A 287,500-nucleotide genomic window follows, 5' to 3' on the forward strand; every position below is an offset into this window, starting at 1 on the left:
TTTTTTTATTGTTGTTCAATGAACACTGAAACCAAGCTGAGGACAGGGAAGCATGAGCTGAAGATAGTGCTTTATCTTCATGGGGAGACTTTAAATCAATACTTTCTATGCACTTACTTAAATAGTGAACTGCTTTCTGTAAATAAACCAAAACAGAACATGATACAACACCCCCCTCTTATTCTTTTGAAAGACATTTTTAATTTGGATATTTGGCACATCAGTGAACGTACTTAAAGTGAAAAATAATGCAAAATATTTCAGGGAATATTAAGAGACACAGTACATATACATACTACACACATTGTCCACCAGGTTGTGGCATAGACTCTGAACTCCAAAAGTGCCTAAGTGCTTCCTGCATGGTACATTGTTAATTTTCATTGCTCCGGTGGTTGCGAACAATTTATTCGAGTAACTCAGCCACCATTTAGCATTAACCCAGCTGGGGCAACAAAACGGAGCACAATCGATGTCGGATCAATGCAAAAGACGAATCAATCACAAGGTTTTCTTCTACAAATATTTAATTAAACATGGTGGCAAATAACTTCAGGATTTATTGTTTGATGCTAAGAGCATTAGTGATTTTCCTCCTCCACCTTCCCACACAGGACCTGAATGCTTTGCTGGTCAGGAGGATTAAAGGGACCTGGGGAATAGCATGCAGACACTTTTCCAATATATAATCATGTGTATATATGTGTATATATATTCATTATATTAGTTTAGTATATATAAATATATATATATAGATGTATGTATGGTATGGGAAGGTCTAGAAAAGCCTGGAAACAAAGCAATGGAGACATTGGACATACTTCAATGATTTATGATTTATGTCTGCTTAACTAAGAACATCTTTTGGAGAACACTATGCTCTATTTTTTTTTTCCCCCCTTTATAAAATCTGTGGTCCATATGTATTGATTGGTATACAATCTTCCAGTGCCAGAAGGGCTGGACTCATTGTGGGTCTGGGGAGAGAGTGTCTGGCCAGTGGTTCTCACAGGAAAAAAATCGGACAGAAACACAAAGATGAGCAGATATCCACACATACAAACACAGACAGATAAGGTCTGCCAGTTCCTCAGAGGGCTGATAAGAGTGGGCGTGGGCAATGATGAGGCCCACTCATGGATGCATTGTTCTCCTAAAAGGGGCGGATCTCCCCTGCATTGGTGGTTATGAAGCAGAAATCGGGGGAGCGGGGAGAGGGTAATCATTATTGGTTGTGACAGTGGTGACCTGACAGCTGGGTCCAGTCGTGCTCCAGTGCTTGTTCTACAACACACTGATTCAGACATGCAAACATCCATACACGTCCGGTGAGTGCATGTGTAGAGCTGAGCATATGCTTACAAACAGCTGAAGCCTAAAAACACGGAATACACTGGAATATAACATGTTCAAGTGTATAACTTGTGAAAAAAAAAGAAGTGACAGTTCACTGCTTTTTACTGATTTCAAGCCAGTGATGAAACAAAAACAAATTCCTAGACTGTACTGAGGCAGGGTTAAGAGGAGAGGTTTATTCTGCTGCAAATTGTATGAAAGTAAATCTTATAATTTATGGATGAATTGTCCGGGGACTGTGAATATCAACACCAAGGTTTATGGAAATCCAGCCGTACTGCTTAACCAGTTGCTGGATTATAAACATCTCATCATGTCTCCTTTGGGAAAGCATGAATAGCCATTTTAATGTTGGATGGATGTTATCTTTCTCGAGCCCAGCTGTTGGAAGGACCGGCAGATTAAGGGGCAAAAAGTGCAACAATTCATTCACAATGACACTCACACAAAAGAGGAAGAAGGAGAAACTGAAATATGAAAAAAAAAATAGTGAAGGTTGGCTCTGTCAACAGAGCTTCCTAGAATCTACAGACAGTCACCACTGAATATGAAAAGGAAGTCGTGCAACTCAAACTGTCATTTAAAAAAAAAAATAAAAAAAAAATGCTGAGATGTCCAATCTGCTGGAGGTGTTTCAGCAGCTTTGTTTCCGTGTTTTTGATTAAACAGGTAGAGCTTCGCCAACTTTCTATTGTTTACAGTGGTAACACGTACGCATTGTGCACAGTCAGCATGACACTTTATCAGTCTCAGTCATTAGGGCCTGTTTTTCGGCCAGGCCTATAAGCTGGTATTTTAAGCATAATGGGCTAATACTAACATGTGTCTCAAGTGCCAAGATAACACCTGTATGTGGGTTTACACACACACACACACACACACGCGCGCACACACATGGGTGGGTAAATCGTCATCAAAGCTGTCCTGCTGAGGTTTAACTCTTTTGCTTGCACTCTCCTCTGACCTCAGTTCACTGGCATGCTGAGCCACTCATTGGAGCTGATTATAAGAACAAGGATCTGCTCTCATAGCTGCTGACGCTGCTCGTGAAAATCGAGTGTTAGATAATGAAATGCAATGTGACAGAGATGCCAGTGAGAAAGTATTTTCTCATGATCCTGTTATCACCGCTGCTCCTTCATCAGAATTTTTTTTTGTTGTTGTCTTTTTTTCTTTTCTTTTTCCAGTTTCCAACTCTACCCCAACGACTCAATATTTGCAATAATTGCTTAACTTTTGCACAGAGACTTTTTCTTTTACCGGATGGGAAGCAAGATTTGTCAAATAGAATTCAGTCATCCATGGTGACTGAATTCTATTTGAATCCCAAAAAAAGACCAAATTCTTCTACACTTGGTGAATCATTAATAAGGGAATGCTACTTTTAACAAACAAAGCAGATGATGGTTTTCACTGGCCTGGGTAAAATCACCATAGAGATGGATTTATAGGCAGATAACTCAAATGTGACCATTTGTTTCTGCATGAACCAAAATGGCGGCTTTGATTCTTCTCGTGTTGTGACTCCATTGACGACACTCTCTGACCAATCGATGGCCGGCAGTCTGTTGACGTCAGAGCAGGTTACAAACAAAGCACCATTAGAAGCAAGGACCACATAATATGCAGTAAAAATCATGGTCATGGTCAAAACACTTCTGAACACAGAGGACTTTCCTGTTGTATAGAACCTTAGTGCTGGCACCAGTTCAATGTCAGCAAGGCTGATACTGCTTACAGTCAATGTTTCCAACCAAACAGTTACTTCAGTGTCTTCCTCAACTTTACATCTCCAGCTATGCACTGGCATTGCACCATCGCTGCGGGCGACGTCCAGTTGTATATCCCCACTTGGATGACACACTGTGCCACCATGACTGACCCTGCACTCTCTGTAAAACCCAGGCTGTTGCACAGATGAGGAGGTTTCGCTCACCCATGTTGGTGCAGCTGCTTCTTCTTCAGCTTCAAACCAGGAGCAGCAACAGCTGGAAAGACTGAGGTTCTGTCTGGCTCAGTAGGCCAAATGTGCTGGGAAACTGATATTTGTCTGTGTGCAGTGTCGAGCCAAGGGGCTATTAAAGGGCATCTTTGGCTACTGCTGGACCAGCACACACAGTAAATTGTGTCTTCTGCATTGTACACAAGGACCATGTCACTGCATGCTTTTAAAAGAGTAACAGATGATGGGTTATGGTGGAGTGTTTTACTGCAGTAAAACTGGGGTTTCTTTGATAATGTACCACTTTGTGAATGGGTGGATGATTTGGCTCAATGGATCTGGGAACATAGCAGTAAAGGAGTGAGGACGCTCAGGAAAACTGGACATCCCAGTGAGAAGGCATGTTCTGGATAACCCAGACTACACATATAAACAGTAAACAAATCTGAACTGATGTGATAAAAGGGCTTTTAAGACAAATGTACAAATACTCTACTTCAAAATAAATCTCATAGATTTAATACACAGCAGATCATGCATCTATGTCAGACATTAGCCATGGCTTACTCTGATGCATGGGGAACATCCAAGTGGAAACCAGTTGATGCCACCAAAGAGTCTGAACTCCCTTATAAAGAATCCAGAATCGCGATTTCAGAGGTGTCGTCAACAACGAGGCTATGTGATATACTTTATTGTCTATTTTCCTCTAAAGGTGAAAATATTTTACAAAATTGACATCATGTTCTATTGAAGAAGACTTGAGCCTGGCAATCGGGACCATGAACTCTTCAAGTGACTATAGGCTCATTTTCCCATCGACTTCCATTCAAACTGAATTCTTTTTGCAAGACTATCCTCCGACGAATCTTAACTTTGGGTTGTATGCAGGAATTATGACCATATCATGTATGTTTTTTAAAATAGGAGCCCTTACTGGCAGTATAAATAACAGAAATCTGTTACCTTGGGTGTATCGTTATCAAGTAGGTTCGAAGAGGTTTCCACCAGCAGTGGTTAGAGTTAGTGGTTAAAGCATTGTGATGTCATTGTCTGTAATGCATTGCTTAGCCTTGTCTTTTTCTTTTTGCCTTAACCCTAACCTCACTTACATTTGTGTGTATAGTTGAGTTGAAAAATACCGGTGCGCTAAAAACTTACCTATGAGTCATATTCGGTGGTTTGCCAAAACAACCCATAGTTTGTATTTTTTTGTATTTTTTTATTGCTTTATCGAAAACACAGTGTAAACATTCAAAAAAAGGTTAATTTAGAAGAACTGATGGTCTTCGTGTGACTTGTGTGTATCAGTGAGGTTGGGCTCAGACAAAAAAATACGGGACGCCTGAGAGATTTGGGTCACATTGGTACTACTGGTTAAAAAAATTGCTTTGAATGACTTTACATTTCATGGCATTTGTATTCAACTGTTTAGATCAAGATACATTTAAAAAAGTGTCAGTATTTAGTATTTCATCAAACCTGATCACATGATTGTAAATCCATACGGGTATGAGTGTGCAGGAACATCATAAACAACAGTATGTGCAACAGTAATGCAGGCTTTTATAAATAGTAATAGTGACACCATGGCTACCATGCTGTCATTATAGTCATTAAAATCATTTCTTAAAATAATCATCATATCGCAGTATACAGGGAACTGTCTGCTTGCATTCCTCTCCACCTCTCCTTCTCTCCCCTCCCTCCCTCCCTCCCTCTCTCCTCTCTCTCACCTCTCACAGAACCTGGCAACATCAAGCCAGCTTGCATTTTAATTTGGCTCTGAAGTTACTTATTTCATTATCGATCATCCGTAATGCTGAATCAATGTTCATCTTGTTACGTGGGCCATAGCCGTGTAATACAGTGATAGTGGGGCCCAGAGTTACTCATTCCCTTTACAAAGTGACTTTACCGTAAAATCAATGCCTTGTGTTACTGATACAGGACTAAGTGCAGCACATGGAGCGATGGTTGAGTGGGCAGAGAGGAAACAAACAAACAAACAAACAAATACAAAAAAAAAATTCACATTTGATGCAGAATTGTCCAACACACTAACAAATCATAGGAAATATCCAGAGTATGTGCACAGGGTTATAATACAGTTGTTTCATTCATGATTCTTCTTCATGGTGGAATCTGATAACAATAATATGAACGAGGTCACTGGCCATAACTGTTATATCCTTGTATATACTTATTATTATTATATTATGGTATTATTATAGTATACATGTTTTGGACAGGCCTGTATTTTCTTTTTATAAGTGTGTGTGCTTACTTGATCTGACACAGCAACATATTTTATGTGTGTTCCATGTGTGTTACAACCTTATAAAGGCAAAATTGGCAAAGAATGTCTATTTAATTACATTTTAATTGGGGCGATGGGGCAGATATTCATTTGAATATTATATAGACACATTATTAAGGGTCAGTAAGCACCTACTGTGCTCCTGGAGCATAGGAACATAATAAACTGCAGATTTTAGTTTACATGTCAGCATCCCATATAAATGGGCCGATAAATGCATTGTTTAAGTTAATAATATCTACGCCAAAAAGAGCACATTTTATAAAATGTGTAAGTTTGGTCAAATCTCTGCTCAACGCCTGCATCTAAAATAGATCTCCCATTCAATCCACAGGCTTATCCCAACTAGGACAGATGGTTAAAATTCAGTAGTAGGCAACACCCCGAAGTTAACAAGTCAGTGTAAAACATTTGCAAAGTAATGCAATAATTCACACTTTGATCCACTGTCATAACCAAGTTTAATAAGTTGCAGTCCATTGACTATTAATTTGTTTCCAAATGGTGTGAGCAGGAGGAACAGTTCCAAAATGCTTTGCTTTGCCACTAATGCAAATCATAGTTGGGCTATCTGTTTAATATGCATGATTGGTTGGTATAATGTAATTAAAGTCCTACTGTTTAAATTACTCTAACAGTAAAAAAAAAAACAAAAAAAAACTTTAAATGTATTTTCAAAGAACGCTTGCTTCTGCTACTAAGAACAATTAATTTCAGAAACTAATTCATTTATTGGATTAAGCTTCAGTGTTCTTTAAACACCATAAGATTTATTGGCCCTTTATTTCACCCTAATGGGACATGAGTTTGAAGGAGCGTATTTGGTGATCGAATGTGTTGCAAAGTTAGTCATTTTAGCTGAACCCACAGATTTCAGTGACATGTCTGACAGCTACAGACATTCCCAACAGCACAGACTAGTTGCTCTTGCCTATATGATAATAGGATAAAAAAATTCAAAAAACATTAGTCACTTTAATGAATTGCAGAGATGTATTTCCTGTGTTTTGTCATTTCATTATTTTTTGACAGAAATCAACAGATATATTGTGAATCAGAGCTGGCGCCAGCTGATCAAGTAGCTTTTCTTGATTACGTTGAAAAAGCTGTAAGTCAGTCAGTCCACTGCACTGTAACATACTGTATATCATATTTACAGCAGCAATTTCTGCTCATGAAAACCGACGTCTAAACAAAGAGCAAGCTTTAAAAAACCTCTCAGGAAATACTTAAGACTTCCAAAATGAGAGTTAGACACACGCACTTTACTTGCTTTTCCTATTCAGTCGTCACCTACAATAACTGTTGATCAGCAAAGGCTGCCCCTCCAAATCGATGTAATGCGTTGATAACAGATGTAATGGGTGATTTATTTTTCAAACTATAGGCGTTGTGGAAGAGATCCACATTTTGAAATAAAAAAAATCCCTATGTTGAAGCCTTTGATCTGTTGCCTGTTCTGCAGATCCTCGTTCCAGCGCTGTAAGAAGGAACTGTAGTGTTACTGAGCTCATGTATGAGGCTGTATATGTGTTTGCTTAAGAGAATGAGGAAATTGTGTCATGTGCATAATTAGCGTCAAAACAGCCCTCAAGTCACTCGTGCATGATTGCCCTCTTTTAAATTTAAAAAAAATATTTTTTTTGTTTAAAAAGCAAATTCAACTACCAAAATAAAAATAATAATAGTAATTTTGTTACAACAATTTTTTTTTTTTTTTCTGTGTGTGCGGAAGTCAGTCAGTTAGTTTACTGTTTACTTGAGGACGCTCCATTTAGGAAGGGGGGGGGGGTGTCCTAATGCTTTTATGGCCACGCCACTTTCCCAGGTCCGTGTGAAAATGTGAAGTTGGTGTGGCGTTTGGGTTTCTTTTGGGGGGGAGGCAGTCAATTTTAGACACGCGGGTCCTCGTCGGCGCTGGTGTGGTGTGGTGTGGCGTGGAGTGGGTGGCGCGCGGGTGGACGTCGTCCGAGCGACGTGGTCCCGGCGAGGAGACACGTGTCTATCAGGACTCTGCAGCAGGAGCAGCAGCAGCAGCAGCAGACACTTCACTGTACACTCTCAGATCTGAACACACACACACACACACACACACACACACACACACACACACACACACACACACACACACACACACACTCTCTCTCTCTCTCTCTCTCCTTTGCATCCATTGTGCTGCTGTGCATTTAAATGCCAAATACCATCCACTTATCTTTAACCACCCTTCACTACACTTTGTGGGTCGATGTTATGAGTATGTGTTTGTGTGTGTGTGACTTAAGTGTGAGCGGACTATTGACTGCTATGTAGTGATTACCATTCCGGTCGGATGGCACCAGCAAGCCGCTGTAATTAATAACCCCATAATCCGGGTTGGGGAGGATGTCGACACACACACACACACACACACACAGAGAGAGAGAGAGAGAGAGAGAGAGAGAGAGAGAGAGAGAGAGAGAGAGAGAGAGAGAGAGAGAGAGAGCACAAAGTTGCACAGAAACAAGGCGTATCCTGACGCGTATGTCGCACCACATAAGAAATTACAGCTGCCATTATCCCTCCCAGACAATGATAACTATCTGCCTCAAAAAGCAGATTAAAGGTTAATACAAGTTGAGAAATTCCTGGAAACCGTGATCGCCTTATCAAAACTAAAGACCGAGATTGACGAGATTAACAGCTCGCGTGTTATTAATACAGTGAGATTTGTGGGCGCGTTGGAATAAAGTGCGTGGAATAATAGTAATAACAAGAATCGTAATAATAACTCAGGCCATGTGTTTTTTTTTTTTTTTTTGCAAACGATTAACAAAACAGATGCTGCTCCAAAAGTCGCGTTGAAATGCGATTAAGGTTGTCCCCCTTACACACTTTCGTATATTGATTCGTAGAATTTCAATTCTGACTCCCTTGTTTTTTGTCTTAAGCCGCATTATTTACATGACAGATCAGGTTGCATGGACATTATCAAACGGATTTCTTGAGGTGTGTGTAGTCTGCCCCAGATGATCCTTTTGTTTTCAGTGTGTTAAGAGCCTTTATTTAAAATCCATAAATGATTATTATTATTTTAAAACGTAAGTGTTTGTGTTTATATTATTTTTATTATTCTTATTGATAATAATAACAATGTTTAATTTATTTACTTATATTGCCTTTTTTTTGGTAACTTGCCTCATGCTGTTCCCAGAATAAACATCCTCTCAGCTCAATCCACTAAAAATGTTTATTTCTTATCATCATCGCCACTTCACACTTAGTCTTCATTAGCAGCGTAATGCGCGCGATCATCAGCTCAGTCTTTGATGGTAAGTGGCTACATGCGACCCCCCCCCCCCCCCTCCCTCTTTGATGTCTCAAATTAAAGAATGAAGTGACTCCGATTCGCCGACCCAGGATCAGGAGTCCACAACACTTCACAGCCGCTGGAAGAAAGCTCAGCTCACACCAAGTGACGTGAGGAGAGATCCCCTCACACACACACACACACACAAAAAAAAAGAGTTTATAACCTGCGATTACAAAGTAGAACCAACCTATTTTTGCTGCTCATATTCACTGTTTTATAATTATGTGTTTGTTTTATTTAATGTTATTGATTCTTGCTGTTAAGGTAAAAAAAGTAAAAAATAAACTGTTAACTCAAGGACATTAAATGTCCCAATTTTGCCCCAAATGGCCTGCTTTAATGCGTCTTTAAACAAATAATCTCACACTGGATTTAATCAAAGACATCTCTGTGAATTAAAAAGGAATCTGCAGATTTAAAAAAAAAAAAAAAAAAAAAAAAAAGTTAGTCACTGGATCCATAATGCGTGCTGTTGTATAGCCGGACAAAAATTTAATTAAAACAATTAACACGAAAAATATGTAGTTGCAGGACAAACGCAAACACGTAAATGAAATAGATTATCGAGCCATAAAACGAGACTTGAAACTCCATTCAAATGAGAGCTCGAGACGCACTTATCCGAGAGAGAGAGAGCGAGAGAGAGAGAGAGAGAGAGAGAGAGGGAGAGAGAGAGAGAGGGAGGTGTGTGTAAAAGGGGTGAGATTTGAGAAATAGGAGGGGCTTCTAAACGACTAGAAATGTCAATCTGAGCAAGGGAGTCCCAATAATCTAAAGCAATCTGTAAGGACCTGACCTTAGTCCATCCAGATCAATAGGGAAGTGAGGGTGGAAAGAAGAAGAAGAGGAAGAAATAAGGGGCGCAACCGGATCGTTTACACTGGCTGTTCCCGAGGAAATATAGACTTCCCTTGCTCGCACCTTTTGTTGCTCACATGCTCACACTGTAAAAGTGGATATCGAGGCAATTCCCCTTGCTTTGTGAGATTGCAGCAGAGCTTTCCCCCCCTTTTCCTGCCACCATGTCTTTCCCTCAGCTGGGATATCAGTACATCCGACCGATATACCCGCCGGAGCGCCAGGGGATCGCCAACAATGCCCGGGCCGGGACAGAGCTCAGTCCGTCCGGCGCGCTCTCCAACGTCCTCTCCACTATGTATGGATCTCCTTTCGCCGCGGCAGCGCAGGGCTATGGAGCGTTTCTGCCCTACTCCAACGACATATCCATTTTCAATCAGCTGGTGAGTCCACTCTCTCTCTCTTTCTTTCTTTCGTTCTTTCTCTTAAAACAGCAATAACTCTTAATATTCCATTGGAGATTTTTTTTTTTTAAATAAAAGTAAAGTGCACCGGCCTCTCGGGGAGAATTCATTGTCGCTTTTTGGAAGTGTGAACTTTTGGTGCGCACGCAGTGGTGAACTTTGTCGTAGTATCTTTTGTTGTGTTTTTTCTAATTTAGTCAAAAGTGGTTAAAAAAGTAACACATTAACACCGTAGTTCACAGTGACCGCGTAATTTCCTGAAACTGAGAAAAACGACAAAGAAAAGAGTGAATTAAACACATGCACTGTGTTGTTTACAGCAAACCATTCATGTATAAAGTTTTCATTTTACTTCCATTTAACGATGGTTTATTTGTTTTTCCTAAGTTGTGAATTTGCTGGGATGCAAATGAGAATTTAAGTGTTGTTTGTTTGCACATTAATCCTGTAATAATCTGTTTTTTGTATGTTATATTAAATCCACGTCCACATTATTGTTCCATACAGACACAATCTGAGTTGTTTACACTGTGAGTCTAATGAATCCTCTGCTCTTTGGTGCTTTGTGTTTTTGTAGGGAGCTCAGTATGAACTGAAAGACAGTCCCGGTGTCCAGCACCCAGGCTTCTCCCACCATCACCCTGCTTTCTACCCATACGGCCAGTATCATTTCGGTGACCCATCCAGACCCAAAAACGCCACCAGGGAGAGCACCAGCACCCTGAAGGCCTGGCTCAGCGAGCACCGCAAGAACCCCTACCCAACCAAGGGCGAGAAGATCATGCTGGCCATCATCACCAAAATGACCCTCACGCAGGTGTCCACCTGGTTCGCCAACGCCAGGAGGAGACTAAAGAAGGAGAACAAGATGACCTGGGCCCCCCGGAACCGCACCGACGAAGAGGGGAATGTTTACAGCAGCGATCACGAGGGGGAGGAGGGGGACAAGAGGGAGGACGAGGAGGAGATCGACTTGGAGAACATCGACACGGAGAATATCGAGAACAAGGACGACTTGGACGACCAGGACGACCTGCATTCAGACATTAAACTCGACGGAAGGAGTGACTCTGAGATTTCTGACAGCTATGAGGATTTACAAGGGCCCGACCAGAGGTTTCTTAAGGCCGTGCAGGGCAAAGATGGCAAAGACGTGGAGAGAGGAGGAGAGCACTTCCACCACGGCCACCACCACCACCACCACCACCTCCATCAGCATCACTCTCCTTTGACCATCAAAGCGGCGCAGCCAAACGAAGAGCAGCTCAAACTGAACCAGGTGTCCGGTGTGAGCTCGCCGCCCTCAGAAAACAACCCTGCCCCGGTCCAGAAGCCAAAGATCTGGTCTTTGGCAGAGACAGCTACGGCTCCTGACAATCCGCGCAAATCGCCACAAATGAACGGCAGCAACTCGGCAGGGCCGGCTGCGCAGACCATTATCACCCCGCACAGACTCATCTCTTCTTGTCCCGTTGGGAAAATCCAGAACTGGACGAACCGGGCCTTCTCGGCGCATCAGCTGGCTTTACTGAACTCGAACCATTATCTGGGACTGGCAAACCAGGCCACAGCCACCGGCCTGGCCCTGTACAGCAGTAGCAGGCAAACGGAGGACAAGAGTCATAGTTCAGAGACTCCACTCACAGGTACATGTTCCCGACACTGAGACGCGCATGTATAAATAGGCCTCACTTCAAAAACAAAGACACTAGTCCTCCTTTTTTTTCCCCCTTCGTCATTAATTATTTTAGACCCTTCTTATGCCTTCTTCATCTTCTCCTTCTTCATCTTCTTCATTTGCCTCTTTGTGGATTTAGTTTCTTTCTGTATAGGCCACATGGATGAACAGTGTTACAGTGTGTGTGTGAGAGAGAGAGTGTGTGTGTGTGGCTGCTTAAAAACACAGAGAGCATTTAAGAAAACGTGGATTTGTGTGAAAGCTGTTCATTTTTATTTTATTTAGTATTGTCACATCCATGTGTGCTTGTGTATTTTTACGGTGCACACACACACACACACGCGAGCGCGCGCACACACACACACAAAACCCCTCCATCAGTCCATTAAACCAAAATGGTTTTCAACAGTAAATTTCACTGAGCTCCGAGATTGGCTCTGATATAGTTTCACTCAGTTTTAATTTTTAATTTCCATTGCCTCGTTTTCAGAGAATAGTGCCTTGGCTGCAGAAGAGAAGTTTAAAACAGCTTTCCATCCACTTCAAAACAAACAAACAAACAAACTGTGAGGCTATAAATTAATAACTTTGAGGATTTTTTTAAATGTCGGTGCCATATCACGTGTTTCAATACAAAAAAACAGCCATTATTTTAGCTTTTATTCTGTTTCTTTTATCCCTCTGTGTGCGCTTGTGTTATTTCGTCAAGGCCTATGTTACACTTGTTTGGTCATGCAAATGAGCTCAATGCGAATCAACTACAGGCAATTGTCACTTTTATATCATACGTTGTGTTGTTTTTGTTTTTTTTTAGCTCCACACGAGGCAATTATTTGTGTTATTTCTTTACATCACTCATTTTTTTTTTTTACTTTTTGAAATTTCGTTTCACCCCGTATATCCCAGGCCTCAGAACCAACCAGAACAACTTTCGCCTCTCTCTCTCTCTCTTTCTCGGTCTCTCTCCTTCCCACAAACCCTCACCTATCACCTCTTTTTTTAAAAAAACATATTTTTATTTGAATATGGAATGTAAAATAAGAATAATGCATCTCTGTATACTTACATTGTAAGCATGTCCTGTGTAAAACTGCTAATGTAATAATGTATGAACCTGTAGTCTGTGAGTTCTCTCTCTTTTTTTTTTTTTTTTTTTTTTTTTTTTTGTAAGTTCTGTGAGGATTTGATGTTCAAATGTTTTTTTTGTATATAAAGTTAAGAATGTGTACATAATTGTGAACTAAATTGTACAAGAAAGACTATATTTTTGGCTAATAAATGAACTGCTGCAACTTTAAGGAAAATTGTTTGTTTTTGAGCGGGGGCTTGTATTTTGACAGCTGCTTTTGATGGTGGCTGTTATTGTGGAGTGCAGCTTGGATTGCATTGCCTTGGTTTGGGAGTGTGTGTGTGCGCGCGTGTGTGTGTGTGTGTCTGTGCATGGACAGCCTGAGGCACAGACTTCATCCTCCGTGGCAGATAAGTAAATATTCGAGAGGGATTCATCACACTTTTATGGTGGATGGGACTTAAGGCTAATTAGCCAGTACTGGGGCATACATTTGGATATTCATGTTGTGGGATTATCCCTATAGAGGTGCAGCGGGCGCATTAAAATGAATAATTCTTTCATTAATTCTCGTCTTAAATTGTATGCTCTATGATGATAGTTTAGGTAATGAATTACTGTTACGCCATCGCTTTGGTTCGGACTCGTTCAGCTGATCCTAAAGATGGATTTTTGCCTCGACACAATGCAAATGCCCAGATCCCATCATGATCAATTTGTACTGCAATTTGTAATAGCTCCTCACGTGTATCATACATTTTACTCAGATACCGTTGCTCTTTCGGTATAAGTATAATATATCGCCCGCTGCATAACTAATAATAACATCATTTATTTTGTTTCCCCCCCTTGTGATGTGATCATTTGCATGTGTGTGCGTGCGTCTGTGTGTGTGTGTGTGTGTGTGAAGCCTTTGCATATAGGAAGTTTATGTAAACTTAGTGTTGGAGCTCCCTCTACAGTCACTTGCAGTCGGCCATGTTCTGATGCACACACACACACACACACACACACATACACACACACACACACACTTTGTTCTCATGTGGTTTTTTTTCTCTCTCCATTTTTCGTCCCACTATTATTTATTCCTCACTTTTGATGTTGAATTCGATAGTAGCATTTATTCTTATCAGTTTGTCACTATATCACACGTTTTAACGCGTGTGTTGTGATTTTATGAAGTACAAAGTGCAATGCATCTGCCATTAAAAAACAAAAACCTTATTAAATGCTAAATACAAGAGGTTACTTTATTTTTATTTAATTCACCCTTCTATTTCTTTAATCCAATTTTCTAAAAATACTTGTTTTTTTTAAATTTCACTCGTTATCTTAATGTGCAAAAACATAAAATTCAGGTTTAAAAAAAATAAATAAAAAAAAACTCGCCAGTGAAGAATTTCTTCTGAACTTTCCCTAAAGAGCTTCTTCACACGTCTCACCATCTTTCTTGTTTTTTTGTTTTTTTCTAAATTCAGGTCCGATTAAATAAAAGATAAAAGAACGAAAATGGGAGAAAAAAAACAGAGGAAAAATATATGGGGGAAACAACGCTGTCAATAACATTATTTAAATTTCACCAAGATTTCAAAAATATCTCCAGCCTTTAAAGAAACCCTCGCATGAGACATGAAAGTCTTATTCATGCAAATCCTTGTTTTCCAACCATCTTAGTAAAAATCTGTCAAACTGTATTTTACTTTTTAAAACATTCTAACAAAATATAATTTTTTAGTAAGGGACTGACGCGGATTTCTTAACTCACCGCATATTTTCAACGAAAATGCTTTATTATTGTGTTGATATTTGTATTATTATTCATTAAAATCGTATTCTATTTCTTTTTTATATATAGTTTAAATATTTTTTTGAATTATGGTTGCGCTTTGTATTTAAAACAACAATATTAAAACACAAACCACAATCCTCGATTGAGATGGCCAGCGAGGACAATGGCTTTTAATGTCTGCGATTCGAGACAGCAAAGGCAGATGAAAAGCGTTGATTCGATGGAGCCGTATCCTCTCCAGGTTTAGGATGCTTTTAAACAAACCCCCAAATCAGCCGAGGCAAAGACTGCGGAGCCTTCAGGAGCTGCTCTCACCATGTTGCTTTGCTGTCTAATCAATTATCTGCCTTGAAAGCCCCATAACCAGCGAGATGCATATTCATAAGTGGCAGCAGCTCGCTGATTGATGGAACAGCTTTTTATTTTTTTTATTTATTTCTTCATTCTTGTATATTGATGTCTACTTTCTTGAAAGAAGTGGCTTCAAATGACTGGCACTGATCATTTGAAATGAAAAAAAAAAATAGGTGCTAAGAAAAAACCTTTAAGATTTACATGAATTAAATCCCCTATAAATATTAGTAAAACAAAATACCATGAAATTAACGTTCTAAAGTTGAAACTACAGATTAAAATGTGGCACTTGAGAGCAGCATGTGAAACTCTAAGGATGCTCATTGGTTTACTGTTCACAGGATGTCCTCAGGGGGCCCAGAACAAGCCCCCTCTTGATCAGCCAGATTCGATTGAAATGCTACTGAAGGGCCAGTGATCATGTCTGGAGCTCAGGGCCTCTCATCTGATCACTCCATGAAATTAGGGATTAAAATACCTCTGCAGAAACAAAGTAATCACGCCCGCTTATGTTGGCATACGTGTCTAACCTTCTCCACCGTTACAAATGGAATGCATTAGCTAACATTTAGCACCGAGCTACGCAGGGACCATTTCCAGTGGGGCATGGCGTGTCACTCCTTTCCCTCGCACGTTAAGTGGATGTTCTCCTGGCTAATGAGCAATAATCAACATTGACTCCTCGCATTATTCCTCAGGTCCATGCTGTGTTAAATGCTCGGTATCTGCAGGGCACACTGTAGCACTGCAGTGCTCGACATGCCTAAAGAAGCACGGAGGCACTCAACACAAGGCTGTGAGCAAAGTAAAACAAACAGAATAGGTTGAAAAATAATAGGAGCGTGTTTTCTACAGGGTTTAAAACAGCTACAAAACACTTGAAATGTGACAAGGTAAATATTCTCACAACTGGACAATAATTTACTCATTGAAGGAAAGTTCTGTGGTGTTTTGAATCCAGGAAACACACACACGTGATGCAATGCAACATGTCCTACATTTCCCATGTAATAACAATGCTTTTCTTGCCCTAAGCAATGTTGACTTCTGCTCCTTTTTCGCCCTCAAACTCTGAGGCCATGTGTAGAAAAAGTAATGCACTGTCAGAGAGCGCCATTTAGAGAGGAGGGGGGGGGGGGGGGTGAATCCGAGAAAGATGGAATCATTAAAAGGAAATTTAATCTGTCTCCCGAAGTGTTCATTGATCCCGGAGAAGGTGGACAGCAGTGCCGGGCGGCTGAAAGGGTCTGGCCACTGGAGCCATCAGAGAAGCATGTGTGAATGGGAAGAAGCTGTGGAGTAAATAAACACTAGAGCGGCCCAATGGAGGGGGCCAGAGGTGCCGAGTGAAAGAGGAGGCTGTTGCAAATAAAGAGGGTCAGTCTTGTTTTTTCACCTCTTGCACCCCTTCTGTCATTGTAACCCCAAAACCGGTGCCACCTCCTCCTCCTCCTCCTCCTCCTCCTCCTCCTCCTCCTCCTATCCCAAAGCAGGGACCCTTCTGCCACACCCCCTCCTGCCACTGAGACAGACGAATGTCATCCCTTTTGTGGACTAGTTGATCTCAGAAGCGGCCCACTGTCTTTGTGTGGTGGAGTAATCCTTTTATGAGCCACTGTCAACCGTGCCCCCCCCTCTCTCCCCGTGCTTGCCCAGGCCAAGAGAGGGGTTGCCCTTTTCCAAAGCGCAGGGCCTGTGTGTTGGCTGACCACAGGAGGAGCGGAGATTCACTCTCAGTAACACATGTCCCACACACACCACATACCTTCATACACGGGCTTACACTCCGCGGCAGTTCGCTACAGCGGTCGCACTCCGAGCCGAGAAAAGAGAAGGAGAGGTGGCAAATTCAATTACACCAGTGCCACATATATGCAACTTCGGTGTCTCCTACATGTTTTATGGCACATTCATTATTAAGAATGTGAGTGAAAGTGCAAGCAGCAGTATGTTAAACAATAGCCAGGGAGAAGGGAGAGAAGGGGTTGTTGTGTTTCCCTGGGCTGAGCAAAGGACAAAAGGCCCTGAAGGAGTGACATTCTCTGGGGCCGAAGTGGGAGAGAGGGAGGGCACTGATTTCATGCCTTTTGTTGATGGAGGTTAGAGAGGGGAATTCTGTCACCGAATCCAAAAGGCAACAAGTGGGGAAGGGGGCGACAGGCCGACAGGCCAGAGGGAGAGGCGTTGGGGCTTTGCCGTTCACTCAGCTGAAAGATTGTGCTTTTCTTAGCCCCCTTCAGGTCCTGCAGACAGGCCCAAGTTACAGGGCAATTATGGAAATGCAGCTTTGAAGCCAAGCATAGCCTCCTTTCAGCTCTTCCCCAGGACAAAGCAAAGGCAATAATGGCTTTTTATGCATACTCCCTATAAAAACATGTTTTAGCCCTAATACGTGCGTGTTTCTAACTTTTCTTAAGTCGTACAATATTGTCGTGAGTGTGTACGCTTGTGAATATTATTTTTTTAAAGAGAAAAATGATAGGGACCAGAATACACTGTTGGATGTTTGTTGGAGAAGCTGAATTACCTCATATCTTCACCGTGTCAATGTGCTCCTAAAACATTTAATGAGAAGATGAACAGAGAGGCAGGTTCATGGAGAAAAGCCCGGCCTGCCCTCATCGCTGCTTCCAACAGCTGCATGATTTTACCAGCCTGATGTCCCCTCTCCACACCCTCTCCACTCACACGTCGCTAACAGAGGCCCCAGTAAACCATCAGCCCTGCACTTTCTCAGCTTTGTACATTAGTCAGCGCTGTAGCACAGAATTTTGCCACCTCGTGTGAACTAATAAGACACATTTTCTCTGGCTTTTGAGAGGATTGCGAGAGAGTGATGTCTCGACATCATCCGACACAGCAGAGGCCTTGTACAACAGTGCCTTTACACTCAGAGCGTATCTGACAAATGCCAATACTCTGGCTTTCACTCATCACTGTTAATGAGAGGACATATTTTGGAGGGTTCCAATATTTGTACGGACTTCATACATTATGAAGGCCTTTTTATTCATAGCGCAAGGCAGCGAGGACAAGGGAGGGGGGAAAGGATGGTGGGGGTGTATTCATGACTCCTCAGTACTAGCTGACTGGTGAAGGGAACTTAATAAATTCTTCCTCCTTGGAACACTGTCAAACAAGTCCTTTCTTACATCTCCCATGAATACATTACCCGCAAACTTGATTGATTAGAGACCCTCACGAGAGGCCGAACAGATGAACAGACTCCCCCGGTGTGATTAATAGACTTTATTAAGAGAGTCCTCTCTTTTTTTTAATAATGGTAATGCAAAGGAAGGCGTTGATGGGGTGGGGGGGGGGGGTGCACAGGAAGTCTAACGATGATCACTGCTGCTGTCCATCTCTCTGATCCACATCCTTTTTTTTATTCCTCTGAGTTCATTTTCACAGGCTCCAACTCCATCACCTCCCTATCAGTGCCACCACACCGCAGATATGAGGTTCCTTTTTATATACTGTTTTCACTTTTGCGTCTGCATATACAGCCAATGTGAAACTCTGTAAAAAAAACTCTCCTGGGTAATATGAGAAGTGGGATTGATCTGGATTCCTATTCACAGTTTACAGCTAAATGAAATTGATTCAGTATCCGTGAAACATCTTTAATAGGGCTTATATCAAGAACTAATGAGCGCACAGCTCTGCACTTATTTTAAGACAGAGCATGTGGATGTAAGAATGTGCTTTCTGTTCTTCTCCAGACCTGCCTTTCTAGAATATATCATATTCCTAACATTTTACTACTTATTACCATTCTAAAGTCGATAGATACTATGATGTTTCACACTGTTGCTTTGGAATTTAGGCATATAATAATAATTTTTATTTTATCTTCAAGATAAAACCATTGCTGTATGTTAGAATGTTTTTAAATATATCAAACACATATTTCAGTGTTCCATGTGGTAGGTATGTGTCTCCAAACGGCCCCCTTGGTAATCATTGTTCTTTAGAAGTGATGTGGTCTTAGTTAAGGGGTAAACCATGTACAGGAAATTGTTTAGCCAGCCAGAGCTGAGACCGCTTATCAGCACAACACAGAAACAACAGAGACTCGACCAGCGCTGGACACGGCAGCTCCAACTTATCATCATGCACTATTTTGCAACACACCACCACAAACTGATTATTGAAACATGGATACCGCAGATAAGGATGTTCATGTCCCAGCACATTACTGCATGACCCAGACAGTTGCCTTGCTGCCACAAACCCAGACACACACACAACCACACACACATACACAAGCATGTATGACATCACCAGACAAGCCAAGTGTTGCTCGCTGCTGCTGTAAACCTGAGAGAGGGGGGGGGGGGGGTCGATAACAGCAGGTGAGAGGGCTTCACTGTGTAATGATGATGCCTACCAGTGTCTAAGTTGTAACCCCTGTTATTGATTCCCCTCAGTTCAGCCAATAGTCTCCATGTCCTCCATGCTTAAAAGTCTGCACAAATGTGTCTGCATAGAATCCAATATCCGCCACTAATAATGAATACTGACAAGCAGCTCAACCTTGGTATTTTATATTTTTTGGTTTAACTGAGGTAAGCCCGCTGTGAACATAGATCCTCTTTCCAAAGAAGACCTGGCCAACATCTCATCGCAGTAGCACATTTGGTTGTAGTAATTTACAGTAAATTATACTTTTTTTTAAGTAAAAATAAAACATTATGAAGAAATGGAACACGGACCAAGGAGGGCACAGAGCTAAAAGACGTTTTTTTACAAAGTATTTACCATGGGTTTATGGATTTGCTGCTCTGTCATGCAGGATGAGACTGTGTGAGGAAGAAAAAGCAGAGGAAGAGAGGAGTGAGAGAAAGTACTCCATTCTTCTTAACTTTTCTTTGTGCTTAGATAAACTTGTTGTCAGGCACATTGTCAGCATGACACCACACAGCCAGATAATGGCTTTGCCATGCAAATGAGAAATGGTGAGAGCCATTCCACAAATTGTGTGTGTGTGTGTGTGTCTGCGTGTGTGCGTGCGTGCATTCATGCATGCGTTTGTTTTGTTAGTGTTTATTCGAGAATTAAATGGCGAGCGACAGAGTGATCGTACAGTGGCAGGAAAGTAGACTTCTGCCTCGTAATAAGGAAACCGAATGCAGGCACAAAAGAGCATTGCTGAGCCAAATTCTGTTCTCCCACACAAGTCTGTCTCTCACTCATCTGTTCCTGGGAAATTGCACTCATCTAGTCAAGACAAGTTGCCTGAAGACTTCTTAGAGAAAACATAAGGACGGCAGTTTATCACAACCACAGTTGCACAAGTTGCCAAGTAGAATATACAGTATGTGCAAGAGTATGCCCTGATGTGACTCAGACAAGACAGCTCGCACCTTTTTACGACACAACTGGTCTTCACAGAACATAACACTGTGTTATGCCCTGTAATGGGACACATGCAATAGTGGTAATTTAAACAACCACTAATTACAGAAAGTCTTTGCGCGATGGAACGAGAAAGTCACTGGCATGTGTTCAGGGAGCATTGGGGAGTTAATAATTACCAATTACAAGAGCTCCATTAGCAATCATTCTGCCATCTGGAAGGCTTGATATTTTAATCTGATGTAAAAACTGTCAACCTGTCTCGGGCTGTCAAAGTCAGGATGTCGAAGAAGGAAGTGGATTCCTGTGAAACACAGGAAAGAACAGTGACAGAGCAAGTCAAGCATTCAGTATGAATCCTTCCTGCCACCTCCAGCTGAGCAGGCTCTCGAGGTTTGATCCCTTAGACGGGCGGTGAAAACACAAATGGGTGGGCACTGTGTGTCTCCACTCACAGAAGGACTAGCGCAACCCACTGCTTTCTGTTATCATGCAAAGACTGCAGCGCTCACTGGACCTCTACCCATATTCACATTTCTACCTCAAACCCACACACACCAATGGACAAACATGGCAGTTTCCTCCCACTTACGACTACGCTTCCTCTCAGAGACAAAAGGTCGGGGCCATCCTTTAAGAAATTAACTTTGCATCTTCAGAGCTGTGAATACGCTCAGTTGGCTGATGACTAAGGGGTAAGGAGGGCGGACTTTAAGCTCCTGTGGGCCTAATCACCAAGAAGCACAGCCTTCATCTGCGAGAGACCATGAGAACAGGCATATCTAATGTCATTTTACAGGTAGATAGAGCGGGAGATTGGGGAGTAATTGGAAGTAATAACAGATAGCTCTCTTTCAATCCCACAGGACTTCTCTCCTCCTACTCCCTTCAAATTCCCAGAAGACTCCTCAGCATATTTGCTGTCATGCAAAAGAAATATACGGCGCATGAACTGTGACCTTTGTTCCCCGTTCCTGAAGGTCACCAGTCCATTTTACATATACAGATGAGGTCTCCTATTCCGGAAATGATAAGCCAAACAGCAAAGAAGAGGTAAGGTCAGCAAGTTAAACCAACAGCTAGAATGACAGTTAATTGGCCGGAGGGTAGTGTAACTGTCATCCATTTCCCCTGGGCTGACTTGGGAAGACTCCCCCCGGCTGCCTCTGCTCACTCTCCAGGGACCTCCACTCCACACAAGAAAGCCCACTTATCAGCTGTCTCCCACAGGTTCAACCAGTGGACATTGGAGCAGTGGGAAAACAAAATGATTATATTGCCTCCGATTTCATTATTACTTCATCATTATTGTTTATATTGTGGCAATGCACAATAAAGACTGTGACAAGTGAGGATATGAAATGTCAGAGTGAATTACAGACATATGCAGGAGCTGGCCACCAATCAGCTGGCAGAGCTAAAAGGTCTTTTTTTTTTTTTTTTGATAATTGCTCATATCCTACCAGAAGTGAGAGGTGTCCACTAGCTGTGCAATGGGGTTGGCTGACTGAGAGCACAGGCAGATCACACATTGCGTATGGATGATTCGAGCCATGCTCTCATGACTTGTTTAGTCCTGTGTGTCAGACGCGGTGACGCACGGAGGATGGCACGGAAGCTCACGGGCCTTCTGTGTATCTGCGCGTGTGTGGCTGCATTGGAGCGGGGGGGGAAATAAACCCTCTCACCACCCTCTGAATAAGTGTGTGCGGATATCGCTGGGTATGTGCATGAGGAGACCACATGCATGTATAAGGAGGAGTGATGGGTTTAGCAGAATCTGTCTGCCTGATTTCATAGGGCCAGGGTTTGGGGTGTCAAAGATGAGGGAGAGTGTGTGCGTGTGGGAGATAATAGGCCTTTCTCCACGCCACTCAGCGCTCCACTGGCACACAGCTGGCACACAGCTGGTCATCCAACAAAACTGTCCCAGCCCTTTCCCCCACCCCCCCCCCCCTTCTGCACCCTCCTTCTAGCACCACACAACCCCCCTCACAGAATGTTAGATATGCAGGCTAAGGAATACCACAGAAGAGGGTTAAGACAGGGGAAAAAACATTAGTGTTATTGGGGAGGAGGAAAGAGGAAGTTATGTAGGGGCCCACTGCTCCCATGATCCTTCTGTGGGTTGGCAGGGGGGGATCCGTCAGTGACAGACAGGTGTTCCTCAGCAGCCAAACTAATCCCCATCAGCCCCCTCAGTTCAATGGCCCACAGGGACCATCTCCATGTGTCCTCTAATAGAAACTTCTCTCTTTCACTTTAACCATCAGGTACACTGTATCATCAAAAACAACTGTACATTAAAAAACAATTAACACATCTTCACAACTTACATTGAAGGCATTCTCCCCGTTACTGAACACAATTCACTCTAAAGCACTAACAGTGGACATTTGGGATTTCGGGGGTGTCGCAAGTTCAATGTAATATTTACATTGAAAATGAAACATTGGACAACTATATGTTTTAAGACAAACTAAACATGAAACACACACTAATCCACTCACGAGGATCAAAGCAGGTGATTACAACTTGATATGTGGCAGCTACCTTGTACTTACCACTGACAAAGGAGTGATTCATGAAACGACATCCGAAACAATAACACATTCATCGATGCCTGTTTTTCAACTCCCTCATGCCAAGTGATGCGCCGTGTGCGTCACGCTGGCTTTGTGATTGACTTTTGTCAACACCTGCTAATGGGTGGAGATCTTCTGGTAAACATCATGTGTTTTTTTTTATTATTAGTTTTATTATTATTTTATTGTACTTATTATTTTACTTAGCTTTGAAAGGTTGCCACAGTCCTCCATGGCCACACAAACAAAACCAAGAGAAATGCATGTACTGAAACAGGGTAACACATTGTTTGATTGTACAATGAGAAAAGAAGAAATCAAGTATAAAAAATTCTGAATAAACAGAAAAATGCTATTCATTGTATGACACAGAGACTAGCATAGTGTACACACACGTTGCGGGAGTGAGTGTTTCCATTCTGCAAATACAATGTAAACATTGTGCATTCTGCGGCAGGTTTGGAAATTACCATCAGAGCCAAATGCCACAAATATTGGTTCATGTTGGCAACTGTAAATGCGTAGGCAAGTCACCAACAATTACATGGAGGTGCTGTTTAGTATTAGCAATATTGTTGGCTGACAAAATGGCAAAAAAGCGGTTGCTGAGGTTTATATGACAGCAGCATTTAATACAGCAGCTTGTTCATTCAGGGTTTTAATCAGAGTTTAGTAAAATCAGGTCAGTCTCTTTAAACAACTAAAACTTTGTATCAGATAGACCTAGACACAAACTCAAATATATTTGCAAAGAAAGCAAAAAAGCCATGATTTTAAAGGTGCATTATGTAATAAAACAACAAAATATTTGCATTAAAAACAATATTTTGCAGACTGCAAATCACGTTATGTTTTGTAATCATGTTTTGTCATGTGGCGCCACCTACCGCCGTCTACCAATCATTGCAGTCAGTAGAGTCTCAGCTGCCGCGCAACCACGGGTTGCCAGTTAGAAAACGAAACCGAAAAGACTTCGGTATTTTGAATTTGAATGTAGTAACCGTTTTTGGCCACATTCTTATATATGGCACTTTTAAGCTGTGTGCGTGCTGTTTCAGGCCACATACACACTAATACATCCCAGTTTTTGGAAATGCTGTTGTCCTATGTTGTAGTTTGAAAACTTCCTAGTTGTGTCTGCATGAAAAGTTCCATATAAATACAATCTGATTAATTGAATGGTTGATGTGTTTCCAGGTGTCTAAGAAAGGCCTGAAAAGATCATCTCCGATATTTCTGAGTGGCACCAGTATTGATTCATAACATATATATACTACAGAGTGTGAGATATCCAACACGTTTGCATGGACACACACACACTTCCACCTGTGCTATTGATTTGATTGTATGCAAAAGAACGGGAACTTTTAAATGTCATTCCCCTGCATTTGCATACAAATGGCCCACTTTGCTGTTTTTGTTACTGGGCGAAATAGATGAACCGCATGATCATTGTGGGTTGGGAGTGAAGCAGACCAGGAGTGTGCTGTGTTGAGGACAGCAAAGCATATCCAGATGACTGGGACACAACACTGTTACACAATACAACCCTAAGAGGCACAAACAGCACAGTTTACACAGGGCTATAATCTAAAATGAGATGACTCCATGCAGAGCTAAAAATTAAATAAAGCCAAAATCTGGATTCCATTATCATGTCTCCCACTGCCTACATTTTTGTAACATTTAAATGGTAAAATAAATATGAACGTTGCTATATCAAACAGGGCTCTAACCAGTATTTGTTTTGTGGGAACACTTTGAGAAATGAAAAGCTAGTACGGTAAACACAGCCTTTTCTGCCTAAATTTTCTGAGTGGCACCAAATGTTTCTGGGTGTAGTAATTGCTGGCAGATTTGTAGATGTGTGTTTTAATTAGCCTCGACAGGCTGTTGATGGCATTACACAAGTTGTTCCTGTCAACCAGGCCCTGGAGATGAAAAAACAACAGAGATCACCGCTGTGGACACACTGCAGTGACTCCAAATAAGCCCCGAGTTAATGCTAACATCCAGCAACGAGAGCTGAATGACCGCACATCTAAACAATCGTCCCATAAATTTGTTAATGGGTCGTGCTGGAACCGACTTGCAGATCCTAAGAATTTAAAAGACTTTTATCTACAAGCGTGCGTTCTTTAGTTGCAAGATCAAATGCTTAACAGATTTTACGTCACTTCATTAGACTTGGGACTCACCATCTTCGTAGGCGATGAAAGTGTAGATCAGGGCTACTCAACTAAAATTTCCGGAGGGCCAGCTTTTAGGAAGGCTGTCCAGCCAGTGGGCCGGTCAACCCCAGTACTACTATTTTGTGTTGCATGTACAGTAAACGGATAGAAATAGATATAAAATGTTATAAATTACTTAGCACTTATTTATTGAAATGGCTGCTAGTATTGTGCAAAAAGGTAAGTAACAAAACCACCAACATTCAAGTACAATACAATTTGTGTACAGTGCAAAAAGTTTACAGTTACAGTACCACAAACATTTGGGTATAACAGTCACAATTGGCTCTTACAAAATTAGAGGTAACAATATAAACAACATTAAGGTGCGATGGCCACAAAAGGCTATTTTTGCAAAAAATAAAAGTTACAGTACCAACAAGACACAGGTATCGCTACAGTTGGCTCATAGTGCAAAATATTCAGGTACATACATAGGTTTGCCTACAATTACAGCTGTACTAGTATTTGCCAAAAAGGGACGCAAAGTGTCAAGTGCCAGAAATAGGCGAAGCAACGGTTTTATTGGCTTTTTTAATAATATATTCATTATTTATGGGTTAATGGGCCGCGGGCCAGTCCAAATTGCTTGAAGGGCCGGTTCTGGCCTTGAATAGCCTTGGTGTAGATCATAATACACATTGTTATCTGCATACAAATGTAAAGAGCTGCTTCAATATTAGAGTTAGCACCCCTTGTATCCTCCCACAGACTCCCCCGTGCACCTCATCTACCTTGTGCTAACACAAACCTCCTCTTATGTGGCTTCCCCTTTCCCCCCCAGTGAAGGATCCACATCACTAAGATGGCAGCTGTCATGGAGAGCTTTTTTTTCTTTTTCTCCACTTCTACGGCCACACTCGGCCAAGATTTATTAGTCTCTTCAACCAAAATGTAATCTTCACCATGTTGGTTTTTAAGAGTCAGGGGTGCTTTGATAGTCATGTCTACTCAGCTGGCATGGTGGGACAACATGCTCCAACACCAATACCCCAAAACCCACAGAGACAGCTAAGTGATTTATTGGCCTCTTTTTTATTGGGAGGACAAGCGAGAGAGAGAGAATGAGAAAGAAACATAATTAAGAATAACAGTGTAATTGAGCCCGTCTGCAATGTTGCATGGCACAAAGGTAACACAGGTGGAGACATTTAAATGGGCTTAGGTTTTATGATGATTTAAGGAATGAAGTTTTGTTTTTCGAACATTTCCTGCAGCTTATCATAACATGCCCTTTAATTTATGTCATAGAGTTATTTGCTTAGTTTTTATGCCTTCATTAAAAGGCACCTTTAAACAGTTTATTATACATTATAAAGAATGTCAGCTCATGATGAAGCCCTCTGTTATTATGTGTCACTGCTGCACCGGCCAAACTATGTCTTCTACAAAAAGAAGGATTGATGTTATTGTCTTATCATGGTATTATAATTCAAACAATCTTCCTTCTACTTGAATCCAAGTTGCAAAATGTTACCCAGAGACACACTAGCCCATTCCTGGCACAATCCCACCCCGAGATAATAGTTTCCATGTACACGACCATGGTATAAGAGACAGATATTTTTGAACTCAGCTGGAGAAAAGAACAGTCTTCATCATTGTAGAGTGAGTAAATGTACCTTATAAAACGCAGGAAATTACATGTAATAGAAATGATGTACCATTCTGTGGTTGCAATTGGGAGACAAGCAGACTTCAAGGAGACAGTTTACAGAGATCACAGCCAGTGAATCATAACATTTCAAAGAAAGGCAGGAGAGACAGATGCAGAAAGAAAGGAATGGAAAGAGACAGTCAGGCAGACATCTCTGTGAATGTCACAGAGATAAAGGGAAATTAGATAGAGAAACAAGAAAAAGGGCGAAGACAGAAGTTAAAGGAAAGTGAGAGGCCCGTGATAAAAATCACAGACCAATACACTTTGCCAAGACAGATGTCTATGGTGAATAAATAATGAAGGGTAACGGTTTCACAACATAATTTTAGATTGCCAGTTCTAAACCAGGACTCTGACTACTGCTGCTTGTTCTCTGGCCATGACTCAGGCTTGCCCTCTGCCCCAGGGGAACCTTCCAGACCCGTCACTTCACGTCTGCTTGAAAATCAAACCCAAAGCCTGGCAAACACATGGGGATGTGTGACTCTTGGTGGCTGAGTTACGTGTGTCACACAACTCTGAGAAGTTTGTTGTGTCCCTCCCCTCGTGACTGACCAGGCTAAATACGTACACTTAAGTAAGCTCTTACACACTGTTTCCTTTCTTGGTGACCATTAAACTAATGTGGCTGGAGTTGTGCTCTATAGCTTAGCATAGTGTCACTTAGCTTGGCTTAATACACTTTTGTTATCTGCACACAAATGTAAGGAGCTGGTTCGATATTGGAATGATCACTCCTTATAATCCATATGTCACTTTTGACCTTGTACTTCACAAAGTCATCACAGACCAGAGAGTGTCTCTTAAAATAGTTTAAAAACCTGTGAGAAAGTGTTTTATTGCCACTATTTTTGCAGCAATCCATACTTTTTAAAACTACAACCATCTAATATAACTTACTTTATCAACAGGATCAACTAAACAAGTGGTTTAAAGTAAGTCCAAAGTAAAACAACCATAATATTATCAATATAAGTCGTGTTGTTTTTTTTTCTTCCCCATGTGTTTCCGGCACATCCGTGTCACAATTCATGAATGACAAGGATAATGGTGTTATTTGACATTTATTTTTTAAACCCTATCTGCTCATTTGTGATTGAAAGAAACTTCACATTATATATCTGTCAAAATGTGGTCTTGTGAAAGATGTTTGTTCAGCATGCAAACGTGGCCAGAGTGCATTGTAGCTTGGGATTGTAATTTGTTCCTGAAACACTTTTTAAAGTTATTTCTTGAACTCTTCTTCACATCTGGAAAGCCACCAATAAGTGAAAAATGTCTGAAGGGGGAAACAAGTCTGGCATGTAGGCAGGCCAGATATTGACAGGTTTGCCAGCAAATCAGTGTGTTTGGTCGTGACAATCAGTGTGTTTGCTATTGTTTTATTGCATGGGTTTAAATATTGTAAAAACTTGTTTCAAAATTCAAGGACTATAGCTTTCATTTTATTCAAGATCCAGCTGCGTGTTTCCAGCTGTAATGATGCTTCAGACTGGTCTTTTTCATTTCTGCATGTGGCTTCTCACAAAGCAAAAACAAATAACAGTGCAACATTCTGAATGTAACTTTCTTTTCTTGACAGCTGCCATGACATCAGAGTTGTCAGCAATGACAAATAACTGTTGCATGTGTGTTTTTCTTTACCCTGACTGTGACCTGCAGACTGTCACTATATGACTAGTCTACTGTTTTGCACACACTTTTTTTATTATTATTATTATTATTATTATTATTATTATTATTAATAATAATATTAATAGTAATAATAATAATAAGAAGAAGAATAAATGCTGATATTTTTTTAACGAGTGGCTATTTTATGAATTGTCATGGAATACAGCCTGAAGCCGAGCGTTTCCTCACTCACGGTTTACACAATATGCCAGCGTGTCCGCGTATTTTGCCATTAGCCATATAGTATATTTATTGAACATGTTGGAAATAAATGTAGGGGCAATGAAATGAATGAGGTAGATATAAATATTTTGTCATATTTTACCATTCGTGAAAGAACATCAAATGCCTAATCCAGGGAGGAATTGAGTAGAAAAGCCATGGCCTTGTACCGCAGTTCAGCTGTCAACACCACTTCACCAGAATTCAGTAGTGTTATTGTAAAAGGGAGTATCTATAAGTGTTAATGCACTGTGCATCCCGTTAGAGTTATTGGAATGATTTAGAAACATGCTCCTGTTTAGTATATAGCGGAGGCAGAACAAAGGGCCTCAAGCTTCTACATATACATCCTCAAACACATGCAAACACAATTACATCCAAACGCACACCCACATAAACATGAACATATACACTACAGACTGCTCTCTGTCTTCTTATTTGCACAAACTCAATCAAATGATTTTCTGACTAGCAATAAAGCAGTCTTTATTTTGCTTGGCTGGGCATACGTCCCGAACCCCCACCTACACCCCCCTAAAAAAAAAAAAAAATACTCCCAGCCCTCCAACCGCACAACAGCCGGATCCGTTTTCCCCTAAAATCCCACTGAAGCGCTGCCATGTCGGCTGGAGACAATCAGCTGAAATGCTCCTTAGATATTCCTGCTCCTTTTCAAAAGCCCCAAATTCAATTTATGGACACATTTATTACCATGTCTGTCAGTGACTAAAAGGGAATTTCATAATCAGGAGCACACATCTGATCTGGTCACAGCAGGCTGCCTCACTTGGCCAGTATGTGCTCTATTACACGGTCAGAGCCAGCCAATCCACAGAGGAAAGGGAAAACATGGGCAAACAAAAGACTAGGTAGTTAGACATGGGATGGGGGCCCTTAGATGTAGCATTTGAAATAAAGCTGATCTGATTTAAGAGCGGGGGCCGCAAGGGAGAGAATCTGTTAACTCAGCACCAGAGCAAAGGCCTTGACCATGTGATGAGGGATCACAAAGCACCTTCCCACAACTAAACAATATTCCCAAAGCATACTCCTTTTTTCTGGTGTGATTGAAAACATAAATGGGATGTTTTTGTTTTCTAATGATGTTTTTGTCAGTCTCCAAGTAGCAGAGGGCTTGAGAAACCGAAAGGGCTTCTTTGAAAGACTGAACAAGTTTTCCTCATGTTGCGGTCTTGTCACTTACACCAATAGATTCCATTGTTTGTACATGTTTTTCAAAGTTGCCAAAAACTACACGAAATCCACTTTTTAAACTCTAATAAAGTAGACAGAGAGTGGCTTGTTTGGGGGCCAGCTACAACAACACTGAGGGTTGAACGATTTACTATCCCTTCTCTGCTTGTGAAACATAGATTCTAATGAGTGCACTGCAGGCAGCGTGTCACTCAACTCTGAAACACGGGGGCACAGACTGGACCAAGACCCAGTGATTGAGGGTTTTGGTCTGCTGTGGTGTGTGAGTGTGTGTGTGTGTGTGTGTGTGTGTGTGTGTGTGTGTGTGTGTGTGTGTGTGTGTGTGTGTGTGTGTGTGTGTGTGTGTGTGTGTGTGTGTGTGTGTGTGTGTGAGACACACACACCACAGACCACAGAGTCCAATCAGTGGTTCTTGGTCCTGTGGCTCGACAGAGTGTCAGTGATGTCTGAGAGCCACTGTTCACACACACTTGTGTCCAGGCAGGCTGCATGCCCCTGGAGAGATGTACACCTCAAGCCCAGGCCATAAATCAATACCTACTCACAAAGGTTTCACCTAAACTCTTGCCAGTGTCCACTGTAGGAGAAAACAAGAAAAAGTGGATTAAGCTCCCCCTAGAGGCAGAAACTAGCGGGTGATTCAGTTAAGGAAATGTCCTTCATTAGCCAAGAGAACACATTTATACCGCAGGAGCAACACGTTTGCTGGAGCAGGAGGCTCTGTGAAATCTTTACGGAAAAGATTCTCTGTTTGCCTTCCAAGGTAATTAGTTAGGCTATCACCTGACACTCACACAGGTAATGTCCTGGACTGGAGCCAAAACCAAATTTCATCATGGTCAGCATGACTACTGCACACCAGGAAAATATGCGGAGAAACTGGAAACTACGTTTTCCAAAATTGCCTGCTTGTCCCTTATGTTGATTTTGGATGAGGTCTCTGGGCCGGAGCTTAGGGGTTCCCGGAGCCTGTGCCAGGATCCTTAAAAACTAGTAACTGATACACCCACCCCCGTCCCCTCAACCCCCCCCAGGGCCTGAAATGCGCTGTTATTAAAATTGGAGCAAATCCCACTGGAATGCTTTACACATTTACTAGGTGTACGTCAAGGTGAGAGACAACACTAGTGAATTATGGGTTAGATTTGGACTTTAGGAATTGGGGCTAGGGGAAGACTTAAAAAAGAAAGAGACTGGAGAGGTATTAGTGCAGGTGACAGTTTTGACTGCCACTACATAAATCTAACCCCCTTCAGCCCCAGCATGTTGCACAGAAACCACAGTGCCCTCTACAGTTAAAACCCACACATATCAAACTTTATTGGCCTTAATCGTAAATGCCAGAATGATAAATAAAACAGTATTGAGAGTCCTGCTGTGGGGAGTTTAGTATGAAAAATCAATGAGTGGCTGTCTACAGGGAGTAGGCTAAAAGCATCCGTGCCATCTGCGGAAGCAGTGGGTTGACATGGCACACTAATCTCTTCTGGTTTGTGTGTTTGAGGTCCAGGACGTCCAGCAGGCTCAGTGACAGCTGCACGTAGAAGCAAATCTGAACCATGCTTGCAAACAGAGCAACTGCAAACTGATGACATACGCTTTGTTTGGGGAAAATATTTTTCTTCTCTTGCCTGTTTTAGTGGGATCACAAGTCTGGATGTACTAATGGGAGAAAAAGAGCACCAATTAGAGCTGCAGACCACGCTGGCCTCAGTTATTTCCAAACCACTTAAATGTGTAATAAATGATCAAATGAGACAACGTCTTTTAAAGCTCACAGTCAGATTTAGTTTTCCTCAAGAGCACATCGACTCTAATAACAGAGCGGCCCTTTGATTAAACTAACAATAACAGCCAAGTGGGCTAAAGACACAGAACGTTCTGCTGGTTGTGGTGGATAATCAAAGAGTTGGAGGTATGTTGCTGGATGCCCCGTATGAAGCTTGAAGTTGAGAGAATCAGAGACGGATCACCTTAATCCTTAAAACCGCTCAGTTTTATGGTTTTTATGATTTAGCTCAGCTTGAGACTGAAGTCATGATATCGAAAAGTAATCACTGCAGCGGGGTTTAATGCATATGGTTTCAAGAATCCCGTGCAGCCACCAAGGGAACCCAAATGCAAAGAGGGGAAGGGAAAGTCAAATGATTATCCAATGTCAGCGTTTGATACAAATTCACATATAAAAGTGGACCACTTTGATTACCTACTGGCATTATGTCTGATAAAAAAAATGTCAATGCAATATTGGTAACAGCTCATCCAGCATGACCACTCCCACTCCCTCAAGAAATCACCATCAGTTCCACTTTTGACTTTCCATGGCTCCTACAAGCGCTGCGGCAAGAGGGACATACTATGCTACAGGGGTTCAGATAGCAGAAAGGATGGAAGGTAAAGGGGGATCTTTTTTTTTTTTATGTATTATTTTCCTCGAATGTTGGATTGTATTCTATGGTTAAGACTAACAAGGACCTCGCATGGTTCTCGCATGCGCGCCCACAAGCCTCAGCATTTATGTAATTGCGGCTGGCATGCAGACTCGGCGCGTGCCTCTTGAAATCTGAAACACTGGGGTCCCTCGCTGCGCCAATACCATGCAGCTTCTTTTTGATGATTGGCCTCTGCTTTGTGTGGCAAACAGCTGGTGGCCACATAAAACAGCATTCTTTTGTTTTTGGGGAGAAAAAAAAAAATCTTGATTTCATTTCTTTATTTATTTTTTTTAGCGTTCCACCAATGAGCAATTTCTAAAGGAATTTATCGTTATATCCGGTTTGATGTGGACTTTGACTTTCATTGCACTTTGAGTTCCAAAGTGCAATGCCAAATCCTGCATGTGCATGTGTATGTGCACTTTAATGGGTACAAACAGTGTGCAGATGGATAGCGAGCAGTGTGCGTGTGGTGTGCAGATTGACTTCAAGTCCATGCTGATCCCATCCCCTCGCTTTTGCAGTTAAGGCTGGAACTAATATTTAAGGGTTAGGACCTCTGTTCCAACCAGAGGGAAAAAAACAAACATGTGCTTATGACACTTTGAGGGTGTTTGGAATTATATATTTAACTATCTTTACAGGGCCCAGTAGAGATTCCTTATATCCTTAAGGAACAACCCGCAAGTCCTCCCAGCAACCCCCACATTGTCCTTATGGCATCCATCCTGAGGACAAGCACATGGTTCTACTTTCTCCCATCTAGATCTGCCAGTTCATGTATGTGTTTCCAAACAGAAGACGTCACCACTGCGGATCATTTTACAGGGATCACAGGGACATCTGTTAGGAAAATGCAATAACAAAACCAAACCGGGTTTTTACATGTTCACTGAAATTCAATTAAAATGTGATTAGTGGGAGTATTAGGGGGACAGTTTGGTCTACCATTGCACATTTGGTTGCCACTATCCCTCGGCCTGGTCAGGTTACCATCGGGATTATCTCTGACAGGATGACCTCTGACCTTTAGACAGGTGTCTGTGGGAAGGATGGAAGAGCATGCATGACACCATACCAAGTAGGATTCACAGACCCTGTAGCTGACAGGGGGGTTCCACCATTCCATTCCATGGGACATTCCCACTTTGTAATCACACATGCAAGCATGGACATATTCCAGATACTCAAGAACACAATGGATCACAATAGCTTGATAAGACATCGATCTATAAATTCCAGAAACGTCCGTCTGTGGGTGCGTGTGTGCGTTATTTGCATATCTCTCAAACTGATGGTCCAATTGGTTTCAAACGTGACAGGTGTCTTGCCACGGGTACGAGTAAGTGCAGTGCCAAGTTTGACATTGTTTGGATAAGTAATGCAAAATATATCGTTAAATATATCGCAAAAGAAGGACACGTCGGCTTCCATAGGCCGTTGGCTACCGTAGCCACTTCCTCTCTCACTCACACAGCTCTGTGGGCTACCTGAGAGGATAAGCGGGCTGCACGGCAGAACTTTTACTGTGCAACAGTAACAATGTGCACTCAAACACATCAAACCAGCAATTACTAAAGACACACACAAAAACAGATTTTGCACTGCACCAGTATAGTATAACTTTTATAGTACCAATAAAAATTATGTTTGAAAACCAGTCAAATGTGTGATTTGGAGAGAAAACATAAATTTAATTTAAGATTATCAACACCACTAATTTTAAGGAAATCTTTGCTTTATACATTATGAAAATAGAACATAATGAATAGGGACTTGATTACAAAATAATAATAACAAGATCCTTACCATTGTGATATAGAAATAACAGAAGGTGCAAACAACACGTACCTTAATCCAGTGCAAAAAGATGTTGGAAGTATCACACTCACGGCGGGACATTCGGAAACTCTTCTATGGGTGGTATTGCTGACATTGCATCATTGCAACTGTCAAGAAAAGAAAGAAAGGTAAGATGTGGAATGTTACATTTACTATATAAGATATAACTGAACACCAAAAACAACCTTATTTTTAAATGTAAAAGAAAGAGAAATATATATGTATATATAAAGTATATATATCATCTGATCTGTACTTAAATGTCCTTAGGTCATGCCCCACCCCTCCACAGAATTTCATGGAAATCGGCTCTGAGTTATGAGATTAATCCTACAGACAGACACATACCAATAACACAAAGGCAGATGTTACAAAAGACAAGCCAGCATTAGCTGACTTTGTGTGCCCGTCAAGCCCATCAATCTGTTTAACAGACAGAGGCAATGTTATACAGGCAAGTTTTGTGGCGAGTGAGCCAATAGTTACGAAACTGAACCCTCGTTCGAGAGGAACATTTGTGAAGAAGTGTTGCTGCTGCTGATGAGCTAATAAAAGCGAACACAAATGTCAAGTCTGTAAAGTACATCGCTGTTATGGCAGTTTTTCTCTGTGGCTTACAGTGAAACAACAGATAACGATCACTTAAGTACTCGTTTTTTTTGCGTACGGGTCACTGTGGAGTTTGATATGTGGGAAGAACTGTTGTCTCTGAAAGCTATATGAGCTGTGGCAACTACAAGTGGAAAAGGATAAAGCTTTTTCTCTCTTTTTTTCCCCTTTGCAAAAGCCTTAAATGACACCTGAATATGATTTTGGGTTTGTAGAAACTCCTTTGGGCACTACAAGAGGTTTCAGGATATGAAAAGTAAACTACAGGAAATTAATATATTTCTTATTCCACTCAATGTGAAACCTGCAGATGTACATGATGACAACCAATGACAATGACAAAGCAACGACAAGCGCAAACATGGTACAACATCTAATAATTGTCCTGGGGATTTTCCAATTCTGAGGAGACGTGCAGTGAAATTTGCATTTCTGTTTGGGACATTCTACTGCTGTGAGCAGATTGTGTTTTGTCCGATCAGAACTGATTAGCTTCATCCTGGAAAACCGTTTTAGTATCATGTTAAAGATCTTACTGTGATATACTGTATGACAGTGTGAAACTAAAAGGATGCTAATACAATCAAATAGCCACTGATGGGAGAAAACGTTCCATGCAAATATAGATCAACAGCAGTTCTGTCAGGGTTGGGGGGATGCTTTGCTTGTAATATTCTCATATTCCTCTTTTGTTCCCACATCTTTATTACAAAAATGCATAATATTTATCCTGTCTCTAGTGTTTGTGTGCAGAAACAGGAGCATTTAAAGAAAAAAAACATGAAAACAAACATCCCCAGCTGGTTCCATTCTATGCTGTTTACCACGATTTTCCCCACCAGACTAAATAGGTCTGTGTTTGTCCTCACCGTGAGCTACACAGCCACCCCAACCCCAAGACCGCTACTTAGGCAGCATGTGGAATAAACAGCTTTCCTCGGAGGACCTGAGAGGAGAAGCAGTGGTGGATTCACGAGACGGTGGCAGAGGTGAGTGGAGGTCTTACCGGATGAGCCGTTATCACAGTCCGGCACAGCACAGATGCTGAAACACTTGGTATGTTTTTATGTTTTCTGTTGCAACATTATTGGATAAGAAGACTGGTCTACTTTCCATGCCTGGTTGAGCTCACATTGCAAAATTATGTAAAGACATAGGGGAAAAAGTAGAAACTGTTTTTTGATCCTAATACATGGAGATTTGGAGCAAGTCATGAGGAAGGACATGCGAGGTAGCATTTCCAAAAAGCTCCAGCACCACCGGTTCTTAGCTGAGGCCATTTGCTGCAGAACATTGCATCTCTGGAAAAAAAAAAAAAAAAGTAGTGAGCACAAGATCTGCAAAAATGTGGAAAAACCAAAGTCAATCTGTACTTTGCAGCAGTTTGGAAATGCTTCTGAAGGACGGTGAATACACTGTGACAAATACACTGGAGTGAAATTACCTCATTTAGGGATCATGACCTGCTCTCACTCCGGTATTATCTCTCGAAGAAAGCCTCCGTGCAGCAGAATCAATTAAAAACAACAAGACAGAATGGAAGGATTAAAAAAAAAAAAAAACACAACTGCAACAGAACAGCTGATAAGACTGTTTGAAATCCTCATTTATCAGATAAAATGATAATCCCTGAAAGTGAATGATGTGGCCACGAAAAACAATGAAGCATAGATTACGAGTGCATTTTCAACTTTACAGTTAAATAGCACATCTCATCGATTGCCACAGCCGAGGCATGGCATGCACTGTATACTGAATAAAAACTGAGAAGAAAATGTATTCATGGAGTTTATTTTTTCTTGTCCAACAAACTTGACACGTGTATGTTTCTTTCTGCTGTTGCCTGTATTGGTTGCTCAGCGCTGCATCAAGGACAATTGTTGACCAGATTACTTGAATGAGTGCAAAAAAAAAAAAAAGAGAAAAAGTAATCCACGGCCATTATTTGAGGCCGTCAAATATCCATATAATGAGCGGCAGATTATGTTTCAGTCTTTATCAACATAAACAGAGGCACAGAGGCTCAGCAGCAAATCTATATTCTTTGTACAGTGCTCAGTTTGATATCCGAGTCATCCTGTCCATTTAAATTCATAATCCCTCACTGACAAGGCGGTAAAAGCAACTCTACCCAGAGAGGAGCATCACAGATAAAGTCTCAGCAATCAGATGCAGTTGAAAAGCATCGCATCTTACAGTGTCAACACAGGAGCTGCTTCCGCTCACGCATTGTGGAGATCAGTGCTCAGTGCTAGGTTTCCATATTGGCAAAGAATGGCGTCATCATTTTTCAGTAAAGTAAAGTCAAATTAAGTCAGATCGGATCGCTCTACTCAGTCATGCAGCTCGAGATAGAAGTAAACAGGTGAGAAGTAAACTGAAAACACAAAGAAGAGCCCGTGGAAAGTTTCATAAGTGAATTCTACTGCCAACAAAAAGCCTTCTAGCTGAACAGTTTGACACTTCTCGTCACTACTGCCACTTCATACACACAACCGCTCCCTCAATCAGGTCTGATAGTATTTCTTGACAAAACCCGTTTTTTGGATGGTAATGTCATACTGTTTCCATTTACAAAGACAACAAAATCACCAAAAGCTACACAGGGCAGTTTTAGAATGCGGTTGAACATATTGTTTACACACAATATTTGCACTACTGCCTTGAAAAAACTAGCTATCTATCTCGGAAATGGGATCTCTTTGTCAGCACTGGGTTACAACAATTTTCCAAAATGGATTCACAGTAGTTTGGAAGAAGACCCTTCATATAAGTATACATATTTTATAACAGTGGATGCTGGAATTGTGATCATCTTTTGACGTTGATCTTAGTTTTACCCACCTTTTTTGATTCACCACTGCATCAGTGGCCGTCGGGGAGCTGCTGTGGGCCAGTGAGGTGAGGGGCTGCTTTGTTCTGAGGCAAGGCTGACAGTCTCTTTATCTCCTCCTGTCAGACAGAATAGTGTTTGATCTGCAGCTTCTCCATGTCTTCCATCTCTGGTCCAATGACCTTAGCACAGTAGCAGAAGCTGCTTTAACAGCCCCAGCACTCCCAGGCCTCTGGCTCAAAGTGTGAGGGAAGTGTGGTGGTGTTCAGTTGTTGCTGGATGTTTTTTTTTTTTTTGGTTACACTGTGTGTCTATTGCATTGGCCCGTACACATAGTTTATTTTTTTGTTCCTCCTTTACTATATGTCTGTCTGCACATATACACATACAGTGCACAGTGTGTGCTATGACAACATTGTATACTGTATGAAGTTTGGCCTTGGCCCTTTGCTACCGGCAGCTAGTGCTGGAGTGAATATATTTCGTTGCCACTATCTGTCTCGATCTGCTCGTCTTACAAAACGGGTGTCTTTTACCAGCTCACATCACAGAGGCCTAACAAACAGCAATTAAAACGGATGTGCTACACTGGCTCTGTATAGGGAGAGAGAGATTGGAGAGAGAAAAAGAAAAGAGAAATGATCGGGGGACATGAGCGAGGGAGAGAGAAAGAAAAGAAAGAGAGAGGAAATATGCGAGGGGAAAATGTACAGCACCACCTCTCCTTCAAAACCGCGACTGATACCGTGTCTATTGATCTTTATTACAATAGCAGCAAGCTGTAAAATGTTTGATGGTTTTGTACAGATCTTAGTCCCCCTCATTCATAATTACTGCTACACATGTAGAACCAAGGGCAACTTCAGAAGGGGCGCTGTTTGAAAAGCTGCTGCCAGACTGTGGGGATGATGGGAAATCTCGATGGGGCCTCATGGTAGCTAAAAGCCCTAAGGCTATCACTCCTCCTACTGAACACCTGCAGCAACTTAAGTTTTACAAAGATCAAATTATGGTGCTGATTTTAAATAAGAAATGGGATCAACCTTGTCCCTCGACCCACAGTGAACCTGGTTTGTTTTGATTTAGGTGTTGTGAGTTTTTCGTAAAAAGGTCGGCGGTGCAGATTTTGCAAAAATACCACACCATAGGCATATTACATGTCCTCAAATCTACCTCACATCATTCAAGTTTGCATGCATGTTATGTAAGTTGACATAGACTTTGTCAGTTTTTTGCCCTGCACTCAAAACTGCACTGAGAAGAAGTTTGAGTAGAAAGCTACAGCAATAACTACTGTAACTCATAATGTTCTACACCCGCAGAAACAGTCTCAGTCAAGCCTAAACAAGTATCCTAGAGTCTTCACAACTTATCAACCCATGCTCTGTTTTCTGGGACAAAAGTGTGCAGCAGTACACCAGGACCCCCAGGCTGGCCCGGGCTCTCCATTTCCCCTCTCTGCTCAAATTTTAATGTCTTCTCTGAGTAGAAGCCAGGGAGGATACAGAACACAGAGTGAGGAGACAACAAACCCAGGATACGGAAAAATATATATATATTTGGGTTTGTTCCTACATTTCTGTGACAAGTTCACATCAACACAAAACAGAGGCAAAGAGGCCAAATTATAGGACAGCGGCTTGAGATCAAGGGACAAAAAAAATGTATCCAGAAAGACAACAATGAGCAGTGGGAAATGAGCATGTACTGCATGGATCAGATTGATGAAGAATGCAATGTTACGCGTTACGTTTAGATTTGTGATGCAAACTTAGCACAGTGGCATATAGGTTATGTGAAAATGAAGCGGAGACAGAAAGTGAATGCAGCCTATAAAAGGAGAGGACGACGAGTTTAGAGACACAGAACACTGTCCTAGTGAGATGATTGTTGCTTCCAGCACTCAAGAAGAGTGGAACAATCTTTAGCTTGGCACGCCCTGAATAATGCATCACCCTGTAGCTGTAGCTGGGCAGATATATGGGCAATGGGAGCACTGATTTTTTGCCCCCTGGCATAGTGGGAGATATGAATAATGGATAGGTTAAATGCTTGCGTTAAGAATGAATTAGTATTGAGTCTGTTCAGCTGTTGCCATGTTTATGTAATCATTTGGTTTGGACTCTGGACAGTGCTGTGCCATGATGTAGTGTATACTGTAGTTATCACTGATCTCCCTGTGGTTACGTGTACATCTGCTGCAACTCAGTATCATCCAAGATGAGATCCGGCTGAGCTCCACCAGAAGCTGGAGCCTCTCGTGTCACCCTGCTGCCTGCCATTGATTAACATTTAACAACCAGGGAATACTTTGTCACAGAAAAGAAAAGCAAACTTTGAGCTCATGAAAGCAACAGTGGAGGGAAAGAGAGTGTGGAAGGAGGGAGGGAAGAAGAGGGTTAAAGAAAAGAAAGGGAGAGATAGAAAAGAGCAGGATACATAGAGTACACAGGAAGCATTTTCACATAGCACATCATGTATAACTCATGAAGTCCTGACAGAGGAGCGCACACATTCCCCATTCCCTTTGGCTGTCTCTGGCTGACAGTCTGCACAAGCCAGGATGAACAAGTTGTTCAGGTCTTTTTCTGTGTCCTTCTCTCTCTCGCTCTCTCTCTCTCTCTCTCTTTCTCTGCAGACTCTGGCACCACTCCCCCAGGCCAGAGGTTACGATGGTAGACCTGGAGGAGCTGGAGAGAAGGCAGTGCAGCCTGCAGTGCAGCCACGGCCAGTGCCGTAGCCGGGCAAGGCCGCTCTGCTGGTTGTGCTGGGGAAGCTGGCTGTCTGCTCATTGCCCACCGCTCCAGAGAGGCTTCTGTGTTTAGACAGTCTGACAGATCTCAACCTGAACACCTTGAGGACCCTGGGAATCAGCACATCGTGCATACATCACCCCCGGTCAACTTCTACATCCTCTCTCTCGCTCTGCTTGTCTGTTTTGGGCGAAGCTATCTTGGTTTGTGCGTCTTCATCCTTCCCCTCTTGGAATCTCTTTCCTGACTTTTCCCTCTGTTTCACTCTATCTCTCTCGCCCTCCCCTCTTTCTCCCTCGTTCCCCCTTCAACTCTGCTCTCTCTTATTCTCTCATGTTTCTCCCTCCGTCTCTCTCTCCCTCTCCTTTTGAGATTCAATAAGAGCCCTGGAGGCAGGAGAGCGAAAACGAGGGGGGGTGTAAAAACATCTATGGCTTTATTTACAAAGGGCCCAGGTATTGCCCGGCCTTAAATCCGGGGGAAATGATTTATTTTCCACCCGTGTGTGGCAGTGATCCCCGAGGCGTAACTCAACAGTGGACTGGCTTCGTGCTTGCAATTTACGGTAGCTGCAGAGGCTCATAAAGGAAGAATGGATTAATCTGGAACATGACATAAACAATATGACTCTGACAGCCCTATTAAAACCTGTGCTACTCAGCATCAATTCTCTTTCGTGCTCTCTCGCTCTAGCTCTCCATAGCCAGTGCCTGTTGGTGGGAGGCCAATTGGTAGCTCAGGAAAACTGACCAGACCTCGCAGCCTTACTATTGTGATTCCCAGAGTATCCGATTCAGAAACGGGGGGATGTTGTACATCTACATATAGCAACTAGACCTTTTAACCGTTCAGCCGATGGACATAACTTGGGGTATCAGATGTACTGAGACAAGAGTGGAGCCCCCAACAGTGCTCACGAGGAGCAGACCAAAAAGGCTTCCTGTCCTATTGCCAGTGGCCGCTGTTTTCCGCGAGCAAGACGTCTTTGAGAAATGTGCTGCGCTCACGTCTGTTGGCGCGCGCCTCCGTATTTGGCTGGGTGCGCAAATTTGTCAGGAAAACATGTCGTGCATGTGACAGATGATATGGATTAGTAGTGGATGCTCACTTACTCATGGACCCGCACACATTCATGTGCAAAGACATGCACAAAACAGTCGTCAGCTGCTCCCTGACCCCATGGAAGGAGGTCAGTCAGCGTCTTTAATGGCCCCTATAACCTATGGCACGCACGCACGCACACTGAGCACAGGGACAGGTGTATGTTACGCCACACAGAAAACCCTCCCTCACCGAGAGCGCATGTATCCATCTAACCACTGAAGCTTTTAACACATTTAAAAACAGCATTTCCAAGATAGCAACCTGTCAGACCCATCCTGAGAGAGATGAGCGGAAAAAAAAAAAAAGAGAAAAAGGTGCCTCAACAAGAAACAAAGTTAGTAATTTATGTCCAGCGGTGGTTGAAAGCTTCAGCAGGTGGGGGTGGGATGGGGCGTTTGAACAGCCCTGAAATTGAAATCAATAAGTTCATTAGACTGCAGAGCCTGTTAGTGCTGCACCCTCCACTTCCCCTGCAGACAAACACAACAACACATGAAAAAAACAGGGGCGAAACAAGGCTTGACCTATGTCCACTCGCCAAGCAGTCCATTTATTTAGCCCTTATCACAGTCCTGATCTGAAGAGGCAGCTACACACTGATAACGCCCCAGGATAATAGCAAGACTAGACAGGGTCTGACCAAAGAAAGACAGCCAAGAGAAAAGAGAAAGTGCAATAAAAAAAAATGCATTTGGGATCTTCTTGAGAGTCATTCTCTTTTTTCTTCTTGTATACGCACGCACGCACGCACACACGCCACGCACACAGACACACAGACACAATGCTGAAATATAGGAGGCTCTTAGGAAACTTTTATAAGGATTGTTTTTTGTTTTGTTTTTTGCTGGCGTCTTTCTTGTTGGAGCCTGTAATTTAGTGGATCCCCATCAATAAGTGAGAGAATAGCTTTGTGGATGCTTGGCCTGACAGCTAACAAGACCCAGGCCCTATCTGCACCAAACAGACAGAATAATAAACGTTGTTTTCTGCGTGTGCACTTTGAACAAACAGTGAATACAGCTAATCATTCATGCAGTGCTACTGTACTGTCATGGCTTTTGACAAAGCACACTTTGCAGAGTGTGTGTGGTACAGAAATGCTGAAGGAAAAGTTTTTTTTGTTTTTTTTTTTACCAGCCGAGTGACCTGAATAGTGTTTCCTCTGGTACGGTGGTAATCTCCTGAGTCCTGCAGGGTAGTAAAGATCAGTGCAGCTGATGTCTTGTTTTCATCTGAAACAGGGCCCATTATAGCTCCAGTCCATATCAGCAGGGCCTGCAGCCTGTGTCACACCACTTCCTTTTGCTGATTTATGGCCACAAGGCTCCTGGGTGTTAGAATACTGCATTTGACACATGCACGCACATGCACGCAAAAAAAAAAATCAACGCGGCACAAATTGTTCATGACCCCCAGCTCAACAGCGCTGCGAAGAGGTAGCCAAACCTGTCTTCAAGGGCGCCTTTATCACACTCACAGTCCCCTTTTCACCTGCAGATTAGCACTCAAGGCTAAATGGTCTGGCCGGACCCTGATGATATCTCCACACACACAAATGAAATACTAAAGGACTTAGTATTTATCTACAAAAGAAAATCTTTATTTCAATCCCTCTTATCCTAATAACTATTCAACTCTGTCAGACATTTCTTTTTTTTTTTTTGTCTGTCCTTTTTTCTATTTTCAGTCAAAGAGAAAAACTGTTCGCCCTCCACCCGGAAGCTCAGGGAGTCGCCATCCCTGGAGGTTTCTGGGAACGCAAACATACTGCTGCAGTTGGCAAGCTTCTGTTCACTTAAGAGTTCAACAGAAGCCAAAACATTTGTTACAGACTCATTTCATTTCCTGGTAGAAATGTCCAACACTGCAAGGCAAATGTGAGAACACACGTTTACATAGGAAAGCTCAAAGGAAACCAAGCATCGAGCTTTCCCCCCCGAACAGAAACAAGAGCAGGTTTGGAGGTTTGAGGGCAAATGGGTGTTGAAAAGATGTGAGTAGGGGATAATGGTCAGCTAATATTGTTGGAATGCAAAAAGAAAACCTCAGTGTATAGTAACATGATCAAATAGCGGTTAAGCTGAATGATTAATGAGCAAAATAATGTTCACAGGTTAATTTCACGCGATCTCTTTGGCCCCATTCAGACATTGTGTCCTCAGTGATCTGATCGGCTGTGGATAACGCTAAAAACAAAAGTTTGCATCTAGCATTAAAATGTGTCCTGGATGCATTTCCTGTGATCACATACATAGGATCATATAGATGACATCATGTCAGTTAGTGGGAACAAGTCTGACTGGTGTCAGTGTATTTGTGTGTGTGGGGAAATCACATCTCACGCTGCTGTAACATGAAATACAATTTTGATCATTAGAGAAATAAATACAACGATGATCATTGTTATTACTGTGTCAGTGGCTCAAATAAATGAATGTATGACAGTTGAACTACTGCTGGTCGGAGACGGTGTCTCATCTCCCCTGAGAAAAGACTGCACACTTTTCTGAATGAGGACACGTGCGTACTCGAAACACCTCAGACACATCGGATCTGCATTTAAGACTGGTGTTGTTGTCTTGGTGTTTAGACGTGAACTTAAAGGTACAATGTGTAGTATTTATGGGTTTATATAACCCAAAATCCACTTTTTTTATACATATTATGTGCTCCTGCATTGTCTAGTCGCTGTATAATAGTTTTTGTTTCATTTTCGTAGTGTTTCAAAAAGTCATGTAAAATAACATGGTCGCGGGCCGTGTTTGCATTGCCACTGTTAGCAGCAGGCGCCATGTTTCTACCGGAGCCTGTAAGGACAAACGCGAGAGAACAAAACAAGCGTCTCTTTACTTGTAGCGGAAGTCCCGCCTCCTCTCTCTCCGCTTCGTCTGCTACGGCCGCGGTAGCTCGCCCTCTCCCTTACCTCACGAACCTCATCTGCTGACACGGCGAAAGACGACGAGGTCGACATTTGACCGGCTGCGGATACCGTAGCGCTCAGGGAAGGGAGGGGGTGAGCAGAGGAGCAGTTATTTGTTGTAAATGTCAGCCTCTCCTCTAGATGGCACTATAAACGACTTACTTCACCTTTAATGTAATCTGGACATGATCAGATCACTCGGGACAAATATCACACAGGAATACTGCAGTGGAAATGACAGAAGCTGTGAATGTAGCACACATCTAAACTAATAGCCCTTGTTCTATACCCAACCCTCGCATTTCCCAAGATGGTACAAAGAATTCACATTTTCTTTTTGATGTGTGTTGCCACACGCACAGCCCGAGTTTTATTCTACATTATACGGACTACATAGGACTGTGTCCAGAGGAGTTTCGCAGCTTATCCATATTTAAGGCCTGAAACCAGCTGGCAGGGCTTAGCCCCAGGCACACGAACAACTCAGCCATATATATACAGGAGGCAGCAGTTGAAGAGGCCAGTGTTGACCATTTATTTATGAAGTCAAAGCTCTGTGGCAACAAGCTATCCACTCTGAAACAACTTAAAGCGCTTACATCCAAGCTGAATATTTCATCTCCGGAGCGTTACTTCTTTTGAGTCTTTTTCAAGGTAAGAAGTGAGGAGAACGACACAGGGCAAGCGAGAGAGGAGACAGAAAAGAGAGGACACCGCAGGTGATGCAAGATCCCTGTCTAACCCAGTAAACAGGTGGGACTGGGAAAGCAAGAGGAGGAATTGAAGAGGGGGAGTGCATGCTGCTCACAGGCCTCTTCAAGGTCAGAAGAAGGAGAATCTTAGTATTCGCTCGCTCTCTTATCTCGAGCTTGCGCCCACTCGGTCTTTCGTTTGTACCGCTTTCTATATCGCCCTCCTTTGCCAGCACAACCGTCTCAGAAATTAAACTAGCACCTTTTAAGTGCCGGCAGGGGAAACAAAAAAAAATCCTTATGGTGGGACAATAAAAGAGCCTCGGAAAACAAATTGTTGTCGTGCACAGATTTGACATCATCCGGGGAATCTTTCTATCTTTGAAAGGACTCTGGCTGTTCTGAAGCCAGGATACAGACCAGAGAGTTCCCGCTCACTGAAAATGTAAATGCACAATAGGCAAGCAGAGAAAGCAGACTCCTTCTCCCGTCCTCTTATTCCACCTCCTCCTCCTCCGACTTCACTTTGCTCTCTTTCATTTTGATCTGTCTATCCATGGTCTGTGAGTGAGAGGAGAGGCGGCTGGCAGGTGGCTGTGTGCAAAGGTATTGAGGCCTATGAAATATTTACCAAAGCAATAATGACTCCCTGGACAGAGTGAGTGGAGGAAGAAGGCAAGGAGACAAGAGGGGGAAAAGAGCAAGAAGAGAGGAATAGGAGAGTGAGGAGTGCCTGTCTTCTTTTTTTTGTCAGAACTGAGGTAGAACAAAGATGAAGGAAGCATACCTACAACTTTAAAACTTCAGATGCTCTCTGAATAAAGACTAAAGATTAGTGTCACACTATAATGCTTAAAATATCAAAGTGCAGACAGCAGTGGTATATTTCGAAAATAAACTGCAGTGACACTGTTTTAAAAATGATTTCTGACAAACAAACAAAAAAATAAATAAAATACAATTCCCTCTAGCAAAATGTTCTCGGTTGTTGCTTAAGATACAGTAATGTGTTTGGATCCTTTTGAGGGATCTAAATCTGTTTTATTTATATTATGTTGCTTTATCCACGTTCACCTGTAAATTCATCCGTTTCAAGTCCTGTGACATCTTTTTTCAGCCCGTTTCCCGCTACATTCGAGGCAGCGCTCGTTTGTGTCGTGGGATGTCAGCCGTGATCCCTCGTCACCCAGCAACTTTCGTCTTCTTAAAAAATACATTCCCACACAACATAACTGCATTCTCAAGTTTCAATAATCTACAGATCTGCATATCATTGTGATAGTGTTGTAAGAGTCTGCGATGCTTTTCCAGTGTTTGGAGGAAGTGTGACGGTGGTGATGACATCTCCGGGTTATAAAAGTAGTTTGTTCGAAGTGCAGTTTAGACACATAAAAAACTGGTTTTCCCTCATAGCATTGCAAAATAGTCTCCATTAAATGGGCGTAAATGTATGTTCCAAAAACACTTGTGACATATTGCGGCAAAATGCAGCCTCATCACAAGCCTCACGCACACACAGCCACAAGCAAGTATCCTGTTCTCTGGTCAAAATCGGGGCCGACAAGATTGCAATATTGAAGTAACTAAAGGAACACTTTTCACTCAGTGAGTGGTCAATGTCCTGTTTGGCCAAATGGGTATAGCCCTATAAACTCACCACTCTCTCACCTGCACTCTCATCTCCTCTGTGACTCACAGCGATATTTCTGCTCGGCTGTGATGCATTCACCGACGCTCGTAAAATCCGCTCACTCACTCCCACCCTCTCACAGCATTTGCACACACCCTGTCTCTAATATTGGTTTGGACAATCTGGCTTTCTCCAAATATTGGTGGGGACATGTGCCCCACTGTCCATACACAAATAACACGCTGCATCTTGCAAATTTGCCAACGCTTGGTGTAAAACCAATCTCGATTTGTCACGTGCTGTTGCTGGACATCCTACTTAACACACCACAACCATTCCCTGCACCCTCAAGTGAGAATTTTCTTGCAAAATGACTTTGTCAAAAACAAATGTAATGCAGTTTAGTTGCGTGGAAACTGTGTAATATATGTGAGACACAGTTGCACCGCGTGCGATGAGGGAAAGTGCTTCTCTATGTTTGCTGTGGCATCTGGAGATTAAGTACTTATTTAAAAATGTTACAGAGAAGCCTGAAATTATATATGAACACACACTTAGGGGTGTGTACACATGGAAACTCTGGCTGTAATATTACCCTCTCCAGGGCTTTTGGAGAGAAATTTCTAGGACGAGTGCCCCTGTTGCGAGTCTTTAATGCACAGGCCTTCTCTTGTTTGCAGACAGGACTCAGCATCACACTGTGGGCCAGTTTGATCTGGAGAGCCAGCAGAGCCGCGCATCAAATAAGAAGGGGAAGGAAACTCGGCTACAGTGCAGCTGTTTTCCCTTCGTAGCACTACCAGGATGCTGGGGTGGCGCAGAACAACAGTGAGCGGTACAAGCCAAGACTTTGGATTTAAGGATGGGAGGAAGGACTGCCTCAGCATGGCAGAGGTAGGGGGTCCATTTGGATGTGTCTACATTGGGAGTGAGCCGCAGAAAAATAGCAAGGGTTGAGACAAACAAACATGAACCTTTGTACTGTTTAACTCTGCATGAGACTGCCCAACAAGGGAGAAGGTAGCCTTGGAAGATTTTAAGCAGGAATGGTTTTACTTTAATTTACCCAAGTGATGTGTCCCAAACTTTTTAAAGATCACAAATGATTAGCAATTTAAATTGTGACAGTGGTCTCTCAATCAAAACATTAACAACAGACCTTTGGATGATGCGAGGACGCAACATTGGATCATGCAATTTGTTATCCTGTTTTGTCTGGTTTCCCTGTGGTTTTGCGTTTAAAGCGGGAACTATGCAGGATTTTTACACTAATTGAACAGCTTCGGGGTCACTATGATGGTTAAATGGCTTGTTGTGGGCTGTCTCAACTCCCTCTACCGCCTGTTAGCGGAAAACCAGCCTTGCAAGAGCAGGGCTGCCGACACGATCCCTTAAAGTCTTGGGTATTGCAAGAAACACAAAGTGCTTCATGGCACTTTGCTGCAGCAGTAGTGTTATTTTAGATGTTTAACCGTTGTCAGAGGAAGCAAAGCAGTAGAAATTAATGTCTGACCAAGTGAGGGGGCCAATCGAGTAGAGTAAACACCCGACCGGCTTTTCTTGAAAGCCAAGAAGAAAGCAAAGCTGATGCGAACCGGCATGGACACAGCTTGTGATCACCAGCTCCATTGAAAACAAATGCACATAGCCAGGAGAAGGGAAGGGAGAGGTGAGCGTCAGCAGTATGTACTCCAAAAACGGTAGGGGGAGCTCTGTAGAGAGAAGGGCAAAAAAGTGACCAGGCATGCAAAGTTCTGCTTTAAGCATGAAATAAAAAGAAAAAAAAAAGAAAAGACACACTGGTTTACAAGTATACAACTGAGAATTTCCCTCCTCATACTGATTTTTCTTTGGGTTGTGGGGTAGATAACATACATAAAAGGCAACCAAATGAAATAGTCTGCACCTTGGATAGGAATACTGATTTCCAGGCATTTGGGAATATTTTGTAAGTAAACTACAAGATAAAATGTATGATATTGGTGTCACAGTTTTCAGATATAAACTATACTGGTAAAAGATGTGGGAATTGCTGTTTTTACATCAAATGGAAAACTGGAAAAGTTATAGCAGGTTTGTATTTGTTTGTATGTATTTGAAGGTGTCTCACTTGCAATTACACCAGTAATCCAATAATCAGTTACTCAGTACTAATCAGGTAGATGCCAGTAATTGCTCGTTTACAAGCAGTTCAAGGCATCTTATCCACCACTTTGGTGCACGGCACGGACTTAGCAGGGAGCTCCACTGCATGTAAGCATGAAAGATTTATGTCAGAGTGTGAATATGGGTCCAAAACATGACACACCCTATGTACTCCCTGAAGCGAGAGGCTACACTTCCTGATCAGCAAGCCTGACACACTGGACAGCTGACCCTTGACCCCTCATTTCACCTGAGTCACAGAGCCCATTCTCTGGCTCCTGCGGGGTTGCCGGGGTCACAGTTGACACAGCAGTACTGTGTTATGCTGAGCTCTTAGAGGCTCCACACATCAGCACCGCCCCGTCACTCAGGAAATCAGTGTCAAACCAAACGGACCCGACGTCCTTGAATGTGTGTTTTAAATGTGGAAAGCCTTCATTTTCTTCCTCTTTCAAATTATAAGGAGTAGGCTAATAATTATAATGTGTTTGAATCATCAGTCATACACACAATTGTCATTAAATTGGACTACCTTTGTCACACTATACAAGCACTATTGACTTATTGAATAAAGCGTCACCACCTCTACTACACTAGGTGGCAATATGCCCACCCTTCAGCTTGTTAGTATTAGGTATTTTCTAGTTGACCTATGACGTCACAGACCACAACAACTTTAGCTGGCGGCTAGTTGATATCATGTCTAGGGTCAGTGGGTGTGTTTCTACCATCCATCACCTTCAACATTTAATTCATTCGGCCCCAGAAATGCATCAGTATGGATTTCGCATGTTTCTCTCACTGCTTTCTTCTTCTTCTTCTTCTTCTTCTTCTCTGTTCCAGTTTCTTCTGTTGTTTCTGGGTCAAAGCCAGAGGGTGGGAACTGTGGAGCACAGAAAGAGCGCTTAGGCCAGTTTGTTTCCAGTTTGAAGATAAACACGCGGTAGTTACTCAAATCCCGACTGTCTTATCTCTGTGTTTTGACTTTTTTGAAAATTCAATTTAGTTTAGTTTCAGTCGGACTAAAAATGTTGACGTGTAAACTGAAAGCCTGGACAAAACACAATAATCTGATTTATTTTCTAATGTCATGTCAGTGTGCTGAGTGAGTGTAGCTGTGTGTTGACATACAGGTATATTGTGCAAAGTATGTAAGATGTAGCAAAACAAAACAAATGAGAAGATGGAGATGGATAGGAAAAATTGAACGCCTTTTAGAACAAATGTGCCACTAGGGCTGTTCCAAAAGAGCCCCATCTATATGATGTGTAATTGATCAGCGTGACAGTGTTAAACAGCAGTGCTCATGGGCCACGTCTGACAAACGACTCAACGTGACCTTAAGAGCTGACCTACGCACAACTAGGAGAGAGAGAGGAAAAACGGAGAGAACGTACAAGCAAGCCTGGGAGAAAAAAAAAAAATCTATGCAGCTGATTTGAAGCTGCATTTCCTCTGATGAGGGATGTTAAACAACAACTGGACCGGCTGGCAATTATCATGATTGGATTGCTGCGCTGTGTGTTGTGAAAGCCATCGAGACAGAGACAGACTTAGTGACAAGGTAGAGTATCTCCACCTAGTCACTCCCCCATTGGCCACAAAGTCTCAGTGCTCATTAGCATGCATGCTTTTACAGGCCTGACCATACCGGTCAATGCTCTCCACTTTATTTATTAGTAAATAGAGACAGATGGCAATGAGGAGGTAGTATCGACTAACCAAAGCCTTTTAAACAGGAATCAATGGTGGGGTGGAGCACTGAGACGGGGGGGGGGGGCATTAACTTGCTAATAAAGCCTTTGTATTGTGTGATTTGGAAGCTCTCTGGGTTCAAAGTCCATTTACAGTGGATGACGTGTGGAAAAAAAATGGAAAGTATCTTTGTAAACACGGCATCATTTCAGAAAATGTCTTCATTCACAAAAAATGCCCAACATGCAGTTGTACATATTTTAGGCCTGTATTTGATGCTGCTGCACCAAACGTTAAGCATCAGCACAAAGCATGTGCACCATTTAAATAAAGCTTTATTAAAATGAGTATAGATCACAATGTATACAATCACAGAAACAGAGACAGAACGAACCAAGCCGGGGGAAAAGGAAGCAAAATAAAAGTTATCATTAAGCGAACAGTAAGCTGTTCACAATTACATTAACTGCATGTATCATCTGAGATTTATCTCACTAGTGGCTATTGATTGCTTGGGTGTAGTAGAGCTGCTGGAGTGTGTGTGTGTGTGTGTGTGTGTGTGTGTGTGTGTGTGTGTGTGTGTGTGTGTGTGTGTGTGTGTGTGTGTGTGTGTGTGTGTGTGTGTGCAGGACATGCATCCATGTTTTAAGGAGTGGAGCACACAAAGCAAAATGCAGAAGAAGGCATTAGTGGTGTTGACTTTTGGAAATATAACCCTTGGATTAGGATTAGGATTTTGGCTTGAGGAGGAAAATTATCAGCACTATCATTATAGAATCAAATTGTGATAGATAGATAGATAGATAGATAGATAGATAGATAGATAGATAGATAGATAGATAGATAGATAGATAGATAGATAGATAGATAGATAGATAGATAGATAGATAGATAGATAGATAGATAGCCAATGTAGAGCTGCTGTCAGAGGTTATCTCCATCATCTATATTAATAAGTCTTTATCACCTCCCAGCTCTGTCTGCCAGCGTACAGCAGACACAATCCAACACAGAACAACTCATCCCCCAATAACCCTGCAGCCCCCTGCACGGGGACCAGCTGAGCTGCAGTGAGCCAGCGCCTTAAACCACCCACTGCCGAGGCAATTAAGAGTTTAACCTGGATGCAGCCCAGGGAATCCAAAGAGAGACTCCAGTCAAATAGAGCAAAGCTCTGCAGATAGAGAGGCAGGCAGGAGGGAGGAAGAGAAGAGTCAAGAGCGAGACGTATGAGGTGGAGAGAAGAGAGGAGAAAAAGAAGAGAAGCGATAATGCGTCTGACCGCACAGCCTGGTGAAGGCAGAGGCATTGAATCTCCGGCACAGTGTACACAACCCTCTCTTCTATGAGGAAGAAGGTCACCGACTCTCTCTGAGGACTCCCTTAAATAAAGTCCCCCATCCTGCACTTTTCTGGGCAAACAACCTCCTCTACTCTTTATTAACTAAATATGAGAGGACTTTGACCGGGGGACAAAAATTCAATATTTTTCCCCCACCGAATATTTAAACCAAGCAAATAAACAGACAAATAAATAGATCTCCTCTGCCAAGGGAGAGGGGTCCAGCCGCTCCTCTGGATGTAATTTGACGGCCCACTTACTTGGAGGGCCAGAGCCCAGTGCTACTCAGACACTCATTTGAAGAGCTGTCAATCAAGGTTCAACAGCGTTGGTGATGGGAGCGCATGCATATGTGTGTGTGTGTGTGTGTGAGTGGGTAGCAGGGCTGGCCAGCAAGTCATCTTCAAGGTTGGAGCAGAGGGGGTTGGTGTTTGTGTATCACTTTCCTCGCTGCTTTTCTCCAATAATCTTAATGATATTATAATGAACCTAATATTCAGAAGGTTTATTCTCATCACAATTTATCCAAAGGTAAAATGTATCACTGTATTTTTATTTTTATCAGAATATCACTGCCAAAGCACTGTTTATGTGTCTTTGTGCTTGTGTTTTTTTACTTGCATTTTCTGGCACAAATACTGACCCTGTTGTTCTCATGGAGATCATGGAGAAACCTGGTCCTTATAAGACAAAACCTCATGTCTAAGGAACTGGTTATTAAGTTTCCGGCTATTTGAATTGTAGTTAAGGTTATTGTTAGGGTTAGGCATTAACTGGTAATGGATTAGGTCAGGGATACCACTTTGTTTAGGCTGTCCAAAATGAAAGGAAGTCAATGCAGTATCTTAACAAGAGAAGCTGCACAAAGAGAGTCAAACCTAGCATTTAGAGGTCATTTCAACCTTGTGAGGACACTTTGGCTGGTCCGCACAATGGTACATGGCTTTCTGAGGGTTAAGACTTGGTTTTAGGTTTAGGTTTAGAATTTAGTTTATGTAGGGTTAAGTTAAGATAGCAACAATGGTTAAGGGCTAGGGAATGCAGTCAGTGTCCTCATTGGGGCTGTGTTGTATGTGTGTGAGAGAGACAGTTTGGGGGGGCGTATCAAAAATTCCTTTTATCCATTTTAGATGAGATACAGATGAATATATTATTCTTGGCCCGACATCAAGACCACTTGGTGAGATGGTGCTGGATAAAAAACTTTCCATTTAATCCCACGGACATGAATGGCAGAATGGTAACAGGGCTCGCAAGGGTGAGACAGTGAATTACGTATATACCGTGGCGTTTGACTTTGAGCGATACTCAACGAAGTTAACGGTGATGTTGCAGTTATGACAACAGAAGCTATATGTTGAACTCTGACAAGTAAAACTGGCTTGTGTGGGTCCCTATAGCCTAGTTCACACAACACGATTTTCAGCCTGATTATTTAGTCACTGACGAGTTTTGCGAGTGTCAGCGCCCCAACTGCCGTATTATCTAACAAGTCGGAAAAGACGATGACAATACGGCGTAGTGGAAAACAGAGGGTTATGAGGGGTTAACCCTGAATGAGAGAAATGGGTCAGCGGCTTCAGAATATAAATGAGACAGATGGAGTTAAAAAAGAGGAAGGTCCTACAGGACGAATGATTCCGGGGGTTGCTGGTCACAAGAGCCAAGGCCACAGCAATGACCCACAAGCATGCTCCACATTTGATCAGACTGCTGTTTGATCTGAAAGGACCGTTTCCCTTAAGATCCACTCTACATTCTCTTAACACACACACACAAACACACACACTCCAGCCTCCCGTCAGAGCTGCTAAGCTGCCAAGATCTTGACAGCATCACCATCAGCATCAAGACTTCACCATCACTTTGCTCTCACTCGAGTTCTAATACTAAGTGAACTGAGGGGCAGTGTGCATGCCAGTGGTGATCACTCTGCTAACAGACAAGACAGCTGGTTTGTAGAGGGAGATGCTCGCGATCTCTGGACTCAGAGTGGAAGAGAATTTAGATTGTGTTGATCATCTGATCCACAAACACAACCAATTAAGCGACGCGATTGGTCTTAGCGGTAATGCAACTGAAGACAACCACAAACGCTATCTTCATTTGGGCTAAATAATTGTGTCAAAAGTGACAGCTCTGAAAGAGAAACACATTAAACTGCACACTGTCTAATCATGCATTTACAAAAAGGATATTGTGTTCAAGACACCAATATTTCATCAGGATGCTTAAGTGATAAATGTAAACGAGAAATTAATAAACGCTAAAGCAAATCTTAAAGGGTGACGTCATGCAAACACAGCATAAGAAAGACACCTGTAGCGAAAACAGGTATTTCCCCATTAGAGCTATAGTGTTGAGTCACAATAAGCACACCTCTGTGAAAATATGCGGTGACACCAGGTGAACGCTATTGTCTTCATTGTTCTGGATACAGAATAACGCAGTTCCTTTGAGTCGTACATTGACTAATCTCTAAGAGGACAATCAAGTGAAATCAAGGCTCATGGCTGGAGTTATATTTCTATCACCATGACACTGTGTAAACCAAAAAAGGTTGACCATTCCAAAGTTTAATGAACAATATTAAGACTTCTATTATTTAATCTTTTTTTTGTGCGAGTACAATATTAAGTGACCTAAATGTTTGTATGACCTTTCACGTCATTTGCGAAGCAGTCGATTGCATTTACGCTGATGGAAAAGCTCTGCCGTTTGCCTTTTTATGACCTTTCGTGCAATTAACAGTTGCAAAACATTAGAGCTGGTGTTGCCTCACAAGTATTCAATCAAGTCAGTGTTTTGTCGGTGCTGAGTGGTGTTTGTCAGTGTTAGTGACAAATGAGCGCAGCCCTTCCCACCGTTGACAGCTGCCCCAGAGCGGCGATGCTATCTTCAGCTCTTCAGCCCGCTTCTACTATTACGACGGACTCTCTGGCCCCGGGGCCTCAAACACCACCCAGGAACCTGAAACACACACACAAACAGTCAGGTACTTTACACACACATGTATTCATTTGTGCAACAGCACTCAGAGACCGTTTTAACACATGTATTCGTTCTTGTCGACACAAAACACAAATACTGTAGCGTGTATTTGCATTTACACAGAAGAACCCCGCCCTTAATGTACAGTAAATAACATTAGCGCTGTGGTGACACACTAAGTTACAAATATAAAACCGTCCTTCACTACCATCGACAGAATCACTCACCAAAATAACATTTTAAATAATCCTTAATAATCCACATTCCTCAGGATTCAGAACAATGTCCTGATTTATCTGCACTACAATGAACTACAGTATTTTAGCCACACAGTGAAACATTTGACTGGGAAATGACCCCAAACTGGTACCTTTCTCTCATACGCACCTGGTTATTTTATCTGTGCCTGCACCTATTGTTGGCCTAATTGAGCCTGGCTTGGCTGGTTGGCTGGAGGTTGACCCCGGTCAGAACAATGCATACCTGTGGCATTCACCAGCGCAGTGTAATTGTCTCTTCAAGTGGGGCCTTTTTTTTCCAGTGGGTCCCTGAGGGGAGAGCGCTCCACACTTATCCATCAGTCAGTCACTCACCCAATACAGGAAGTAGTTAACATGGGTGACCTCTGGGATGGCGGTCCAGCATTGGCAGGGCAGTATGGGGGGGTGGGAGGGGGAGCAGTTGAGGTTTTGGAAAGACACACACACATTATTAGCCATCACTTCATCACTGGGAGTGACATCACTCTATCAGTCAATCCATCAATCAGTTTGTCACAGGGTCTGTTTGCGCTGCTAATCCAGCCAGATCCTTTGAAGTTTAGCGAAAACACCAAAGAAGCTCCTCAAAAAAATCAAAAAATAAACACAGCATCTGACACGGTAAGTAATAAACAGACATTGTGTGTTAGTTAGTTTGAGAGTCCACGGAAATCAAAGTCTCTTGAGTCTCAGGAGTTGTTAAAAAAAAAAAAGTAGTTTGCGGTAACGGAGCGATCGGGAATCCAGTTCTTCTACTTTGTGAAGATTTGACAGGATCATGTTAATTCTTAACCTAATTAGTATTTAAAACTAATGTTTGCTTTTGTACGAACATGTTTGGAAAACCAAAGCTTTGCCCTACGGGAAATAGGCAGAAATGTTTTATATGCACAAGTTCCGAACACTTGCCTCGTGATTGACATTGTCACTTTGACTTGTCCTGCTTGAGTAAACATGACTCATCTGGCACACAAAGAAAAAAAAAATTGCTCAGATATTTTCAGTGGCTACTCTGGCTATGATATGAGCAGTTGTGTTTGCCTCATGGAAAAGCCTGCTTGTAAAGGTACAGTGTGTACAATTTAGAGCATGCATAGGTGAAATTGCATGTTGCAGATGAATATCCTCCACCTCACCCTTTCTCTCTAGGTATGTAGCCCACAACTCCTTTGTGGGCTATTGTAAACGCATGGGGGGGTCCAAAATGGCAGCCTCCTTAGAGCTGAGCTGCGTCAAGATAGAAATATAAAAGGCTCATTCTCTGTACACTTGAATTAAAATGACGTATAAATATTTTATCTTCAATTTCTGCCAAATGAAAACAATTCCACCTACGCCTGACACACTGGACGTTTAAGTACACGCGTCACATTTCTCCCTTTCATCTCTTTTTCCACCAAAAACGACAAAGATAGGTAAAGGCAGAGAAAGAACACCAGGTCGTTGGATAAAACACAGTTTTTAATTACTGCCATTCCTATTGCTTTAGACTGACAAGCTGTGGCGAAGAGAGCACAGAGTGATTCAAACGAGTCAACGCTACTGCCGATCTACAAACAAATCTCTGACAACAACAGAGGCGCAGCAAAAAAAACAACAAAAAAAAAACAAAGCGGCAACAACAGCATTTGGCAACCATTAACATCTTGGAAAAAACTTCAGAAGTTAAAAAAAAAAAAAAGGAGTGTATTCTACAATTTTAGTAGTAAACAGCGTCCCTACTTCATCATGACAGAGAGAGAAATCAAACGAGGAGGGCTGCTACACTGCTTTGACGTTGGCCCCCTTTTCCACCCTTTTTAGTTTTTTTTTTTAGTTTTTTTTGAAAGTGGATTTTGTCAGAAGCGCTGGATCTTTCTCTCACTTTCTCAGATGGCCTGCAGCATTACAGGGGAATGTGGTGCTGTACACACTTTAAGAGTAATTAAAAGCGATTGAACAGCTGTAATTATGAGAAACAGCGGTTATGTTCCAGGTCATTCTATCAGTGTTGCCTTTCATCAGAGCAGAGGCAGAGGGGCCCTGCTGCTAGTCTCTGTTTCTCCATACGCACGTCTTCAAGAACAAACAACTGGCAGGCTGCCTACAGGCTAACACACACACACACACACACACACACACACACACACACACACACACACACACACACACACACACACACACACACACTCAAACAGACACACACACTGTATCACCTTCATACACACACACACCCTCATGGAGACACATGGGAGAGGCAACGTGCGCATGCACAAACACGCAACCAGCGACCGATCACATGTATCGTCACATGACGCACGCACACGCACACACACACACACTACGCTTACTACACAAGCACACCTTTGCAACATCAACAGAACAAATAAAAACAATAAAAAAAACATTCTTCACATACGCCACTGGGTGACATTCATAACTTCTTTCTGTCGTATCTTTCTTTGGTCTCTTTCCAAGCTCATTCCACTTCCGAACACAGTAAGCAGGATTAAACTATACAATACCATTTTGAGCAAGTTTTTTTTTTTTTCTTTTTTTTTCTTTTTTTACCATTCTATACTGTATTATAACACTGTGTGAAAGCATATATGTGTATGTACTGAACTGGGACTACGAAAGAATGAGTCAATCCACTGATAAAAAGCATGACTGTAGGTCACATGAGATTAAGTAACAAAGTACAGTGAAATAATAAATACTGTAGTTGCACAATGTATGCTAACACTGAAATGCAGGTTCCACTTAGTATTTGTTAGACCGTCGTTTGTGACCCTAAGAGCTTGTTTGCTAAGCTTGTGTTGTTAGCATGTTACTGAAGCACTATTCTGATTCTATTGTGGAGCTCTGGTTTCCTTCTAGTCAAATCCAAGCTACAGAGGCCCGCGATGCCAGGGTGAGCTGGGGGTAGTGGGTGAGGGTGGGGGTGGGGGTGGATGTAGATTCCCCAATCAAAAGAATATCAGTCTCCATGTGATCACAACGAGATGTCATCAGTTGTCTGTTCCCTCAGCAAATACGGGGGGGGGGGGGGGGGGGGGCATTTGGAAAAGCTGGTAGGTTTTGTCTTCATCTATCCATCCTTCACATCCTGGTCCAGGAAAGACAAATAAAGAAAAAAAACAATAACACCATCAGTTTATCAACACTAACAAAGCTGATTTGATAACAAGTGGCTGAAAGGCCTTGAACAGGACTATTCAACATTGCATTTTTTTTTTATTTGCTGAGGTAAGAATAAAAATGCAATGCAGCTGGAATGACTTAATTAAATGTAATGTTTGAGTCAGGTTGTATTTCAAAGATTTATAATCTTTATAATATGTATAATGTTTTTCTTGAGCTTTGGAAACAAAGGTGTATAAGACTCTTTGAATCCCCCTCTTTTATTAATTGCATACTTTATTAATGTCAGTCCTACATGTTGTTTACTAATACTTTAGTAATCACTGTGAATATATCCATATATATATATATGTATAATATACAAAATTGTCTTCTTTTGTTCTTTAGAAATCATTTTGAGACTTTTTGTTTTGTGTCTTAGTTGCATGTCAAGTTGTATCAGAGTTAAAGGTGCCATATGTAAGAATGTGGCCACAAACGGTTACGACATTCAAATTCAAAATACGGATGTCTTTTAGGTTTTGTTTTCTGACGTAACTGGCAACCCGTAGTTGCACGGCAGCTGAGACTCTACTGACTGCAATGGTTGGTAGAAGGCGGTAGGTGGCGCCACATGCCAAAACATGATTTCAAAACATAAACATGATTTGCAGTCTGCAAAATATTTTTTTAATGCAAATATTTTGTCTGTACTGTTGTTGTTGGTGAGTTCAGTTTGTTATATGAACATTATTCCTGAGTCTCTGTGACATATTAGGAGGATTTTATGGTCAGTTGCTTTAGATGTAATACATAATGCACCTTTAACAGGTACTTTATAACTGATAACATCAAATAAATCAACATAAATCCATAAGCGATCCGCAAGTGATACACAAACCAAATGAACTATCTGCGAACGAGCGTATATGCTGTACTGTATGTATACAACTTCTACATAGGGAAATGTCAATACGGTTCCACCTCCAGAGAAGTGACTCCACTCTGTTGATGATGTCAGCCAGATCAAAGGGGAGCGGCATGTTGGGGTCGTCCGTTCCCCAGAAGGGTCGGTCCACTGGAGCCTCCTCAGGCGGTAACGTCTGGGCCAGGCTGGAGTGACACCTGAGGCGACACAACAGGGGAAACAAATGCACCCATTAACTCCTCCCTCCCATCAAAACTAAACAGCAGAGACTCATAAGCATGAGTGTCGAATCTCACTTACAAAAGTGTTCGATTTTAAGTTTTTAAACATTTTTTCATATAAAGTTATTTCATGTGATGAAAGGAAAACAAACTAATGCGTGTGTCTCTGTGTCTGTGTGTGTTAAGTTGCCACTAAACAGTGTGTGTGTTTGACCAGGAGGTGGTAAACTTTTGTGTTTCCTCTTCTTTTTATGACTTCTAATAACACGCACTCCGTTACAACCTCCAGGATATGAGAGTAAGTGTGTCTGTGCGTCCACAGGTGACTGAATGGGATATTCATTTCTTGGGACAACTGTTTTGAAAACGTTCAAGTCAGTAAAACCCATTGAGATTAATGGAGCTTAAGGAGTGGTAGAAAGTCATGTGTTGGGAAAGCACCTATAAAAGCCATGAAATTACTGCAACAGAAGCGACCTGATGACAATCTGTGATATCACGTATCACGATTTGTGTCCTATTCGTCTTCCACACCATGCACCATTTTCATATCATTGCATGATTTTTATGCGATTAATAAGCTGCGGTTAGTTGTCATTTCTAAAGTGTTTGGAACCCCCCGTGGACCTCAGCCACATCTTTTGTCAAGCCTGTGTAAATATTTACTGCCATGACTCAGTGTTGTTTTCTGCTGTAAATCTGCTCTGCCTCTGCCTCTTGACAGACGAGACTGACCCTTGGCCTGGAGGTGCATGAGGGAGAGGTGGAGGACAGCATTTGTATGTCATGTGTGTAGTGTGTGTTTCTTCCAAGTGGTGGTCCAAGCATTTTCTCGAGCCATGAGGCCACTTTTACTCCCAACGCAGTCGTTATGCCAGAGTCTGTCCTGTCACATCCCTTTGCCCCATCTATAGCCTAAAAAAACCTCTAACAACCCACCACCCCCCCACCGACACACCAACCCAACCACACAAACACACACAACCACCACCACCTTGTGGCCAGCAACTTAAGAAAAGAATGGAGAGGACGCAGAGAGCCATAGACAGGGATATTGGGGTCGGTTATGGATGAGAGGAGGGGATGTTAAGGTTGTCAGGGGACAGAGGGGGCTGCCACAATTTGTGGTTATATATTTTCACTGAAGCCACTTAATGTTCAACTGGCTCTCAGCCTAAGTGCTGCATTTTGGTGCGGTTTGCCCTTTAAAGAGCTGCTGCGTTAGGGTAGTGAGAACCGGCATTAACATCCACTGTTCCAATATATCTTCTGCTCTCTGGATGAGGGCCTGATAATAGCATCTGTTAACATGCACTAAGTACCATTATGAAGCACATCACTTCATAAATAATACGATTAGGCGACCTTGGGGCTTTGCGACGAGCTGTGTGTTTAAATGTTCTCATCATTTATTTAGGGTGTGAATTAAAGGAAGCGCCACTTCAGAGGAGGAGGAGGACATGGCTGGCATACATATCCGTGTGTGTGTGTGTGTGTGTGTTTGAGAGAGAGAGAGAGAGAGAGAGAGAGAGAGAGAGGCGACCCAGACAGCACACACTCCCTCTCTCTCACACACACTGAGTGGCTCTGCTGACATCAGCTTGAGGAAACCAGAGGCCGATGGAACCCAGGCCTTTGATTTGGTCTGATTAAGTTTTCATGCAGCGGAGCTGTGAGAGAAAACACTCGGCTCTTTTCTCCTGTCCAGTCTCATAATGAAAGGCTACACACCGTAAAAACCTGACCGGCCGCCTTCAACAGAGCAGCTGCATTTATCTGACAAGTGATCTTGCAACATTAGCTTGCAAATAGAACACTCCTGGTTTAGCAGAGATATAAAAGAAATCAAGATTGGAAGACTATCAAAGATAATATAGTGAAGGTAATTCAGCACACAATTTTAACACAATCTACCACTGTTCATAAGGTAGCGTCCCTTGACTGCTAAAATGGAACCAAACAAAAAGTCAATATCAAGCGAGGTGCCTTAAGCTCTCCTGGGCTCTTGCGAGAAATTCAGTGTAAGCCACAGCGGCGTAAAAACATTGCTCACCACAAGACTTTCCCATATATAACAGCCCACCTTAAAGTTAAGGTCAAAGACAAAGAGGTGTGTGGGAGGTTAAGGAGGGAAGAGAACGTGTTTGTGAGTCCAGGCTGTTCCAATGGATTAACCCCAGACAGATATGGGCCTAACTATCCCATCTGGCGCTCGGTCAAGAGAGATTGGCAATACAATCACTCATTTCAATTTGCCCTGAAACCCTATAGCCTGGCAGGCCCCCACTCAAATGGTATGCTAATGTGAAAGGTATCTAGGATTCTATCGCCTCTATTCCACAGAGGCCTTTCCCTCCATGCAGCGCAGTGCACTTGAACTGCAGCTGGGGCGGAAGCTTCAAGGGCCGTCACTGAAGTAAGGGCCAGAGCCCCCTTTGCGCTCAAACTAACCACTTTAGCTAAAGTGAGTGTTAATTATGGACAGGCAAAGCAGTCAATAAAAGGTTAATGTAAAAGTCAAAGGATAAATTCCTTTAAGCATTGCATCATTCCACCATCTCTGCGACCAACACACTGCTTGCAGGTCTCCTAATCAATACGTTTTACTGTAATGCGCTCCCCATCGATTTCCTCCACCACCCCACCCCCCCCCCCCCCCCCACTGCTCCATGGTCCGGGCTCCATCACTTGGTTAAAGAAAGGAAAGCCAAAGAGGGGTAGTGAAAGGAGAGAGAGACGGGGAGAGAAAAACAAGTAAATAAAATGATTAACCTCGGTTTCACTTTGTTGTTTCACTCATAGTCTCTCTCTAAAAGGCTTGTTAGAAGAGCGCCAGAGGGTCCAGTATCAATGGCATCACCACCATCCAAATCATCGCAATCATCAGCATGATCAGTCCACTAAATCTAAGGTTGATGGTGTTATTGTGTAGCAGTACACACTCAAGCAGGGCTATACATTAAAAGAGCCACTGCTCTTAACAGGATGGAAATCTGCCTAATAGACAACATCAGTGCTTCCGACTCATGCAATTACACTGATAAATGCACGATTGTGTCAGACCAAGTGAAAAAGAATCCAGAGAATGTAGATGGGAGACAACACTTATTGCATTATTGTTACATGGGCTCGTTTGTAACCACATGGGAGTAGAAAGCTTGGGCTGTTTAACTTGGTACATCATCGTATGACCAGGCTGGAGTCACACCATGCTGAAAGAATTTTTTTTTGGAAAAGTCATTCACACACGTTTAGATAGCTTTGCTCAACTACATGTGGTTCAATTATGTTATGTACAAGCAATGCCAGTATAATCGTTTTTTGGGTGCTTCAAGTTTTTGTGTGCGACACATCACCAAAATATCTCAAACAATATAAATAGCATTTTAGAAATGTACCTCACAAAATTTCCCTCGACTACCATATCAATATTGGTACCATATTTAAGAGTTTTATCCTCAGCCCACACCCTTTTTGGTTTACCACTGAGTGTTCTTCTGCCTTTGTAGAATAAAAACCAATCAATTAATTAGTTAATCAATCAATCAAGCTTCAATTCATCTCGACACTTTCACCAGATACACGACACAGTTGCTTGTCTGGCTGAATGCTTTGTGCATTGTTCTCTTCTAATTAAAAGAAATTATATTAAAGTATTTTGTTTACAGTATTCCGAATCATCTCTTAAGTATGTGACATGACGTGCACTTAAGCGCAACCAGACCAAACAAAATACACCCAGTGTAAAAGTACAATGAGACAGGCCATCAATCAATCAACCATATTAACTTTGAAATGTATTATACGCCTGTGCTGATCAAGGGAAGCATAAATACCTCGGATCACCTGCTCCCTCATGCTCTAGCTGTGCTTCATTTGACTCTGGAGCAATCCTGTCCAGGTGTGAGTTTTTATGGGTTTGGCAACCTGAGAGCCTGATAGTGAGAATGCAATCAAACAAGTCATGAAAAAAACGGCATGTGTCTCATAAATCAGCCTGCCCCTGAAGGTAAGGCATACGATCACGTCCCAAGGAGAAGAAAAGAAAGAAGTATTTTCACCGTGTATATTCTGTATCTACGCCATGTTGAGTAAGAAATGAGCGATTGAGCACATCTGTCTTTGTATGTCATGCAGTTGTATTATGGGCGAGAGACAGACAGATAGCATTTATCTACAAAGCCATTTTTTTCTGCCATGTTGTGCAAGTTATTAGTGATGTCACGCAGAGGGCAGCGTTACAAGGAAACATTCAGAACAAGGCCCAACCTGTAAAGCGTTTGAGCGTTGGATCTCAACCTACACCACCCAAGACTCAAAGGGTCCTGTGAACTCTCACGGCTTTTCTCATTACAGTCTGAGCAACGCGTCAGATCCCCACCCACCATCCGCAGCTCCCATTATCCCAATCACTGCCACATTCAGCGATAAATGTAAAGTGGTGCAGAATGTGAGCCAAGCTAGCCAGAAAGCGTGGGCAGGGCCGCGTCTTAACTGTTTCCTCAGGATCAATCAAATGCTATTGTGTCTGTAGACAGCTGCTGACTGTACACTTTGTGAGTGTGTGAGGTGGGAGAAAGAAACAGAGGAAAAAGTGGGGTGGGTGGGTGGTGGGGGCGTCATCAAATGCATGACATATGTTCCCTTCATTTTGATTCCCTCTAAGGAGCCTAGGCTAATAAAACTAACATCTGATGCACTCTTTCCCCTTTAATTAATGGTTGTGGAAACCACGAAAAAATGCATTAGCAAGGGTGGGTGGGGTTGGGGATGAGGTGGGTGCTGCTTTGGGCTTTCAGCAATCTCCCCCACGTGCCACCATGTCGCTGCCACTTCTGGGAACAATAATTCTGCCAAGGATCATGGGTACCTTTGGGTGGGGCAACCCCTTTCTCAGACTTCTGTGAGGTCCGCCAGCTGCAGTCTGGACTGCGCATTAGACCACATGAAACAAATACGGCTCATTATTAAAGCATCTCCCGCCAGATGAGAATGCATCTGACTGTGAGCTCGCATCGCATCCATGCACCGTGCGCAGAGGTAGTCGGTGATCTACGGCAGAGACTGAGAGGGTATATCTTTCCTGCAAAGCCCTGCCTACTTCACACCCTGAGTGTTTGATGTGGTCTGGGTGACTGCGTGGTCTCAGGCAGGGTGAAGCAGATGTAAGAGAAAAACACACACAAAGCTAGGTAGCCTCTAAATAGCCTTCATAATTGGAGGCAATAAAACACTACTGCAGACTGGAAGTGCAAAGGAGGCAAGCCCCTGAACTTCATGCTACTGCCTTCAAAAACCAGGTGGACGTCCATTAGGTGCTTAACAGCGTAACAAATTACCAAACACCCTGGCCTGCTCCTTTGCCTCCTCGGGCTATGGGATGGAATGTAGCCTAATGTCAACACAGGCGCAAAATTTACGAGCAGACTATTATTGTTCAAATACAAACAGGTTCTAATAAAAAAGGAGGCAGGAAAGGGACAAACAGATAGGGCCCTCCTGGCCATTTACTCTTCCGACAAGGAGTGGGGAGACTGATCATCTCCCTAAGGCTCTGGATCTGTGTGTAGGTGTGTAAATTTCGAGAGAAAGTCAGAGAGAGAGTGTGTGTGTGTGGACAAGAGTCCACACTCCAAGCTGCCTGAGGAGGAATGAGGGAGGCTTGGGCTTTTGGCCTACTAGCCACCTGTGCCAGGCTGCAGGCTATTTCTACAGTAACAGCTAGCTTGACGGAAAATGTGTTACGTTTACTTTGGGATGCACATCAGCTTCAACAAGACAACCCTCTCCGTCATCATCTTAAATGATCAACACATGGTCGAATACCAGAGTGAAACATTTTGATATATTCAGACAAAACTCATTAGAGTTGGTTATGAAGAGACGTTTAAGTTTTTCCTGATGATGGTGTTTATTTATAAAACCCTGGAGAGCAAATGGAGCAATTGGAAGACTTGATGGCGGGGGTAAAGAGGTTATGAGCCTGCAAGTGATTGCGCTTTTTTTTCACAATGTTTGAAAGCTGTAAATCTGCTGTCTGGAAGAGGGTTACTGGGACACTGAGAGCACTAAGTTTTCATTTTCAGGGCAATGTTGTGCCGTTGCTATGAAAACTTGCTGTTCTAAGAATTTTTCCTTGTAAAACGATCATTTTTATCCTCAATTCTTCTGCATCATCATGTGCCCCCTCCCTCCCGGGCAAGTGTCTGAATAGTGCAATAAAGCTGGTGATGGATGAGGCTTGCCGCGACAGCTATACACCCAAGCCATTGGACGGGACCTGACCCCAGTCACATGATAAGGTCGATCCAGCATGAGCACAATTCCCACCTGTCTTCAGGTGACAATAGTGGGGTCAAACTGGCCCAGCTAATTATAGCCTATTGTAACTTCAATTGCCTGGTTACAAGTCATTCCTGTAGCTCCAGGGGATGTGGTATTATGTTCTGAAGCTTTTGTGTAAAGTTAAACTGTGTCATAGATGCTTTAAACTGTTGCACAACAGATATTGGTTTTCGGAAACCTGTTTATTAAACTGCATTACACCAACTGAAACAGAGCATTTGCAGCTCCAATTACAAAAAAAGGCATGGGAACGAACACAAGTCTTTGACAGTAGGAAGCAGCAGTGCTCTGCTACGCTTGGAAATAAATACTGAATACTTTGTTCAAACCACATGCAAAATGTCAGTGCACTGATAACATTGCCTGTCACAATGAGTGTAATAGAGATACACACCCCATTGAAACAGTCATAATCTTAAACCCCGTGAACCTGGATTGGCCCAGGTGCAGGCTATAATTATATATAACCACCAACACAAAGTACACTTCTGTAACGATAAATGCTATACATCATATCACATTAAGACATAATTTATTTATGTTTATGTCAGATTTTTTTAATGCTAACATGACAACAAAAAGCTGTCATGTCCAAAACACAACCAGACCATAGATGAGCACATCCTCAAATCAGAAACTATAGCACTAAAACTTCTCACACTAACTGAAAATATGAACTCTTCAAGAAAAAAAAAAGCGCTTTCGAGTTCTTATTTCATTTGTTTGATTTTTGTTTACCTCTAAATGTTCAAACAAAGGAGTGGCAAGCAGTTGGAGAAGATGTTCACATGCACACATCAGGCATCTGTCAACAGGTGACTCTACCATTACTCCTTGTGTTTATAGTCTTAAGAGGATGTCAGACTGGGTCTGTGGTAATTTGCTGTACAAGTTGCACTTTCTCAAATGCATTCAGGTTGTTTTTCCCCCTTGTAAACAAACAAAAGAAAAAAAAAGTCCCCAACTTGGGAGAGGCTTTCATTGCCATTCATGTGCAAACATGTGTATGCTGTGCATCCATGACAGAGGCGTGCTTTCTGCCAGGTGTTTGAACTTCTGCATCACCTGGTGCTCCTGCTGCGTGAACAGGAGTTTTGTTTCACCCTATTAAGTAAATAGTTTAATTAGAGGGCCACGGCATTTAAAACGCTGTGAACAGCCAGCAATTTGTTTGGAAGAGCACCCAGCCTAGGCCCTAAGGCACTTTACTGAACAGGATGCAAAGAGTGTGCAGAGCGAGCCAGGGAAAGCAGTTTAATAGCATGTAGGTGTGTGTGTGTATACATATATATATATGTGTGTGTGTGGGTCTGAGTATACAGATTATGCACCTACTGATGCATATGTGCTGGTACTATAAGGTCTCATGTGCACCAAGTGACAACACCACTGAGATAAAATAGTATCAAAATATTCAGCACAACGCATATATACTTTATATGCTATATATATATATATATATATATACTATATATATTTTTTTTTTGATTTCTTAATGTCATACGTGGTTAAGCCAAATCGTATGAGAACTAGTCATTTGCACACACACCAATTAGTGAGAGTGAATTTGTCCTGTGCATTTAACCCATCATTATTAAACACCAGTAGTGAACACACACACAACCCGGGGGCACAGTGAGCAGTGGGCAGCACATTACTGCGCCCTGGGAGCAATGGGGGAGTGGGTGCCTTGCTCAGGGGCATTCCCGGGAATGAACAAGCAACCTTCCAGTTACTTGCTTAATTCCTTCGCTCTTGGCCATGTGCTGCCCATAATGTCCCAAATGGCCTTCAGAAGTAAGATAATAGATTTCTTGGTAATCAGAATTTTGAAAACATTATTATGCATTATTTATTCCATTATATATTTAATATATATATATTTTAACCAGTAGGGTAAAACTTAAACAGTAAGTTTTACAAGAGTTTGAAGCAGTGAGGAACAACATTCGTTGTTAAACCGAATCATACACCAATACTTGGTGCGTTTAGACCTTGTGTGAATGTATTTATATCTTTTATTTTAAAGCCAATTACTCATTGGTATCGGTTAACTGTTACACCCTAAACTGGTCCGTATGTTTGTGTGTGTGTGTGTGTGTGTCATTCATTTAATGTTGCTCTGGGTGTTGAATAAATGCTGTTTGTGGTCTAACAGGTGCTTTGTGGTGTTCTGTTTATAGTGACAATAGCAGGACTTGATATAATGACTGTAATGCCAGCATCACTAAGGACTGTGATGATTCTTCCAAAGAACCCAACCCTTGGTCTATAGTGCCACAGGCATTGTTCATATTATAATGATGTCAGTTAAGTACAGGGTGGTGTCCATTGTTTAGTCAAGTAAAATAAAGTCAAAGTAGAAGGTGACACCGACTCGACCACAAAGACAGCTTCACACAATAAAATACCAGATCACAGCTCTGTTCATTAGTTCCATCATGCCTACACTATCCATCCCAGCAAGGTTGGTTTTCCCAACATTCTCTGCCATTACTGTTGATCCAGGGTCAGCTGTGGGTAGTAAGAGAGGGATAAGCCCAGATGGCTGTGTGGAAGCTCTGATCCAAAAACTAGCTTACAACTCAATCGCTTTGGCCACATCTCCAAGTCCACAGTTTAACCCTCTCCGATGTCAGCCAAGGTCACAGATGCGCACTTGAGAGGCAAAAAGAAGCCTGGAGTGAAGTGCTGCCAGAGTTGAAGGAATTAGATCCGGGCTGAGTAGCCCTCATCTGGCTAAGCCTGGTAAGTAGCAAGACTAACAGGCTGAGGCACGGTGGTTTGAGTTCATAGACGCACACACACACACACACACACACACGGAACGACTCCGAGGACTACAGATGGCGTGCCCTGGGCCTGGTGACTGGGGGTCTGAATGAGATAGTTTTAGATCAAGTGAGGAGGCTGCCATGATTCATAGAGCTCAGGGGTTGGGGCGGAAAACAAAGAACAGCGGAAGGAGTATATGACAGGAGAAGAGGAGCAGGCGGGGTCTAACTCCTCTTCCTGCATAGGGGGCTCTGAACATTTTTTAGTACAACATTTGTCCATTGGTCCCCTTGCCCTAATGCCCATGCCCACCTGTGCAAGCACATGCACAAACACACACACACACACACACACCAGAAATACACAAACGGTAACCTACAAATGCACTCTGGGAGCCAGCGGCCACTTCAGCCACAATTCTGCCTGAATCCCACTCTCTGACTGGCAGGAGAGAAGAAGGGTGAGGACAACAAGCTGTGAATACAGGAAGAGACAGAAAATCATTGAGAACCTTGCCTTTATGAATCTTTGATGAGAGAGAGCGGGGGTTAGTGGGGGCTTTGCCTCTGGTTAAATCAGAGCATAGCGTGTGTGGTGTGTGTATGACTGCCAACAGAGGTTGAGATAAACAGGCCTGGACCAGGCCCAGACAACTGCAAAACCCTGCAGTCTGGAACATTTGTCCCTGCAATTAGTCCCTGTCCTCCCTGTTGATGTTGCAGGTAAATGGTATTTGGTAGACAGCACAACAGATGTAGCTAAAGGTGCCTCAGAGCCTGGGATGGTGTGGACAGTTCGGAGGTAGCAGGAGTCCTTTGTGTACAAGTTGCAAGCCTCGTTTATTTGTAATTATAGAGCTGGAGCCAATTCCACAGATTATGTGAATGTGGTGTTTGCATATATGATAAACCTACAATGTTTAAACAATGTTGTCTGTTTGTCGTATTAATGCGAGACAAGAATCAATGTGTTCAGCTTCCACTGGTTCCATGAATCTGTGGGTGTGGTTTTGCGATCATCTGCTTTAATACCATTTAACTCCTGCTTTATACACTTAAAAATTCAATTCTAATACCATTCGCATTTGGTACAGCCACTGCAATGTCTGAATGACTGCACTCAGAAGGTTACACTAAATGAAAAAAGACAACAACAACAAAAAAAAAATCACTCCAAAAAATTCAGAACTTTACATATACAGTATTTAAGGGTTCCACTCAGTCACAAATGTGCAGCCTGTAAAGCATTTAGCTTCTACTGCTTGTCATTGCAGGTAATGGCCTTCATTTCTCATTTGAGGGAGGACCAGCTTAACATATACTAACAAGTCTGGCTCTTTGCCATGATGAATGGCATGCAACTGTGTGCAAGAAGAAACACAAACAATATGACGAGCTGGTGTTATGCTGTCCTACATTGAAGTTTTCTAATTAACAATGATAAAGCATGTTGAAATGTCTTGTAAAGACATACTAGCTTGCAATTAAAGCGTGGGAAACTGTATTGCAAACACACCCTTGTGGTATTTCTTCTTTCACTGTTCATTGTTTTACCATCACACCTGTTCTGACTTCGGACACATGAAACGCTGGTGATGACTCAGAGGAGGTTGTTTTAATTAAAAATACAAGACATGTTACAACCCTCCTTCACATCTCAGAAACTGCTTTTTAATAGATGTCATGCAGGTGCCAATTTTATTCTCAACACCGGGCGGGTTATGTTACGAAACAAGCAGTGCTGCATGGTAGCTTTATCTCATCTGCCACCTGTGACAGCTCAGAATTCACAGTCCTCCAGGAAACTCAGCTCATGCTAATGTGTCACCAATGAAGCCTTTTGAAGGCTCGATTCATCCATCTGTCTGTGAGCACACAGGTACTGCTGACTTACGCTCACGTAAGAGCTTGGCAATGAGATGAACTGCCTGTCTTAAGCTGATCAAAAGTTGTCTTGGCTTCCATCTACATCTGTCAAGTCCATATTTACACTTCACTACACATGTTGATTCCATATGGCAAAGTACAAGGCACAGTTTCTAGCTGCTGTTTGGACAATCTACTTTATGCTTGAACTACAACAGAACTACCTACTTCGTGGGATCCTGACATGAAGGAGGTTTGCTGACTGACACCTAAAGAGCCTTCTCTCACTGCTTGCAGATCTGCCATAACAATGAACTCAAGGTCTCTTTTAGCCTCAGGAGAAGAAAATGGAGACCTGTGCCAGGTTTGGGTTGAGTCATTTAAAGGGAATAAGACTGAGTCTAACAATGCCCCCTGGTGGTTCACACGTGCCTTCTGCCAGGGAAGGATGTTTTAAGTGACGCTACCGTCTGTGTTGTGGTCACAAATAATGTCAAGGAAACAATGACACTTGGCATCAAAAAGAGCTCGTGTCCAGCCTTTGTTTGCAGGCGAAGGGAGGTGAAAGGAACGGTGCTTAGCAGAGTAGCTAACATGTAGTGTTATCCGCTGGACAAATCAATAGCAGTGTCTTAGAGCAGAGTAGATTTTACTTGGGGTAGAGAGAGCTGGAGGGGCTACCCCCCAGGCCCCTCTTGGGGGGTACCTGCCTGTCTCTTCGCCTTCCATCTCTTCTGCCCCAGTCGCTCTCTCTCTCTTTTACACAGACACACATAGAAACAATTTTGCACTGCAGGTGTAGACTTGTGTAGACAATGTATATAAAAGCATATACAACTAACAGCTAACACACACACACACACACAGTGAGACACATATTCATACAAGCGCACATACTGTTTGTCCCCCGATACTCAATAGTACATGGACCACAATATGGACATGGTACAAATGGCATCCCATTGTAGTGGTCTTTCACACAAGAGAGGAGGCCGTACCTAATGTACAACACAGCACCTCAGTACCCTCATCTGACCCAAAAGCCCTGGAGAAAAGCACGGACCTGACCAACAGTAAAAGCATGCAAACTGCAGGAATCCAATTCTCTAAAAAAAGCAGGGACCCTTCCCCTCGTCTCTCCTCCACTCACTGCTGTCTACTTACTTTCAATCACAGTTTACATCACGTAACACGAGGTGGAGGAACGGGAGGAGGCAAAAAAAGAAAAAAAAAAAACACAGGCCTGCTGCAAAATGCACTTGTCTGGCAGCTGCTTGCTCTGACATTTGAGGCCATAGGGACCTTGTTGGAAGAGCAGATGCTCACTGATGTACAGGCACAGGAACATGGCAACTACACAAGTGGCTCAAGCAGAAAAAAACATCTGCGCAAAAAAACACATGACAGAAAAGAACAAGGGGGTAAAGTTGAAGATGACAGGCTCATGCAGAGATGTGTTTTGAGTGTAGAGAAATACCACAGATACAAATACACGGTAGAGTGGTCATGGCACAATGACACATGGAAGGAGAGGTCACGCAAACAGCAACATGGATGCAATCACAGGTATCCTAAAGAAAACAGTTGTACACCAATGAGCTAAAAAAATTTAATTAAATTTCCATCCTCAATAAAGATGTGTATTTCACACATACTCATATTAGGGTACATACAACGCTTACATAGAGGAGGTACAAAGCCCATTGTCCAGTCTAAGATTTCCCAATATCAATTTCCACTAAATATATAAACAAAACAGAGTGTGAATGGTTGTTTTTCTCTATATGTGGCCCTGCGATGGACTGGCGAACTGTCCAGGGTGTACCCCGCCTATCGCCCTATGTCAGCTGAGATAGGCACAGCACCCCCCACGACCCTCCAGTAGAGGATAAAGCGGTGGATAATGGATGGATATAAACAAAACAATCATATCTGCAACTTACTGTATGCACTGACCTATATAATTAGTGCACCTTGTAAACACTACCATGGGATCTCTTGTTATTATGCACAACTAGATTCTGGTAGCTACCCCTTGAGTGACAACATGTTCCAGAAAAACTGGATTTTAATCAACAGGAAAGAATAGAATTCAACAGTTAGGACTGGAAGGAAATCAAGCAAAGATGAGTGCAGAATGAGATAGAGGGAGGGTAAAAAAAAAAAAGAGAGAGAAAGTGAATGAGGAGTGATGGAAATATGATATGGGAGGAAAAGTGATAAAAACAAAAGAGAGAAACGCAACACAGAGAATGCAAAGTAAGAGGTGCAGAGCAGGCAGCAACATGGCGTATCTCCGGCAGAGCAAAATTAGTTTCTGCAGAAGACCGCAGGGTGCATTATGGAAATGGGAGGCTGGCAGCTTCTCTGGCTGATTGTAAACAGGATCTTGGTAAGGCATATAGCCTCTGGTGAGGCCTATGGAGCCTGGCATGTAGTGCGAACCTGTGTTGAGCTGTAATACAGTCCTTCCTTCTATCAGTCTGGTTCCTTTGCTCCAACCTGCCCAAACTCCACTTGTGAGTAATTAATGAAGTGGGTGTGGGTGGTTGCGGAAGCGGTATGCGCACATCCTGACACCGAATACACGTCATGTTCCACATGTCTTCCCACACAACTACAAAGAGCCCTTTTGTCTCTACATTGAAAAAAGAAACATTAAAATGTATAAAGGGCGTTCAGTGTGCTCGCACGTTGCTAAGTATTGTTAACAAAGCAGTTAACGGCAGCGTCAGTTCAGTGGCTAAACATAAATCAACAGAGCTTATTGTTTTAAGGGTTTGCTAAAGCTCCACTTAAGCTCTTCATTCAAAAGGATAATGACATTATCTGGCATCACTGTCTTCTGTTCATGCCAGGTCACAAATTTAGTGCAGTGCCAAGTTTCTAGAAGAACAAAAAAAAAAAAAATAGGACAAAACCCTTGCCAGGAGTTAAAGGACTTCAGGGGGCTCCACTATCTTTAAGCCGAATGCCTGAAAATATGATGAAATATGATCTATGTGAAATCATGTGTGTGTGTCAGCCCTATATGCATGTATGGCTACTTGTGTATGTCTTTGGCATATCACACACGGGCTTCTCTCTTTGCACTTCCCAGCAGCTGTAACACACTTAGACCAACATTGTCTTTCCTATGCTGCTAAACAAAGTGCATTGGTGTAATGTGAGGTCTTACACGAAAGTAAACAACTTCGTCTGGTGTCAAAATATGTGTCGCCGTGACAATGTAAAGCTGCGCATTGACACAGCTGTGTCGGGTTGAAGGAGTGTCTCCCAATTAGTGGGAGAGAGGGACCGAGAGAGATTGAGTTCACAGTTCTCCTTCAAACAAACTCTTCCTACGGGACCCTGTTGTTTGAGTGAGGCATCATGGGAAGTCTTATTTACTGATTTTAATTGCTCTGGTGATTTGTGGGTAAAAATACCCTGTCATAATCACCCCACAATAGAATTGTTACTCTTTCTGACTGTTGTAATAAAAGGCTCAACTGCATCCAGGGGAAAACAGGGGGTAAGGAAACAGGAGGGCAGAGAAGACGAGATGCACAGGGTAGGCAATGTAAAGAAAAACAAGAAAGAAAAGAAAAAATAAATAAGGAGAACATATTTTGGATGCTAATTTTCTCAGTGAGAGGAACTAATCTAAGCAGGCGAGAAAGCAGGGATGAGGTTGGTGCTGTTGTCCAAGGAAATGATTGCTCTCCCACCTCAAAGTGACAACCATGAGAGGCTCACCTCTCCTGGACCTCCAAAGCGTAACCGCAAAAGTGACAGGGGCTGCAACTGCAGCACACACTCTCACCTACATTCTCAGGCAGATATGTGATGTGGAGGTAGGTCACCTACAGGAAGAGATTAGTGTCACCAGGCAGAGGTATGAACGTAGGACTGTCGACTGCATCTGCTACTGATCTGGGAGGAGCCGGCACAACTCACGGGTACTTTTGAATTTCTTTTCGGGAAGGTGAGTCTAGGCTTTAAGACCAAAGGATTCCCAGCGTTAGCTATGAAATGCAATGGGCATGAAGAGTCAGTTAATTTTAAATAAACAACCATTTACATAAAATGAGCCAACAGCGAAATGGGTTACCTGTATAAAGTAATTCAATGAATTCTTGATGACACGGAGTGAGACTGTATTTTGTATTGTATACTGTATTACCCATATGGTGGGAAGGACTTTGTACAACGTATTGTTGCTAAATACACCAGACTCCACTGTAAAATTTACTATATTATCTATTAAGATGCACTGTCCAGAGTGTACCTATCACCCTATGCAGCTGAGATTGGCACAGCCCCCCCCCCCCCATGGATGCATGGATGTATTAAGATTTTAGAAATGTCCTTAAATGTTGGAGGCTGATGCATGTCTTTTTGAACATCGTTACAGTTTTCGGTTTGAGTCGGACATCCCGCTGACAACTCTTCCAGTGATTACATTCTCTCCTGACCAGTGGTTGGCGGTCTGTTTACCTCACGTTTAGTATCTTTAGAGAAAAGTACTATCACTATTGGGAAAAGAAAAACCTGAACGAGCAGAGTCTAGCCGTGCTACAACTGTATAGTTGGAAAGCGCCGTAAGACAAAGAGGAGCAGCGCTGCTCCTCTGTGGAAAAGCCAATTTTACTTAACTGTGTCAAACTCTATCCCATTATTATGCCTGCTGATAAAGGTAATACAAACACCCTGTGCATCAAAGGTGCATAAAAATTTAAACAGCCAATCAGCTGGCAATTATTCTCTTTAATCTCCTGGAGGCAGCCAATGGGGATATGCCTCAGGTGGTGGTGGCCTGAAAGGCATTCTTGCCTTCAGTTCTGCACAATCCAAACAGTTAGTTTGCATTATGCTCAGCTCAGTATAAAATAAAGTACAGGCAAACTTCATAGACAGTTTAACTTTTTTATCGGAAAGAACGCACACTGTCGTGTATCGATATATTAGAGCCAGATAAGTCAATTGGTCTTTCGTCTTCGATAGATTGTTTAATGACATTACTAGTGGTTCATGAAGACTCGCAGTTCACATTCCAAAAGCTAATCAATGACTCATTTAGAACACCAGGATACAATATCCCGGCGATTGGAGAAAGTGATATTTATTTTATTATCATCAGCGACTGCAGAATAGGTGCCATTAATTTCCAGTTGTCAGTATCCCTGTTAAAATATATTACAACGTGCTGGGGGTTTATCATAGATTATGATAGGTAAGCAATTACAATTGCAACATGGAAATAGGAACTCCCTGGAAGAAGAGATCTTGTATCGCAATGGGACCTTCCTGGCTCAATAAAGGATAAATAATAATAAAAAAAAGAAACAAACAAATGACAGCAAGTGCATTGTCTTAAAAAAATGTGTTTTAACTAAGATGATCTCCAAACACAATGATCAACACTAGACCCCCTGACTTTGGCCCTGGCTCAACCCATCAGTTTGATTCATGTCACTCCTGTCCAGACTATGCTCAGAAACACCGACTGCTTCCCTGCTCCAATCGATGAGTGTGTGCAGCCACTCAATGCCAATGATTCTCCCCTGATCTTAATTAGAGAAACACATCAGATACAAATGGCATCTCAAATCAATCGACAAGTACAGGGTGAGGGGACTGGGGACATATACTGAGATGCATTTCAGTCTCTTTAAGCACAACATGAATTTGAAAAAAAGTTCTAAAAACCTAAACTTATGAACAGCTTAGAGGCCTCTTTCAAAATGTAAGGAGCCCTATGTCTGGATCTCTTCAAATGAGTCAAGAACTTGCACAAACTTGAACATAATTACCAAACAGAGTTTCTAAATGTGCTGATGAAATATAGATGAAGAGAGGGTCCATCCAGTCCCTCTCTGACTCCTCCTCCCCTATGTTCTTTCCACTATTCTTCATCTCCATTTTCCACTCCACCTCTTTTCTACTCTGTGATGGTGGAAGGGTGGATGGATGGATCGAGGAGCAGACGCAGAAACAGGGTTACGGGCTCGTGAGATGCATGGCTGAGTGTATAACTAGCACCATTAGTGAACACCTACACCCAAGAGCCCATCGAAGACGAGGGCATTTAGTGTGGCGTCTTGGGGAAACACACATTACACAACCACACGGAGACACACCTGTGTGCCAAATGCTAGTAAACACGCTCATTTTATTGGCGCATATGTCTGTTCACACACGGGTACATTGCAAACACACACACACACAGGCATGCACACACACACACACACACACGCACTACGAAGGGAGTCAATACTGCTGATTTTCCTTGTCAGCTCCTCTGCAGGCACTGGTTTAAAGAGACATCAGTCTGTGATGTCAGCACTTACCTAATGAACCCTCTCAGATCGATGGATGCAGTGGTCCACTACACAGCCTGCCTTCACTGCTTTTATGTATTCTTTGACTCTTTTGGGATCCATGCTGGGCCAGGTCACAATATGCCCTGGTGTGTGTGTTCATGTGTACAGACAAAAAAAATAAAAAATAGCACACTATATACATATATATATATAACTATTGCTGTTGTGATTGTGTGTCAATGACTTAGTGTGCATGCATTGTTTGCATTCCTGTCATAGTTCCGCTCAGGTATTTGCGTACGAGTGTTTGGATGTACATTACACCGTAGGCCTTTTGTTTTCGACATTATCATGATTATTATAATTATCATTATGAAACATGAGGAACACATGTTGCTATGTGTAAAATGAAGGCCTAAACGGGCACATTAAAAACAAATGTGATTGTATCTGTAACATGGATACATACAGTATGGTCCAGACACAGCCTGGCCATCTCTGCACCTGTAAACCTGAGCTGCCCTTTACCTTCCACCCAACTTGCATATACGAGTGTATATGCTGACTAGCAATGGGAATGTCTATGGAGGTGGCAGCAGCGCGGGATGCTGTACAATTAGATTAGTTCCATTTCCTTTGATCATGCTCACCCTGTCCCATCTCGCATGTGACACTTCAAATGCAGGAGCCTTCCTGTGGCACTTAATTGACCAGAATAAACATATTATATTGTGATAAGTGTCACGATTGTAACAAATTGTGTGGCGTGACTGACACAAATCATGGCATTAGCCTTGCCTCTCTTATCAGTGGCCTCCTTGTGCCTTTTCAATAAACAATCTAGTAGACTGAAAGAGAAAGGCAAAGCGCGGGAGGGAGGAAAGGGGAGAGAGGAAGGGATTGATGGTGAGTGAGGCAAATAGGAGCTCTGTGGGCGCGATCTAACGTCTGCCCACTTAACCATTCAAAAAGTCATCTTCCTCCATCAGTGCCTCACTCTGCGCTGCATGAGAAACATTATCTTTCCACAGAAGCTATCAATCACAGATCGCTTCCCCCTTCACAGCAGCCTGTCACCATGCATTTACAACACTGGATGTTGTGTATGCATGTGTGTTAGCGTGCTCTTCGGTTTGTATCTGTTGTACTGGGATGTGAACAGTGTAGGAAGTTCAGAGCAAGAGATAAGGAGGCGAGCGAAATCTAGAAGAGGAGAATATATGTGTGTATTTGTTTCGTTAGGCTCACGTTAAATGACGACGAACGCGGAGGTTTGAAGGGAGAGAGCAAAGGGACGCAGAGAGCTGGTGGAGGCATAAGTGAGGAAGATGACGTGTTAATCAGTGAATCAGCATCCATCCACTAATGTCTGCCAGTGTAAATAAGGCGCTCATCTCCTGCCATCACATACGCTGGCTTTCCAGCCCATTAGGCCCGAGCTGGCTGGCTGAGGCAGCCCACTGCTCGCTGGAGACTCATTTACGTGTCTATAGGCATCTGTGACTGGTGATAGGGAGCCCACGTGAAATTAATGGGACTATGGGTGCTGCCAGCCAGCTCTCAAGTGCCCACACACACACACACAGTACACAGTACGCACACACATACTCCATGTACACTTGAACGCATGAGCTCACACATCTACACATACAAATAGATGCACGGGCACATACACACACACACACACGTGCAGTCATTTTTATGCATGCTGGGTAAACTAACCTTTGCAGTAAAGACTTAGCAGCTTTATTAGTTTAGGAAATGGCTGTAATTAAGGATAATTCATAATGGCTGCTTCTCCCCTCTCTGTGGTATTAAAACGGCATCAGCCTAATTTAGCATGCTTGCATTTGTACACTGCGGCAGGAAAATAGGTGGCTCAGATGTACTGTATGGTCAACAGGGATTTTGTCTAATAGTCTTTAAACGCCTTCATAAAATGTTACGACGCCACATTTCCTTTCCAAAATCAACAGCATTCGGATATTAGGAATCTCAATTCAAAATAAGAAAGACAGGGCAAGCTCCATAATGCAAACCTTGACTTAACAGGCACTGCAGTGGAGACAGTGATGTCCGGCACAGAAACAGGGGGCATGTTCCCCAATCTACTGAGAAGAAGTGTGCGTCAGGTTTGAGCACACCTGCTTTTGTCCTCCCCCACCGGAGTTGAGGCACGAAACCAAAGGGTAGGATCGATAAATTCACAGATGCTACTAGACCCTCTCACTCATTACAGCTGATGAATTATAGAGGACACAGAGCCAACAACCTCCTCAAGATTCTTCCTCAAAACTCATTGCACACGAAACAGGATAGGAGTCAAATACAGCTCACTGCCAAGTGTCAAATGTATGTCATGTCAGTTTTGGAGCGATACATTTATTATGTCTAGCACACGTAACATATTAAAGTAAATTAGACTGGCAACAATCATGAAAATAAGAGTCAGAACAATGAAAGAAATCAAATAAATCACACTCTGGAGTCACATTTTCTCTTGTACACCTTTTGCCTTCTCTAGTGTTAGAGGTCGACATAGTGAGGCTTTTTTCGAAATAAGGAAAAAAGCAGCAGCTGCTGCTTAAAGCTACACCTAATCAATTACGGAGTAGCAACCTGTCCAAAATGTGATTTCCACACTGTTAGCTGCATCTTTCACACCATTATCGATTACCTTCGCTTGTAACGTTTTCTGTTAATTCTGTTCACCCACACAAAATCTATATGTGTGCATTTCAAAGCAGGCATCCGAGCCGAGGAGAGGCTGCATCAGCTTTGCAGGCCAGACAATCACTGTCAATCTACCTAATGACCAAGTGTCTGCTGATGCATGCTAGTGAAGTGGGGAGAGTCCCCGGGTGCAACATGAAGCAGAATGGAGAGCATCTCCTGCTTCTTTAAGTGTTGAAACCCCCATGCTGGAGTCTTCTCGGTGCCTCTCACTTTCCACTGTAACTTTAGTTAGATCAAAGAGAATGGGACCCTTAAATAGACGTAGCACAGATCAACTAGGGTTCGGGTTAGTCACATCAGGATGAAGAGGAAAAGTTAAATGATAGCGTATAAAGTGCAAGTCCTTGGCTAACGAAAATAATGTTTTAACAATTCATGGTGCAAGACAATCCTCCCTGAAGGTTCAGGCTCAGCAAAGAAAGAGTAAAAAGTTGCAAGACACACGGGCCTGATGTTTCTGCTGTAAAACCCTGCCCCCTCCTCATGCCTGCGAGTGTTATTGCAGGCGCTGATGCCTCTGTCAGGAACATCAGCCTCAGGATGTAGGAGATTCAATCAGACCGGCAGGTTCGCTGGCCGTTTCAGCTGCAAAATAAATGACAAGACAAGTGCTGCGAGAGAGAGAGCGAGGGCAGCCCAAAGGTGTGACCCCACTGATGAGATGAGAGGCAGCTCAGACCTGCCAGGCACACTATTAGAATCTGAGACTGAGATGGAGAGAGAGGGAGAGATAGTGGAGGCCAGTGTCACTTTATCAAATTCCTCCCTGGCACATGGTAACAGAGGTCAGCAGAAGAAAAGCATGGGGGCAGAGTGTAAAGCTGAGTGAAAACACAATGCTGCTCTAATACCTTTCATAAAGAGAAAAGCCTCCTCATCCGCTTGCCGTGATTAAATATAACCTGAGTGCTGAGAAACTGGCCCACGTTATACCCCACATACAGGCCTAGGTTTGTGTGTGCCCGTGTGTGTGTGTGTGTGTGTGTGTGTGTACACTCATGGGGTGAGGAGGGTAAAAGCAATTTGAGGAGAACTTGTTGGGTTAGGTGAGTGTATGTTTTTATCGCATCAGGAGGGAGCGTGAAAGGAGTGGGAGCTGGATGTGCCCATCTTGGCCTGCAGCTCTTAAACATCAGATGGCCACTAGTTAATGTGTTTGACTAGAAGAAGAGCTCAAGTGAGACTTCTGACACAGCGACCACTTTGGCCTCATATTGCGATGACAGGGTAACGGCATGACTCTCAGTTACTCTCCAGAGGGAAATTTGCCTTGAAACAAATCCCAGTGGATATTGAAAATGGCAAAAAATACAGGGAACTTAAATGTGTATGTACTTTCACCTGCACACACCGCCTTGATCTTAACTAGGTCGTCTACATTATTATGTATTAAAGGCCCAGTTCACATGTTCAAATTATATCTAAACGACACACCAAGCTGGTGTAGTAAGAATTACACATTGTGGAAACTGTAGACAACTCACAGAGATGAACACATCTCCTGTGTACTGCAGTCATTACTTTTGTTGTTCCGTTTAGGATGAAGACAATGTTAATGTAACAGTAGCGCAAGTAGAGCAGGTTTTGAGGTCAGTGATGAAACTCACTTACTGGAGCAGGTACATTAGGGCATGTCAAAAAAAACAAAAACATTTGCGTGTTACGTAGTATATGTAATCTCAGCGCAAGATACAAAGGGGTTACTCACAGGTGAGTTTTGAGTGTAACATTAATTAAGCCAAACCAGAGTTTTGCTTGTCATTCTCTTGATGAATGCAGGATGCGTGAATGCTTATCTGCCGAGAAGACAGATCTGCACTGAACACTTCCTGGTGGGTCGGGCTGGTTGGGCAGCGAGTGGTATGGGTATTTGCGAGTGCAAAATGGGAGAGACAGCATGAAAATCTGAGCTGAAAAAACTGTGTTTAAAAAGAAAAGCTCAATGAACTTAAAAGCCAGAAGTTGATGGTGATGAGGTGCATGTGGAAAGAGGAAGGGGATTAGAGGGTCCAATCAACTGGTTGATTAACACACGCTGAATCTGGTAGTACAGGTGGTACAGACTGACTTCCATAATAAGCAAAAAAAAAAAGAAAACTAGGATATGGGCATTGAGGTATTCGCGTGGTGAAACATTTCAGTGCCCAACTGACTTTATTGTTACTGTGTAAGATGTTAATCTGCATGGCTGACACCCTGACAATGGGTGGACCCAGCAGCACCTGTGCTAATGGGTATGTGGTCCTTGGCTGGTGGAGCCTTTGCCTCCGCCATCTACTGATCCTCTGTCCAATGAACAACTCCATTAGACTGCACAGAAGAAAGAAACCGCGCTGACATTTAACCTGCATTAAACTGATGAGGAAGAGGAGGAGGAGAAGCACTGAAGCACGTCCCCCATCTAATGAGCCAGTTAAATAAGCATGAAAATAATGCCTCATTGACAAAACCCGGACAAAAGTCAAAGCGGCTTTCTGCTGCTTCAAGATAGCAACGTGCCTGATATGTGCCGTTTTGCGCAAGGTGTCCGATCGTATCGTAACACTTGCTCTAAATTCAAATCATTACCTTCTTGGGCTACAACCTACATACCAATAATATTTCATCCAAATACTTTTCTTTTCTTGTTGAGTAATGCTGCTCTAAAACTAAATTTTGCATTGCTTGTTTGCCTGAATAAAACTCTTAGTTGTAGTTATTGTCATTATTGTACCTAGGACCATATGCTTGCCTTCTGGGCATAACCTGCTGTGCTCAGCCACTACCAACACCACCTGCTAATGTTTGGAGTCCTGTGTTCTTCCTTGTCTGCACACTTCTGAAGAACCACAACACAACTGGTTGTGACCTTTTTCACATCAAGCTCAGAGACTCTTATAAGAATCCCGCTTTTGCATTAATTTATTCGATAAATCACATCAAACATCTCCCGTCTTTGCTCCTGTGTTATGCACCAGTCATTATCAAAGAGGATTAGTCGCCTGTGAAGAAACAGTTAATATAATGAATGCATTCTACAAAAAGCTAACGTATACCTCCATTAAAACCTCGTCTGTCCTTGAATGCACTCGGATCTCATCACTGGAATGAATGTGTGTCTCAGCCTGACACATGAATAATCAAGAATATTCCTTTTCGTATATACGATGCACCAAAAGAAGGGCTTGCAAATTTGAAAGAATGAAGACAACACCAATGACACTTGGATGTGAGGACCCAATACAATAACCTTATTTTATATATGCCTATGTGGTCCTCGGAGATGGAGAGAAATTGGACCATCAGTGTCACTCAGGGCTCTGGTGTGGAGGCTTGTTTTCTTGATCTAATAGAAGGTAATGATCCAGAGAGCAGCGCTAGGCTTCCTCTACCACAGAGCAGGCCCCCGGGGCCTACTCCACCCCTGACAGCGGCAGTGGTCGTGGCAGTGCAATAAGAATAAACACATGCAGGCGGGGAGTCTATTTGGCTGAGAGTGATGGCTAGCTTGTTGCTTATCCCGGCCCAATAAATCTCCATACAGGGCCAAGAGATGAGCACCGCTTATCTCATCAGGCTCACGACTGATGCCTCCGACCGAGTGCCGCTGCTCAGTCCCTTGATTTATCATGAACAGGCGTGGGGAGAACTTCTTCACTGTGGTAGAGCTGGAGGGGGGGGTAGAGGGATACAGCGGGAGATGCAAAGGCAGGGGAGGGAGAAAATGAAATAAGAAGGTGGAGGGAAAAAAAAGACATATTGAAAAGCAGAGGGCGAAAGCAGATAATGTAGAAATATAGAGAGCAAACAGAAAGGTTTTCAAGGGAAAACATGGAGGCTTTGGCGACGCAATAAACTAAAAATAAAAAACTCCTAAAGCAAAGGCGGATGAGAGGGGAGTGTGAGGCTAAATGTCACCATCTCCATGTCAGAGAGTGGTGGTGAGGGGAATTACACTTGACGGTTGGATTCCGTGGGATTCAGCAGTTTTTTCGAGGAAGGGGGAGCAGGATATGAAGGGGACACGGGGCTGTGATATACAGTAGCTTCCACAGAGATGAGTTTCCGATAATATGCCGGAACTTTAGCAGCGGGGGGGTGACACTGTGTCTGCATTCACTCACTACCACTCTGCAACTTGATCTATAGTTTGGTCCGGTAACACCAGCAGATTAATCCAATGAGAGGTTTTTAGCATTTGTGAGCTGAAGGCCAGTGAAAGAGGAGAGAGTGTGTGTGTGTGTAGGGACGTTCAGTAGTGTTGGTTCAGAGTGGGAGGGAGGGACAATAAAGAGGGGCGAGAGGGATCAGGAGAATTATGTCATTGTGAAAAGATGGCAAGTTGGAGGGACGGCCTGCTGTTCGCTCTCTCTCGCTCTCTCATTTTACCTCGCGCGCTCACTCTCTCTCCATCTTGTGGCCATATAAATTAGTGTGGTGAGAGGATAGAATGAAGAAGGTGGGAGGGGAGGATGGGGAGTGACGGGAAACAGACGGGTATAATATTCTCATCACTCTTCACTCGGCAGTTGTTGGTGAGGAGCGTGGCCTAGGGCACTCAGCGGCCCAGCCAGCCGCCTCATAGACCCTGCAAATATTCCTAAACCTCAATTTTTCATATTTCCCTGTATGCATAAGGAGATGAAAAATCATCCGATCATTTGTATTGTCTGACTGAGGTTATACACAAATATTAGTTTATCTGCCGCACCTAAGATTGCTTCCCTAAGCAAGACGGATTGGTCTTTTTGGAGAGGGCAATATTCCCTTGGAACACATTCAGTCCATCTTTTATGTGCCGCAATTCACAGAGCAGCAGGTATGAGTTCTATCTCCAGACAGGCTCAATAAAGCTAAACACCCAATAGAGACGCTGCTTATTATACACAATGCACTTTAATTGCCAGACAATTTGCAGCCAAGTAAAATTTATAGTTTTTAGAAGTGAGCTCATGCAAAGAGGCTTGGGAGCTAACATTCATTCTCTGCACATTTACTTAACACTTGCATAAATGAATATTAAAGCAAAACAAGCAAAGAAATCAATTGACTCGAGAAGGGTATGTGTGTCAGGTAGAGTGGGGGGGGGGGCAGCAGAGGTTGGGTGGTGAGGAAAAACTCTTCAAATCACAGCCTCAATTGATTTCCGTTACCTCCTCTGTGAACGGCAGAGGGTCTGGCCTCTGCTCCAAAAGAGGGAGAAAGGGAGACAAAATGGAGGGTGGGGGGGGGTGAAGAAGTTCTGGGCCAGAAATCACTGGGTGATTATTCAACACTCAGCCATGTGTAAAACTCATTAGACAATGTATAATGCCTTTAATCAAATCAATGGCACAAGCAACTCCAAACTGATAGCTCCCATCAAAACTTACACAAAGCATGGCAAATTTCTCATTTACTTATAAAAATGAGTGAAGGCAGGGAATTACTCTGCATCATCCAAAGTGGGCCTAATTGTTCTCCGTCTTTGGATCAATGCCGTGGTTGGATATAAATATACAAAATAAATAAATAACAAAAGTTGAGTGTGCGAACAATACGGAAAGAGGGATAATGGGAGGGATAACGTGTGGAGAGGGAGAGAGAATGAGAATGATCTCCTTCACAATAAAGTGTTTTCTGATCAGTAACAATTGGAAAATACTATTAAAAAAAAACTGTGTAGTTCAGCCAAACATGATGACTTACCATCTTTGGAGGCAGGCACAATTAAATAGAGGGGGAAAAAAAAGTTTAAATTATGTGATGACGCCCGGCGGGGGAGGGGGGGGGGGTTACACTGTTCTCACCTTCTCCCTTTCCTTCTCCACGCCAATGAACATTGAGGTGGTGACAGACCAGGCAGTATTTGGGCAGTGGGTGTTGTGGGTAATTAGGCGGGTGGAGGTACAGATGTTGAGCTGTGGAGGACCCTTACAGGGACACGGAGAAGCACTGGAGCACAAATAACCCCACATCTGCCTCCCTCTGCCAGCTCTAAGTACCTTTCTTTGTTAGGGTATGGGTCTTCATTTTTTACTGTTGACAGGCAATGTTATTTCAGTTATTTTGTGGCATCTGGTTAGGCTGGGTGTGAGAGAAAGGGGGTGCGAGTAAACACACACACACACACACGTACACACACACACAGGATGCACTTTAATTAATTGCAGAGAGATTACATGGTCTTCCAACCGTGTAGTTTGTCATCAGAGCCCATTACACACTTCTATTAGATGTTTCTTCACAGTGTCAAGTGTAATTTGAAGGACAGTCTTGGTGGAGGATCTCTGAGTAGAGTGAGCGGCTTAATCGGGGCAAGTGAGGTTTCGCCTCAGCTGAGGCAAAAATAACAGACTCTGCCACCCTTCAATTAGCAGAAAGCAATGTGTAAACAAATAATTTTTATCGGAGTGGTACTTATTTCATGGTGTGTCACTCATGCTGGTGTCACCGGGGCTGTGCTCGTCTCCAGGCCTAGAGCCGATCTGCCTCAGTTGCCCTGGTGCCATTGCTCTTCATTTTCATGGGAGAAGCTTTATTTTCATTGCCAAGCAATGAAGTGTCTTTGTGTGACTGCGGAAACACACCGCAATCAATCTTACAGCGGCAAAGTTAACAGGACAGAAACCAATGCAGCCGCTACTCGGCACAGAACATTACCAGTGTATGGACTCATTATTCATCAGAGGCTCCATTAGACACCACTCACTATGCTGCCACGCTGGATGGCGAGACAGACACCAAGTCAATGCTGTGTCACACACAACACGACCCACAGTGGAACAACACAGTAGAGGAAGCATGCACAGTGTACTGCTGCGGCTAAGTCGCACAGTATGAGATTGGTTCTTTTGTTCTATTGAAGTATTGTGCAACGCACAGCCAATTTCATTACAATGTATAGTTCCAAAATGCAAAAAAAGCTAATTCCAAAGAAAAACTGAAGTACTTGCTATTTTCTTTTAATCAGCTGGCAGCCACATAATGTGGTTCCTGGTTTACGGTACTAAATTCCCCCATATAATGCTGTCACCGCCGTGAAGGCACATTCCAGTGCCCCATGCCATGTGCCCACAGAGAAATGTGTATGACAGACTGTGTGCCTTCCTGCGCTGCCACCACATTTGGTAAAGCAGCTAATGACACAGCAGTTAACGGTCAACAATCATTGCAAGAGGGAATAATAGGCCATAATCCATACATCAGCCTCGTAATCCCAGCTCTAATTGGCCACACATACTGTGTAAACGGGGAGGAACGCTCATGACTTCAGTCGCAGCAGCACATATAAGACTTTACAACATCAGATGGCAGTTAAAAGTGGTGAGGCAACAGACAGGGAGAGGTAGCCGCCGAGCAGAACCACGGTGGCAGCACACAGCACATGAGGAGTCCCTTATAGGCCTGTCAGCTTCTTTCCTCCTCCTCCTCCTCGCTGTCAACCGTGCTGCAACTATCCCCTGCCATCTCTGCCAGTGGGCCCTGGGACAGCTGTTCACCAGAACAATCCCAACACGCACACAGCCCGGCTACAACTGCAACCAGGCATCGGGACCCAAGGTAATTGGGCTTTCTCACTCCAGCAGCCAACAACAAGCAATGGCACATTCCTGTCTTGCCACAAATGGCAGTAAAAAAAAAAAAAAAAAAGGCATAATAAAAGACAGCACAAACAAACATCCCAAGGGACCCCCGGCTGCAACACTCAGATGGTTGCGAACCAGGCGATAAACACCAGCCCGGGCAACAGACGACCACAACATGGTCAGGAAAACAGGAAGCACTCCCACAAACAGGAAGTGACAAGGGCTCTCTCATGTAGTTCCTCTAACGCAATAACGTGTGTGTGTGTGTGTGGGGGAAATAAAAAGGAAAGCTAATGAGAACAGCAAAGACATAGGTTTGGTTGTTTACAAGTATCTGCCTTCAATTTGAGAGAGGAACTGAAATGAAAATTTAGGACAAACAATCATTGCCTCATTATAATCTCACATCATGTACGCAGGCTTGTTTTTATACTCCTGTCAGTTTGTTGTGAGAGACTAATTTTGGCTTGTGTTTGTTGTGCCTCTGCTATTACAGGCTGATGTGTCCTCATTCTTAATTTCTGTCCCAGTTACTTATTTTTCGCTTTCTTGTTTATCTTCTCCTCAAATGTTAACTTTGCGTTTACAGCAGCTTCCGTGCGAGTTTTCCAACAGTGAAACAGTTGCGGATGAGAGACCTCTCTCAAGCTTTATCTCCAACATGATCTCCTCTTTTTTTTTTTTTGTTCTTCCAACGCTGATCCCTGCAAACTCAACTCTTATTATCAGTCAAACCTGCAATTACTGCCATGTCTATCTCTACCTTAAACATTGCTAAACAAGAAAAAAATATGGCAAACTGCTGCAAAGGCTTTCATTTGGGCTCCAAAATTAAACAGGCCTCACAGAGCCAGGTTGTAAATTACCCTGAGGAATGTGAAACTGAGTGCAGACACGAAGTGCACATCCCATAGATTCCCTCCATAACAGCACTTATAATTTGTAACATTTGAGACATATTTATTATTTTTTTAAACTTCTTTTGTCTGAGAGGACGTCTCTGGCCTTGGGGTAGTGCTCTTATCTGATTACTGTGTCATGTCAGAGATTTGTCACAAAGTCATAACATACACTTTAGGCTTTCAATAGGAGCAGAGGCACTTGCTTGGCATGAAGAGACACGGCCACGCACAGCTGCTAATACGCTGGGTAGTTTGACTGTTTATTATCTGTCTGTCACACAGTGGCTCCATATATCAACGGCCTTTAGTGCTTGATATACAGCATGTTGATGAGCATGTTATACTTAAATTAAATTATATAAGGTTATGACCTTACAAGCAGTATTTTGCAAAACAAAACAAACAAAAACTTTTCCGTTCGCCTGTTACTTTTTACTTTTGTAAATTTAATCAACAAAAATGCAACTGATCTATCTAATCTAATTAAATGCAATCATTTTTTTTTCCAGTATTTACTGTACAGTACTGTAGTTTGTTTAGTCAGTAGTGGTACATTTGTGATTTTTGCAAAGGCTATAATGACATTTTGAGAAAAAACATATGGGTTAAAGCAGGGGTCTCAAACTGGCGACCCCCCCCCCCACTTAATATCATATTATAATGAAAACATGGCACACAACATCACCACTGTCTTTTAAACACAGTGGGCCTGATTTACTAAAGCTTTTCGCGTGCAAAAACGTGTGCAAACTGGATCGCACACGCAGATTTGCGTTGATGCTGATCTACTAACAGGGCGCAACGAGGAGTGCGTCCCTCAGACGGGCAAAATAGCACTCGCAAACCATTTAGCGTTCTTGTCTTAATGCATATGCAATGTGGAAGGAGATAATGTAAATATGTTATTTTAGCACGCGCAAAGTGATTTATCAAACCTGATTCTGGTGCTTATTTTTGCGTCTATATTTAGCACGTTTGAAAGGCAGGTCTTAACTGGCACAGAGGTGCGCGCACATGGCTGGGGTTACGCACATTATCCTCTGAGAAATCCATAAATCAGGAAATGACGCTTTTCCAGAGCATGTTCAACTACGCGTTCACAGATGACATTCATTTCTTATTTGGTATATCTGAATAAATTAAATATAGATATCCAGAGGGGAAATGTCTTTGTACTGGTATGGGCTTACCTTGGTCTGCAGTTTGTGGTTCAAGGAGGGGTCGTACCTATGTTCCCCGGTTAAGACCGGAGGAACGGGGAACCCCGCTTTACCTTAACGGGTCCAGCTCTAACCTGGTCTACTCTCGGTGCACGGCGAAGCGCAGGCGGCACAGTGCGCAAACGTCACCAAAACCTCACAGGCAGGTTTCCACAGTTCCAGGCACATTTAAATGCAATAAATAATCACAACAATCACTATTTAATGTAACTATCTGAATCAGCTGTAGATATATCATCTATATCGATTGTCCCGTCGCCTCTGACGTCAGATCAAAGGCTGTTGGCACGCGTAATGGAAACTCAGCCTGACTGAATGAACACAGATGAAACCAGGGACGGACTGGGACTAAAAAGCCGTTGTGATGATCCTCTTTATTTATTTATTTACTTATTGACAAAAAAGTCACTCATCCATTGAAAGTAGACCTATGTGTAATCTTGAGAGAAACAGCAGAACTCGCTCCCTGGCAGCTGTCAGTGAGCTGCAGGTGAGTCAGGAGGAGAGCGCAGCACCTTCTTTTTTACGGCAACATCCATAGTCCATAGTTTTCTTTTTCGTTTGATACGTCAGGTAATGATGGAGCTGTCCATCATACCGACACAGGATTAAAATAATAATAATAAAAAAAGTCCTATGGACCCGGGGAACAAGGATGTCACATCCCTCGATCCCAGTTAGAACGTCAGCTGTACTTTCTGTTCAATGGCTTCAAATTTCATTCTGCGCTTCCGCTGAGTCTAATCTTCCACTAATTTAAATAGGGCGGTCTTAACCACTTCTGCGCCTGCAGTCAATTGCAGTCGCAATCTTAGTAGTTCACCCGCAAAACGTAATCCAGTAGTGGGCGAAGTCTTTATGCTCGCGCACGCAATTTAGCGCTCTCTATTTGGAATCTTAGTAAATAAGGCCCAGTGTGTAGCTGAGGCACATCTGCCAGCGAGGTGAAAGAATATAATATATGTTTGCTAGCAATGGTTTTTATAAGAGCAATAATAAGACATTCAGTCATAATTATCCCATTATTAAATGTATCACAAAATTCAATTACATATATAAATACACGTGTTAGGGCCCGAGCCACGAATGGCAGTGGCTGAAACAGCTCCTGGTAGGAATTTTAGTTACAGTGGTCCACACTATTATACATTTAAAATAAATGTCTGTTTTTGATATTAATACATTAATGTTGCATCATAAATAGTATAATTAAGTATACGTGTGATATCATGATGCAATATTGTGAACAGTTGGTTTTTTCCCCCCACTTTTTGTTCTCTATGCCGGCCCCTTTTTGACCACAATAGATGCGCATTGGCCCCCAGGTCATTTGAGTTTGAGACCCCTGGGTTAAAGTATGTAGTGTGACCTACATTTACACTTGAACAATACTATGACCCTGGCTCTCTTACAACTGAACTAATGTTACAGGCAAAACTTGTTTGTGTTTGTTAGATACTGGACCATATAATATCTGCTGTGAAAAAAGGTATATTACGCCAGGTTTATCCAAGACATGCTTGAGCGTTACATACAAATGTATGAGTTTAACTGATGACAAAATGTTGCTATGACACCAATTTTCCATCAAATAATTTCAAGACGACACTGCTTGCTTCAGTTATTTTCAATGAATATTCGGTGACTTGTGTGGGGGTTAAGTTTAAGCCCTGTGCACTCATGACCACTAGCACCTAAGGGGACGACTTGGCTTTAAACAGGCCCTAATACCTAGCTCAGTGTCCCACCTGGGGCTGCTGTCAGCGCATGACGAATCAGACGCACCTGATGGCTCTATCGCTAACAAGCATCTCTGAATCCTCATCACAGCACTTACTGAATCATGATTAATTCCATCCAACACTGCAGTCAGACAAGGTGCTTCATCTGTCGCTGTTCACTTGCCTGACTAGGCCCCGAGCAAAAACAGACAGGAGGAGATGGAGCGATACATACAGAGAGAAAAGGGTGTAAGCCAGTTTAGCTGCTGGTAAAACAAACAATATTGAGAGCAGCGCACTGTAAAGGTGGAAGAACAAAGAGCATGAGTGATCTATTGGCATACCTTTCATTTCACAAAGGGAGTAGTGTGAGAACAGCAGTGCAGAGAGAATGATATAGTGCAGGAAGACAGAAAGATGGAGTGGTAAAGAAGAATGACAAGAACAGAGAAGCAAGCAAAATAAAGAAAATGACAGGGAAACAACAAAGGGATTAGGGGAGACACGGAGAAACGAGAAGTAGATTGTTATACAGTAAGCTGGGGAGACAAAGACGATCAGCTTCTGACACCTTTATACTTCACTTGCCACAATAAGAAATTATTGCTGGCACTTTGTTTTTTTTCTCCTGAGAAAGAGGTGGCAAACAATTAGAAGTCACAGGCAAAAAAAAAAGGGGGGATGTTAAACTTAAAGCTTCTGTTTCAAGCCTTATATGTGTCATATGCACACTATGTGTCAGTATTGTAGGTATAGACCTACTCATCGTCAGAGGCCTACAAACTGTCAGACATTATGATGGTAAATCCGCGGTGCGTTTAATCTTTATCATCATTTGTTTTCAAAAGGATGAAAAGAAAATTATGATAAATAAAACAGAGGAAGACCCTTGACTGTGATCATGTGATAGCAGTCAACTCGATCCAATCTGTTTGGCTTTCAAATGGCATAAAAAAAACAGGACAATTATCATTTAAAGTTATTTATAATATTATAACTTTGCATACGTTGGTTAAAGCAGGTGCTTACTAATAATTTCCAGGTAGTGACATGTACTGTATGTAGCGCTCAAAAGGGAGGAGGGTTGGGTGTATCCGGTGCTTCGCTGCTTTGGTCTCCAAGGTGGAAATGGAGTAAGGCCAAATCAATGCGAGCTGCTTTACTTCTGTCATCACTGATATCATAAGAAAGTGCTAATTAACTTACTGAAACCTCTGGAACAGCTCTGACCAGAGGGCTAATGTAGCCTAATCGCGTGTGGGGCCCTGTGCTTACTTCCCCAGGACATTCTGCCTTCCCAGTCAGATTTAATCGATTGTAAACTGCAGCTGGGGTCACAGCAGCCCACAACTTCCCCTTCTGACCCTTTCTCACCCCCGGGCAGGACCTTAATGGAGCCACGCTCCCCAGAAATCAATACTCAAACTGGCCATGGATCACTGTATGAGCCCCCTCATTATGGGATCTGACAAAAAGGGCTAAGCTCTGAATATCTTAATACAAGAAGCACCGACTTGAATTCAAAGGCTGCTGCCTTAAATATTTCCTCCCTCTAACCCGCCATCCCAGAAAGAAAACACAAATGCAGGAGCAGAATACGACCAGCAAAAAAATTAGATTGGCCCGTTTTCTCCTCTTATTCACTCGGCTCTTTTCTCCAACACAGAACCTTCCTCCGACACATATCTCGGTGCAGAACACATGTCAGCTACAGGACGATTTGTTCTATTAACATGCTTAAGCTCATACACTGATTGAGGAACCGCCTAAAAAACAACAGCAGTAATAACCAATAAGGCGACCACATTAATTCCCCCTCACCTTGGGAGGACCTGTTTGAGTGGCTGTGTCCCGTTAAGATTAATTCCCGTCTAATACTAATTGGTCCTTTGGCTGGGAGGGCCCTGGGGGAACGTTTCCCTTTGGTCCACTCGCTGGGGTTCGTAACCATTGGAGGGGTGCTGATGAGCTGGCGTTTTTATCAGCCACAACATTCCGCCAGAGCTCCCCCAGGGCTCCACACAAGCTATAATTAAGTCTCACACAATCCATAATTGCTGTGTTTACAATTACTGTAGAGGAGGAACACAGAGGCAACGCAATAGAAAGATAGAGGAGTGTGCACAAGGAAATGGAATCAAGGCAAGAATAGATCAAGCCTGGCCCTACATTAAAAGGTGCAAAATGCATATTAAAATCTCTTTTTCTATTGCCCCATCTCCCTTCACTTTGCCTTAATAAGCTCTCAGGGCTGTTTGGCAGGGGTAAAGCCCATCACTTATTTATTTTTTCTAGATAGCCCTATTAATTTTCCCCAGGCCTGGAGTGCTCTGGTAGACAGAGATGAGGACTGGATCTGCTGTCCCTCGGGTGCTCCTCAAGGAAGAGCCGTAAATGACCCAAATACAAGATACTTTTGAAGGCTGCGAAGAGGCGCCGGCACCATTAAAACTAAATGAAGTGTTTATTAGCCGTGCCGACAGCACTCTAAACACTGCCAGATCAAGGGCAGTTGCAGTTAATGTTTCTCTCCGAAGCCTTTGCTGTTTGTTTAGCCTCGTCAATGGGCCTGAAAGAAGCAGATGACAGACTTTTCCATGCTATTTTTTCATGGATTTCTCTCTCCCATTCTCACACCTGGTCTTCCCTGGTCTACTTTTCCTATCTCTAATTTCTGTCCCATCACCCACCAACCAAACCCTTCAACTCCAAATTCCCTTTCCTGCCTTTCAAGCTAAGAAAAAAAAAAAAAGCCTGAATATGGTGCTTTACTCTCGGATCTGGAAGCCTCACAGCAAGGTTAATGTAAGGGAGGTGTGACAGCAGCAAAGCACACCCACTGAAGGTAGAATAAAAACAGTAAGACTTGTGTCTCTATGGAAAGGGGGCCCGTTACTCTCTCTGTACTGACACCGTCTGTGGCTGGATAGGAGACTCTCTGATGGGGGACCAAAAGCTGCTTTTAAGGCTCTGATTGCTCCGCATTTTGAAATTCCCCTTAAAAGTTTCCCTTCCCTCTAATTACATTCCTCGTTTCATTTCAGCTTTTAGACAAACTGCCAGGGAAGCTTTTGGAGAGGGCAAAAAAAAAGAGAAGCTGGGCGCAATTTCACTTTGTTATTTTTCAGAAGGTTTGAGTTTGTAATGAAAAAAATGTGCTGAAATTGGATAAAATGGGGAATAAACTGCGCATTTATCTTCTTTATATTTCCCCTCTAATAGGCAAAGTTATTACGCACATGACACAAAACAGACATTTGCATTTATAGAAATACATTTCATTGTGAGCAATGCACCTTGAATGGCTCTGTGGCAGCTTAGTTGAAGCCTAAAACTCAATCGGTGAGTGTTATTTTCTCATTAACTCATTTTTAACATTTTAATGCAACCCTTTTTAATATATTTTACCCCACAATAATATCATATGAATAATGACACTCATTTAAAGCGGAATTAAAAGTTCAAACAATGAAAGCTGTGAAAACTTTTATAAGCCACAAAGCCACCTTAAAACACATATTTTTTTCCCCCCTTCCACACAGATCTCTAATTATTTTCCATAACCTCAAGCAGTGTACAGTAATATCACGGCTCCCTGTTCTAACGTGCCTGTTTATGGCTGACACCATTTAAAAGAAACCACTCCACTTTTTTTTTTTGCCCTCAGTCCTCCTGAAAACTTCAGCTCTCTTCTTAAAAAAAAAAACGAGCTGACTTGGTGACTCCTCGACAGTCGCAAATTAAGTTCTTCTCTGAACTGCCGGTTTTTGTATAAAGATTGATGTTGGACACAGTCCACTTCTGAAGTCAGAGGCTGCAATTACAATCCGGCGCGATTATCCTTGCCCATTAATAGCGGCAGATAGCATGTCACAATCAGACGTGTGCATAATTAATCAGTGGTTACTCCTTGCACCCCCCCCCCCTCCTCTCTTTCATCTTACCCCTCTTCCTCTGGGCTATTTTTAGTGTAAAACAGGGTTACAGACAATTCCCAGCAGTGTAAACTGAACACACCGCCCAACGATTACAAGAAATTTGCGAGTCCCGCTAGTGGAAAGAAATATCACCGACTACTGATGAACATACTGAATGCTCTAACTCTAATTTTGGATTTCTTAATTCATCGACCGTGCATATTATCTCAAAACGCAAGCCTCCACGTGAGATCAGTTAACATCAGACAAAGAACAGGAGGCAGTCAATCATGTTCTCTCCCCTTGTCATGTGTCTATGTTCAATCAGAATAGCCTGATTTTGTAATCCAGCATTATTCTCTTGCTTTCTTTCCAAAAGCAAAATGAAGCCCTTCAGGTGAGGCAAAAGACAGGAAAGAATTCCGCACAAATACAGCTCCCTTTTATATTTTTCTACATCTTCCAACAATCTTGGTCTAACACACTGTTTGTAGATCACTATCAAAGCTTTCTTTTCTCTTTATTTGACCTTCCTCCCCAGAAGAAAACCTCAGGCCGATTCCCTTTGCAACAAAACAACACTGTCAAACCCGAAAGCCCGCTGACTTTCAAACTTTCCCTCTGCAGACTCTCTGCTCACCAGTCCTCTGGAGAACCAGGCTTTCCATCAATGCCAAGCCCAAACTGTGGCGCTCAGGCTTAGTCAGTGTGATTTATATAAGTTATTATAGCCCATTACAGAACAAAAAACAGGACAAAAACCCACTTCACAACAGACGCCGGGCCAAACAATGGGACCACAGCGGTGAGTGCCGGCATATGGGTGGGTGAAGTCCAGCACATGCCCGAGCCATCGCTCGCCACACATTGTCTTTAATCTAATTCTACACATGGTTTTGTTTCAATCCGAATCAAGGGCTCTCATGTTAACAAACCATAGAAGATCTCCCTCAATCCGCTTTGGCAACAAAAGATGGATGCGAGAGACACTCCGCCTCTCCATCCCTGAAATCATACCTAATTTGCATACAAAACACTAGCTGGAGGAAAGAGTAAATATTAAAGCCATTATTTTTGCGTTGTTCTCATTGGGAAAAAAAAAGAGGAAAAGTTTGCATAATTTTGTTAAACACTATGTGTGATGGAGGCTCTGCTATCCGAGAGGAACTTAGCGAATCCTCCCTGTTGGTACTGGCCATCCGTACTCCTGTATTCTCTCGATAATGTAGGAGTAGACTAGGGACATGTCTCTTTCACAATAACCAAAGCGGGGACACTTGTGCTTCAAAGACTTTCACGCTGCAATGTTACTTTTTTATGACTTTCTTGAGACGGTGTCCTCCATTACAATTATTATAATAGCTGCAGAGAAAACCTCACAGGGAATCTGTTCTTAACATGACAAGTAGCACATTACGGATAAATGCAGCAAGAGAGGGGGAAAAAAAAACATGCGACATTGGTGTATAAACACAAGTTGAAAGTGAAATTATACAATGAATATACAACTATGGGTTGTATGAGTAGTATTATATTGCTGACTCTTATGTACTCTAAAAAATTTGAAACATACATCCATAATAAGCGAGACGTGCCCACTTCTTCCACCTGCCAGAGACAAAAACCGGCCGCCGTGATTGATGGAATGGCGAGGGCATAAACAACCGTGTGAGGAGGAGGAGGCAGTAGATTTAAAGTCTTTGCTCTTACATCTTCACTCTCGCAATCACAGTGTGACTGCAGGCCTTAGGAACGTGTGCTGTTTCCAAACCCACAACCGAGAGAATTAGTCAGTGCTAATGTGGCCACTTTGCGAGATCAAACAGAAAAGAGGTTAGTCCCAGGCGACAGGACTGGTTAATAAGCATCCAACGGCATGTCAGTGCAGGAGGTCTGATTTGCACAATCTTCATACTCCGACGCGAAACAGTAATGGTGAGAACCTGACTTGTACATCTGTTCGTGACAGCCACCTCAGGCAAAATATGCAAGGGCGAAATCAAAACATAATTCATTACGTTGATGTGATACGTCTTATATTTTTTACAACCTCCCCACCTCTTCTTTTTACACACCCATGCTGTTCTCTTTTCAGGTGATGGTGACGTTCGTGTTGATCTCTATTTCTGGGATACAGAGTAAGTCACCCGGTCTGACTTGCTGGGCCCTGTTCTGTCCCGGGTGCCTCAGGGTTTTTTTTTTTCTTTTTACTGCACACCTGCATGTTGAACAGGACATGAGCAGTCTTGAGCAGCACTTTCCAATGTTGTCCCTGCCTCCTGGTGGCTTGGAGCAGAAGCAGCGATCATGAAAAAACATAAGCCTCGGCTCTCTTGAAAACGCATACATAAAGGCCTCGGTGGAGGCTTTTATCATGTTGCACATTAGCCCTGCCCCATTCATACATGCGAGTGCACTACCTCAAAGATATGCTCATATCATATGTGTGCAGCCCTGTCATCTGCATAGCAGCACGTACACACACACACACAGACACATACACATGAGCATGTAGTCATGGGTGTGTGAGCGGCAGCTGGGTGTAAATTGCACACGGGTCTAGCGTAATGAGGACCGATGGCTTATGCCTGCTGTATATTCCAGGAGGGTGTCTTCTGACAGCTTTGGGAGCCGATAAAGTAATAACTAATAATGTGCGGATAGCTGCGGCACAGTGACAACTGTGCTGAGAGAGTGTGATGTTGTGTGTGTGTGTGTGTGTGTGTGAGTGAGTGACTGAAAGAGAGACAGAAAGGGAAAGAGAGAAAGTGAGCGTGGGAAGGATGAGAGAGAAGGGGAGGGAGGTGGGGGGGGGGGGGTGCTGTGCTATGAGGGGTTTCCTTTAAAGTTTCAAACAACCTCTGGTGATGGTTTCAAGCCTAATCCACTACCTCCAATAAACACAGAGACAGAAAGAGAATACATAAACTGTTTAACAATCACTAACTTTGAAAAAAAAATAAAAAAAATACGAGAACAGAAAGGGAGAAAGAGTAAATATCCATTTGGCTTTGGCGTTTTATAATCCGCCAAAACTACAAACGGAAATTGAAATAAGGAGAACTAAGATAGGTGTGTAAGAGAAGCGCCAGGGACAGAGGAGACTGTCCCCAACCCCAACCCCCCCTCAATCTCTCTCTCTCTCCCTGCACAAACGAGTGATCCTCCTCAGGTTCTTACAACATGGAGACTCCTCCATAAATCATAGTCCCCACTGCAAGGAGACTGAAGAGTGTCTGGCAGTGACAGAAGACTCTCTGTGCATGCTGCTCCGCGTCTTCCTGTTCTCCATCCTCTCTTCCGCTACAACTTTACAGGAGTCAAAGCCGTCGACTTACTCGCTCGTGTGGCTTCGGTCATAGCGCAGAACAGAAAATATGCACATTGCAAACACAGTAAAGTTCTGTGTACACCGGGGGAAAGAATTTTGTAGAGCCACTGGGGTTAGCAGAAGTTATGACCACAGCTGCCATGCCAGTTTGAAATAACACAACCATTTATACAGCGGGTTGACTTTCTTAGTGCAAGCGATTATCCAAAATAAGTATTCAAATATCCATCCATCCATTATCTACCGCTTTATCTTCCACCGGAGGGTCGCGGGGGGTACTGTGTCTATCTCAGCTGACATTGGGCGATAGGCAGGGTACACCCTGGACAGTTCGCCAGTCCATCGCAGGGCCACACCTAATCCCCATATTCCATGTTTTTGGACTGTGGGAGGAAGCCGGAGAACCAGGAGAAAACCCACGCACACATGAGGAGAACATGCAAACTCCTTTCAGAAAGGCCCTTGTTCCAAAGTTGTTCCAAACGAGACACAAACCCAGGAAACTGGGTCTTCTTGCTGCAAAAGGCAAGAGTGCTAACCACTACACCAACCGTGGGCCCTATGTTTCCTGGTAATTTTACAATTCTCACTGAAGTCCAGGACAGCCCAAAGTATAAAGAAAGAAAGAAGGAAAAAACACAGGTTCACTGTAGGTGCTGTTAACCAGTGTAAAGACATGCCTGTTCAAGCTAAGAATGTTTCATTTAAGGGCAAAAAAAAAAAAAAATGCAATGATCCTGAAACTATTTGTCTTTACTCCACATCATTAACGCCAATGAAAATTGATATGCGTGAGTCTTTAGAGGAATACAGACACGCTGAACTGTCAGAGAATACAGAAGCTAAACACAGGGAACATTGTTTTCACAGACCCCCACAGCGGAGCGCTGCGATTCCATGAACACATTTGCTACAAAGAAACCCAAACATAGTCATGTGTATCATTATTCCTGATAATCTAAATGATCCTAAATATAGTATGGCAAACAAACTTTTATGCTCAGAGAACACTCCCACAATTCCTTTTACTTGTAGTCTCCAAAAAAAAACACCTGTGGTTGTTTAGACATGGACAACTGCCAGCTCCCTGTACTGACATTCAAGATATAATTAGAAGTGGACAGTACACATGTTCTACATATACAGAGTCTACCTACAGTATATTAACAAGGCATGTTCCTGCTCTGCCTCACAGTTGTCACAGAGATGAAGAGAAAATTCTCTCCACCTGTATGAGATGAAGCTAAGAATTCCAGCACTGTGCACGCAATCAACACAAGCTGTCAGACCAGAGATTGGCCCTGGTGTTAATGTATTTATTAGCAGATCTGTGTGTCACAGCGCAGCTGCATAATCAGCTTTGATCAAGTTTGGTTATTAAAGGCATCATGACAGGAGGTGGAGGGAAAGACTGAGTGGAAAAAAGAAAGGGGGGAAAAAGAGAGAGCGTATGAGTGTGGTTATGTTTCAAGAGGTAAACCACAGGTTGGGTCTGGTGCAGCAGCACTGATCCGTCTTTTCCCTCTGTGTGATTGGGTCTCTCATTAGGAGCCAGGCCCTGAAACCGGAGCCCAGCCTAATGCCTTGCCGTGTTTAGAGAAGCACAGAAACCATTTTGGCTATAATAGCAACCTTTTCAAAAACAAACCCCCGAAATGAAAGGCAGCCAGACTTGCAAAAGCTGACGGCCGATTATTTTGAAAAGCAGGCAGGGGAGACACGACCATGAAAAATCGTAAACTGCAATTGAAAATAAAGCCAGACGCGTTGTGGGACCCACCCACTAGATTCCTGCCATCTTTCCCATTTCCCTCTCAATCTCTCTGCTTTCCACAGTTTTTCTTGTCTTTGGGTTTTACTCACCTCCATCCACATATGAGATGTGTCAAAGGGTTAACTCATTCACACAAACTAGACCTTCATTCCACACTGATGCTGTCAAGAGATAAGCTGCTCTCTCTGTCACTTATCAGTAATTTACTGCTACTTCTTTTCCCCCTTCTTTCTCTTGCTCTTTGACACAAAATGAGCTTGTTTCGCCTGAAGCCATTTGCCTTTTGTGGAAGACAAGCACGTATACCCAACTCTTTGACTCTCACACAAAGTTTACTGACATCAACAAGCCTTACATAGGAATTTTCCAGATGTATGAACACAGTAAAGATGAGAAGTCAGAAATAACAATGTTGCAGTGCCTCAACTTGCACCAATCACCATAATGAGCATGAGCCTTTACAACCCATGATTTAATGTTAATCACCAATCATGCTGATGGTGCACATGTCTGTTCCTATGGCTATGGTGATGGCACAAGGATAAGGGGGCAAGGGGATAAGGGGATAAGGGGATAGGGGATTTGGGTGCAGACCAGTCATGAGTTCAGAAGCCTGATGCTCCAGGGGACAGTCCAACAAAAAGGGAAGGCCACCCTGTTCTGAACAGCAGCCTGGGCCTCAGGGGCCCCACCAGTGACAGCTCCCATGTCAGAGCCAGCCCTGTGGAACACAGGTAATGTGCCCAGAGGGCCTGCTGAGAGATAAAAACGCACTGGGACACCCATGTCTGAAGCTGTAATTTGTCTTCTCACAAGGTGTTTTATGAGCGAAAAGGACAAGGTGAAACAGCGAACAAATCATGCACTCCTCCGGAAATCCTCCCTCTCCGTCTATGCAATCTGCTCAGAGCACAAACGGCAACATGTGCGGCACGCTGTTCACCAGACTGAGGAGAGACTTCGGCCGTATCTGCACTCAAACGTGACTAAACGTAACGATTTGTTACTTTGTCGATTTGAAAAAGTTAATGAAAAGAACACAAAACACCGCCAAAACAACTCAAAATGCTGTAGTACGTATGCCAGGCCTGTAAGTGGCACTGTAACGATACACCAAAAACAGAGAAGAAGACGTACATAATGTGAATAATCACAGAATGAAGCCAGGGGAAATAAAGAAATAATTAAAAGTTATCATGAAGCAACCAGACCAAACAACAGGTTGCGAATTATCTGTAGAAAGTTAAAGATGCCATATGTAAGAACGTGGCCAAAAACAGTTACTACATTCAAATTCAAAATACCTTTCGGTCCTTTAGGTTTCGTTTTCTGACGTAACTGGCAACCCGTGGTTGCTTGGCAGCTGAGACTCTACTGACTGCAATGATTGGTAGACGGCGGTAGGTGGCGCCACATGCCAAAACATGATTTCAAAACATAAACATGATTTGCAGTCCGCAAAATATTTTTTTAACGCAAATATTTTGGCTGTATTGTTGTTGTTGTTGAGTTCAGTTTGTTATATGAACATTATTCCTGAGTCTCTGTGACCTGTTAGTTGGATTATAGCGTCTAGCATCTAGCATCTTTTCAGACCTGACTTTATTTACCTTTCATTGGAAGTAGTTGGAAACACTGCCACACAATCTGCAAACAAGAGAAGGATGACGACAAAGGCAACAAAGATAGGGACAGTGAACGTCGGCGCAAGAGAGAGAGGTGAGACTACGATGTCATCATTTTCCCAAAGTAGCGTATTCGTTGTCAACACAGAAATGCAAGGTATAACGATAAAAAACCTATGCGTATTCACCTTTACCCGTTCGCGTGTGGACAGGCCCTTAATCATATGAATAACTACACTCTACAGTATTTGTGGAGGGTAAAATAGTTGCTGTATCATCTAGCTTAAGTCATTTAGCTGCACTGAACAGACAAAATAAGTCAAAAAGTTTATTGCAAGTACTTTTCTGTCGTTGTCTAAGTACGTGGGTGTGTACATGTGCATGTACGTGTGTGTGTAATGGCTGCGGGTAACTGGTGATCCCTGCCTCTTCCTGTATATCTTATGCTAGGGTATTAGTGAGGGTCCCTCCCAGAGGCAGTGACTACACAGGCTCTTCTGAGAAGACGCTCATCAACGCCCCTGCTTTCAAAGGCAGCTTTAGCCAGTGCCATTCAAAGCAATCAGCCCAGTCAGGGTCTGCCCATCCAGCCCAAATCCCTTTACGGCTATCAGAAGAACTCTGAGCTGGGCCTGCTGCGGGCAAGGCAGGGATGGGGGTGGGATTGCTCGTAAGGGATTGCGAAAAGGCCCGTGACACACGCTTATTCATGCACCAATAACCCTCGACAAAATATATATATACTGTTCACGAAATAAATAGTTCAAGAAAATAGAAGTAAGGAGATGCCCTGCTGCAGAAGTTATGGAATCTATCTCGAGTACTTTCACATTTTGATGTTGCACAGACGCGTATGCAAACAAGCACTCTTACGCACACACATATGCAGTATATCAGCCATGGTGGATGTCTGAACACTCTATATTATGCCATAGCACACTGCTTTGGAGCTGTGGTGACATGGTGTAGCGGAGGATATAGGTGCAAAAGAAGCTACGACTGAGAGGCCAGAAAAGTCAATGAGCGTATCAAAGTTGGCAACTAATCCAGTGTTAAAGCTGGTGGACATGAATGAGAAGCCAGTGGCAGCTAACCAATCCTTGGATGACAATTCACATTAAACACTATGAAAACTGTCTTATTTACCACCACTGACACATCAGTGTTTGTGTCATTTATCAAACACTACCTACCATTTGAGCGAAATAAGGTACAGCATCTCTGAAATCCTTATGTCGTCTTTCTACAAGACCGTCACAACAAGTGGGAGTCGGTCAGATGCACTGAGAGGAAAATACACGCTAACAAAAAGGTTATAAAATAATAACGGTTGGGTAAACACCCATTATAGTAGCTTATTTCGAGACACTGTCTTAGATCTTAAATGTAAGCGCAAATCTGCAGTAAATATGGCCCCATCTGTAATCTTTTAACTATATCTATTCTAGAGTGTTTGATGTGTTTGACAGAAAACTGAAAAGCTATGCATTTTGCATGGGACTGTTTATGGTTAAGTGTGTAAGAGTGCCAGTGTGTGTGTTTGTTTGTGGAGGGGGTTCACAGGGAATAACACTGGACAGAATTTGCCCATGAGAAACAACAAAAGATGCCTCAGAAGTAAGTCAGAGTGCCCTTATATCTCTCTCCGCGGCGGGAGCAGAGAGTTCACAGAGTGCTGGGAAGGGTCAGCCAATTTTAGAGTGTCTTGTTTTCTATCTGCATCTAAATCCAGTGGTTGTCTTTGGGCAGCTGCGGTAAAACACATAACAAAAGCTCTTCTAGAGAAACACCGAGCCAATCGAAGCAGGCATCACGAGCGAGATGCAGTAAATATGAGCCAGTTATTTGAAGTTTGAGGTTTTCTCCCAGCAAACAAACTAATTTACTTTTCAAGCTTCACGGTTTGTGTCAATTTCCCATAAAAGAGCAGAAAAAAAAAATGGCCGCATAAAACAGTTGTTTGGGTTTTGGACTCGGGTCATCCTACATTTCAAAAAAGATGACAAGAGGCATACAAACAGCACAGCTACGCTTCATTAAAGCAGAATTGCAAATTAAAAGGCTTTAACAGAGAGTGCGTGTGAGTGACCAAAATTAAACATCGATCAATCGTCAAAAGAATCGTCAAAGAAACCCATTGGTGAATGATGCTCTTCAAATGTTGGCACACTACACGCAGAGGAATGCCTGTTGCATTATTCCATCATTGGAAAGTCCCGCTGATATCATAAAATTTAATTGAGTAATTGGAGAGATAATTTGACAATGTGCAACCTCATTGTTCCCTTTATATATGACAAAGCTAATGTTTTGTTAACAGCCTTTTGTATACAATGACAGAGTAATGATTAAAAAAAAAAAAAAACTTCTGCAAAATACCCACAGCACCACAGCCTGATAGGGGGTGATGATGGGGGTCTTGGGTGGGCTAAGACTGTGGAAGCATCACACAATCAGTTGCAGCTTTCCTTGGTTGATCCACCAGTATGGAACCAAGGCCCCAGCCTCATCGTGCATTTGGCAATCCACAACTCTCAGCATAATTACCCCAGCAAATGTGCTCCTTTCCTCTGAGCCTTGCTAATCTGTGGACGTTGTGGCATTGCCCGTCACTGCCACTCAGTCACTGAAAGGGAGGAAAGGAAGTGCGGCGTTGTATCACACATTATATCCGCACAAGCGGAGCAAACGCATAGAGGACATCTTGACCTAAGACAGGATAAGAGACAAGGGAGAGGGCACAGACAGGAAGGATGTTATTGACCAAGGCTTTGAAAACAACTATCTACAGAGGAGTCTAATGAAAGTTTATATTCACCTACTGAGAGTCGAGAGCACTGGTGCTTTCAAGCCCAGGACAGTGAGGACATTAGAAAGGTAAAGGGCCTATTGAGTACAGAGTTATCTTTCCCTGGCACTTAATCAAAGGGATTAAAGCTTGGAAGCAAAGCCCACAGGTTATCCTCCAGGAAGCATACCAAGTAGTTATCAAAAACACCACAGTTCAAAGCAGCTCAATTTCGCTATATTAGAAGTGTTTTGGTCACAGCCCTAAGGCAAGTTTTATGGTAAAAGAATTATGTAAGTAATGTGTGCTTGCATGCTTGGAAGACATGAGTGGTGGGTGGGTGCTTGTCTTTAAGTGAAGGCTAGAGTCAATCAGGCTCAACTCGGAGTGATAAATCACTCCCCTCGGTTTCACGAAACCATGATCCACATCTCCTACAGACTTAACAACGTGGATACGTTTATTTCTTACAAACAACCTTAACTTTGTGAGATATCGGTCCATAGAGAATACTATCATACATCAGATTAGCCTTTGCTGCCGTGAAGCTTTAGGAGTGACTCCAGGAGCCATCGTATCTAAAAGAGGAGTTACAAAAGATCAACATACATTAACTGTATTACACTACCACAGTGTGAAGGATTGTGACCAAGCATTCCACACACACACACACACACACACACACACACACACACACACACACACACACACACACACTCACACACTCACACACACACACACACACACACACACACACACACACACACACACACACACACACACACACGCTATGCATCAGGGACTGGTGCCTGTTTTTAGAGTTTTGTTGACATTTAAAATGCAGAGGGTCAGTACTCCAGTACTATGCGAGGAATTTAAAAGTGAAATAATATGGTAAATAAATTCCATGGCTCCTGAAACGTTGGTTGTCTTTGTAAAGTTTTGCCGCAGTATAGTGTGAATATTGTCAGGTTTCGTGATATGCGATGAGGATTCTCATGCTAAAAACAGGAGCCTGTTGGGCTGTGAGGTGTTGATACTAAAGATGCAAACATGAGGCCTTGATCATAACCTTCTATATATGATGGATAGATGGATGGATGGTAGGGATGTGAATCCTTGGGTGGCTCATGATTCGATTCAACCGATTCAATTCATACGATTCTCGACTCAAACGATTCTCGAGTAAAAACTGATACAATGCATAGTGTGTTAAGGCAAATTATGGCATCAAAACAATACAGTTTGTATGAGATAATGTGATCACACAAAGGCAAACTTAAGACAAAAGTTAACATTTATTAATTCAAAACAAATAAAAACTTACTTACTGTACAAAAAAAAACTTGCATAAATAAAAGCTTAGGCTAGCTGCCTTTTTCCCGCAGAAGTTACAAAAATAAACTGTGGTTTTTCAAAATACAAACTTAAAAAAAAAAAAAAAGTTTATGAATCGATTCAGAATCGTGGATGATTAGAATCGCGATTCCTATGTGAATCGATTTTTCCCCCACCCCTGATGGATGGATGGATGGATGGATGGATGGATAGCCCAAATGCTGCAGGAACTCACACCAATGTTATTCCTAAAAACATGAGTCGTGTATTCCTCCCGGACTTACTGCCAAAGTTAAAGTGCAACAGCTTAACTTTGTGAAAAAGACTATGATGAAATCAGCCTAGTAGCATGTTCATTACCGAAGCCTCTAACCTGCCACGGGCCTGGTATGGCTTCAATAGACACAACCCATCTGTCTGACATTAGTACAATTGAAAACAGATGGGCCCTTAATTGTATTTTTGCCCAAATTGCAAATAGCTACTTGGGAAAGAGGCTAAAATAACATACAAACAACTGCAACTATGCCAACACCTGTGCCTGGAATGAAATGTGTACAGTATGAGATCAAAAACATAATGCATACAAATTCAGGTCTGCTCTTTCGAAAGGGGATGCGCCCCCCCCCCCCCCCCCCCCCCCCCCTTCTCAACATTACCAGCCCAGTATTGATTTACTCTGCAATTTCATGTTTCTCTCCACATGCCAGCTCCACAATCTCTGTTGGGCAGGAGGTCCGGCAAATAGCACTCATCAGATTTTTCCAAAACATAAAAGATTGATACCTTGCGTCTTTTCAAACAGAAGAATAATTGAGGATGGGTTGAAATTGGTATTTGGAGAAAGAAGCACTGAAACTAAAAGTAGATACTCAGGGCCCCAGAGGTAGTTTAATAAACCATAATGGGAAAATGCTGCAGAGAGAGAATTTGTGTGATGAAAAATCTGTAGCTTGTAAAAAGATCCAGTCTTACCTCGAGATGCTTCAAATAAAAACCACATGGTTTCTGAATTGCAGTGGCACCTGTGCAAGACAAAACTACTGACATCTTGTTTGAGCACTGAACAATGACGACACAAACGCTGTATTTATACCTATAATATATTATGAAAACTTAAAACAAATTACCTTTTTTTTTTCTTCTTGCAGCTTTAACATTAAGACACAATACAGTATTTCCTTTTTGTTTCAGCCACTTCCAACAGTGCAATAGCCTCCGTTTTCAAAGCCCTTCCATTTTCAGCCATGGACAAAAGGGAAAGAAGAGATAAACAGGCTTTCTTTTTTTTTACATTTCAGTCCAAATCACATCAAGAGGTATAAACAGTGAGCCCAGAGCACATTGCCTATTCTTTTTCAAAGTAAGTTCTGCTGTTCCATTTCAAATACCTCGAGGTTATGGGTCATAATGCTGCTTCCCAGCTTCTGAACATGTTTATTCAGGCATCCTACTGTAAATAGGGGGAGATTCGACATCAAATATCTCTATTCCCCATGCTGGCCCTTTCGTCTGTTCTGAGTAGATGTCTGCTTTTGGCTAACAAAGTAATTGTTTCTTCTCTTTCGCTCAGCAGACTTTGAATACAAAGTGGCAAAATAATTGAGGCGAGGACTGAATATACAGTGGTCCTCTTTGGTGTCACTGTTCATTAAGAATGTCCCTTACTAGGATTAGGCATGGAATCAATCAAGTCAGCAAAAATAAGTAAAACCTACGAAAGATAACTTAGAGCCAATATATGTCCGGAAATTAAATTAGTGCTACCTCACGTTATGGCTCACAACTCTCTCACCATTTAAGGGGTAATAAATGTGTTATAAAGCTCTTACAAGCCCCTACGGCTATCGAGGACTGAGCTGCCGAGCTGTTTACGAGATTGTTTATTACAGGCTGGGCTTATCATCATTTACCACGCAGAGGTGGCTAAAACGAACTCTATAAATAGCAGATTCTCTGGTGCTAAGCCAAGTTAAACAAGGCTGCCATAACATAGGGATGTATGAATCGTCAGAAAGGCATCCATTGGCAAGGTGAGGCATTGAGAAGAGCAATTGAGGAGAGGAGAAAAGAGGGCAGGTGGCTTCACATTGTCTCTATCCACTACATATGTCCCATCCACTGTCAAGCTGACAGGTAGGGACACAATGTGTTGACCCGAGGGCCAGTAAGTGGATAAATATAGAGCAGTGGGAGAGTATAGGTGTCTTAAATGACACATCTAATGATGCTCATCCTCTGCAGTCTATTCCCTCAGTCCAGGAGAGGCTTATGAGGGCACAACTGCTTGGTAGTGGCTAAGCCACAGCTCTAACCGCTCCCTCTTTAAAGTAAACACTGATAGCAGCGTAGTTGTGGATTTCATTGTGTCTACTGTGTGTGACTCTGTGACCAACACGCCGCCGTCCTCCTCGAGCAGTTGCATAAACAGTCCTATGCCTCATTTGGATTTGCAGTGAATGGAAGAGATTCATATTAAGCCTTTTTGCAGCCTTTCATTTGCATATGAGAAAACGGTTTCAAAAGGTTTGTCTATAATGCATAAGAGCCTTTTAGGCCGTGTTTACTACAACACTCTATTCGTCCCACTGACAATCCACGCACGGGTTTGCATCATTTTGTGAGACATGCCAGTTTTGAATTATTTAGCCGCTCATCTCTTCCACAGCGCTGCATTTAACAAACACATATGCACATTCACGTATAAAAAGACAGCGTGGTCTACAAGGGTTCGACAACAGTGCCTCAATCAGTGCCTTTGGAGAAGTAGGAATCCTATTACCTAGCCGTCAGAACCTGTCAGAGGCCTTTCCCTATGCCAAGCCCCCTTTGTTAGAGGGGAATACGATGTTCACCACATGTCCATTTATAGCTGCTAGTTCGATGTACTTTAATGGGCCCTGGGCCTTGAGCATCATGAGCAGAAGAAAACACAGTTCAATTCCCTTTCACAAGTGCATAAAACAAGCACCTCCACCGTGCCAGCCACATGCATAATTCACTGCTTTGATGTGTGTCTTAAACGCTGCTGAAATATACATGGCGGCATATGCAAATTTGGCGATGCTCTAACATGCTGTACTTGCTAAACAGACAACAAGAGAGAGAAGCATGCCATGCAGAGAGCCTTCTCTGGACAGAGATGCATTGGGCACAGATGCAGCGCAGTATGTGCATTATCACGGGGTCGTACAGCTGCACATGTTACTATAGTTCCTGAGTGTATAGAATGCAATGCTTGCTGAACCCTTAACGGTCCTCCAAACCCAAGGAGGTAGAAGAAGCTTCCATGAAAACTGCCAATAGGTCATTCAAGGTTTCTGGGGGACATATTTGTGTTTACTGGAGCCACAATCAAAAAACGGGTCCAAGAAGGCCCAAGCTTCACAAAATGCACAGCAAAATTTAGAAAAAAGTCAGGTAAAATAAACAATAAAGATATTAAAAATGTGTCCTTTCCAAGCAAACATTGAGTGGTCATTATGGGAACTACAGCTTAAGACTCAGAACAGCAGTTCGGTTTCTCCACCAGCATGTGTGTGTGTCTGGGATCTTTGTGTAGAGATGCTGATGAGGGAGGAGGAGAGGGCAGACTGGTGGTGTCAAATTTTATAAATGAGGCAGGAAATGTCTTTATCCCATGTTTGGACACCCCCACCTCTTTCCTTATCAAACCCACTCAATGTGTGCGTGTGTGTGTGTGTGTGTGTGTACTAGGTTTGGGCCAGGCACTGGCTCAGTCTGATTCCCAGTAGTGTATTTTCAACAGGGCCTTCCCGCCGGGCTGCCAGCCTGTTCCCCCCGACGGGACAAAAGCCCATCTGACACCCCAACAGTCCTGCCAACACCACCCAGGCCTCCAACCTACAATCTGCTCCCCTGATCCTGATGAAGGGCGGGTGGGATGTAATTACATGAAAGAAAGAAAGAAAGAAAGAAAGAAAGAAAGAAAGAAAGAAAGAAAGAAAGAAAGAAAGAAAGAAAGAAATGTCCAAGTTCTAAATATTTCTCCATAGATAAAAAAAAAAAAGGGTAGCTGTCTGTACAAAAAAAGAAATAAAGTGTCAAATCAGAAAAAGAAAAAATAGAAACATGAGCTATTATTTAATAAGATAAGTCCTTTATTAGTCCCGCAGTGGGGAAATTTCAACTTTTAATGTATTATGACAGAAAATATATGACCAAACCATAAAACTCATACTTGAAATTAATTCATTGAGGTTGTGATTTGCTGTGGATAGTATTTGAATGGACATTTGTATTGACGTGGCTTGTGTTTTTTTTTTTTTACCCCATGTACTGACAAGCAATTTTAAGGCCCAAACATTTCATTTGTTTTCCTAATGCACACATTTTCACAACGACAGCAGAATTTAATTTATATTCACATTAGAAAGGCATTTCTGCTGAATCATCAATAATTCGAAGGATGCCACTGAAACTAATACAAAGGTGTGGTGTATGTTTTTCGTACGTATAGGTAAACCTGGCCCTCGGTGAACACGTGCAGCTGCCAAAGCTGTGGTGTTCACTGGTGTTCACTGGTGTTGAACAGTGTGTTAACAGGATGTGTAATGTGGTGTGTTGTTCGTGTGCTGCAGCCAGGGCTGGGGTGGCAGCAGCACTGTAGGGTACAGTAGGGCTGGTTATCATGAAGCAGTCATGTAGCTGCTCTGCTGGGCCAGTCTAATTACAGGAGAACAGCGTGCACCAGCCTGGGCCTCCAAATGGCACCATATGTTTTCCCAGACTAACCAGCTGAATAAATGCCATTTACCCATTCAGGATGCACTGTGCTCTATGTCTGGGAATCAGTCACTCACACGAAACCATTCACACCGCACAAGTGCCCCACCACCCACCTCCGCCATATAAAACTCGACTGTGATTTATCCTGCTCACCCCACCATGTATCCTCACACAGCTTCCTGTTCGGTTTAACCATTTACAAATCCTATTGTGGGGTTCGTTTGTGCATCTCTAACACATTCAGACTCACATAAGAGTGTTTTCCGTGGTGTGACCAGTTAAAGTTAACTAATGGGGTTTGGTTAATCAGAAACTGTGGTGTTTCAACAACTCTGTCAGTGTGTGGTCACCTTGATTTGTCTTTTCTTAGCTGACACGTGATGTGACATGAAAAACTGGTACTCCTGTAACAAAAAAAAAAAAAGCAAAGATAAGATAATCTGGAAGTAATCACAGCACAAGTACGATGTGACAATAATGAGTTTGTCAGTCGAGATGACAATTTATTATGAATTATTTTATGGAGCTTTTCCATGTTCTCCACTATCATACAAACCATCCCACATCCTCACCCCAATTTGGGAACCAGTCACTTGCCTCATCATGGGGCAATAATACAATTTCACATGGTCCTGATACAAGCTACGGATGATGCATTTTTTCATTTGGATTTGATGTGAACATGGAGTGTTTCCCCCCCACTAACACTCACTGGCAAATTTGCAATCACATCATCACTGATAACAAGAACATAATTCTTTGTGGTTGCAAAAAGCTGACAACATTTGTATCATGACCTCTTTTTTTGGAAAAGCTCCCTGTATCATCACTTATTAGACCTATCACACATCATCAGTCTGTTAATGAGAACGGCTTAGGCAGAGGCACTCACAGATGCCTGTCGAGGGCAGACAACAAAAAGAGAATGGAAGTAAATACGGACTGTAATTAGGTTGAAAAAAAAAAGATAACATAACGCAGCAGCCCAAAGGCCTACTCTTTCACACGTGCACACGCATATGCGCGCTTGCACACGCACAGGACACACACAGGCACTTGATGGCACACTTAGACACACACACACACTGTTAAGAAATCAGATGTTTTAATCAGCTTGCTACAGCGCATAATGAGCATTCACTAAGCCCCAGCTATCAGCTGCCATCGGCCACTTACTTGTGCCTTCAAAGAGCAAGAGATTTTTCACTTCTTCTACAACTGGCTTAATATAGTAGCTATCAAGAGTGAACACAGTCAGTGCATGGGCAATAAAACCTGAAAAGTGTTAAGTGATGTTTCAGCAAGTGATATATATGCAGTAAAGCAAGGAAGCAATTATGTTCAAGTGGACTAGACAGTGCTGTCTATGGGGGGGAAATGTGTGGGAGCTGAATACACCCTATTTGTCACCACTGTGATTTACAGCATGGAAATTGTCGAGAATTGTTGTCTAAAGGTCTTGGTTGAGAATCACAAGAAAACATAGGATATGGAACACTACAGAGCGTAAATCTTCACAGTACGTGCAATGAACTTACATACCTTACATGACCTAACTCACTCGCTGCATCAGAGTTACCTCTCACCTCGTGACGCAGCGCAGCGTGCACCTGGCCCACGCAGCCACACCTGCTGCATAGCACAAGGCACATGAATCAGTCAAGTCGGTTACAGCCAAACAGTTTTCACAGCACTGTAGGTATGTCGGAGCTTCTTTTTTTTTTTTGTCAACCGTTCAGGTATGCGTGCGTGTGTGCACAGAACGTGTGCAGGTGGACCTCCTGGTGTGCGGTTTCTGGCCCCCTGGCATTGCTCTGACCTCTGTGAGGCGGACTCACAGCTCCAATCCTCCAGCTGGAGAAGCACTGACCTGAGAACTAAACGACTCCTCCTGCCCTTGTCTTCTTCCTGCTCCCTCACTGCAGTGGCCCTATTTGGGGGACATGCATCTAATTTACTTCTTTAAACTATTTTAACACCTTTTTCTTCACTATTTTTACATCCATATTTATACCTAAAATGTAGCTCATTATTATATTTTATTTATACATGTTATGTGTGTGCGTGTGCATCACAATTTCACAGATTTTAACAGTGGATGGACGTGCACCCATACATATTCATCACCTTCAGTTGAACAGTTTTTTATTTTATTTATTTATTTATTTCAATTTTGAATTTAAATATAGCATAATGACAATTCAGAAAATAGAAGCAACGTATCCTCCAGCAAAGCATCACGCAACAGAGAGCGGCTCAAAACAGGAAAAGCTGTCCCATCTTTGACAGAGGTTGCCATACACGTCAAGCATAAAGAAAGCTAACTCGAGCCTCTGTAGCAACATCCGGTGCAGCCTGCTGTAAAATAAATGACGTTGTTAGTTGCAGTCTCGCAGGTGAAATGTGCTGCTGCTACAATTATTCTAATGCCAGCATGCCAGAATGCCAGTGCTACCAAATGCTGCTGTCAACCCAGGGGTTTAATTAGTTTGGCACGTGTGCCACTTATAATCACCTGCCATTACCAGCTCTGGCTGCATCTGCTTACACGTCTGTCAGTGCCGGGCAGGCTGTGCATCTGTGTATAGGGTTGTTGTGGGTGTGTCGGATGGTAGAATGTGATGTGTATATTCTGGCAACGAAATACAATATAGACACAAAGGGTTTGCTCGGGGAACCTCCTCTTTGTGATGCTTATACATTTATATATACACATTGATGTGGCGAGACATTAAGGGAATCAAACACACAAGCGTCCAGTGTACATTAAAACAGACTGCAACCAGGACGATTGTATTAGCCGTAAAGACTTGTCAGCGGTCCATCTGTACAGATGCATTTTGAAAACAGAGGGGAGCGGGGCTTCCTGGTGTCAGACTGCATTGTGAATAGAGCTACACCTCAGGCTGAATACATCACATTGTGATTTCATGAGAGTTGGAAGTGGTGAAAGGCGTATAAAAAATAAAAAAAATAAAAAAAATCAGGGCGGCTTGTGACTCTCGACCCAAAACAGGAGAAATGGAAGTTTAAAGTGAATCGTTCACTCCCCCTGGCGTAGGATTGGCTACCTTTAGGGTTGAAGTGGAGGAGGAAGGGGAGGAAGAGGAAGAGGAGGAGAAGAGCAACCCCTTGGCTCATAGTCATGTGACTACTGAGCTCAATATCTAAAGGATGGACCTCAGGCTGTGTATTTAGCTACTAGGCCATGGGCTTCAGTGTGTGAATGTGTACTCGCGTGCACATGTGGCTCTACAAACTTTGCGAATTGATGAACACTAGGGCTGTAACGATACACAAACTCACGATTCGATTTGTATCACGATTTTTGACCCACAATTCGATACATTCCACGATTTTATTTAAACCACATTTACTTATATAGCAACTTAATGTAACATTTGATAACAAATATTTCGGAACACTGTGAACAGATTTGAACATAAATAAATAAATAACCAAAGATTTCTCTCTTTTCTGTAACAAAATAATACTGTTGAAAAATACAAAGTAAATGATCAATCAGACTGGGATTTGTCCCCAAAGCATGCTGGGAAGTGTAGTTCTTCATGAGAAGCAGTTTTGTTCCAGTTGAAAGTCAGTTGTTGTTTTGCTCTTATTTTGGGGCTGGATCCATGAATCTTGTTCGTAGAGTGATAAAAATGGTACCGTTAGAATCTGTGAATTCTCCGCTGTTTATATAATCACGGTCCGGTGCCGCTTTTCAATGAGTGCGCTGTAACAGGTTTTTTCTGCTCCTGCGGGTTTGATCCATCGGTGTTTTAACTGTGTTTGGTGAACATAAGAATGGTTTATATGAGCTTTTTAGCTGAGTTTCTGACCTTTCTGTGGGTATGCAGCATGTCTGTGTTTGTTAAAGTTAGACATGGTTTTATGACGCTTTTGTCGCTGCGTCCGACGCTGCCCTCGGTAGCGGGGACATCAGTAAAGAAGAGATTAACGCGATTAAAAAACATAACGCGTTAATGATAACTGTAATTAATTGATCACAATTAACACGATAATTTGACACCCATAATAAACATAAGTTTGGTAGCACTAACAGCTCATATCATGTGGCTGACTGGAAAAATAACTGGGAGTTAGAAAGGGCGTTTCGCGATTCTGTTTCTCACGCCACGAGGCAGGTTCGTGGCTCCGAGTATCGCGATTTCGATTTCGATACGCATATCGTTACAGTCCTAATGAACACAGCACATCCTTCCTGGCTTTCTCGCAGACGTATCTACGACTCCGTTCCTCAGATTTACCTATGTCTGACACAATACAATAGCTCCAACTATCCCTATTATTTTCAGAAAGTTCAATTCAGCACTAAACCAGGGCTCCAATATTGTGCCGTCTGAAAAACATCTGTTGGGACTTGTGTGGCTCCACTAATTACAAATATCTGCAGTAATCCGGTGCCGATAAGAGAGTCATTACTCCACCAGACATTTATCACTATGGGATTGATGACCCATTTCAGAGGCAGTCTTTGTATGGGGAAGTGAAATCGCTGATATCCCTTTTATCCTACATCACCGCTGAAGCCATCCATTCGTCAGGAGGCAAGCTAGTTAGAATTGTAATTAACAGCTATGGACTTTGGCCCTGATGGCATTTTTGCAGGAGACTAAAGATTGACATATGAGGACGATTGGGTGTGGGGGGGCTTTACTGAGTATTTCTTTTCTTACTAATTGCCACTTGGAGTGGCTGTCTGTCGAGAAGAGCTGCTCTACGCTCTGTCAAGGAAGTGCCACAGCAGCACTCCAGTTCCTCTAAAAGCTGAATTTCTGTACATTGTCTAAATATGTGAGAATCTCCAGTTTAAGATGTGCGTGCACAGGCAGAGTGCAATAATCTGTCACAATCATAGGTCAAACGTAAAATATGCATTTTCCTACTCGGATGCATAAATTATGGGTCTCCTCAGACTTTTTTTCATTCTCGAGCCCACTTGCACACCCACTCCCCTACACACACGTGCACACACAGCAGAGTAGCAGATGAGCACAGTAGGTAAGGACTAAAGGTCTGGCCACCTGCCGGCCATGTCCCGTCTCTGTAGCAGTAATGAACACAGACAGCTTGGGGACCGCCCTGCAAGCTTGCCCCCCCCCCCCGCCCAATCTCCCCTGCTTTAGGGCAGAGCAGGGGGCCCCAGGGTGACAGGGACGCCAGAGATGTTCCGCACACTGACAGGCAGGTCTTACCTGGCCAACCTGCTGTACACACTGGTCCAGCAGTACACACACACACACACACACACACACACACACACACACACACACACACACACACACACACACACACACACACACACACACACACACACACACACACACACACACACACACACACACACACACACACACACACACACACACACAATACACAAAGAGACAAGTGTGGAGGCACACAGAGATGTGCATGTGTGTGTGTGTGGCCTGGATACGCGCACACTGTCACTGTTCACATGTGTTTATATGCGTATGCATTTGCACCAAAGGAATACACCCATGCACATACACACATAAACACACGCAAATGCTGACCCGGTGTAATTCCTCCAGTACACGGATGGTGACAGGAGCAGCTGCGGCCACTACGGTAGACAGATGAAATTTTCATAACTATCTCCTCCAACTTCCATCCTCACCTTCAGGATAATTTATGACCTGCCTGCCAGCCTTGAAAAGACAATATGCTAGCTATGAAATGAAGTGTTCCAGCAGTGTTGGTTATAATTAACCGAGGAGGGGAGAAAGATGTGTGTAGATGGGAGTGGGAAGGGTGGAGGTGGAGGGGGCCACCCAGATGGGGTGGTTGTGGTAGACGAAGAGAAAGGGAAAGGTTGGAACATGTGGTGTACACATACATGTGTAATACACATATGTGTGTTTAGGCATCACATACAGTACATTGTTGTAGATAGTTCTGTGATAACAGCGACATACACAAAGAAACACTCCCTGAGCCCAGCCAGCACAGAACTGTTTCACCTGCAAACAATTCTCTACAACAATTGTACACAAAACACAACGTGAAACTCTGCGGGCATCTGATATGAACTTTGTGTGTTTACCGAAGTTTTACCTTCCATTCAGTCTATGTGACTATTGTATTTGTGCTCATTAGCCATACACAAACACACATACAATGTTAAATTAATGCAGTTACAATGGTGGCTTAGTGGTTAGCACTGTTGCCTCACAGCAAGTAGGTGTTGGACCGTTCCCACCATCAAAACATGGATGAATGTTAGACACATTGGGTCAGGTTGTGCTCAGTCACAGCAGCTCTGATCAACCCTCCATCTGACCGTATCATTTAATTCTGCAGTTCCAGTTGTATAATGGCAATAAAGATCCATTCCTTAATTCCTTATTGTACGTTTTTGTCCTGGAACAAACTAGGACAAAACTCTCGCTGTTTGTTTCACAGCATCTGCCACACATCCTCACCCAATCATGCTCCATGAGCTCTCTTGGATGTCGAGTTTGACCAGAAAAAATGTGCTGGTTTTCCTGACTACCAGTAAAACAGGCCCAAACCCATTCCCTCCCGCCTCCCCTCACCACATTGTCTTTTCCAAACACAAATCTTGTTTCCATATTAAAAAAGGCAGCATTTAATGGGCAACCGTCTCTGCAACAAGTGCGTTTAAATGTCTGTGGGACTTTAAATGACATTTCCAAACTCTCTCTTTCTCCCTCTCTGTGCCACACCTCATTGCCAAACTCTTACTGTGAAATGCATAATTACGGAATGAATGTTTCCATTCAAAGCCGAGAGCAATTTATTGCTGTTGTGACTAAGTCAAGGAAAAGTAAATACATTTAACAAAGAGAGTGTGATACTGATCCCTGCCAATTGAGCGCCTTCCATTCCCATAAATACACAATGAAAGAGAGAATGAATGTCACTGGATAATTACCGACGGGTTTGAGAGCCAAACAAGATATAATACATATTTACACAGTTATAAATTATTTTAAAGTAAAAGTAAAAAAGTAGCATCGTTGGTCATTTCGTTCATATCACACGCCTAAAAATGGCTATGCTTAAAATAAGATAAACTCCGGCATGAGAACTTAACTAGTCGAGCCTGATGACTACGGCAACAGCAGCTGTGAGGTTCTGCTGAGGTCAGGACATGTCGTGCATTACTGAGCGATTGCTAAACAGGGGTGGGTGCATGAGAGAAGAATTCATAATTTACAATCAAGCACACTCAAAAACATACACCTCGCAAACACTCAGGCCATAGGCGATCTCTCTACACGCATGCATCCAGTCTCAGGGACCACACAGACATGTTTTAGATAAAGACAGACAAATTAGATGACAGCGTCTCGGGCTAACCACTGCGCTTGCGCTAATTACAGGCTAGCAGTGGATGAAAGAGACAGATGACATGCCCTTATTTGTTTTCTCCTCCCGTGCCCTGAACCAAGTAAACACAGCAATGTTGATGACGCCAAAGGCAGTTGGTACAAGGGGGAAAAAGACACGCAGAGAGCAGAGAACATGGTTGTGGTGTGAGGGTTTGAGATATTTCACAAGGTTTCATTTGACTGTTGCGCACTCAGCAACAATGTTAAGAAAAGGGATATGTACATATAAGTTTATTATTATTAGTAGTAGTAGTAGTGTTATTATTCTACCCACCACACCATCACGACAAACAAACCCCTGTTGTAAACAGAAACTTTTGGCTGGCAACAGATGCCAAGCAAAACAGACCGAGCTCGTCCTGTCTGTTGTGCTTGCAAAACAAAGCTGCTGTTGTGGCCTGATGTAAAGACAAATGTGGGACTGCCGTCTGCTCGATCCGATTAATCTGTCACCTCGAGTTGCAAGTTACATCACACAAAGCCTGGTTGACAACATGCCCGGATCCGACCTGCCACCGACCAGAATGTTGGTTTTTACGATGCCAACTCACCCTTACTAATTAAACCTACTTATTTACAACTTGATGCCACCTTCTCTGAACTGTAATCCACAAACCAGTCCACATGTTGGGCACATGGAATGACATACTGTCTACATTTAAGAATAACATTTTGGAAACCACTAACCATTCCTTTGAGCAAATACAGCTGAACTGCTGACAGCTTTGATGGGAAACCTGCTCAGGTCATGTTTTTGTATTCCTTTTGTTTTCTCATTTCAAACTATTTACTTTTTTCCAGTGCCACTAATTACATGTCCCCGCCCTTACTGTTTGCACCTGTGTCTCCTACTCAGTATATATTCTCACATTGTCACTCCCGTCATTGCAAGTTTGTCTCGGCGCAGTTGTTCCTGCTGTATGTCCTGTTTTGTCTGTTCCCTGACTCTTCCTTTGCCAGTTGATCATGTACTGTTGCCTTTGGACCAATGTTTCATGCACCGACCTTTTGCATTCTCCTCAGTGAGACACTGTTAAACCCCAATCATCAGTCTACTCTTGGCTATTAAACCTGTGAGTTTGTCACATTGACAGAATAAAGAAGCGCAGTGCCATTGTTAATTGTGGACGCCACACTGACAATCTTTACATCGCTCATCTGGGAACGGAGACTTCCATTGTCTCTTAACTCCCCGCCCCACCCCACTGCAGAAATTGGGACGGTTCTGTCAGTGACACAACACAAAGGAAATGTCACCGCTCCCGATATGAAGTGCCAGCAAAACGAAGGTCTCTCTCCTCCTTTTTTATGTGATACTATGCGTCCCCGCAGGGGTGCAACTGGTAGCTGACAACACTGTGGGGTCATCCCAGTTGGGCACAGCATCAACCTAAGTTCCATGGCCCGCGCTGGCCCCTGGTGACCCTCGGGTTTTGATGACAGACTGGGCCTTTTGTGTAGTGGCCCTCTGTCCAGGTGAGGACAAGAGAGGATGACAATAGCAGGAAACATAAAGCTGATGGAGGCTGGGAGACAGCCCAACAGGGTCACGGGTCAAGATGGACAGCTGAGTGATGACTGCAGCTGCGGACACGTGGACCTCCCTCTCTGTCCTTTAGCTATGCTTTCCATGTCAGCTGATGTCCCCTTTGTCTTGGGATAAAGACCTCACTTACTCTCAACAAGTCGAAGAAAAGTAATAAACACGGGCAACAGATGTACTACACCACAGATTCTGGGTGTACAGCTATTATGGTGACACCATCCCCTCATGAGGATGGGCCAACTATGTTCAATGGGAATACAAGGACAGCTGTGAATAATTGCAATTTTAAATACACAAAAAACTATTTTTTTAACAAATGTTAAAAATGTGTGGAAATAAAAAGAATGTTCGCTGTGTAAAAAAGGCTATTACATATCTTTATTACTGTATTACTGACCAATGATTTTGCCACTTCCACTCACATTTTTTTTTTGGCTCTCTCCACTTCAACTATTGTGTTATTATTACTATTATGTTTTAACCTTGTTTAGTTTTACCACCAAAGCCAACCTTAGCGACTGCAAACTACAGCTATGAACACATCCTGAGGTGTCCAACTGTTTCTGATGCCAAAGGTCAATGGCTGTCTTCTTTGCTACCGGCCCACACAGAGAAATGCGAGGAAAAGCTTTGCCAAGTGAGGCACAAACCCTGCTTTGGGTCATAAACACCTCTGCCTGTCTCTCCTCCTTTTCTTCTCCACAGAGGTGAGTTAGGCTTGCACTCTGTTAATCTTTCACTACAGGCCCGCTTGCTTTTACACTGGCCTACTAGAGAACCGAGGAGGGGCATGAAAGAAGGGTAGTAAAGGACAAGAGTGGATAAAAGAGCAGGAAGAAAAGCCATAGAGGGCCAGATGGGCACCTTCACAGTCCATTTATCAAACGCAATGTGGCCCTCCCTTCCCCTCCCCGCTGCTCTCATGTCCTAAACCCCCATGTAATTCTGTAATGATTTTCATTATCATATAATGACCTTACAAAGCCTACAGCAGTTTGCATGGTCAGAACAAAACTCACAGCTGTTCCCTTCAGAGTTTGCTCACTGGCTGTGACAAAGCTTATTTTGTTGTCGAGTTTTTGATTTTCTTTGGTCGCGAGGAGTGACCTCCTGGCTCCACATGGTCGGCATGAGGTCACCTCACTCAGGACGTTCAAGCAGCCGCACTGTACGAATTCAAGAGCGTCACTCCGGGTCTTTTTAAAAAAACAAAAATACACATCTGTGCACAACAAAATATAATTTCCCTCTACACAAAACCGTGCAGATATGATGTACTGTATATTCAAAACTAAACAATTTGAATGCCACCCATTTTGAATCTCTCTCTGTCATTTCCTAATCTAAGCACTCCGTTTCCTGGGCTGTTGCTCTTATTTCTGCACTTCCTGTGTTGCATAGTCAACCTCTGTACTGCGGAATAGTCACACACACACATAATAATCCATCTATTTCCAGCATACTCACGGGGCATTTACCAAAGGGACACGGAAGGGCAGCATCTATCAAAGAATTCACCATGTGCATCAGGAAAACCCAGTTACCAGAAAAGCTCATAAGAATAAAAAAGCCCTCATAACGTTGTTGGCTCTGAGTGAATGAATGGACTGCATCTGCTCGTGGGGCGAGCTGCAGCATCACTCACTCTGAGTGCCTATAAGTCACTTGTGAAGAACCACTGGCCACCAGGTCCAATTCCTCTTTCTTTCTTGCTCGATGGTGCTGAAAATGCCCTGGAGGCAGTAAAAGGCAGCGAGCAGGCCCATGTTTCAGCGCAAAGAATGCTGCTTTAACTGGTGTTTAAGAAACAAAAGTCAGCAAGAAACTTAATCAATCAATGCTGGTTGTTTATGTTTATATGCCTCTTGCAAGAGTCATCAATCACGCCTTTTCTGCTTCCTTTCCATCCTTTTTTCGAGCATTATGAGCTGAATTGAAACCTTGGAAACAAAAGGCAGTATTATGATAAAAGCTTGCCTGTTGCATATTGTGTGGAAACCTAATTAGGAAGCCCGACGGAGGAAAAAAAAAAATCAGCAAAATAAATCAGCAAATTAATTTCAGAAGTCCTATTTTGGTATGTAGCTTATTGAAAATAAACAAAGGTCTGAATACATCTGACAACAGTGAAATGAATTTCCTCAGTGTGTGTCTCATTCTGTAATATACTGTATCTTTAATTCAAAAGCGTGAAATTGTCTCCGAGTATATGCATATAGAAACTTTTTTCCTTCTCCATGAAAAATCTCAGCACGGCAGACGCTTTTCTCTAATCTCTACCAGTCTATCCCACTTAACATTGCACATAGCCATGTGTTTAGTTTTGTGTAAATGCTATCTGTTGACAGCCACTTGACAGGGTGACCCCTGACTGTTTTGTAAGTCAGGGCAGTGAGGATTGGGGGTAGACATATATTGTGTATAACCCCATACACACACACACTATACGTGTGCAAATGTGTGAGAGGCGATATCAGGAGTGCCTGGAGTTCAAACATATTGTGTGGGATGCTTGCCCTCAACCAAAACTAATCTAATCAGTCTTTCACTGCTGATAGATTAAACGTCCGTCTACGCCACCGATGAGAGCTGAGCATTTCCTGTCCTGGTCTGTGATAGCATTAGACGTGGTAACAGTGCATTGTGGGTGGTGGAGGGAACCCGGCACAGCAAGTGATGTTGAGTTTGGGGTGGGTGGGTGTGGTAAGATGGTTTCTAGCTTTCAGCACCTGCAGCTGGAATGCACTATCAGCGCAGGCCCTACATCAGAGTTGTGAGGCGGTGGGCGTCAACACAGCAAAGCAAAGGTGTGTGGAAACAGGCTGTTTACAAGGCTCATCTGGATGCGGCAGAGCTAAGGGTCAACTAGAGGGGACAACCCTAAAGCGGAGGGGTGGCATGGGAAGACGAGGGCTGCAACAATACAGGAAGTACACATCTTGCTTTCTTACCCTTAATTGAGAATAACAAACCACCAAAATAAAATATTTTTCAGGTTTCTACATCATAGATTAATGCTTTGATTGTGCTCAAAGTGAAATCCATCTTCTTTATTTTTCTTCCTTCTTTGCTGCCTCTTTTTGCCGCTGCTCTTCAACTAGAGGGGGACAACCCAAAGCGGAGGGGTGGCATGGAAAGACGAGGTTGAAGGCGTCAGAGAGGGCACATGAGAGTAATTTGCATATACATTTTGGGGGTGGAATAGGGACCGGTGTGTTGTGGTTTCATATTGGATTGGATGTATAAAGGAAGGGTGCACAGGACGTGGAGTACACACAGTTTTCAAAATTTCAGAAGTTATTGGCGTACGCACTTCAAAGTTTGCGAGTGCGCCATATTTCAGTATGAAAGCTGCGCACTCTTTTATACATGAGGGCCCTGGTCTGTGGATTCTGCCTCTGGCACTTTTTGCTTTCTCTTGGCTCTGGATCATGTCTGATCCAAAGTTTGAGTGTGTGTGTGTGTGTGTGTGCGTGTGTGTATGCACACTCCTGTGTGAGACACTAAGGTCAAACCTGTTGATAAAGACAATAAGCAGTAAAAACATATGCAACTTTGGTGTTCACATGCATACTCATGTTTATGTGTGCTTGCTAGTAGTAGGGGGGGGGAGTGTCAGAGAGCATGAACAGCTAAAATAACACATTGTGTTTGCGCGTGTGTGTGTGTATGTGTGTGCGCGCGCGCACACGTGTGTGTCTGTGTGGGGGGCCTTCTTTATCGGAATGAATGGTCGCTGTTCTCAACCCTGTGCTCTCTGCCCTTATCTGGAAGGAAGGAAGTGACTGAGCTTATCCATGACACACGTGTCGTTGTGATAGCTGTGATAGCTGCCAGGGCCAAGGACCACAAACAAATATCAACTCCACCAATGCGTATCTGGGGGATTCACTTCTGCTGCTTTGTAGGATTCACTGTCCACGCGTGCTGACTGAAATCAGGACTAATGTGACGATGCATGATTAGCGTATTGTTTCATGTGATCGCAGCTCCTCTGTTTTAGCACTGGGACCGAAGTTCTGGCAATTCAAGAAATGTGTGTGTATCAGAGTTTTCATTTTCCTCTGTGAGGGTATAAAATGTACTTGTTATGCCTATGCATTACTTACAGTGTTGGTCATTCACCCCTGTGACAACAGAGTGGTTAAATCATCTGGTATAAAATAAGTAATATCTGAGTAACACCAACTTTCTGCTGCATATTACCATCAGAATCAGTATCAGGCTCTGGATACTTTATTAATTGGGTCATCATTTTCAGTCAGTTTAATTTAATTTAATGGCAGTTTTAACAAATACCACTTCATGGCACATACAGAAACTCAAAATGTTCTACATGCAGCATGTTTTATGAGGGTGTTTGCTTTGGGTAAACCATGACAACTAAAGAAGAAACTCACAAATACACACAATTCTCCATGCAGCTAACCGCAAACTACATGATGACACATCTGTGTAAATAAAAAAAAAAAAAGGGGGCAATTTTATATTTTTAGCAGAATGGCTTAATTTGTGTGTGTGATGGGTGGGAATGTGCCTGCGCGCTCTCGTTTCAGAGTGTATCACGCTGCTGTCATTATTTATTTCTGAAGTCCAAAGGGAGGGAAGTATGTTAGGATTGCAGTGGGTTACCTGTCTCTCCATGTCTGTCTTTGCTGGTGTCTATCTGTCAAGGCGGACAGCAGGGTTTCAGCCATCTCCCTCCGTCCCTCGCCTGCCCTGCCCTCCTCCTCCTCCACTGACGCCAGGAAGAGCATAGTCTGAAAAGGAGAAGCAAAAAAAAAAAAAAACAGCACATCCCTTAGAACTTTATGAACAGGCTTATGGATGACAATACAACCTGGACGACGCTTTTCATTTCTCGTGAAGTCGCTAACATGCTCTTGGTTGTTTTACCTCCAACTATGAAACTGAGAAGAGAGACTACACCTCAAGCAGCTCTCTCCATCCTTGAGCTTTTGTCCTTATTTCAGAAATGACACAGCTCTGAGCAAGGATTCCATTACAACATCCCTGGGATAGAGACATACAGTAAGTCTCGTATAAAGTCAGTTTCACATCAGAGGACGGGCAAATTACACCCAATATTAGAGTGTGAGTCAATTAATCACGTACTGCACAGCAGAGTGTAATGTGCGAGTATCCCCCTGTTGAACATGAATTACAGGCCAGCTTAAAGTGTGACGTGGCACATCAGTGCTAAACTGAGACATCCTAGCAAACCTTCGCCTCCAAGTCCTCTGTAGCCTCTAAGCTGGTTGAGAGGGAGTCAAATGAAAAAGGATCTGGCAGCCCAAATTAAATGCACTCAAATCCCTCTTTCCTCTTACCATCTCCCTCTTCTGCTCTACCCTTCACAAACTCTCTTCCTCTCTGAATATCCTTAAATCCCCCCCCCCCTTCTCCCAGTGTTCAAGACGTGATGGATCTGTAACTCTGACTGACTCTGACGCCTTGTTAAGAACAGTCTCTTCCTGTCACATCTCCCCGGCGAGCGTGTTCATTTCTTCCCATTAACAGTCACTCACCTCCCCAGTCATCCAACCATCTTTTCAAAAAACCCACAATGTAAAGGAACCTTCATTTCTTCTCCTCTGCCTCTTTTCTAATCCCTTTCTGACAATCCACCTGTCTGTCTTAATTCAAGTGAAGATAGGTTTGACTGTCTGTGTTTGTACACGTTTTTTCCAAAGGCGCGGAGTGTGATTTGCCGACAGGGTAATATGCTTACTTCCTCCACACCACACAGGACAGGTGTCAAAACATATGGCAATGTGTGACAGATTACACCTGATTCAGAGAAGACACCAAAGATTACGGTGACCGGGAGGTAGAAGGGTCAGCTGTCTGCCTATGGAAACTGTACCGTTCAGTTTGGATCAAACCCCACCCCTCCAGCGATGAGTGACAGGCTAAGAAAGTGCCAGAAAGTGCATTCAGAGTGTATCAACATCTCAGCCGATGGATATCATACTGTCGCGCTGGTCGTGGAGCACAGTTTTCCAGGGTTCAAGCACAGCACGGAAGAGCAAGTGATTCGTTCACTGAATCCGAAGAAGCTCTCACAGGATCCTAAGCTCGCTTCAGCTCTTCACCGAGGAGGCTTGGGTTCCCTTTTTTGTGTTCGAAATTCAACCATCCCAACTCAGAAATGGTGAAACTGCAAAGTGTGAATGTGATCTATCCTCTCAAAAGTAAGCACGTCTTTGCATGTTAGTGTGTGTGTGTGTGCGTGTATAGTCTTCTGTTTAGAAGACCTGGTGCTGAGAGAGATCTTCAGGTCTAGCCCCAGGCTGATCCCTCGGCCATTTAGACACCCCACTGGTTGTTTACTGGTCAAGCCCAGCCTCTGTCAGCTATGCCCAGACCACAGACCTTTGTCTCGGGGCTTGTATTAGCACTAATCAGCCCCTTCTTTCCTCCTATTTACCTCTTGATGACAGTAGCTGTCCTCGGTGTCCACCTCTCTGTGCCTGATGCTGACCACAGATGTCCTCCTGACCCAGGCCACATCTTGAGGTGAACAAGAGGACAAGGAGGACTCCAGTGCCCCATTGCGGGTCCCCAGGCCCCAAACTCAACATTGTCTATTTTACTACAGATAGGCATAAACATTGCTGGCCCTGTGCAGAACCAGGGTAGGTAAACAAACACACAGCCAAGCTATGGTGATATTGTGGTTGGTGGAGAGTTGGAGTGATGATAGCGTTCCAAGTATAGGTTGGCTGGAGGGCAGCCTGGGGCGGCTCACTAACACCTCAAGCCAGGACTATATCTTAACACCAACAAGCATCTGTCTATTCTTTCACATAACAACATGTCACTCATTCAGCACAGAATAACATAAAGGAGGGTGTGTTGCTGCACACAGAGCAATATGGTGTACATGCCTTTAAACTACATATAATAACTGTCTCGGCACACAAAATAGCTAAGGAACAAGCGCTCAAAGGGAGAGAGGTTAGAGGGGGAAAACATGGATACAGAACTGAAGGTTTACACTCTAAAACCAGAGCTACTAGCTAAAAAGTGTCTAAGAAACTATTAACACCCTATGAAATGTTTTTTGCTGACTTCAGACCAGTTTCTTCAAGGAACCCAGATTACCCTGCAACTCAGCATCACTACCTTAAACCTTAACCTTAACCTTAACTACCTTAAATCTGCTTCCCAATATATACCACAGGGAGGTGATTTTGGACCAGAAAAATCAAAAGAACCCATATTAATGAATGGATAATTACCCCAAAAAGCATCACTTAACACTTCCTATGTTTTGGCCAGTGATGTTAGTTAGCTACCATGGTGCCTCCCCTTACAAAAATAGGTGAGTCAGTCAGACTTCCACACTCATCTCTATGACACTAGCATGTGTAACAAGTCCAGCAACAGACCAGCACATCCTCTTTGTGTGCCCATATGGATGTAGGCGTGGGCCCAACTGTAAGCTGTTCTATGGTGTTTGACAGTTAAACCACCACCAGGGCCATTCACTCAAAATAAAATAACAACTTAAAACCAAAAATTGCATTTGCTGCATTTAGAGGCCAGTCTCAACTGAGTTACTCTACAGAGAGTGAGATATTTAAAAAAACGATAATCCATTTCAGCTGCAGGAGACACTGTCAACCTTCTGGTCTTCTGGAACAAATTGTGTCATATGGATCTTTAAATCCAAATGGACTTTGCTATTTGGTACAGATCAGGGGTCTGCAACCTGTGGCTCTTCAGCCACTCTGCAGTGGCTCCTTGTAGCTTTCAAGGCGATCAAGGTGCCAAATAAAAGTGTTTTAATGTGTTGTGCATCACAGCCAACGTCGATGTAAAAGGCAATATTAGTACACATTTGGATGTCCTGTCCATCTTTGCATCCACAGACCTTTGCATGAACAACATGCAATCCACATATTTGCTTAATTTATTTCAAAGTGGGTTCATTTGCGGCAAATAAATTAATTTGCCATGTTTTTGCTCGACTTATAATAAGAGGTTGTGTATAAACTGAACATTTTGTAGTTCTTAAATTTCATAAATTGTTTTTTTGTTTTTTTTGTGGGTTTTTTGCGGCTCCACATGAATTTTATTTGGGTAGAGAGGCGACAAAAATGGCTCTTTTCATCCTAAAGGTTGCAGACCCCTGGTACAGATGATGTTTGTAAGGAATGATTCACAGACAACAGTTTCTATACTCAACAATGTCAAATGTGTTGGGGAAAAAACAAGCTCAAGACTTCAAGTGATGAAAAAAATTATTTCATCATATTTAATGCTGGTAATTACCAGGTAGTGACTGAACTCTTATTTTGTATATTTATACAATGAATCATGTACAACTTTTCCAGCATTGCATGCTGCCATTCCACCCAGCTTTGACTCCCCCCCTTACACACCAACAAAACTACCACATTGGTATCTCAAGCTCTTTATGTCTATATTTCCATGGTTCTCCACCGATGTTTGTCACAGTTAGAACTGAGCTGCTCTGACATCTGATTTTATCAGTCTTAGGGAGTGGGACTTTGGCAGACTCTTAGCTGTCTCAATCCCCCCTCTCCTCTCTAATACAAGAAACCAATATCATCTCGTCTGCTGGTGGAAAAGGGCACCTTGCTCAGTGTAATGGATATCTTCTGTTCACAGATATAAACAACATGGGAGCTGCGATCCTGCCATGGCCACTTCCAGTCTGTGTCTGTTTGCTACATGCCAACTCTGACTTACTTTATTCTTTTGGTGGTGGCAGCTCTCCCCAAGTGGAAAAAAATATATTAGCCCAGGAGGAAATAAAAGCCCAGACTGCATTTGCCTTTATAAGTGTATGTGTGCTTGTTGTCTTCCTGCTGCCACGTGGTCAGCCACGGCTTAAAATGTATGAATATATGGAATTAAATTTGCTCAATTTCCTTTATGATAAATTGGCTGATTGTGTGTGTGTGTGTGTTTGAACATTCACAGTGAAGTAAACATTGTTTGTTCTGAGCAGACAAAGAAGCATAGTCTTGGATATAATAACAAGGAAGCTATGAAGAGCACGTGCAAGTGCATCCTTACGTCTTTTGAGTCAACTGTAAAACATTTACTTTTGTAACTTTCACAGCACTGACTTAAAAAAAAATATATATATAATAAAAATACTAACCAAAACTAATTTTATTGCGAATCCAATAATAATAATAAAGGAAAGCAAACCAAGCTAAGTAAACAGCCTCCTTATAAATACTTATTAGGCACATGATCCAGCAGCTCTGTAAAATGTATACACAGAAGAAACTATTCTTTTTATTCAAAGTCTTTTAAATAAGATTATTCAGATTATTCAATCTAAAGACCCCGAATTTGACTTTGTGTCTGTGTGCATTTGTGTGTGGTTGCGAGAATGTCTTCTTCGCCATCTCCTTGGCGACTGAAACCAAGGCCTTTCTGCCTGATTGACCCTTGCAAGGTTGCAGGCACCATCAATTATGTCAGCCAGTAAAATAGGCTTTGCTACACACAGCAGATTATATGGAGTGTAAAACATTAGAAAAATGTGTCTGAAACATTAGAGTAACATGTTTAAAGTGACAAAGACTTCGGGGGTGGGGCGGAACCTCCCAAAAAGGGAAGACCCCTGACAAGTGATTTTGTTTGAAGGCATTGTATCACACACAAGTGGGCAGGGATGCTTTCTATGGCCCCAACGGCTGTCCATCTTCTAGGCAGAATACAAGCGGGATAGAAGGACATATGCTTTCCACAGGGTCAAATGAAGCAGAACTCGGAAGCTTTTGTTCTGCTCCCTTTTTGGTGGCAAGAAGAAAAGGAAAATCTGTTGATGGGTCGTAGTCCAGTGGGCCCACGAATATCACATAAAAATTCACTGGTCGGTTTCTTGCACGGCTTTTGTCTCCATCTCATGATAAGGAGTGTGGATTCAGTTTGCCTTAATGGCTAAACCACATAGTTCTTTGTCTGAATGAGCTCTCCAGCAGGCTGGGACAACACACACACACACACACACACACACACACACAAACTCCTCACTGGCCTGGCAAGAATGCATCATCAATCCATCACGAGAAAGCCTGGAGAGGTGCTTTGACTAATTCAAGACAACGAAGACAGAGCTGGACAGAGATGTCTGTGATGAGCGTGACACTAAAGCACCTTCTACTCTGTTAAAACTCCCTTTCTCTCTTTCAGTATATGAAAGCCGAGTCTAGATTTTAGCTAGATAGCAGATTGCGATCAGCACCTCACTCTCCTGCCAGTAAAAAGCTTTTTGCTGACTGGGGCCAAAGCCAGCCCCGGAGTTACAGCGTTACGCACACCACACCATACTTCAGGTCTTCAGCGAAAAAAAAAAAAAAAAAAAAAATGCTAAACCAATAAAATGGGTTTCCATCCATCTAGACACACTCACATAGAGCAGTTTTGTTTCATTACGTAGGGGGGGAGGTAGGGGTTGCCTGCAGGGGCTGAACTGTTAAAGTTTTGATTGACTACAAAAAGTTTGAAGGGTAGTGATTCTCTTGTGTGTCTGCATCTGGATGGAGGACGCTACGGTAAAAGTAAACAAGCTGTTGTAGTGACTCGTCTGACATTAAAAACATAGATGAAAACTATGGGTGCATTCGCACCGGCCCCTTCTTAACCAAACCCTATAGTTTGTTTGCCCGGAAAGTCCGGATCGTTTGGAAGAAGCGAACTCTGGTCCGCCTTTAAAACACGTAGGTCTCAGTTCGCTTCAAATGAACCGATTGCATGCAGGAAGCGGACAACGATGCAGGGCATTGTGGGCGAACACAACCGAAACATAGGCGCGTGTAGATCGATAGTCAGAAGAGAAGGTAGACGTGGCGTGAGAACGAGTAGAAAGCCCTTAGAAATATGGTCAGACGGAAAATATATCACAAGTGCTTGCAAGAACCCACAAGAACAACTAACTTTTTAAACTATAGCGGGTTAGCGGGGTCTCCTTCAGTAATTCTTGACGCAGCGCCACCTCAGGCGAGGAGGGGGATACTAATAATATTAGTTAGTATAGTATTAACATCCTATATTATAGAGTATAGCAGACTAGTTGTGAAAATGACGTAAATCTAACATTACACAGATTGAGATCTCAGTGACAGACAATGTTTAAGATGATTCATAAACAAGGGTCAACATTTTACATTGGATTTGTTTGCTAGAGATAGTGTGATTTGCCCAATTTATTACCAAGGATTGAGATTGATCAATTAATTTATTTTCTGTTGCACCATTTTACATCAAATCCTAGGACAGACTATTTAAACAACTATACGTAAGTTAAATCTGCCGCTTCTCCATAGATATAGCCCTTTTGCCTTAAACAATTCTCTCCACGCTGGGTGGCTACCCCTTAATAGACAATGGCACACACCATGAAGCAGTAACATATAAGTGGATTATGGACTCCCATTCTCTATAAAATGCCGTCTACAACAATCTGGCACAAGAAGTCACAAGCACATGTTCAACGCAAAATATCTTCGCTCTCACAAGATATTCCTCTGTGGAGTATATGAATATAATCTAATTAACTAAATGGGGAATACACTAGATGTCAGATAGATTTACATCTTTATCTGATATTTATAATGAACCAAAAAAAAAACCTATGTTGTATTATATCTTGATCTTTTCATATTTTTTCACTTATCATTTGCATTTGTACAGTAGGTTTATCAGTCATCATATCACATCATGTCAGATGAGTATCTGAACCCAGGCCATGAGGAAACAATCTGAACTTAAAATAATTAACTATAAAAGGAAAACAAAAACACTGAAGGGAAAACCGTACAATACCACGTGTATAATATCTGTTATAAATAAAATGTATGGCATTAACAAGGTATTTTATCTTGGATGTTGTTTTAAAGAACTTACATTTTACTTCACTTTTTTTCAATAACAATATGGGTATTAGGGTGTTTATCTACGATGTTGTAAAGATTGAACTTTTTTTAATATCTGATACTGATGAGGCATTATGTTAAGTCTCTCTACACAATGTGTTTTTGTTATGTGCATAATGTGTATTTGTGATTGCCCCCCCCCACCCAGGGAGGCTGATGAGAGCACCTAAAGGGTGTTTATGAGACTGTTAGCCAGGAAAGGATGCCGCCCGGTAGCTTATACCCAAATAAAAGAGTCATTTATTACATCCAACATGACCCTCTCATTACGCACAAATAGAAATTAATGAGCACTATATTGGGTGCTCCCAGTGGAGTGAGGCGGGGCCTGCTAAAGGACTAGTGTTAATTATGCTGTCCTACATCTCACCCATTTAACACCACCTATCAGATCGCTCTATCTGCAAGGGATTGGGAAGGAAAGATAGGGAGGCTGGAAGTGTTTCACAACCTGGAAGGCCAGTCGGTGCATCATCAAGCAAAATCTGAATGAAAAATCTGCTCCAAGAATAATTGTTAAACCAGCCGTGATTATCGCCATCAGTTGTTTATAATAGTTGTTACTAAAATTGAAAGTTCCAAGGTGAATTACACATAAAAGGAAAATGTACATTACCAGAGATCGGTAAAGGTGCACGAGGAAAAAAGGAAAAGGAACAGTTTGCATGACTCCAGTCCCATCCCCTTGTCTCCAGCCTCAGCTTTTCTTTTGGTTCACCTTCACAATCTCAACTTAAATCTTAATCGTTATCTCACCATTCCACTCATCTCTGAAAATAACACACCTCCATGTTTTTTTTTCTCCGTTGCACCTCCTCCACCTTCCCCAAAGAAATCACACAATCATCATCAACAATCTTACCCCCCCGTATATCTTCCTCCTTTTTGTATTTCTTAAAGCAAATCAAACCATTTTACACCGTCTTCCCGTCAGTATCAAGTCATTCTTCGTCTTAATTGTTTTCAAAGACAGATTTGTGTACCTCAGAAGCCCCGACACAAAAGCTGCTGCAGTTATTTTGAAGCATTAGACAGGTGTTGTGGAATTAAGCAGTTGCCATTTTTTTTTTCTGCACCACTTGAAAGATTTGATCAAAAAGCTGATTATGGATCAAAGCTTAATCGCATTGGAGACCTAAAGCCTAAGCCTTAATCAAAGACACGTGAAGTGTAATTCAGTATCCCAGTGATATTTGACCTTTTTTTGTGCCGTGTTTTATCGAGATAATTTTACACTTGAGGTTTTTGACCGGTTATTACGAACAAAAAAACCTCAATAACGTCAGGTTATTGATATTATTATAAACCATTTGTGTTCCTAATCAGATTTTTTTTGGGTCACTTTGAGGATCTTGCAGTTGGCGGTGGACTGCTTTCATTTTCATTAATAACTTTATTTATTGTTTCGCTGCGTGGGTGATAGGAAGCCGTCAGAGACTGCAGCTGTGATAAGGGATTGTACAAATAAATGTGAAATGAATATGAGTTGACCTGCAGATAAACAATAATAAGGATATGAACCAGAGGAGCCGAGGAGATACACATGATTTTATATTATTTGTTATTTGTGCACAAAGGCTCAGAAGGTTCTCTTCTTACTCATACTGCAGATTCAACACAACTTCCGTATGTGCATTTCTGAACTTAATCAATATTGAACAAGTGATAGACAAGCTATTATGTACTCTTAAAACACGACACTCACTGAACAGGACTTTAAGTGACAAAACGATTTGTTTTCTTGTGTCTGTTGCAATCCATATTGACAATTATTCCCCAAAAAAACGAAAATAATTACACTTGTATCAAAGTAGTGGAACAAGTGCTGGTTAGTGTGTTTACAGTCAGCTATAAGAGGAGCATGTTTATAAGATGCTCTGAAATCTCTCTTCAATCTTTTTTATACTTTTTACACCATCAAGGCACTTTTCGGCACACACACGCACACGCACACACACACACACACACACACACACACACACACAAACGCATGATCCTTCCTCACATCACTCTGGCTGTGTTGGTATGACACAGGAAGAAGCTGGGCCCCTGCAGCCAAGCCCGCCGTCCTCACTGAATGCGATTAATCTGAGCAGTGATTTATCTGGGCTGCCCCATAATTCCTCTTTACTATTTTATTGGATGTTATCTCTCCTCCTCTGAAGGCTTATCTTGCTGATCAGGGCCAAGGAAGACGAGAGGGAGAGGAAGAGGAGGGGGTGGCCACGAGGAGAGGGAGAGAAATCAAACCAAATCCATACAGAGGTAAGTAAATGAATAAGTAAATAAATAAGTAAATAAATAAATACAGGGATTGAGGGAGCTGCTAAGCGGATCAGGCAGATCAGTCTCTGTAAAGTGCTCATTTGTTTTCTAAGAAGACGAGACAAGCCGCCTTCAAAGCCCGCTGACACAGTAAAAACGCTGTCAACATCACAATTTGCAGACAAACAAAATAAATTATCCAAACCACCGACAATAAAACTCCCCAACCCCTCACTGTAAAAGAAAAAAAAAAAACGAGGTGTCCTTCAATCACGTCTACACACACAAAATCAAAATTAGAGCGATTTATCAATGAGCTCATCCTCGTTTCATTTGCAGTTTCCCGCGTTGTGACATGATGTCGATAACGGCTACGCTCATCTAACACGTTCCAAATTCAGCCTTACACGTCGTGAAAAGTTGCCCAGGTCTGAGTCTGTTGTAGGAGTTAAAAAAAAAAAAAAAAAAAAAAATGCAACAGTCATTCCCCACGTTCAGGGAAAGAGAGCTACATCCTGTGACTGAGAAATAATTAAATACTTATAGGAGGAGATAATTTCAATCATTTTAAATGAGATAGTGCTCCACAAGGTATTGTACTGAAGAAAGATAAAATAAACTGGCACGCCATGAAAGGTGACAACACAAGGAATTATGATTGGCAGCGTGCATGCATATACTCTGCATGCGCATATCTGTGCTCATTTCAGTGAGTCACTTTTATTCTACTTTGTCAAAATTGAAAATAGCTGAATATTGATGCATTGCAATATTTTGTAGCTTCAGAATAAATGCATGAAAGGAGATTTCAAGTGCTGTAAGACTCCAAGTGTTACTTCAGTATCTTTTAAACTTCCACAGCATGTTTACTAGTGTGTCTATGCCCGTATACTTTTTGTGTTTTTGTGTCTTTGTTAACGTATAGTATATAAACACCATGCAGCCAAGGAGTGACAGGGTTAAAACCTGCTTCGGAGCTCTATTTTCCCACGTCTGGTGTACAGCGATGTTGCACTGAGATTCTGTCATAGAAAAATCTCTGTGGGATTCCATTCACTACTAGTGTACATCTTTAGGTACAAAGCTGTGGGCTGCACTGGCTCCAGGTAACATAAACGCTCCCTTCAAGCCACCGCGTATCTGCCCAAGAAAATTCTCCAAAGGGCTTTAAGCATTTACGCAGAACACTATCAGGCACTGCTGAAAATTCAGCTTACCCTGTTGAATAGGGACTTCAAAGAGAATCGAAAATACCTTTGCACTGCTACTTTCCCCCCCCCCCCCTCCTTCGCCGTCTCTTCCTGCTTCTTTTCATTTTATATTTCACACAACACAAGCCGCTGCATGATGTAAAATGTATTATCAGCCATATACTTCCTATTTAAATGAATAATAACAATAATCTTTGAGTAATTTCGCTTTTATACAGCGCCGTCTAAATAGGGCAAAGCAAGCCAGCTAATATATAGAGCTGTAGGTAAACAAGGCCGTGCGATAATGAACGTGTGGCTTAGGCCTCTAGTCTTTGTGGTGTGATAAGGAAAAACAGCTGCTCGTATCCAGGTATATTGACTGTCAATGAGGGATAAACTACTGTGCAGCTGCACATATAATTCCTTCACTCGCACTTCATGTGGACACACTGCTCACACACATGAGGACACATGGATTAACATGCATACACACAACGCAAAAAACTCAACTGCAAAGAATTAGAATATAATAAATGCGTGTGCCTATATTCACAGTGTGGAGCTTGAAATGCACAACAATGTGTTGCATGAACACAGTGTGATTTAATGTAAGAGATAATAAATGGCTCCATAATGAGCAATAAAAATGGTCTTTAAACAGTTTACTGCTTAGTTCACACTTATAATTAATCTGGGTTCCATGTGCGCATATAAAGTGGGTATAAAACTGAGCGCAAGGAAAATAGTGAGCAAGAGAGAAAAATGACTTCTGGTAAACATGTGCAGCATTGTTCCAATACGGTCTAGCTTTCCACACGTGTGCTGTCTTTCCCCCCCTCCTCACACGGACCAGCAGGGCTTACTCTCCAAATAATACATTTTAAAAAATTGCTCCCTGAAATTATTTACAGCGCAAAAGCACAACAGAAACCATAACATTTATAATGTTTTACAAAGCCATCAAATAAGTGGAGAGGGGATTAATTGCCCCAGCCCGACCTTAAAAATAATTATTTTGAGCGGTGCAACTCTAAACTCCAATGAAATTGATACACTTTGATAATTAGATTCTTGGCACTGACCCGCTGAAGTCAATAAAGGTTATTAAGGCCAATTGCTGTCTAAACGCATTACGGGCAGGGTAAACTGTCCGTCAGAGGCCCCTGCTACTCCAGCGCCAATATGATAATCCATTCTCCGTCCTGGGGGTTTCTTCCCTAGCGCCTGTGTCTCCACTCTGCCATACAAAACCAGATTGGATTCGCTTAACCTTTCCAGGACTTTGATCAAATGAGCTCACACAGCAATAACATTTACATTGACCCCCCCCCCCCACCTCCTCCCCAACACACACAACCCCTTTTTTTTTCTCTCTTTCTCCTTCTGTCTCTCCCTACAGTCTCGCCCCTAAAACTCACAATCCCTCCCTCCTCCACTGCCCCCCTGAGAACCCACCCTCCATGCGCTCAGGTCAATAACCTAATCAGCTATCGATGGTGACCAGGCCAGGGTGTGTACAGTTGCAGTGTAACCCCCTCCTCCGCAGGCCAGAGTGTTCCTGCAGACTTATATTAACGCGAGGGGAGAAGATGATACGGTCACCGCGCATATCCTCGCACACGCATGCACACACACACACCTCACACACACACACACAGGTATGTGAGCAACCTTCTGTTATAAATCAGAGGAGGTATAGTTTGTCACACAATAAGGAAAACAAGAGTGTACTGTATGTGTGTGTGTGTGTGTGTGTGTGTGTGTGTGTGTGTGTGTGTGTGTGTGTGTGTGTGTGAGTGTGTGTGTGTGTGTGTGTGTGTGTGTGTGTGTGTGTGTGTGCGTGTGCGTGTGCAAACCATTGGAAAACAGGGAGTGACAGGCTGGGTGAACAGAGAAGAGGAAGACATGGCCCCATACTACTTCCTGTTTTGTACATCTTGAATTATACAAATGTATCCAACGGAGTGGATCCCATTTATTATGAAAGTAGATTAATTTCCTTGATATATGTTGAAAAGATTTCCATCTACAAGGCTCGTTCTCCTGTCAAATATGGAGGAAAGTGTGAGGTAGAGACAGAGATGGCAAGAGAGAGAGAGAGAGAGGGGGTGAGAAGAAGAGAAAGAAAGAACATAAAGAGAGAGAGGTACAGGGAGACTGAGTGTACAGAAATCTCTTTGCAGCTGCGGTGGCTTTTGAAGTCGCTAGATGAGCAGCCACAGAAGTCAGGAAAGTGACAAATTAGGGAAAAAGCTGTACTGTGCAAGCAGAGCTGCTAAATCAATTAAAGTCATGCCGAGTGCATACATTAACATCACGCGCACGCACACACAGACACACAGAGACATGCACACAGGACAGGAGAAAAAAAATAAATAAGAGGAAGACGTGCTCATGGGCTGTTGCTGTCGCTTCTCCCCCACAATGAAAAGAGGAAAGATAAAAAAAAAAAAATACCACACCAGTATTTAAAATATTCTGCATAAAGCCAAGTCTCTCCGTCTATTGTCAGTCAGACGGAAGCGATTCATTGTTGCTAGTTTATGGAAATGTCACAATTGTATGATATCCGTGATAGCAGAGTCCTGAGGGAACATCAGGTGGAAGAACCAGGAAACGTCAAGCGCCGCGGATCACAAGTGAATACAAACCCTTTGAGTTAATGTCCTTTTTTTTTTCCACGCGCCGAAAAAAAACAACCTTTACCTTTTACCACATTCGCTCGTACACGTATTATAGTTCGCCTGAACATTTCGCAGTCGCGTTCAGCACCGACACCAACGAGCGATTCAGAACCGCATCTTTTTTTTTTTGTCGCTGTCAAGGAGCCACTTGAATTTGCTCGGCACCAAATAGAGGCAGGCAAGCGAGTGGCCGTGTTTTCTTTCAATTCTTTATATATTTATTTATGTATTTTATCAGAATGCCATTCAAATGGAAGGATAAGCATTTGCATGACAACAGGCAGAGGAGCAGAGAGAGAGAGAGAGAGAGAGACAGCCCCAGGGAGAGACAGTATCCATAAACAGGAGCTGGTCCCGCCACATTGCAATATTCTCCGTACAGACTAACAAACACACACATGGCCCTGCACATCCCGCAACACTCTGTGCTAAGTATGACAATAAAGAGAGGAAGGCTGGCTGTTTGTATTACTATTTTAGCAGGATAAAACAATAGGCTGTTTTATTGCTACAGCGCAGTGTATAAAACAACACATTTTATAAGCTCTATTTAAAGAGACATGTATTTGTTATTTTAAAACAACCCGTGGTGATATCGAATTTGACAAAAATAATGCTGTATTAAAATGCACTCGGCAGACGAGAGTTAAAAAAAAAAAAAAAAAAAAAAAAAAGGGAGAAAAAGAAAACCTAAATAAATAAATGGAAAACAGCATCAGCACACAGCGGGTCACTCGTCTTCCACTAAATTACACTGTGCTGTCAATTGCCGCCTTCAAAATGTAAAATATATGCAATAAAAGAATGAAGGGAGGAACCCACCTAATTTAAATGACTCATGGTAATTTAGAGAAATGTGCTTTAATCTAACTGCAGAAAAGCTCCAGCTATCGGAGCTTGCAAAGGGGAAAAAATCTATAAGTCATATCTATAAAGTGCTTTTCATCAGCGTATCAGAGGTCGATGCATGTATGTAAATATTGCTTGCCAGAGCAATAATGTTGTCTTTCATCACAACAGTGAATCGTTACACGCTCGCCAGTGTGTTGTGTTGTTTTTTGTTTTTTTTAACGCAGGTTCAATACACACAATTCTCCACGAGACACATACTTGCTTTGACGTGATTTGACATAAAGTTGTTATTAATTTTGGTCAAGGAAACGGAGACTGTGGAATTAATGCTGCCGTCGACGCACACATGGGAGATTGACATGAAAAAATATACAGCATAGAAATACTATGTAAGTAATTCTTTTTACAGATGCAGGATATATTTATATCAGTGAATTCAGTACATTCAATAATTGTATTCTATTTTTTATTTAAAAAAGAAAATATATATATATATTCATATACATATACATATGCACATATATATATTTATATACTTACATGTATACATATACATATATACATATATTTCTACATATATATATATATATATTTTATGTGCTGAATTTTATAAAGTTTGATACCAAGTTTCTACTGCGTGACAGAAATCCACATGTGGACACACACACAGCGGAGATGGATCGCTTGTGCGTCCGTAAGAAAGCGGCGACGCGGCAACAGAGCAAGCGAAAGACCTCACATTTCACCGGTGCCCTTCTCTAAATACAGGTCCAAATCACACACTTCATCTGGGCCCAGAGGTGGAGCCCTCCATGAGTTTAGCCCCTGTCTACTAACTCCCCCACACACACCCTCACCAACCTTCTGCCAGGCTGTTTGAGAGAGAGAGAGAGAGGGAGAGAGAGAGAGAGAGAGAGAGAGAGAGACTAAGACTAGAGCTGGGCAGTGTCAGCAGCAGCGGAACTGCTCTCCAGGCCCTGTCTTTATCCCCGCCTGAGCATTAGATGTGATTACTGCTCAGCACTCCACACTGACAGAGAGCTCCCAGAGACAGCAGGAATGGGCGAGAGACATAAAGACACACACACACAGAGAGAGGGAGAGCATGGAGGAAAAAAAAAAAAAAAAAAAAAGGGAGCACAGCTCTTTCAGTCCCTCTGCAGCTGATACAGTGATACAAGAGTGCCCCCTGCTGTTTCTGGTGTCAGGATGTTACAGACACACACATGGACATGCACACTCTTTGAAATCTAGCGACGGGGAGAAGGGAAGAGTCGACGACACCTATGCATCTGTGATTTCTGCGTTTGTACGGCGCGCCGCGGCGAGCGAGAGGCGTCTTAATTACAAGTCGGACCGTTTTAAGTGATTCGCGTCTAACTAATAGCCCCCGCGCTCCCACGTTTTTCCTCCTCTAATAAAACTTCTGTGAGGCTGCAACAAACGCATGACACATCTTTTACAACGCACCGTGGTGAGAAGTCTGACAATCCATGTAATCATGTAATTTTTTAACAACACACCCTCCCTTTTGTTGAGCATTACTGGACAGCAGGTTACTAATGTGGTTTGTATAAAAAGCACAGGCAGAGGCATGTTGAACATTGAGTAGGGAGAAAACCTTTGTTATGAGATAAAAAGGAGTCGCTGTGTATTATTATTATTATTATTATTATTATAATTAGTATTCAAATTATTATCATTGGCATTATTATTATATTATTATTGTTTTAATTATAATATAGCAATACATCCAGATGCATTTTTTTATTTTTTATTTCAATATTATGTTTCCAAAATACAAGAGGTATGGCATATATTATTTCTAAAAACCTATTTTAACACGTTCAATTTTTCTAAAACATAAGTGGAATTGGAGTCAAGTTGTGTAGGGCTGAAGTTGGTGTGCGTTTCTTGGATATTACAAAGGAAATAAATTCCATTACACCACTCCGAGTCAATGATACAGCGAATTACACAGGCTAAAACAACACAGCGAGGCCCGACTATATGATCTAAGTGGGGCTTTACCATGGTCTCCATGAGCCTCCAGTCTTTCTCAAGTTGCTCCATTGGTCTGGTCCACCAGCTGCAGAAGCGGGCGTAGCGCTGTCCCTGAAACCAGTACTGTCGCAGCCACTCGAACTCCACCTGAGAAAACACACACACATGCACACACTTAAAAAAAAAAAGTAGAATGCTATAGTTCCATCTAATCTATGCACATGAAAAACTGAAACAGCAAAAACATTTGTATATAACATTTTATAATACATTTTGAAGATCATAATCTATGTAACTTTACAAAGTCTTACATGTCTTCACAAGATAATGCATCTACTTTTAACAAAGACATAAATGAAATACAATACTTTACGGTTTAGACTAATTTGAGATTTATTCCAAAATAATCAATTCACTTAGAATCAGGAAAATTATGTGAATTAATAAAGTAATAACTTAAAATAAAATATTGCCTTCTTTCTTTTTACTTTCGAAGTACAGCTAAATTGTAATAAATAAAATAAAAATACAACTTAAAATCAATTATTTGAAAACGTCTCGGCATTGTATGAGATGTCATCATTTTGCACACATTTGCTAATTAATTTTGCCATTAGATTATTGAATTAGAATAGAATAATTTTATTTTTTGTTGTTTTAATGTTGATGCATGTACTAAATAAATGATGTCGAACTACATTCACAGTATTCACAGTTTTCAAGTGTAAAAGAAATGCACCTACCACATACAATACAACCACACCCTTACCAAACAACAGACACACACATACTGTTTATGAATGTCTGTTCACACACACACACACACACACACACACACACACACACACTTTCCAGTCAGTACACCTGAAAACTCCACCCTCTTCCCCTCTTTCACCTCCCTTCCTTCCCCTCCTCTCTGACACTCTCCCTCCATCTTGAGATTACATTCCCAGCTCGAAAATTGCTCCCCTCTCCTCCGCCACGAGTGTTTCCCTTTCCTGCTCTTTTGAAGTGCTGATTTAATCCTCACAAGGATGCTCCATGTAACCAGGTGTAGCCTATCTCTCTCTCTAAGCGCCGTCTTTCTGTGCGCGCGTTGGTGCGTTTGTACCTGCGTGAGGATCAGTGTGCTTGTGCCCCTGCCTGTATCTGTCGACATAGGTGCATTAGTGGCTTTGTTAATGTCTGTGCATACAAATGCCGATGCGAGCGTGTATGTCAAAGATTGCCCCCGTTTTGCTGCGAACGCGAGTGCGAGGCGCTGCGAGTTGCCCTCCCCCAAAACGTCCTACAAAGCATCATCCACCCAAAACAATGCGCGCTCTATTACATTTCCACGCAGACAACTGTATGACACAAAATGTAGTTGCATACAAAGGAGACGCACATCACATGGGACTGAGGGAGGTATTGTTCCTTTTCTGTGAACAATTTTGTTTATTGTTCTTCCAACACAGCTGTAGCCTGCGAAATATATCTATAAACTCACAACCGGCAGATTACTTTTCCCCAAAAGGTCTTAAGCCTCAAAAGCTCGATGTGCACATTTGCCTGTGTTTCCAGTTGCATTATTTTCATGCAGAGCCTTTTTTTTTTTTTTTTTCGACGAGACAGTCATTAACTCTCATCTAACCCCGTCTCCTACAAATTACGCTCATATACAGCTAATTTGTACTGGCTAATAAGTTCAGACCAATTTCAGCTCAGTCTAAAAACACAGCCCTCTCATTCATATCAATGAGGCCAGTCCACTGGTGACATGGATGTGCCAGTGGCGAGGTTAGAGTCCAACAGTCAGCTGGTGGAGCTTTGTAGTGAGACTATTATCAGTAACAGAGACAGAAAACTGACCACTGTGATTAAAGTTAAAGTAAGATCATATTTTACAGGATTATAGACCACTGTGTGCAGAGTTATGTGGCATTTAAAAAGTTTGAAGCTGGACTAGAAGTTAATTATGTCTCATAAGTAAGCAACACATTGCCACCTTCCGCTGTTTGAATGCAGAGCTGATTTTAGTCTGAATTCAGCATAGTGTACTTGCAATATTCACACATTTCCTTTCAACTTCTAATGTTGGTACAACAAGTTACAGCAACAAAAAACTCAAGGTCCATAGAAACAAAACTGCCATGAAAACATTTTAAAAATGAGCCTCTAGGTGACAATAGTAGGCAAGAAGACTTGCTTGGGCTTGGTGTTAAGATACTTGAAATTTAAGTTTGGTGCCAATATTGTGAAAAATGTCAAATGTCAAATCTCTGCATTAGAATGCACAACACCTTCCCCCCCACACACGTAAAAACAAAGGATAATGTTATCTTAATAAACAACTTGACTCGGGTCTGTCTTGGGTAGAAGCTACACACAGTATCATCCTGCCATTTGCTTCCAAAAGGCTCTGATCACAGCAGGGATGACATGCAAGGACCGGGGCATGTCAGGCAGAATACACAGCCAGTGGCGCTGCTCAGCAGCCTCTCAGTCACTCCATACAACACATTTTCAAAGAAATGTCATCCTTTATGGTCGCTTCAACACTCTCCAAATCCACCTCCCCTTCGATCACTACAGCTCAAACACACAACAAAAGCCTTTGAGCGCTGATACTGGACGTCCTTTTTTTTCTATCTGTCCCTCCTTCTTTCTCTATGATTGTCTGCCTGTCCTTTAGTGAGCAGAAGCCAACCTGTGTCTCCACTTTGAGCCGACATGGCTGCCTGTCCCCCACTGTGTGGGCCAGCGGCAGCCACAAAGCAGGCCATCTAAAGCAACTGAGGAGCACTGGCCAGAGTGGCATTTGGTGTCCGGCCACCCAGCTGTGAGTAACCAAGAGGGGAACCCGGACTAAATGCCACCTATCCAGGCAGACAGATCGATGATGTGTGAGAAAGAGAAAGTGGTTGTAATACCTGTTTTTGTTTTGTTTTTTTCTGTGCGGGAGAACGAGGGGGGAACTAGTGGCTCCCCTGCGGCAGTCACTGTCATCTCACCAGGTGATGGACACACTAATTACACATTAGCCCCACATTAGTTGACCAGTCTCCGCCATGGCAACTCTGGACTTAAAGCCAAGTAGCCCCCTTTTCCCATTTAATGAGGCGCACCTTCACAGTATTCCCAGAGCGGGTCCAATCAATTTCCCGGCCAGGGCCCTGAGGTTGGAACTGATGAGAGTGGGATCGATCCCACTCTGCCGTCCTCTGTTTACCTCTGCAAGAGTAGTCAAACAAACCTCTGTGATACTGTACATACACATATTGCCGTATACATTCCTATTCCTATTTATAAAAATGTTTGCATCCGTTCCTTTAATTCTATCCCAGGCCACAGAGGTAAAAGTGGCCCTGGCTGCCATGTCGGTTGCTGGTGGAGAGGAACCACTTCACACCAATGCGACTAATCATTAAATTGCACTTGAATCACTTCATTAAATCTTTTTTTCTCAGGGTAAATTTCTTTGCAGAAGTCAGAACAGGTAAAGCCAATTACTTTTAGAACATTTTATCCCTTGTGGGTAGATCTCTCTTTGTGTAGCACTTTCAAAACAAACTTACAAAGTACAAAGACATTAAAAAACTCAATAAACCTGTGGGATGAACAATAAACATGCCTCACATGAATTAAAAACATTGTAAAAGGGTAATAAAAGTGGTATATACGGGAGGAATTACAAGCAAGGACTACAAACTGCTGGCATTAATAATTTTCAAGAAGTGATTCGTAAGATTACAGTGATATTGCCACTATAAGCCCCACAGCCAAACAAAGACCGACGCGCCTGCCACCTGGGGACACACATGCTGGCCTGAAAAACAGGACAGAGGAAGGTCACACACTCCTGCTTCCACACAGTTTACTTTCTGCCAGAACATGTGCTGAAACCTTGTCCCACCCTTCAATATTTACTGTGGGGAGACTAGCATCATTAGAAGGGGTCCCTCAGGGTACTCTGTCACACACCCACCTGGGAAGTGACACAGTGGCTTTAAATGAGACAAGACGTTTGTGTCTAGGATTAGCATTTCAAAGACAAACATGCACACAAGGGCCGTGTGGTGATGCTATGTGAGACTACCCCCCCCACCACCGCCGCCACCACCTTAGACAGGAGGTAAGATTAGAAAGAGACAGTCAGAAGGGCTGCGCCTCACAAACAGGTTGGAATTTCAGTTTTCTTCATTTCTGTCTCTGCCTCCCATCAACCCCTACTTCATCTCAACATCCTGGCCCATCCCCAAACACGCATACTCAGATGGAAAATGCTCTGCTTCATCATCGTCACACGTCAGGACCCACCCCATGTCAAACCTACACCCTCCCTCCCATTGCACCTCGTTGCACAATGTCAATGACACATCAGCCACTGCTAGCTCACTGTTTAGCGCTTTTTTTACGGAAAGGCCCATAAGGCACTGCTCAGGTCAGGCTGCCAGTGCTTCTCAGCCTTGTTTGCTCCTTGGTCGTCCATGTCAAACATGACCTATGCAATATGCGCCCGCCAAGCACCGAATTGTGCTCCCATCATAAATAACTCCACTAACAATACATCACATAAGTGGGTGTTCTGCTCTCATGGGCAACTCCAAACAAATGGCCGCATCGATCATTGCGAGTGCCAGGTAGGGTGGGCTTGAGCCCCCGAGAGCATCCCCCCCTTACTTAAACCTATACACATAATAAAAATGTGTGCACCTGCAATATTATAAATAGCATCCAGTTTTCCTAAGTACATCTGCCATGGCCTCCTGGTGGGGCCCATACTTGGTAATCCTGTGGCGCTATGAGGCTAACTAGCAGGTGCTGCTAGTTCAACTAATGCAGCACTCCCCTGACACAGACAGTGCTATTGTTTGGCGATGCTGAATAATTAATATTGTCTACAACCTTTAAACAACCTTACGTCAGACTCATCTGTCATGGCGTCCTGCTGAGAAGCCTGGGCCCCAGCGTCAGCTACGATGTGCGCTTTAAGCCCAGGGGTGTAAAGGGGGAGAGGTGAAGTGCGATATTAACTGTTGGCCTGCGGCAGGCTAAACCAGGAGGTTGATGGCTTCACAGACGGCCCCTCACGTGCTTCTATTTTTGACCTCACTCCATCCCTCAGTACACCCAGCCAGCATCACTCATTATTGTGTGTGAAAAGGGGTTAGTGAGGGGAGCGGGGCACGACTCCATCTTTAGATAACATATGGAGAGGCTATTGCCTTACAATCCATCACAGGCCTGGACAAATGAGAACAACGGGAATTTCATATTGGAGGCACCTCCCTGAGTAGAAACAACAAGGTAAGTAGAAAGTGGAAAATGGTTCTGATTCCCGCTCAGTTGTTTACAGATGGTTGCCATATTTTCAGAGGACCGTAAGCATCGCAGCTCCCATGATGCAAGAATGGAGGAATGGAAGTAGCATATATCAAACCATTGTGTGCCATTTTGTATGGCAGCTACTCAATAAATGTATCATTTTCTCGTTTGATAGTTCAATTATTTATGTCAAAGCCACAGTTTCAATTAAATGACTCATGATAGTGACATTGTAATATGAAACTCATATTTTTTTTACCAAATATTATTAGATGAGCCACTTTGTATTGGTTCAGAACTACTGCATACACAGGTGTTTAAATCCAAAGCACAAATGCAAGGTTGTTTAGGTGAATTAAAGTCCTGTTAGTCTTAACATTGGAATAGATAGATGGACAAGAATTAAAGCAGGCAATCACAGAGTGTCGTATGAAAACTGGCATTATAAAGGTATAAACCTTTATGCCGCAACGTTTATGTCATAATTTACCCTGGAATTTCCGATTATATTGGGTTTTCATCAGTAGTGACTTTGTAAATTGTCATGTCTTGTTTTTTTTTTCTTATTTCTTCATATTGACTGCAACAATGTCAGTGTAATTAAATCGTTTCTTATACCAATATCAACATTCCCACAAGTGACTAAGACACAAAGGTTCTCTGCATATTGCGATGATGATGGGTGAAGTTTGGGGTATGTTAAATTTGCTTCACAGTACAGGCCTCTGGTTGACTACAAGGGGAAAAAAACAAGCATCAGGTATTTCCAAATGCTGTTCCAGATCTATAAAATGAATAGTTGAGAAATCAGTCAAACACCAGGTTCCTACAGCGACAGTATATTATCATCATGCTGAAGAAAAGAAATCATGCAAAACCCATAGAAATACGTCTGCCCAAGCATGCAAACACACATGCATATTGACATGAAAACATGTCAAACACAAAAACACACACCACTATGTCCCCACCTCATTGTGAATCTCCTCACAGTGCTGTAGCGTTGTCGGCAGCAGGGCCAGCAGGCTGTGGGAGCCTGTCTCTGGGTCAGTGTGGAGGTTAGACAGGGCCTCTTGGCAGCGCGACTGGATGTAGGTCAGGGTCCCTCTGGAACACTGGTACAAAAGTATGAGACACAGTGTTGTACAAGTAATTTTCATGCAGGGTTTAGGCCTTGAACCTGTGTGACATGTAAAAAGATCTACCCAGGTAAAAGAACTCTCATCGTGACTACCAGTCATTGTGTAGCGTTATGATCATAAAGATGTTGCTATCACCTACATTAAGTCTTATATATGTGATCATGCTTCTCACTGGATTATAAAATGAACAATTTATATGACTGTTTTTTATTGAATTAGTAAAATACAACTTCAGATTTCAAACATCTCTCCATTCCTATCTGGAAACATCACTTTTTGAATTTTGTTGGAGTTGTTTACCTGAAACAGTGTTGAAGGTTTTCCTTTAATATAGCGCATAAAGTATGAGGAGCAATCCTGACTGAAAGCAAAAACTTGAAATGTTATCAACCATTCAAAAGCAAAAAATCTGAATCTGTGTGTTTGCTTCTCACCTCAGCCATTCTGTGCGTGGAACTAAAGCGTGCATTGTCTCCAGCGAGGACACAGTGCTGATGGGTACTGTTCAGGTCATCTGGTAAATAAAGAGAAGAGAAAACTATCAGTTCGACTAGAAACCATATTTTTATCCAACAGTATAATAACTTTGCACATTACAAAAAAAATCAACTTAAAGAATACAATAACAGTTGTGGTTGTGTTATCTCGGTGTGGGTTGAATTTATAGTAATTAAAAATTGAAAAGACCATTAAAAGAAAAATAGCTGATAACAGAAAAGCAGATGAAGATCAGAGCGTGGAGGAACATGACAAGTAAATCACCTTGTGCTCTCAGACAGATTGCGCCGCACCGAATCGAATAGAGTGAGCAGCATTGTACTATAATTTTAATTACCAAACAAAACCAGATTGCACTCAATCTGTCAAGATGGAAGATCCATACCAACAAACATTTGTCCAATATCACAAGAGCTTTACAAAGAGGACTTACTGCTGTTTCCTGTGTATCTCTCCATGTGCTTCTTTGTGTGTATAGATGTTTCTCAGCTCTGCCATTATTTGCCTCATACCAATAATTAATTTAGCCATGACAGAGCTGTCATTCACAGCACATGTGCATATTTACATCCGCCTTGAGCAAGAGTACACCGTCTAATGCCTGTGATTTGAAAGTCAAACAGCCAAATGGTTTGGGAGAAAGATATTATTGTTTGGTGGGTGAAAAAAAAAAAGGCTGGTGACAAACAAAACAACTTGCCGGTGTTTTCTTCACCCTGATGAGATTGTGAAGAATTAGGTCTCTGGGCAGAATTACTCTGCGTCTTTAAAACTGTTTATATCCAATAACAAATTATCTCCATCAATCTGCTCTTTTCTTGGCGCGTCTGATGCGTCAGTGGGATCAGGAGGGAGTAGAGGCAAACTCGATAACTGTAATAAATATTTATCTTTCTTTCAACCCCTGCGCCTGCTGCCACTTGTCCTCCGTTTCCAGGAAGCAGGCTTTTAAATATATTGGGTCAACTCTTTTCTCCAGTCCCCCTGTGCATTGGGAGCTGGAAATCTGATTATTGAACAGGCACGGTGTCAAGAGTTGCATTGTTCTTTTTTAACCACTAAGATTCCATTTGGGTGGAAATGATGGTGATTCAATTTGCCTCCAGCAGCTCAGACATTAGCAGTTCAAAGAGGCCATCCTGTGACAAACAGTGTTGAAAAGTCATTACGGTGTCTGTGGTTATATGCGACGGTAGAATTCTTTTAATACCACAAAACTACTTATACCGTGTATGTCACTTAAAATACTGGTACAATTTACTTTCACACTTGGTTTAGCAGTGTTGAAATGGTGGTGAAGGCAAATCATCCGTCCAATAAGCTGGAAACTGCATTCTCTGCATGTGTGAGAACATTTATTTTTGTGCATAGGAGCTGTGCAAATTTATAGGAGCACATTGGTGCGTCAAGCCAAGTCCTTAATGCAGGTAGACAGAGAATACGTAAGACAGCCAAGGACTGTGTGAGCTGCTATCGTTGTGCAGCAGTTGGCCTCTCAAGGGCGTACTCGCCGAGTGGAGCATAAATCCCTACTGATCCGCGACAGTCAAGTCCCATTAGAATGGTCTGCACAACAGCCCATCACTCTATTATCATGGCTGGCCTGAAAGTGACTGTTCTATTGTAAATCTTATCCAGCCAAAGGAGGTTGGCTCCAAGCCCTTTATATTCGGTACAGACATTTCTGCACTCCTATGACAACATAGCCGCGCTTCAAAGAGTCAACTTCAGGAATTCATTAAAACATTCATATTTGTTACTAGGAAAATATATTATTCAGAATGACAAATGCGTATTAGTGGCATATCTGAAAGATGCTCCGTCCATAGTGTAGATACAAGGGAAAACTGTAATATAATATTCAGTTAGATATACAGATATATCACATAATGCCTTTTTGCAGTGCATTTTTAGGATGATAAAGCCATTTCTCTAATCGGTTGGAGATTTGACTACATGACATTCAACGTTGGCTGGCTCGGGTCACTTTAAACATCCTTCCCTGAATTTCAACCCAATCACCGCTTCCCTGACACCGAGAACTTCCCACAGCAAGATGGTGTCATAGGGATGTTATTGGCCAGGGGATGAGAAGAAGACTAGATAGTTGGGGATCTGCTAGCAGTGTTCAAAAACAGTGTTCCCGGTGACCAAAATGTCATTTAACTACCTTTTGAAAAACTCAGTTACTCTAAGTGGCTTCTGTCTAGCCACTCTCCCTTAAAGGCCTGATCGATGGAATGCTGCTGAGGTGGTCTTCCTTCCAATCGTGGCATTCCATCTAGCTCTCCAGGACTAAGCCTAAATCAGTCTGTCATCCTCAGTCCACATTGTCTGGCAGTGGTGTTTCAGTCTGCTCTGCTCTGGTGTGATTTAATGGATGTAGGCTGTGGGTATGAGTCTGCCATTGGCCATGTATCTCAGGTGTCATTCTCCTCCTCTTCCATTTCCAGACAGTTCTGCTTTTCAAAACATCCTTTACTGTAGGAAAAAAAAAACCCAAGAACCTGCAGGCTAGTTACTTACATGTTAAAAATGGCAAGTTTTGACAAAGATCACTCAAGCAAGATATGACATTTTTCACGGGAGAATCTTCATGGTGACTCAGCCATTTCAACGACAGCGATTGCTTCCCTGTGTGCACATGTTCCACCAAACGTGGTTCCCCTCAACACAATTTTTGCAGGGGCATCATTCATGGACGTTGTGAAGGAGGACATGAGGACAGTTGGGATAACAGATGAGCACATGAGGGACAGCAGATGATCCGCTGTGGCAACCCCTAAAGAGAGAAGCTGAAAGAGGAAGATCTTTGCTGCCTGGTACGATCACCTAACCTGCAGGGCGAGAACATTCAAAGTCATCCTCACACAAAAACTCAAAATGAAGGAAATCCCCTACATAAGTATTTGAAACTGACTAAAGGATGCCAGTTGCGATTTACTTTTCTCAGCCAGAAGGGACAAGTATTAACGTCACATAGTGGTGCACATGACTAGCACTGTTGCCTCACAACAGGAAGGTTGCTGGTTCATATCCTGGCAGCCTTGCGACCCTCATGTGGAGGATAAAACAGTAGAAAACCAATGGATGGATGGATGGATGGATGGATGGATGGATGGATGGGAGAGGTATTAGTTCACTCTCATTATAACAAACACTGACAGCATATGTGATATATTCAAGATGGATATGCATACTTGCTGTTGGAGGGATCAAATCACTGATCTTTTAATCACACAAAAGCCTCTCTAAACACAAGGTCAAATGCTTCAAGAATAATCATCACATATGAAGTTGACTACCAGATTAGATAGCGGAACAAGGATATAATAAAATAAAGAAGATCCTCTTGGTGTATTAATTTTAACACACATATTGGGAACAGTTATGTTGTTAGAATTGGGACATCGGCACATTATCACAGAGACACATCTGTCTGTACAGTCAAGGACTGACACTGAGTAACACGGCCAGCATTACATGGGAATTAGGACAAATCATATTGGAGAATAAAAGTAGGAACAGAGCAGGTGCCTTGACATTCCTTGTTTCAGATGAAGGGATTGAGAGTTCGCAGTTATTGTTATATTATAATGAAATAGATTGCATTTTAAAATCCATCCACCCAACTAGAGTCCCAGCTTATTAAAGTACACATGCTTCTGCTGTGATGTAGATATTTGTCCTCACATTCAAAGAATATGAAAAAGCAACAAAGGCCAAAAAGGTTAAAATGAGAAGGGTGGAGGCGTTTGCTACAGCCAAAAGCATTAAGCTTTGATTTACACCCTGTGGCTTGCTGGCTGTCCTCTCTAAGGAGACATAATAAGCACTGGGTCACAGGACTTCAAAAAATAACATTTGGTTTTGGTAACCTCTCTAATGCACACTACTTCATGAAACCTTAAAGCTCTGTGTCCAGGCCAAGTAAACCCACTTACACGCACTCACACACATAAACATGCCTCAGTTCCTTCAGAGAGGGTTAGAAGAAGAGAGCATTAGAATGACTGGAGTGCATCCTGTTGCCATGGGTCATTTGGAACAAAGTACAATAAGCACAAAAACACAGGTTAAACAAAAAAGGTTTCTTCCTCCACAGTCAGACATGGTGATTAAAGTGGTTAAGTTGACTGAGCACCGTGTTTACAGGCACGTGTGTGTGTGTGTGTGTGTGTTTTCACAGGGAGATTTAGTACCTCTCATGTAATAGCAGTCTCCAGACTCCAATGGCAGCACTAGGCCAGGTGTGTGGATGTCCCAGGCTACCTTCAGCCCAACCCTCCAGCACGCCTTCTGCCCGCTGCCGCCCTCACCGCCTCCACCTGTCAGTCACACACAGCAAAACTCACTGGGATATTTACATTTTACGTTTACGTATTCACGTTCCAGGCAGTGGGTTAATGGGTTCATTCAGTGTGACTTAAAACTGGGTATAAAAGTTCATCATGCTTCAAGTTCCAATGCATAACTTTTGTTGGCCTCCTGGGAAATTCTAATTACCAAAACACTGCCAGTGCCTCTCCATAATGTACGCCTTAATATCACATCACCAAAACCCCTGTGCTATCCAGTTGCGAGGTGCATTTATCCTATCATGCTGCTCTACATGTGGAATATATAGCATTTTAAGTCATATTCCAATCAGCTGCAGCCATTTTGCTCTCCTCACAGTATGTTGTTGCTGTGCTCCCTCCTTGGCTTTGTCAGTCTTAAAGTAAAAATGAATGAGTTGCTGTTAAATTTCACCGTGGCATAAGAGATTCAAAACATACTGAGAAAGACAGAGAGGGTTGTCATAGCTTAATCAGCATTGTGTGAACTAATAATGTCCATAGCTTGAACATATTTGTATTTAAATGTTACATACACTCTGAGAAGTAAGGGTTCCAAAAGGGTCCTTCTACAAGGGCTGAGGTTCTACCTGGAACCATTTGCTTCTGAAAAATCCTTTCCAGAAGAAAGGGTTTTTCCAAGGGTTCTTGGTAACACTAATGGTTCCAGTAAGAACCATTTTGATACAGAGAACCCTTTAAAACCCCTTTCCTGAATAAAGGGTTTTAAAAGGGTTCTTTGTGGAACCCTCCAAAGGTGTTCCAGGTGGAACCTGTTTTGGCTCCAGGTGGAGCCAAAACATTTTCTCCTATCAGGACAACCTTATATGGTTCTACTTAGCACTTTTATTTCTAAGAGTGTAGTACACCCTCAAACATATAACAATTTAATGGGAATTATGTGTTTTATCCCATTAGAAAACCAAGGATTTTGTACATTGACTAAATAATTAACACGTTTTCCACATCTGCAAGAGAAATCAAAAACATTACATGGAAAATTGTTGAAATCATTAATTGAAATGCTTTGAGTCATGTCAGTCACAAAGCACAATAAACATTCATTAGTAAAGTTGGGGCCAAAAACAAATCATCTTAAATAATAATAATAATAAAAAAAAGAATTACCACTATGAGAAGCAAGGAAGTCGATAATTAAATCCACCAAAGCAACCACCCAAACAATGGATGTTAGGTGCCTCTCTATCCAGAAAGTACAAATCACTTAAAGGCTGAGCAGAGGAAATAATGTGTTGGTGTGAGATTATTGGCTGTTAGCACAAGATCTTTATGCTACCTTATGCTGTGCAAGAGGAAATAGATGGATAAAAGCCCTTGATGGTATTTAGTGTGTGCAAGAGTGTGTTATTAGACAGCAGGTATCCACTGATACTGTAACCACCTCCCCTATTCTTCTCTCTTCTTCCATTGTTACATGGCACACGAAGAAAACAAGATTTGGCTTGGCTGGCCAACACCCCTCAGCAAAATCAATACTAAAGTCTTTTTGGGCCTCTCTACCCCACAGCTGCCTTTTCCTTTGCTCAGCACGGATAAATAGTAACTTAATTTGGAGCCATTGTGCTCTGAGAGCTAATGACAGCACTCCCCAAGGCTTCAGGAATGGTGGAAGATCATCCTGAGCTGGAAAACACTCAGTTGTAACAGATTCCTTTGAATCAGCACAGCAGAGGAAAAACACAGCTCGGAACACTTTTCTGGCTGAAGAAAGTAAATACAAGGTGAGGCTGCTGAAAGAGGAAAAAAGCCTCTCTTGGGTGTCAAGCTAAACATCTAGTGTCTGTAAATCTAAGATACCTAATGCAGTGTGTTTCTTTCTTCTCCGAAAGCGCAACATTCCTCAAGGTAACAATTTCATTAGCTGCCTTTGGGAGCCCTCAGAGCCAGCGACGCGAATATATCTCTATGGCACTGCGCTCAGACTTTCCTCTCTTAAGTCTGGAGCTGTGGGGTCACTCACAACTAGAAAAGACACAGCTGCTAAGCAAGGCAACATGTTACAGCACAGTGTTTGAAGCTCATGTTCACAGGGTCAGAGTTGAAATGGCTTAGAACAAATCATCGCAGCAGACCTCTAGAGCAGGTGTTTCTGGTTAAGAAACCCCGACGAAGAAAGTGCAGCTGTAAAACGTGTTGGGATGTCAGAGTAGTTGGCACTACACCTGTGTAATACTGTAAAATTTAATTTTCACGACACAGATGCAGGCCTTGTTGAGCTCTCACCTTTAGCACTACAGACCATGTACAGCGGAGGTTCTCAGAGTGGTGGCGGGTCTAGAGCCACAGCAGGGGAGTGTGGATTCTCAAGGGAAAGATATAGAGTGAAACTAAACTGCACGGTTTTACAGTAATTTATTCAACTGGGGATCTTATATGCTAGTCGCTTTACTGAATATTGTTAATGATTGATTAACAATGTTCAACAACTGTGCGATCGATGTAATTTGATGAGGAGGTTTTTATTTAACAATATGTTTAACTACAGGAAAAGAAGAAGTCATGTTGCACAACTTAACATTGTATCCTCTAATGAGCTGCATTAGAAATTTTATTTAAAATGTACTAATTTGCGTTGATAGGTTATTAAATTTTGGTTAATCCAAAAATAGACGTTTTGATAAGTGTGTTCTGAGCATTGATTTAACAAGAAGAAATAGATGGTGTTTTGTTTTCATATTATAAACTATATATATATATAATATAAATAACACTGACCTAATTTTAAACCCGATACTTTTGACAGGACGGTGCTCTCATCTCTCACCTTTTTGCGCATACTCTAGAAAGCAAACTTCCCCTCCGACTGAAATTCTCTCTTAACACAATCAGCCACCACGATCAGCTCTTGAAAGATAGTGCACTCCGTAATTAAGAGACATTAATATCCAAGGAGTACAGTCAGGAGCACTTTTCAAAGCATGGCTCATTATTCCATATCAGATAATTGCACATCGATCATTTCTCGGGGAAATGATTTAGATGAGATGCGGCGTGTGCGATAAGTCCTGTTTGTTAGACTGCACTGTTGACCGTGTGTTAAGAGCTCAGATCCAAATGTCTGTGATCTCCCAACGCACACGGCGCGATAAGGCTGTCAGCAGCAAGGCAGTGATGACATTTGATAATGCTCTGACACTATCTCATAGATGAATCTGATGGTTGCCTCACCAGAGGCCATGTCTACAGCTGCTACAGTGCTGCTGTAGGGCCATAATGCACAAGGTTAGCTGCATCTGATCCACTAAAAAGCCACAGAGATAAGTTGATGGGAAACTGAAGTGAAAAAGAAAAAAAGGAATCCCAATTTCAGAAACAAAACGCCACAGACATTGTGGGTTTAAAGTGTTATACTATGTGTTTAGCTTGAACCCTTACCTTTGTCATCATGACAGCTATGGCTATAAACAGCCACCGGTGAATGAGTGATAAGGTTCTCATCGTGGTGCCACCCCACTGCCATTTTCCCCATTCCGTAGTATGGCTCCTCTTTCAGCTGGCTCATAGCTGCTGGATCCATGTAGTTGAGCAGGGTGACATTGAACTTGTCCAGACCAGTGAATACCTGTGGTGGACTGGGCTGGGAACAGCCCTGCACACTTTCCTGGTCCTCCTTGTCTTCTATGTGGTCATCTGACAGGCTGCACTTTAGCTTGGCCACAGATTTCCCACGGGCCCCAAGTCCCACTGGTTCAGCCTCTGTGCCAGTGATGGGCTTCGACGCCCAGCTAGGGCCTTTCCCTTCACTCTGTTGTGAGACACTGGTTCCACTGGGTTTGACCTGGGAGAACTCTCCCTCCTCACTGCTGTGTCTGGACTCAGTCTCCCAGTCGCCTTCTTGTTTTGACCCTGTGCAGCCTTCTTCACTGTGTTTTGACTCAATGTCCCACTCCTCACTGTGCTTGGACTCCGTGTCCCCCTCCTCACTTTGTCTGGATTCCGAGTCACCTCCATCACTGTTCTTTGAGTCTTCGCTGTGTTTAGACTCTGTGTCCCCCTCTTTACCCTGTGTGGCCTCCACCTCCCCCTTCAAACATTGTGTCAGCCTGTCCCCTTCCTTCAGATCAGACACATCAGAGCAGAAGAAGGTGTTAAGCTCCCACAATGCTTTGCAAGCAGCTCTCAAGTCGGGGTCACAACAGTTTAGTCCTTTGACCTCAGAGTCCTCACTGTGCCAAGGGATGGCAAAGAGCCGCGTGTCCAGATAGCGATAGGTGTGGCCCGGCTCCCCAAAAAGAGCCCGCGACACGGCGGTGAATACATCTCGGTCTCGAACGCGAACCAGATCCTTCAAAAGACAGCCCTTGCTTCTCAGTGTGAGCAGAGCTGCCTGCACCCTGCCATGGAGCTCAGCAGGCAGCGAGCAGGATCTCCTTAGAATAAGGCCAGAGTAGCTGGCGTCCCACTGGGAAACAAAAATTACTTTTTTTTTATCATGATGATGCTGACAAATATCAAAAATATTATAAAGCCTACTAAGCACAGTCAAACTGAGGCTGACTCACCAGTTGCTGAAAGCCTCTATCTGAAGGTCCCAGGAAGGGAATCTTCTGGTCTCCCAACTCCTGAAGTAACTTCCGCCTCTGTGGAACAAGTGAAATGTATAATCAGCAGTTGGAATCTACTGCGTTTAACTACCTCATGGGTATTTTTCTACATACTAACATTGGCAATGACCTAATGGAAACCTAAGGAAGGAGTTGGTGTGAGGTGCAAATTACAAAGAAAAACTTACAACCTTCACCTTCTAAAACTTAAGTGCTGAGGTGGAAAAACACAAAATTACAAAGTCTTTGCCAAGGCCTCAACTTCCAAACTTCATATCACGGTACCTACTCAGCTTAGCCTAGACATGTTAATACATTAAAACGTTGCCGTCTGCAAAAAACATTATCCATTACAGAACTTGTTATTCTCCACAGTCAGGTTCTAAGGCTCCTTAAACTTTGGCACTTCAATCGGGGTAATGAAAACACAAAGTTGGAATGAAAGGCAGCAGCATTTAGCGGACGTGAAAACAACTTCAAACACCTTGCATCAAATATGTTATTAAGGAACAGCAAACAGTCTCAACAGCAGTAGTGAAATGTGAACAATAATAGTCCGAACTGACTACAAATAACTGCAATAACAAAAACAAAATGACTATGAATAATTTTTCAAAAAAAACAAAAGTGATGCATTCAAAAGTGACCTTGATATCACAGAAGCCTGGTAACCAGTGGCTTTTCGCAAGATTTTCACAGTTTTATGATTTTTGCGAAGGCTGCTATGGGGATCCTCACAACTGTATAAATAAACGTCGGCCTGTGCCATACAGAGCTCCTCCAATAAAACCGTTAACCTGGTGGAGCAATCAAAGTGCCTTTCTCTGGGCCACATTCCACTCTTACCTGTAAATCCCAATGGCAACGGGTATAAAAACTGTATTCTCAAATAAATTTCACACCTGCTTCCCCACATTGTCCCTTCTTCCCTCATGTATGTGCAGACGTGAATGCACACACAAAACCTCTTCATGGTCTCTCAGAACCTGACGAAGGAGAAATTAATGTAACTAACATGCCACTGTCTTTTTACATCTGTCTTGGGCAATGGCCTGCGGATTTACTGCCTGGTGGATGGGACAGTTAAAGCAGAACCAGTACTGTGTATATTTCCAAGACATTTACAACAAATATCTCACATTTCTTCTGCCCTAATAACGCCACAGACCTCATGTGGCACACCGCAGGCTTTATGGAAACCAGCTGCTAAAATATGTCCTACGCTTTCAGTTGAAATAATATGTCCTCTTAATAACGCAGACATGCAGGTATAAAAAGATGTGTGTCCTGACTCAAAAAGGGGCTGGATCAAAAAAAAAGAGGGCAAGTGGTGAAACTGTGCATTAAAGACAGGACAGATGAAAACTGATCCAAATAAAGAAGGCAAGAGAAATGGGAGGGTAACACATCTGAGGCATTTTGGTGGATTTACCTTCAGGGCTGAATCTTTACCTTAGGCTAAACAACACAACACCTGCCGAAAGTTCTCTTAAAAGATGCACATGAGTGTACAGGCCTTTTGAGTTATTCTGAAACCAAAAAATAGACTTACAGACAGTTGGACTCTAAAAAACAAAACAACATGCACTATTCATGACCAGACTGCATTCAAAGGCAGTTGGAGAAAATTGACAACCTGACACACATTCATTGGTGTCAAATTCTAACTTATGACAGATGCTCAAGATATCAAGGTGAGGCTATGGGCTGTGGTTGTATGTGTGTGTGTGTGTGTGTGTTGCTACGAGTCTGTATCCTAGCATCCATCTACTGTAGCAGTGTGCACATGCAGTAAATAAGAGATCATTACAGTCTGCTTTATTCAGAAAGTGCAAGGCACTACTTTATACACAGGCACAATACTGAATGGAGTGTGTGGGAGTGTAACAGTGCGCGTGTGTGTGTATGTGTGAGGCTTCCAGACACACACACACACACACACACACACACACACACACACACACACACACACACACACACACACACACACACACACACACACACACACACACACACACACACACACACACACACACACACACACACACACACACACACACACACACACACACACACACACACACACACACACGCCTTTCCTAAAAAACACACAACCGGGGTAGTGAGCATGATGCCTCAACCCCAAATGCACACATCCAGGGCTGTCACACACTTGTCAAATACATCAAGCTACTCAGAAATTCCACAGAAAAAAAGACAGACAAGAAGTTACCTGAGCCCTCTGAAGCAGATGGACTCTGAGTATCAGAGGACCGCCGTGTCTGTCTCCGTGTCTGTGCCTGATTCTAGTAGAAAAACCACGAGGTGCAGGGGAAAAAAAAAAGGTCTGCATTTCCACTCAGACCCAAGAAACAAGATTACCAATCCCATAATAATGCTGATATTTCACGGTAGCCTTGCCAACCATCTGCGCTGAGTGATATATCTGATGCTTCTTCCATTTTTGTTTAATCTCTCTCTTCCTTGATGGGATTATTCCCTTAGCCAGACTGTTTATCACAGCAAAACATATTAGGTATAATAAGCTCAATTGGTTTGCTTTGATCCTGGACTATAAAAGATACCAAACTGTGTAGAACGCATTCATTAATTTAATTTCTTTCCCATCTGTGACACTTGAATGGACACTTTCTTCAAAGCTTTTTTTTTTTTGTAGAGTAGATTAATGTCCAGTGCTAAGCATCAATAGCTCAAAAGAGCCAGATAACTTTGCTGCTGCGGGGATAAAAATGCTCTTTCTGTCTAACCTGGTTCTGCCGTAGAAAATACTGTTCATGGGGATGAAATGGAGTGATGAAAATGGACACATGAATCCCACTGGACTTGTCCAGATTTGGCTAATGCATGATAACAGCTGATAAAAGCTATAATGTAGAGTAAACCTTGAAGAGGACTAGTCGGTAAAGTTGTCACCCCATAAAGAAGAGCTCATGTTCTCCGCAGCATACTTCTGGTCTTTCATCTCTTCTTTAGTGTTCTAGCTCTTGCCCATATGATATCAATATGTTCCTCTTTGTCAACAATGTAAGACAAGATGTACACCATATTGTTGTGCTCCAGCTAGAGGATGAAAGTTCTTCTATTAATACAGGTGCCTCAGAGTGCAGACAGACAGAAAGTCAAACAGGTCAACTCAACTGTAATGAGAGATAGCTGTGTAACAGAGCTCTGTGTTTAAACAGCAAACCATTGGTACTTGTGTGACACCCATTTCAGAACTGCTCTCCGTCTGCAAAAGTGATGGTGAATCAACAATTTTGACAAGGCGGCTGTAAAACGCCGGGCTCAAACAGACAGACTACCCATGTACATCAAAGGCGCTTCCGCCCTGCTCCATTTGGCGGCGGATCGCAGAATGTAGAGAGTTTGTGCGAAGCGACAGAGGGTGTTGAGAGGAACAGGGAGTGCCCACTCCACCAGAACAATTCCGTTTGAATCCACAGTGCATAAAGAGGTAGAATACCCTTGCATTCAGTTTTAAACATGAACTCAGTGAAGAAAAACACACTAGAGCAATTAAAAGAAAAATCATCCACTTCCACTGGCCAAAACCTCAAGATAGGTTTGCTCTTCAAAGGTCAACATCTACCTCATCTTCAGAGTATGTCATTTACTTGAACTACAGTGACAAAACACAGCACCTAGGTGCCATATTACACAAATACCTATACGGATACACACATGCAGGGTGTGGTTCGGGTTTTTATAGAACACACGCCATAAATAAATCTCTTAGAAATAAGGGTTCCAAAATGGTCCTTCTACAAGGGCTGGGGTTCTACCTGGAACCAAAAACCCTTTCCCGAAGAACGGGTTTTTCAAGGGTTCTTGGTGACACTAATGGTTCCAGTAAGAACCATTTTGATCCAGAGAACCCTTTAAAACCCCTTTCCTGAATAAAAGGTTCTTGGTGGAACCATCCAAAAGGGTTCCAGGTGGAACCTTTATAAAAAGGTTCTACCTGGAGCCAGAAAGGGTTCTCCTATGAGGACAAGCCGAAGAACCTTACATGGTTCTACTTAGCACTTTTATTTCTAAGATTGTACCTAATGGAAAAAGTGTAAAACAGCAGCTCCAGTGGCAGTTTTTACTAAATGCCTCTTCATTGCACCCAAGCCACACTGAAAAAAAAAGAATTTGGGCTAAATATTAACCATTTTTCAATTCTGTCATTTTGCTTATTGCCACTTGCTGCATTCATTTATACCAGCGAGACGATGTGACTCAGTGTGATGGCTAACTGACCTGACTCGTAAATGGTTCACTGATTGCGTGGGACTTGACCTCAGAGCAACACCGTAGGTAAATGTGTAAGCCCACATCTGCCACACTCTCGCTCAGGACCATTCCATGAATATGAATTGGACTGTGAAAGACAGAGGCTGTAGAAGAAACACCCAAAAGAGTGACTTTCAGCTACATTTGTTGACATAATAATCGGGTTCTGTATGTTGGTCAAACCTACACTTGTAAATCGTGCAAGATGAAGCCAGATCCATTTAAACACAATGGATGGCTGATCAACATGAATATAAATATAAAATACATGAATTATTGTACATAAATAAATATGGATTTTTGCTTCTGGGTGAAAGCTAATTTAAATGTCTTAATGGGCACAAAACAACAAACTTTGCAAATCTGAGGTAATCCCTTCAAAGCTATTAGATGTGTTATAGAGAACTTTTCGTATAATGCTGGAAGATATTATTATGACAACTATTGTTATTGTTTCATTGCCCACTTTTTTTCCTCTGGGTAATCTCCATTATCCTGAGATGTATTAAAAGATTCAGTTAGACATGTAGGTCAAGCCTACATTTCTAAATCATGCTCTATGCAAAGCAGTCCATTACTTGTCTTATCTTATTTAAGCTCCTGCAAACACAATTGTTTAGAAAAAAAAAAAATGCTTGTTTTGGTGTTCATTCAAAAATGCTAACAACACGGAAAGAAATCTGTCGAGAAATAACTGAGGATGAATGATAGTCCATTAACAAGCACATATTTTTCAAATCACTGAAGTGAACATTGTGTATATATCGACAGACACGTTCAGCATGTGTTCAGAGGGGGTCCACAGGTGGGGTGAGTGATGACAAATGGCAGACAAGCCCGGCTCGGGCCCCCGATAGCTGTTGTTGGAGGCTGAAGGCTGCTTTGTTCATTTCACACAGTGACAGGTCGATGGGGGGGAAGTGATCATTAATATCACAAGATTTCCATCCATCTACCAGAACAAGAGGCCAGTCATTTAAAGAGCTGGTGCAGGGCAGACCTTTCACGCCCTGTATATAACACCAGTGTACGCACATTACCACAGCCGTGGGGGAGCGCCGTCTGTCATTAATTGGATTTACTCACACACACATACACTTGCAATGTGACCACGTTGATTGGGGTCTAGTCAAGTTTAAAAAAAAAAAATGTCTCATATGCAAGATAATGTAAACTAACTCACAGCTGGTGCAACAGTTTAACTTGACATCAAAAGGCCTGTCCTTGTCTCTCTTTGTGCACCATGTGTACACTTTCTCTCACATATACTTACTTAAAGCTCCTCTTCCAGTCATCCCAGGGTACATGTAATTCTGTCAGGAGGAGAGTATGTGACCATGTGAGAGTGGAAGAGATGAAGGAGAGGGGGGAGAGAAAAAGTATAGGATCTCATCTGTTTTTCTAACTGTATCTCTCTCACTGCACCTGACAGGCTTACAGAGAGATCCAGGTATCCAGATCAATCATTCAAGAGTATTTACAAATGCACAAAGCCAAACGCGGACAGGTTTGGCACATGGCCACTCTGTTTAAGTGCTTTTCAATGTGTCTGCGGTGTCAACTTCTATTTTACACTTATCTACACCTTATAGGGGGAAACGGAAAATATGTTTCGGTGACCTTTAGCAAATGTCAAATCTGGAGAGGGAAAAAGAGAAAGAGAGGACGGGCGATTACAGCGATCTGTCGATGTATACTTTACATAACCTTTTTATTTATCCGGGAAAGACTGGCTGAGCATGCTCTTGATCAGAAACATACTAGCTGTTTCACACTCCATGCCTACACAAGTTAACACACAGGAGCTTCACACTAAGTGCGGGATACGAACAAGTAGCCTTGTTGTCACAGGTGTCCAGTGTCTATGAACTCCACCACCAGCAACATTCACGGGCCGACAGCCATTGTTCCTTACTTGTTAGTTTGCGGCCTGGCTATAATGTACCCATTAAAATGATGTCGATGGAGAAAAGCTTTTTTCTCCTTCAAATTACAACATGCTTTCATGAGGTCAGCTGTTTTCCATGTGGAAGGGCCAGTTTAAATGCAGACACAGTCCCTTGGTATTCAGACAGGGTCTGGTTCAGTGAGGGGAAATAGTGAGAAAATGAAGACAGGGATGAGATGGAGGGAGGAAGGAGAATAGAGAAGGAGAACATTGATTGAAAGACTGTTATTAGCAGTTTTCAGCGGGGCACTTGGGCCACTGAGTTGTTCTAACAAGGTTGCTGTGTCTCGAGGAGCAGTCAAGGAGAAGTCAGTGCTTTAGAAAGCTCCCTCGATTCTCCACTTCCCCATCCCTCATTCACTCTCACCACCCACGCCACACTTTTCCTGTCCCTCCAAAAAAAATCAATAAGGCTGTGCAAAGTGCAGCATGGCCCAGGGGGAGGGCAGGGTAGTTGTTGGGGCTAGATGCTGGACTCACAGGAAGGACAAGAGCCATCCTCCAGGACTGTCCCACAGGCAGTGTCAAGGACAGGCCCGAGGACAAGAGGACAGAGTCCACCACATTATGCATTACACCCACTTCCTGTCCCACTGCATCATTCTTTCTTCATCTCTGTAGCGCAATCGTGGCTCACTCAGCAGGGCAGAAGAGATCGATTAGCAGGTGGAGCATTTTAAAATCCCCGGCACCAGAGGCTGCCTTTACACTCTTCTGGGCCCTGCACACAACACATCACTCAGAGTACAGCAGGTGGATGGATGGGTGGGCGTGTTGCTGTCCTGTTGTCACACCTGATCATTGAAATGCTTATGATTTGTGACAGTAAACAATTCAATAACACTTAGCCTTACACAGTGTCTGAAGGATGTAGAGCTAGAACCTCTGCCACTGTTTCAACATGTCACAGATGAGTAGCATTCAGGCAGATTAGGCAGCTGAGGACCTATACACTCGTGCTATGTTTAAGGCAGTATTGCAGCTATGATATATCCGTTAAAGCTTAGAGTTGGCTTAAAAAAAAAAAAAAAAAAAAAAAAAAGTAGAAAACTGGCATGTAGCAGTGGCCCTCATTTCCATACAGTAGGCTTGAGGAAGAAGCCTGTACATGATGTTGATGAAGTCTGCAAGGAGGATTTCAGTCCTGCCGCGTGTCTCTCTATGTGAGTGACTGATCACAGTAGAAGTGGCTTGTGTCTCTAATCCAGTACCACTGTTAGACAGTGCAAAGACCCAGCTCTGTGTATCGCAGCACCAGCTGATCAAACCCGTCATGTGACAAGCAACCTCTATAAATGACGATGATTTCCCAGCTCTGTGTCCTTTCGGTTCCATATTAGTTCATCTTCTGACACTACAGAGTCTGGTACTTCATCTTGGATAAAGATGATGTGCAATCCGACCCGAGGGGTTGGGAGTCGAGGGTAAACGATGGGCTACGACAGGGAAACTATGCCGAATTGGCTGACAGCTGTGACAATTATCATATGGTATATTATAACCTTATGCTAAACAAATGATTTGATACTTGCCAACTACATATCATACAATGAGATGTCTTTTACTGATCTACAACACATATATATATATATATATATATATATACATACACACACACAAGCTAGAGCTAACACCTAAGCCATCAGAATAACATATGGTGCAAAACAGATGTGTACTGAACATAATAATATAGGACAGTTTCAATTCTCAGTCATGTCGTCTTTGACCCAAATAAACGGATATCATGATGTGACCTCAGATTAATATTGAATTAGGGGCTGAATATTATTTGTGGCTGTTTACATGACTGTCTCCCTGTATTCCTGGAATCCTAGCACAGATACAGCTGCTGTAATGGCATTAGCAAAAATCCTGAAGTAAAGCAGTCGGCGCTTGTCTTGCTTGAGAAGCCACCTCATTTCTTTATTTATTTTTCCTTCACTCATTCTGAACAAAGGAAAATATTCTACCAGGAATTGAATAGCTTAATCCTCTTTTCACTCATTCCAGTAGCTTGAATGGTGACAGATTAACATCCTCGAGGTTTACAAACCCAGCCATTTGAAAATGTAATTGGTGGCGCCACACTGCATGCATGTGTTTAAGTTAAGGGTTAATATTAAAGCTCAGCGCACACACACATGCACTGGAGTCAGGAGGGAAGTGGCCAGAGCCAAGTCTCTTAAACCTGGGCAAGAGCGACCATTCTGTCACGTACGTATCAGGGAGTTGCAAGCAAGCTGTCCCAAACCCTCACAAGGTGCCACAGTTACTGTTCACTTCTGCTAATTATTACAGCCAATCAGAGGGGTTAACGGGGCGGAGCCTGGCCAGACCATGTTCTGGGGCATTTAACAGCTGGCAGGAACGGAGGTGAATGCATTACACACTGCCCTCATCCAATAAAAATAAAACACCCTGACATCTGAGGTGTACTTAGCACAGAGGAGAGGGAGGAACTGAGGGAAGCAAAAAAAAAAAAAAGTGGGAGGAAGTGAGGGAGGGGAAGAGGCTGTTGGTGGGGTAAAGGGGAGAAGGATCTGATAACATGATGTCCAAGTGCCACCTAGTGACAACTTCCTAGCTGGTCTGCTCCTTAAGGTGCCAGAGCATCAGGGGAAGAGGGGTGAACAGATGAAGTGACCCATGACAGAGGGATCCAGAGTCAGATGCATATTGTTCTATTCTTCCATTGACAGGGAACAGAAATCCTATCCTAAGTACTGTCCAAAACATTCACATCTTAAGTCAGACTTCAACAACAGAATAATGACTTTCAAAAATTATGCTGATCATAATTACTTTACCATTTTTTTTTCTTCGAAAACCCAATCAAGCAAACATGCCATCAGCCTTCCTCAAGTGACCCCACTGTCGGTACAGCTGTGGGAGTAAGCATAGAACACTGCACTAGAAGGCTGTTGGCCCTGGGCTCCTAGGTCCCCTCCCCTCATTTGCCCAGGTATAAATCACCCTCTGCCAGTGCCCAGAGGTGAGAAGGATGAGAGTTGAGGTGAGCTTGAAATAATGCTCATGTCACGGCAGGTCAGCCCTCCATTATGGCTGTTTCAAAAACTATTAATCTTTCTTGTAGTCAGTGGCCTAGAAATAATTACTTCATCTAACCCATGTAATACAGCATGACCAGCAGTCGAGCCTGGTCAATTTGAGGCTGGGGAGGCAGGATGGTGGGGGACACGGGGTGTGTTGGAAGACCAACAGAGAGATGGGAGGAAGGGGGTGCACAAATTACCAGGCCCTGTCTTCTGCTACTGGGTGACTGATGTCCTGCACACTTCAGCTGTGGCCTTTTCCACTCTCAGCACTGATTTAGATAGATACACGCACGTGCACACTGAGAGGCAGATCATGTACAAGCGCACATGTATGGATGATTAAATTCACACACACACACACACACGCACTTGACAGAGGAACACACAAATCACATTATTTTAAACAAGAGCCCCTTCTGACTCACAAGGGATAATACAGAATTTAATTTGTTTTAGTTAGCATGCACAACTGACCCTAACAGAATTAGACAAACCATTATACTTCATCAAATTAATTAATCAATTAAATTATTTATTTTTTTCAAAAATGTTCATCTAAATGTCAAAACAAGGCCTATCTGCTATTCAACCGTGAGATTTTGAAAGTGAGTTTGACTTTTGAAAGGTGACAAATAAAAATATGTCTTAACTTATCAATCAGAATCGGCCCTGAAAGACACACAGGTCCTCACACCATGGTATGTGAGAAGATTGAGTAATTGTGCATGTCCATCTTCTTCCCCTCTCTGCTGCACAACAGTGCCCCCCTGAGTGGCCCCACTACTTAAGAAACAATCACCTGTCTCTGTGGTAGAAGACAAACCCCAGCAACATCATGGCAGATAGAAAGACAATAAACACAGCCATTGTAGAAACCCACACAGTGGGTAAACAGAGAAACTACTGCAAACTCAGCCTCGATGAACGTCACAGGACGTATGTATGGAGTGACATAAATAAATGCAGCCCTCTAGTGGCTGTCACAGCTGGCATTGCAGGTGCAAATTTAATTAGTCAAGGTGAAGTGTCCCTTGTTGTCTGCGAAAAGGGGGGTCCTCACCATGCACGACTGTAAACACGCACTGTATCCTAATCAGGTGTCACCACAGCGTTTGATCAGCCCGCAAAAACTTGTCAAACTTCCCCGGCAGAGAGTGGGCCGAGCTGGAGAACAAAGGAAAAGAGCTGTCATGAGAGAACAGGGTGTCGGTGGTGCTGGTGATGGCAGTAGCGGTGGATGAAGAGAGTTTGCCCATTAGCAGTCTCTGTCGCCTATCTCTATCCCACTCCCCAGAACGACTCCTCTTCACCGCTTTTCTTTTTTCCTTCGATGTGGCTACCTACAATATGCACCCGACTGCATCCCATCGCAGCACTGTGCTGGAAAATCTCAACCACAGTTGTCATGTTCAGGCTTCACAACCGCCAACAAAGCTTCTAAAATCCAAACCCCAAAGTAGTGCTCTACTTTTGTTTACCCCCCGAAAAATCCACACATGTACACTGGAACAAGCTGTGTTCATTTTTTTTTTTTTTTTTTTTTTTTTTATCAAGAACCATTCTAAGAAGTTGATTTCTCTAGAATAGAAGGACTTCAGTGGAGGAACTCGTGGCAGACATGCTGTTCTCCTCCTGCTTAACGCCTCCAGGCTGCATCGAGGCAGTGCAGGAACACACGCAACATGAGATACTGTTTACCTCTCAGTTTGGCTGATATTGAATACATTAGCCAAGTGAACCTCATAAGAAACACAAGCGAGTGACAAGGCCCAATCGTCTTTGCGACTACCATGGTAACTGAGATTACAGGCTAACAAAGAGCAGACAGGGTGGAAAAAATATTTAAAGCCCAAATAGGGATACATAAATTAATTAAAGGACAAAAAAACAAATGGAGAATTAAAGTTGGAACATCTGTCAGCGACTTAGCTTCCCAACGTAATACAAGTGTTAGAACATTTATACCCTTGAAGTTAATGATCCCCTCTTTAATTGACAGTCAAGGAAAACTGGCTGCGGCAGCATTCTGCCGAGACTCCGATAAGAGACCCCCTCCCCCCCCCCCCCCCCGCCAAAAAAAAAAATAGTTTAAAGAACCTAGGCACTAATCCCTATTGTCATCCCAGCACAGCAGAAGGACTTACAAACACAGATAACTCTGCTGAAACTGTCTATTTCTCTGGAGTTATGGGGACAGCCGAGCCGCTGCGCGCCTCAAATCAGTCACTCAGATTAGCCCAATCCCTGTGTGCTGTCAGTCAGCTGAGACACTAGCCTGTCAACACATTTACATGAGTCCATCTACAAAGTGATAATGCCCCCCTATGTATGACAATGGTTACGGGGAAGGAGTCCACTCGCAGATAGCGGGTGTGCAATATAGCAGACAGGCTGTTGTTGGATTAAAGTCATGTGTGCGCTGTGCTCATGTCTTCACTGACACTCCAACACAGAGTCTTTAAGGAGTCTTAACTATAGCCGCTTTTCTATAGTTGGGAGAATGTGGAAGATGTATGTCAGATGAGGCAAACACTTAAACCAACGATGACAAACACAGACACAAACACATGCACACTGTAGGATAAACCTCAAAAACCTGGAGGTACAGCATGACTATAAGACAAAAAAAACCTAATGACAGCTTGCCTGCCAATGCCTGATGTATCGCTCCCCAAAGTTGGGTTCAAGTGTGACTTAAATCCACCTACTTTAAATGGAGTGAAGCACAACTAAAAAGAGAAACTTAGTATGTGCTGTTAAAAAAAAAAGATCAGTGTCTATCTTTATTACAAAGAGTCCCGATGGAGACTAAAATACCAACAGGGACAAAAACATATATATCAAAGGCATTTGAGGGACTAGTTAACGTTCTTGAATGTGTGGTACTGGAAGGCATCCGAGTGCTCACACTATACTGACTGCATTTTATGCTTCTGTGGCTGACTCCACTTCATACAGTCCTGCAACAAATGACAGTGGATGCCCTCTACATAACAGGGCCAGAGCAAGCATGACACAGGGGTTGACAAGTGAACCCTCAAACTCCCTAACCCCTACCCCCGCCATGGCACACACACACACACACAAGCAGCCCTGAAAACAGCCCTGACATGACTACTTGGCAGCCTTTTCTCGCCCCTCCTTGTGTTTCTTCTCTCTCTCCATCTCACTGGAGACAACCCTCAATTCAGGAGCGTTTTAGCAAGGCAAGTGGATGTGACCCACTGCCCCGCAGTCAGGCTCATCTGAATAAACAGAGTTGAAGAAACAGGCAGAGGAGGGGAAATCTGCCTACATTATGATAGGAAAAAAAAGAAGATGGGATTCAGCCAAGGGGCTCCTTTCTATATGCACGTGTGATCAGGTGCTTGACAGAGGCAGTGGATGGAATTACGGACTGTTGAACAAAAAGTGGTGTGTGCGTGTGTGGGCGGGGGGGTTCGGAGTGCGTGTGCAGTTTTGACTGGATAGCCGAGTTTCCATGGCCTGACTTGTGACAAGCCTGCCGCACCGCACCACCACCACAGACTAAGCACAACTCGCCCCACCAGCCTTTCGTAGTCCATCACTCAGGATGGCCGAGGGAAGTACTGTGAGAAGAGGTCAGATGTGCAGGATGGCGGGAGGAGAAAGACGAAGAGGAGGAAGGGAGGGCTGGTCAGGGGTTAAGTGTGGAGAAGACAGCAATGAAAGGCAACTGTCATGCACCAGTGCTCACCCAGGAGCACCTGTCTTGAGAAGAACATGCAAAGTGTGCCAGTCACATCCTGACAATACCCCCACTTTTCTACACAGACACATAGATCAAAACACACACACACATACTATCTCTCTCTCAGTAAAGGGCTGATGCTCCACCATTGGAAAGGCATCACCTGTCTGACAGAATGCCAGTCAAGCTGTCGTTGGCTCCTTCGCATATGCACAGAAAAGTTAGGCTGATGAAGAAAAAACACACAAAGGCTCTGAAGAGGAAGAATCACTGAGACATGAACAGACTGCCTGAAGTGAGCAGACACTTCTCAAAGGTTTGAGACACAGTAAAAAGCTGAAATTAGGTGGTTTGAGTTCATTTTGTGTGTATGTGTGTGTGTGCGCACCTGCATGCATGCCTCGCTCTGTAAATGGCAAAGTTAAAAGTTGGCTCAGGAGAAAGCAGGTACTTCCTATGTTCAGGCTTTTAAAGCTCCAAGCCAACGGCCAGGTAATTTATGTTTTCATTGCTCACATTTATGGAAAAGATTTTATGATGTACAAATTAACAGTTACTATTTACAGCACCTTGTGAGCCTGATATCCCGCAGGTTTTGTGAATGAAGGGTTTTGGACTTCCAATTGAAACCACATGTTGGGCAACACTGCAGCAGTAGGCACTTTTATTGGAAAGGTGAGTCATTACAAAAGAAAATAAATTCACCAATAAACAGCATGAAGATGGCTCTGTCCTATATTATGCAGGTGGCTCTAGTCTACATGATGAAATCATGTTAGTGCACTTAGCTAAAATTAGTAACAGCCAGGGCAGCAAGGATATATTCTGGGTTTAGCATTATTATTACTGAAATCTGTGCTTATGAGAAAGTCTGAGACAAAATGACCTATGTCATTTTAAATGAATACAATAATACTTGCATGTGCAGTCTCAGCAGTACACACACACACACCCTATACAAAGATACACACCTCATACTTATAGCCGTCAACTTGCACAAAACCCTACAGACAATAATACAAACTCACACACAGCACCAGAATGCCAAACAAACAGAAATGGAAAATAACGACTCATCCGGATCATAGCCTCGACTGGCTAATGAACTCCCTGGAGGCTCAAGCCTCTGTGTGCGAGGTGAGAGGGTCATTCCCATGTTTATTCAGCACCAGTCCAATGAGCCACCACCATCTATTGATTGAACTGATTATTCTGTGTCTCTCCTGTGACAGGACACATGCATGACAGATGAACTCTACTTGGGCAGGTCACTTTCGATGTAATCTCATTGAATCTGACGGCTGATCTGCTGGACCAGTTTGCATGATCCACATCTCGGCCTTGTTTGTGAATATGCTGACATCTGTGGCTAATGCCTCAACACTAATATGAGGTACTCGGCAAGAGCTGTCAGACACAGAAGCTGTCAAGGGCTGTTTGGACAATCCTCCTGACTGCTCCCAAAGGAGAGCACTAACCATGTGGTTAATGCTAAGCACAGCAATATACCAAGGTACTGCGGTCTAAAGTGTTGATTCATTTGCAGAATGCTTCTTTCGGATGTTAAACATTCAACCTTTTTCATATTTTTATTTGACAGGAATGTCACACAGTCACCAACTGCTAAGGAAGATACCAGGAAACATTTGAACACAAACTTTTTGGTTAAAGTAGGACTCAAAATGGCATCCAATCTCTCTCTCTCTTAAACTGTAATGTCTGGCAAACAAACAAAAAAAAAATATCCCTGTTATTCGTTTTCAATGTATATTGAGATCACAGTTCTCCAACCACATATGGAAGTCTGCAGCAGGTAATCTCAACCATGTACCCCGAGACAAAGCAAGCAGAGCCATAAAAGCTGATATCCATCCAGATGTAAGCCAAATGTAGACATTGTGCACATTAAAAATGTCATGGATTCAACACAGACTGCTATAAAAAGAAAGGCGGAAAGTATGGGAATGACATGTAAAGCTTGCCACATTTGTCAACCCAGAGGCTGAACAACAGCATACCATCAACAGAGAGCCATTTCAAGAGCACCTCAATTTCACTGCAGGAAAAGCTTGTATATGTATTTAAGTCACCACACATAGGATATATCAATTACGTACATCACAGATGAACTGAGGAAGCTTGCATAACATCGATCCTTTCCTTCCACCACTGGCATCTTTAAATCTAAGCTGTCCATCCCTCCATGACACTAACTGCAGATGATTGTGGTCAATTTAAGGTGTTGTCCTGCTGATGCCAATCCCACTCTCACATCGGGCAATTTAGTAACCAGTTAACCTCTGCATGTTTTTGGACTGTTGGAGAACCTGGAGAAAACCTACCAGGCAACAGCACTAACCACATCCCAATGTGTGACCCTGCGTAAACATCTCGTCAAATATAAAGAAACTCATATCTCATCCTATCCTTTTCTAGTGTTATCTAAGCTTCACATAACTTATGATAGTTGTCCACCCAATTACGACATAAATACATTAGATGTTTTGTGTGCTATAGCTGAAGTGGTTTATAGAGGAAGAGAGGCTTGACTAACCATGCTGATCTATAAACACCTCAGTCCAAATATATGAGCCAAAGATCAAATAGGCAAGACAAGGTAAAGACATGTAGAGGAAAAGCTCAGCAGCAGACTAATCAGCCCATTCTAACGCTCACATAGCAGATCAATGAAAGACCTGGGGCCTTGGGCCTGCACTATATTACACACCAAAACTTCATATTCATTCATTGATTTTACTTTTCAGAATGGTATATCATTGAACTCCAATGGGAGTGAAAAACAGAGGCTATGGCTGAGGTCAACCCTCGTGTGGACAGATGTTTGCACAATATTGATAGTGCACGCAGAAAGAAATGACTAAATATCAGGATCAATAGCTAGTTTCCATAGCCACTGCAGGTTGTTCCAAATGGAAATATATAAATACTTCTTTATGGCTACTGGAGTGGCCCTAACGAAAACAGATAAATGTCGCCCTTAAGGTAAAGTCTTTGATTAGCTAAGGGCAGAGGTGACAAAAGGGTCTGTTGATGCTAGGACGCCAGGTTTCCAACAGCCTACAAATGCTAATGCACACAAGGGCCCAGTTAAGATGCCAAGGACATGACAGGTCACAAGCCCTGAGCAAAGTCATCTGTGCTACCTGACCCTCTTATTCATTTGTAATGATGATTGGAGTAATGTTCCAGTTAGACGAAATATGAACCAAAATGTCTCCCTTTTCAATGTAGTCTTTCTTTCACACACACATCAAGCAACTAGTCTGATTGTAATAATGAGTTGTGGAACTGGAAGGTAAATTACAAACAGGCCCTATTCAACATAACTGCGTGTGGAATTAAAAAAAAAAAAAATCTCTATGTGAAGTAAGAATACGCTAGAGCCAAATGCTAGAGAACCAGGTAATCAAATCAGTTCAATGGTCTAGTGAAAATCTTGCATCCTGCTGCTACTGATGGCATGAGGGTTTCCCATTTTTTATTTACAGCACAGCACAATTACTGAGAACAACACCCAACCCAACAGCTTTCCCTGCTCCACAGTGGCCAATGAGGCCATAAAGAGGGAAGAACCACATCATTGCCTGCTCCTTAATTAAATGAAAGCTGTTAGCTTCATTTGCCTCCTTTTTTTTACACATTGAACTGGCCAGCCCACTACTGAAGACCTCCCAGACGCCATCCCTGCTTGGCCCTAAATCATGACTGCATAAGTGGCCCAGTGGGTCCCTGCTGTCCACGCAGCGGCTGCCCAGCGGCAAGGCCAGAGCAGGGCATGCGGCCGATCGACACCTAGCCTGCGATAAGTAATTCTGTTGAGGATTAGCAGCATGATAGCCTGATCAATACTGTGTGCTCAGGCCATTAGGAATGCAGCGAGGAAATGACCCCCTCCGGTAATAAAGCAGGGCATCTGGGTTCTCCTTCATTTGCCAGCTCCATTAGTGTAATGGTATCATTATCTGCCACAGCCGTATTTTTCTGAGACCTGGCTTTTCCACAGCTCGACTGGCGGGGGTCTGATGAAACTGCGAGAGCCCCCATGCAGTGTTTCCCTTTCTACCATTCTACACAGAGCCTAGGTGTAAATCTAGCTCTGCTGGAGCTTAGGTGCTACCCTGCCTAAGGTATCCATAGCGTGTTTTATGTCAGTACCCAACACTATTTCTCCATTATTGGCTCATTAATAGAGCAAGCAGTATGTAGCTTGGGTTAAGAGGGAGAAAAGATGGCCGTCAGAGCTCGAAGCTGCTGAATGCGCTGAATCTGACACCCCCTCTTGCTAAAACACCAGGCCTGACATGACAGGACGTCGGCATTAGTCACCATAAATCGTTTCCTTTACACTAATTCACCAGCGAACATTTTGTGGGGGAGAATTGATTAACCATGTCTGGATGTGTGGCCACATAATCAGCTTTTACCTTGCTAGCTGTTAATTTAACAGAATTGCCAAGGGAAACACAAACCATTTTAATGAGTGTTCAGAAATTAAATACTCTAAACAGCTTGCACTAGGTGACACAACCAGAGCAAACCAATGAGGCTGATCTAAGCAATGAGATGGGCTGAGCCCAGGACCTCAAAACATCTGGTGACCCTGTGTGATCATTACTTAGCCTCCTGCTCATACACACACTTCCTGTTTCGATACAGCACTTTATACTTGTCATCACAGTCCAAATGGCGAGCTTGAATCAAAGACCGAATTAGAACAACGGGTTAAGGGACAGGGTCAGTGCTGTTTTCACACTTGCTAAGACATGAGTGGAAATTCATCCTGTGATGACAACACTGACAAAACATAATGAAATGTTTTCAATTCAATGGAGTACAAGGCGAGTTGACTACAGCCATGTGGAGGAGACTCGTGAAAATGCCGAGCTTTAGAAAAATGTCAGAGAAAACTGGAAGCATGAAACAAGCATACAAATTAAAATGTGCATCACTGTGCTGAGGATATGATATCACTAGGTCAGCATCTCGTTCTATGTCACCTAAAATATGTATATGGACAACAGCATACCACCTGTCTGTATGTTTGACTGACTGGCAGCAGTGGCATTCTGTCAGGAGATTGTGTATTCATCTGGCACTAATCTGTTGGTGCTTGCATTCTCTAACACAGAATGGCAGAAGACCCATCATGGCACATTTCTCACTTTGAGCAGCACTGCAAACACACTTGCTTACTGGATGAGACAACCATCATATCCAAGTTATTAGTTCTTACAATAACTGTATCACTATAAAACCTGCCAAAATGTATGCAGCTCATTCCTTGGCTGCTCTACAGTCATATTGCCATTTTGCAATTACAATTGCTCCTGCTCATCCTTTTATTTATCTACAGAGAAAGGAAGCTAAGCCATTAGGTCTGTGCAGCACTGCCTGACTGCCCGAGGGCCAGCTGGAATGAGTTCCCTCTCTGAGCCACTCATCTGGCCGCCATTGCTGCTTTCATAAACAGGAGGAACTGCGTCCTACATAGTTTCACTGCTGTCTAACATGATCCAAACACATGTGCCACAGCAGACGCTATCCAAGTCAGGGAATAGGAGGAGAAACAGACTGAGAGGTAGACAGACAGACACCATGACTATAGGCAAAATGCAGCTCAAGAGACCTTAAGCACAGTTGAGTCCATTTCCTTCCTTTCTCTTAGTATCTCAACAAACGTCTTGGTTAGACTGCATGTGGAAGCCTGATTTAAGCCCAAGTCAGCACGAAAAGCAGCTTAACGCTCCAGTGTACACACACACAACCAAGTCGGTCCTATCAAGTTATGAACTCACTCTTCTCTGGTCACGTCATACAAATACAACCATACACACATCTCACTTTAATATGTAATTGGGTGGATTTCCATTAGCCTGTATTTATGTGCATTTTTAAAAACATAGAAAAAAAAAACTTGAAATATTGCATACAGGTACTTCGTATTGGGGAGGTGGAAAAGTTCTATTGATATATATTGTTTAAAAAAGTAAACTCGACAAAGTGCAATGGTAACGGATTGAGAAAATGAATGACAACATTAACCCTGTAAGACCCACGGCTGTAAAATTACGACGTTACCTTTAGCCATCCCAAAAAACAATCTGTTATATTTTATCTGTTTTTTTACCACATGTACATAGTCATTGGGTCTTATTGTTCAGTCTAACAATGTTAGTGGATGTTTATAAGTCCCGCTTTATGGCCATGAACACACACAAGATTTCAAGATTTCCTCCGAACATAATCTATTTTCATATTTTCTATATTCATCAGATTCAAGTAAGTAAAATGTCTTTTATATATTTTTTGGTTGTTATTACAATGTGTAGAGCATGTACATATTTAGTTATTGTGGAATAGATGCATCAAATTTCATTTAGAGCATGTTGCATATTTGTTGTAATTTTACAACACTGGGTCTTGGTGGTAGCCAAAATAGCAACTTAACGTTTTTGTTTATATACATGAGCAGTATACATTACATACATTATACCCTTGTGTTGTGTTCTGGTCAAATTTGGCTGATTTAAAAGTTTTATCCCCCCAAAAAAATATAGTTAATTTGATCAGACTGAGCTAAAATCCCATGTCTTTGTCCACAAAGAGGATATCAACAGACCAGAGGACTTGGTCCACCACCCTATCTGTCCCTTCATGTTATGTGCTACAATATAAAAAGCATATTTATACATGTTAATTCATTGCTTTTTTTTCCAGAATGCCACCAGCAAGGAGAGAGCCGTGATACAGTGTGCAGGATGTGATTGATATCATCCAAACTGGAGAGAGAGAAGTTGACATCGAACTCAATGACACTGATAAGAGTGATGAAGACTCAGATGAAGATGTCTGTCAACAAGTGGACAAAGATAACCAACCACCCATGGACTGTCCAGCTGATAATTATGTGGACATCGAGCCAAAAACACACAAACACATCATTTCGTCAGTCGCAACACTGATTTTTCTGGTCTGGATTTCATCTTCAGGCAAAGAGAGCCCAGCAACACAGACAGTGACATCATGAAGCCCTCTGAATGCTCAGAAGAGACCATCCAAGAGATGTGCACTCCTGCCATTGGATTTACGCAAGGACATGAAGACAGGAAGAGGATGCTGCAATAAAGGATACACCAACACGCAATGCAGCAAGTGAAATGTTCGCCTTTGCTTTTCAGAGGACAATAACTGTTTTTAGGACTTTCACTAACAATAAAAAGTTTGTCATGAAAAGAAAAAAGGAATGAAGAAGTTGCAAGAAAAAGCTAGTTTTAGCCTGTTTATTTATTTAATTATTTATTTTTAATAAATGTTTTCATAAAAATATGACTGTGTGAATATTTTTAAATGTTGTATACATTTATGGAGCTTAGTAAGCAATCAAACTTGCAAATGAACCTTCAGTTGTTCTGAATTGAGACAAAGTGAGTACAAACACAGAAATTTTGCTACCACCAAAGCCCAACATTGTAAAATTACGTTTCTCTAAAAACGTACAAACATTTTTTTTTCCAAAAACTCTTTGATTTCTGCATCAAAGGCCTCCTACAACAACATCTGAAAGGTAAAATATTTTTTTTTTTTTAGGTTTTTCTTAATTTGGGTCTTACAGGGTTGAAGTAATTTGACAGATATGTCAGAAGGAAACACACATAAATGCACATTTTCTTTTACCCAATTTTTTAAAAGAAAATAAATTAATATTTGCAAATTACTCTAATGGAAACTAGGTAATTAACCCATTAGTTCTCAAATCCACTGCACATCAGAGCATCATTGTTTACTGTATTAACTATTAAACTATAGGCAGCTGCAGACTGCTGGACTGGCACCAAGCCAAATATGAAATACACTCACCAGCCACTTTATTAGGTACCCCTGCTCAACTGCTTGTTAGCAAGATGACATGCTTAAATTCAAATCAGGCATCATGATGGGAAAGAAAGGTATGGAGCCCCGATAGGGTCAGGGTGGGTTAGAGGTTACCGTAATGTTCCCTCACAATACTTTTGCATTTCCTTCCCTCCCTGGCTCTCCCCGTGCCCCAGACTGCCCTGCCCTGCCCTGCCATGCACAGCACTTACTCCCCGGCCAGCACTCCTACTCCATCCAGAGCGGGAAGATCTTGCAGGGAGCACCGGGGAGGGAAGGAACACAAAAATGATTGCAAGGGAACATAAAACTATTGCAACATGCGTTTGCTCCATTTTCCCACCCTGGGGGCACAGTAGAAAGGTGATTTATGTAACTATTAACTTATAATAATGTCATTTTTTCAATTCAACGTGGTAAGTCTGATAAAATGTAGAGCTTAAGAAAAAAAGCACAATGCAGAAATGTCAAAAAATATATATTTTTAGTTTAAATACATGTGCATCACTGTAATGAGGATATTCCATAGGTCTAGACCAGGGGTCACCAACCTTTTTGAGTCAGAGAGCTACCTTAAGGGTAAAAAATAATATGGAGGGCTACCATATAATATTTTTTTGTTTGTTTACCATTTAAATGATTAATATTATGCATTCAACTGCATACACATTCCTTCCAGTGCTTACTCCTAACGATTACCAGTTTTTATAAACAATATCAAAGATATTTTACTGACAGATCATACGGATACATGCAAGTGAGGTGAAGTGAAGTGAGCCCGCGGGCACCGTATTGGCTGCCCGCGGGCTACCAGGTGCCCGCGGGCACCACGTTGGTGACCCCTGGTCTAGACCTTCCATAGGTCTAGCAGGGAACACCGAGGAGGGAAGGAACACAAAAGTTATTCCAAAGTAATGGAAACATTTTACAGGGGAAGGAAAAGTTATTGAAAGGGAACCCAAAACTATTGCTACTGTATATACATTTGCTCTTTTCTACTACCTGACCTCAAGGGGACTCCGTAGAAAGGCGAGTATGTCATTAACTGCTAAACTACTACTAGCATGTTCATGCTAGCATGCTCCAATAAAGTGGCAGGTTAGCTTGCACTGCACACTTACTTTCTCGGTTTGTTTTTACAGTTGTAACTCAACTAATGTGATGCTACTGCAGAATTGAAGTCACCGTTCATCCTGTATATATTTGCTCTTTTCTACCACCTGACCTCAAGGGGGCCCCTTAGAAAGGTGAGTATTTCATTCACCGCTAAACTACTAGCGTGTTCATGCTAGCATGCTCCAAACAAGAAACACTATCAATTGAGTGGCAGTTCTCTGAGATAAAATAGGAGAATGGCCTGACTGGTTTAAAAAAATAAGAAAGGCAACATTAACTAACTAAAAAACACTAGTTACAACCAAGTTATGCAGAAAAGCTCTCCGAAAAACTCATGGTGAAGCAGCATGAAGAGCAGAAGAGTTCTACTCCTCACTCTTTCACAGATGCCCTGTGTACCTAATAAAGTGGCGGGTTAGCTTGCACTGCACACTAACTTTCTCTGGGTTAAGGTTTGTTGTTGCAGTTGTAACTCAACTAATGTGATGCTACTACACAATTGAAGTCACTGTTCATCCTTTACTGCAGGACGACGCTAGCCAAACTACTTAGCTCTGACCGCGCTGCTTTCTAAATTGACCACAAACCAATCAATAGAGCAGTTTGTGCCATTTTCTCCCAAATATCATTCAGTCTCGACTCCATGTCGTCTTTCCACATCACGTAGGACGCCGCCTACGAGCTCTACTGCGAGCTAAAGCTTATCAGCAGTGTATTTACGTGGTGAAGCGCCGTTTTAATCATGTAAATGTAATTCTTCATTGTCAGACTGGGGAGAAAAAAATGGAAAACACAATAAAGGAAGCAGACAAGGTGAGGTATTCGCTGACATTAGCGGCTTTCTAGCCCTCGAAATGCAGCCAGCGGCAGTACATCAGGAGCGTTAGACATTCAGCCAGCCACCAGGCTTAGATATATGCCAGACCGAACGGAGAAAAACGCTATCAATACCTTTCTTCTCTTCTCCCCCTCACTGTCACCCGATCTTTTCATGTTCCTGGAGTTGTGTTTACACTGCCTCGCTGTCACTGGCGGCGGCGCTGGGCGTTGTAGTGCTGCACCGAGCGGCTCCGCTCTCCGTTTGCATGTTGGCAAAGGGCGCAGGCAAACGCAGCCTCTCGTTTTATCGTGTTTCGGGAGACAGTGTCCGTCTTGGCGGGTTATATTTACTGTTTGTGGACACATTGTTTAAGGAGACGGCAGACACGAGGAGATGTAAACTACAAATCCCAATGTGACGTGTGCAAGAGGCGGAAGCAACTGAGGCACGCTCAGAATAATGCACTGCGCAGCATCAGCCCACTTAAAGATCTATGTACACACACTCCAGATGAGTGTGTGTACAGATAGATAGATAGATAGATAGATAGATAGATAGATAGATAGATAGATAGATAGATAGATAGATATTATTATCCTATATGATTGAAAATAATGGGTATTTTGCACAACAGTGACTTTGCCAGGTCACATGTATAAATATTGAAACGACGGACGGCTGCATTCCATTTTGCTTGCTTTATTTCTGGGTGCATGCAAGCTCACTTTTTTATTAGGAGATAGATAGATAGAAGGTATTATTCTCACGACCCTATACTGTATATGCTTGTTTAAATAATGGGCCCTTTTCACATTTTCACAGCAGTGACTTGTCACATGTATAAATAATCAAATGAAGGAGGGCTGCATTCCATTTTGCTTGCTTTGTTTCAGGGTGCATGCTGGCTCACTTTTTATTAGGCAAAAAGCTTTAACAAGCTGTGTAATTTCTTTTGACAATATCCTGGTCTTCAACATAGGTATTCCATATGCTCTCCCCCCCCCCCCCCCCCTCTTTTTTTTTTGTAAATCAAAAGCAGTGCCACTTTCATCTCAGACAATGTGTAAAAATAGCAATCATGCTTTGAACGCGCTCCAGCTCACGTCCCGCCGACTGTCTTTCAACTTTGCACGCGTCTCAAATCCAGGTGCGTCGTCTCTGATGGAATGGGCTTCCACCACGTCAGCCCTTTTCAGCTCACTGCTTATCATGAAAGAGCGCAGTAAACGCACAGCATCTATGTGGCTGCTTTTGTGTAACACCCACAGTTTAAGTTCCCCCCCTCCCTCCCTCCCTCCCTCCAAGGGTTCATCCAGATTGCTCATAACATATTTTGAATAGTGCTGAAATGTGTTCTGTCCATTGTTCCTATGAGCGCACATGTGAAAAACATGAGAGGGCTCCGCGGATAGGGTAAGCACTGGTGGGAGGGTGGTGCTGGGGCGGATTGCAGGGGTCTGAAACACCTGCTACATATTACCATTACAGACTTTGATCAGTGTCTTCATTAGTTTCCTTTGTAATCTCTTTTCTTTTATGGTAGAGCTGACCCAAGTGAGCCAGTTACAGTGATTTAACACACATGTTTCTTTCACCTGTCTTGTAAAATGCTCAAAAGCTCCACTGCTTTCAAAGATGTCGACGTCGCCGGCATCCCTTACTAATAAACGGAGTGGGTTCTTTTGATTCTTGTTAATAACTTACATTTCCTCTTCTCTGTCCCCGTCTTCCAAAGGGAGAATACATTTGAAAAATATCCCCAGAATCGGTTTGTGAAAACCAGATCCATGTGCCTGCATGTAAGTTTTTGCACATGAACACATGTCGGGCCTATAGTGCCTCTTTAAAGCTTGTTGTAAATAATTTCTCCTTTTTATCTTTTATGTCAAAATCTGCCTTCATCCGACCTCCATCACCCCAATCCATCATTACACTATGCTCCTTGTATGCGTCAAACTATCATTCACATATTGCCACTGTCAATCATCTTTATGGTTAAACATTTCGGGGGAACAGAGCGTTCGCTGCTTGACTTTCCTTTGCAGGGTTTGTTAGATGTGGGACTCTTTGAGCAGTCATAATGTACAGCCTCTTGTTTAACAAATCCAGCAGAGGCTTGTTTTTTAATTCCACCGCTGGTGGCCCATTGGCGAAATAACCGAGTCCTCACAACCCCCGTGGCTGCAGAAATGTAGTGTATTGTTCACATTGGGCCCTGTTATTAAAGTTTCCACAAAGTGTATAAACTGTGTAACTTCTAGTTCTTGATAATGGAGTTATTTCAGAGGCCAAGGTACAGGGAATAGCTCTGGTCTTAGGTTGCTACAGTATAAGGGTGTATTTTAATCTCACTTTAATCTTACTTTATTGAACCTTAAATGCAAATCACAAAACAGACGATCCCATTTGTGAATTCATTAATTGTGGAATACATTTACAGTAAAGGGAACAATGGCCCTCACATACTGGAGAGGATGTAGTAAGCTTCTGCCTCAAAACACAAAAGGACACTGGGCCAGCTGTAGGAGTAGCACTACAAGTTGGCAGCCTCCATACATTAAGACCTTAAGAACACATACTGTAGTTTTTTTGTAAACCCACAAAAACCAAATCCTTTTTTAATTTAAATGTGATTATACACAACATAATTAAGTGCAGTATGCTCAATTGCTATTAAATTCAAACGCTGGATCCTTCAGTTTCAGCTGACTTTCATACACTCATACTCGTGTCGTCCATTAATTATAAAGGCGTTCCTTTTGTTCTGGTGATGTTATTATTTTTACAAATCCACACTCACACGTTCACTCCACTTTCCCAGTCCATCAGTGCAGTATTTTTACTCTAAGGGAAAGTGTCAAACTGTCATTCACATGTTTTCCCCCTCAGTCACTGTGATGGGAGGCATGTCAGCGAGGAGAAACTTCTCTGGATGATTTCTGTTTGATGGTCAGATCGGAGGCTCTGCGAACAATCATGAAGCACAGACTCTTTACATGGAGACAAGCCAATTACTTTTCCTCAACAATGCCTGTCATTTGTCCGACAGTGAACTAAGCTTTAAAGCAGGCACCCGTCCTCTCATGTCCGACCTGTGGGGTTGAACATAAGGCAAGGTCACTTGTGCACACACTCTGATGTGGTATCATATGGGATAGAGAGAGAGAGAGAGAGCGAGTGAAAAAAAAATACATCACTTTGAACTTCTTCTATCATCATGTAGCCATGTCTACTGATCTGGTCAATGTGTTTGTTCTCATGATGGAGGTAGTATGTTTTCTGTTATTGTGAATTGCATCAGCTCTGGATGACCCTCTGACAAGGCTTCTTTTTGTGATATAATGGGCGTCTAAAGAAAAAAAAGATGAGTAGAACATGGTGCCAGAATGTACTAAAGCAAAAGTAAAGGAAGACAGAGACTATTGTGTTGTGTCTGTATTAAAACCAGAGCCCACAGGCCAGCAATCGTCTCTCCCCCCTTTCTTCAACAACTATAGTATGGCCTGGAAGAAAAAAAAAATCAGAAATACAAGAGACAAGCCTCATTGTGAGTAATTATATCTTTCCGGAGCAGGAGTTTCTTCTGGCCCACCTAGATTTTATTTCTGCATTATCGAGTTAAGCTGTGGTGCAAACTACCGGGACAGCACAAAACAATACAGTCAAGCTTTTGTCCTGTACCAGACAGGACCTCTGGTGATGGTGATGTTAAGAATTGTAAACAGCATTTGTTTTTATTAATACGCCACAACTTCAGGTTGGGGGTCTATCCTCAGTGAAGACAGGCTTTTTTTTTTTTTTTTTAAGTTTTATTTATATGGAATGAGCATACAGGGCAAGAATGTGCATTCCCCGTTTGCTAACCTTCAATGCTTAGCCTAAGGTAACTGTGATTTGTCAGTGCTGTAAAGCAGATTGCTGCCCAGTGGTTTCAATTAACATCAAAGAGCTCTTCACAGGCAGTAATAGTTACATTAAAACCTGAAATGTATTATTTAGGTTATGTTGCTGGAGTCCTCCAAACCATTTTTGTTTTCGGTCAAAAGAGGTGGGGTTTTTTTTCTTCTTCTTCTTTTTCGGTTTTAAATACCGCACACCGCCTTTTGCCTCGTTTCTTTGAAGCCCCCACACATCACTCCTGTACGCTCTCTCTTTGTAGCACCAGGGTATACCTGTGTGGCACACACCCGGTGGCCCATTAATGACAGGGCATAAAAACGTGCAATAGGCCTGTGCGTGACCTCACAAACACATATTTTCTGCATCATCTTTTTTTTTTTAACCATGTTCAAAGGTTGTACCGAATTATGTGTCAAGTTTTATTTTCACGGTGAGGATTCCATTAAATAATACAGCATAGTAAATCATTAAAATATTTGAACTTTGTTGGCAGATAATGCGGATTAGATAACAGAACAATGGTTCAGTTATTTTAATGTGTAGGGACAAGATTAGAAACAGTACATTGTGCATATTTCATGTGGAGATATGTATTTATTATATGACTTTATTTTTGCTTTTATGTCAGTGGATTGGTTCTTTTCAAAACCTTTTTTTTGTGCTGTTGGGGCCACATCAGCATAATTGTTACACTCAAAGGGCCAGATGTAACTGTCATACAGAATAAAGTGTAACCAAATATAATGTAAAATAAAGGTAACTACTCCGTAACATATTGCTAGATAACTTTCTGTATTTGGGTCAATGACAATAAAGCTTCTAATAAGGTATTTTTTAAAAGTATTTTCAAAATGGATGTAATGCATATTTTTGAGTCCAGAACAATGTGTTTGAACATTTCTCATATATTGAATAACTATTCTAACTGTTTTAACTCATTTTTTAACAGTATTTTTAACTTCACAGCAAAAAAAATGTCAGATGGCACAACCAACTATTTATATAAAAATTTTTTTTTTTACAATAATTTAAGATTTTTGCTCTCTGAAGGTCAGGTTTTAAGCATCCTTAACATCCAATTTTACATTTAAAGACAGGAAAACAATCACACAAATACACAAATTCATATATTCAGTATAATAACTACACACATTACATTTATAAACCATTTGGTCACTTTGACGTATCATTTATTGGTTTAAAATGGTTGCACCACTTGACAAATATTGGTTGCACCACCTGACCACATTAGTTATGACATGAAATATGCTGAAAAAAATGCATTTCATTTCAAATAGTAACATGTGTTTTAGACATCAGTTAAAACTAACCCTAACCCATCAAAAACAATTCACATAACATTACATCTTTATGATGAGGATCGAGTACAGTCGCAATGAAGTGCAGGGGATCTGGGTAGATGTTAATAAAACATGGTGACAGACTCTTAAAGAGCAGAGCTCACTTTTCATTGTTTTCACTCCATGTTCTCAATCTTTGTGTAGAAGACACTTTAGCACTGCAATTAAGGGAATAACAGATGCATCAGATGAGCTGATATGTTTAGTTAACTGCTCAGAGAGAGAGAATGTTCTCTGGTGTGAAGTCAATGTCGCATGGAGTTCATAATCTGCTCCGTATGTTGTAGAACTTTCCAGCAGGTGAAACTGTATGTGTTAGATGTTAAGTCCATGGAGCATGCGTAGTTCGTAATCGAAGCACGTGTTGTCAGCTGGATCATTGTTGATACTTGCCCCGTGTCATGCTAATTTTGATAGTGATAGTGGCATCTAAAATGTACAAATTAACATGCAAAATGATTTAAAGTGTGTAATATCTTTCCATTCAAATCTAATAAACATTCTAGAAGTGTCATGGATAACCTTAGAGCCTTGAATAGCATTATATAGTGACATTCCTTGCAGTTGTGCCACCTGATTAACAGTTGTGCCACCTGACAATTGCAACTAAACTCAAAGTAAACAGCTTCTGTTTGGATGAAACCATTATTTTCTACCCTTGTCATGAAGTTCACACAGAACACCTTTTTTAAAAAACAAAGAGTTTTATGATAAAATGTTTTTTTTCTAGTTTTACATTGGTTTACATTAGTTTTCCACCCGACATGGAAAGCGTACCAACCTACATATAGTTGAAAGTAGTTATTTTTATCAGTATTTGACAGAGATCTACAAACCTTTTTGCTTAGTCCCAAGGTTCTCTGGGGTTCCTCTGGCTGAAGCAACATTCAGTTTACAGCTATTGTCTCTTGACTTCAAAATAAAGTCCAATGTTTATGGTTGCACCACCCTGATATTTAGGAAATGTAAATTGCCGGACAAAAGTTTTGCAGTTATTTTAGCAACTTTAAAACTATTGATATTAGGGAAAAAACATTATTCGAAAGACTTCAAACACAAAATTATGTGCAAGTATTTTATTTTGAGTTTATCATTATTAAAATAACATTATTAATAGTTTTCTTAGTCTGCTCACTTGCTCGGACAGCTGCATCACCTGATATCTTGTTTGAGAAGCCAAAACATGAAAATAATATAATTATTTGAATTTACTGAAAAATGTAAGAAAAATTAATAGGTTTTATAGAATAAAGTGATAGATGTCATGAAAAGATTAAATTATGTTTTTTTTATATAATGGACTTGGACACAAAAATATGCATGTCATGTCATTGACCCATTTACTTATTCAAGTTACAAATATGATGCATTATAGATGTAACACGGTCTGCGATGATGTTTCTTGACAAACTAACAGTTTTAAAAGTCTATATCTGGTCGAGGCAGACCTGCTCACACACCTTCAGCATGCACTGCTTCAAAAACTAACCCTCAGAAAAAGACTTTGAAGCACGGGCGATTTCTTCAGCCACAATAAAGCTAACTTTCACTGCCTCATCGTTTTTGGTTGTGGCTTTTGTGAACACATTCTGCTGCGATTCTGAGTCTCAATCTTACTCACTTGTCGCATGATGCATATGCAATGATACACTGCGATTTAATGGCGGGAAGCCGTCACTTTGCGGGTAATGCAATCGCCATGCATTGTGGGAAATGTAGTTTATGGTCAACGCACGCCTTAAAGCAGCATAGACCTATATTTATTCAGATTTTTAAGACCAATTAATCACTCGTGGGCCACATGAAATGACGTGGCGGGCCACATCTGGCCCCCGGGCCTTGAGTTTGACACATGTGCTCCAGATCAATAATTCCCAGAGACTCGGTCAGCACCCAGTAGACCTTTTACGTATTTTTTTTTTTTTAACTAACACAAGCATAAATTTGTGATAATTCAGATCTACCTATATTCGAAATATTAAATATTTTGATGATGGAATATATGGAATAATAAAAAATAAGTCTTTATTATTATGCACAAATTTGCTCTTTATATTGTGAATTGGGTCGCCAATCATCTTTAAAAAAGTGTGTCCCCACATAAATAGTTTTGCAAAAACCCTGCTCTAGATAATACAAACACTTCTTTTTACATTATAAAAGGAAGAATTCATATCAGCGTTATGCAAGCTGTGCCGAGACAGAAAACGTTTTTATTTATTTTCCTACCACTAGTCCTTAGTTGAAATAGCTTTAATATCCGTACAATCCTGCGGCCACAGTTTTTAGTGCCCTTCAAATGATTCATAAAGTAAACTATTCAATACACGTTGATTAAGCCTCAGCAAATGATCATGCGATAGCACCACAGCAAAAGGCCCTTTGGTTAGTGAACAGAAGGAGCACGCAGCCTTCGCCTGCGATGTGGTACACCTCCTTGCCTGGGATCACTTCCAGACACCGAAATGAGGAAGCGCTTTACCATAGCTGTGATTTGAATACCATGATCACTGAGCAATTTTATATGAAACCCATTAAAAAAAAAGTGAGGTTTTGACATACAAAAGAACCCCTGTTTAAATCCCACTCACAATGTCAGGCTGAAAGACGCAATAAAACTCCACACAGAGGCCTGCATCCTCCGTGTGTGTCCTCGCGTCGCGCACCATCAGGAGGGAATAACTTTTGTCGAGGCAGACACGACCTGTTTTTATGGAGAGGCCTGCATGTGCCTATCGCTCAGCGCCGCGCTCCAGATTAATCGCACATTTTGTTCAGCCTGATCAAATCACCCCGCTCCAGACTTAACTTTTTAACAAAGACGTCTTCATGAAATATGCTGATTTGTCAAAATACCCTCTAAGAAAATAAGTCGCTCTGAATAGGACCAGCTGAGGTGGACACAATGGCTCAGTGTGACCTCTTGCACCACCTGCTCTTGACAGTGTTTATAAAGTGCCAACTCCTCTCATTAGCGCTCCCATTTCCCCAGAGTTATTGCAGCCCTGCAGATCAAACGCAGCCCGAGTGAACAATGGCTGAAACGGCATTAATATGATATGTAAGACTTCAACAAATATTGGGAGGGACCTCTTTGATGGGGACTGGTTCATATTAGAGGCTTTTTATTAGAGCTTTTCTTGGTCTTGATATCTGCAAGTCTTCCTCTTGAGTCAGTGATACCAGGTTTAGGTCTGCGATGTTTGACCGGTCACTGAATTCATCGTATAGAACACACACATACCGTTACACATACGAATGTAATTGTTAGCGCTAAAACAATCACGGTTGTAAATTAATAAAAGAGCAGTTTCGGGGGGTGTTTTTTTCGTTTGCGAATCGAAATCCCCCCGCAGTCATACAGATTAAGTCTGCGCTCTGTTTCCACTGGTGCGCTGATGCGGCACACATGTCCTTTCAAAAGAATCTGCCCGTTTGTGACTAATAAATGTGATATTTGTGGAAATGAAACTGATTCGAGCTTGGCGAGTGATCAAGAATTTACAGTCGGAACGACGTGCAACCCAAAGTGTAGCAGTCTGACCACTGACATGAGCGCTGAGACATGTTTATTTATCCACACACACTTTCCCCCTCGTATCCAAATTGGTTAACATTGCGGAGCGTGCTCATGGTGACAGGTACATTTAACACTGGCTGAAAAGTTTGAACCGTTTTTACATGGCTTCTTACATTCCCTTTGAGGCTGCCTTCATGTCTAATTCCGGTACGTCTAACTGAATAGAGCTCACCCTCGAAAAGCCGTATCAAGAATCTGGTAGAATGTGTGTAATGTCCTTTTTGGATGACCTCGCTTTGGTTTCCTCTCCTTTTCTTTCCTGAAGGGACAGAGGTGCAGATCGCTAAAAAAAAAAAAGAACACGAGTGCAAAAGTTATATTATCGTGAAAAACCTGTCATCCTTACTTACTCTTGTTTTCATTCACAAACGCTGAACGAGTCAAGGTTTCTGTAGGGCGTACGGACTGAGATGTTCCTTGTCACGACTATAGGTTTGTGGAGGGGAGGGGACACAGATTAGATGTATTGTTGCTGTAATTGTCTGAGCAGTATTGGAAATCTTTTTGGACTCAGTGCCACATGTGTTTGCATGTCTGTTTGATTTGGCCAGAAACTGACATCAGCTTCTGGTTATCCAGAGCCCATTAGATGCTTTGATCCCAAATAGGCCTTGTTTCCATTTGCTGAAAATAATGTTCTTTATTTGTGTTGTGGTCCACGGAATGGACCTCTGTGATTTGTTTCTATGTGCTAAATATGATGTCTCACAAGATCATTTTAAGATGCACCGGACTTCCATCATCTTCATCATTCAGCTTCGTGGAGGTTTTTTTCTTTTTTTTCCCCCATATTATCATCATCGGTAACTGATTACACTGCTGACATTCAACAAATAACAATTTACTGTATGGGGTGTGAGACTCTTAGGGGCTTTTAGATAATTGTAGGACAATTTATATCTCCTGTCAATTCATAATCTCACAGAGAGTCACTGTGCTGTGTTTGTAGAATTACTAATGTGTTGGTGATGTCAGAGTGTCAGACGAACATAGTGACCCCCTGAAAATCTATGTAACATTTATCACACAAGCGCCACACACCGCGAGGTACTTTCCAATGCGTGTCTGACACAAACGCAGCCTCCAGTCTCATTTTCGAAGGCCCCCCCGACCCCCCCCCCCCGAAACAGTTCTGCAAATTATGTTGTTTTGTGGTGTACGGTCGAAGCAGATTAATAAAGAATGTGGTCTGTCTCGCTATATGGGCCGAGGATAAGCAACTGACAATGTCAAGAAAAGAGAGAACTCCACAGCTTTTTTACACATGTAGATCATATACGAGCCAAGTCCCCATTTCAACACTGTGTCAAAGGCGGTTCTGGACCGCATCCCGGGCTCTTTGCTTGTTTGTCTTTTGTAAAAAAAAGGACAACTACTCCACTGGTGCCAAAGCGCCCTGGGCTCTTTGATATGTGAAAGCCTAACAGTGGGACTGCTCCCTGCTCAGCTGGTGCACAGATGTGTGTGTGTGTGTGCAGAGGGAGCCCGCTGTCTGAACCGAACAGAGATTGGTGACTCTTTTTTTTTTTTTTTTTTTTTCGATTCCTAATAAATAAACCCCAGTGCATGCTGGGGTATGTGTGAGAGGAAAATAACATGCTGCCAGCCAATCAGAAGCAGGTGGTAGGGCTTGGTGGCTACAGACCCTGCAGCTCTTATCATAAAACAACTGCACTTTTAACTTTAATTATAGTTGTGGATAGATTTTGGGGGTTTGGGTTCGAAGTGTTTTATTACTTCGGACTGAAATCAAAGCGACAGAAATATAATTATGTTAAAAGCAGGCAACAATTTTGTTGTAATGGATGGAGGCCAAGTTTGGGGGTGAACTCACTGAAAAAGTCAGCGTAGTGGCACACAGTGAAGAACAATTACTCTGTAGGCCTACTCAAGTGAGGATTTAAGTACAATCTAAAGTACTGGTGCAGTATTTCCATTATACATCCTCTACTACTACTACATCTAAATCTACAATCTACTACAGTTCAGGGGAAAATGTTGCTCCATATACTGGTGGATGTTGTTAAATTTGAAACATATTTGTTTTTACATACAAAAAACAGGTAATATAGAATGTTTTCGATGTAGGTCAATTTAGTTCGAATATATTATGTAATGTGTTGCTCATTACACCATTAGTAATGAATGCTATATTTAAAGGTTCAGGGTGTAATTTATTGGTTAATTTGTATGGTGAATATCCTTAGACTTTAGACTTAGATGACTTAGTTTGTCCATGGCTGACCCAGCTCCTCATATAAAGATAAAAGACTCATTCTGGGGTAATGAAACACAACAATTCATACAAAACAGGTGACTGTACAAAAATTAAGTCAAATTATTTGACTTTTGATTACTGTAAGCAAATATTTCTCAGTGAAATGAGTGTTTGAAACTATGCATTTTGTTATAATGAAACAGATGGACCATAACGGCGTCGAAATTCCCAGTGACATCACTTTAAATAACTTTCAGGATGTTTTGGTAATTGTAGAAACCAGTCTAAATTCAGCTGGACAAGTGGGTGTACTGTTGTTGTCGTATCTGGTTGCACGTTTGTTTTGCGTGTGTGTTCTTGTATGTAGTCTGTCAGTCATCAGTTTGTGCAGAAACTAACAGCTGCATGGCAGAGGTGACCCAGAGCAACACAGATCTCAGGCATGTTTACTGACATCCACCGCGATACATTTCACTTTTTTTTTTTTTTCTTTCTTTTTTTTTTTTACTTCACTTCTTAAATTTTACAATGGTGGCCATTAATCCGTAAGCTGACTGTGAAGTTAACTGTTCAAATAGGCCATAGGTAGATCTCAGTGTGATGTTCAAGGCTACAGTTTGGAGCTGATGGTCTCTGGTGAGCTTTTCTCTGAACACAGTGGGGGAGATTATGATGAAAGGAGCAGAGAATGAGATGACACACCCTGTCTCCATAATTCGCTGCTTCATCATGAACAGAGGCATTAAGCATCCCCCTTTTTTTCTCTCTACGGAGAATCATACATGTCACACTGCACTGTGCCTCTATATGAGTCAGTCACCTCCGGTGTTTCGCACAAACATCAACTGCGGCATGGCATGTCATCACATTACTTCATCCACAGCGTCTGAGATCACAGAGGTCTGTGTGTGTGTGTGTGTGTGTGTGTGGGGGGGGGGGTGATTGATCATGGCAATCAATGACGCATCATTTTGTCACAAAGTTTCCTCCCACCACTAAAAAGGCACCTTTCAACCTGTGCTGCAGACAGTTACGTACATGTTGGGATTTCTGCGGAGAGTTTTAGTGTTTCCTTTGTTTCCGCGCTCACAGAACAGAAGCTTTTCCCACAGTGCCAAGAATAAAACTCTTGGAAAAAAAAACAGATCCAAAGTTGTTTGCTGCATATTTTTCCTGCATCTTCACTTTCCCACATTAGTATAGTATCTACTGATACCATGCTAAAGATATGGTCTGGCCTCTTTTGTGCTGAAATGTACATCCAAACTGCATGTTGTCCTACCATCATTTAATTCACATGCACAGAAATGGCTGCATCTACTGATAACAGACTTATAACACTATGAAAATATTTTCTATAGATATGAATGCATGCATATATTCCCTCAAAAGTATGCATTTTTGTACGCGTTCATCTCGTAAATAGTGTTTTATTCGTTGTGATGTAGAAAATTAACACGCTGACCCTGCTGTGACCCAGCTCACATCTGACATCTATGTCACACACTGTAATTCAACAGACAATTAAATTAAAAAAGCAGCAATCCAAATGCTGAACCACAAAAACATCAGACTGCCATTTTTGGGGCCTTTCCCATAACCCTTTGCTCTTGGTAATTAGTCAGCAATTGGAGATAAAGCGTGTGATTGGGAGTGAAAACAACGTGGGGATCGCAGACTGCGGTTTGGAATGGCAAAATCCTCCGGGAGACACAAGTCTGTCACAGAAGGAAACGCTTGATTTAAAGGCGTTGATTCAGTAAATTTCGTGCTCCGAGAGACAGCACAGGAGTTTTTAATTGCGAACATTAAATTACAGACTGAGAAACTGTGGCGTGCACACTGCAGTATGTATTTAGACAGACTTGCAGTTGTAGCTTTGGTTCTGATGAGTGTCAGCATCATCAAAACGTGTGTGTGTGTGTGTGTGTGTGTGTGTGTGTGTGTGTGTGTGTGTGTGTGTGTGTGTGTGTGTGTGTGTGTGTGTGTGTGTGTGTGTGAGTGTTGCATCTTAATGTGCAATATGGAAAAAATCGTGAAAAATGCCATTACAATGAGTATGTGCTTATTTAACAGCTTTGGTATGTGCAGATTTTATCAAGCAGAATAAAGTGAACAAATGTGTACTTCTGCAACATTTTATCACGTAAAAACATTACGTTAACTCCTCATATCTGGCATCGATTAGTCAGCGGTAGTTCACATGTTTTGTACAGTTGGTATTTGGCGCATAAGTGACTCACTTGTCTTCTCACCACACACAATTTCTCTCACATATGTACAAGTTGTGATATCTGGTCCACCAAAATGTCTACAGAGTGTTTTCTGGTTTCCAGTCTGGTTGTACTAATTTCCCAGTGGCACCAAACAGATTTGTGTCCCTATATTGGGCTCGGGCTCTGGTTACCACTCAACTATGTTGATCGCTTTGTGGACGGATGTGTGTTTTCTCTGCGCGTAAAACTCGCCTCTAGCATGCGTGCATGAAGTCGTTAGAGTCTTTAAATACAGCATGTGTGTTCCCCATGTGTGTGTGTGCGTGCACGTGCGGCGGTGTCACACATGGGTGTAAAAGGGCTCGGCCTCTGATTGTAGGTGTCTGAGCGTGTGTGTGTGCGCGTGACAAGTGTGTTGTGGGGGAGGACTACGTAATGACAACAAACAGCAACAACAACAACAACAGTTACGCCGGCTGCCGCTGAGCCTCAGCTATGTTGTAATTAGAAGTGGAGGAAAATGCGGGGCAGCGTTGCTTTTAACCCCAACCAAACATTTCTCTCAGACACAGGATTACAGGCAGAAATCGAATGCAGTCTACACTCCCCTCTGCATGCCACATGACACTGCTCCTCTGGCTCGCATCCACAGTCCTCTTCTCCGCCACTGGCCGTTTGGGTCTGCACCCCAGATGTGTGATATGGTCACTTTCAACCACCGAAGTGACTCACCCCATGTGTGCACACATGCAAGTGCAAGTGTGTGCTCGATGATGCTGTTATCCTCCAGTCTGTGCTGCCTCCCACTGGCTGGGCATGATAGTGACACAAACTATTCTTTCCTGAGAGACAAATCTACTTCAGCAAATATTGCAAAATAATAAACTTAGCATTTTTTGGGGGGGAGAACCTGCATGGAATTAGCCGCATCAACACAAATCAGATGTCAGTGAAGCGTAATAAATCACTTTTACTTAGTTTCACACTTAGTCTCAACAGGCTGGAAGTTAAATAAATGCTAACAAGGAGGTGTAAATCCAATGTTGCCTCACATCTGTATTTTCCGATGCAAAAAAAAAAAAAAAGAAATAAAAAGAAATTTCACTGCAACTTAGTCTAAAACAAGACCACCACATGCGTGAATGAGTTTCAGGCTCGGAGCGCTACCACCATGTCCTGGCAATGGAGAGCACATCTGAGAAAACTTGTAAACAGTCAACCATAATCATATGTACCCTGAGCAGAGACATGATTAATCTAATCCCTGCCTGTCTGAAAATGCCAGAAAATGTCCTGCCAATCAGGACGGGCTCGCCCCGTGGACATACATCACGATGGCTGTGAAAAGGTATGTTGCAAGCAAGAGAGTTTCATTCAATTAGCCGAGTTGATCAGGTTACAGTGTGTTTAACCCAGTCAAATCAGCAGCCCGGGGGAATATTTTCCCTTGCACATCTTCCACTGACCTCTGTGCATCCTCTGAAAGATAGATATCGAGTTTAAGACTTTAATTGTCTGCAATAAAACAACACAAAGCATGCTTTGTTTTCCAAACACTCTTCCAAATAAGCGAGTCTGCTGCCAGCATCCTGAGCCCTGCATGGGAGCAGATCTCAGCAGCGTTGCAAGGGCTGCAAGTTCAACATTCGGGCTCGACCTTCTACATTCTTTGTCCCCATGTTCATCATCCTCCGGGAGGGGGTTCAGTCAGGTGGGAGTGAATCCGTCACCCCTGCAGCAACAGCTAGACGAGGGGGTTTGAATGTGGACAGAATGGTTTATTCAGCAGCCTGTTGCTTCGGTTTGTTTGGAGCTGCGGTCCTCGCTGGAATATGTAACCAAATTCCTTTCCCTGTCCCACAATCGTAGTTTGCTGCCAGCTTCCCTGGCAATGAGGCCCTGAATTAGGGCCAGTCCTCCTGCTCATCCCACAAAGCCTTTCATGTTCCCAAACCGCAGCCTAAGCGAGGCGCCTCGGTTTCAACAGCAGCAGACCAGCATATGTTTGCCTAATTCCTGAGACATGATGACAGTGGTCTTACAGCCACGAAAAGGCAGCTTCAGTTTTTTTTTTGTGCTCCATCCTGCACTTTAATTATTATTTTCTGTTGCTGATGACTTCCAATAGTTACACACCACATGTTTTCTCATTACACATGTTTTTATTCTGTCTTTTTTTATGAGCAACCCCCACCCACCCCAACCCACACCCAAAAACTTTTTCCTCCTCTCTTCCCACAATGCTTTGCTAGCACATGACCCTGCAATTGGAAAAAAAAAAAACATAGAGCAGAGGGGGAGATTTTTCATCGCCCAGCAGGAGATGGAATTATGGTTGATTATTACCCACAACTGCTAGGTGTGAGAAAGGATCACAGAGTTGAGAGGTAGGACACAGTGTTTTGGCCACAGGTCATAGCAGAATATCCAGAACCAGGCCTGATCTCGTAAAGACAAGGGCGTTGGAGAGCAACACCCAGTACTGCACCCAGTGATGCCCTCTTGAACTTCTCTTCACTCTTTACTGGCAGTACACGTACTATTACACCATTCGTTTCTGTCTGGAGAGATTCGCAATTTCATTTATTATCTATTCATGAATTAAATTATTATTATTTTTTTTTTAATCACAGACTATAATTAAGAAAATGAATTTGATTTGTGTCACTGCTGGCTAACCACACTTGCCAGCTGGGAGAAAAGTAGGTGTTCACTGCACAGTGATGAATGAACTGGCTGTTGCTCGATTCAAACTTGCAACCTTACAGTATTTGTGCCAGACACAAGGCGTGATGATCATAAAAAAAAACAAAAAAAAACTCGAAAACAACACCCAGCAACATACCATGATCCCTTCTTGACCTTTTCTCCACATTTACTGGCGCCTGCAACAGCACACGGTGATGAAGATTTTTGTCTTTGGCGTCAGAAGAGGCTTTATTGATGATCGTAAAAACCCAGGGGAAGCATTGGTTTTTAATGCTCACACAATCTACAGTGTAATCTCCAACCTCTGTCTTATTAAGCACAACGTCTCTTTGCTGGTGAGGTGAAAAGGAGAGCCACAAATCTGCTACAGGGCCAGAGAGGGGCATCGTGCGGGCCAAGAGAAATAAGCGCCAGAATGGCACTGAAAATAAGCAGAATTTGGTGGTGCATAATGGTTTACTTTGAAGGAGAAGGTATTCATATTTTCAGCTCTTTATTCCACTTATCAGTAGCCCCTGCGCTCTCGCTCCCCCTCGGGTCAGTCTTTTGGGAGCTAAGACTCCTTGGCTCACATGAACCGCCTGTGGCTGTCATTGCATGTGTTTAGTTTCACCGCGAGTTTCCTATGGCTTACTGCGGCCCTGCGATCCTCTCAGATGGCGTGTGACACGCACTTATCCCCGGCAAATCTGCGCGTACCCCTCGTGCCAAGTCAAACAACTCTCTGTGTATATTGCTGACGTCTAACCCAATATCTTTGGACTTTTCGAGACGTGCACTTTTTCGGGCTTTTTTTCATGTACAAATCTGACCATAGTTTCGAATACTCCGTCATTAAATTCTCAGCACTTCTCGCTGAAACATTCAGAGTTTATTTTATTCCTGCATGTACAGACAGCCGCAATACATTTTTAGCAGCCACGGCAGGAGCTGTGTGTATTTTAACGCGCTGGCCATATGTGGCACCCTGACCTCTTTCATAAACGGAACAGTCTGCAGTGCAACATGGGTCTGTTTCTCCCGTTTGGGAAAGGAAGACAAGGGGGTGGTGAAGGGGCTCTTTGGGAGGGGTTCCGTCGAGGCAAGCTTGACTGGATGACATCTTGGAGCCGTTTCCCTTTGAGGAAAGATGGGCAGCGCTTGAAGCTCTGCCTTTAACTGAGGTCCAGCTCATTCTTGTGTTAGTTAAGCCAGAGACTTCATCCGTCTGTTCACCAGAAGGTTGACAGAATTAACTTGAAAAGGATTCCCTGTCCTTAAACTGTCAGGCAACATTCAGTCCTTCAGGCAAGTCCAAATATAATGGACTAAATCCAACCCTGCATCCTTTGTGCTTTGTAGTGTTGGACGCAGAACAGTGGCTAGGTATAGGCAATTAGCTTTCCATGAATAAACAGCTCTCTTTCTCTCGCTCCAAACCAGATGATCATCTTTGTGTTATGGGCTTGTGATTGATGTGGGTGGTCAAAGTTGAATGCGAGCTACTCCAAGAGGGCCCTTGGGCCTCGGCGTCCCATTGCTGCAAAAGCCCCCCTGTGGTTCCCTACCTGCAGGTATCAGGTGAGCAAGGCCTCTGAGGGTAATGAGGTTTGGAGGATGCAGCCATCAAAGCGGGTGGTCCCTCCTTCTACTGCGACACTGATCCCACTACCTCTCTGTCTGTGGCTGCTCACGCGAGACCCCGACCAGTCCCCTCCTTTCCTTACGCATGCTGGACAATCAGATGGACTTCAGTGGGGTTCCTGCATAGATGCGGCGCCCACCCGAGTCGCTCCAGCCAAGTGGGCTCCCAGAGCTGCTTCCAGGCATTTCATTGCATTACATTAGATAAAAAGCAATAAGCTAATTACAAATGACTGTCGGCACGCAAGCAGTAAATACAGAATCACATAATTGATTTAATCCTCTCAAATGCTAAGTGAAAAACTTCTCAGTGCTGGGGCCAAAATCACGGTCCTGTTTTCCAGGGCAACGGTATAACAATGATGTTTGTTCAGCAAAAGCACAACTCCAGAGTCGTGCAAACGCGATCGACTACATGGAAAAGCAGAGACATGTTACTTTGGGTCTCAGTGTTGCACCTGGGATACATTTAGACTTTTGTTGTTTGTTCATCTGTTTTCCTTTTGCTGTGAAAAGGTTTGTGTGTGTGTGTGTGTGTGTGCTTAAGTTTCTCCCATCATTCACTGCAGTAGCAGAGAAAATGGGGAAAGAGAATGTTTTATGCATGCCTCAATATGCATCTTAAAAGTAAAAGCATTAGGAACGACAGTGAAAATGCGAACGTTTTTTCCCCGTCACTGTTTACTTATTCATGATGCTCGGAGAAAAGCTACGTATTTTAGAGCAAATCCATGTTATCATTGGAGAAGCACCCCCACAGAAGTCATTTTCCACCTGAGGACATGCACTTTAATGACAGTTTGTGAGGTGGTGCCACTGGAAACGGAGATACACACTCCATGTTCACAGTGCATGCAATATCAAAGCAGTGGGGAGGAGGGGAGTTTTATATACAGTATAGAAAACTTGTGCCGTATGATAAGGTTTTTGAATTCTCTCTGTCTTATTCTCTTTTTAATGATTACAGCCCGGAAAATGAACATGAAAAATTGATTTTATTTTACACCTCATCACTCGAGCCTTCCTTTTCAATACTGTCCTAGTGGCATCTGGTATGCTGTATGTCACATGTCATTCACTACATTCAATTTGTTTTTTTTTTAATAATAATAATTTGTGTTTTTTGTCTTATTTTGCTGTATAGTGTCAAATGTTTGTATGCGTGTGAGATAGCAAGATCGAGGGAGTGAGAGACAGCAGTAATGAGTGTCAAATTGGCCTGCTCCCTCTCCTTGTCTTTTGGCTCTGGCTCTGCGGTGGCAGCCCTCTCTCTGACCTCTCATATGTCACACAGCACTCTTATCCAGCATTGTTTTCCTGGAAGATGTCAACTGTGGCCTGATCATGAACTATGGGCCCCATCCTCGCCGATATGTTTGAAATTAATAGCACAAGTAAGCCATCTAATGGACAAGAATGGAAACGATTTCAACTCTGACTTTTTCCTGATCTATCTATCTATCTATCTATCTATCTATCTATCTATCTATCTATCTATCTATCTATCTATCTATCTATCTATCTATCTATCTATCTATCTATCTATCTATCTATCTATCTATCTATCTATCTATCTTATTTTGCCGATTATTATTCGCTAATATGTCCAAATAACAACCAGTGCCCTGTGTAGTTCTGTCTGGGGCTCATTATTTTCTTATTTATCCTGCATAAATCGCCTCAAATTATCCATAAAAAAACATAACGTCTTAGAATTCTTCCCACTTCATCTGGCTCTGATTAATGTTTTTACAGCATGGAATTAAATGTGCTGGAGACATGACCCGTGCATGTATGGGCCCCAGAGGAGGAGGAGTGCTGTGAGTCCTTAAAGAGGGGAGGAGAGAGAAAAAAAAAAAAAAATCTTTTTTGTTTTCTTTTAAGTGACACACAGTTCTTAACTGCTTCCATGTGGCCCCGGTCTGTGTAGATCTAAGGAGTGAGGTGGCAACAGATAATAATGCAAATAAAACGCACGGCAGTTAAAGCAAATGTACCAGCTGTGCCGTTTGAAACCTCTCCTCGTCACTCAGCCGAACGCTTGCGTGCAGGGCGTTACGAGAATCGCCGGAATGGGACGGAGCCGGAGCACGATGGACCTACAGTCTCACTTATGGAAATGTTTGCGTGACCTCTTGACGGATGAACAGCGCTTGTGTTTGAGTTTCCCCCTATCTGTGTCTCTAGCAAGACCACAGTAGCAGGTGTCTAATGTGACCATTCTGGTTATTCAACACATGAGTCCATTATGGTCACTGAGCCGTGAGAAGAAGGGGGGGAGGGAGGGAGGGAGGGAGCGGCTCCTTTAAATGGAATCTTTAATTTCACAGGCCTCTTGATATCCCCGCCGCCGTTGCGATTGTGTAACAGAAAAGAGGAATCAAGGCTTTTGAAAGCACATTAAGCAGAAAGCAATTAACCAACACACAGTAGTTAATTTTTGTATTAATACTTCAACAGCTGGTGGAGATTGCTTCCTCATTTTTATCTCCACTCCAGCTGTTCTTCCGCCGACAAGAACATTAAAGAGGATTTGTCCGTAATAAAGTGGCTCCATATATAGACACCTCGCCGAGAAACGGCGCCCGCAGGGAATGTGGGATTTACATATAGGAAGAAAAAAAAAAGTTGGGGGGAAATGGACATCTTTTCAATACCCCGCTGGTCTTCCTTTCAGCGAGCACCTTCCAGTGGAAGCTGTTTCAAAGCCGCTCTTTGAAACGCTGGTGTTGGTGTACATTTCAAAGTCCTTTATTGACATCCTCTACAGATGTGGTGCTCGGAGGAACATTTGTTATATTGTGAATTGGGTACTAAAGGCAAGGCCCAGGAACATTTGATTAATGCTCATACATATGGTGTGCTCGCTTGAACTGAATGCCTGCGTGTGAATATATATCTGCTCTGTTCTTTAAAAAAAAAGAGAAAAAAAAAGAAAAGCCAGAAGGCAGGAGGAAAAAATTAAATTACTTTTTTTTTCTTTTTGTTTGTTTCTCTGGGCAACAGCTTTCCATATTTGAAGGATAATGTGGCTTCTATTTCTGTCTCCGAAAAAACCAAATGTATTATGTTTTTGGATCAGCTGGGGTGAGGAGGGCCTGCCCATGGGGTCTAAGCTGACTGTCAAAACGAACATACCGGGAACAAGTTGAGACAGGCTGCCACTAGTGCCACATCCGTCCTGTCTTAAACCAGCATAAACCACAAGACATGTACTTATGCACCCAGGCAGCTGCCACACCATGCCACATGTCTGCTTGATTAAGTGAGTGCTCGCTATAGCCCAAAGAAAAACTCTCTCCTCTGCTCTCTTCTCCTCTACTTTCCTCTCAATTGGTCTGATCTTTAAAGGAAGAAAACTGAGGCCAGACAGATAGATAGATAGATAGATAGATAGATAGATAGATAGATAGATAGATAGATAGATAGATAGATAGATAGATAGATAGATAGATAGATAGATAGATAGATAGATAGATAGATAGATAGATAGATAGAAATGGGACACCCCTTAAATGCAGATACGTCTTCAGACTGTGGGGGGCAGAATAACGCCAAAGCTGCGTCCAGTCTGTCAACTCCAAAAAAGAAGAAGAAGAACAACACATTTACGTCAGGATTATTTACTACGATCCGTTTTTTAGTCAAGTTACTAGGTTGTCAGTTAGTTATAAGATGATACTCATACAAATACCACAACCACGGACATATTCAGCTGACAGTTACCACACACCACGGCTTATCGAAAAGTAAACGATAGCAAACGATCGCGTGTGCGCACCGGCCGGCTATTGACAAAAGATTGTAAAATATAATAATAAATGTTACGCAACAATGACGTCAGTAATAATAATATGGGCCTAAACTAAGATAATACAATGGTTTTCATAATTTTTATATCTCTATTAACAAAGAAAATACTTCATTTGTATCGCACTCGCTTCACTGCTTTCGACGCCATCTTTCTTATGTGAAAACACACAATGCATTCTGGGTAGACCTTGCTCCCAAGAGTGGTCTCGTAAAATCTCAATATTGAGGGAAATACAGCCCTTAAACCTCAATCTCAACCACCCTTGGGAGCAAGGGATACCCAGAATGCATTGCGTGTTTTGAAAGAGCAAAGATGGCGCCAAAAGCAGCAAAACGAGTAAGCTACAAATAAGTATTTTCTTTGTTAATAGAGATATGAAAATTATGAAAACCATTGTATTATCTTAGTTGAGGCCTGTTTTTTTATGGATTACTTACGTCATTTTTGAGTAACATTTATCTATATACGTTCTTCTTCTTCTTTTTTGGACTTGACAGACTGGACGCAGCTTTCGTGTTATTCTGCCCCCCCCCCCCCAGTCTGAGGACGTATCTGCATTTAAGGGGTGTCCCATTTCTAAGTAACAAATAACCCTCAACACTTGGTTTTGAGGGCCAGTTAAGATTAAGGGTTGAGCTTGAGGGTTAAGATAGGAATTGGAATTGGCCCTAAGTGAGGCTTAGTTATCTGTGTATGAAGATTTACAACAGTAATCATAACGATATCTGCACTGGTAGCTGTGTCTTTAAAGGCCACGGATAGTTTATTTGCCTCAGCGAAATCATTCACAATGAGTAGGTCAATGCATTTTTCTCTATGTATTTTTTTTTTAATTTTCCAGCGCACGCCGTATTTGTTTTGTTGCTTAGATACGTGGTGCTCATAGGAGCGACGCACGGGCAGGAAAAGTGCACTGTTGCAACTTTTTTTTTTGCCGCACAGAATTAGTGGCGAACGTTATGAGAGTGCAAGCCATTGAAGAAAGAAATGAGTCTTAATTTATGGCTCTGGTCTGTTTGTCATTTGGCTTGGCTACTGCTTTGTTGCATAAGCATGTGTGGAATAATTACGGACATAGCGAGATTGGTTTTTTTAATCGGGGATGAGGATGAGGAGGAGAGGGAGGAAGAAGAGGAAGGGGACCGCGGCCTTCTGCAGCAGCACCTCCAGATGTGCTGGAGGTGCTGCTAATACACACAGTGTATTAACAAACACTGTGTGGTTCCACTTTAAACGCAGTGGGAGAGGAGCATGTCCTGTGAAGCTGATGCGGCAAGTCTTTGTGTGTGTGTGTGATGGTACCAACTTCATGACCTGATATTTTAACTCTCATGTCGTACGTGCGTGTGTCTCGGAGAACGCGTTGGCCGGACTTTGTTCCCGTGGCTGATCGTTTTTTTACGGCAACAGCCACAGACAGATGGGCTGTCTGTAAAACATATGCAAGGGACACGTCGATTTATTAGTGACACGTCACCTGATTTCACCCTGCGGGTCCTGACACACAATCAAAACGCATTCTTTCAGTCACACCATACCACACACACACACACACACACACATGCTCACATGATATCACCCCGTTGGCCCACCTCTCACCTAGATTTTTAAATGTCATCGCTAAGTGCCCCCTTTGCCTCAGATCATCCACTCAGCTAGTTGTTCTGGTAACACTCTTCGGGCATCCGTCATGCAACAGCTGAGTGCGGCGTGGCCCTCTGAGTGCCACTGAACACCCTGTCTCCATCCAGGGGCCTCAACAGGACTCTGGGGAACCAGGTGTTACCTCCTTCAGTTCTCTCTCTTTCTCTTCGTCTCCATTATGTCATCATGGTCCAGCTGAAGAATCAGCTGCTCGACATGGGAACTGCAGCAAGACCTGTAGGGAATAGGGAACAGCACATTTTTTAAACCATTACCTTTCATGTTATAATAAATAGACCCAGTCCAGTTTGGATGAAGACAGAGCTCTTAAATCTGTGTCATCTCTTTGTCTTATTTTATTAATTTTCCGGTGTGTTTTTCCCTTTTTAAATAAATCACGTTATTGGGTCTCATGTCCACGTAGCAGCAGCTGGTGTCCTCCCAATGTTTTTTTTCGCTCTGCAGTTTGTTAGAATAGAAATTCACAGTGCGTGTTCGCCTGCCTCTGGGAAATATCTGTGACACTGGTTACAAAAGTGCCCCACCGCTAGACCCAGTGCGGCATGTTGGCTCCTGACAGCACCGTAGCTTTATTTCTTTGCGTGTTCTGGCTCTGACAAGCCGTTGGATAAATCCAGTGTCAGTAGTGCGGCTGACGCTGCCACTGTTGCAGCCACCCACGCAGCAGCGCCGCGGACAGTCGTTAGGACACGGTGGCCCCCTCTGCCTCTAACTATAGGCCGTGCACCGACTTGTACCGTATCTCCCAAGTGTTGCATTAAGGCTTTATGGGCCTATATTTTCACATGTACGTGAGTGTAAGCTTTACCGTGCCAAAAACATTCTTTGCACCCCGTCAGCTGTACTTTTCCCCCCTCCCTCTGCTGCTTTTACTCACAGGTTATGCGTCCCGATTTCCCTGTAATCACCTGTGATATAGTAATCGAGTACAGATCCTTTGATGGCTTTAACCAACAGCTTGAATGATGATTATATACAATGGCCGCTCACAAAGAGACAGCAAGAAAAGTTCACGTTTTGTTCTAAAAAGCTTTCCTTTGATTTTTCCATTTCAAAGTCTGGTATCATACAAATATGCCGGGCAGAGATTATGCCCCCCCACCACTACCGCCGCCGCCCGCCGCCCCCACCCCACATGCTGCTCTCATCTCTGAGAATAGAGTGTATCCATAATAACTTGCACATGTTCCACTTTTGTCTTTGCGGTTTTCATTTGGCTATAAATTGAAGGTAGACACTTTTTTTTTTTTTTTTCCCTCGTGTCTTTTTAGTTGATGTGTAAGACAGTTTTAAATGGATGTAATTTCACTTTGAAGCAATTGTGTGACTCATTAAATGGTGCCAGTTTGCGTGTACGTTGTTGGTGGTTTTAGGAGCCGGGGTTCGCAGAGTCACCGTGCTTCAGGTCCTCGGCTCTCCGAAAAAAGAAAAAAAAAAGAAAAGACATCTGGCAGCCATTCTGGTGAGAAGGCGAGTGCCAACACGAACACATTAGGCTACGGACCAAAATGCTCTCAACTCCAGTATAACACGAAGTCCATGACAACCAAAAATCGAAACCTTTCGGTTGCAGCTTCACCATTTACACTTCATTCTGTGTTGTGTTGCTCTAAAGATTTCCCTTCCCTGACGCCAGCGCTCTCTATAGTGAAACTGATCCTTATTGAGTTATGAACGAAAGCACTGCGAGAGCGTGTACCTCAGCCACTCTCAAATCCACTGTGGTCAGCGGAAAAGAGTATGGTTAATTTTTACATTAGAGAAACGAGAGATTTGGTGAGCGGCATGTTCTCACTACTCCCCGAATGACCCCTAAACCTTCTGGTTCCTATTGGTTCATCTCATCCTGCCAATTCCTTAGCTAAGCTGACAACCCACATCTTTTAGGAACAAAGGCAGCATGTTTTTTTTTTTTTATTGTTTTTTTTTTTTTAACTAAACTTACACTTTTATATTATCCCCAACTTTAACACCACTGCTTGTTTCCAGTTGTTCCATAATGACATGTCTCTAGTTTGCGTAGATTGTTTGCATTTTGTATGTATATAACACTGTTTATATTGTCTCCACTAAAATGATGTCTAAATATTTGTATATTTAGGTCATTTAAAGGAAAGACTGACTTGTGGGACTTTTTTCTTTATGTTTGGACCAATTGTGTTTAATTAAAGGTGCATTATGTAATAAATCTGGCCATAAAATCCTCCTAATATGTGACAGAGACTCGGGAATAAAGTTCATAAAACCTACTGAACTCACCAACAACAACAGTACAGCCAAAATATTTGCATTAAAAAAAATATATTGCAGACTGCAAATCATGTTTATGTTTAAATCATGTTTTGGCATCTACCAACCATTGCAGTCAGCAGAGTCTCAGCTGCCGAGCAACCACGGGTTGCCAGTTACGTCAGAAAACGAAGCCTAAAAGACCTCTGTATTTTGAATTTGAATGTAGTAACTGTTTTTGGCCACATTCTTACATATGGCACCTTTAAGTGACTCAAACTATTTTTCCTTCACTCCATTTTGTTGAAGAAGCAGCGTCTAAGTTTTTATGAACACAGTCAGTCAGCCAGGTTTGTGGTATTTGATCTGATATGATGATTTCCAACACCCAACAGATTTAAAGCATATCATTCGAGTCAGCAGGACAGGTGGCTTGCCAACAATGGCCTGGAAAATTGACCGCACTGTTTCCCAGTTATTTTGAGAACTGCTGGAAAAGAAAAGAAAAACACCCTTTGAAGTCTTGAAGTGATAAGTTGTAAATCAGTGAGCGATACACAGCCATAACCTGGGCTCTATTACATTTAAAAGCAAGTGGAATATTACAATATGTTTTGTTAACACGATGAATATCCGTCCATCCATTCTTTTAGATCTTCGGGCAAGAAGATTAAGTCTGGGCATCACTTCATTCAAGTGCTCTGTATCTAATTTCAGGATGAAAACGGCAACATCTTGAATGTGACTCTTGTGCATGGAAAAACTCTGGAGCCGAGGTCCACATCTGACCTTGGGGATGTGCTAACTCTGTGGCTTTGCTGAGATTTAACAGTTGTCATGAAAACATTAAATTGAGACCACTGCATCTGGCAGTGACACAATAATGCCGGTCCATCACAATGCTGCTTTTTAGTGCCAAGGAGCGGTGTCTCATTTCTGATAAACATCTGCATCATAAAATAAAAGCGTGGCCTTGCTTGCAAGTCCGTAATGGTACAGTGAGCATCAGTTATGCGAGCGAGCACTTTTTTTTCCTCCTCCGAATTAAACTTTGCTCAAAGCATACAGCTGCGTCTGATACACAATATTGGGTACAGATTGAGTGAGCTCTGTCATGGTTTCCACATTTTTACAAGGGATGATTAGTAAATTATCAGTGCAATTATAGTATCTGTTTCACAGAACCATAAACACTTTTGCCATTGTCTAGATTAGCAATGAATATATTTGGATTTCACGATACAAAATACGGTATTTATTCCAAACATCTGAGCGCCATTGCTCTCTACAAACCAACTAATTGTTGTTTAAGAAGCTGACGATCATCTGCACTTTATTTGCGCACATTCACCGCTCTTGTACCTGCACTTAAAGTCATGCATTTCATTTTTATTTGAAATGGAAAATTGAATTACAGCTCCTTCTTTGAGCAAAGTGCAGGTGTGCGCTATATTTAGGAAGCTAGGAAATACTATTTAGCTGGATAATAACAGAATTCTACGGAGCCCCCGAAGTGACATGAGAAGAAAAAAAGACAAAGAAAATGTCTCAAAAAATTATGAAAAACAAAAAATCATGAACATATGAAAAAAAAACAATTTGGGGAAAAAAAATCATAATTTTTTTGGAAACTCATTTCATTTTTTCTCATGTCACTTCGGGGCTCCATAGAATTACATCCAAATATGAATTTATCATATTCACATAAACCATGGTACAATATTCTTGATTCAGCATTAATACAAACATCAGACACTTTTACTAATATGCTCTGGGTATGGTTTCATTAAGGGGATCGAAAAGTACAAAATAAATCCCAGTTTCTCTTGATGTAGAGGGACAAAGATGGATTTCCCTGAGGAAATTAATGGGACTGAGATCATTAAAGGGACCTCGGTGGTAATATTTTCCAAATCAATTTTGGCTACAAAAAAAAAACAAGTTAACTTAGACTGAGTGCATCTGCTGAAGTCAATAGGATCGCTCAAACGCCGCTTGCTAGATGACGACTGAGCTGCAGGAGACACAAACTTAATCTTAAGTTGTCCCTACTTGCGCCAATGTCCATCCAGTTAAGTGGTAAACACAATTCTAAAAATCTCTGCAAGCCAAATGACAATCAATAACTCTCTCCCCTTTAATCAGATAGTGATATTTTTAATTTGTTTGTTTTTGTTCGTTGCTCAGAGACGAAGCCCTATCTGGAATATTTATTTGCTCCAGAGGTTTCTCCTGCTTTGGTCTGAGTCAGACTTTTGCAGCGTTTGCAGTCCTGGTGGAATTCTGTAATGACAGTCCCAATTCAGATCTTTAATTCTGCACTAAACAGAAAACACTCCTCGTTTTTTTAGCTGGCTGATTTAAAAGGTGCTGGCCAAAGCCATTGTTTTACAAGTGGAAACCCCAGTTCCAATTATGCCTCTCTGGTTATGGTTTGGCCGGGTGATTTTTGCAGAAGCCTTGTCCCCGTTGCTACTGCTCCCTGAGTGTGGGGCGTTCGACAGTGAAGGCGAAACAAACGTGGGAAAACAAACAAAAAGACAAAGAGAACGAAAGCTGAGCAAACCAGAGGGGACAACGTCGCCCGAAGACACAACAACATGGCTGAGCGTTTCCAGAGCTGTCACTCCAAGTGAGTTCTCGAGACTACAGTATTGCACATAAATGGAGGATTAGTGGTCAACCTTGGAAACACATGTGCTGAAAGGAAAGGAAGTGCAACAGAGTAAGGAAGTTTGGCACGTGCAGCAGCTGTGCGGTTGTAGGCGCCGCACCATACTTTTGATCTTCAGTTCTCAGGTGTGACAAGGCTTTGGCAGACAGCGAGCCCCCGGTGCAGGCTGAGGCTCGGGCCGGACTAGACCATATGGCCTCGGCGAGAGCGTGAGAAAGGGCACCTGCCGTAACGGAGCAAAGAACAACTCGACTCAAGTGCTCAAAACTTGGGAAGCGCTGTAAGTGCGCAGATCTGGTCAGCAGGGTTCTGAAAGCCAAACGGCACATTTGAGACTCTTAAGTTGTCCAGATGGACTGAATCGATAAAACTGGACAGCGTGATGAATGCTCGCGTAGGATATTGCACGAGACCGATGACAGATCTGACACTATCTACGTTATCTACGTTGCGGTGAGCTCCACCTAAAGTCTGCATTGAGTGTATGATTCACGCTAATCCTTTTTGCACAGTCTGCTAGTATTGCTGTGTACATCTCCTATAAACCGATACCACCATAAAGGATGATTACCCCAACATTAATGGTCCCAGGGCTGATTGCATCTCATATAGCAACTGTCATTGTGTTGACCCTTTCATCAGCAGTGATCAGCTAAGCTCCAAAGGAGCTTAATAGGCTGTGGTGTACAAAATAATAAAAAATTAAAAAAACGCGGTGCCATCATCAACTCAGCAAATTCACAGTTCGTCTGGTAACCCGTCTTAAGGCCTTTCAATAAATCAGTCCAAGCAAGGATTTATGAAAATGACTGGGTGAACCCGGAGGTCACAGGCGGTTTAATTTGATGCCTGGCAGTAAATCCTCTAATTGTTTTTCAATGTGCCTTTACAGTTGTACAATAATACCACAAAAATACTAGCTTGCATATCTGAATACATAAAGGGAAACAAAATATCATTTTTTTACGAGCTGTCTGCATGGACACACCTACATTTAATAACACTTTGTGTTTGATTTCGCTCTATAAACCTTGTCTGCAAAATAGGAAATTGTTATTGTGACGCTTAATGAGAGGCATGTTTTTAGGAGTCCAAGTGAACCGCTGCTGCCATTTTTGTCATGATTTGGCGGGCTGTGTTTCTGTCCGGGACGCTATTATTTCTTATAGGCTAATTAAGACATTAGCCATGATAGAAATTCCTCCACACTCTTTGTGGAATTAAAGCGCAGTCTTTCTACTTGTTCCAGCTCCCTAAGTGTCTGGGCAGAGCTCGAGTCTGAGGTTATTTTTCCACTCTTGGTTTCAGGAGCAGAGTCAGGGGTTAGCGGGCCACTGTGACCCCTGCTGACCCTGTCACTGCCCGTCCGACAGGACAACCTGAGGATTAATAAGAAAAAATAAAACGACGAGTTTCCTAGTGAGCAGTGAGACCCTGTCCCTCTATTCCAGTTCTCACTGCACTGTAACTGGAGTTTGTTAACTGTCATTTGCAGGGAGACTTTACAAAGGTCACTGTCTGTGTACTTTTCATTAACAACCCAGCACCGCTCACTCCTCGGCTGGATAATGAGAACCATCGCTTCGGCAAATCGTGAGAAACACTTTTTTAGTGTCAGCAAATGTCAAAGCTTGATGGCATCTAAATGTAATTTATCAGCGTGTTTATGTTGCTGGTTTAGTAGGACATTTTTATGCCCCGCTAGAGCAGGGATGCTGTGTCAGTGCATAATGACAATGTCACTTGCAATAACAGACATATTTGGTATTTGTGGCGTCATCTTATAAAGCAGCTCTGCAGAGTTTGTGAACTGTGACAACTTTATGATTGTGGTTTATTTTCTCTTTGGGATTACTTTTCCATTTGTGCAAAACATGCTTTAAAGAAACAACTGGACTTTGGACAACACTAGAATAACTTTTTTTTGCTCCTACTTTCGTATACTGTATGAATTCGCTTCAAGTGACTTCATAGGACGCGGGTTCAAAGGCAACCGGTCATTTCAGCGTGATGGCTGCACGCATTTTTTTTACTAAAGATGTCGTAATCTTCGACTTCTCCCGCTCTCACATCATATCTGTGATGGAGGGGACACTTTTATGGCAGCACTAAAAACAGCTGGCTTCAATGTTTGATCCTCCTTGGGAGTAGAGGGGGAAAAAAGAGTGACATGCTAATCAGTTCAATGCGTTTTTTTTTTTTGTTTTTTTTTTGTATATGGACTTAACAGCATCATCGCAAAGTAATTGTCAGACTAATTTTGCCTTTTAACCCCCCATTCCCTAACTTTCCAAAGCCCTGTCTTCATCACATTCCTTAGGCATGTCCCAGGTGTCGTGGGGCCAAACTGCGTTGTCAATGACAATTACACTGACGAACGACAACAAAGGAGAAGGAGGCCCCTTAATAGCTTGTAAACAAGTTGCAAAATGGAAAAGAATAGTGCGAGCTTCAGCGAGACCCGTCATGCTGTTACAGTATTGATTACTGCTGATCAAAGGGTTTTGCGATATTTGGCAATGGGTACGTTTCTAGTTCGCCCATCAACAAAGGCAGCGAGGAGGAGCTCGTGTGAATTAAAAACAGAGGTTTTTGCGTGCCAGTTTATTCATGAAGTGTGTATTTTCCATTTCTGCTCTCATTGCTGGACAAGTGCCACTATATCGGAACCAGACTAGCTAATGAGTTATCACTATTTCCATATTTGGCTTGTGGTCTTTCAAGCATAGAGCAACGGTAAAGTGACGAAAGAGTGCACAATCGCAGACGACTCTCAAAAAAGCTTTCTTCTGAAACTAATCGACACACTCTTGCCATATTTAACTGGCAGGTCAGCCATTTTGCAGGGATCATTTCACTCCCTGTAAATGTGTGCACAATCACGCTGTCTTTCTGAAGCGGGAACAAGAAACACAGCTTCTCTTTGTTTTTCAAAACCACAACTTGTGTGTGTGTTGTCCAGTAATGACAATGTCAGACAGAATGAGCCCCAGAGGGTTTTCTGGGCTCGAGTTCTGATCGCCGCAGGCTGACAGATACATGTAGGAGAACAAGGCAGAGAGGAAGCCTCGTCGTGCATTTGTGCAACCTCCACCCATCGTCCCCTCGAAGCCAAGACTTTTTCAGTGACCGGGATAACATAACCTCAAGTGGAGGACATATCCTGATGGCAGACGCTCACAGGAAAACCATGTTTTTTTGTACAAGGGTGTAACTGCTTCACCAACAATTCCATAGTAACTTCAATCTATCAGTATCTAAATCCCTGCTGTGAGGCATGGCCAGAGACATGACCATGTGTCAGCTGATTCAATTAGATTTAAGGATTACTGTTTTTTGCGGCCCTTACCTCAGCACATATTATGTGTTAAATGTGATCAAATTCAACGTCTGTAACACAAACATAATACACAAGCACATAATACAGTGTCAAAGGCTCAGGGCAACTGCAGCTTTGTTATTTTTATGTCTGTCAAAGTCTGTGGTCATTGGCGTTCGGATTGGAATGATGTGACTGATCCATGTAATTCAGTGATTCTTTTTATGACCATAAGACATTAAGTTGCCAGCCTTCAAACCATAGTGCATCATATAGTACACTCTTAAGCCCAATTTATACGTAAACTACGTAAAGTGCTCTACGTAGTTTACGCAGAGCCCTCTGCGTCGACGGAGAGCCTGTCGGAGACACTTAAAATATTTTTTAAGTGTCCGTCACTCCGTCAAGGGACAACGGAGACGGCAAGGGCTGCGATTGGTCCTCAGGACAGGCTGAGCTAAGCTGCTCTGTGCCGGCTCACAGTGCGCACCGAGCGTCCACAGAGGCGGAGCTGATCACCGCCGACAATGTCGCTGCCAAACAATAAATACAGTACGTCATATCTTAATACACACAGCACATGTTTAGACTCTAAATGGCTAAGTTCTCGCACAGAAAAGTGAGAAATGGCCACTGTTTCAACAACAACAGTCTTTCTCTCTCGGACGCCATTGCTCACTGTAGCCAAAAGCAGAACAACCTTGCGTAGCGACCCCTACTGATCGGGCGGGAAATTGCAGTGCGTATCCGTCACGGCGACGGAGAACTATGAAGGCTCGAGGGGTCTCTGTGGTTACGTAGTCGGATAACGAATTACGCAGTCGGAGAAGTATAATGTGGCCTTTGGAAATAAAAGTCCATACAAGGTTCTTTCGGCTTGTCCTCATAGGAGAACCCTTTTTGGCTCCAGGAAGAACCTTTATATAAAGGTTCCACCAAGAACCCTTTCAAAACCCTTTATTCAGGAAAGGGATTTTAAAGGGTTCTCTGGACACCTGCTCCCAATCCCATCCTCAAGCACCTCTACTTATTTCCTGGTTCTTCAATCACTCTTTACCAGATTTTGCAGACCTCTCTCTAAGAGAGAGGCTCTCTATAAGATATCTTAATTCTCTAGTGCTAATTATAAGCTTATATTCTGCTTTTTTTTAACTCCTGTGCTTAGAACTTCCTTCCGCCCACGCATGCTGCCACTGACGCCTACCCTATCCGCCGTCTGGATCAGATCTCCGCCTTCACCTCCGGTTCCTGCATTGTTCGTCTCATCCGTTAACCCATTCTTCACCAAACTGTTACTACTGCCTTCGCCTGCCTGCTCTTGGGTCCAGCACCACATCGCCCTAACAGTTGTTGTCGTAGAAGTGAGTATACTATACTTTAAATTTCTATCATCACCTTACTTTATTTTTGTTTGTAGTGCACATATTGCCTGACAGCCTTAACATACCTGTTCTCCAAGGCTTTTTGTTAAATGTCCCCAATATGTTCTCCTTTTAACTTTTAACTTATTACTTATCTTTGTTTTTACTTTTTATTTTTCTATTCTGCTCTGTAGCGCTTTGAGATTGCTGAATCTAAAGTGCCATACAAATAAAATATATTATTATTATTATTACAGTAGGAAGGTTGCTGGTTTGAGTTCCAGGTCTTTCTGTGAAGAGTTTGCGTGTTCTCCCTGTGTGTGTGTGTGTGTGTGTGTGTGTGTGTGTGTGTGTGTGGGTTTCCTCCGTGTTCTCTGGTTTCCTTCCACAGTCCGGTTGAGTCTAAATTAAAGGTATGACCTGTGTAGGGTGTATCCTGGCTTTCGCCCTATGTCTGCTGGGATTGGCACCAGCAGCCCCACGAGGGGTCCAAGTGGTAGACAATGGTTCACCATGACTTATACGTTGGAAATATAAGGGAAATATAAGTTATTATTGAACTTGGTGGGGCTGCCAGCATTTGGCCGGATGTCTTGAGACTAACAACATTGTTGCCTGGCTTAGTTCTTCGACTCCCCAGGGAATTGTTATATAAGTTGCTTTCAGACATACCGTACACTGAGGTCGAGACATTTTCCTGAAATTGTCTGAAGATGCTCTCCATGACAATAGAAAAGTCACAGGAAATTTTACAGAATTTTTAATGCCAGCATTTTTGTGTCACAATGTTCAGATTACATCAGACTGAGCCCATGTGAGAACACAGTAGGAGAAAAACTCAAAAGCATGATTCACAACAAGAGAGTCGGCGAGAGCGGTGAGAGCATCTGACCCATATTCTCCGTCAGTGTCTGTCCAGAGCCAATTTTCTGAATATTTACAGGAGTTGAGAGAAAAAAAGGCTTTATTCTCAACAACTGGAACAGAAACACACAGTTTATTCACTAGTTCAGCCAACTATTTAATCTAAATGTCTCTTTTTTTCACCAAGATGAATTCTCAAGAAAACAAAGATAAAAAAAAGTTGATGAAAAATGTGAAACACAAGGAATAGAAACACAGGTAACAACACAAGCTACAGCAACAAAGTGACCTGAAACAAACGGATGGACCAACAAAGACAGTGGGGAGCACATACACTAAATACACTAGAGAGGATGGTAAAACACATTATGGAGGAGTTTTTTTCGGTCCTCCTCAGTCTAAGTACAGGAGATGAAACACGCAATGTTGACTTCCACGCTCATTGTGACTTCACAATGTGCGCTGTCCCTAAAAAACGTGAGAGTGCAGGCAAGGGCAATAGTATCCGGAAGAGTGGAAGTCTGCGAAGTGTTCTATTCTTGGCTCCACAGTGCAGCACAGAGTTCTACACAAACTTCCAGCCTCAGAGGATTTATCTGTCCAGTGGACACATGTTATATATGACGACAATGTGCCGACTAGAGTTGGCAAATGTTTGCTTTTCCAAATGCTAACTGCTGTTAGATGCTGGAGCCTCGCTGATGTAGTTTCCTGTGTCTCATTTGCATTTAAAGAGACAGGCACTCAAAACCGAGCGTTCTGGCAGGGTGATTGAACTGCTGTGGTGGTGGTGCTATGACGTTGCTTCTCTTTCTTTCTTTCTTTCTTTTTTTCTTTCTCTTTAGCCGTTATTTCTGCCGCTTTCCTTGTGTGTCCTACTCCCTGTTGACATCCAGGTAGAGTCTGACCTCGATTAGATCTCTTAATATTATTCTGATTGTCCCGCCCTAACATTTTCAAGTTTAGTTTTTATTTGTTGACGAAAGTGTCTCTAGATTTGGTCATAGTTGTTGTTATATCCACTTTTTTAATCTTGTTTTTGTCTGTGAAAAAGGGTCAAAAGAGACACAGAGAACCAAAAAACAGAGGTAAGGAAAATCATAAAGAACAAAAGTCCACAGACAACTGTGTCCAAACAAAGAGCTGTCTGTCCGACCATCGTGATGGATTTGTCTTACATCCAACAGTTGAAATACAGTAAGTGGAAAAACTGAAAACATGCCTTTCCCTGGGAGGCAAAGTGGACCGAGCATATGAACCAATTCAACAATGACATGAACCCAAACCTGACCTGGATGTTCAGCATCTCCTGAGGGGGGGGGGAGGAAAAACAAGCAAACAACAAAACAAAAGCCAACAGCCACAACTGCAACTTTACTTTACTTTGTTGGAGTAAAATAGGCCTATGAAGGACGGAGTGAGAACTGTCTAAATTTCCTCTGAGACTCCCTGAGAACACACAGATCCGCTCCATCCCATTGCGGATTATACCTGTGTCAAAATGCTCAACGCATCTTCACAAGTCCTACACAAGTGCAAGTTCTGTATAACCGTGCGATTTCAAAGAGTTACACCGCGAGCTGTGATAGTACACATGAGCACATGTGTAAGTGGTGAGTCTTTACAAAGAGGCTCTCCGTGTCCCTGGAGATGTCCTTGTCTTCACGGAGAGAGAGAGGTAACGCAGAGGACAAACCATACCGAACACTGCAGCTCCCGCTCTCTCTTTCTCTAATGTATATTTATAGCACTTCACTTGCATTTAAACAGTTTAAAACCTTGCGTGTAATGCTAAATAACTTTGATCTCTTTGTGAGCATAATGCAAACAGATAATTATGTTAATGTATTTCCTCCTATTGATACATATACAGTTACTTATTATGAATATAACAGACGGTTTCAAAGATAAATCTACTCCAACAAAGAATCTTTGTGACTGCTCTCTTGTCTGCAATTTGTCGGCCTGATATTTGCTTTCATGCTCTTTTTTTTTTACTTATACATTTTCTCATATAGTAATGGCCTAATAGTCGAAAGGGGTCCACAGGTGGGTTCAAATCCCGGTTACCCAGCCTATGTTCCCTGACCGAACTCAACGATGTGAATGATTGAGCAGCTGAGTTTGTAGCTCTAACAGTCCGAATGTCTCCTCCCGTTTGAAGATAAAATCAACTTGAGCTTAATTCAAGCGCATTGTCTGCCACTATATATTTTACACAGGCATTAGGATTTGACAAAGAAAAGCAAGCAAAGAGGTTAAAGTCATAACAGCCACTAAAATATAATAGAGGAGTCGTGTATGGAGTTGCGTTACCTCTGACAGCTGATCAGTCGTGCTCCTTCTCCACAGTTGGAGCGGCTCTTGGCTCCATGCTAGTCAATCACCAGGAACAATAAACCAAATAGCCTGCAGGCGTGACGGCATGGAGAGCAGAGAGAGGAGCACGGTGGCTATGCGTCAGACTAATTAACCATACAGACCAGACCCAGCACCATAACCCAAGACAATTCTAATCTTAGGGGCTGTAATTGAAGTGACAAGTTAATTACAGGCTGATATTATCGTGCGTTCCTTGTAACACCCCTCCCTGACCCCCCTCCCCACTTCTGCCTTTCCCCGATGTTGCCGTCTCTTTCCTGTTCTCTCAAACCTCCTTTACCTCCCGTTGTCAGATGTGTTAATTAACAACACTAGCCCAACAGGTTTTGAACTTGGGCGCGTGCCCCTCGCATACCCCTGACCTTTTCACTCGCGCCGGATGTATAATTAAACGGAAATAAGTCCACTTTGTCTCATTTTCATTTACAACGTTTATGAGCCGCCTGCGTCGCAGACTCGGAAATCCCACCAGCTAAGGCGGGCAGCGGGCAAAAAAAAACCCTCGGCTCAGCCGTCTCTCTTCCAGATCCCACCCAACACCTCTCCGCACCTCTGTAATTAGCGTTAGCATCTTCTTTAAACAAGCTACATAAAGTTTAGTGGCAGGATTAAATCAGATCATTACCATAATATGGCTGTGCAATTTGCCCCTATCTCGCTGCTTTTCCGCCACATCAAAGCCCAGTGGAGCAGTGGTGTAATTGGGCCATGCCGCCTTGTCAAGATGATTCAGTCTGATGGCTGCTCCTCTCCCTGAAAACCTCCTGGGCATGATAATTAATGGAGAAGAAAGTCAAGTCAACATGAAGAGAAGAAGGAGGAGGAGAGAAAGGGAAATAAAAAAAAAAAAAAACAACTTTGGACAGCTTCACATGAATATTTCACACATTTGACTTATTCAAAATTAACATAATCAATTTGATGTATAATGGATATTAACTTTGTCAACGCTGTTTCCTTTTAATCCAGCGATGACTTCCGCGACGTTCCTCCCTCTCGTTCCTTATGCTGTGACCTTATGAGTGGTTCTAATGATGCAAGTGAAGTGAAATCAAAGTTTGTTTGGCTCATTGTATCCTGCTTAGATCAACGTTGTCGTTTCTGATGAGGTGTCGACACGAGGACAGCTGCCATTCAATGAGTTCACATTGAGATGATTTTGAAGCTGATTTCCCTTTGGAGTTAAGGCAACAAACAGCGCCTTGTGTATCTATTGTAATTCCCTTTTTCAAATCGTCTCGTGAGACCAATGCCAATAGCATTACAACAACCTGGGCGTCTTACACAAAATCAGTTTTCTTTGATAATTTACATCATTATGTCAACTTGTAGAAGGAATGCAAATTATAGGCCTGCTGTGCCTTTGTTGACACTTTTTTTAGCAAACACACTTTGGTAATGAATAAGGCAAGGCTTCAAACATAGACAGGTGCTGGGCGTCTAGTAGCTCACTATGAATATCTGGAGTAGGAAGTCAGCCTGGGTCACTGTTGATTTGTTGCAAATTAGCACCATATGTTTTATCTCGGCGTTTACATATGAATGACTCGAAACAGAGAAAGGAAGGGCTAGAGGTGGGCGACGGGATGAATATCGATGACTTCGCTGTAGGCCTGGTTTGTGGGTGAGGTGGTGGGGGCGGGGGGGGGCAGAGGGGTGCCTGCCATTCAAATGTCCGTCATCTGTTCAGCCAGTGAAGGAGGGGGAGACAATGCTGGTGACAGTTGGTGACACAGACAGCTGGTTGTCTCTCTGGACCCTGCATGTGATCCACTGTGAGGTGACGCTGCGCACCCCCCCCCCCCCCCCCCCCCCCCCCTCCCTCCCAAAATACGTGGAGAGAAAACATCTTTGACAAATCAAAACAGCAGGACAGTAGCCCCTGCCTTTGCCAACAGGAAACCGGTGCCACGAGGACGCCCGGCTGGCACGTCAGACAATACTTTCTCTTTGCACACAGAGTCCCTCTACCCGTTATTTCTCCTTCCATCTGCCCCTTCCTCAAGTCTTCATCCACTACCGTTGGGGCACTGGGGGATGTCAGCTAAACCAAGTAACCTTTCCGCTCTTTCATTTCTTCCACCCCAAATTTAAATATGTAAAGGGACTCTCTGGTACCCAGTCAAAGACTGTCACTTTAATGACATTTGGCAGTCATTTGATTTATTAGGTTTTTAGAGGGAGGGGAGAAGAAATCCACTAAATATTTCATATGCCACACTAATCCTTGTAATATTGCCAGCTGAAGCCATGTACCTGCGCCACTAAGACATGAAGCACGTGGATTTCTCGCACATAGATGGCTGGAAATGCCTGTGAGTCTACTGAATAATAAAATAGCTTGTATTGAAATATTTAGATTTTGATTCCCATTAAAGGCATCTTTAAAACATGAGATTTACATTTCAGGAAGAAAAGAATAGTGATAGGAGAGACAGCAAACACAACACACTCACATAGCCAGTGTCTCCTCCTCTGTAATCCCTTCAAAAAAAAAAGGAAAAAAAAGTGGATTTGGGGAGAAACAGACTACCGGAGTTCAAACAGAGAGCACGCTACCACGACAGAACAAATGGTTCACAAGTTTGCGTGATAGCATGTGCTGTGTTTCTACGGTTGATGTCGGGGCGGAAGGCACAAGTGACAAGAGATGGGGTCTCTCTCCACGTATATAAAACATTTGCTTCAGAACTGGGAATGAAAGGAAATGAGGTGTCAGCAGTTTCAGCCCACTTGCAACACTTCTCTCATCTCGGCCCTGTTTGACATTTCCACAGCTGCTCCAAGCAGTGAGCGTATAGTTCTGAGGACACCGTTGCTCCCTTTGTTCATGGAGCACTTTGTCCATTTGACTGCGTACCAGATAGTCTACAAGTCAAAGAGCGATTGAGACATAAATAGACGCATGTGGTTGACGATCTGTGTCCCCAGACCTTGTGGCCTACCCTACATTTGGCTGACAGCGTACAGGCCTGATGTGCAGGCCCTGCGCGTAGGCATATGGGCCACATGGTGCCTTCTTGCTTGCCCCTCGTCTCAGGACAGTTCTGGTTAAATTTGTCTCTCCCTACTTGGCAGCCAGATCGTCCTCTTTCATATTTGACACTGACCTCGCGGTGACATCACCCCCTCCGGGTACTGTGGCATCACGGAGAGATATGATGAAAGCATCCAGTGACGGGCCACCATGAATACACACAAAACAGACACCGCTTTGAACTGCCTGTCTCCTTTTGTTTTCGCTGCAGTTTAAGAGCAGGGGCAGTCAGAGGCCAGCACAGCTCGTCGTAATATGCACCTCACATGTGGCCAGAGCCTTTGAGTAATGCTGATTCTTTGGTCAGGCCATGTCAAGAGACATACCGCAAATATCCACGGACTGAAATAACAGCAACTGTACAACAGTAAGTGTATACAGATCCAACATTGCGTTTATAAACAACCAAAACCTACATGCTTTTCTATTCTGTACCACATTAGTGCTCGATGATAGATGGCTATTTACAACGTGCAAAACCCAAAGGCTTTGGAGCTGGTAAGAATTTACTATGTTGACTCGAGTACAAACTGTGATCTTTCTGTTCCCAGCAGATTCTTTTACTTTAGGGATATATGTGTCATAATGGCATGTGTCACAGAGGTGTTTATAAATATGACATCCATCCTCACCCACATTGCCTCCAAGAGGAGCTCGTGCGTCTTAGATGTGGTGCAAAATATATACATGTAATTTACACTATCACATATTAATTTGCTTTTCTTGGCGCATTGTGGTGCAGAGTGCAGCCCCACAGGAAGCTTAAAGGGGATGAAAACCCAGAGGAGATGATGCTTTGCATTCCCAGTCGGGGGATCGTGGATAATGAAGCACGGTACGGCTGAGACTGGATCTGTGTTTGTTTGTATTGTGCCTATGCATCCAGCGGTTATCATAACTGGCGCCGCTAGTTACACATGCTAATTGCAGCTACCAGGTGTGTAACTGGACGTAACAGACGTCGCTCAGGCAGGACGGGTGGGGAAAAAGTCAGTGTAGCTCCTTGAAGGCCTAGCGAGCTAATTTGCACGCAGTGATATTTCCCACATTGACAACTGGAGGCAAATAAATGAGCGAGGGAAAGGCAGCCAGACGATGTGCCACCGCGCACCCGCTGCTTGATTTGCCACCAGGGCTTCAGCACCCAGGTAGCACAATTACTGCCCATCCTTTCTCCCTAAATTGTGAAGCGGAAGAGAAGTGACACCCATAAGGCGTGCATCACTGTAATCGAATCTAAATGAAGGCTGTGCATAACCAGAGCTCCCACCTGAGACAGTGGGAGAGATATGACCGCGGCAGCCTGTCAACACTGTGTCAACACACCCGTTCACAGCCCCGTCCGCATGCATAATCACACCAGTCATTACGGTGTCAATGACGATAATGTAAATATAAAGAATGGAGGGAGGACAGAGGAGGAAGAGGAGGACAGCAGGTAACGACATGTCGGCTTAGACGGTGGAAATAGCGACTGGATAAAATGATAGATTTTGATCAATTGCTTTACATCAGGTGGGAGGACGTGCACACGCCGCACCTGTGCGAGTGTTAAGATCATGCACCATTTCAGATTAGGAGATACATTGAGCAAACCATGTCATCGGACTGATGGCTACATTTGTTTATGTGACAGAAATATCTTGTCACGGGGTGTGCCTTCTTTTTTCTCTCCTTGTAAATAAGTCACGCTATGGCCGTGTCCGTGCCACACACAGTTCAAAAATAGCATCCTTAACGAGTGAATGTATTACAATAGAAACACAACAGCGCTGTAAAGCTAATAATAACTTTTTTCGACACCAGGCATTGGTCAGTAAATTGACAGGAAAAAAGTAGCTTAATAAGTCAAATATGAACTCAGCTCGGCTTATTGATGTGCATTTGTGACAGCCTAATGCCCGAGTTGTAATTGGAGCTTCTCGTTTTTAAACACGACTGTATTGTATGTTACAATCTGAAATAATGAGCCGTGCTCATAAAATATGTCTGGCTCCTGGTTTGACATCCTCAGACTGTGACATGTGTAGCACAGGTCACTGCACATGGTTGTATCTAAAGGCTGGTTAGCAAGGTAGCTTGTTAGTTAAAAAAAAAAAAAAAAAAAGGAACGGTGCAGTCACTAAAGCCAATTACCATTAAAATCTATCCACATTCGTACCTTCAATATTCTTCCTATGTCTGAGCTAGCTAGCTTAGCATAGCCAAAGCACTGCAAGTTGCTTCTTTATGAAGCATATCACAAATCAGTACAAATCTTAACTTAAAGGTGCATTATGTAATAAATCTAAAGCAACTGGCCATAAAATCTAATATGTCACAGAGACTCAGGAATAATGTTCATATAACAAACGGAACTCACCAACAACAACAGTACAGCCAAAATATTTGCATTAAAAAAAATATTTTGCAGACTGCAAATCATGTTTATGTTTTGAAATCATGTTTTGGCATGTGGCGCCACCTACCGCCGTCTACCAATCATTGCAGTCAGTAGAGTCTCAGCTGCCGAGCAACCACGGGTTGCCAGTTACGTCAGAAAACGAAACCTAAAAGATCTCGGTATTTTGAATTTGAATGTAGTAACCGTTTTTGGCCACATTCTTACATATGGCACCTTTAAATGTATACGATAAACACCAATTATCAATTTAAAAAGGATTTTTGACATAATCTTTTCAGTCAAGACATAGTAAGGGGATAGACTGATAGATTACCATGTCCATGTTTCTCTATGGGGTTTTAAACGGCTAATTTAAACGGCTAATTGTTTTTACCAAAACAGGAGGGAAAAGAGCGAGGTGCAATTTGGACATTATCGCGCGTTCACGCCCGTCCTCTTGTGTGTGTGTGTGTGTGACTGCATGCTCTCCATTGCGGGAGTTTTAAATCATTGCCGATGTCAGAAGGGACATGCACCATGCCACCCAGCATCATTATCTGCACTTCCTGGTGCCAAAGGGGAAGCATTAAATCCTCTCCACCACCCCAGCGATTGAGACTGTCACTGTCATTAACCTGAGGTGATGTTGGTGCAGGCCACTCAGCCTGTTAGCCTCGATCCCCATCGACATCTACACACTGCTAACCTGCCAGCATCAGAGACGTATGTCTGTATAATGCCTGAGCCTGACACTGCCACCTCTCAAGCAAAACTATACTCTATACAAAAGATGCTACAGTAGTTACCGGCAACAATCTCAAAGAAAGAAAGAAGTTGCAGGTGTAAACTTTAACGTGATTAGTTGTATTTCCTTATATGGCGATTGTATGGTTGGTCAATTGCACTGTGAAAATTAATATACAATCTAAACAAACTAAAGGGTGCTTGACATGAGTTTCCACATGAGATGACTTGTTGATTTACAAAAAGGGTTGTTTTTCATTGCCAAATTGTGACATTTTCAGTAATACGGTGAACTCCGAATATTACTTTTTACATGCTTTCCTCCCATAAATCTATAATTCCTGTGTTTCTGTCGTCCCGCTGGCCCCAGCGAGCGGATTTCTCCTCCTGTCATGAACACTAGTGGAGAGGGGGGGGGGGGGTAGCCATTGACAGCAAGGCTCTGGTCAAAGTGAGGATGGTGACACCCTGTTTAACGACAGCGTGTACTTTGAGCTGTAAGCATAACACATGATTTACAGTACAGTGAATTTTATTTTAAGCGATCCAACTCCCTTCTTGGGTGATGATGAAGTGGCAGCGCTGGGATATAGGAAGTCGGGCCAGTCTCTGGAGGCTTTGACCAGACATGTTTTCCTCTTTCTTTAGCCCACAATTAGAAGCGATAGTCTCCCACTCCTACGATGGCTCCCTCTCCTCAGCAGAGATATATTTATCTGAGGATAATTGGCCATTAAATCCTCACTTGACAACTGTGAAAATGCCACCCCAAGAGTAATCTGGCTGCCAGAAAATGACAACGGTTGGCAGAGCTGTCGACTGCTGGGAGCCACATCAGGAGTGGATGGATCTATTCCACACACTCACATCCATGTACGTGCACACATACACATAGAACAGAGCTGGCTGTCCTGTTCGCAGGCTTGTGATTTTTCCCCCCCCCCCCTTCTTTTTCTTTATTTGAAAAAGGAAACCCCCTCATTACGATCCTCATTAAAGGTCTCAGCGCTAAGGATAGAACAGCATCCTTTTAAAACCATTCTGTCACCAAAGACAAATGCACTTTTTAAGCTTTATTTATTTTTATTAAGGTTGCGAGCTCCGAGCTTTGATCACTTTATCACGGTACTCTATATTCAATTACGGGTGTTGCAGTTCTTTGAGAGCCCTTATGTAAAATTGGATTCCTCTTAGCCTAGCGTATGTCTGACTTGAGCTGATCCTTATCATGCAGTTCAAAGTATCTGAGCTTACCAGCTTTTTTGATGCTGTCAAAAGCCTGGCTGAGGCAAATGAAAAGACAACCGTTGTATTCTAAATTTCTGTCCTTTTTCGTCCAACTGCCTTGGCTGTTTCTCAAGCTGCTAACACGAATCAGACTGAGATACAGATACAGTTAGTGTAATTATTCTCTAAAGGATGGAGAGAAACTGTGTCTTTGATAACATTTCAAATTCTGGCCACAGTTAGCCCCTGGGTGAACATTTTCCTGTATCTGTGTTTTCTTTGTCTCTCCGTGATCAAAACCAGACTTGTTCCTTACATTTGAAACATTTCCATATTGAGATTTTTACATTAATTATGCTGTGTTTTCCATAAAAAGAATTCCTTGATAAGAACAGTTAGGGTTGTCATTGATATCTAAATCTTTGATCGTCGTACAGTCTGTGTGTGTTTTTAACTTTTGTTCTGGCAAGAAACAACTGGCCATGGCAGAGCAATTGCCGTAGGAATGTGCACATTGTCTCACAGAGGAGCCAGTGGGGGTCTCTTTGTATACCTAAAGGATTGGGAATTGAAGGCTGATACGGTGTTGTTGGATTTTCTGGGGAAGTGTGAGTTCATGGCAGAGGAACAAGAGCCTTTATAAAACTGCTGCAAATTTATGGCAGGCCAAAGTGCCTCTTCTGACTCTGTCCACCACACAGAAAGGTTTCTCACCAGATGAGAAATGCCATCTATGCACTCTGCCACTGATCTAGGCCAAAGCTCAGCACCTGCGTATGGAGTTGTTGCAGGCTTTCAGACAAAGGTAGCAGAATGATGAGTGTAGCCTGTCTTTTCAAATCTAATTTGTGTTGCTTATTCAGGCGCTGCTCAAATCACAGCACCATGCCAGAACATGTTTCAGGAAACACCCATCCCCACTTCCAGTCCAGGAAGCTGAGAGCTTTCTCTAATATTACTCAGATGGTACCAGACAGCGTGCAGAAGATAAAAAAGTAATATTACTAATAATATAGCAAGCGGGAGGAAAAGGGTGTATTCCACTCACAGAGCCTCAGACTGTGTTGTTTCAGTTTCACAATCCATGTTATCAAAAATTCCAACATTGTCTTGAGTGCAATCTCATGTTGGAGCGATAATGGGACGGAAAGTACAGGAGAGGTGAATAGCATAAACTATTCACCAGAGAACATGAGCTTGGAGGAAAGGAAAGTCAGAGAAAGCAGTGTTTCTGTATTTTCCATATCTCTACCCACCAGTGACAACACCCAAAACAGACACACTCCACATTTTAACAGTTTGTCAAAGAAGCTTTTGTTTGTTCCATTGTGTTTTTCCCCCCTGTTGTTTTTTGTTACACCCCTCCTTTCACATCAGTCCTTTACTCTGGAGGCTGGCTTGCCGCTCACACACAGCAGCATTCTGCCAGTCAGCTCGGTTTGATGACCTATATTACATTCTCTTTGCATGGAGGAACAGCGGGCCTACATGTTGTGTGCAAATAAACTGCAGTGTAAATGACTCAAACAAAAGGGAGGAGCAGCTGTACGCGAATGAAAATGAAAGTGTGTACAAACGAAGGGGACACGTTGCATCAAGAGGCCTCGGTGTAGTCTAAACACTGCCGCAGAGGATATGTAGCTGATGAAGGCTTTGGGCTGGTATGATGCATGTTTCATGTGCATGGGTGTGCAGGTAACTCTGTGGCAACCCATGTGTTTGAAAAGTTAGCCCTGTTTCTTACCATGTAACAGAGTTTGGTTTCTTTTATTGTGTTTCCATTGTCAAATACTGAGAAGTCTAGCATAATAAGTAATCTGTGTGAACTATGGATGGGCCCTTAAGCCGTGTTTGCATCATGGTACAGTTCAGAACGGTAAAGCCCTCAATCGAGCTTGCCCGCCGAGTACCTTTACTTGATAGGTGCGGTGTGGGCTGTGCGCGATGGTCGTGTCAGCTAGATACATAGCGTGAAATAGCAACACAACAGCAGCTTGTTTTACTTTGCTCGGTTTGTGGCTGTTTGCCTCAACAAGACGTCAAACTTTGTATGAGAATAGACTCCAAGGGAGTTCCAAGGGAGGGGCAATTTTCTGTCGCCCAATCAGCTGACTGTCCTGGGTCTTGCTCCACCTGTACCGTACCATTACTCTAGTACGCCAAGGGAAGGGTACCAAAAAATGGAATGGTTGGAATGGTTATTTTGGTACTGTTATGATGGAAACGCAAACAGATATGTACCCTACCAATCTGTTTCACTCAGTGTAAATGCCATTAGTGGACCAGGCCACCCAAATCAGGTAGGGTAAACACGTGTGTTAAAGGTGCCATATGTAAGAATGTGGCCAAAAATGATTACTACATTCTAATTCAAAATACCGATGTCTTTTAGGTTTTGTTTTCTGACGTAACTGGCAACCCGTGGTTGCTCGGCAGCTGAGACTCTACTGACTGCAATGATTGGTAGACGGCAGTAGGTGACGCCACATGCCAGAACATGAACATGATTTGCAGTCTGCAAAAGATTTTTTTAATGCAAATATTTTGGCTGTACTGTTGTTGTTGGTGAGTTCAGTTTGTTATATGAATATTATTCCTGAGTCTCTGTGACATATTAGGAGGATTTCATGGCCAGTTGCTTTAGATTTATTACATAATGCACCTTTAAATCTGAATCAAGTGAGAAAATTAAGATGTTATTGTGATGTGTCATTTCCTGGAGGTCAGTGAATGCATCTTGATTGTCAGTGAGGTCTGTCAATCATCTGAGGGCCCTGTGTTTGGCAAGAAAACAAGGCTTCCTGAAACAGGCAGGACAGGCATTTGTAGGAGCTGGAGCTATTTTCTATTTGCCACTTGTGTCAGGTCTCATCTCCTCAAGCAAGCTTTTAGTGAGTCTAAAATATGGGCATAGGTTTTCATATCATTAACTACTTCTGGAAGGAAGACAACTGTGACAACAGAAGCATCTGCTGCTGGCGATGGAGCCGGCGCTGGTAGCAGCATCAGTCACAATCCTGCACCAAATGATTCCCCCTTCTGCCTGCGCTTGCCATGATCCGGTGATTATGTGACAGTGGGACAAAGCAGGTCTTTTGAATTATTCTGTGTGTGACTGTGGCACTGATGAACCCAAGCAAGTGATTTTGGACAAATAACCCATGTAGCTGTATGGACTGAAGTTGGGGCAGTGATTATTGTGGACGCGGTGCCTGAAAAGCTCTGTGTGTCTCTGTGTTTTTTGGGTGAGTGCAACTGCCCTCTGGATCTGTGTAACTGCCTTGGATCCGGGAGACTGACAGAGAGAACTTCATGGATATAGTTCAAATCAAGACTCTACTGGCGCTAACAAGGACTGGCCGAAAATAAACCAGTCATGCTCTCACACATAACACACTCTCTCATCTGATGCCCGCTCATGCAGGGTCTTCTGGCTTATTGTAGGTACAGCCACTATTTGTATTATAATGTCTCTATTTGTTAATCACTGTGTTATTTGTGTGATGTCTTGTGCAAATGTTTGTTTCAACATATGGACTATGGATGTGATTTGTGGTATTGTGGTAGTTCCGGTTTATTTACAGTGATGTGTCCTAATTCAATATCGATAATAATAATAATAAACTGGTTAATCTGACTTTACCATTAATATTCTCATCATATTAATATTCATTACATTTATATAGCACTTTTCTATATACCCAAAGCGCGTACAAATGACCTATTATTCATTATACACACATTCTCACTGGTGGTGGTAAACTACGTCTGTAGCCACAGTAATCTGCAGCAGATTAACAGAAGCGTGGCTGCCATTGTGCGCCAAACGGCACCTCCGACCACCACCATGATCATTCATACACACATATACTGTATATAGAGACAAACAACCATTCAACCCTCACTCTCACACCTATGGTCAATTTAGAGTGTCCAATTTACCTAATCCCCATATTGCATGTTTGTTTTTGTTTTTTTAACATTAGGCCTGAAGTTCCATCTGAACAAGCTAAAAGCGAACTTCCTATGGCTTTCCTAAGAATGTCGGATGTCCTCCATTGTTGCTCTTTGTTTACTGTGCAACCTCCTCCTTCTTTGTGGAATTTATTGACAATCTGCCTTGCGTTACGCTCTTGTAACTTCACATCATTTATGTAGCTAATGCATATGACGTAAATAGCAACGTAATTAATGTATACGGCCCGCACACCCTGGAGTGGAAACATCCGTTACTGTTCCAAAAACTGAACTGTGGTGAGCTGAATTGCACTATGCTGCATGGTGTATGAATGTAAAAACAGTCCACAGCAGTGCACTCTCTTTGGGGTTGGGAAACTCAAACCGTTGTATCTCCAGATCTCTTCATAGAAAATCAGCCTAAATTAGTTTCATCTGGCTGGATGGTGAACATATTGGACATGCTTTGATCGTGAAGGAAAGACACAGACGTGCGCAAGCCCTGCAGTGCCTCACATCATGGCAAACTCGTGTACTCACTCAAACTGCAGTGATTGTGCCCAGCAAGCCACCGTGCCTCTTCTAGCAAAACCACACATGTTCAGCATGGATGAAAAGTCAACTCCATGCTGTTCATTCAACAACAGCCCCTTTGATTACCACTTTTCAAGCACGGGCAATTTCACCTTCTGAAAGCCACAAATCTCCAGTGTCTCTCCTCCTCACAGAGTACAACCCCAGCGTTACAAGTTGTGTAATGTGTCATGCGAACGCCTGTTCACTCGGAAGCAAAAAGATCCGTCGTGAAAGATCCGTCTCGCGAATTAAGCTCCTTTTCGTTTCCCCCCATCGCCAAAAAACGAAAAGTTTTGGTGTTATCCCTGAGAGCAGCACTAAAGCAAAAAGCCAGTTAAGCCCCATTAGGAGCCTGCACACTGTAACAATCTCATTGGAAATACTGGATGAAAATTGCTTGGATTAATGTGTTAATCCACCTCTTTAAAATGCTAATGTCCATTTTATGCCAATTAAATCTCAGTGTGCTTTTTCTTTGATGCATGCATTTTCTATCAATTAAACATAGAGGAGCGAAGGCGGGGGGAGATTAGTTCTCTTGCTTCAAGCATGAATTTCTCCTTTTGGTTTCATATTTATCTTGAATGGCGGTAGTGGTGGGGGGCTGTTTGGAGTGGGTTTGTGAAATGCAGAGGGGAGCAATGTGGAGATATGAAAAACTCTGGAAGCCTTGTGTGCCTTTTGCAGAGCTCATAACAAACACTCGTCTCAAACATCCACCAAGAAGAACCATTTTAAAATAGCATCTATTAAAAAGACTACTTCTCTCGTCTTGTTTAAATAATTATATATAAACCCAGCAATAATCCAGTGCTCTTTTCATTGTTCACAGATGAGGAGGGAAAAGTCTTCTATCATGGTGTCATTTATTTTGCAAGAACTCTTATTTATGCTTTGTGTTGTTGTACTGAAGCTGTCTGAAGCTGTTGACTGCTGCGCCATCACAAATCACACTACAGTTTATACGCGCTACATTTTTACATTGATTTATTATTGTGCACAATATAATTTCATATTGGCAATAGGTTTTTTTATTTTTAAAATGTAGTCACAGCAAATTCTACGGGTAATTAGTTAATTTTGGTAATTGATTAATCTGCTTCGCTGTTATGTCAAAATAAATCATTCTATCCCAACGATTGTAGCAGTTCTAACAATGTGTGCAGCAGTTCCCTTTTATGTATTGACTAAAAGCAAGCGATACAGAGAGACTATCACCCATCCTGCGTGTCTATTGGTCTCGGTACACAACAGAACATCAAGGCTAACATTGCACTGTAGGTTTGCCAACTTCCTGATAAGAAAATAAGGAACGGGGGGTTTACATTGTTGGATAATAATCTTCTCTGTGCAAACTACCCTTGAAAAACGTGAATAATAAAGAGCTTTAGCCTCTTGTTCCTCATGTGGTTTTCTCCGTATGCATGATGTTTGAAATCACAGAGTCTGCCGTACCCAAACAAGGAAACATGAACAACAGACGGCGCAATTTGCCCAGTAGTCGTTATCACTCACGCATTCCACTCACAGATATTAATCTTCCCACTCATGTCTATATTTCTGCAGTTCATTTTTTTCCCGGTTGCAGTATCCTCCTGCTCCTCACAGGTCGCCATTTTACCTTTACACCTCGCCATGTTTCCATTGCTATACACAAGACCGCACGAGCACGTTTTCTGTTGGATAACAATGAATGACAGACAGATGGAGAGGGCCGAACAGCAGCAGCATTGCACAAATGGTACAATCTTCATTCGTGGACTAATCTGTACTTTTTCTGTCATGGTTTTGCACTGACATGATTATCAACGTTAAAGGTGCATTATGTAATAAATCTAAAGCAACTGGCCATAAAATCCTCCTAATATGTCACAGAGACTCAGGAATAATGTTCATATAACAAACCGAACTCACCAACAACAACAGTACAGACAAAATATTTGCATTAAAAAATATTAATGTTTTGAACTCATGTTTTGGCATGTGGCGCCACCTACCGCCGTCTACCAATCATTGCAGTCAGTAGAGTCTCAGCTGCCGAGCAACCACGGGTTGCCCGTTACGTCTGAGCTACAATGGCGGAGAAAACAAAACCTAAAAGACCGCTAGGTTTTGAATTTGAGTGTAGTAACCGTTTTTGGCCACATTCTTACATATGGCGCCTTTAAGGAACAAAGTGTGTTCCTTGACTGTTCAATACAGAGCAGGTCTTTTATCTTTTAAACACGGAACAAATCTGTATTTTACCGAACGGTTGGCAACTTTATGTGACGTCTTCAGTGCACTGCCACCTAGTGGCCAAAGCAAAGGCGGAAAAAGAAACAAAAAAAATGCACGTTAGATTAAGAGTGTAGTGCACAACTGTCCGTTATACATTCAAATCATTGTCAGTTAAGTTCACACAATGCTGATTAAACAGCTCCACACAACTCCCTCTGTGTTTCTCAGTACAGCTGTGTTTAGATCTGATGTCACATTATGACATTACTGCGCGGCTGCAGCACAGGAAGTGATTGGTTTTATGTCAAGACAGATGGAAGTAAGATGGCTGTGAACTGGTCGGAGTACAAAACACAAAGAAGAGCCAATAAAAAAAAGTTTTATAAGTGAATTCCAATGTCCCAAAAAAAAAAAAAGGGTAATTAAGCAGTTTGATGGGATAAACCCTTCTTGCCCCCACCCTCTAGAACAATAATATCTACAAAAATCATTGAAAGATATGAACTGCAGCTTGTACATGAGTTGATTAAACGGCTTCAAGCACGTAGTGAAAGATTGACAACTAAAATGAAAAATTGGTAGATTAGACTTTGTCTGTACACCGATAACGTGACATAGGACTAAGTTATCATTGCCAAGTATACTCTGTTCTGTCATTCAAAAGTTGTGAAGTTAACCGTCCAGCACCTGTACAGTGAGCAGGGTGCCTGACTCACGTCAATATTCACACATTCTCACATAAGTCATCCCAGTCAAAGCTACCTTTTTATGACACTGTCAAATCCATGTCCGGATTAGTCCGTGCAAAGCTCCAGGAAGCCACGGGTATTGATTATGCACCACAATCAGATGAATCATGTGTCTGCAAAAGCCTGCAGATAGAATAAGCAGTTTGGATAGAAATGAACCGTGTGGTGAATCCTCTGGAATGTTTCATCCCACAAGTGGCGGGATGACTCGCGGATGCCCTCGCTGTTGTGCAAAGCCTTTTAAGACCAGGAGTGACACAGCTTGTCCAATCACAGAGGCCTCTGTGGCTGACCATAAAATGCTTCCAGATTTGTCACACACACAGACACACACACACACGTACACACAGACTCATTGTTCAGAGTGAAAATGCTTCCAGTAAACTCACATTTATTATATGAGCACTATTTTTTTGAGGTAGAACGCAAGGAATGATTTATGAAGGCATTTTCGACTTCTCTCGCAGTCTCCCTCCATCATGAGCAAAATGCGCTGCCGTAAAAAGTAAAATACACCCTGTGCTACATTGTGAAAATGTACTTACTCATATTTTATTTACCCAGGCATTGTGTGACAAGTTGCAGCGTGCCAACGCAAGGGGCCTATGGCTTATTGGGAGGTCCAGGAAGCTATGAATATAGATTATTTAGATGTGGAGTTACCAGCGTGTACAGTCCATTAAGATGACTGAAGATAAAGCCAAAGCTTTAATTGCTCCTGTTTACAAGGACTCCAAAGTCACTAAGCAACTACGAAGTGCTGTGACATCTCTTACTTGGGTGGGTGGGGGGTACGTGGGCACCACTCAAGCCACCATCCACCATCCAGGCAGCATATGCAGACTATTCGGTGGGATGGGTAATTTATTAAAATCGACCAAATTTTCCATGATATATTAAATCTCTGCCCCGGTAATCATGAGCCCCATTTCATTGAGCGAATTAGGTGCCCACTGCTCTGTGTGTGCGATCAGAGGCCCGGAAAATGAGGGCCGCACTGGTATTAGAGAGTGTTCACAGGCTGCTAATGGTCATGGGGGGGGGTATGAAATAGATTACCTCAACATTTATTACAGCCCAACGACAAAGTTGAGCAGCCAAATATAAGCACTCACTCAGCGCCATTATTACAGAGGCCTGTTTAAGCATACATGAGGCTGTTGATTTGAAGATTTGTGATTGGCAAAAAAAGACATTCACAGTTTTTGTTGCCATATCAGGAATCATTCAGTCACGCAGACCTTGATGCATTTCGTACATTACGTGAGTGATTCATAAAATAATGTGGTTAATTATATTCAGCCATTGAAAGCTACTGACCTAATGATCATTTAATGCAACACATCACAGTTCAATTTCTTGCGAAGTGTTGATAAACAGAAAAAAGATTGCCACTGCCTCTCAGTCCAGTGCTGAGCCAAGTTATTTGAAAAATGCTGAATTTCCCTTATTACAAACCACCTTATTTATTACCCCATAGAAAAAAGTGTTTGTTAAATTGATTTCATCAGTCAGCAGAGCTCCATCAAACATTTTCAAAAGCTCTTTGGCATCTCCAAAAGGCAACATTTTCTTGACATTAATGTAAATACAATAACGTTCACATTTACTCATTTGAAATATGCCTTTAAGCTTCAAAGGACTGGGGGACTATTTAAGACATTTGACCTCCATTTTACCTCTGCACAAGACACTGTTTTCACAAAAGATGAGTCTACGAGGCTCCCTGTTCTGAATTTGGTCGAGTTTGTTTCATTATTGAGGAATGACAAACAAGAACAGTCTGGACTGGGATTGCCAGATGATGTTCCTGGGAGAAATGGATTGGCCATGAAAGAGCATAATCCCATACAACTGACGGCGCTTTTTCACTACCCAGGTCTAGCACGGCGCAACTTTTTTTTGAGTACCTGCTCTGGTGAGTTTCCAAGTGAGCCGTTACTATGTGTGACGTCAACAGACTGCCGGCTACTGATTGATCAGAGTGTTGTCACTGGAAGAGTCATGAGCGCGACGTCCCGACAGGAATCAAACCGAACAATGCCAAACTGTAGATCAGTTAAAAAGACTTTAAAATCCTGAAAACATGCATTAATCGAACGATTCTGTGAACAAATCCTTGTCTGACGAGTCTAATGATTCACCGAAAAAAACAACTGCTTAACAAGTCACTAGTTTGTGTGTGTCGCGTATAAAACGACTCCACGGCAGTTTCATGCACCCGTGCTATGATGACTCCGCCCACGTCGCGGAGGTACTATAGTAATGGAAAACGAACCAAACCGTGTTCAGTAGAACCGTGCCATGTCGTGCCGGGAATGTATAGTGGAAAAGCGCCATGTCGTCAAGTTAGTGGAACCAGGTTACGTATGTATGGCAGAAACTAATATACAAAAAAATTTATAATCCTGCATGTAAGGCATTTTAAATGTTCCTGCATGTTGCAACTGACCTCTTGTACCTGAAGTAGGTGAAAAAAAAATCTGAGAATTTTAACAGAACACATTTTAACAAAGTTTAAAATACCAGCTGCACTGTACACAGGCAAGATTTTAGAATTTAATGGATGGAGAGATAACTGACCGCATCACTCTTTAACATTAGTGTTTCCTCCCATATTAACCTCTAATGGGGGGTGACAGTAATATATTCCCTGGTTGTGTTCAGCCTCATAAACACTGAAATCCAATGAGTAGTGAGGTCTTTTTCTCTCTCTCTCTCTCTCTCACACACACACACCAGGACACCAAAGTCACGAGTGCCGTCCTAAGCTCCAGTTGGTACATGTGCCCTAAATTAAAACAGTAGAGTAAAATACATCTCTGAGTCATGTTGAATGCAATTATTCTAAAAACTGTTCAAAGCCCAACAGAAAGTGGATAAATACAAGTAGGCTATAGCTCTACTCACATTTAGCCAAACCTCAGGGACAATTTTTTTTGCGTGGAAACAGACAAAGCCTGGTCATTGTCATGTTGTTCTGCTTGTTTTGGGGTTGAGGCAAAATTAGTTGCAACTGCGTTTGAGGTCCCAAGGCAGCATGCTCCCACGATGTTTGGGCCACCATTTGTCATTATACAATTTGTTGGTACTGTTTTCAACAAACAGGAAGTCCCTTAAAACTAGCAGAGGGTCTGGCAAGGACGTGTCTCCTCCGACAGACTCATAGAAGAAGTCTGATGGGATTGGACAGATTCAAGATGGTGTGGTTATATCTGATGGCTGGGACTTTTTCCTCCCAGTTTTTTTTTCTGAGGAATGAGCCAGTACACTTGGACAGCCTGCCAACCATTATACCGCGTGAGAGATCTATCCCACAAACAACATTGTCATTCTTGTACTCCTTTTTTTTTTGCCTCTGGTTTTTCTCCTGACACACAAGCACCCATGCGTTCCAATAACTGAAGCAGCATTTTGGTTTGCAATCCAAGATTTCCATTACTTCCCCTCCCTGTCTTCCAGTGGTTCCAGCTGGTGTTGTTGGATTGCACATAGCAGCATGATCCTTAGGGAAGGCATTGTTATGGAAGTTGGGTCTGCTGCACCAGAATCTATTCTAACTCAATTCAACAGCCTCCCTGTCTTAACACCACAGCTGTCAGCATTGTCACAAAATGATGAGCCGTGACACTGCCGAATCTAGCAACACTTTGTCACCCTGATACACTAAAGCATTGGTTACAGAGCTTCGGCTCAGCAAAGACATGCTGTCAAGTCAGGAAAGACCATTATCTGCAATAGACACAAAAGTACATGGGATCCCTGTAGACACAGAGATGATTAAGGGCCAAGTTTCATTCTTCTTGTCTTGGAGTATTTTTTTTTTATAAAGAGTTGTATCTCTTACTGTCCCCTTTCACCATGCACCTCAGATTTAGCACTATCCATCATGTGTGTGCTCCAAAGGGAAACAGACCCTGACGACAACACGGTCAGACTAATATCCTTACAAATCAACCAATGGCCATTATTCACCACTTCTCCTGAACCAAAGAGAGACAAAAAATGTGAGAGTCAATGTGGGGGGGGGGGGGTTTAAATGCATGTGGTAGGGTATCAGGGATGAGCAAACGGACAGCTACGTGTGAGCCAGATTTGCTGTGATGGGAAACTATTTGCGGAATGCACGCGCAAGAATGAGATTCCTGGTTCTGTGGGACAAAATATTGTAGCTAAGCCTCGTTGACATGTGCCTGGCTGTTGGTGTCTGATTTCCCAATGACTATACCACTAGCATGCTGCTAAAAACTGCAAAATTGATGTGTGATTCCCAGTGGGGCCACTCACACTCAACACTCAGTATTCAAGAGTGCTGTAGGACATTTGAATTTTAGACATATCTGAAATTATGGGTTCATCCCATGAACGACTGCAATTTCAGCACACACAGTTTCAGCAACTCTCACTTTTTACGTCTGGTACTATTAGTTAAGCACAAGGACGACGGGAGAAAACAGCTATGTTTTTTTTTTCATTTAGGTTATATTTTGTTTGTTTAAACCATAGAGAAACAAACGCCACTTTGCTGGGAATAGTAACATCATGGAGTCTGTTGCCCAGTTCTGCTCCCAGCATAGAATTATACAACCATAACAACCTGTAAAATGGTGAGTTGTAAGTTTTACACTTCGCCGGGCTATCTGTCTCCACTTAGCTAAGTTAAAGGTGCCATATGTAAGAATGTGGCCAAAAACAGTTACTACATTCAAATTCAAAATACCAAGGTCTTTAAGGTTTCGTTTTCTGACGTAACTGGCAACCCGTGGTTGCTCGGCAGCTGAGAATCTACTGACTGCAATGATTGGTAGATGGCAGTAGGTGGCGCCACATGCCAAAACAGGATTTGCAGTCTGCAAAATATATATTTTTAATGCAAATATTTTGGCTGTACTGTTGTTGTCGGGGAGTTCAGTTTGTTATATGAATATTATTCCTGAGTCTCTGTGACATATTAGGATGATTTAATGGCCAGTTGCTTTAGATTTATTACATAATGCACCTTTAAACTAACCTAACCTAGACTGCACTCTGTACGGACTAAAGAGGACTATCCCATTTTTCACTTTTAGCGCTCTGTTATTATGCAATCAAGCTTTACCCTTGTAAATTGAACTATTCCTTGCAGCTCGTTTGGTACCCTGAATGAGAAATCCCACAGTAACAAGCCTGAATATCAAAGCTGCATTGACTCCAAATAACAGCTTAAATAGTTGACATTTGTATTCACCGAGACAACCAGACAATCAGGGTGTAGTTTTATCACTCAGCATTGATGAAAATCAGATCTGATACAGCCGTATCAATACAAGATCTCATTTTCAGACTCAGTCGAACAACTGCCGCTCTTTCAGTTGACTCTGTGGATATCAATTGTGCACTGAATAATGAAAAGCAATTATGTAGCTAAACAAAGCCACAGTGGTAATGGGCTTTTGTTTTATTTTTATCCACAAAATGAAAATACATTCTGCAGCTGTGTGTGGTTTCCTTTTTTGAGATCCTGTGGGTTATGCTCAGGACACAATCCTCCCAACACCAGTCTGCCTCGCAGTGTTATTGTGATGAATCCAGATGAATTAGATGGTGAGTAAGAATGAATGTGGGGTTACAGCGGCAGACAATGTGGCTGAAATGAGGAGGAAACACAAGTCAGCTGCTTAGACTGTGTCTGGATTAATTATTAAGAGAGCAGATTCTCTATCCAATGACCCCGTTAAAGAAGCACAAATTATTTAGCTCTCGCTGAGGTATCATAGGAAGCGTGTAAACCTCAGCTCGGGCTTCGTGCTGCCTGACACACAGTCTCATAGGTATTGATGGCTGTATCAGGGTACAGGAATATGGCTTCTCTCCATGGTCACACTTCTCACTCTCATTCAACTTGCTGGGTTTGATAAGCAGGGTAGAATATACACCTTTGTGTTGTGGCGGTGAATGATTCAGATGTAACAACATCGGATACCTCTCGTGTTTGAAAACCTTACAACTCCAGTAGACTGAGGTTCCTCATGATGGCCAGCATGCAGAGGCGCAGCTTGTGAACAGGCAAGGCAGGCAACTGCTTTGGGCCCCGAGCTGATAGGGGCCCCCCCGAAACCTCCCTAAAGGGGCCCAAGTTGGAAAATTAGTATTATTTGCAGTGTAATGCATATCTTTTTTTACTCAGTTTATATGTTTTTTTCAGTTATTTACAGTATTTTATTGGTCTATATATTTATATTGTTTTATTATGTGGGTTCTTTACAGTGTAATGTATTTTTTTTTTACTCAGTGTATAGTTTTTTAAAAAACGATTTATAGTATTTTATTGTTCTTTACATTTATATTTTCACATACTTTTTTAATTTCAAGGTTTTTCCATATTATTTCATTCATTTTGAAAAAATAAATATTTTGAACTCATACATTTTTCGTTGTGTCAGATTATTTGTAACATAATGGTGACTGGTTGGAAGGGCCCCCTGGGAATTTTTGCTTAGGGCCCCTACAGACTCTAGAATCGCCTCTGCCAGCATGGTGACGCTTTCTGTTAGAGTTAGATCTCCCCTATTTACAGGAGGAGGACATTTAATTTAAAAGAGAGCAACAAAAAAATGGTGCAAAACCAAGCCTTTGCTCTGTGGCTCATCTGTCTTTCAGCTATTCACATGACAGTGAAGATATACTGTACAGTATGTTTCATGTTTGACTACATGTTGATGTATTATGCTGCAGTGTCACCAACACAAAGACTTGCACTCAGTGACACACTGAAATGAAACAGACGTGTCTGTTACTCCCACCATGTTATTGTTGCTCTTGAAAAATCTGTGCACTTTCCACAGCCATCGAAAATGTGTTATAATTTCAGTGTGTGTGTGTGTGTGAGATGAAGAGACAGGGGACAGAGTGTCGGCGCGCACACACACACACACACACACATACAGGTGTATGTGTTCCTATACTGTGTTTGTGATGGGGAGTTAGCCTTGATCTTGTTAGTGGTGACTGAGGGCTCCGCGGGACCTCACACACTGGGTTGTGGGTGTAATTGCCCCTGGCAGGCCGGCCTGTAACCATGCGGAGAGTTGTGGAAGAGGGATGGGGAGAAGAGTACAGGGCCTTTGTTTGTGGCAGCCGCCACATGTCTGCCTGTGTGGTGGTGCTGAGCTCCCGGGTGTGGTGGCTTGGCTTCAGAAAGATGATTGTTATAGCTCTGGTGTTGGCTTTAAAAATGCCTTTTTAATGGGAACGCATTTCATAGGCAAGAGCACTGAGATCTGGAGAGCCAACATCACATGTGACGGGAGGTACAGAAGTTCAGCATGTGTTCGCGTCCGGAGGTGGTTCATCAGTGGAAACAGCCTGCCCTCTGCTGTTCAGTACAAGAATTGCAAATGGGCTTTTTAAAATAAAATTGGAATATCCTTATAAGACATGTAAAATGTATTTGCAAGACAAATATTCTTTAAAGGACAATTTTAAGGGGTTTAAAATATTGAATATTAATATAAATATAAGTGAGGTTATATTATCTTTAATTTCAAGTGATTGGGCCAAATCACTGTCACCTATTTCTTTTCCATCATTATTTCTTTTTCTATGTGTTTTATTTCCACACTAAATTTGCATGCAAACAAAACGCACTGCATATGTCATCACTTGTGTAGCTGTGGTTGTAAAGTTGCCTAATTAGAGATCCATTCAATACATGACCTTTTCCACTTACCTCAAGCACTTTCAATGCTTTTCCTTAATGAACAAATGAATTATGCAGTAACCCAGGCTCAGCCAACTAAAGTCATTTGCTGCCTAATGTGTTTGCCTAAATAGCAGTGATGAGCAGGCCTACCTTTTAAGTGGATAAGGTACCACTGTTCGGCTGGCGGTAAGTGTCTAGTTTAATTTAATTCAATAATCCTGGTATAATAAATCCCTTTTGGGACATCCATTTCTTGAGTAGTGAGATAATATAAAATGAGGTTCACAGAGAAAAAAATTAGGACATTATGGTTGATTGAGCTTTTACAAAAAGCAGAAATATTAATACAGAGATATTCTTTATGTTTATAATTTTGCAATAATGAATGAGGGCATCCATGTGGAAAACAATCAGCGCTCAAAGTGGATGACAGCGATTGTGAGGCTTAGTGAAAGAATGCATTAGCATTTTTGCACACTCCCAATGCAAATTGTTTCACTTAAACTTTTTAAATACCATTTTGTGTTCTGACTTAATTTTAATAAGTTTGCAGATAAGGAGGCATAAGCACGGACTTCAAAGGCAGATTGTGAGTCTCTGCAACGCACTTATTCACTGTTTGATTCATGAGAGGAAAGGGGCAAATTGAAAAGAATTAAAGATCTTCTCTGGGAAATAATACATTTTGTGCTTAATCGAGATTATTTAAATATAATAAAATATCCATATCAAACATTAATTTGAATTTAATATACTTGTATAATTGAATGCATCACTTTGCACGAGCCTTTCCGGGAAAGTGGCACCGCGTTACCAAAAGCGTTTTCACTTATCCTTTCAAATTTTGCTTACGATGTGTTTTAAAACCCTTTAAGGTGCTACTCAACCATTTGGTCGACCCCACTTTAAGTCACTGCATCTCATTGAAAAATGCATCAAGCTGAACTCACTAACACTTAATGTGACTTGTTCTGTATGTTGTACTTTATGAATTATGCAAACCAGGTTTATTATGAACAGACCTCTCAACCGTTTGGTAGAGGCCTGTATCTGAAATACTGTAGGGTCTAATTTAAAAATAAATACGCATTGATTGTCGTTATTGTTATCCTAAATAAATAAAATAAAATAAACAAATGCAAATAAATTATTTTTCCTTTGCTTTTTTCTTGGTGCGTACCTTAAAGGGGTAAACAAATATATTTTAATATTTAATACATAATAATAATAATAGCATCAGTTATTATTGTTGTTGTTATGAGCTGATATGATAGAAAATTAATAATTATTATGGCAAAAGTGTTTGTGTTTATTCATTTCGAAACTATGATGCTATAATGCTATAATAAATAATCACTGCAGAGTGAGTTTAAGTATTAAGTGAAGCTTGTTTTGGCAATAACTTAAATGGGTTTAAAGCTGCCAGTGGATAAAACTGTACCACCATATCTTATGATCATCCTGTAAATGTCAGCTCATGTCTGCTCATTAACCATGTGTTTTAGTCGACATAAACCAGTCAATGATCTCACTCTTAATAATGGACCGACGACTGTGCGTCGAATGCTGCTGTACCTGTGTGTTACCACCAGAGTGAACAGTTTTGATGTAACCCCTACCCTTCTCCTGCACAGACTTTTCACTTGTTTCCTGCAACTGCAGCCTCTTGTAAGTCAAATTGATTGAGTCGTCCTTGTACATCTGTTGTTCAGCCAAGCCTCAAAGGTAATCCTGCTAATGGCCCTCTAAGCTATCCACATAAACACACACATAAATAAAAATGTTTCCAAAGAGATTTGGTCATTGACTTGCCGCTAATCAATTCCGTAGCCGCATCTGTTGATGAAGGTTCGGGAAGTACAGAGCAAGATATATGTAGCGATCAATGCCTGGCACTGGCTGGCTGGGCAATGAGTGACAATCACAGCTCTGCCGGGAGTCAACATTTACACACAGATGGACCGGGCCTGTCAGATGTCTTGGCAAAAGGCTGCTCGACACGCACACACACACACACGGAACAGTGAAACACTGACCGACAGCATGTTGTCCATCAACGACACAAGAGGGAAAATTACTGGGTTGTGTGAAGCGGAGTCAATAAAGCGAAGACGTGGCATTCCATAATTTGAGCGGCTAAGCTCTGGCGCAGACTGATATGACTGCTGTTGGACGGACGCCTCTACAGAGAGCCAGTGTTTTTAAGGTTCTAGGAAAAACAGGAGAAGAGGAGCTTTTCTAAATGATGGCCACTTCACTTTAACAATAGGAAGAGGGGGGGAAACAAAACTGAACCAGTGCCAAACAAAGACTGAACTCAAACATACAGAACAACATGATCATTACAAAAGTTGCACTGTTAAATATCACAACCATGTGCACGCATGATGTCTTGAAGAGTAATCACACATCACCACGCTAAAAATACTGGTCCACTTAAAGGTCCAGTGTGTGAAACTTTGGTGAAATTATTTTAATTTTGGAGAAATGTTAAATTATACTATTAAGTGTACAATTGCCTGATTATACCCTAGAATTAGACTTTTATGTTTATATCAGGAGCAGAGTCAGCTCTACAGATGTTCCCATTTTGGACCACCAATAGCTGATAATGGAAAAAACAAATGGCACTTTTCCACTACACAGTTGCAGCATGGCTCAACTCGGCTCAACTTTTCCATTAGCGTCAGTACCTGGTAACTGGTCTTTTTTTTTTTTTTAGGTTCCAAGCGAGCTGAGTCGTCGTCACTAGAAGAGTCATGAGTGGGACTCATCTTTTAACCGATGTGACCGTACCCTGACTGTGCACCTTAATTTCGTTGTACACATGTGTACAATGACAATAAAGTATCATGAATCTTCACTAAGAAACAAGAATCATACCAAACAATGCCGAACGGTAGATCAGTTAAAAAGAAAATATCAGGAAAACGTGTTTATTTAGCGAGCAATCGCAAGCTGCATCGCAACCGGTTCGGCCATAATTTCAGTTCATTGACTGTGTCCGACGCAGTCTGTGCTCCGGTAATGCAGGAAGTTCTGAACTTTAACTAACTGGGTTTAATGATTCAGCGACACCGAAAAACAACTGCTTTACAAAGTCACTTGTTTGCGTGTGTCGCGTGCAAAACAGCTTTTTCGGCAGTTTCATGCAGTCGTGCTGTGATGACTCCGCCCACTTTGAGGAGGTACTATAGCAATGGAAAACGATAACAAACTGAGTAGAGTCGAGCCGCGTCAGAACGGTATAGTGGAAAAGCACCATCGATGTCTTTTGAGTTTCGACGCCAACTGAGGGCTACACATATTCTGCGACACACTCGGAGGGAAGGGTGAGGCGATGAATATTCAACAGGCAACTTCATCAATAAACGCTGCTAAATTCTACACACTGTACCTTTAAGTAACCACCAGTATGGTTTTCTAAGTCTAACAAGGACACAACACAAAGGGACTGAAACATATGTGCTGACGTCTTAACGCAATACTTGTGCGAAGACAGCTGGAAATTTCTCCAACACCTGAGCTAACAGCGGAAGAAATATCTGCATATACGACAGACCAAGCCGGGGGTTTTTTTGGATTATTCCGGCTGCCAAGCAATATTCATAAATTTAATTTTCAATCTACTTTCTTTTTTATTGGTTTGGGTGTTATTAAATGAGATTGCTTCATCTTAATATATTTCCAGGGCCTTCAAATGTGGCTAGGATCTGATATTCAAATTCAATAACATGGCCTGTACTTAGTGCATGGCACTAATAAATGCCAACGTACGATGCATATGAAGACGGAGCTCAGCATGGAAGTCACGGTGAGCAATAATAAGGCTGCGAATGTCCTTCAGAGGTGAGACATGCATCTCTCCACCCTTGTGCTCAACTGCTCATATGCCTGGAAAAAAAAAGCCCAGGTGACCTACATACAGAGGTAGTGCTGAAGAGAGGAGAGGCAATGTTCATATTTCCCTGTATTTTATTAACTAGACCAGACAAATCCCTGAGGAATGTATACACCCGCTCTGTTTCTGTACATCCCAGAGGAGAGGTATGTAAATTATGATTGTGACTTTCCTGAACCGATGTGCCTTTGGAGTGTGACCCGCTGAATCCATCTTCGAACACACATCTGGACTGTGTGGTGTAATGGGAAAGATGAACAAATGACCAAGGAGTCCCAGTACAGAGCAGTGTCCCTGCTGCAGTGTCTCCTCACGTCTTGGCCTCTGCAGAGTTAAAACTTGATGCTTCACCCTTTTTCCCTATTTTACCGCTGAAACCTGACAACTGCTCTTGCAAAGGTTGCAGCTTAGGAGGCTTAGCTGCAGCAGCGAGTGACCTTTTACATTTATTATGAATATTTCTATTTCATCATTATTATATGAGTGAAATCAAAGCATATGATCAGCGCAATGGATTTCTTTTTCATTAGTTGTGTAAAATGCCAGTCAGTGAATAGAGGGGCAGTCAGAGCTGCTTGATAGATTACCCTACCGACTCCCCCCCCCCGCCCCAACTGCAGGGATCTGACAATTGGAATTAATATGCGTGGAATTTTCCCTCTCCATTTGCTGGCTGAGGTTTTCCAGGCAACTTTATCAGGGGGTAACATTATCGAGAGCTTTGCCGAGAGCTTCTTCATCATGCTCACTTCCGAGCCTGCCCAACACTTGTCACTGTCAATCACAAGGTGATAATACACAGATGATTCTCTCATTTGGTTTAATAAAATCTCCAGGCTTATTTGAACTGCAGTCATTACAGCATATAATTGCTGCACTGAGGTTTCGGCCTGGCCATAGCCTCGGGGATGAGGAAAGAGTATTGCTATATGAAGGATTTGGCTGATGTTTTTTTAACCTTTACTCCCCAGTTGTTCATATTTCTTAAATGAATATTACATTTGAATCTAGATTTGGCTTTCTTTATTCAAACTAATGTTGTTATTACAGATTATCTGGACACGGAGTCATCTGTTTTCACTTTTTTTATGACTGTGCTGTCAAGACAGGTTTCACTGGGGACCTCCAGTTGTAATTTTTAACTGTCATTTAAACCAAATTGTGGATCCGAATCTGCACGCCTAAAATTCTCTGAAGGAATCGACTGACAGAGGGAACATATTTCATCTTAAATTCCAATTCTGGCACTGCAGCTGAATGTGTGTCGCTGTGAAATGTTACTGAACCCATAACATGTGAATGTTTCACAGATCAAGCAGACAATAAAACATCCTATTTCTTCAAAAACAGTTCAAGTAAAATATGTTGCATTTTGGTTTATGTAAATTTGGAAATTTTATATTAAGCCTAAATTTTGAAAATGCAAAAGAAATTCCAGCTCCACAGGGGTCATATATTCAATTAGTTAATCCAATCTCCCCATTTTAATTACATCCATTAGTATATGTGTTTGACCACACAAGGTCATAACAGTTGATTAAATAAAGAATCAATGGCAGAGAGAAATCTCATTACAAAAGCAGCGGTGTGGATATTTGTACCCTTGTTTGTGTCAGACAGTTTATCTCAATGTCGATGAAGGAAAAGCCGCATAAACTTATTTGTTTTGAGGTGGTCTTTGATTAGTACGTGTCAGAAGCGTGATGGTGACCTTGCACTGTCGGCTGCCCCGGCAAAGAGGCAGGACCCAAATTACCTTTGTCAGTGAAGTGTACTTGGGACAATATACAGTCAGATAACAATAATGGAGTCAATAATTTGTGTTTACTCTGAAACTTGGACAAAGTCATTTCTCCCAATTAATGCAATCACCCAAGCATTAAATTAGTTTTTTTTTTTCTTACCCTGAAAAATAATTAGGTGTAATTGTTAGGAAATCAATCAATCAACAGAATGAAATGCCAATGAAGTGTGGTCAAAACTAAAGAAATGAGTGACACAGATGGCTCGGATACCCTCAAGGGAATATTTGCTGTGCAGCACGCTAATATATTAAAATTAAGGCAACAGAGCGGTGCACTATGTCTGTCAAAGTGAAAACACTACTACGGTGACCTTTTATTTACTTACATGAAAATATATTTAAATAAAAAAAAACAGGAACTTAATTTGTTTTTTCCTAAAACATTGTATTAGATTGTTATTTTACAATAAATATTTTACAATAACAATAATAATAACACAATCAATTAAATGTTTTTAAATATCTTTATTTATAAAAATGTTTGTGTTTTTAGACAAATTTAGAACCTAAACTTAAACTAAACTAAACTATGAGATTCAACATTGGCTAAATTGGGCCCCAGTCTAAATATACAAACATGTATTCTAATTATGCATGGTATGAATTACACAATGCAAATGCATTTATGGCATGTTTAATCCACTTTTTCCTTCTTGAATTACAGAAACTAACGCTCTAAACGGTTGGAATTTAGAACCCCTTGAGTGTGTGAGTTTTAAGACTCTACATTGATTGTGTGTGAGTGTGATTTCTTTCTGTATATTGGTGTGTACCAACCACATATGACAGCATATGTTTCTATCTGCATGTATACACTACACCACAGACTTCTCTTACCAGGTTTTTGTTGGTCCTCCATGCATGCGCTTTACGCTGATTGAAGACAGCAATGTACTCTGACCACACCTCGTGGATGGTCAGATAGGTGCAAGGAACAAAGGTGAAGAGACAAAAGAAAGATTAGGAGACAGCAGCAATACACCATTATAGATGCCAATTGCTGCAAAATACCAAGAAAAAAGAGACAAACAAACAAACAGATGGATGCAAATACAATTTCTATTTACACAACATGGATTATGCACGGGGAAATGTCAACTGCCTCAGTCTGAAACTAGCACTTGCATTGCATTTGGTGCAACTTTTTGCCAAGTGTAAGACAAAGTGTCATATTTATTTAACCTTTAATATTCCCCTGTATTTTATCAAAGGTCGTAAAAATAGTTAAAAAAAACAACAACAAAAACATAACATTTTCTTTGCCAGTTTATTAAAACATTAACATGACAGCATGGCTTCACAGTGATTACATGACTGTAACATGTCATAAAAGAAATCAAACCGTTGCAATCAATTGAATAATTAAACAGATTATTTATATTAATTAAAGGGCCACTCCACCAAAAAATATATATTATATATACATGGTTGTTTTTCTCATCAGACAGTGGGTCTGAGTTACATGTCTCATTCCCACAACCAATGGTTTTAAGTTTATTCTTTAAGTGGGGGAAAAAATATTTAAATATTAAATGTTGTGTAATGTTAAATGTGAATCACTTTATGTTGCATTCTTTCAGTTTGAAGTTAACAAGAAAGAGTGATTGATTGGTTGATTGAGAATAATAAATGTACATTCTTTGACTTTGCTTTCACTGATTTTGTTTTATATGCAGTTACAAAACTGAACATTTAAGTTGTTTTTTCATTCATTTATTTTCAATGAACGTCCACCTGCAGTACCTGAATCCCCCACCAGGCGTCCCTAAACGACCCAAACACTTCGGCAATCCCTGCACAAATCGAGCCATTACAACATGATTCCTAATAGCAATATTTTTTGGGTGGAAAGCGAACGTTTTTACTTATCTTTGACTCAACTAAAGCCACTGTTCCTTCAGTTTTCCACTCAGTCATTATATGGAAGTTTACACTTTTCACTTTGAGTGACGGGTCCACCAGCAAATCAACGGTGATGTTGATCATCTCATGGACCAATGAGAAACCGTGCTGGTGCAGATAAACACTGACCACCATCATGTTAGATTGAGGTCCGCTTTCCGTGTTTCTGTCAAAGTATTTGGCTAGCTAACTTAGCAGGGATGACAGCCAAACGAGTGGTGAGCAGCTGAGGAACAGTTTAATGTTACATTATTCCGGGACCAACTATAGAGACATTTGAAGAATAACGGTGAGTCGCACTGAGCTTGCTTACGTGCGTGTGTGCCTACTGTTAAAGGGACAACCGAGTAGTTAGCATCACCTCAGGTAGCTTCTTTTAGCTAAAGCAGTCGATTTCATGAAGACAGTCAGGAAAAAAACCGAAACACAACAGTATATGAACATTAACCCTAAACCTTTAATTTTTGTCGAGCGAGCACTTTGTCATACTCTTTGGTGTCAGCAAAAAAAAATACAGTAGCCGTAACTATCTGGCGTGATCACTCGCGTTTGCTAACGTAACACTGACACCGCAGGCTACGGAGAATAACAATAAAACTCCGTGTCTTATCAGCAGTGTCACGTCAGTATAGTGCAGTTGTAGTTAAATTAAAACGCATATTTTTCTGATTTCACCTCACGACAGCTGGCCCACACTCGTTTTATGTGAGTACTTTTTGAACGTCGTCAAAGAATAGCTAGCATGCTTCGCAGCCAATATAGCACTTAGCTAAGCTATCCCAAATAGTCCCACACATTTCTGCAGCTTATATTTCTGTTTAGGTCTCGAGTGTCAACACCAACTGTGACATTATCTTAATAACGCAGTAAATGTGCTTAAAGTTCTCCTCTGTATCAGTGTCACTTCAAGTAAGTAAATTCAGATAACTTACTCGATATAACTCACAGTGCTTAAATACTTCAGGTTGACCGCTAACATAGCCCCACACAACGAGAAGCCTTTACAGACACTGCAAAGTAAATTAAATGCTATAATTAATTTCCAGCAACATGATTTTATTCTGAATAATTGAACATCCTGATGCCCCATCAAAACATTATCTGCCATGGAAAACATTCCCTACTATCTGGATTGTTCAACTAAATAAATAAAAATAAGACAACAAGTTATTTTAATGGAAACGCTATAATTACATTTTGGATTATTTAAACACAACTGCAGTGTATTCCATTCCACTTGTGAAACCAGTTATTTTAATTTATCTCCTTACCAAGTTGTAAGTTCAATATCTAGGTCAGAGTGTGGGAATCTGATTTTGCTAATAATCAACAACTATCAAAGTCCAAGAAGTCTTTGACTTTAAGTTATCAAGTGAGTGCTTTGCACGCATCTTGTCAATGTATGACAAACGACAATCTTTAGTGAGTCTTCAGCATTGCATCAACAAACATACAAAAAAATGCGCATATAAAGGAAAAAGTCCTGAGGAGTAATATTTTAAAATGTATAGTATGTGTATCAACCATTAAAGAGTCTCGTGGATATTGGCACAAAACTTGGCATGACTCTCTTGAAAAGTAGTGATCTGTATTTCCAACCTGATGTGAAACCTGACTATGTTTGTTAGGCGTGTCTGAGGCTATCTGGATTCCTTTCATTTTTGTTCTTCTGTCATAAATACTGATTTCCTGCTCCAATCCGTTTTGCTTTGCCAGCTTTAGTGTGCGCACTCACATGTGTAATGTGTTTATTTTCTACCACAGCAGCGAATGGCCTGGACTGTACGTGTCATGAGACCTTCATAAAGAGAGGAACATCATTCTGAACCTCTGTATGAGTGATGAACTTAAACCCCTTCTGGAGCATGTCAGCCAACGCAAGTCGTAAGGTACAGCTGGAAACATGGAATAGTGTGTTGGCAACACTAAACGATTAGTCAGCAGCCATTAAACGGTGTCTGGGAAAGCGTATGATATCAGATTTGATGATAAACATAGTCATCAGTGGCATAAAGTTTTTTCAAATGCATGTGGGAGATGTGCATTCTTTACAGTGCTGATCACAAGATGCATACATGACAATGAAACTTCACTATTATGTTAGCGGAGCGTTGAGGTTGTGCCTTTTTGTTTTTTTGATGATTGTATTTTTACTGTCCTTTAAAATGGATTACTGGAATATGGTTAGGATTTTTCAAATGGGAAATGTGCCAATGATTGCTCAAGTAACAGTGAATATTAATCCTGGTAATTTATGCCTGTGAACTTTGATCGGATAACCTGTACATGTTACTTATTTAGTACAGCATGGTAAACTAGAACTTTCTGACAAATAAGGGGAGGGGCAAGGTACATTTCAACATACTGGTGCAAACCTGGTGTGGCAGGGATGAGGCAAACAATGTACATGGGGCGTGGGTGTGAGTTTAGTGTTTCCATGCTTAGTCAGAGGAGCATTCCACAATGGCTTTGTAGTCCAGTCTGTCTTCAGTGAAGCATTAACTGGCATACTTGGAGTCATCACAAGAAGCATTTGTTGTGGCTTTGGGAGGCATTCCCAGCATCATGCTACTCTGTGTACACTGATACTGTACTACAGATGCTCTTATTCACAGCAGCATATGTGCCGATGGCCATTTTTGAGAGCACATACTGTTGTCTAGACAGCACTTCTTGTGGAGCAGTGTAACTTGTGATGTTCCAGCAGCACATTATCACTACCCTGGGACAATTACTCTACTCTGAAGTGTGCATAATGTCTTATAAATGTTTGCCTTATCTAACATCTGCTTTTTAAACTTATGATGTGTTGAAATTCCTATTTTTCCCCCTCATACAAAACAGCAGAGACCTGAAGGTGAGGAACAAAGTGGGCACAGCGAGCAGAGAGCAAGCCCTGCCCGGCTGCCCTTTGGCAAAAAGCAGCTTCCTCCCATTCCAAAGAATGCCACCCCTATCACCAAGCCTACATCACTGGTGACTCCAGCCCAGTCGGCCAATGGCACACATGCCTCATATGGTCCTTTTTACCTGGAGTACTCTCTCCTGGCTGAGTTGTAAGTACTACCAAAATAAGTATAAAAAAAGTTAATCAGTTTGTTTTCATTTCATGACTTTGCTGTATCTTCATACTAGTTGCATTTAAAATAATATGTGGTTGCATTTACTTGTAAAACTAATAGGGATAGTTATTTGTGTTATCTTGCAATGCTCAAAGTTTTATGTAAAGCACTTTGAATTAACTTGTTGTTGAAATGTGCTATACAAATAAACTTTCCTTGCCTTGCATCGTTTACGTTTAAAGTGACCTAAGGTTATGCTGCATACATGTTACTTTCCTTCTGATTGAATTTAACTAATTTCCATCTGACCTGCAGCACCCTTGTAATCAAGCAGAAACTCCCTGGAATTTATGTTCAACCATCGTACAAGTCGGCACTAAGTAAGGACCCACTCTTTTTAGATCACACAGTTTGTATGGTCATAATATGCCACAACATTTTAGTCCAAAGGCCAATTTTTCTGTAGATCCAGCTGATGGGGATTCCAACTTTGTGTTTGTGCCCCTGTATTTAGTGTGGTTCGGGGTCATATTCATGAGACATGGCCTGTACCAGGATGGAGTCTTCAAATTCACTGTGTATATTCCAGATAACTATCCAGATGGAGAGTGTCCGGTAAGTCCTGTAATTTAGAAAATATGATTTTTCAGCTGAATATATTTAGTCAAAGACAAAATATTTTGTGTTCATCCAGTAATGCCAGTTCTCTGATTATGGTCAAGGTTCTTTAGTGTCATAAGCTCCATAAAGTTTAAAAACTAAATGTGTATGCAAAGGTTTTGGGAAATAACATGCATTAATCACATGCTGAAATTGTTGTGGTCAGAGTAGAGCAATCCAGAAGTTTGATTTGAACTGTGCTAATGGATATTTACCTTTTTAAATTTCAGAAATTGGTATTCGACATCCCAGTCTTCCACCCTCTTGTTGACCCTGTGACTGGAGAGCTTGATGTCAGAAGAGCTTTCACCAAATGGAGGTACGATCTCTGCTTTTCTGTGAAATCGGGAATGATGTAGAGGAAAATAAACACAAAAGTAAAAGCTTAATTATGTACTTTGTGCAACCTGAGCAAGTTTGTGCTTCCCTTGGACGGTTTTCTCAGCTGTACATTTGATACTATGGTATTGTCTGGACAAAAGAGAACGTAGAGGCTGTTGTCAGAAATAAACAAAGACATTTTTTTTAGCTTATTTTTTTTTTTTGGGGCTCAAGAAACACTTATTTTCATAAAAGGTATTTAATAACTGTAATAATGTTCCCAACCCCTATGCTTTTTTTGTTTTTTTAGACGAAATCATAACCACATATGGCAAGTCCTGATGTATGCACGTACAATTTTCTACAAGATCAATACCACAGAACCTCTCAACCCAGAGGCTGCTGTGCTGTAAGTCGTCCCTTTTTTTGCTATCCTTGTGCTAAAGAGATGGGTCGTTTAATGACAAAAGTATTTTACCCTCTTGTTTCTGTAATTTTGTCAAATAATGTTTTGATTTTTTTGCACAATTAATAACTTGGAATTATCACACTGAACACAAACTTGTTTTGACAAGTTCGGGAAAGCTGTTGCTTGTACAGACCATTAAATTGGTTCTAGCCTTAAAAATAGACAGATGCATTTTATTGGACAATGATACAAAAAGATGCAAAATGTAAATCTAGAAAAGTTAATATCTGTTTTTGGTTCGTAAAAGTGTGTTCTCCTCTAGAGTTGTGACATTTCTATGAGCTTGAACAGAATCGATATTTAAAAAAAAAAAAAATAGAGGTTGCCAATGTTTAAGTAATGGAAGTTGTTTTTCAGTAGTAGTAGTAGTAGTAGTAGTAGTAGTAGTAGTAGTAGTAGTAGTAGTAGAAGAATAATTAATTTATAAGCACCTTTACAACACTCAAGGACACTTTACTAAACAAACAATAAAAAAACTAGAAAAGCACTCGGAGAGCACAGACCTCAGCGAGGGTAGCTCAGTGCTTACAAAATACACCCTGCCACTGTACAGCGTGTACGGATAACGCCCAAAATTGATTCACTTGTTCCTGGTCCCATTTTGGACAATTCCAAATCCGTCTGTGACTTTTCGAGGTGGGTGTTGAGTCTGGATTTCAAGAGGGGAAGGGTTGCGGATGTCAGTTATTTACAATTGAACAACTTTTTTATTTTACTTTGGCCTTATTATTAGCAGAGGCGGCTCAATGCCGCACCTAATATAAAACGACAATCTACAGAGATGAAAAATCTTAAATGTATTTGGTCATATTTGGTTTGCTAAATTGTACATTTTTGTTTCAGATATGAGAAGGATGTACAGCTGTTCAAAAGCAAAGTGGTGGACAGTGTCAAACTATGCAACAGTCATCTTTTTGACCAGCCCAAGATCGATGATGCCTATGCAATAAGGTTGGTCAATAGTTCATATTAAAAAAAAAATCCACATTCATAAACGCCATAGTAACACCCTCTGAACAGTTTATACCTGTGCTGAGGACAAACGGTGGTTAAAATTTTGATCTGTTATTGTGTCTCTCATCTATTGCATAGTTTTTCTCCATGGAACCCAGCTGTTCATGAGGAAGCAAAAGAGCACATGTTCACATACAAGGTACGTTTTACAAAAATATGGCCGTTGTGCATAGTGTTAGTAATTTGAGTGCAATTGAGTGCGATCTCCACAGACAAAACCCAAAGGGTTTGTTTGAGTTACAAGCAGCTTGTTGTTGAGCTGTTCCCGTTATGCAAGTGCTAATTTGTCTTGTTGCCCTAGAGACGGCCTGAGGATCACCACAAGGGAACGCATGTGTCAGGACTGTCTTGGGTGAAGCCTGGAACGACGCAGCCTTTCAGCAAAGACGAGAATCCTCCCCAGAGCTGAGCCTGCACTGTGCGGCAGCAGCCACTAGAGGGAAGCATAACCACGAGAGGCCGTGCACCTCTCTTGCCTCTCCTTCGTATGTGAGCTGGATCCTTGAAACTGTTGGGGTGGCTTTACATTGAATTTCCATGTAATTGTTAGGCTTTACAAGCTTTTGTAGGCAACAAACCGCTTTAGAATAAAGAAACTACGTCTGTATCTTGTGTAAATTGACAATGACAAATGGATGCCTCTGCGACATTATTTAGCTCATGATGCAATCGAAGAGCTTTCTCATCTAGTTTTCTTTTTGGATCCAAGCACATGTTGGGCTGGATGATAACATACTGTCCCAAAAGGAGCTGAAGAGTGAGCCAAGTAAATGTGCTGTCATACGGTATGAATGGACAACATGATCATGTACCACTTGTTGAAACTGGCTCACGACTGTTTATTTGTCAGACTTGGTCACAGCTGTGTGAATGAATCATCCTAATTACAACACTCTGCCCAAAACACGATTAGGTTGAGATGATGAGTTTCATATTTTAATTTTACTGGATAATGATTTCTTTAAATTCTTAAATCCTGTCTTCTGTTGTCTTACAGTTTCTAATATATATATATAAATATAAAGCAGAGCAGGCAAGTGCTGTTTTAAATGAGAAGCTAAGTGAGCAAGTATTTTGTCTGATTTTTAAATAATTTTTAATGTTTTATGCACCATTGGTTATTAAAGGTCTGATGTGTAAATATTGGATGCTGTGCTAAGGTTTGACTTGGAGAGATGTCTGCATTTAGTCTTTTTTTGTTTTTGTTTGTTTTTTAAAGTAAATGTCTTTGTTTGACTTTCCCCATCAAGCACCCATGATTATCTGTTCTTAAAATGATGATCTACTTTCTGTGCAGCACAACATGGAGTTTAATCCAACAATGCAAAGTTGTTTTGTGTGATGTCTTCACCTGTGACAGGTCCTGGATTAATTGATTGTAATACCAGGTGCTTTTTTAAGTTGTTACTTTAAACTTTTAAAAACACATAAGATATTGGAATTCTAAAATGTGTAGGACCTCCACTTACAAATCATTGTGTAAACAGAGCAGACATGACTTGATGATATTAAAGGTTTATTTATAGCTATAGTGAGAGGTGAGGCTGCAACAGAATCCCAGTGTACCTCACATGCTGACGTTTTTCCTTTCTTTCCATGTCTACAAACATGACTTTCAGTGTGTTTATGGAGCTGTTCATGCTCCACTACATAGGTGAGATTTAAATCATTTTTTTCCTCTAAAGTCAATAAAAGTATATTAAGTCATGTGTTCTATGTTTTGTTTTTTAAAACTATTTTTAGATAATATCTGAAACGACATGGTTGATAATGGAAAAGAGTAGATCATATACGCTTTGATTATCCAGTCTATACATAATGATGTAATGATAAGTGATGTATAAATATAGTGTCAGTGTAGGGAGGTGGTGAGGAAATGTAATTCCTTCTAGATTTAAATACAGATGGTCATCTGTGATGTTCACGTTATCCTACACCACGTGTCAAACTCAAGGCCCGGGGGCCAGATGTGGCCCGCCACGTAATTTAAGTGGCCTACGAGTGATTAATTGGTCCAATTGGCGGTTAATTGGTGTTAAAATAGGTCGATGCTGCTTTAAGGCGTGTGTTGACCACAAACCACATTTCCCACAATGCAATTGTTGTATATGCATCATGTGACGAGTGAAATTGAATAAGTAATAAATACAGAAAGTTATTTAGCAATATGTTACGGAGTAGTTAACTTTATTTTACATTATATTTGGTTACATTTAGTTACATTTATTCTGTATGACAGTTACATCTGGCCCTTTGAGGGTAACCATTATACTGATGTGGCCCTCAGTGAAAATGAGTTTGACACCCCTGTCCTACACAGTTGTCACCTAGTTACTGGATTGTTTTCTATTAAGTTGATTGATAGTATTCGTAAAACATTTGAGTGTCGGAACACACATCGAAGGGTTTGCAAAGGAGAAATTGGATGTAATATTTTATTATTACATGTACGCCACAGGAGATTTGAATTTTAGTCTATGAAAACAGTCAAATGCAGAAGTCGCAATATTATAAGGTAATTATTATAATTTTTTTAATGGCAGATCATATCTCTTATTCTCAGCTCCCTCCCTTTATGCATCTCTAGAAAAATATTGAGCACAACAAAATAGATATTTTGGACTAATTATTTAACGTAATAGTAATTTAGAAATACGCAGCAATTTCCAATTTCACTGTAAACACCTTAATGTGAAAAACATTTGAAAGTATTGAAAAACATTTTAAACCCTATTCTACAACGTCTATTTTTTTTTTCTTCTCCTCCTTCCTCTCAGCCACAAGAGGGCGCCATGAACCCACTTTACACCGCTGTCATGTTTTGCGTCGAGCGCTGACTTCGCTCCATGTGCAGAAGTAAAACCTCTCGTGATTGGCTCTGGCCTGGACGCGGCCATCTTATGCACTCTGTCAACAACTGTGACTTTTCAAATAAACCCACGACTCAGTCGCCGGCTCCCTGGCGCTCACGGGGAGACCCCGTATAAAAAAGTGCTCTCGCCGTGCTGGACACCGGGTGTTTTATAGTTTCACACTGATTGGTGACACCGTGGCCAAAGTGTCGCTGGTCCAATCACAGAGGTCGTCACTTGTATGCAAATAACAGCGTTATCACGGTCACGTCAGCAGCAGCAGCAGCAGCGGTAGAGCCGCTGTGCCGTGGTCGCCAGCAGGAGTACAAGTGACAACACAGCCACAACTTCACCGACAACACTGTTTCGCCACTGACGCCCGGGGGGTGCGAGTTTAAGTTCCAGTTCAGGTAAGAAATTACGCGTCTTTTTGTGCTTTGTGAGGGTTATTTCTCTCCGGGGGAGGCTTGAGTTCCATCTAGTCGGGAGCTGTCAAATATCAGTCAGTCAGTGAGTGAGTGAGTGAGTGAGGCTCGCCTCAGCTGTCTGATGACACACCGCCTGTTTGAGTGCGAATTTCCCCCCCGAAGAAATAAAACCTAAGCTGACAAACTTATCGGAATTAGTTTTAAACAATTTACCGCACGCGGCAGCAGGAGCCACTTGTACTTTCTCGCAGTTTTGGCCACACGGAGGAGGACGTGCGTGGCTCTAAAGTGACTCCTCCGTGGTCCTCCGTGGTCCTCCATGGTGGTCCTGAACTGACAGCGACCAGGGCTCGGTCAACTGCCTGCTTCTGTGTGAGGACGGCGCCGCCAACACTTCAGCCGCTTCACGGGCAATGCGAACGAAAAGTAAACTCGGAAAAATAATTCAAGTAACCTTTTTATTATAAAGAACACACACTCTCTCTCTCGACCTCTCCATCCATCTCTGGCCTCCTCTTCCTCTTCCTCCTCCTCCTCCTCGTCTTCACAGAGGATGCGTCACGACACCTTTTGAATCCTGTGGCTTCTTTTAAGTGTGTGTGTGGGGGGTATGGAGAAGTGGTTGACTGGAAGCCCACGTGAAACACCCCCAACAAGGTTTAAAAAAAAAAAATGTAATATCCCACGTGTGTACGTGATTTTTGTTCCCACTTTGAGCAGTTCTGCTCTAAGTGGCGTTACACATGGTTGACTCATCACTCATAGATTACCCAGGGGTTGATGATGCCACTGCTGGGTGAAGATTGGGGGGGTTATTGACTTCATTCACGGTGTTTCCGTCTTTTGGAGAAACATGTGGAACATTAGCAGCACTGTACACGGTGGGAACTTTATTTCATGATATGAAAATAATTGATATAAAGGTCCTGTGTGTGTGTGTGTGTGTGTGTGTGTGTGTGTGTGTGTGTGTGAGAGAGAGAATTGGTGACATAATTGTGAGATGCTAGCTGACACCTGTTCACTTCTCGCTCTGCCCAGGTGTGTCAAGGGAACCATGGTGGCCTTTACACATCCATAGTTTTTTTGCATTGTTCTTTTCTTACTGTAGAATTGAGTTATTTTCGCAAACACGCCAATTAGTGATGGTTTATTTGATCTGTGCGTTTAACCCATCCAGTAGTGAACACAAACCAGCTTGTTTTTTGCGTCTGGTGTGCAATGAGGATTGCTCAGGGGCACGCAGCCCTTGACCTGACCTGGAACTTTAACTGCGACCCTCCAGTTCCTTTCCTCCAGGCCATAGGCTGTCGATAAACTTCTGCTTTAAAGCAAGAAATGCACACTCTGGCTGGTTTGTCAATTTGGGCTGCCAAATAATTGTGTGTATACAGCATTGTTGACAAACACACACACACACACTTAAAAGTATATCATTTTTTTTCTTCGACCAACAATTATAAAGTGATCATCTAAATCCATTCTATACCTTTGGAGTTATATCTAACACATAGATGAAGCTGAATCAAACATTGTGTCAGTCATAATGGAGGTTCAAAAAGGTCCTGAGTTGTGCTTGCCTTCATGGTTCTCTTGTTTCATGTTAGTGGAAGAAACAGCTGGAATTCAGGCTGAGGACTGTGTGTGTGCTTTTGGACCACATGTGGGTGTTTACAGGTTAGCAGTGGCTTGGCTAACAGGCTCATTGATTCCAGGCACATGGCGATATGATCACGTTTCTTTTCAAACATGTCGCACTCAAGTTTTCGCATGCTATTGCCGATATGCTGTTGTCAGTCCAGCTGGAGCAGGCTGTTTTCTTTACACTGTCAAGTCTTTGGACTTTCCTCTTGGGTTGGAACGATACTTTTGCGTTTTTAAATCAAAATCTGCACAATGTATTGTTGTCATGGAAACCTGAGGTGCGTCCATGGGGAGCGTGGACAATGTGTTTGATGCATCCTTGTTTATGTTAATGCATCAGGGACACGGGGCTTCTGTGTCACAGCTATGACTAGGGAATATTTAGAACATTTGGTGTTTATGAGCATGTGGGGTTTCTCCAGGTACTTTGGTTTGGTTCACAGTCCAAACACAGAATTTTCCAAATGTTTGAGTGTGTGTGGGTGAATGATATGTTCACCCTGTGCTTGACTGACAACTGATCCAAAGTGCACCTCACTTCTGGCTCATCGCCCCCAACCTCTCAAAGATTAGTGATAACATTGGAACCTTAAGTGAAACTGTTATTTTTGGTGAATTTACTTTAGTTTTGTATGGCCTAGTAAAGCTCCATTTAAAAAAAAAAAAAAAATCCATTTGTTTTTATATGCATTTAATAACTGCTCTTTGTTAAACACTGTACATAGCTATTTAAAGCTGCAGTGCATAACCTTTAGTGCATTTCGTTGTTGTTCTGCCTGTGTTTGGATGTGTGAACAGAAATCTGATATTTGTATGCTGCATCCATCATCTGATATCAGGCTCTGTCGAGCAAAACTGTCAGACCTGACTTGGGGAACATTTGTGTGAGTATACACTGACTGTGCGGAAGCGGGATGCCTATGGTGGCATCTTTGTGGTTTCAGTCATCTTCTGGTCTAACAGTTTGCAGCTGTCTCGCATTACTAGCGCAATGTTGCTCTTGCTTCCGTCTGGTTTGACATATAACGAAACCGTTCCCTGTGTGCAGTGCGGGAATGTCACCAGGTGACACAAGATCTGAACACTGCAGCCCTGAGAAATACAGAGTGTGTGGCGCTGATGGGCTTTATCAGCCTTGTGTGAATTAATTAGACAAGAATGTAACCGACGCATGTTTTTGTTTAAAAAGTTATGCACTGCATTTTAAGTTGGCCATAGGTTTGTTTTGCATTAGTGAAAACACGGCAGAAACATGCAATTGTGCCACCAGTTGCAGGCTGTAACAACGCCCTCGCCAATCATACCTGATTTATTTTCTCAATCTGATTGCAGGTTTATTTATCAAATCAGTTCCTGTTGTACGGTGTGGATGGGTGACTTATCCTCCTTTTAATCTCTGAGACAAGCAAAAGAGAGCTTCAGTTGTGTGTATTCATGCATAAAGTTCATGGCAAATTTTCCACTTTAAATGGGCCAGAGTTTGTTTCTTTGGTTAGGCCAGTTTGTTTGGGCAGGTATGAACGCTCCTCTGAACTCCGGTGTGGACCAAACAAGTTAACAGTGCCTTTCCTACAGCTTAAAGTGGGAAAGGCAAACGGACTGTCCAGTGAACCAAAGAGAGGGAGTCATTGAGGCGTCAGCATTTCGTACTCTCTCACTCTCCGCTGTCTTTTCCGTACTGCTGCATTTGTCTCATGTAAAGAGCAACATGCTGGATGGCTCGCTGCCTCGCTGCTGCTCCTACTGGACAGCTTCTTGTGCTGATTTTGGATGAGCAGCTGTATATATCTGCGTGAAGTTGTCCATGCGGTATGGTCTGCTTACAAAAGTGCAGTGTGAAAGTAAACCAAATGAAATGAAGGTGTGAGCATTTTCTGCAGTTCAAATGTACAATGTCATGTACATTTTGCAGTGTCATTGAACACATCACAAACCTTTCTAACCAATCACATCAGTAACATTAAAACTAAACAAATAAGAATTGTCTTGTTTTTTACGGTTAGCATTAGGAGTTATTGTAGCTCAGCTGTTTCCCAAGCTTCAGTGACGGACAGCGATTTGGAGCCGGGTATCAAATTCTAATTGAATAATTTAAATTATGGCTTTTGGTTTTGGTGTGCCACCCTAAGGTTTTCATCTGGCCACCCTTTGAAAAAAATTCTGGAGGCTCCACTGGATCTTCAGCTTTTACAAATGTGCTGATTAATGATAGTAAACTCATCTGCAGAAATAACATTACTGCTAAAGGGGAAGCAACTCTGAATTTATGGCAAGCTATTTTATTTAGGTCAGTGCATGGTGTTGAGCCTAAAAATGTCATGGTTTGTTTGTTTGTTTGTCAATGATAAGTGAGGCTTCAATGTTTTTTGTTTTTTTTTAATTCATGTTAAAACTGCACATTGTGCTTCTGTGTGTCAGCAAGCCATATTTGCCAATTGAAAATGAAAGCACATTTTGTCAAGTCATCCAACCAATATATTTTGTTCATTTAAAATCAACCGACTTTCTATGGTCTTTTAAACTGTAGAATGTCTTCGTATTCATGTATGATGTGGATATGCCCTTACCTTTTGTCAGGGTCAGGATTATGGTACAACATGAAGTTAGTAAATTGGATAAGGTGCTTGTGAATTTATTACATCTGTGGGAGAAATTAAACGAGTGCATGTCTGTGGGAATGATTAAAAAGACAAACATTTGTGTCTCACTATTCATTTTAAACAATTTCAGCACAGTTTTGCATTGTCATGACAGCACGAATAACAGTGATAAAACATTTTCTTACCCTTAGATCTGTAAGTATGAGGCCCCTGTATAGTGCTGTATGTTTGTTAAACCTTGCACCAGCCTACAAGTCAGTTGAAATGTATACTGAATATGGATGAGGTTTCTACATGTTGAAGATACTGAAGACATGGCACTGCCTATTTGTGCTTTTGTGTGACTGCGTGCAGAGCCAGTCAGCATATAATGACTGACCTCGGTTAGCTCCTGTCATCTTCCGCTGGTCTGTGGTTGCAGAACACGCACATGCGCGTATACACACACACACACACACACACACACACACACACACACACACACACACACACACACACACACACACACACACACACACACACACACACACACACACACACACACACACACACACACTCTCTCGCGCTCAAAGGGCTTGTCTGCCTCTGGCCCTAGCTGTTGAAATTCTATCAGCTGTCTGCACCTCCCACAAATTCTGCAGCAGCAGGGCTAGCAGCTTCACTGGTTGTGGGGGTGGAGGGTTTGAGTTGTGCATGTGTGTGTTAAAGGGGAGGGGTACAGGAAGAGGCACCTGCTGTTGGTTGCACCAGCTGCTGTGCTACACACATGAAAGGCAGTGCTGATAGGTAATTGACAAAGCCACATTTCCTTCTGACCTAATCATTACCTGCCTTTTTGATGATGGGATGGGTATTAATGCCATTTTACTAAGCCATGAGTAAAGTATGTCATAAGGACAATATATGTAGTTTTCTTTTCATGTTTACATTGTATTTTAACATTTTTGTTTCTTGTTTTTGGACAGGGAAACAATATAATGGACATGCTGTAGAAAGGAAAGGTCATTGGGACCAGCTTTGATCCAGTGGTTTTCCATAGGTTCAGCTCACCCCCCAAAGCCTTAAACCATGGATTTCTTTGACGATCCCAGCCTCTTTGTTGGAGGTTTAGAAGGGTTGGATGAGGATCATTTTCCCACAGCACCATCACTTGTGGATGAGCTAAACCTCAGTGCTGACTTTGAGCCACTCCAAGTTGAGTCTCTGGGCCCAGGGAAGCATCAAGGCATAATGCCAACAGTTTCTACACAACCAGTCATGCCCACTTACAGTCACCAGATGGGTCACTACTCTGGCATTAAGGCACATAATCTTACAGTGCAGGCATTTTCTGGTCATGGGGTCACAGGTGGCAGCATAATGCCAGAGCAACATAGCCAGTACCACAGAGCTGCGCCCGTGAGTCAAGCACCTCCACCCAATGGGCTCTTCTGCAACAGTACCAGTCCAATGTGGGGCAACCATGACCAGAATGGGAATGTATACCACCCCATAGCTCATCAGCAGCAACATCACCAACAACAGCTTCGTCACCGGCAGCAGCAGCAGCAACTGCACAACCAGCCACCTAATGTCAGACAACAACATATACGGCAGGAACAACACCATGCCTGTCATCAACAGCAGGAGCAGCAACACAGAATGCGGCAGCAGCTGCAACAACTGCAAAGTCATCAGCAACAGCTGTTGCAGTGCCAGCCCCAACATCATAACACACAGACGATGTCCCTGCAGCAACAGCAGCATCAAAGTTTCAGCTTTCATCAGGGAAGTCAGTCTCGGGGCCAACAGGAAATTCATCATAGTCAACAGCGGGTTCAGCACCAAGTAACTGTAGGGCCAAGGTTACAATCAAGAGCTCTTCCGAGCAAGTCCTATATAGATAGTCAGAGCTCTTCTATCAGTGGGATTTGTTTACAGCAACAACAGCAGCATGGTAACTACCACTTGACCGCTGGTGGCCAAGCCTTCTCTGGATCAGGGCTGGAAGACCCTAACCTGCCCCTCCCCATGCATGCATCATCTCTGGTTCACTCCCTGCCAATGTGCTCTGTCAGTTCTGCCACTCCTTATCAACCAGCTCAGTACCCTACTTACCCCGGAGAGCCCGAAATACCCAGGCTGGATCAGCAGTCTTTGTTATCAACTACACAGTCCAAGCCCACGCCCACCACCACTATGCACCTCACTTCCACAGTGCCTGGTGTCTCTGTATGTCAGTTTCCATCCACTGGAGTTGTCCATCGGCAGCACACTCGGATCCCAGTTAGCCAGGCAGAAGAATGTCCTTTCCGGGCCTTACGTTGTTCTGGAGAAACCCAGGGAAACGGTGGGTCAGCTGAGATGTTTGGTAAATCTATGAGCTGCTACCCCAACATGACGAGCCAGTTGTCCTCTGAGCGGCCTCAGAGCTGTGGGGTCAACAACACTAATGGATACCTAGCTTTGGGAGATAGTCTTCTGACATCAGAGGCTCAGGATGGAGACTTGGAGGGACTAGAACCTCCTGACCTCCTGCCTGACCTACTGCCCCAGCTACAGGCAGCTCTTAGCCAAGAGGATGAATCCAATGGTTCCTGGGCCAATTCCAGTGTGGAGATGGGCCACGAGCAGAGGAAACATCCACCTGTTGAATACAAGGAAGAGAAGGTAAGTTTGGTCTCCACAAACTATTAAGCAGTGCACATATCTGGATATCTTGGCCATATTGTAGTAGAGTACTCCATAAATGTAGTATTTTCTGCTTTATCCCCCCAGTTTGTTCTCAGTTTAGGTCACTGAGAAGGTATAATATAGGTTAATAAATTAACATTTTTATGAAAATTTATGTTAAAAAAGTATGTTTGCTGCTCTAATGGAGAACATTTTTGCTGACATTAAGAACATGTTTTCTGAGCATATCATGTCACAGAATCCAGTCATTCAAGTAATGTTTAACTATTCCAGATAGAACATGTGCTTGTTTAGTTGGAAACCTGCAATCAGTGGTGGAGTGGGGGAAGGTGAAGAGGCGGTACCTAGGGCCATCTGAAAACTCTCTGAAAATGATAATGGTCTGTCCAGCTTGGCCTGTTTGGTTCGCCGACAGCAGGTCAGGCCTGATTAGGCTAAGAGTGGCAGGAGTGTCTTCAGGGCTTAGCTGTAAGCATACTTAGGGCTATATCAAGATGTGGGTCAGGGCAAGCCAGAGGCACTTGCACACTGCCTCGCTGGAGTGTGGGGGAGGTTGCTCGCTGTTGTGGTAGCTGCCACAGACTCTCTGTGTATGTGTGCACGTGTGAGAGAGCAGGAGGGAGGAAAAGAGCATGGTGAAGGAGAGTGGTTAGCACTTGAGGGAGGGGGTTGGGGAGATGGAGCCATAGTTCATGGAAAAGAGAGCGCTTAGGAAAGAGAAAAAAGAGAGAAAGAGACAGAGAGGAAGAGCAGTGAGAGGGAGAAAAGAAGTGGAGGGGGAGGTTGTGCAGATCCATTAGCTGGCTGTAACAGGCTTCAGGCGGTTCCTGGACCTTCGTTTTCTAGTAACATAGCACCCTCCTGGCTCACAAGTGACACATGACCAGCCAATTCAGTAGGCATCTCATCGTGGCCGCTTCAAAAAGCAACATGAATTCTAGTTCATTTTATAAATTATTTGGGTTGGATTAAGCCATGCTTTTACTTACCTCATATGTTCTACAGGTTGCCTCAAACTAGAGAAATACACATGAGAGCACTTGCTTTTTAATGGCCCATTATTGATAAGAGTCTCAACACAGCAAAGGACACTCATTTCAGACATTTATCTTCCTCAATGGGAGCCTGAAAACATTAGATATAGGCATAAATATTTACCAGTTGTGCAGTTGTGTATGTGGTGTATGAAAACTGCCAACAACTGTCAAAGTGGACCTTTTTTTTGTGGTGAAAATTCACCTCTCTTTCAATCAGGAGTAATCCTGATAAGGTAGTGTATTTGATTGCGTATGGGAAATGTGGACAGAACTGCGGCAATCATTAGAGCAAGATGCAGACGCAGGCCAACTATAGGAGCTGAGAGGATTTTCACCACAATGACTAAACCAGATCCTGGTTTTGAAACATATCCAAATACAGCCCAAACGTTTTCGTTCTGTCGGGACCCAACAGGCTCCAGTGGAGTGTGCATAAAAACAATTGCACATACCACCAGCCAGAAAATGTGGTCGGAGCGCAGTGACAATAACATACGCGGATGACACAATAGCTGAATGCGTTGTACCTAAAATCCTTTTATATCTCTTCCTGTCTTTACACTTTATTACATTATTACTAATTACTCAGTCAGACCCACACTGCTATGTCTTAGGGTGAAAATTAGTGTAAGAAAATCTGCATAGGTTTTTTTTTTTTTTATCATATTGGTGTTTCATCCACATGGGAACAGCGTTTTGGGTGCCCTGGAACGGTATTTTTTTGAAAATGGGTCAGATTGGGGAAAATCTCAAAATGCCACCCTTGCGTTTTCATGTAGACAACGATTATGCTACTTTGGGAGAACAATGATCTCATAGTCATCGGTGACTGTTCTGCACATGATCAGCTGCACTGCACATCCACAGCTCGTACTTGTCTGTGACTTTCTCTCACTCGTTGTCTTTCTCTGTGTACAACCAGACCGACTCTCCACCCCCGGTAAATAGAGCTGGATGAAACTCACTAGTGTGGCAGAACTGGCTATTTCTGTCTCGCAAAGTAGTTAGGGGTTATGCAAGGAAGTCGCTAGAATTGTCACTAGTCTTTTTTTTTTTTTTTTTTTGGGAAAAAACTTGGGGCTGAAAAGTCGTGTGGATGGATACATTTCTTGAAATGATTCAAGACGACAAACAAAAAGATTATTTAAGTTCCATTTTCATGCGGATATGGCCTTAGTTTTGATGCATTACATCTATTATGTTTATATAAAGTTTCCAGGCTATCCATGAGTTTTTAACCCTTAAAACAGAGTCTGAATTGTGAAGTATATACTGGCTCTTTTTGAAGTTGAGAATCTAAATTTCAGGTTTTTAAATCTTACCCACATTTCCTTTCCAGAGGTAAATGAAAAGTCTCATTAACACTTTCAGAGACCAACTGCAGAATTTGCTGGAGGTTTGCATAGTATTAGGAAATCATGTGATGTACAATCATGTAAACGAATACAGTTCAATGCTTTGGTTTGATATGTATTGCTGCAAAGTATAAAATAATAATAATAATTCAGACAACTGAATCAGACATCAGACAGACATCTGGATTTAAAAACAAATGGATGTCCCAGTAACATACCTGGGATATTTAAACCCAGGTGAAGCTGCTTAAACATAATTTATTAACACATTCCCATAACATTATCTTGCTGATAATGTTGTAGTGTTTATTATTTAGCATATATTACTTTGGTTTCTATTTGAAAGAATAGCTTAGATTTGATTGATAAAATAAATTAATATCTAAGAAACATTCATTCTAAAGGCTATGCTAATGGCTGGAAGATGAACATTGTAGCATTGTGCTGGAAATGGCCTATCACTGGCAAAAATGAAGCAGACAAAGAAGAAATGAGCATGTTCACCTGGGTTTTCCGTTCTCCCGATGCAATCAACGCTATGGCCAATTAAAGCAAACAAACAAATGTTCATTGCAGAGCAATTTGACCCAGGAGCGAATGCTGATTAAACACATTCCCACTGGTTAGAAACCTGTTAAATCCCACAACTTCATCAGAGTCCACCATGCTGTGTGATGTTATGATCTCACTTGAGAGACAGAGTAGAGGTTGAGGAGCAGGAAGAGAAGGGAGTGAAACATGTTATAAACAGACACTGAACTGAAATAAAACAAGTGTCATTTCAAATTAATGGTAGGCAAAACTCCAAGCTTGTAGATATTTGAGTGTGTGAAATTATGCAGGAGTAATAATCAGGAAAATCAATTTAACAACAATGTAGTAGTAGTAGTGCAGAGATCATATTCAAAGTTCAAATGTAATTTTCTGGCTGTGTATTAAATAAATCTATAATTTAATTTTGGTGGGCTGCATGCATAACATTTCAAATCTACCACAAAATCCAAAGTTTGGGAAAGGTTGCTTTGTATCAATTTATCATCCATCTCTAGAGATATATTTAAAAAGAAAAAAAAACTAAAACACAATTTAATTTCATGCTTGAGTTGTTTATTAAATCGGAATTCGCCTACGAGACAAAATACATCATTTTCAAATAATATTTTTTGGCAACCCAAACATAACTGCGGCTCATCTGTTTGACCCGTCCCAGTCTCTAGAAATGACGAGATGCAGCCATCCAGTGTGGCTTAGAGCTGCCACCTTTTTTCAGAAATCAATATGCTCTGTGGTGATTGTCTTAGTTTGTTTGTCCTCCACCCTGTGCTGGACCATGCAGTTATTACTTCAGACGGTCTGTTGTGCATCTAGGCTGTATATTTTGAGTTTGAACTTCTATTGCAGGGTCCTGATGCAAACACCTCCAATATAATGAAAGAAAATATGACGCAGTCAATAGGGTGGGTTTGTGTAGCCCTTTAATTCACCAAGCCCCAGGGTGCACACAGTAAAAAAATATGAACAGGTGTTAAAATATTTTACTTATCTAAGTAGTTTGAAGCTGTTTACACAATTATCATATCTTAATTTTGTTCTTCATGAATCTGTTTGGTTAAAATACATGATAATTACTTAATATTAAATCAACTGATGGAAATAAAATAACCCCAGGCACCTGACTACTACCTGCGCTACATTAAAGGAGACATATTATGCAAAATCAACGTTTTAATAATTTTATTACTTATATTTGGGACTCTGGAGGCCCTATGAGTAGGCAAAGTGTGAAAAAAGTCATCTTTTGAAAAAGATGACTTTTTCACACTTTGGTGGTCTGCTCCTCCTCAATGTTATGTGCCAACTACAGGAGATAAAACATGCAATGTTTACTTCTACGCTCATTGTGACTTCAGAATGACAATTCCTGGAATTGTGGTCTCGTGGAGCTACGCTTTGTCCCTAAAAAACGTGAGAGTGCAGGCGAGGGCAATAGTATCCGGAAGAGCAAAAGTCCGCAAAGTGTTTTATTCTTGGCTGCACAGTGCAGCACAGAGTTCTACACAAACTTCCAGCTTCAGAGGATTTACGTGTCCAGTGGATACATTTATACATTTCATATATATGATGGCAATGTGCCGGCAAATGTTCGCTTTTTCAAATGCTAACTGCTGTTAGCTGCCGGAGCCTCAGTTACGCTGACATAGTTTCCTGTGTGTCATTTGCATTTAAAGAGACAGGCACTTAAAACTGTTGAGTGGCTGTTTTGGCAGGGTGATTGAACTGCTGTGGTGCTTCATCCTTAAGGTATTTTGACATGTCACAGGCATGTTCATTAGGACACCAGGGAACTAGGTTAACTTGGAGGGTATAATATGTCTACTTTAATGCTGAAGTGTCAATGATCTGGACTGACAGATTGATGGGAGTTTGAGATAAAAAGTGACAGCCCTAGTGTGGCCCCAGCGTAGTGGCAACCTTTCTGAAAACAAACCCATTCCCCTAAGCCAAAACACAATTTGTGTGTAAAAGACATATTTTACTATCACCTTACAGCCTATAAGGAACATCAAAACTGGTGGTCTCTCTGAGCCAGAGTTCATCCACACCGGGTATTTGCTCATCAGCAAAGGTCCTTGATTCAACTGTGCTGTGAACCACAGCTATTCGAACAAGCCTCTCCCTGTCTGTGTCAACATCCAGCCCCGTGTTGATGCTTACAGGCTGACTGTGCTATTCATGTGCACTGATGTGTGAAGAGCCTGCTGATAGTGTGTTTGCTGAACAGGCAAGGCATCATGAGATAGCTGCCCACTCTTCACTCCCCCGCAGCGAATGTGGCTAATTAGGATTTCCAATGGCTGTAATGGTCAACTGCGGCTAACACGTGTGGTTCAAGATTGAATATCGCTCCCAGGTTAATATTTTCTGAGGTTAAGTTGAGAAAAAAATAATTTGTCCTGCTTGAATTTAAATTTCAAATGAACAACATAGATGTAGATATCTGGATCAGGTCTATGGGATTTTCTTTGAGGAAGTAGTTCAAGCTGGTGAGACCTTTTTGAGCTGCACGCCACCAATGCTTGTGTGTACCCAAGTGAGTCAGCAGTGAGTCAGGCAATCAAGAATGGTGTCTCTGAGGTCTGTACATGTTAAAGTAGCAGACAATTATTGTGAGATGTGGATATGCGAAAACACATGTTTTCTGTAGAATAAATATTTTCTAAATTAAATTTTTCAAAAACAGATTCCATATCGTAATATTGCATATGTTTTGTAAATAACATACCCCTGCTGTTTAAGAATACTGGATGTAATTTTGCAGCAGTGTAGTCCTAAAATTTCAGTGCCGGTTTGGTGAAGCATGAGCTGTGTTTAGATCTGTGGCCTCATAGCAAGAAGTTTCTTTATTCAATTGGGGTCTTTCTGTGGCTACATAACTACTCCATCTTCATTTCAAGAATGCATTTTCACATGAAAACAATGTGTCTCTAGATGAGCATTTAAGCTCTGTATCGGAAGTAATGCACATCTATAATATGCTGAAAATGCACCTCATGTAATCATTCAGGTACAGGTGCGTGCTGGTGTAAACAGGAAGCATATTTCAAAACAAATCAAACTATGCCTGAAAGGCAGAAATGAAACTTGTCTTATTTTGGGGGCAATAGCAGCAACATTCAAAACAGCCCTTTCCTCTGTACTCATATTGAAAGAGGATGTTGTCACCCTGATTTTAGTCCCACCCATCGGCCAAAGGCGCCATCAACCGTGTTATCCTGACATGGTCCATCACCTTTCAATTTTTGTTGTTTTTCTACAGTTTAAATACCTTCATTATGTATTACATTATTGTGACACGGTTAGCCTTTTATATATTATATAGATTCTGCAGATAAAGACACATAGAAATAGAATAAATGTGTTTCGCATGAGAAGTCTTATCAAACTCAAACTTTTAAAATACTCCTTTTACAATAGATAATTACACCACTAGACAACAATTGTAATTCTCTTTCTTGCTTGGGCATGCATTTCAATTAACCCAGGTGTCTGAATGTAGTATATGGATTCAAATGGCTCACTTCCTGAAAAGAACTGGGACAGAAATTAAATGGGACAGCTGATGGATACTGCTGGCAGAGCTGCTCTAGCCACAACATGCCCTCTGGCAGTGACACTGACCGGGTGCCTTCTCCCTGCCTGTCTGTATTGCTGGTTTAGATTAGCTACCTGCGTTGGGTATCGGTTCTCACCCCTTTTCTAGCTGTGTCACCAGTGAGCGCCTTTGGCAGTATGTGCACTTGTGAGCACAGTTTCTGCGTTTGTGCGCTATGTATCTTTGCTGCTTCCTGATGTCTGTAAGGTTTTTATAGCTCATAGCCAACCAGCCAACCAGACTGGACAGGCAGTGCCATAATCAGCCCTGAAACTTGACACCATGCATCACCCAGCTCTCACCCTTCCACTCAGGCGCACACATGCATGCACACTCACACCCAGACAGAGAAAGAGAGCGTGAGCACATGCCTCTGTGAAACCTGCTCCCTCAGTTGTCACATGGTCATAGGCTGTCTCATTCGCACACTTTCTTTTTCTCTCTGTCTCTCCCCCCCCCCCATCCTTCCTTTGCCTACTCTCTGTCAAGTGTTCTCTGTTTGTTAGCATCTGGCATCATCAGCCTGTCTTCCTTGGAGGACTGCCAGATAAGGCCAGGGGCGGAGGGATAACTAAGGGTCAGAGGTAAACAGGAAGTCAGGCGGTATTTGCTGTGGACCGAAGGGGAGGGCCCAGTAGAGCAGGAGATGGGGGAGGTCCATGGAGAGGAGAGGGAGGAGGGAGTTGTACTTGGATTGACTGCGTTAGGAGCATGTGGGAACGTTGCCAGGCCAAACTGCACAGTAGGTCTGAATTTAAATTCTGTTCTTTTATTCTGCTTTTCCCTTCGTCCCTTCTCTGTCTTTCCTCCGTCTTGGGGGGATTGAATAGCCTTTAGCCTTTTTTCAGGGGTGATGAGTGGGTGAGTGTTGGCTCAGCAGTCAAATGTGGATGGGGTTGTGTGTGCGAGTGTGTCTGTTATGTGAGCTTTCGTTTTGTTGTGACGCGAGGCAACCTCCTTGAACTCGTGTTAACCTTTGAAACTGAGGGTCAGACTACCACAGTGTGCAAAAGACATTAGCTGGAGGATTTAATTTTAATTTCCGAATTAGCCTCTGTGTTGGATAAGGCAGAGTCGATTAGAAAAGGCATGAAAAGTTAATGACCTTTTTGCCCTTGTGTTTAAAACTGACACGTTGGTTGTTTTCTTGTGGTTAGAGGTTAGAGTCTGAATGAAACCGTAAAGCACTGATAAAGCTTACTATATTACTCTGGTTTGTTCCAGTAAATACATGGCTGTTAACCTCTGTTTGACACAAACTCAGTGTTGGCCATTCCGTCTACAGACGACGGTTGGCTGGCTGGTTACTGATTGTAAGTTCAGCAAACATGTTTGACATTTGTAAGTCTTTAGCTAGGTGCTATGTGGACTTCAATGTTGTAAGGCAAGTGCTTGAATGTCATGAGGATTTTCTTCAAACTCGGATTATGTTGCACAATTAACTTATTTATTGTTCATAAGAAGATGTTTGTGTGTTATGTGCCATCATATGGACTCCTAAAAAGTAACAAGTAAACAATGTTGGTCATAGATGTAGACGCGTACCTGGCCAGTATATTTCAGTTCATACATTACATTATAGGCTGTTCAAGTATCTTGTGCCTTGAATTTTACACAATCTTAAGTTGTAAAAGAGAGCTGTTAACATAACCTGTTACCTGTCTTGGTATGCTTTTTTAATGTGCAAGTGTCCTTGACTTGGTGAAGAAAATGTAGCTTGGTGTGCAATGTGTAATTGTTGTTACCACACACCAACGGCACCTTATTTAAATCCAAAGCTGTTACCATGATTCAGCATTTTGGAATTTTAATGTGCAAACTTGTCTGTAGCTCAGTGTGCCGCAGCTTTGCACTCTTTGAAGTAGTTGTCAAAAGATTTTACTGATTGTCTTAAATAGTAATTGATCTTAACAGGTAGTTAAGAGTACAATTTGACAGACATCTACTACTACTTTACAATTTGACAGACATCTACTTTAAAATTAACATACTGATTTTGTAAAAAATTATAAATATTTGTTCCATTTTATTTTACCAACAACAAACCCAACTTACAACAAGGGTTGTATATGTAACAGAAACATGTTCTATGAAATAGAGATATAACTTCACTCTACCCTTTGTGTATTATTGTTGGTGTAGCAGAGTGATCAAGAAAGAAGATGGAAACTGAGGTTATATGAGGAAGTCTGCCAATACCCACAACTATACATTTTAGCACTTAAACAATACAAGGAAATATTGGTGTGAAATTGGCACTAGTAGAATGGTATTGAGTACATGTGTAAAATGTATGTTTTGGGGTGGGCTGATGCAAAATCCAGAAATGTGAAGGGCTCTCTGCGGAAGCCAGTCCTTCCTCAGCCTCTTTCTCTCCCTCCCTGTCTCTGTATATTCCTCTCTGCCTTTGACATCCTAAGGGACCATCTCTCAGCTTCACTCCTTGGTTTGCACCGATGTTCCTTTTAATGAATGGCATCATCCAGCTCACCTGTTTTGCACAGTTCAGCTTCACATCACAGCCAGGTGTCTGACAACCACTGTTAAAAACAGTCTAAAAGAGGCTTTATCATTTTGTTTGTGACAAACTTAACAACTTTGTGCATTTCAATATGGGAAAAAAAAGATGTTTCTGTTGCAACTAAAAAAACGGATGCAGACCTTGTTTGTAATTTGAAGGATAATTCCAGTTTGTCACAATATGACTCTTATAATTGTATTTAAGATTAGGTACCAATTACTTGTGCTTATTTTCAACAGTCACAACTTTTGCTGGAAGTACTGAAAAACATTGATATTTGAATTGATATTGACTCAGGATTCATTTTGACTCTTACATTTCTTCCATATATTGAAGCTGAAATTTTTGCATCTAAAGGTTCAAGTGAGGGAATATTGTATGGAACCGGAAAAAGACCTGCTTTCATAGTGCTGAAATGTGTCTGGAAGGAAAGGGTGCAGTGCCGCAGGTGTAAATCCTCAGTCGGCTGTTAATTCTGAATTGTGCTTGTCTTAAGATGAATACCCTCTTGCTTTTACTATCTTTTAAAATATAATCTGAAATGATGCAGAGTGGCTGTCCTTTGAATTGTCACTTAAAGGTGCAGTAAAGGTGCCTTCAAAATGTTTGCCTGCACTTCCCAGTCATTCGCCTGATGGGTTTAGAGATGGGCTAAGGATATACTTTGTATTCTGCACATCTCTCAAACTCGGTTCACAGCTTCAGGGTCCAGGGGTCAGTGGGAAAATAAGCACTAGGTGAAGCCAAAGTAACCAAAACAGATTAGCCCACAAAGCATTTGCAGCTCTCTGTGTGGTCTTCATTCAGTGAAAGTCCTACAGCAAAAGATTCACTAATTGAGTGAGTGTTGATCCAACCTAGGAGATAATATGTTAAATAAACAGTTCATTTGCTTGAGTTCAGTGTTTTCAGAAACACTACAAAGGGGCACAAATGATAAATGACAAGTGATCGTCAGTAGAGACGCTGCCTACGACCTTTTATGTACACACCACTGCTTGAAAGCAAGTTTTTATCAAATGACAATGTGAGAAACCTGTTCAGTAAGGTGTTGGCCCTAGAGACTTTTTACAGCGTTTTACTTGAATGTAAAGTCAAAAGGCCCCAGGTGCTGGTTATTAATAGTATCACTGCGTGTTAAATGTATGAGCTGTTCATGCTCCTATCAAGCATTTTCCCATCATTGAAATATCAGAAAACAATACTAAATACTCACTCACTGGGAACCCACATTTGAAGAAGATAATGGCAAAACTGCTCTCACAGTCACCCCCTAGTGTTCATTTCAATCCAAGTCAGGTTAGGAGTTGAATTAGTCCAACATGCTGTTTGTACAACAATTATTATGAATCTGTCTACACTCTTAAAGATTATTTAAAAAAAATAAAAAGTTCCCCCGCAACATGATTTAAAAACAACACATCCCTTTGTTTATTCATCCCCATATATGAATGCACACACAGACTAACAGCTGATTTGTTTGCCCCATCTCTACACACAGCATGTGCATCCTCTATCGAACGATAACGCAAAGAATGATGTTCATGGCATTTTTCTTTCCGTCTTTTTTGGTAAACCCAGACACAGCACAGTATCAACATTATCACACGCCTTGTTTGTTATGTAATGAGCAGATGTACCGTCATCCTTGTATGTAAACTGGATTAATGAATGTAAGATGTGACCGGGGTGGGTGGTGCGATGGTACAGTACAGTATTTATATTACAGTATATTACGGTAGCCCACACTACACCACAGTATGTAGTTTTGGATTTTCAGCAGGCTTATTTAGCAAGTTTGCCTTGCCATTCATTTTGTTTATTGTGTGTTTTGTTTGTCGCCCTATATTAACCAAATAACTATGACAAAACAGTCAGGGTTTTCCCTGTTGATCTAACCAGCAATGTCACCATTTCATGTGTGTGTGTATACACATGCTATCTTTGTACTTCTAATGAAAATAGATGTCCTCCTTATTCTTGTTTGAAATCCAAAAATCCAAAATACTAAAAAATTCAACCCTAAAATTGTGGCACAGAAGGTGGCAGATGAGCAAACGAGGGTGCACTTTAATGTTGTGCTGCTTCCCCTAGATATACAAGTTAGTTGCAGCAGTGCAACCAATGCAAACGGTTAGTTTGGTGCACCAAGATGTAAAAGTTAGGTGCACCAATGCAAAAGGTTACGCTGGAGCCCTCTAAAGCCTGTTGGAGGAGAGCTGCTGGTGAGTACAGCATGCTTTCTCTGGTGATGACTTGCCTACTAGCAGTGTTGTCTTATCTGTGGCCAATTCACTTAACAGACTAGAATATATTTACTTCTTTGGGATTGCTGGAGGGCTAATCCTGATACAGCAGAATACAGTGTGTGTGTGTGCGCTTGTATTATAAAATAGTAAATTGGAATAAGCTAACATGATAGTCATGATTAGGGACCTAATTATTAATATGAAGGCAAACAAGTTTTTGTCTGTTACTCTTACACACAAATGATGCTCGATGGCTCTGTTTCTGGGACCAAACTTCAGACTGAAGTTAAAGTCATGAATGCCTAATTTGGATTTTCCATTCATTGCTATAAATTTATTAAAGTCAAGACTATATAACAGACATGGTTAGTTTTGGTTTGCAGCTGAGGAACTGCTGAGTAGGCTCTCTTGAGCATGGTAGCGGGGTAACTAATCCCTGTTTGCCCGTTAGTGGCCAAGATCAGATGGTGGTGAGCACCACCCAGGTGGAAAGGGCTGTTGCTTTTTTTCATTGCTTGAAAAGCAATATTCATCCTCGAGTACCCAGCTATGTTCATTTAATATTAAGAAAATAATATCTGATTGCAACTGAAATGAACACCTTAAGTTGTTCCATCAGGTTCTTTCTGGTCTTAATGGTTGTTGTTACTCTTGGCCCTGATAATGGACTGTTAATGCTCCAGACTAGCTTTTGCGTGCTTGCACTGGTGATTCTAACCTTTTCATTTATGGGGAAGTTAGGGGATACTTTTTTTTTTTTTTGCCTTAATTGGACAGGACAGTGAAGCATGATAAGGGGGGTTTACGCTGCAAGTGGTAGGGAGATGAATGAACGAAACAATATGCTGTGTTTATACATCGCATGGGGGTGGTCAATTGGTGATGGTTAGTGTTGATTCTGTCACCACACATTGATCAATGTATGGGAAAATCTGGAAATGTTATGTGCACCAGAGCAACTCAAGAAGAAATTGCGAAGATTTTTTGGTGCATATGAGACCAAATTGGTCACACACAAGAGCCCTGTATTTATTTATTTAAGTGTAACTTGATAATAACCAGACCAGTTGTCTATAGCAGCAGATATACATCATTTTGTCAGGTGGTGCACAACGAATAATTAATGCTGGGTTGCATTTGATCCCATTTAGATATGGATTTCATCACTGTGTGAGGGAAACACCAGTGGGTGCTAGCTATCTTGTCATTTTCAGTCAGCGCATTGTGAGCTCTCAGCTCTCATTTCCCTAATGGTGGGTTAGTTGAGACTCTCACGGTGGTACAGGCAAGAAATGAGAGCAGTGGTGCGCTAATACAGGCTCTTTGATGAGGAAGTAATGGAGTGTTCAGAGACGGACACCTGTGCCTCTGCAGCCACCCCTCTTCTCTCTGCACACACACACACACATAGTTTTTTTCCCCCTTCTTTTCAACAGCTCTGCTACTGCCCTCCCCTTCCCCTTCGACTCCCCTCCCTCATCGGTCCTTAACGGAAGCCACTCCCCCATACAGATCTGCTGGGCTTGTTTGCATATTAACTGTATAGTTACCAAGGAGCTTTGACTTCATGCCATCTTGAAGTATTGACTGTTGTTCTGTTACTGCTCTGTTGTTCTTTGCTATTGTTTTGGAAACGCTCAAACAAGCATGTCCAGGAACTATATGTTTTCTTTATCCTCACTGAGAAGCCATTTATGGTCATAAGTATTTCTGTGTTTTAAATAGACTCTCTATATTTCTCTCTATATGCAGTAATTGAGGCAATCATTCTGTTTCCATTTTGACTGTGACCATTTAGTAGAGACTTTGAAAAGCTCTCAGTGCCCGTGTGAGTTTTTAACAACCACTGCACCGTGGATGTGTATGGTCAAATCTCTCTCTCTCTGTAAAGTGGCTGTACCTTGGCAGGCATTAAGTGACAGTGCATTTGTTTGGCTTGGAGAGGACGATGGTGCCCGGCTCCCAGTGACCATGTGGTCTGCTTTACAGTCCAAACTCCAAGGCCTGTCCTGGCAGGAGGACCTGATGGCTGCTGCTGTTTACACTTGGGAAGGACAGCCATTGTTATTCATGCTTAGCAGTCGTCTCTGTTTTTGTAGGAGATATAAAGCTGTAGAATGTACAACTACACAAACCGCAGAGATGCAGTGAGAGAATCTTCAATGCTGCAGTCATACATGTGTTCAAGCAGCATCTCTCTGATCTTATAACGCAACACCAATTTCTACTTACACAGTTTAAATAAGGCTGTCCACACCATGACAGTTAGTCAGTTACATAGAACTTTATTGAGGTTTTCTTTACAATGTACAATGTAAAACCATGTGTGGTAGCTTGCGCCCACATTTCACACCATGCATCGATTAGCTCACAGTAAGTATTGTTTAGTTTGGATCTACAATAGGAAAATACAATGACACAATGAACATTTTTCATGAAGACCTTTTAGATATTTACTTTGCCATGTGCATATTTGCTTTATTTAGCATATCATAGCTCTGTATTGTGTTGTATGTACTATTCTCTGTAGGTAAATAGCCTGTATTCAGCTGTACCTGTCAGAAATACTTATTTGAATTGGGTTCAAGTCATCACCCATCCCTCATAATGGATGATGGTGTTAGGTCTGGCCATCAATAGTGTCAAAAGCATACCTTTCTTCCAAGCCACAGGTGGGTGGGTCACTGGTTGAACAGGAGCAGCCCAATAATTCCTGTGTATTGAAATACATGAGAAGTGAAAATGGTGCTGGATGGAATGAAGCCCGTTTAGCTGTTTTTGCGCCATTGAAAAGATTTTAAAGCTGACAAAGTATGTGTCAGTAACTCCAGCCCTGGCTTAGTAGTGCTGTGCACTGTTCCTGGCTTCAGGCCAGCTGCATGTCTATGCTCAATACCATGTGCCAGCTAGTGCACATGGCCCCTGTATCACGCTGACAAGAATCTCCTAAAAGGCTGGCTCGCTCCACCAAGATCTCTTCTGGCTCTGAGTCGCATGCTATGGTGACAACTCAGTTTCCAATCGTGGAATGTTTTTTTCAAAGGTAATGGCAGGGTGACGTAAAGTGTTTTACGTCACCACTGTAGTGAAGGCTCGATGTGTCTGATATGGTCAGGGAGTGAAATATCTGTTGTATTTTGTGGGGTTGATTTCTTTTGATTGAATTCAACTTTGTCAGCTGTTTGTGTCAGTAAAATGTTTTAGTCTTTGGGATTTTTCGTCTATCTGTTTGTTCATCTGACTCTCTTTAATGATACTGTTCCATAAATAAATTGGCACGTCACTGACAATAACCTACACAAGGACAGACGAAGCAATGATGATTTGTTGTGGGAGACATTCAGTGCTTTGGGGGTTAAGTTGTGAAAGTTAATTTAATAACTGCTAGCACCATCTGCTGGCCTACTTCCTTACAAAGAGAGAGAGAGCGAATGAGTGAGTGAGCAAGAGGAGAGAGAGCAAGAGAGAGAGGGAGAAACGAGTCTGGGTTTTAACGACATCTCTAATATTCATGCTGATGCATTTTGCTGCTTTGTGCTTTCATTTTCCACCGTTCTGCCTGCCAGACTCTGAAGCTCGCCATACACGCCCCAGCTAGGCAAAGGGGAGGGCAGCGAGGGAGGAGGAAAAAAGACTAGTGAAACAGGAGGAAAAAACAACCGGCCAAACGAGCAATCTAACACAAAAGCCTTTTTTTTGTGTGTAATAAAAGGAGTAACCTACCTTATCCTGACTGGTGAAGAAGAAGAAGACGAGGAGAGGCACTAAAAGGGAAACTAAAAAGCAGCAAGAGAAGGAAAGAACCAGAAATAAGAGGGAAAGGGCTCAGAAAGTCACAGAGAGCCCACACGAAAGGCAGGCGGAAAGAGGAATCAATGAGAGGGGAGGAGAGAGGAGGTAGGGGAAGGCAACTCTGATACACTCTCTACATAGAGTGAGAGAGACTTGAAGCCGGACGACGGCAAAGCGGCACGCAACAGCAGAATGAGGGCTTCCTGGACTGCCACGCACCTCCTCTACCGCCCACAGTGCTGCTCCCTCATCACCCTGTGAAGAGACAAACGAGGGTGAGGGAGAGGGAGAGCTCCCATGCGCTCCTCTTGAGCCCTGCCTGCTGGGGGAGGAGGAGACGGACGGCTCCAGCGCTCTCACACTGCCTGAGGAGAAGAGTTGCCCGGGGAGGAGGAGGGGAGGCAAACGTGGAGAGAGAGAGAGGGAGGGGAGGGGGGGGACACACGGCTCAAGAAAAGAGTGAGAGAAAACGACTGTTGAGGGGAAAAGAGTGAGTGTCTTTCCAAGAGAAAGCGTGAGCAAGCAACAGAGAGAGAGAAAAAAAAAACCCGCGAAAGGGCAAGGCTTTGTTAGCCGGTTGGAGAGGGGGAGGAAAGAGGAAGGCAAAAAAACACACCATGTCTACAGTGAAGAGGCCAAGAGGAAGGGTAAGTGAGCTGCTCTGAGAGCTGGGAGGGAGGAGGTTCGAGGGGGAGGAGGAGGAGGGGCCGGCAGGAACTGAACAACCTCTCCTGCTACTGGCTCATGCTGCACTGCCGCCATCTTGAACTCATTGCTTTTTTACCTCTTCTCTGTACTCATTTGCTTTGCAGTGCTAGACCTTATCAAAGCGCACTCGATCAACCATGCTTTCTTTTCCCCACCCCCACTGTCTATTCATTCCAAACATTACTTTCTCATCCTCCTTCGAACCTCACTTCAAGCTGCCCAGCTACAGTTTATGTACAGTACGATGTGTGTGTGTGTGTGTGTGTGTGTGTGTGTGTGTGTGTGTGTGTGTGTGTCCTCCACGAGTTGAGCCTGTCAGTCACCAGAGAGCTCATTACATGTGAAAATGCGGGAGTGAGAGTGAGGAAAAGCTTGCCAGCCCAAATGGAGCTTACTCTACCTTTTCATGGGCTATAATGGTCCCCATGGTTTTCATGGGACTGCGTGCTGCTAGAAAGATTGAAATCGCTGCAGTGCTGGCAGGCTGTAATTTCAGTTATTTATAGATCTATTACACAGCTGCAGTGCTCTCACTTTTGGTGCATTTTGTCTCTCTCTCTCTCTTTCCCTCTCTCTGATAGATGCCTATTTTCATATTTTCTTCCTCTTGTTGCCTCTTGCATGTGCTCTCGTTTGTTCTTCTACTCGTGGGCTTTACTTTCAACCCCTCCCCCTCTATTTTACCATTAACATGAATGAGAACATTCCAGCATGATCTAGTTCATTTATCCCTAATAATCTCAGTAGCGTTGTACACGTGAGAGTCATAATGCAGCTGTTGTACATCTAAGTGTGTGTGTGTTTTCTTCCTTCCACTGATTATTCAAGTCCCTGCCCCCACTTTGCTGGTCTGGTTCAAGCTAATTATCTTTATTTAGCTGGCTGTGTGGAAAAATAAAAGCAGCCGGCCATGCCTGGGCCATGTAGGCATTTGCAACACAATTTTAGATTAGGTCATCCATTTATGGGTTCCCTCGCTGCTGGGCTCAAGGCCCACCACAAGGCATTTGTGTTTTGGTATAACCGCAGTCATTCCATCTATTATTCACATATTATACATAGAGCCGATGTTTATCCTGTGTTTCACCTAAAAGTATTCAAATTATAAGGCTCGGATCAGGGTGTTTCCATGTCACATGGTTTCAGACTCTGCTTCACCTGATCTAAAGGAAGTCATAGAGGAAAAGCTGACCTTTCTAAAGAAGTGGATCCACTGAGAGTAGAGAGCAGAGGGAGAGAGAGGAGTTGGATATGAGGCTGAAAGTGAGCATCATGCAGAGAGATAGGTTCAATTCAAGCACCTGACATCGAGAAAAGCTGTTGAGTGGTTCACACGATCTCCACAGGGATGTGGTTTTATGAATGAGTCGGTGATAGTTGCAGTGGTCACATCACAGTGGATTCATTAAAGGAGTTTCTGTATCTTGCAGTATTTGTCCTATTTATGCCAAAGTTTCAGATGAGATTATTACATCGACTCTCTGATTGTTAAGTGAAATGGCATCTGATTCAGTGCTGGTGCCGTTTTCGGAAAACAAAATGGTAAAAAAAAAAAAAAAAAACCTTGTTATTTTTAGCCTTATGTTAGCTAGCATTACTTTTGGAAAAACACCTACCTGAGTAAATCAATATGTTGAAAAAGAGAAGCTGTGAAATCTATAATGTGCTTAAACAGACAAATCTCAATTTGATCGTTTTGTTTGGTTTGTCATTTATTGTGAGTGAACCTGCTATGCAATGGGATTGTGACATTGATAACCGGTGACATCATGTCTTAAACATTTGCCCTCAAATACTATTGAATCCCTTATACTAATCTATCGCCCACTAATACTTTATTCTTTGTTATTCTCTTTGTCTCTTTAGCCCAGAAAGAACGCGAATGGTCCCGTTAGCCAGGTTCGGGCCCTCAGTCCCCCATTGAAGAGCAGCTCATCGTCTTCCTCCTCTTCATCATCATCTTCATCTTCCTCAAGCTCTTCATCTGAGAAAAGGACACGGAGGACACATCATCAGATGGAGACATTGACACAGGACAAGCAGGAAAAGGCAAATAGGATAATATCAGAGGCTATCGCAAAGGCCCGGCAGCGTGGGGAGAAGAACATCCCCCGTGTCATGAGCCCCGAGAGCTTCCCTAGTTCTTCCTCACAGTATAGGAGCCACCGAGATCGCGAACACAAAGGAAACAGCAAGTCACGGTCCAAACAGAAGATGAGTAGAAAGGCCTGCGTTGTACCCTGCTCCAAATCCAAACAGAAGGCCAAAATTGGGTATGTACTAGTTACAACCATTATTACTGCTCTGTTTACCACTGTTTTTGTAATTCAACTGGGTCCTACATCACCGCAGTCCAAATGCACACAAAAAAGTAGTGATCATTCAATGTCTAAAACAGACAAACATAAAAGTTCTTAATTTAATAAAAATGACACACGCAGCCACATATGAGCAGCAGTAACCAGCAAATGAACAAATTAATTGTTCATCAATGGTAGTGTAAATTACTCTCATTAGATGAAATGAAAATTCCATCTCCTATTTGCTGCTGATTAGTCAGAGTTGGAAAAAAAATGTTTCAAGTCTCTTCGTTTCACCTACAGCCATTTTTACAGTTGATGTGCATAACCTAAGGCAACCCTATACATGTCATTTGCACTCTAAACACAATGGTTTGTTTCAGTTACACCAAATTAGCAGAAAACTTACAAATACAAATGAAACGGGATCTGAGTGATTTGACAAATGGCAAGGGAGTCTCTATATCTATTTATGGCACAATACGTCACTATGTACATATGTTTTGTGTTGCGAGTTTCAGTTGATGATTTCCCTTCAACTAACACATTTTGTTGGTGCATTTGTACTAGAGAACATTTTTGGCCTCTGGTTGCTTAGATGGAAGCTCAAAGTTCAACAGAATTTACTGCATGCCATAACAATAAACCAGGCTCAGTCATCAGCGTAGACATAAAAGCAGCAAACAAAGGCAGCATTTACATGTGAGACAGCGCTGCCTAGTATATTCAGTCAAGTAGTGCTTATGTACAGATACTGTAATCCTGCCTCCCATCCCCCGTTAAACAGCTATACGCAGTGTAAACCACACCCAACACAAGCTATTGAAATATCAGCTCATATAAGTGTGATGACTATGTCAGGAAGCTGGAAGGAAAATCTTTTTTTTTTCATGTGGTAATGTGATGTCAGGCTTTGCAACAACTTGTGTTCCATTTTTAAACCACCATTTAGAAGGCCTGTATTTTCCAGACATAGTTTTAAGAGCGATTTTAAAATGGTCAGCGATGATCTCTGACTGCTGGGTTCATTAAAAATTTGTTAAGCCAGACAGAGGAAGAAAAGCTGAAACAGTCAATGGATTTTTCTTGAGTTTGCTTAACCAATGAGAAACTTGTAACAGTGCTAATGTTCTGGAGAAGAGAGAGATGTTGGAAGCATCAGTTGTGTGATGATGTAGCCCTACTAGCTTGGGGCTACGTCACGTGTAGCATGAACTAGTTAATGTTGGATGTATTTTCTTTCACTATACGTACGCTAACTATGTACATACGTATTTCAACCAATGTGAAACTTTGGTGGAACAAGTCTTAATCTTATTGAACAGTGAATCGGGCACAAAAATGACAATAAAAACAATAGCTCTGCCGCTGGTATCCAACTTCCATGCAAGTACAGAAACAAAGAATGAATGAATGATTTTATTGATTTATTTTTATTTTGAACATATAATATATATGTAAAAATATATTTACACCCAAAACTAAATGTACAAATAATGTTTTACACAGCCCAAATTAAAGGTGCCATATGTAAGAATGTGGCCAAAACGGTAACTACATTCAAATTCAAAATACCGAGTTCTTTTAGGTTTCGTTTTCTGACGTAACTGGCAACCCATGGTTGCTCGGCAGCTGAGACTCTACTGACTGCAATAATTGGTAGACGGCGGTAGGTGGCGCCAAATGCCAAAACATGATTTCAAAGCATAAACATGATTTGCAGTCTGAAAAAAGTTTTTCTTTTAATGCAAATATTTTGGCTGTACTGTTGTTGGTGAGTTCGATATTTTATATGAACATTATTCTTGAGTCTCTGTGACATATTAGGAGGATTTTATGGCCAGTTACTTTAGATTTATTACATAATGCACCTTTAAGTATACAAACAACTATCCACAGTTTAAACCTGTGTTAAGATAAACAGTAACAGAGAGAGCAAAAAAGTGTCATCATATGACGTTGGGGGAACATGAGAAGATCTAACAGGGAGATGAAAGGACTGTAGAAATCAGCCACATATACTGATATGACCATTTGACCAACATAAACATTCATTTTCTCTTGGGGAACGAACAGTCTATCGATAATTGATAAACAATAGTAAGAGGGACTTTGTTGGGAAGAGTAAAGCGCAGAAAATACAGGAAAGAAACACATTGATGAATAGATGTGGTGTTTCAATCAATTAAGAGCCTAATGAATATGTGGAAGACAGATTGTGAGTTCTGATATTGTGTCAAGAATTGTTGGAGCAGACATCCCAGTGAGCAGAGTGGTGGAGTCAGTGGAATGGCGTCGTCAGATGTGGGAAGTAACACACTGGAAGACAATGCTGTATGTATGCATCTGTGGTATTTGAGGTCAGAGGTGTTGGAGCACATTTTTTTTTTTTTTTTTTGTAATTTATTTTTTATTGACATTCAGAGTCAGATGTTCACATCCGATATAACATACAGTATATACAGACCTACAACTTACATCTGTTGTCTGCTCTAAATTTACAAATAATACTTTTGTTTATGTCTATAAAAGAAAAACAAACAACAACAATATAACTATAAACAGGTAGGGAGTGATCCTTTATCGTATTGCACAGTCCATTTTATGCATTTTATGTTGCGTGAGGTATTTTTGGTATGGCGATTTTTGGATCCAATGCAGATAGTTAAAATATTGAAATAAGATGGATAGAAGTAATAGGAAGAAAATTAACCTGGGATTGATTCCTATTCCTATTGGATTCTTGTGTCAAATGATTTAAGTTCTGAAAATTAACTGAACTGACAGGGGTAGATGTTAATTCCAATGTTGCCAATGATAAAGTGGGAGTCAGGTTTAGCTCGGGTCCATGTAATGCCATTTAATCTTTTTCAGTCGTAGGATCATTGATTTTCTCCATGTGACGGTATATTCTGATATATCTGAAAATGAGTGAATGAAATGAATTTGAATGTCTCTTGGCATAATCCTGGTGGAGTTTTTTAAATGTAAGTTTATACCTTTACTGTGCGGTATGTCGTCTGCATGAGAATTGATTTTATGGCTCGAGTTCAAGGTTGAAATTCCACTGATGTTGTCATTGTAACAGATAGCAGTAGCTAGGGGGTTATATAAAGATTGCAAAGAAAGAGAGAAAGCGAGGGGATCTTTGTCTGGGTTTCTGTTGTAGTGTGAAGCAGAAGTAATACCACTATGCAACCATTGGTGTTATCCTTTTTCAGAGAAATGAGTTCAATTTCCAAAGCCACATGTCTACAGTGTTGTGGGAAAGAAAAGTCCAGATTTGTTTGTTGAAAGCTGTTTCTACAGCGAGAGAGGTTGCTGTTGCATTGATGATTCTCTTCCTTTAATGAAGCCTGCTTGATCTGTGGGTGGATTAGTGTGATAACAATGCCTTCAGTTATACTCGTCAGTGCTTTGAAGATGATTTCATGATATGGTGTGTTAGCTAGAACAGACGGAAAGGTCTTTGTTGTGGTTTTGTGTTACTGAGAACCTGTATTCTTGATAGGTGGTATATTACTAATGCAGACAATCTTTTTTTCCCCCTTCCTAACCATTCTCATTCAGATTTGACAAAACTATTAGCATTACCATGTTATCCAAGTCTAGTTAGTCAGGAAGGGGAATTGCCAGGTTGTCTGCAGTCATTTAAATGTGACACAAATGCATCACTGATAATAATCTTTGTGATGAGCTCTGTAACCCATTTTTTTGTGTCACCATACTTGGCCTAGATGCAAAAGAAACATCTCATAAGGATGCATTCAGCATAGCATGCTTATAGTTCAGCTTGTTTCATTCATTCTTTTAAAGCTCTCATTACATCATGAATTCAAGAGATTTTAAAAAAACATCAAACTGTATTAAGTATCTGGTATGATAGACTGGCACCATTTTCTAGAAAATACTATATAGGTTTTTTTTATGTTTTTAACATATGGTTTTGTTTATTTTAGAAGGAAATACCAATTGGGACAAATCTGGATGTTACCCTGAACTTGTGACTCTAATTTACACTGGTTACATATGATGCAGAAACTATTTTTTAGCATGTGGCCAGAGTCATTGTTTGCAGTTGTAGTTCCCATATTTTCCTCCTTTGTTTCAGTTGAGAAAAGTAGTTCAAAATATGCAGGCCTTCTGCATCACTGCGACAATGACCTATAGTTCTTTCTGGATATGAAAGGAGGTCTGTGGGAGTCATTTAGTGTGTGAATATTCATAGCTGGCAAATGATTATGCATCGAGTTGTTGCTTTTATAATTACTATAAACCGCTCAACAAAGAACAAGCACAAGTTTCTGAAGAGCTCTATGTAGTGATGAAGCTTGCGGTCTTATTAAGCAGCATATATATTGGCCATGATGATATGCGGTGTTAGTGATGTTATGATAAATTGTATAAAACGTATACTTCTATCATGTTCTGGACAAGTCAGTAACTTTTCATCAAGGCAGTCAGGCAGGTCGGGGCCTTAAATGGAGAGAAGTGAGAACTTGGCCAATCTTAGGCTGATTGCACCATAACGTAAACAGAACTACACTTCCTTATTTTCAGAATCATTAAATTGTATGGATGATGATGGAGGATAAAAATAAAGATACAAAGCAATTCAAGCTTGTAAATTCAGTTGGTAACGTAGACTATAAAATACTCAAGCGCATACATAGTTTATTAGTAAAGCATTTTCATTGAAGCATTGAATAAGTGTGGTCACATGACGGGGAGGAAAAAGAATAGAGGCTTAGCAACGTCATTGTTCCAGGAGCAAAACAACACAACAACATGGTTATTGAAGGTGGAACATGGCAATACGTCTCGTGGTAGGTGTCCGAAAGATTCAAGCATCAAGCCTGTTAGTGTGCTGCAATGTTTTTTGTATCAAACTCAATCTTGTATGGAACCTCCATGTTTTCTTAGGCCCTCAAACCATTAACTTCAGTATTTGACACAGTCAGTGATGAAGTGCTGGTCCTCAGACGGGATGTGCTTTGCTCCTACTGTATTTAGCTTGCACAGCCAAACACATTGAGAAATATTATTTGCTCACTTGCAAAAAATGTGCCTCTACAAAGCTGCTGGGATAGTTGTTCTGTTGCTAAAGTGGGGTAATGGAGATGGCTTTCGCACACAATGACAAGAAGCACGGTTGAGAGGTCCATACAGGGGGAGAGTCCTGTTCACATGCATGCACCACCCAGGATCTCCCTGTAAAATATTAATGCATCTCAGCTGAGGAGCTACTAACCTTCCGTTAAAGTCATTACTGAAGCCTCTGTTCTGTGAAGATGATGTGAAGGCTCGTGTTTAGAAGTGTGTGCTCCTACTCACATTGCTTGTGATTGCTTTTAAGCAGGAAAAGGGGCCTGAGATAAACAGGTTTTTTTCTAATTATCAATTTTAATTAAGGCTTTGTTTTTCAGTGACCACTATCAGGTTTAAACTAACCCATGCAATACTACCAAGTAGCTTCTCTGGGTTGCTTTGCTAGTCTACCAGCTGCTTAGCAAGCATTTGGGGCCATATCATCATCATGTGGGAAATCTGTTCTGTTCAGCAGCTTTCCCATATGATGGCATAAATATTGTGACAGGTGGGCAACACTGTGCATATCCAATAAAAAAGATGCAATACATACATAAATGCAATGCATACTGTATTTTATTGTGGTGCGAAAACCATACGAGATGCAGTGCAATTTCTTCCATAGGCCATTAATTTTATCACAGTGTAAAAGCAAAGGATTAATCCTCCCATTTATCAAATGAAACAAAGGCATTGGTAGATCTAAGGTGATTGTGCATCAAAATATTCATGGTGAAGCTAGGGTTATCCTACAGACCAGACCTGCTTTTTTTTTTTGCCCTACCTGAGGAAAAATAACCTCACAGAATCATCACATGAAAGCACTATGCCGCTCATTCCTCTTTGTTTCTCCAAGCCCCCTCCCCCCCCCCCCTTTTTATATTTTTTCCTCCTAATATAAATTTGGTTACTGCAGCTTGCTCAAAGCCGTGCATTCAGTGCTTCCTGCGAGGAGGCATGTTCTAAATATGCTGATAGTACAAAGCAGCAGGGTAGCAGGAAAATATCAAACAAAATGGTGCTTGTGAGATCACTTACATGATAGAAAATGGAGGATTAAGTCTAGTGTATATGCAGCAGCATATAGATGTTCATATTTCACTAGCGCTCTAATCTCTTTTTTCCCTCAGCTTTGCATTAGGAAAAGCTAAAGCTATTTTTGAATGAACGTTTTCCCTAGTTAATCCCATGCAAGGTGTGCACATCTCACACGTGTGTAGATGTGGACAGTACAGTATATAAATGTGTTCTGCTTTGTGTTCATGTTATCTCGAGCATGTGTGTTTTGTCTATTTTTAAAATGTTTTGCTGAATGAAGCAGACATCACGACCACTGACCATGTGTCCTCTGCTGCACATGTCTTGATTGTGCTATTGCCATTTCCATTTGTGTACTATGGGGAACAGAGATTATAGCCGTTCATTCATAAGCATTAAGGGTATTTCCTGACAAGGACCAGCAGCACTGTCTCTATGAGCCCCTCAGGATGAGAAACTCACACAGTGCATTTTACACTAGCTTTGAGGATGACTCGCGCATAATCATAATTCTTGAGGTAGACCGGCTTAAAGCAGATGAAGGCCCCTCTGAGATGCTGAAGCACCACATTGCAAACTTGGCCTGCAAAGCCCCATCATATCTTGATGCTATTAAAATCAAACCCTCACACATTCTCTCCCAGTGGTGGCATGCCAAATAGGGCAGGACAACACTTGGGGGATAAAGGATGGAGGTTACTTGGCACAATAGGAGTAAGCCTGGAACAGCAACGAGATTGTCACTCTTAGGAAAATGCAAGTGCTATCCTGTCGTCATGCATCAATCTGTAATGTCAGATCAGGGAGAGGTGTAGTCTCATTAGAGCTGATCCTGGAGAATAACCTTTTTATATCATGGTGAGAAGACAAATAAATCACTTTATCCTCTGTCAGTAATGAACATTAAGAAATTAGAGGAGATGGTTAGCATAATGTATAAGTATCAGGAGGGTTGTGAGCTGCATATTTACTGTGATATAGGGCTGTAACAATTACCCTTAATCAGATATTAATCGATTACTGAATTAATCAACTATTTGATGTGTCTTAAATGTGAATATGTTCTAGTTTCTTTGCTCCATATAACACAAGAAGTCATTAAAACTGAATATTTTCAGTTTGTGACCAAAACAAGATATTTGAGAACATAATTTCCTTCCTTCCTCCATTTTCTGACATTCTATCGACCAAACGATTACTCGATCGTTGCAGCCCTACTGTGATATCTATTACAAAGGAAAATGTACCATTGTAACTTGCTTTAATTAAAAGGACATTTTATTAGGAGATACTTGTAATAATGGCATCTAAGCATTTGGATGCATACAGATCGTTGCTTCACATTTGAATAATCCATCACTCGCTTATTCACATGTGTATATTTTAGATTTATAACCGAGGAAGATGCAGTCTTGTTTTAAATGCATAATTCATATAACAAAGGATTTATTGATCACAAATCTATTCCTTTTTTCTTTGCAAGACAGCGGTTTACTTAGCTGTCTGCCAAATGCGCTGGCATTTACTACTGTATGTCTATGTGCATGAGATATGCTCTTCAAGGGGACTGTGTGAGGTGAAATATTGAGTAACATAAAAAGTTGTCAATATTTCTGTGTCACAGTTTATTATTAAACATCTCTTTTCTGAATATGTTGCTGTCGGCCCAAGGTCGACTCGGCGTATGCTGTTCTAAAGTGCTAAAAATGAAGCTTTGTTTGTTTAATATTGACTCGTACTTAGTCAGGTTTCATGTTTTACAATGAAAAGTTATTTTTATTAATAAAAGGTCAAGGTGTGTGGTGTTTGTAAGAGTTTACTGGAATACACTATAATTTTTCTGAATGATGTGCTTGGTTTAGATATGCCTTTCATCGTGGCTTGACTGTCGGTCTCTTTTCAGCCCGTAGTCAATCAGTTATAGTATATCTATGGCTTTTTTTTCTCCTCTGAGTTCTTCACATCAGGGAGTAAAACGGAGTGTGTTCATACTTCTTTTTCTCAATAAGAGGTTTGAAAGTCTGCTTTTCCTCCCTGTTATTTGAGTTCATATATTCCAGCTTGCAGGGAGGCTATCATTTGAAAGGACCGTGTGCATTAGCATTCGTGTTTGCAAATCTCCTGGGTGGTCCTTCGTACTCGTTGCTCCAACAGGGTGAAACTGGCTGTAACCGCCACCGTGATGTGGCTCGGGCTTTGTGTGTATCTGTAATAAATACTTTTCATCATATTAAGCTTTAACTAAGGACACGTTCTCATAAATACTATGCTTACATGTAGTCGACAACATTACCAAGGAGCCACCTCTCCATCAATATTCTCTGTCTGTGCGGGCTCAAGTGATGATTTCAGAGCTCTTAAGTATCTAGTTT

The 287,500-nt window shown here is 42.1% G+C and overlaps 4 protein-coding genes across 6 annotated transcripts in view; 3 read left to right on the forward strand and 1 right to left on the reverse strand.

The window, feature by feature from the left end:
• Positions 1-9,989: 9,989 nt before the first annotated feature.
• On the forward strand, positions 9,990-13,130 carry irx3a (iroquois homeobox 3a; the record flags this gene model as incomplete). 2 transcript variants are annotated; one of them, XM_083901270.1, is made up of 3 exons in its annotated part: positions 9,990-10,208; positions 10,807-11,875; positions 12,398-13,130. In XM_083901270.1, the coding sequence occupies 3 exons, from the start codon at positions 9,990-9,992 to the stop codon at positions 12,475-12,477; spliced, it is 1,368 nt and encodes a 455-aa protein (XP_083757396.1). The 2 variants fall into 2 exon arrangements, with proteins under 2 accessions (XP_083757396.1, XP_083757397.1); XM_083901271.1 differs by lacking the exon at positions 12,398-13,130 and having other exon boundaries at positions 10,807-11,895.
• Positions 13,131-58,352: 45,222 nt separating this feature from the next.
• fto (FTO alpha-ketoglutarate dependent dioxygenase) lies at positions 58,353-179,268 on the reverse strand. The gene is made up of 10 exons (XM_083901248.1): positions 179,203-179,268; positions 156,186-156,263; positions 155,059-156,085; positions 151,528-151,653; positions 147,262-147,341; positions 146,657-146,800; positions 140,406-140,525; positions 124,089-124,216; positions 59,405-59,545; positions 58,353-58,406 (listed from the first exon to the last, which is right to left on the reverse strand). Exons 1-10 carry the CDS (start codon positions 179,242-179,244, stop codon positions 58,400-58,402), a joined length of 1,893 nt encoding a protein of 630 aa, XP_083757374.1. The 5' UTR covers positions 179,245-179,268; the 3' UTR covers positions 58,353-58,399.
• Positions 179,269-245,320: 66,052 nt separating this feature from the next.
• Positions 245,321-252,376, forward strand: aktip (akt interacting protein). Of its 2 annotated transcripts, none has more exons than XM_083900839.1 (10): positions 245,321-245,456; positions 246,932-247,056; positions 248,012-248,223; positions 248,545-248,609; positions 248,744-248,844; positions 249,120-249,208; positions 249,521-249,619; positions 250,523-250,630; positions 250,772-250,832; positions 250,995-252,376. In XM_083900839.1, the coding sequence occupies exons 2-10, from the start codon at positions 247,009-247,011 to the stop codon at positions 251,100-251,102; spliced, it is 891 nt and encodes a 296-aa protein (XP_083756965.1). In that variant the 5' UTR covers positions 245,321-245,456; positions 246,932-247,008; the 3' UTR covers positions 251,103-252,376. The 2 variants fall into 2 exon arrangements, with proteins under 2 accessions (XP_083756965.1, XP_083756966.1); XM_083900840.1 differs by having other exon boundaries at positions 248,015-248,223.
• Positions 252,377-253,850: 1,474 nt separating this feature from the next.
• The window catches only part of chd9 (chromodomain helicase DNA binding protein 9), a 68,019-nt gene continuing 34,369 nt past the window's right edge, over positions 253,851-287,500 (forward strand). Inside the window, exons 1-3 of the mRNA XM_083900808.1 lie at positions 253,851-253,955; positions 259,180-260,863; positions 278,569-278,975. Of these exons, the coding sequence (XP_083756934.1) occupies positions 259,283-260,863; positions 278,569-278,975 (1,988 nt within the window). The 5' untranslated portion in view covers positions 253,851-253,955; positions 259,180-259,282. The remainder of the gene's footprint in view (positions 253,956-259,179; positions 260,864-278,568; positions 278,976-287,500) is intronic.

The sequence above is a fragment of the Microchirus variegatus genome, assembly GCF_963457635.1.
Source record: "Microchirus variegatus genome assembly, chromosome: 14".
Taxonomy (NCBI): Eukaryota; Metazoa; Chordata; class Actinopteri; order Pleuronectiformes; family Soleidae; genus Microchirus; species Microchirus variegatus.

What these genes read in the sequence shown, in the direction of transcription:
- fto (XM_083901248.1), bottom strand. Translation starts at nt 179,244, where the DNA reads ATGAAAAGATCGGGTGACAGTGAGGGGGAGAAGAGAAGAAAG. An exon ending in ATAGAGGCTTTCAGCAACTG is followed by an intron (nt 156,086 to 156,185) that starts GTGAGTCAGCCT and finishes TTTGTTTCCCAG; the next exon opens with TGGGACGCCAGCTACTCTGG. An exon ending in AGACAGACATGGAGAGACAG is followed by an intron (nt 59,546 to 124,088) that starts GTAACCCACTGC and finishes GTGTCGCCTCAG; the next exon opens with GTGTCACTCCAGCCTGGCCC.
- aktip (XM_083900839.1), top strand. Translation starts at nt 247,009, where the DNA reads ATGAACTTAAACCCCTTCTGGAGCATGTCAGCCAACGCAAGTCGTAAG. An exon ending in CAGCCAACGCAAGTCGTAAG is followed by an intron (nt 247,057 to 248,011) that starts GTACAGCTGGAA and finishes CATACAAAACAG; the next exon opens with CAGAGACCTGAAGGTGAGGA. An exon ending in TACTCTCTCCTGGCTGAGTT is followed by an intron (nt 248,224 to 248,544) that starts GTAAGTACTACC and finishes TCTGACCTGCAG; the next exon opens with CACCCTTGTAATCAAGCAGA.